Source organism: Dermacentor variabilis, chromosome 6, assembly GCF_050947875.1.
Source record: "Dermacentor variabilis isolate Ectoservices chromosome 6, ASM5094787v1, whole genome shotgun sequence".
NCBI classification, from domain to species: Eukaryota; Metazoa; Arthropoda; class Arachnida; order Ixodida; family Ixodidae; genus Dermacentor; species Dermacentor variabilis.
In genome coordinates, this window is record NC_134573.1 from 189,585,735 (window position 1) to 189,829,527 (window position 243,793).

General features: G+C 46.9%; 5 protein-coding genes across 11 annotated transcripts; 4 read left to right on the forward strand and 1 right to left on the reverse strand.

Annotated features, from left to right (window-relative positions):
• The first annotated feature begins 71,952 nt into the window (after window positions 1-71,952).
• Window positions 71,953-73,170, forward strand: LOC142586393 (uncharacterized). The gene has a single exon (XM_075697640.1). It carries the CDS (start codon window positions 71,953-71,955, stop codon window positions 73,168-73,170), a length of 1,218 nt encoding a protein of 405 aa, XP_075553755.1.
• A 7,162-nt stretch (window positions 73,171-80,332) lies between these two features.
• Alg12 (Alg12 alpha-1,6-mannosyltransferase) lies at window positions 80,333-151,011 on the forward strand. 2 transcript variants are annotated; one of them, XM_075697154.1, is made up of 10 exons: window positions 80,334-80,775; window positions 80,848-80,978; window positions 81,121-81,253; window positions 81,418-81,591; window positions 81,674-81,868; window positions 83,979-84,082; window positions 124,747-124,973; window positions 126,321-126,490; window positions 133,195-133,270; window positions 150,354-151,011. In XM_075697154.1, the coding sequence occupies exons 1-10, from the start codon at window positions 80,757-80,759 to the stop codon at window positions 150,634-150,636; spliced, it is 1,512 nt and encodes a 503-aa protein (XP_075553269.1). In that variant the 5' UTR covers window positions 80,334-80,756; the 3' UTR covers window positions 150,637-151,011. The 2 variants fall into 2 exon arrangements, with proteins under 2 accessions (XP_075553270.1, XP_075553269.1); XM_075697155.1 differs by lacking the exon at window positions 81,674-81,868 and having other exon boundaries at window positions 80,333-80,775.
• Window positions 151,012-151,571: 560 nt separating this feature from the next.
• On the forward strand, window positions 151,572-177,917 carry LOC142586394 (uncharacterized). Its single transcript, XM_075697641.1, has 3 exons — window positions 151,572-154,417; window positions 177,367-177,585; window positions 177,910-177,917. The coding sequence occupies exons 1-3, from the start codon at window positions 154,312-154,314 to the stop codon at window positions 177,915-177,917; spliced, it is 333 nt and encodes a 110-aa protein (XP_075553756.1). The 5' UTR covers window positions 151,572-154,311.
• Window positions 177,458-229,757, forward strand: Sgf29 (SAGA-associated factor 29). Of its 6 annotated transcripts, none has more exons than XM_075697159.1 (5): window positions 177,458-177,585; window positions 187,878-188,050; window positions 189,298-189,526; window positions 210,385-210,566; window positions 226,509-229,757. In XM_075697159.1, the coding sequence occupies exons 2-5, from the start codon at window positions 187,976-187,978 to the stop codon at window positions 226,917-226,919; spliced, it is 897 nt and encodes a 298-aa protein (XP_075553274.1). In that variant the 5' UTR covers window positions 177,458-177,585; window positions 187,878-187,975; the 3' UTR covers window positions 226,920-229,757. The 6 variants fall into 6 exon arrangements, with proteins under 6 accessions (XP_075553274.1, XP_075553273.1, XP_075553272.1 ...); XM_075697158.1 differs by lacking the exon at window positions 177,458-177,585 and adding an exon at window positions 187,188-187,294; XM_075697157.1 differs by lacking the exon at window positions 177,458-177,585 and adding an exon at window positions 187,301-187,461.
• LOC142585985 (TELO2-interacting protein 2-like) lies at window positions 177,492-179,976 on the reverse strand. Its single transcript, XM_075697156.1, has 2 exons — window positions 178,193-179,976; window positions 177,492-177,571 (listed from the first exon to the last, which is right to left on the reverse strand). The coding sequence occupies exon 1, from the start codon at window positions 179,735-179,737 to the stop codon at window positions 178,427-178,429; it is 1,311 nt and encodes a 436-aa protein (XP_075553271.1). The 5' UTR covers window positions 179,738-179,976; the 3' UTR covers window positions 177,492-177,571; window positions 178,193-178,426.
• Window positions 229,758-243,793: the final 14,036 nt, after the last annotated feature.

Genomic DNA, 243,793 nt, shown 5'->3' on the forward strand with positions numbered 1-243,793 from the left:
TAAGCAATCAAAGTGTGCGATGACCACAGATGTCTGCTTTTCCTGTAAGGATACGTTCGCGTCAGGTGAAAGTTTTGTATTATGTGATGACTGTGACCACCCATGCCATTTTGGAACGTGTGCTGCGCTCACAGAGAAACAATACAAAAAGTCAGCGAAACAGAAATGGGTTTGCGCAACGTGCAAAACTATGAAGCGCAAAGGAGAGAACCTGCATGAAAAGATGGCTAATGAGGAGGCAGCCGACATAAGGTCAATCCTAGTTAGCATAAACGAAAACTTGATGAATTGATGCCACTAAAAGAGACTGTGCCAAACATATAAAGATCAGTTCAGCTGATGTCAGAAAAATATGACGAAGTTCTACAGCGACTCGTCACTCAAGAAAAGGACACGAAAGAAATGCGAAAGAGACTGGAAGCCCTTCAACTAAAAGCACAGAAAACAGAAGCCGAAAATGAAAAACTACGAAGTGAAATTAACGACCTTGAGTGGCGAGGCAGAAGGCTAAACCTTGAATTTCACGGAATTCAGGTATCCACTGATGAAAATCTGTTAAGCAAAGTGAACTCTGTGGCCGACGTGATCGGTGTGTCCAGGCTTGACGATACAGACATTGATGCTATTCACAGATTGCCGTCCAAACTTGATAAAATTCCCGGAATTATCGTCAGATACGCAAGGCAAGCAGTGAGGGATCTGTGGTTTGAAAGAAGGCATAAACTGAAGGAGAGCAAATGTAGCGCTTCCATTCTAGAAAACTTGACAAACCATAACCGTCAATTGCTACAACAAACAAAACACTGGGCGAAGCAAAATGCGCACCAGTACGTTTGGCACAGAAATGGTAAAATTTTGGTGCGGTAAGCCAATGGTGATTCAGTGATTGTAGTGCGCAGTGCACGTGATCTTCCTACATAATTCTTCTTATTACGTTATAGCCATGTGTATGAAAGTTTGCCATGGCTAATCGCACTTACTTTCTTCCTGATGAGGTAATCACAGTTGTAGCAAGTTATAACAAAACTTCCCTCAAATGTCTTCACTTAAACACCCGTTCACTGTGTAACAAGGAAACCGAAGTTGATGCTTTTATTGCTAGCTTTTCTTTTTTGTTTGATGTCGTCATGTTGACGGAAACTTGGTGTAAAGATGGCCAAAATAACTACACATTCTCCTCTTATCAGTCATTTTCGTTAAATCGAGCCACGCGCCGTGGTGGTGGTGTTATGTTGCTGATAAAACCGGGTGTCAATTGTGAACTGCTTGATTCGTTTTGCGTTGTTTGCAATGACTTTGAAATACTCTCGGCACGTGTGAACAAACACGTATTTTCTGTTTGCTATCGGCCTCCTGATGGAAATGCTCCGAATTTCTTTAACTTTTATGAGCAATTCCTGGATTTCATTTCTAACAATGGTTACTATGTGATTTCTGGCGGTGATTTTAATATTGATATGCTGGCAAATACTAATCTGCAAAAAGCAATGGAAACGCTCATTATCTCAAATGGGTGTGAGAGTACAATTACATTACCCACAAGAGTAACAAAAGACTGTGAAACATTACTTGACCTTTTCATAACAAACATTGACAAAACGAACATCACGACGGCAGTTGTATCATCCGATCTTAGTGATCACCTCCCGATAATTCTCATGGTACAGAAACACAATATGGAAGCCCGTAAAATCCGACAGCGCGTTGTTTGTCAACCCATTACGAAGGCTGGTCTAGACAGTTTTAAAAACGAATTACTGCAGTCTGACTTTGAATGGCTTCTAGAAATAGAAAATGCTGATGACGCATACAACAGGTTTATTAATAAAATAACGGAGATTTATAAGAAACATTTCCCGCTAAAAACGTTTCCCCTGGGTAGAAATATTCGTAAGTCCTGGATTACACCCGCACTGCGCAGCAAAATTAACTACAAAAACTCACTTTACCATAGCTTCGTTAAAACAAAAGATCCGAATCTTCTCAAGAAATATAAAACATATCGAAATAAGCTAAACAAGGAGATTAGAACGAGCAGATCTCGTTACCTTTACTCTGAATTCGAGAGTTGTCTATACAAAAGTGATCAACTGTGGAAAAAACTTAATAACTTTATAAGGCCTAGAAAATCAACACCAGGTATCTGGAAATTGTCATTGGATGGCAGAGAAGTAAGCGGCAATGCACTTGCCAATTCTTTTAATGATCACTTCCTTGATTATTCTGATTGTGGAGTACTCAATGAGTTCATCGACTTCATGCCTGCTCACAACCAACGTTGCGCTTTTCTCAGTTCAGTAACCGGATCCGAGGTGATGTCAGTTTTTTCCTCTCTTAAAAATAGTCCAAGCTGTGACGCAGAATTTATGCAAATTCGCCCAATTAAATATGTTCTTGACATTCTGTGTCCCTATATAACTTACATTTTTAACATCTGCTTATCGAGTGCGTTATTTCCGAAAAGAATGCAAATTGCAAAAGTGACTGTACTGTTCAAAAAGGGTGATGCGAATGACATGGGTAATTATCGACCAATTTCAGTACTACCCATATTCTCTAAGGGATTGGAGAAGGTTATTCATATTCGAATGTCCAGCTTCCTTGATAAACACAATTTAATCTCACCTGCACAGTTTGGATTCAGCAAAAACAAATCTACGGAAATGGCGTTACTTGAACAGAAAGAATTTATTTTATCACATTTTGAAAAACAAATGTTAGTACTGGGTATTTATGTGGATTTCTCTAAAGCCTTCGACTGTATTCATCACTGTACACTACTTAAAAAACTTGAAATATATGGAATCCGTGGACATTTCCTGCAACTAATTCAGTCATACCTTAGTCACCGGCAACAGTTTGTAAAAATTGAATCATATCAATCTGACTTGAAATCTATTATTAGAGGTGTTCCCCAAGGGAGCATTCTGGGTCCACTGCTCTTTAATATTTACATCAACGACCTTACAAATATCTGTACAAAATCGAAATATATTTTATATGCGGATGACGCCAGTATTTTTATAACAGCTCCCGATTGTTATCAACTGGTAAGTGCAGCAAACTCCCTCCTTATACACCTGAAAAAATGGTCAATAGCAAATCAGCTGTAAATCAATGTTAATAAAACAAAAGCTGTTATATTTAGGCCGAAATCGAAACAATTCAATGCTCCAGCAAACTTAACGTATGGGGGCGAACCACTACAAATAACTGATCAGATTAAAATCCTTGGCGTAACATTTTCCGATAATATGCTTTGGGATAACCACATTGACACTCTTTTGACCAAGTTAACTCGTGTAGTTGGCGCCTTATCTCGCCTAAGGACATGCCTGCCATTCAAGGTCAAACTACTTCTCTATAATTCGCTTTTTTACTCTAATCTAAATTACTGTTTATTGGTTTGGGGCACAACTACTCAAACTAACTTACAGAAACTTTTTGTCCTCCAGAAAAAAATGGTCAGACTGCTTTATGACTTACCATATAACAGCCATACACACAGTTTTTTTCAAAAAACAAACATTATACCAGTCAAAAATCTTTATGACTATAAGCTAACACTAACCTTCAAACGCGAAGTATTTGATAATAGAACGTTTCTACGCGACTTATCATCACTAAAAGAGAACATTTCCATACACATTACCCGGCACAAAGAGAAATGGAATGTTATAACCCCTCGCGCTAACTACTCTACAGAAAAACTGTCCTTCACCCTGCCCGCTCTCCTGAATAATTACAACAAAACTACCACTGATATTTTAAAAGTAACTATAGTGCTGCAATACGACAACACTATGTATAAGGTAGCTAATCTTTCTCATTGAATAATTTTTGTGTTCATTCCCGGTGTCCATTTCGGTGCCTATGTATGTTTTTCGATGTTCTTTTCTGTAACCCATTTACTGCCGCCTTGTAGAGGGGGCTGCGGGCTCCTGTCAAGCTGCCGTTCGTTCGTGCAGCTTTTACCTGCAGCCTCCTCCATCTTGCTTGATGGGAAATAAACATTATTATTATTATTATTATTATTATGTAGGTATCCCGGTCATGTTGCAAGGTTCTGCCGCCGCCGATCGCAGGCGTTCGATGACGATCGCCGAGCGCCCTATGGGCCGCCTGATTCAAATCCGCCTTACGGACCCTTCGACCCATCCCCAGCTCGCTCCCAGACTGATCGCCGTCCTCGCTTCGAACGCCTCCGATCACCCTCTCCACGTCGTCGATCGCTTTCCTCTATGCGTCGACGACCCGTCTCTAAAGAAGAGGGAAACTAGACGACGCAGTTCCTGAGGCAAGAACTGCGCTAGTGTCGACATGCCGAAGTCCTCCTCCTTTACCTGCCGATTTCATTGATGTGTTTACCGAAGATGTCGCTACAGTCGCCCTCGTCGATACCGATGCCGCGATTTTTTTTTTTTCATTTTCATTTATTTTACCCTCAAGGTACATAAAGGTCGTAAAGTGACGACGTCTCTGTCTGGATTGTCGCTTCGAACGGCGAGTGCTCAACCCATTTACCCTACCACACCTTGTACTGCCCGTGTGACCATACAGGACGCTTTGTACACGATTGAATTCATAGTTCTTTCATCGGGCTCCCACGCCGTTTTTCTAGGATGGGATTTTCTCTCGCACCACAATGCCATCATCAATTACGCTCGGGCTGAGATTGAACTTTTCCACCTAGCTGTAGCATCGGTCAGCAATACGGCTCTGTCTTGGCGTTCCCCGAACCTCACAAGTGGCCGCCACTTTGGCTGAGGCAGGTGCCTTGCCCCTGTCATTACTCTTCCTACAACAGGGGCTACGAAACATTGATCGCCTACACCATGCCGCAGATGGTCAAGCACTCCTCACCCGCCTACGCTCCCGACCAGGATCACACATGGGACGGCTGTGTGGCCTCTATAAGGAGGTCATAGGGGACACGCCTGCAAACGCTGTACAGCCTCGCCCACCACATCGACCACCAATACCTATCTCGACGGAGCTGCCAGGTGTCTCGAAGAACCGTTCCCCAACATGTGCCCTACAGCAGACGGCAGCCTCTCTCCTCGAAGAGAGACTTGGGGACCACCTTCACATCTTCGTCGATGGATCCGTGATACCGGAGACTGGCTCATCCACAGCAGCCTGCGTTGCACCGGCCCTACGAAAGAGCAAGCTGTGCCGTCTCCCGGGGCACGCAAGTTCTACCGCAGCAGAGTTAGCAGGACTCCACCTTGCTGTGGACCTACTTGCAGAGGAGCTACCGGCTACCCCGGCAGCCATCTTCTGTGACTCCAAGGCGGCGATGTTCTGCCTGCAGAACACTGACAGGGCTAGCCTTGGGGTAGCGCTGCTCTCTTCAAGACTGACGGCCCTTCAGGACGCAGGATGCTCAATATCTCTGCATTGGCTACCGGCACACGTGGGGATCCCGGGCTGCGCCGGCACATCATCGCCTGCCACCCGGACAAACGGGTATCCCTGGGCCGGCCTCCACGGCCTCTTCCACAGCACGGCCTCCTACGAAGGGATGCCTCGTTGCTGCTCCGACTGAGAGTTGGCTGCTACTGGACGGCAGCCCGCCGGCACCGCCTTGCGAAAGCCACCCCGCCAGCCTGTGCCTCCTCTGGTGAACCAGAAACTCTGGAGCACCTCCTGCTGGCCTGCCCTGCTCACCTGCAGCACCGCGGTCGACTTCTGCAAGAGTTCCACCGCCTGGGGCTCCCATATTAACGACAGGAAGATATCCTCTTCCCCTGTCGTAATCAGCTACCAGCCTTCGTAAGTGTCGTCGAGTACCTGGACTCGTCGTGGCTCTCGGCGAGACTATAGGACATTTTTACAAAGACGGGTGGCCTCACGGCCATCCCACCACCTCGGGCTTCCTGATCGGCTTCGCTTCCATCTCTACGACCCTCTACCTTTCTCCCTCCTACCCTCTCGCTCTTTTAACCCCATCCACTCCACCCTGCTGGCGCTGAGCCGTGCTCCCGCATGGGTTGCAGAAAATAGCACTAGCCTTTTCTCCTTCCCCACAAGAACCACTTCTCTCTCTCTCTTTTCCACCTTGGTGACTTGGCCTCCATCGATGCTCATCCTGCCGCTAAAATTGTCGTGAAAGAAGACACCTATAATCCCCCGTGCTCTTCAGCAATCGTACCAGTCTTCTGTAGTATCATATCCGACGGGACGGTCTTCATGCCCTCTCGTCACTTTGTTACCTGAAAAGCGCTTCCTTTGCCCTTTGCAGCTCGTGACCTTGCCGCCGGTGCCAGAACGATGCCCATTTACAATCATCTTTCATCGCCGCTATCGCTGCTCCGCCGCGAATGCCTCGGCTACGTCGAGTCGGTCGATTCAACACGAATTGTCTCCGTCCTTGACGAAGTGCCTTCTACTGCCGTCCATGAACTGAGTGCCCTCTCCGTACCAGACTCAGCATGGACTGGTGTGTTCAGCCCACTCATCGCCGAAGATCTGACGCATTTGCAGCGATCTCAACTTCTCGCAGCCCTTCAGCACTTCCGCCGTTCTTTCGACGTACATCGACACTGGCTCTCACTCACCGTTGCGACAAAGACCATATCGCGTGTCCGCTACGGAAAGTCGCGTCATTGCAGACCAGGTCGATGACATGCTCTGTCATCTTGCGCCGTCTTCTCAGGACGCCACCCATTCTTCGCCATTTTGACCCTCAAGCGCCAACCGAAATCCATACCGATGCAAGCGGTGTAGGCCTTGGCGCTGTGTTGGCACAGCGTCAACCTGGCCACACAAAGAATACGTCGTCGCATACGCGAGTCGCACGTTAACCAAGGCGGAGGCCAATTACAGGTTGAAGAAAAAGTGTTTGGCCATTGTGTGGGCGCTTGGCAAGTTTCGCCCATATTTATACGGCCGATCGTTTGCTTCGGCGCCGATCGTACGCTTCGGCGCCAAGTTCCTCATTTTGCCATTCGAGACCAGCTACTCTATCGACGCAACTATACCCCAGAGGGACGCACCTGGTTACTCGTCATTCCGAGAATCTTGCGATCAGAGCTCTGCTCCTCGTTCCGCGACGACCCTCAGTGTGGCCACGCGGGAATCTTCATGACCTACGAAAGACTTCGGCACTGCTATTACTGGCGGGGAATGTACAATTTCGTTCGAAAGTTCGTCCGCTCTTGTCATGAGTGCCAACGCCACAAAGCGCCACCGCACAACTCCGCCGGTGAACTCCAGCCTTTACAATGCCCATCCCGACCCTTTGATCGCGTGGGCATAGATCTCTACGGGTCACTTCCGTTGACTCCTACCAGCAACAGGTGGAATCGTTATGACCCGTTATGCGGAGACTGCTGCTCTACCAAATGCTACAGCGCAGGAGGTCGCCAATTTCATACTTCGCCGTTTTCTCCTTCGTCATGGGGGTCCACGTGAACTTTTCAGTGACAGAGGCCGCGCCTTCTTATCTGAAGTCATCGAACAACTGCTTTCTGAATGCGCTATTGTTCATCGTAAATGCGCTGCTTATCACCCACAGACTAACGGTACCACGGAAGGCTTTAATCGAACTCTTGGTGACATGCTCGCCATGTGTGTCTCACCTGATCGCTCTAATTGGGACCTAGTTCTTCCGTTTGTCACCTACGCCTACAACACCGCGACTCAGGCCACTACCGGATTCTCACCCTTTTACTTTCTTTACGGCCGTCATCCTTCGCACACAATTGACACCATTATGCCCTACCAGCCGGACCCACCCGAATGCCTGTCGATCTCGGAAGCCGCCAGACACGCCGAGGAATGTCGCCAGCTGGCCCACCGATTCACCTCGGACGACCAGAACCGTCAAAAAGCCGTTCACGATGTTCAGAACTGGACTCCCACTTTTCTCCCGGGCGCTCTCGTCTGGTTGTTAGTGCCACACCGCACGCTTGGGCTCGCTTCAAAACTCCTTCCGAAGTACGACGGGCCATACCGCGTTCTCGAGAGAACATCACCCCTTAATTACCTGGTTGAGCCGCTAACGCCACCGTCCGACATGCGACGTCGTAACCGCGAAGTTGTTCACGTTCAGCGTCTCAAGCCGTATCACGATACTACCGTCCTTCTAGAAAACTAAGTCGCCAGGATGGCTCCTTTATTTCCGCAGGGCCATTGTAAGGAAGATAACGAACGTGCGCACAGAGTCAGCAGCATCGGCAGCATCAAGCGCGCAGCAGAGGCTCGAGCTCGGGAATTGCTCGGTGCATCCTAGAACCGGCAGTCGCTACGAACTCCAATAAATCTCCTTTATAATATGTTTTATATGTTATGTGAAGAAGAAGACGCGCCTCGCGGCACAGCCGCATCGCCAACGCGCGGCTCGTCTCGCCTCGCGCTGTTGATTGCTGGCGTCCGTTTGGACAGTGCTTCGGGCTGCTTCGCCGTTCCCGGTTGCTGTGCCTTTACATTAGGAGCCGCCAATAAACCTTTTCTCAATTGGTGGAGGTGCTGGGACTCCAACCCCGTCGCTTGAAACCCTGGAGCTGAGATCCAGAACGCTACCACCCGCCATGACCGACAGCTCCTCCCAAACGGCACCGACGCCCCAGTCCATCACCTGCACCGGCGTTCCACGACAACGGGACCCCAAGGTCTTCAGCGGCGCAGACGACGAAGACGTCGAAGACTGGTTTGCGTCATATGAACGGGTGAGCGCACACAACAAGTGGGATGATCCAGCCAAGTTAACTCACGTCATCTTTTACCTGGCTGGTGTTGCCCAACTGTGGTTTCACAACCACGAAAGTGACGTGCCCACATGGTCAGTCTTCAAGACAACCTTTACGGAAGTGTTCGGCCGACCCGCTGTTCGCAAGCTGCGTGCCGAACAGCGCTTGCGCGCCCGAGCACAGCAGACGGCGGAAACGTTCACAAGCTACATAGAGGACGTCGTGGACCTTTGTAAACGAGTCAACGCCGCAATGCCCGAAGCTGAGCGAATTCGCCATATACTGAAAGGCATCGATGACGGCGCATTCCAGATGCTCCTAGCCAGGAATCCGCGCACTGTGTCTGAAGTTGTCCGCCTGTGCCAAAGTTACGATGAGTTAAGGAAGCAACGCGCTTCGACTCGGCGTCCTTTGGGAAGCGACGAGTTGTTGGCGAGCCTTGACAACATGTACGACCCATCCTCATTCTTTCAGCGGGTCAAGGACTTTGTGCGTGAGGAAGTTGCCCGCCAACTTTCTTTAGTCCCCTTCACTCAGGAGCCCACCTCCCGTCTTCCAAACTCGCTCCGCACCCTCATTTCCGAAGAGGTCGCCCAAGTTGTCCCTTCCGCACACCATCAGCCGCCTGCAGCCGCGAATCTCAACTCTACGCGGGCGGTGCAGCCTGTCGCCACGCCTCTCACCTATGCGCCGCCAGTCCTGCCTGTGGCCGCGCCTCTTACGTACGCGCAGGCAGTACGCAGGCCTCCACCGGCGTCTTTCACGACCCAGTCCCAACCGCTGCCACCGGAAGCCCATGCTACATCTTGGACCGCACCGCGAGCTAATCCTTGGCGAACACCTGACAATCGACCCATCTGTTATTCTTGCTGCACTCCCGGACACGTCGCCCGATATTGCCGCCGTCGTCCTCAAGCGTTCGGCGACGCCTCGCGGCCCTTCCAGTACGGCAGCCAGCCATTTCGCCAATACGCCGCTCCTTCCCCCCAACCGTATGCTCGTGCTGACATCCCAGAATTTCCTTCGCGTCGCTCGCCATCCCCTCGCCGACGCTCGCTCTCCCCAATGCGTCGGCGACCCGCACCACCTGACCAGGCAAACTGAACGTCGCAGTTCAAGAGGCAAGAACTGCGCCCCATTCGAACTGTCAAAGTCCTCGCGCCTCTCCTGCTAACGTGGTCGAAATTTGTGTAGAAGGTGTTCCAGCATTCGCTCTTGTGGATACCGGCGCAGCCGTTTCCGTGATAGCCGCCAAACTGTGCCGTTCGCTGCGCAAGGTGACCACGCCGCTTTCTGGACTGTCGCTTCGTACGGCAAGCGCGCAGCACGTCACTCCGCACGCAGTCTGTACTGTGCGCGTGCTTATTCACGGCATTGTTTACATCGTCGAGTGTATTGTTCTTCCCACCTGCTCGCATGACGTCATCCTCGGATGGGACTTCTTATCCAGTCATAAAGCCGTGATCGACTGCGCACGCGCCGAAGTTGAATTTGCCCCTTGTGACGCACCCTTGGACGACGATTGCGACCGCCCTTCTAAACTTACCGTGCGCGAGGACACAGATATTCCACCCGGCTCCTTCGCCCTCGTACCCGTCTTTTGCGATGCCATCGCTGATGCAACGGTCCTCTTCACGCCGTCCCACGTCTTCATGGGCCGTAAATCTCTCCCACTACCCTTCGCGACGCTTGACATGGCTGGCGGCTGCAGCAATATATACTTTTACAATCCCCTTTGTGCGCCTATTACGTTGCTCGTTGGTGAATGCCTTGGCTTCGTGGAACTCCTCGACTCTTCGTCTTTGGTTGACGTCCCTGGAGATTCTTTTGACGTCGACTCCGGCCAACCATCTTCGATGTCCGCGCTTGAAGAAACGTCCAGGGTTGCGTTCTTGAATGCCATCGCCGATACCCTCACACCTGCCGAACGCGCCGACCTTCTTGATCTCCTGCATCAATTTAGCAGTTCATTCGACGTTTCACAACCTCACCTGGGCCGCACGTCGGAAGTGCAGCACTTCATTGACACCGGTTCACATCAGCCGTTACGTCAACGCCCATATCGCGTCTCTGCCGAAGAGCGTCATGTCATTACCACCCAAGTCGAAGATATGCTGCGCCGTGATGTTATTCAACCTTCGCACAGTCCCTGGGCATCTCCTGTCGTTCTCGTTCGCAAGAAGGACGGGTCTATTCGCTTTTGCGTCGACTACCGTCGGTTAAATAAGGTAACGCGCAAAGACGTCTATCCTTTGCCGCGCATCGATGACGCCCTCGACAGTCTTCAGGGAGCGGACTTCTTCTCGTCCCTTGACTTGCGTTCAGGGTACTGGCAGGTCCCGATGGCTGCGGCCGATCGCCAGAAAACCGCATTCATTACGCCTGACGGTTTATATGAATTTAAGGTGATGCCTTTCGGGCTATGTAACGCCCCTGCCACCTTTGAACGACTCATGGACAACACGCTGCGTGGCCTCAAGTGGTCTATATGTCTGTGTTACCTCGACGATGTCGTGGTTTTCTCGCCTGATTTTCCTACTCACCTGCTCCGCCTCAGACAAGTTTTGACCTGTCTAACGAACGCTGGCCTTCAACTCAACCTCAAGAAGTGCCGCTTCGCCGCGCGAGAGCTCACCATTTTAGGCCACGTTGTGTCCAAGCACGGCGTTCTACCCGATCCTGCAAAACTTCGAGCAGTCGCCGAGTTTCCGAAGCCTCAGACCATCAAAGAACTTCGAAGCTTCGTGGGCCTATGCTCATATTTCCGGCGCTTTGTTCTAAATTTCGCATCGCTCATGGCGCCATTGACTCAGCTTCTACGCGGTGACGCCGCCCTCTCCTGCTGGTCCCCTGCATGTGACTCCGCCTTTGCTACGCTGCGTCGTCTTCTCATCTCCCCACCTATTCTTCGCCATTTCGACCCGTCAGCTGCAACTGAAGTACATACAGATGCCAGCGGGGTCGGTCTCGGCGCCGTACTCGCCCAACGAAAGGCGGGCTACCCCGAATATGTAGTCGCCTATGCGAGTCGCACACTGACGAAGCCTGAGGCCAATTACAGCGTGACCGAAAAAGAGTGCTTGGCTTTAGTATGGGCACTTGGCAAGTTCCGACCATATCTGTACGGGCGCCCATTCGACTTGGTCACAGATCACCATGCGCTTTGTTGGCTCGCCAACTTGAAAGATCCCACTGGCCGCCTAGCCCGTTGGGCACTACGCATCCAGGAGTACGCTATTCGCGTCGTATACCGCAGTGGACGCACACACTCCGACGCAGATGCCTTGTCTCGTTCACCTTTACCTCCAGACTCGGCCTGCGCAACAACTTCCGCACATTCCGTGTCATCTCTCGACATGGACTCCTTTGCAACCGCACAACGTCGTGACCCCTGGATCGCTTCTCTTTTCGACTATCTTTCTGGATCGTCGACCATCCCTGTATCCCGAACCCTCCGACGCCAAGCAGTTCATTTTGCCATTCGTGACCAGCTGCTGCACCGACGCAATTACACTCCTGAAGGTCGTCGGTGGCTTCTGGTGGTTCCCCGCAGCTTAAGGTCTCAAATATGTGCCGCTTTCCACAACGATCCGCAGTGTGGCCATGCCGGAGTCTTCAAGACGTACGAACGAATTCGCCACCGCTACTACTGGCGCGGCATGTACACTTTTGTTCACAAGTTTGTTCGGTGCTGTCTTGACTGTCAACGCCGCAAATCGCCGCCTTTACGCCCATCTGGTGCCTTGCAGCCGCTCCCGTGCCCTGCCACACCCTTCGATCGCGTCGGCATCGACCTATACGGCCCACTTCCTATGACACCAGACGGCAATCGGTGGATCGTAGTTGCTATTGATCATTTGACACGCTACGCCGAAACTGCTGCTTTACCAAGTGCTACAGCGCGGGATGTAGCCTCTTTCGTCCTACATCGCTTCGTGCTTCGACACGGCGCACCTCGGGAACTCCTCAGCGATCGAGGTCGCGCCTTCCTCTCCGAAGTCGTCGAAAGTTTGCTTTCGGAATGCCATATTATTCATCGGACAAGCACGGCATACCATCCACAGACTAACGGGCTCACAGAGCGATTTAACCGCACACTTGGTGATATGCTCTCTATGTACGTGGCATCTGATCATGGTAACTGGGACCGCATCCTTCCATTCGTCACGTTCGCGTACAACACCGCGATCCAGGCCACTACGGGATTTTCACCTTTCTTCCTCCTGTATGGCCGCGAGCCTACGCATACCATCGACACGCTCCTTCCATACCGTCCTGACGCCTCCGAGTGTCTACCTGTTTCCGCAGTCGCCCGACAAGCCGAAGAATGCCGCCAGCTAGCGCGCTCCTTTACGGCAGAGCAACAGCAGCGCCAGAAAGAAAACCGCATCGCCACGCATCCCAACACGACCTACGCTCCAGGCGTTCTTGTGTGGTTGTCGGTCCCTTTCCAAACGCCGGGGCTTTCCTCGAAACTCGTCCCAAAATTCGAAGGGCCTTACCGAGTCTTGGAGCAAACATCCCCGGTGAATTTTCTCATTGAGCCCCTGTCACCACCTGAAGACTTGCGCCGGCGTGGACGTGACATTGTCCACGTCTCGCGTCTCAAGCCCTACCAAGACCCTCTGCCTCCCGATTCTTAAGGTGCCAGGATGGCTCTTTTTGTCCGGGGGGAGATTGTGAAGAAGAAGACGCGCCTCGCGGCACAGCCGCATCGCCAACGCGCGGCTCGTCTCGCCTCGCGCTGTTGATTGCTGGCGTCCGTTTGGACAGTGCTTCGGGCTGCTTCGCCGTTCCCGGTTGCTGTGCCTTTACATTAGGAGCCGCCAATAAACCTTTTCTCAGTTATGATAATATGGAGAATGCTGCATATCCAGCGGCACATATCCAGTGAGTCAATTTGTTGTGAACATGAGCGCCTTGACACATGTCCAGTCTCGCATATCCAGTGACCCAGGTTGGTCCGCGAAGTCGGTTCTGTGCATAGCATCCCGTTGTGCTCGGGAGCCATTATAGCATATAGACCCAAGTTGGTGTGAAGGAAGTTAACAGAGTAGTGACATACCGCAGGCTGGGTGAAATTACCGAAGAACGCTAATCGGCATTAGAAAGAAAGAGGTTCTCATGCCTTACATGAACAACGAAACGACGTGAACTGCCAGTGTGCATTTCAAGGGTTCAATAGAAAGCTCAAGTAAAATCACGAGCCGTTCTAGTCTGTGCAGGTGGATGACCAGCTCAGCTGTGTAGTGCACGCCAAAGAGGGGACACAGAATTTGGAACGAGGGTACGGACACATTTATTGTCTTGATCGGTGGTCATCGTGACGAAAGGTACGCACACACTTATTTTTAACGCGACAGCGTTAAGGAGCTAGTGTCGCAGAAAAGCCGGTGTCGGCGTCGGCGGCGTTGGCCGTGAGCGAAAAATCCCAGAAGGCAATCCATAAATAAAAACAACTTGCAAGATGGGCTGGGTGAGAATCGAACCCGGGTCTCCGGAGTGTGACGCGGAGCCACTCAGCCACGAGCTCGATCGTTCAAAGTGGGACAAAAACGCCTCTAATGAATGCGGTGTTGACTTACAAACGTGCCGTAGAAAGTTATACTGATATGTATATCGGTAATTATGAACATGTGAATTACAGAAGTCGCAGTTAAACGCGTAGCGAAGTACGTTTCCGCTACATTTCTTCTGCGCATTCCGCACACACAGAGCCATCTTGCGGCAAACACAGAAGACCCCCTCCTCGCAATGTACGGCGCTGCCCCGACAGCTGGCACGCCACGCGCGCATTGGGGCTGTGCGGGGACCATTGCGAGGCGCGTCGCCGCCCGGTGTTAGATGCGGGACCTTTTCCTGAGCCTACTTCGAGTTCACCAGACCACATCGAATCGCGCCACACCTAGGTAAGGAACGCAGAAGCATATCTACGCCGTTCCCGAGGCGCGGCACGTGCAAACAAGTTGGCGTCCCCCACCTCGTGCGCCGCAGGTGGAGCTATTCACTGCTTGACTCTTCCCGAAAGTGTAGCGAGAGCCTGGCACTGTTCCAGGTAACGTGGGTCCCGAGGCAAGACGGCTGTAATGCACCGTGAAGCCCTGGCAGCAATCCTCCCATCCGCCTTTGTGAAGGCAGTTGCAGACCGGGAAGGCAATACCGCAGAGAGAAGTAAGCCATCGGACAATTGGGGCCCAAGTAGCGACCCTGTGCGCCGGGTGTGACACAATCGCACGGGCGCCTACCATTGGCCGAAAATGACGCCACCGCCACCTGAGCGGGGTCGCCGATTGGCCGAACGTGACGCGACTTCGAGACACCGAAAGTGTTAAAAGCCAGAGCCCGGAAGCAGCAACAGAGGATTCCTTCATCCATCTCTTTCAGGCATCTTGCCACGGGCCGCAGCGTCCGAGTTGCTGCCGGCCCGTAATGACTTTATAACTGTTAATTTCTTTGTACTCTCACTGTAAATAATGTAAATAAACCTCCAGTTTTCATCTCAAAGTCCTCCTCAACCCCTGCCAACTCCCGCACCCAACGGCGAGGTCCAAAAATCTGGGGGACAGCAATTGGGATTGTCCTCCAGATCCAACACCGGTTGTCCGTGCCGATCACGACGTTCCGAGACACCGAGTTCTTTGGTTCGTTCCGCTTGCTCAGGCGCACGTTTCGTTGCCGCGCCCATAGCTGCGTTGCTCGGTGCTCACCGCGTGATTGGTGGGTGCAAAGTCCGATGCGGGGCGCCTCGTAAGTGATCGCTGCTCCGTAGCGCATTGTCTTACACCCCTTGGCAGGTCGACGGGAACGCTGTCGCGTTCGACTCTTGAAGGCGAAGCTTAAGCGTCCTCCAATTTTTATACATCCACGTTAATTCATGTTATACATTCGTTATTACATTCCTTATTACATTCGTGTTTTCATTTCGCGATATATTGAGGCAAATTATTTTGGACCGAAATCACTGCACCGACTGGCACTGCAGGGCTAGTGCCGTCAACACATTCGCAGAGGGAGAAGTATGGAAATGCTAGCATGATGAGCGGCATCGGAGCCAGCTGTGGAAGAATAGGACGATGATGAGAGCGCGAGCAGTGGCACGAGCCATTGCCGATGATGATAGTCTAAACAGCGAATTAACAGCTGTTTAAGCTTTCGTTCTGCCGTGGAGCGTTACCAGGAAACTCAGCCCAGCTGTGCGCCACCTCGCATTGCCTAGCAACCACCTGCGAGAACTCCGAGCCACGTAACCTCCTCGCACCCCACGCGCGTAGGTCGGAGTCGTGACGTCACAGGCGAGTAAAAGCTCAGGCCGGCGCGGTAGCACACCTCTCGCTTCCTCTACTGCGTGCGTACGTGCTGCTGGCACGGGAAGACCGAAGAAAGTCGGGAGGCCCGAAGAAGACGCGGCTTACCAGGGAGAGCCCCGTACTGCTAAGCGAGAAGCGATGCATTGCCGCCGAGTTGATCCAGAACACCGCGCCGAAGCTGCGGCTGAGCAGAGGCGAGGACAAGTTGATGATACCGAGCTTCATTCCGGGGAACTCGAGAGCTTGCGCCTGAATGCTCGGCGTCGCCCAGAAAGCCATCCCAGCCTGCGACTGCTCGAAAACTTACAGCGTCAAGCCCGCCTAGACACAGGGGGTGTGAACGGCCCATTCTAGCACAAATTCCTGCGCATAGTTTGGGCACAGCTGTCGCGTCTGTGGCCTACAAGGAAGCACGGCGAGCAGTTCAGCGGGACTACAATCGACGGAGGAGAGCCGATCCTGCCCATCGCGCCGAGGCCGCCGCCGACAAACCCCATCGCCGAGCCGAGGATCCCGAGTTTCGGGCCAGAGACAACGAACGCTGCCGACTGAATGCTCGGCGCCGCCGGGAGTCGGTTCCGGGCCTGTGCGTCACCAAGAAATTCCAACCCCAAGCCCGCAAATCCATGGGAGGTGCGAACAACCGCTTCCAGCCCCAATTCCTCGACCTAGAGTTCGGGCACAGCTGCCACGTCTGTGACCGGCTCTGGTTCGACATGGATCTCGCCACGATGAGCTCGGTGCGGAACTTTGAACAGAAGAGCTGTGCCTTGCAAGTGCTTCGCGAAGCCTTCCCCGACGCCACCGACCACGACGACGGCCGGACATCGAGGACGAGGACCTAATCGACGATGATCACGACTGATACTGAAGCACTGTGCATAAGAAAGTGTGATGCATGTACTGTGGCTTATATACGTGTGACTTGCTGGGGCTTGTATGGCTTGCCAGCCTAGCCGTGTATGACCTCGAAAAAACTTAGCGAAACTTAGCAAAACTTGGCGACACTTTAGTACGAGCATAGTTAAGCCATGCATAGCCTCGTAAGACAGCAAAACCTAGCAACACTTAGTGTGAGCCTAGCCAAGCCATGCATAACCTCGAAAAACTTAGCAACACCTAGCAACACTTATAGTACGAACCTACCCGAGCCATGTGTAACCACGCAAAACTTAGAAAAACCTAGCAATACTTAGCAAAAGCCGGAACTAGCTCCGCTGTGACCGAGTCTTGCACCACTAGTGTAAAGTGCCCTCATTTCTTGCTCACACAGATTTGTATACGGACACGAAAAATGCACGAAACTCTAGCCATAAACAGCTTCGCTGTAGTATACAAGCGTTTGCGTCTGTGAATTGAGCATTTCGCCATAGCTATAAGCCAAAGCAGCCACGCCGGGAGCGCACTCCAGGCGCTTTAACCAAACGGTTATCAGTGCTCTCGGCGTTCTCTAGCAGTGGTGGCCTCCGTTTAACCGTAATGTTCCTAGATAAAAAAGCTTTATCTACAGGGACCTTATTTAGCCGCAGCACCCGGCGCAGTCGACCGGCTCTACAGCAATTGCGCTTGACCACAAGTCGACGCATTCAGACACGGCAGCAAGAGCAGCATCGGCAAAATAATAATAATGAAAACGTACCCCTTGCGTGTTCGGCCTTGCGTTCCAGCCGGTGCGCGAAGGCGCACGATTTGGAGCAAGGCCGCAGCTGCCGGCCGCTCCCACCGGATAGCAGGCGCCTGCGATTAAAGCCGAAAGCTTTTTCTCGCACGCAGTGTTCTGACGTGTGCTTACGCGCGTCCCGCTTCGAGAACCGCTGTGAGCGGCCGTTTTCGTTCGATTGCTTCCTCTTCCAGTTCCCTATAGTTCTTTTTTTTTATGTCACTTGGCCATGGTGGATTTGCAAGAGGTACGAGTAGGATCCCCTCCCACAGTTGGCACTGCATGACAAGAGTTTCTGACGAACATAAATGATAGGTCATGATGTGACTGTCATGACATGCATGTCATATAGGTCATGAAACAGCGGCCTGCGTCTTGGTGCTCTCATGGTCGTTTCGTTAACTTGGTATGTAACAAAACTGGCATAGTATGACAAGAGTGTATGACGAAAATAAATAATCGATCATTGAAAACATGGGTTTCCCATTGGAGAGCGTGTGTTAGTAACACGTAAATATTTACGCTGAAATGCACAAGGGAAAGGTGTGTCATTATTAATGCACGTAAAATCAGGTATCTGTTTCTTTCTACTTACTGCTAGCGTTACAGATTTTCGGGCATTTAGTCATCTGGCACTCCTGACACCAATAAAAGGCAGAATTTTGTGTATGGTGAAATAATTTCGCGGTACGATATACAATCGTCAGCGAATGGACGGATGTTACCATGTAATAAGGACCCACCATGGTTGCTCAGTGGCTATGCTGTTGGGCTGCTGAGCACGAGGTCGCGGGATCGAATCCCGGTCACGGCGGCCGCATTTCGATGGGACCTAAATGCGAAAGCGAAGGAACGGAGGAAGCCTAAAAACAGTGAAGAACAAACTAGGAATAGGCAAGAATCAGATGTGTGCGTTAAGAGACAAAGCCGGCAATATCGTTACTAATATGGATGAGATAGTTCAAGTGGCTGAGGAGTTCTATAGAGATTTATGCAGTACCAGTGGCACCCACGACGATAATGAAAGAGAGAATAGTCTAGAGGAAATTGAAATCCCACAGGTAACACCGGAACAAGTAAAGAAAGCCTTGGGAGCTATGCAAAGGGGGAAGGCAGCTGGGGAGGATCAGGTAACAGCAGATTTGTTGAAGGATGGTGGGCAGATAGTTCTAGAGAAACTGGCCACCCTGTATACGAAATGCCTCATGACTTCGAGCGTACCAGAATCTTGGAAAAACGCTAACATAATCCTAATCCATAAGAAAGGGGACGCCAAAGACCTGAAAAATTATAGACCGATCAGTTTACTGTCCGTTGCCTACAAAGTATTTACTAAGGTAATTGCAAATAGAATCACGAACACCTTAGACTTCCGTCAACCAAAGGACCAGGCAGGATTCCGTAAAGGCTACTCAACAATAGACCATATTCACACTATCAATCAGGTGATAGAAAAATGTGCGGAATATAACCAACCTTTATATATAGCTTTCATTGATTGCTTAGATTTAGGTGCAGGTTAATGAACCCCAGGTGGTCGAAATTTCCGGAGTCCTCCACTACGGCGTGCCTCATAATCAGAAAGTGGTTTTGGCACGTAGAACCCCATAATTTAGTTTAATTTAATAAGGAAGGCAAATCGTTTTCATATATTAAAAATAAAACTGCGACCTAAAGACTGCCTTGGTGCCCTTCTGATGTAACAAATGTTAAATTGGAAGCTTATTTATGCCTATACACGAATTGTGAATGGCATAAGTCGCTGCACTCACTCATGAGTGCACTCACTAGCACTCTCTCGTACTCATTTCAAAGGCGTGAGTGCGAATGCGAGTGAGTGCCACTGAGTGCGAGTGAGTGCCATTGAGTGGAGGTGAGTGCGAGTGAGTTCCAGAGAGTGTGAGTAGAGGTGAGTGCGAGTGAGCGGCCACTGAGTGTGCGTGGAGGTGAGTGCCAGTGAGTGAGTGATGGGGAGTGCCTGTGAGTGTGAGTGCAGGACAGTGGAAGTGTGAGTGAGTGCCAGTGAATGTGAGTGAAGGTGAGTGTGACTGAGTGCCAATGAGTGTGAGCGGAGGTGAGTGAGAGTGAGCGCCACTGAGTGTGAGTGTATGTGAGTGCGAGTGAACGCACCTGAGTGTGAGTGGAGGTGAGTGCGAGTGAGTGCCAGTTAGTGTGAGTGGAGGTGAGTGCGACTGAGTGCCAGTGAGTGTGAGTGGAGGTGAGTGCGAGTGAGTGCCAGTTAGTGTGAGTGGAGGTGAGTGCGACTGAGTGCCAGTGAGTGTGAGTGGAGGTGAGTGCGAGTGAGTGCCAGTGAGTGTGAGTCGAGGTGAGTGCGAGTGAGCGCCAGTTAGTGTGAGTGGAGGTGAGTACCAATGAGTGTGAGCGGAGGTGAGTGAGAGTGAGCGCCACTGAGTGTGAGTGGAGGTGAGTGCGAGTGAGTGCCAATGAGTGTGAGTGGAGGTGAGTGCGAGTGAGTGCCAATGAGTGTGAGCGGAGGTGAGTGAGAGTGAGCGTCACTGAGTGTGAGTGGAGGTGAGTGCGAGTGAATGCCAGTGAGTGTGAGTGGAGGTGAGTGCGAGTGAGTGCCAGTGAGTGTGAGTGAAGGTGAGTGCGAGTGAGTGCCAGTGAGTGTGAGTGGAGGTGAGTGAGAGTGAGTGCCACTGAGTGTGAGTGGAGGTGAGTACCAATGAGTGTGAGCGGAGGTGAGTGAAAGTGAGCGCCACTGAGTGTGAGTGGAGGTGAGTGCGAGTGAGTGCCACTGAGTGTGAGTGGAGGTGAGTGCCAATGAGTGTGAGCGGAGGTGAGTGAGAGTGAGCGCCACTGAGTGTGAGTGGAGGTGAGTGCGAGTGAGTGCCAGTGAGTGTGAGTGGAGGTGAGTGCGAGTGAGTGCCACTGAGTGTGAGTGGAGGTGAGTACCAATGAGTGTGAGCGGAGGTGAGTGAGAGTGAGCACCACTGAGTGTGAGTGGAGGTGAGTGCGAGTGAGTGCCAGTTAGTGTGAGTGGAGGTGAGTGCGAGTGAGTGCCAATGAGTGTGAGCGGAGGTGAGTGAGAGTGAGCGTCACTGAGTGTGAGTGGAGGTGAGTGCGAGTGAGTGCCAGTTAGTGTGAGTCGAGGTGAGTGCGAGTGAGTGCCAGTGAGTGTGAGTGCGAGTGAGTGCCAGTGAGTGTGAGTGGAGGTGAGTGCGAGTGAGTGCCAGTGAGTGTGAGTGGAGGTGAGTGCGAGTGAGTGCCACTGAGTGTGAGCGGAGGTGAGTACCAATGAGTGTGAGCGGAGGTGAGTGAGAGTGAGCGCCACTGAGTGTGAGTGGAAGTGAGTGCGAGTGAGTGCCAATGAGTGTGAGTGGAGGTGAGTGCGAGTGAGTGCCAATGAGTGTGAGCGGAGGTGAGTGAGAGTGAGCGTCACTGAGTGTGAGTGGAGGTGAGTGCGAGTGAATGCCAGTGAGTGTGAGTGGAGGTGAGTGCGAGTGAGTGCCAGTGAGTGTGAGTGAAGGTGAGTGCGAGTGAGTGCCAGTGAGTGTGAGTGGAGGTGAGTGCGAGTGAGTGCCAGTGAGTGTGAGTGGAGGTGAGTGCGAGTGAGTGCCACTGAGTGTGAGTGGAGGTGAGTACCAATGAGTGTGAGCGGAGGTGAGTGAAAGTGAGCGCCACTGAGTGCGAGTGGAGGTGAGTGCGAGTGAGTGCCACTGAGTGTGAGTGGAGGTGAGTGCCAATGAGTGTGAGCGGAGGTGAGTGAGAGTGAGCGCCACTGAGTGTGAGTGTATGTGAGTGCGAGTGAACGCACCTGAGTGTGAGTGGAGGTGAGTGCGAGTGAGTGCCAGTTAGTGTGAGTGGAGGTGAGTGCGACTGAGTGCCAGTGAGTGTGAGTGGAGGTGAGTGCGAGTGAGTGCCAGTGAGTGTGAGTCGAGGTGAGTGCGAGTGAGCGCCAGTTAGTGTGAGTGGAGGTGAGTACCAATGAGTGTGAGCGGAGGTGAGTGAGAGTGAGCGCCACTGAGTGTGAGTGGAGGTGAGTGCGAGTGAGTGCCAATGAGTGTGAGTGGAGGTGAGTGCGAGTGAGTGCCAATGAGTGTGAGCGGAGGTGAGTGAGAGTGAGCGTCACTGAGTGTGAGTGGAGGTGAGTGCGAGTGAATGCCAGTGAGTGTGAGTGGAGGTGAGTGCGAGTGAGTGCCAGTGAGTGTGAGTGAAGGTGAGTGCGAGTGAGTGCCAGTGAGTGTGAGTGGAGGTGAGTGAGAGTGAGTGCCACTGAGTGTGAGTGGAGGTGAGTACCAATGAGTGTGAGCGGAGGTGAGTGAAAGTGAGCGCCACTGAGTGTGAGTGGAGGTGAGTGCGAGTGAGTGCCACTGAGTGTGAGTGGAGGTGAGTGCCAATGAGTGTGAGCGGAGGTGAGTGAAAGTGAGCGCCACTGAGTGTGAGTGGAGGTGAGTGCGAGTGAGTGCCACTGAGTGTGAGTGGAGGTGAGTGCCAATGAGTGTGAGCGGAGGTGAGTGAGAGTGAGCGCCACTGAGTGTGAGTGGAGGTGAGTGCGAGTGAGTGCCACTGAGTGTGAGTGGAGGTGAGTACCAATGAGTGTGAGCGGAGGTGAGTGAGAGTGAGCGCCACTGAGTGTGAGTGGAGGTGAGTGCGAGTGAGTGCCAGTTAGTGTGAGTGGAGGTGAGTGCGAGTGAGTGCCAATGAGTGTGAGCGGAGGTGAGTGAGAGTGAGCGTCACTGAGTGTGAGTGGAGGTGAGTGCGAGTGAGTGCCACTGAGTGTGAGTGGAGGTGAGTGCGAGTGAGTGCCAGTTAGTGTGAGTCGAGGTGAGTGCGAGTGAGTGCCAGTGAGTGTGAGTGCGAGTGAGTGCCAGTGAGTGTGAGTGGAGGTGAGTGCGAGTGAGTGCCAGTGAGTGTGAGTGGAGGTGAGTGCGAGTGAGTGCCACTGAGTGTGAGCGGAGGTGAGTACCAATGAGTGTGAGCGGAGGTGAGTGAGAGTGAGCGCCACTGAGTGTGAGTGGAAGTGAGTGCGAGTGAGTGCCAATGAGTGTGAGTGGAGGTGAGTGCGAGTGAGTGCCAATGAGTGTGAGCGGAGGTGAGTGAGAGTGAGCGTCACTGAGTGTGAGTGGAGGTGAGTGCGAGTGAATGCCAGTGAGTGTGAGTGGAGGTGAGTGCGAGTGAGTGCCAGTGAGTGTGAGTGAAGGTGAGTGCGAGTGAGTGCCAGTGAGTGTGAGTGGAGGTGAGTGCGAGTGAGTGCCAGTGAGTGTGAGTGGAGGTGAGTGCGAGTGAGTGCCACTGAGTGTGAGTGGAGGTGAGTACCAATGAGTGTGAGCGGAGGTGAGTGAAAGTGAGCGCCACTGAGTGCGAGTGGAGGTGAGTGCGAGTGAGTGCCACTGAGTGTGAGTGGAGGTGAGTGCCAATGAGTGTGAGCGGAGGTGAGTGAGAGTGAGCGCCACTGAGTGTGAGTGGAGGTGAGTGCGAGTGAGTGCCACTGAGTGTGAGTGGAGGTGAGTACCAATGAGTGTGAGCGGAGGTGAGTGAGAGTGAGCGCCACTGAGTGTGAGTGGAGGTGAGTGCGAGTGAGTGCCAGTTAGTGTGAGTGGAGGTGAGTGCGAGTGAGTGCCAATGAGTGTGAGCGGAGGTGAGTGAGAGTGAGCGTCACTGAGTGTGAGTGGAGGTGAGTGCGAGTGAGTGCCACTGAGTGTGAGTGGAGGTGAGTGCGAGTGAGTGCCAGTTAGTGTGAGTGGAGGTGAGTGCGAGTGAGTGCCAGTGAGTGTGAGTGGAGGTGAGTGCGAGTGAGTGCCAGTGAGTGTGAGTGGAGGTGAGTGCGAGTGAGTGCCACTGAGTGTGAGTGGAGGTGAGTACCAATGAGTGTGAGCGGAGGTGAGTGAGAGTGAGCGCCACTGAGTGAGTGGAGGTGAGTGCGAGTGAGTGCCAGTGAGTGTGAGTGGAGGTGAGTGCGAGTGAGTGCCACTGAGTGTGAGTGGAGGTGAGTGCGAGTGAGTGCCACTGAGTGTGAGTGGAGGTGAGTGAGAGTGAGCGCCACTGAGTGTGAGTGGAGGTGAGTGCGAGTGAGTGCCACTGAGTGTGAGTGGAGGTGAGTGCGAGTGAGTGCCAGTTAGTGTGAGTGGAGGTGAGTGCGAGTGAGTGCCAATGAGTGTGGTCGGAGGTGAGTGAGAATGAGTGCCAGTGAGTGTGAGTGGAGGTGAGTGCCAATGAGTGTGAGCGGAGGTGAGTGAGAGTGAGCGCCACTGAGTGTGAGCGGAGGTGAGTGAGAGTGAGCGCCACTGAGTGTGAGTGGAGGTGAGTGCGTGTGAGTGTCAGTGAGTGTGAGTGGAGGTGAGTGCGAGTGAGTGCCACTGAGTGTGAGTGGAGGTGAGTGAGAGTGAGCGCCACTGAGTGTGAGTGGAGGTGAGTGAGAATGAGCGCCACTGAGTGTGAGTGGAGGTGAGTGCGAGTGAGTGCCACTGAGTGTGAGTGGAGGTGAGTGCGAGTGAGTGCCAATGAGTGTGGTCGGAGGTGAGTGAGAGTGAGTGCCGGTGAGTGTGAGTGGAGGTGGGTGCGAGTGAGTGCCAGTGACCGTGAGTGGAGGTCAGTGCGAGTGAGTGCCAGTGACCGTGAGCGGAGGTGAGTGAAAGTGAGCGCCACTGAGTGTGAGTGGAGGTGTGTGCGAGTGAGTGCCAGTGAGTGTGAGTGGAGGTCAGTGCCAGTGACCGTGAGTGGATATGAGCGCGAGTTAGCGCCACTGAGTGTGAGTGGAGGTGAGTGCGAGTGAGTGCCAGTGACCGTGAGTGGAGATGAGCGCGAGTGAGTGCCACTGAGTGTGAGTGGAGGTGAGTGCAAGTGAGTGCCACTGAGTGTGAGTGGAGGTGAGTGCGAGTGAGCGCCACTGAGTGTGAGTGGAGGTGAGTGCAAGTGAGTCCCAGTTAGTGTGAGTGGAGCTCAGCGCGAGTGAGTGCCAGTGAGTGGAGGTGAGTGCCAATGAGTATCATTGGAGGTGAGCGCGAGTTAGCGCCACGGAGTGTGAGTGGAGGTGAGTGCGAGTGAGTGCCAGTGAGTGTGAGTGGAGGTGAGCGCGAGTGAGTGTGAGTGGAGGTGAGTGCGAGTGAGTGTCAGTGAGTGTGAATGGAGGTGAGTGCGAGTGAGCGCCACTGAGTGTGAGTGGAAGTGAGTGCAAGCGAGCGTGAGTGGTGGTGAGTGCCAGTGACCGTGAGTGGAGATGAGCGCGAGTGAGCGTCACTGAGTGTCAGTGGAGGTGAGTGCGAGGGAGTGGCAGTGAGTGTGAGTGGAGGTGAGTGCGAGTGAGCGCCACTGAGTGTGAGTGGAGGTGAGTGCGAGTGAGTACCAGTGAGTGTGAGCGGAGATGAGCGCGAGTAAGTGCCAGTCAGTGTGAGTGGAGGTGCGTGCGAGTGAGTGCCAGTGAGTGTGAGTGGAGATGAGCGCCAGTGAGTGCCAGTGAGTGTGAGTGGAGGTGAGTGCGAGTGAGCGCCACTGAGTATGAGTGGAGATGAGTGCGAGTGAGTGCCAGTGAGTGTGAGTGGAGGTGAGTGCGAGTGAGTGCCAGTGAGTGTGAGTGGAGATGAGCCCGAGTGAGCGCCACTGAGTGTGAGTGGAGGTGAGTGCGAGTGAGTGTGAGTGGAGATGAGCCCGAGTGAGCGCCACTGAGTGTGAGTGGAGGTGAGTGCGAGTGAGCGCCACTGAGTGTGAGTGGAGGTGAGTGCGAGTGAGCGCCAGTGAGTCTGAGGGGAGGTGAGTGCGAGTGAGTGCCAGTGAGTGTGAGCGGAGATGAGCGCGAGTAAGTGCCAGTCACTGTTAGTGGAGGTGCGTGCGAGTGAGTGCCAGTGAGTGTGAGTGGAGATGAGCGCGAGTGAGTGCCAGTGAGTGTGAGTGGAGATGAGCGCGAGTGAGTGCCAGTGAGTGAGTGGAGGTGAGTGCGAGTGAGCGCCACTGAGTGTGAGTGGAGGTGAGTGCGAGTGAGCGCCAGTGAGTGTGAGTGGAGGTGAGTGCGAGTGAGTGCCAGTAAGTGTGAGTGGAGATGAGCCCGAGTGAGCGCCACTGAGTGTGAGTGGAGGTGAGTGCGAGTGAGTGTGAGTGGAGATGAGCCCGAGTGAGCGCCACTGAGTGCTAGGGAAGGTGAGTGCGAGTGAGTCCCAGTGAGTGTGAGCAGAGATGAGCGCGAGTAAGTGCCAGTCAGTGTCAGTGGAGGTGCGTGCGAGTGAGTGCCAGTGAGTGTGAGTGTAGATGAGCGCGAGTGAGTGCGAGTGAGTGTGAGTGGAGGTGAGTGCGAGTGAGCGCCACTCAGTATGAGTGGAGGTCAGTGCCAGTGAGTGCCAGTGAGTGTGAGTGGAGGTGAGTGCGAGTGAGCGCCAGTGTGTGTGAGTGCAGATGAGCCCGAGTTAGCACCACTGAGTGTGAGTGGAGGTGAGTGCGAGTGAGTGTGAGTGGAGATGAGCCCGAGTTAGCGCCACTGAGTCTGAGGGAAGGTGAGTGCGAGTGAGTGCGAGTGAGTGCCAGTGAGTGTGAGCGGAGATGAGCGCGAGTAAGTGCCAGTCAGTGTGAGTGGAGTTGTGTGCGAGTGAGTGCCAGTGAGTGTGAGTGGAGATGAGCGCGAGTGAGTGCCAGTGAGTGTGAGTGGAGGTGAGTGCGAGTGAGCGCCACTGAGTATGAGTGGAGGTCAGTGCCAGTGAGTGCCAGTGAGTGTGAGTGGAGGTGCGTGCGAGTGAGTGCCAGTGAGTGTGAGTGGAGATGAGCCCGAGTGAGCGCCACTGAGTGTGAGTGGAGGTGAGTGCGAGTGAGTGCCAGTGAGTGTGAGTGCAGATGAGCCCGAGTTAGCACCACTGAGTGTGAGTGGAGGTGAGTGCGAGTGAGTGTCAGTTAGTGTGAGAGGAGATGAGCGCGAGTGAGTGCCAGTGAGTGTGAGTGGAGATGAGCGCGAGTGAGTGCCAGTGAGTGCGAGTCAGTGCCGCTGAATGTGAGTGGAGGTGAGTGCCTGTGAATGTGACTGGAGGTGAGTGTGAGTAGAGGAGAGTGCGAATGAGCGCCAGTGAGTGTGAGCGGGATTGAGTGGGAGTGAGTGCGAGTGAGGGCCACTAAGTGTGAACGGAGGTGAGTGCGAGTGAGAGCCACTGAGTGTGAGTGAGAGCCAGTGAGCGTGATTGGAAACGAGTGCGGGTGAGCGCCACTGAGTGTAAGTCGAGGTGAGTGCGAGTGAGGGCAGTGAGTGCGAGTGCCAGTGAGTTACTAGAGGGGTGTGAGAGTGAGCGCCACTGAGTGTGAGTGGAGGTGAGTGCGAATGAGTGCCAGTGAGGCTGAGTGAAGGTGAGTGCGAGTGAGTGCCAGTGAGTGTGAGCGAAGGTGAGTAGAAGCGAGTGCGAGTGGAAGTGAGTGCCAGTGAGTGTTAGCGGAGGTGAGTGCGAGTGACTGCCAATGAGTGTGAGTGGATCTGAGTGTGAAAGTGAGTGAGTGGTGTGCGTATGTGTGGAGGTGGGCACGAGCGTGAGTGAAAAAAATTATGGTGAGTGAGTATTCTAGCATTGTGCCGACCTATGTCTATAGGTGTGCTGCGTGATGACGGCTATCTTCTTGCAACATTTAGCTTAATTGCAGTTTTCTTTATTATGTTAGTTCGGTTCTACCTGGGGTGTGCGTTTGTGCAGAAAGTTAAAAATTTTAAGTTCATAATCTTGTGAGTTTATAAAACTACATGTTGTGTATATCTCATCATCAGCCTGGTTACGCCTAGTGCAAGGCAAAGGCCTCTCCCATAGATCTCCAACTACCCCGGTCATGTGCTAATTGTGGTCATGTTGTCCCTGCAAACTTCTTAATCTCGTCCGCCCACCTAAAGTTCTGTCTGATCCCTGCTACGCTTCCCTTCACTTTGAATCCACTCCGTAACCCTTAATGACCATCGGTTATCTTCCCTCCTCATTGCATGTCCTGTCCATGCCCATTTTTTTTCTTAATTTCAACTAAGATCTCATTAAGCGAAACAAGTGCTGACATGCACGTCGCCGATGACCACAAGAGCTGGGATGATGTGCTGCCATACATAACATTCGCTTATTATACTGCACTTCAGCAAAGCACACGATTCAGCCCTTTTCGCTTACTCTACGGACGCGAAGCTACCACCACGTTGGACGCAATGCTATTGCTTGACACACGCACCACCGCTCTCCCGGATGGGGACTCATTCGCCGAACGGGAAGCTCGTCCGCTTGCGCGACTGCGTACTCTGTGTAAGCAAACCTACGATGCCCACTGTTGCAACCTTCGACACAGAGAGGTCGCGTACAGCTCTGGCGATCACGTTTGGGTGTGGAGCCCCACACGCCAACGAGGCCGCTCTGAAGAAGGCCTGCCCCGCAGCTTTGGCCCATACGTAGTTTTGCAACGCCTAAACGATGTCAGCTACGAGTGATCCCAGCAGACTCTTCATGGCGCTCCCGCCGTAAGCCTAGCTGTGCCCGAAATCGTGCACGTAGTTCGGATGAAACCCTATTACTCAGGTTGTGTAGTCTCGTGTTGACGCTGACATGTACTTCTTCCCATGCTTTAATTTTTTTTTCTCCCTGCACTGCTCGTTTTTTGAAAAGCTAAACTCTCATCGTCATCGGGGGCGGATGGCATCAACTCTAAACTGTTAAAAAATACCAAACTCATCTGCGCATAGTACTTAGGTTAACCTTCTCACAGTCTTTATCCTCCTGTAACATCCCCGTCACCTGGAAGAAAGGGCAGGTCGTTCCAATCTACAAATCAGGTAATAAAAACTCACCTCTTAACTACAGACCGATTTCCCTAACCAGCGTACCCTGCAAGATAATGGAGCACGTCATTTTCACCCAATTTATGCACTTCCTTGACACTAACAACTTCTTTCACCCATACCAACATGGTTCTCGTAGGGGTCTCTTGTGCGAAACGCAGCTTGCTATGTTCGTCCATGACTTACACGTTAATCTCGATGCTAACTCCCAAATCAATGCCATTTTTCTGGATTATGCTAAAGCATTTCATAAGTTACCTCACCAACGCCTAATACTCAAGCTCTCCCAGCTGAACTTGCACCCTGACATCTTAAATTGGGTTATTGAATTTCTCACTAACCGATCACAGTCAGTGCATGCCAACAATCGCACCTCCGCACCCCTCCCTGTAACATCTGGCGTCCCACAAGGTAGCGTTCTAGGCCCCCTACTTTTTGTTATTTATATTAACGACCTTCCCCTTAATGTTTCCTCTCAAATCCGTATGTTCTCTGACGATTGTGTCATCTACCACATAATTACTAACGACTCTGACCACGGTATTTTATAAAATGACCATAACAAAGTACAAGACTGGTGCAACGACTGGTTAATGACCCTTGACGCCAATAAATGTAAAGTAATGTGCTTCACTCGCCGCCATTAGCCCTTATACTCACCGTATAATATTACTAATACTACTTTAGAAAAAGTGGACACACTTAAGACTGGTGTGCTCATGTAACGCGCATTACTGCCTCCGCTAACCAAACACTGGGATTCCTAAAACGCCATCTACGTCATGCACCGCAGCACGTCAAACTACTAGCATTCAAGACGCTCGTACGTCCGAAAATTGAATACACATCCCCCATCTGGTCCCCACATCAAGCTTACCTTATCAATGCACTTGAAAGAATTCAGAATCGTGCGGCAAGATTCATTCATTCTTCGTATTCTTACAACACTAGCGTATCACTACTAAAAGCACAGTCCGCCTTAAGCACACAATCATCCCGGCGTCGCATTGATTCGTTAATCCTCTTTCACAAGTTTTATTACAGTTCGCTCCATCATGCACCATATGTGTTGGCCCCACCCCCTCGCCATTCCCTGCGTACAGGGCATTCCTTGCAAGTAACCCGTCCTCGCAGCCGAACTACAACCTTCTCTGCATTCTTCTTTTGCCGATCATCAACCGACTGGAACGGCCTGCCCCGTCACATATCCGAAATCACCTGTTCAACGACGTTTACTGATAAGCTTAATACTAATATTGTCACGTGGTAGTGACGGTGAAGAAAGAACACAGTAGCAGTACTGTGAAAGAGAAAACTAGTTTTTATTGGGCGAACCTGTGCCCACAAAACAGGCTACACTTAAAGCACAACGATAGCGGCGAACACAGTCGGCGATCGTCGAAAATCTGATCAGCGGGTCAAGCGCGTCGGCTTTTATAGATCAGTCATCGAATGTTCCAGATTAACCGTTTGGACCCGCATGCCTTCTACAAAGTTCTACACCATTCGTGTCAAGCGATGAAATCAGATAACACAAGGTTCGGCGACAACAGACAGCGGATAGAAGCATCGATAACTTTCCAGAAACTTCGGATACATGCACGCTCGTCCCGCGCTGTGCGATAACATTTGTTAGGCGGCAAAACGTGTCGCCCGATAAAGACAAGTACACGTGTCAATACCCCCCTCTTAAAAAGCATCGACCCGATGCTGCAAACAAACGAAGGTAATAAACAAAAGCACTCGTAGCAAAGAAAAGAACAAAAAAATTACCGACGATTACGTTACTTCCTAATGCGAAATTTGAGCGCAGCAAATAAGCTGTTTCACCTTTTGGATAGATTGAGGCAAAGAAATCGAGCAACACATGTATGCGCTATCACAGAATTTTTTTTTTTTATTTTTCACACGTATTCCTTTAACAAAGACTCCACTAACAGTTCTTGACAGTCATGAAGGAAGCTTTGTGGTCGGAGAAATAGACTGATATATGTTCGACTTGGTACACCAATGCCTGATTCTCAAAGACGAGATCTATACAAGTGCCTCGCGAGGTTTTCACAGCCGTGGGGGAAGCAGAGGCTAAGCGCCGCCGCCGAGAAGACCCTGCAGTTCGCGCCGCCGAAGCGGAGGCTCATCGCCGCCGTCGAGAGCAACCAGCAGTAAGCGGAAGCGGAGGGGGGCGGCGTGTACACCCAGCGGCAAACGATGGGGGCAGAAGCGCGCGCAGCAAGCGGACAACACGATAAAGGGAGGAGGGAAGAGATAGCAGCGACTGACTGATGCCTTTGACTGATACTCTTTCTGCATGGCGGCGACGGTGTTCTATGCAGTCACGTTATCTTGACTCTCTAGCGGCGTCAGCGGCATCCAGCGCTATCAGTCGGTCGCTGCTAGCGCTGGGGGGATGAAAGGGGGGCGGAGCTGGTTACGAGGCCGACGACAACGCCGACGACAACGCCAACGACGACGCGAAACCCAGGAACGGACGCCAAAGAGCTGCGCTCTAAAATGACGAAGTTCGTCAGCGTCCGTAAAAGGGCTTAAGGCGCACCACGTGTACCACTTCAGATCGTGCGCGGCGCCGCTGTGAATGCGAAATGCCGTCTGGCACGACCTCATAGTCCAGAGCGCCAATACGTCGGATGACCTTGTAGGGTCCGAAATAGCGTCGGAGTAGTTTCTCACTGAGTCCTCGTCGGCGTATCGGGGTCCAAACCCAAACACGGTCGCCGGGCTGGTACTCAACAAAGCGTCGTCGGAGGTTGTAGTGTCGGCTGTCGGTCCTCTGTTGGTTCTTGATCCGTAGGCGGGCGAGCTGTCGGGCTTCTTCGGCGCGCTGGAGATAGCTAGCGACGTCAACATTCTCTTCGTCAGTGACGTGGGGCAGCATGGCGTCGAGGGTCGTCGTCGGGTTCCTGCCGTAAACCAGCTTAAACGGCGTGATCTGTGTTGTTTCTTGCACCGCCGTGTTGTAAGCGAATGTTACGTACGGCAGGACGGCATCCCAGGTCTTGTGTTCGACGTCGACGTACATCGCTAGCGTGTCGGCGAGGGTCTTATTCAGCCGCTCCGTAAGACCATTCGTCTGCGGGTGGTAGGCCGTGGTCCTCCTGTGCCTTGTCTGACTGTATTTCAGAATGGCTTGGGTGAGCTCCGCTGTAAAGACCGTTTCTCTGTCGGTGATGAGGACTTCTGGGGCGCCATGTCGAAGCAGGATGTTTTCGACAAAGAATTTCGCCACTTCGGCTGCGCTACCTTTCGGCAGTGCTTTAGTTTCAGCGAAGCGGGTGAGGTAGTCTGTCGCCACGACGATCCACTTATTTCCGGTTGTTGACGTCGGAAAGGGTCCCAGCAAGTCCATCCCGATCTGCTGGAATGGTCGGCAAGGAGGCTCGATTGGCTGTAGTAATCCGGCTGGCCTTGTCGGCGGTGTCTTGCGTCGCTGACAGTCTCGGCATGTTCTGACATAACGGGCGACGTCGGCGGTCAGGTGCGGCCAATAATACTTGTATCCTCGATAGTGTCCGGGAAAAACCGAGGTGTCCAGCGGTCGGATCGTCATGTAGGGCGTGCAATACTTCTGGACGAAGTCCTGACGGGACAACAAGAAGGTAGTTGGCGCGGACTGGTGAAAAGTTCTTCTTCACGAGGAGATTGTTTTGAAGCGTGAAGGAAGATAATCCGCGCTTAAATGCCCTGGGCACAACGTCGGTGTGCCCTTCCAAATATTCCACCAGGCTTTTTAGCTCCGGGTCTGCCCGTTGCTGTTCAGCGAAGTCTTCCGCGCTTATCATGCCAAGGAAGGCGTCGTCATCTTCGTCATCTTGCGGCGGCGGGTCAATGGGGGCGCGTGATAGGCAATCGGCATCGGAGTGTTTTCGTCCGGACTTGTAGGTTACAGTGATGTCGTATTCTTGTAGTCTGAGGCTCCACCGTGCCAGTCGTCCAGAAGGATCCTTTATACTCGCTAGCCAACACAACGCGTGATGGTCACTGACGACTTTGAATGGCCTGCCATAAAGATAAGGGCGAAATTTAGCTGTAGCCCAAACGATGGCGAGGCATTCCTTTTCGGTCGTAGAATAGTTGCCTTCCGCTTTTGACAGCGACCGGCTAGCGTAAGATATCACCTGTTCGACTCCGTTTTTCCTCTGGACTAGAACGGCACCGAAGCCTAGGCTACTGGCGTCAGTATGGATTTCTGTATCGGCGTACTCGTCGAAGTGCGCAAGTACCGGCGGCGACTGCATGCGTCATTTGAGTTCTTCAAATGCGTCGGCCTGCGGCGTTTCCCACCTGAACTCAACATCACATTTAGTTAGACGTGTCAACGGCTCGGCGAGGCGTGAAAAGTCCTTGACAAAGCGCCTGTAGTAGGCACACATGCCAAGGAATCTACGCACTGCCTTCTTGTCGGTGGGCTGCGGGAACTTTGCGATGGCAGCTGTTTTCTAGGGGTCGGGGCGTACTCCGGATTTACTGATGACGTGGCCTAGGCACAGAAGCTCGTCGTAAGCGAAGCGGCATTTTTCTGGCTTCAGAGTGAGCCCTGATGACTTGATGGCCTCTAGTACTGTGGCAAGCCGCCTAAGGTGATCGTCGAAATTTCCGGCGAATACAACGACGTCATCCAAGTAAACGAGACAGGTCTGCCATTTCAATCGCGCTAAAACCGTGTCCATCACGCGCTGGAACGTTGCAGGCGCCGAGCACAGTCCAAATGGCATAACCTTGAACTCGTAGAGGCCGTCTGGGGTGATGAAGGCGGTCTTTTCGCGATCTCTTTCGTCGACTTCTATTTGTCAATAGCCAGACTTGAGGTCCATCGAGGAGAAGTACTTAGCGTTGCAGAGCCGATCCAATGCGTCGTCTATCCGTGGAAGGGGGTATACGTCCTTCTTCGTGATCTTGTTCAGACGACGATAATCGACGCAGAAACGTAGGGTTCCGTCCTTTTTCTTCACCAGGACAACAGGGGATGCCCACGGGCTTTTCGACGGCTGGATGATGTCGTCGCGCAGCATTTCGTCAACTTGTTCTCTTATAGCTTCGCGTTCTCGCGGCGAAACTCGGTAAGGGCTTTGGCGGAGTGGTCGAGCGTACTCCTCGGTGATTATGCGATGCTTGGCGACTGGTGTTTGTCGAATCCTCGATGTCGTCGAAAAGCAGTTTTTGTATCGTCGGAGCAGACTTCTGAGCTGCTGTTGCTTAATCACTGGGAGACTTGGATTAATGTCGTAGTCTGGTTCGGGAACCATGGTCGTCGGCGTAGATGCGGCGGAATCCGAGAGGACAAACGCATTACTGGTTTCCACAATTTCCTCGATGTACGCGATCGTCGTGCCCTTGTTGACGTGCTTGAACTCCTGGCTGAAGTTTGTCAGCAACACTTCAGTTTTCCCTCCATGCAGTCGAGCGATCCCTCTTGCGACGCAAATTTCACGGTCTAGCAGGAGACGTTGGTCGCCTTCGATGACACCTTCTACGTCAGCGGGTATTTCGGTGCCGACCGAAATAACAATGCTGGAGCGGGGCGGGATGCTCACTTGGTCTTCGAGCACATTCAAGGCGTGGAGACTACGAGGGCTCTCCGGCGGTATCGCTTTATCTTCCGACAGCGTTATTGACTTCGACTTCAGGTTGATGATTGCGCCGTGTTGGTCCAGGAAGTCCATACCGAGAATGACGTCTCGTGAACACTGTTGGAGGCTAACGAAGGTGACAGGGTAAGTCCGGTCGTGAATGGTAATTCTTGCCGTGCACATTCCTGTCGGCGTAATCAGGTGTCCTCCAGCGGTCCGAATTTGAGGGCCTTCCCATGCAGTCTTAACCTTCTTCATCTGGACGGCGATGTGTCCACTCATGACTGAGTAATCGGCGCCTGTGTCGATTAAGGCATTGACTGCGTGGCCGTCTAGAAGCACGTCGAGGTCGGTGGTTCTTTGTCTTGCGTTGCAGTTGGGTCTTGGCGTCGGATCACGGCTGCGTCGTGTTGAATTGAAGCTGGTACGTCGCGTCGTCTTTCGTCGGTGTAGTCTTGGCTTCCTGACTTCCTCGGGACGGCGGCGCGTCGTCATTATGTCGTCGAGATGGTTTCTTCGGCGCTTTCGTCGGCGGCGGAGGATCTTCGTCAGTTCGACGAACAGCAACCGCACCTCCATCGGTTGCTGCTTTTAGTTTTCCGGATATGGGCTCGCTGACCGGCCCCGGGCTGGGCCAGTGTATGGTCGGCGCTGCGGCGACAGGTAGCGGCCTGGTGATGGCGAACGCGATGGTCGTCGAGAGCTCCATTGAGTAGCGGCGAGGTAGTCGGCGATGTCACGTGGGCGCTCTCCAAGCTGTGGACGCGGCGCGTTGACGGCGAAACCTCGCAGTCCCATCTCTCGGTATGGGCATTGTCGGTAGACGTGACCTGCTTCTCCGCAGTGGTAGCAGAGCGGGCGGTGGTCAGGAGCGCGCCAAACGTCTGTCTTCCTCGGGTAGCTGCGCTGGGCAACGGGTGGGCGTGCTGGCGGCGGCGGTGGTGGTCGACGGAATTGCGGCGTTACGGGGCCCTGGCGCGGTCGTGGAAAGGGACTTTGACGGCGGGCGACGGCGGCGTAGCTCATCGCTTGCGGCTGAGGCTGCGGTGGTTCTGGTTGCACCTCAGGAGCTCCAAGCGATCGGTGCACCTCTTCTTTTACGATGTCGGCGATCGAAGCCACTTGAGGCTGCGACGAAGGCAAGACCTTGCGCAGTTCTTCGCGCACAATGGCCCTAATGGTCTCGCGCAGATCGTCCGTGGCCAGTGATTGAATTCCTGCGTAGGGGGTAGAGCTTGTACGGCGGTTGAATTGCCGGTTCCGCATTTCGAGTGTCTTCTCGGTGTTCGTCGCCTCACGAAGAAACTCTTCGACGGTCTTCGGTGGGCTTCTTACCATCCCGGCGAAAAGTTCCTCCTTCACACCACGCATGAGTAGGCGAACTTTCTTTTCCTCGGCCATATCCGGGTCGGCGTGGCGGAACAGACGGGTCATTTCTTCCGTAAAGATGGCAACGTTCTCGTTTGGTAGCTGCACTCGGGCGTCCAGCATAGCTTCGGCCCTTTCCTTGCGCACGACGCTTGTAAAGGTGCGTAGGAAGCCGCTACGGAACAGGTCCCACGTAGTCAAGGTCGACTCCCTGTTTTCAAACAACGTTCTGGCGGCGTCTTCTAAGGCGAAGTAGACATGCCGCAGCTTGTCGTCGGAGTCCCAGTTGTTGAATGTCGCGATTCGCTCGTAGGTCTCCAGCCAGGATTCCGGGTCTTCAGTCGCTGCTCCATGGAAGGTTGGTGGGTCCCGGGGTTGTTGTAGGATAACGGGGGACGCTGGGGCAGCCATTGAGGTTGTCTTGACCACGATCTTCTTTGTCGCCTCAGGTAGAAGTCCGTGCTCTGGGGGCAGTCCTTGCAGTCTGCGGCTAGCACGCTGGTCTTGGGCGGTGTCGGTTTTGTCCTCGGGCTTCGGGCTTGGATCGCGGCTTTGCGGGGGCGTTCGGTACATGAACGCACTAGCACCTCCACCAGATGTCACGTGGTAGTGACGGTGAAGAAAGAACACAGTAGCAGTACTGTGAAAGAGAAAACTAGCTTTTATTGGGCGAACCTGTGCCCACAAAACAGGCTACACTTAAAGCACAACGATAGCGGCGAACACAGTCGGCGATCGTCGAAAATCTGATCAGCGGGTCAAGCGCGTCGGCTTTTATAGATCAGTCATCGAATGTTCCAGATTAACCGTTGGGACCCGCATGCCTTCTACAAAGTTCTACACCATTCGTGTCAAGCGATGAAATCAGATAACACAAGGTTCGGCGACAACAGACAGCGGATAGAAGCATCGATAACTTTCCAGAAACTTCGGATACATGCACGCTCGTCCCGCGCTGTGCGATAACATTTGTTAGGCGGCAAAACGTGTCGCCCGATAAAGACAAGTACACGTGTCAATATTCTTCATCGAACTCATGTGGCCACTAATTAAAATGAACATTTGTAAACCCCACCCCTTATGTAATACCCCCATTGAGGGGTCTTTAAAGAAATAAAAGTGAAGTGAAGTTTTTTTTGGCCGCACTCAATCGTGTTTTAGCGTCGGGACGATGAATTTTTATGGGAAGAAATGTTTCCGCGCATGCTTTACCTATTTATTCCATAATCATCATCATCAGATCGAGCATCCGTTTTCTGAGTGTTCGATATAGAAGACGACCTGTACGACGTTCGTGCTGGTGGTAATGTTGCAGCTGCGGCTGGCGTGATCGCTGTGTATCGCTGTCGTGGAAAGTAACAGAGTACCAACAGAATCGGCGATATTCACTTCTGCTGGCACTTCCTGCACATCAGAGATCAAGGTATGGCTCCCCGTATTCATTGTCGAGCCTTTTGCGCCACGTCCACTCAATGACGCAACTGCTGGCGTGTTGGTCATAGAGATGTAAATCAAACCAACGGTTCTGCACATGCGGAGAAAGTCACGCTCCAAGTGAATGCACTTCCGAAAACGAGCGATGCTGCCTCACTGCTGGAAACCATTCGGTTGATTACTCGAACTGTTCTGTACGGGCCCAAGTACAGGTACTCGAAGTTACAGACAAAAGACGTTGCTCCAGATGAGAAGCTATAAATATTGGGAAAGAAAGAACATTTGGATATGCCGGAGTTGCAGCTAGGCAGTCTACAGTACCTAACTTATCTCTTACTGTAGCCATAAAAAATGCCGTTCAAATGGGCGTGCCTAAGGCAATGGATCAGCTGTTGGTGAACCTTGGTGAAAGCATCGTCTTCGCAGATGAATACGCTAATGCAAGCTACTGGTCTATGTTGCAAATGAGCTCATAGGTTCGGAACAGTCCAGCGATGAAAAGAAGGAGACAGTTATCTCAGGAGATGGTTCAGCGTCTACTAGTACCCCTCCCGCTCACTCTGCTTCTGACAACCAGGCTATACAAGATTCAGAAATGAAGGACGCAGAACATAAACGCTCGGGCTCAGAAAAGAACTATGTCGACTATCAGTGAGACTTCTTCCTCATTTCCCAATTCAAAATCTAAGAAATGCCAGTCTAAGTTTACTTGAAGGAAAGCATCAAAGACGTTTCTTACGACTGCAGCATCTTCATCATAAGATCGTTGAGGATACCTCCGTGGAACTGCTGCTCAATATTATCAGCTTCTGTAGATCTGTTTTCTCTTACTAACTTAATCCAGATACAATAATAATACACGAAGCTTGATTGACAACGCAAGAAAATTTCCATTTAAAATTTTACGGATCTTTTCGGCTAGACCACCCTACAAGAGGGGTTGGACTAATTATATTTATTTCTGCTAAAATATGTCACAAAGCTAAAATTATACTTGAACTGATGGATCCTGAGTGTGAAATTCTGGCTATAAAATTCTTCGTGGATGTTGCCCACTTTATATCGTAAATATTAATTTTCCTTCCTGTGTGCAGGACACTAGCTCTCTTGACAGTGTTCTAGCCAGCTGTGGGCGTGATAACTTTTCTTGTGAACAACAATAAGTTTTCTTGTGAAAATTCTGGATCAACTACATTTGTGCGTGGCCAAAATCAGTCTGCAATTGATCTCACATTCTCTAGTCGTACTCTCACTGTCTTCATAGCCGACTATTGATTGTGCTTCTAATAGTGGTCACCTTCCGTTATTCTTTGATATAGCCCGCTCAATTACAACCGCGGATGAACACGTCCGAATTTTTGTAGACTATACTGTACCTTTAAGAAGTCCTTGCGATCTGTGATTACATCCCTTTCTGATGCTTCCAATGAACATAAAACGAAGATTATTTGTTCTGCCCTCGAAAAGTCTAGCAAGCAGTCGTAATTTGCATTTAGATCTAATAACGGTTACTCTTACAGCCCTTGGTAGAATACAGACTGTTCACGTAAATATAAAAGAAGGAAGGCAGCCTAGAAAATGTTGCTATATAAAAAAAAATTGGAGTGATTAAAAGTTCTACAGAACTATATTTAAAATACAGTCTCTAAGGCAAGAGACGACTATGATTGCAAACATTTAGATTATCTATCAAAATATAAAAACAAGAGTGCACTTTTCAATTTTCTTCGTAGTTCCGTGGCCGAGTAACATTGACCCGATGGTTTTCACTGGAGTAGAAATGGCACAAATGACAGGAGAAATCGCAAAGCGTCTAGAAAGTCGATTCACTTCCTTACTATCTCCATGTGCGAAGTTACGAATCCGACTAGGTGATCTTACAGAGATCACTATGCTGGAACAGGCTACTGCAGTGCCAAGTCTGCCACATTCAGCCCCTGACGCGGGCGGAGTAACCGCAAAAATGTTAAAACATATTATTCAAGGAGCCTCATATGATCTTTTAGACGTAATAAACCATCCTCTTCAATTTTCGTTGATACATTTCAGTTGGAAACTCGCAAAAATTATTCCTGTTCTTAAAAATAATGGTGACGGATTCACGCTGGACAATATCCGACCAATTGCTCTAACCTCTAATTTGGTTAAATTAACAAAAAGGATTCTGAATATTTGTCTTGTGAAATTAGTATAAGAAAATTGTGCACTCAGTCTTGATCAAATTGGTTTTAGATCTGGCTGTTCCATTTGGCGTGCTCATGTGGACCTAGAAAGCCGGATAAAACTAGCACGACGCCAGAGACAAATTGCAGCTCTAGTAGCTTTAGATATGTGAAAAGCCTTTGATAGTGTAGAACATTGTGTATTATTGAATCGATTAACAAACCTTCACTTCTCGAAATGCATAATAAGATGGTTTAGTGAATGTCTAACTGACAGAGAATTTTATTGCTCTCTGAAAGGATTTTCTTCAAATAAGCATCGACAGTCGCGTGGGGCTCCACAAGGAGCTGTCACTTCACCTTTATTGTTTAAGGTATTACTATAAGCTCTATACCTTGTTCTAATGACATACACACATATGTATATGCAGATGAGATTGCGTCCTTTGCATCAGACGATGACATCCACTCTTTATACAGTCGATTACAAACATGCCTGTCCGCTATGTCACTTCTGACTCCGCGTTAGGTTCATTGACTGCGGCCTGATGTGCTGATGTGAAGCTTCACGGAACCAAAGCTTTGCGGTAGCGAGCGCACGGTGCAGAACAGTGCGCGCGTCGAAGCGGCCTGCGTGCGACCATGGAACAGCCGATTGATGCGTTCGCAGGCGTACGTTCTGTGGAGCCTTGCTCACTCCTTGCAGCGCATACGCTAACCTTCGCTACTCGCGCGCACAGATAAGATGCGCCTGCGGTAGGGGGATTCATTCCTTATAACTCAAAGCAGCCGCTTCTTTCCCATCTTTCCGGGTGAAGCGTCGACTGGCCGGCGCACGGTGCCGAGGGCAACAAAATGCACAAATTCTGCGTAACGCTCTGTCGCACGCGTATTGTGGCATACACGTTTGCAGGTGCGCATGAATCTTGCACGCGCTCTGCCTAAAAGACTTCGTGCTGTCGCGAGTACCGCGAGAAACAAGCAACAGCTAAGCAACATGTGCTTTAATGTGCACAAAAGCGATTTGTTACTGAACACCAATGTTCTAAAACCAGGACTACGCATTCTTGCATTACGTATGTTCTACGTGCCGCAAATGCATCATGCGCTGTCAAAAGCAGGAATCACTGACCTGCAAGGCGTTCATTGTACAGATTCTGAAACGCATCGGTTTTGGTCCGCGATGGCACGTTAGCATGATTCCTCCGAAGAAGGCCAAATTTCCCGCGGATTCGTCCATTGCCATTGCCGTGGCGCGGTACATTGCGTAAAGCGTGGCATGCGCGTTCATTTCACGTTCCTCCTGTCCCACCTGGCCGCAACAACATCCGGGAGAGCAGATAACGCAGCGCAACAAAGCACGGAGACGCACGCAAACCTGCCCGCATGGCGCCTTTGCCGCGGCACGACGGGGCAACACGTGCGCGCGCACAGAACCACAACAAAGCCGCCATTGTGGCCCGAAAGCATGGCCGCTACATCAAAAGAAATAAAAGAACAGCAAGAAAAAAAGGAGACCATACTACGTCATTTCTTCCACACTTTTCTCCTAGCGCGCGGACAGGCCTCTCCTCAGTTTTCCTTCCTCCATGGCGCGCCTCGACTAGAGTGTCCTGGACGCAAGTGCAGGGTAATTTACCGCGCGCGAGCAGCATGAAGTGTGCTTCATTGGTGTATCTATTCGACTTTTGTTCGGTGGACCATCGCCCAAGTACGTATATACTAGGCAGAACTGTGCAGTTGCGTAACGAAATTAAGAGCTGTGCTTCTGACTGCTATCTGTGGTACGTTTGTTCGCCTTGCGGAGGAGCAGGGGCGTAGCCAGGGGGGTGGTCTTATGGGGCTTCAGCTCCCCCTGAAATTTTTTCGTGCTGTCCATGCACTGCCGAAGAAAGCAACCCCCGGCACCGGAAATAATTATGGTTTTTGTCTAGAATGGGGGGTCTTTTTGACGCTCGAAAAGGCATTTAACCGCGAAGATAGCGTACTCGGGCTGGATTTCGCGACAACGCTCATGCACCGAGAGTCACATAACGCCAAGCAGCCCCATCCGACCACAAAGTTTCAAGGGCGGTTTGATGGTGAGCGGGCTCGCCGCGGCATCTCGCTGAGGCCGCGGAATCTATGGAGCGCATGGACGTCAATTCCGAAAATTTGTGGGTGTAAATCTCATAAACTCTTGATCTGAAAGGTGCATTGACATTTCCAGAGTTGTGCTTTAGATTTTCAGTTGCGGAACTTTGTCGGTTTAATGCTGCTATAAACATTTGACGCCAAAGGTCCATTGCCTTTTCTGAAGTCTTACATCGGAACACACAACGAGGCAAGTCAAATCAACACACTAGCAGACAAGTTGACAAAGCACGCAGCGAGGTTCAATGAGACGAAGCGTTGTGGTGGTTCGTTTGTGCCGCCATGTCGCATAAAAAAATATCAACATTTTTTTCAACCTACGCAAAAGATCCATGTCAAAACACTAAAGCCAGCCAAGGTAACTACGTTCTTATTTACTTTTTCTACTTTGACTTTTATTCGCGAGGACACATTGATTCTCTTCAATTTTCTTTTTTGTTCTCGTTACCATACCAGCGGGCATCAGAGCCAGCCAGCGCGCATACGTTTTTCTCGCCTGGCCCCACCACCGCGCGGCGCAATTCGGTGCTCGTTCGGTTTTCTCCGGCCGAGTGGATTTTCGCCTGGCAGAGTTTTGTACACTTTCTGGCTAGCAGACGAGAAAAAGAAACAATGGTCGCTCGCCGCCATCCCTGTGGGGACTGGACGGATTGCACCGCGTTCGCTTTTGCAGAACTTCTCCGGAAAGTCTTGTCTCGCCGGTGTAGGATACCGAGCAGTATGCGTATGGTTGGTTCTCAGTGGACCAAGCGTCTCATGTTTTCTTCGATATTCTTTCCGTAGCCTCATTAGGTGCCCAAAGTAGGCATTCGATTGTGGCCAACATACTTTCCTATGCGTTTTTTTCATTTCGGTGCCGCCCCACAGAAGGAAAAAAAATGCATTATTGCGGCGCAGCGAATTGTCGCATGGTGAAAGTTCGATTTTGTTACTTCTTCTTTTGTGGAAAGTAATGAGCCACGGGACGCTTCAGTTGCGAGATACTCTTATTATATTATTGCGATAGCAATTATATGGACACTCCAGGCGCATTCCTGCCGTCGCCCTCGCCCTCATGTATCGTATACAGTCCAAGGGTGATAACATCGTGACCGCGTGCCGCATGCTGTATGTGCGAGTGAAAGCGTAGGGGTCGGGGTGGAATGGCTGAGCCGACGATGGTGGCTCAGTCGTGTGTGCGCAAAGGAGAAAAGCGGGGAGCAAGCGCGCCACCTTCCGTCGCGCGCGATACATCGGGGGGAGTAGATGGAATTGGGGTGGAATCTAGGATTCTGTGAATCTGTGATCGCGCAACGTGTTTATTTGACTTGTTTGACGCATTATATGCAGCGACTTTTTCTTAGATACGTAGATTTATTGGAGACTTATACGTATATTTAAATATCTTGTTGCGAGGTTTCGTGTATACGTGCAGTGAACTTTGTTTCCAGTCGCACTTTTTGCCCTTTATCAAGCTGTATCTTCGCATTTGTATATCCCATTGTATCTTCGCATTTCTAATGCATGAGTGCGAGTCGAAATAATGGTTCGGTTCATTATCTGCGAGGCATGCGCGTAGCAGAGTGGCATCTCTCATTTACAAAAGTAGTACGCATGTGTGAGGATAAATGTTCTTTAATGCTCTCATACACTGGGTTGAACATGGTTGCCTGACATGATGGACACCCCAAAAGCTGAACAGAGTGGTGTCGCGAAGTTTTTGACAGCTAAAGGTGTTTCCCAAAAAAAATTAATCGCCGTATGGCTGCCGTGTACGTTGAACATTGCATTTCATTGGCCACTGTAAAGCGTGGGAGCAAACGGTTCAAAGAAGAATGGGAAAGTTGCAAAGACATTCCAAGACCGGGCCAAAGCCATCGTGCAATCACATCCCGCACAATTTCAAAGGTTGATGAGCTGATGAGACAAGAATGGAGGACAAGCATCGATAAACTGGCAGAGCGTGTGAAAATCAGTCACGGCTCGGTTCACGCCATAATTCACGAGTACCTCGGTTATCGGCTCTTGTGTGCGCAATTGATGCCCAAGATTTTCATCCACCGCCAGAAGACGGAGAAGTTTGGCGCTGCTTTGACTAATCTGATCCGGTATCACAATGAGAATGACGATTTCTTGTTTGCTATTGTGATCGGAGACGAACCATGCAGCCACTACTACGAGTCTGAAATACGACGGCAAAGCTTACAGTGGAAACATTCGAATTTACCACGGCCATAGAACGCAAAGGCCGTCATTTTCGCTGGAAAGGTGTTGTTGGCTTTCTTTTTCGATCGTCAGGGGCCATTACTGATAGAATTTGCTCAATCTTGAAAGACTATCAATTGTTTCCGATATTGTGAAACGCCGGAACCACTGCGTGTCGCAATCAAGAACAAACTACGTGGAAAATTGACGAATTGGCTCTTCTTGTCCCACGATAATGCCCGTCCCCACGTCGCTGATGTGGTTAATACAAAACTGGGAAAGTTCAAGTGGGAAACCCTGCAACGTCCGTCATACAGCTCAGACCTGTCCCCTTGCGACTTCCACATTTTGGGGCAACCGAAAAACAGCTCAACGAAACTAGATTCGTGCCGGACGATGACGTGAAAGAGTCAGTTACAGACTTTTTGAAGCAGCAACCTAAGGAGTTTCATGAGACGGGAATCACCCGACTCGTTAGTCAATGGGGCAAATGTCTAAATTCTCATGAAGACTACTTTTTAATAATGTACCCCGTTTGTCATATATTCGCATTGGCTCACATTCATTTGACTCGCCCTCGTATAGCTTGCAGAACTCCTGCTTTTTACACGTGCTCTCTGTTGCGACTGTAATTTCGGTGCAATTACTCACGATTCACGACCGATGACAGCTGCTCCTGCGTAATACATCGGAACAAATGACAGCGTCATGGAGATTTTTCACTGGTCATTGCATATATACAAGACTGTATATATGTACACGGTTCTTGAATGACTAAGTTTCATTAACATATTTGTCCTCAACTTGTTCATTTCATGGCCTTTTCATTTTTCATGTCAGCGGTATGTGCTGCTTTCCTGGTTTCGAACTGATATAGTTCTAAAGTTCGTGTGATATTTTCTTTACTTATTAAATAGACAAAAACATGGAAGCATTAATATCAGTTACTTTGGGCACAATTTTTGGCACATACGAGGATATTCTTTCATGAAAGAATACACATTTTACTTGTTTGGACAGTACGTAGCGTTCAAGAATTCGTTTACAGCATTTTTGACAATAGTAATGCAGTTATTATTCATGTAATTGATCCCTCGACATTTAGTTTAAGAGGAAGCTTTAGCTGGGGCCCAATCCGGCGCGGCCTATTCAAATACATGTAAAACGCAGAAACGCTTTTCTGAGATAATCCTGCTAATCGCTTTTAATGAAATTTGTTGCATTTGAGAAAGAAAGTAAATTATAGTGTCTGTTGGAAACGAAATTTCGATTTATGGCCTGAATTTTGTATAAATATATTGAAAATTTTGAAATTTCGAAAAAATAGAAGCACGACGTTTACAAAATAATAGCTATGTACCAAGAACAGATATCTCGCTTCTGTAATCGGCAACTATTAGGAAAGTCAATGCGGACAACTTTGGTGTGTCAATATGTATCTTGCGTGAATTGGTTACGTTGTGTACAAGGGTTCTGCAAAAGTTGTATTTCCATAATACAATTTTTTTAGATTCATGTTTAACATATCTATTTCGTCCGCTGTAGATGTACTATTAGATGCAATTCACAGAATTGTGCTATCATTTTTCATTGTTGAGTTACTGAGTTTTATACTTGATAGTTCCGTTTTCTGAAAATTTGCGATTTCGGCCAATTTTTAATAAAGAATTGACCGCGTAAATGAAAAATTCGAAACCAACGGTCACTAGAATTTAAGTTTTTCTTTTAAATTCAACAAACATCGTCAAATTTGGTGCAGTTGTTGCGAGGAAAAACGAATTACCCTTCTACATGTATTTAAATAGCAGCACCCGAGCTAAAGCTTCCTCTTAAGGAGGAGGCCGAGCTGCAACATGAGACCCCCCCCCCGAACGAAATTTCTGGCTACGCCACTGCGGAGGAGGGCTTATAGAAATGTCCTGAGGGTAACGTTTTGATGGTCCCTTTTCAGGCATGTTTGTGTCGCTTGGTTTCTAGCGCTCCTCTTCAAGTGTCAGAGATATTTCTCATTTGCAATGGTTATCTCGAAGTCTCTGGCAACATTGTGTCTTTGGCACTTTCGTGGTGTGAGAAGCTGCCTGAGCAAGTTGCTTGTCAAGATGAACGTTCCATCTAGGGATTCTGCTTGTGTGGATTTTCTTTTAGTATATATTTTTAAAGATAGCTGGAAAGCACTAGCTTTCTCTCTTGATTCCCGTGGCCCCAGAAGCAGGTGCTTGCATGCAAGCTATACCCTTTTGGTTAGCACGAGGTCGCGAGATCAAATCCCGGCCACGGCGGCCGCATTTCGATGGGGGCGAAATGCGAAAACACCCGTTTACTTACATTTAAGTGCACGTTAAAGAACCTCAGGTGGCGTAAATTAATCCAGAGTCCCTCACTACGGCATGTCTCATAATCAGGTCGTCGTTTTGGCTCGTAAAACCCCATAATGAATTAATTAATCAATTAACCCCTTCAGTCATACATTAATATGTGATATTATTACCTCCTACTAATCAGGCTTAATCGTTTAAATATAAGTGTGGCATTGTGACTGCTAGTCATTTTCTGAGTGTTAACGCTCTTTTCTCATTACTTTTGTTTTAGTCAAGTTGAATTTTAAAGAATTCGTTATTCAAGATCTACGTTTAACTTCTTTTTATACAGCTAGAACTTGGAACGAATATTTTCATGCATGTGCCTGGCTAGGTGCCAATCATTTTTGCAATAAAGCTTTATCAATTGTATAAATAAATAGTGACGTTGATGGGAAATTGTGAGTCTCGTTTGTGTGCTTTGCCTATTGCTTACTGAACTAACTTTTTTTCATCGTAGCCGTTGCAGGATTTGTAATATTTCACAAGGATCAAAATACGGATATACACATCTACGATTTTGTGAGCCCAGTTTTCATAGTTTGATGAGCGCTAGGGCTATATATATATATATATATATATATATATATATATATATATATATATATATATATATATAAAGCGCTATTAACCTACTTCGTCGTTTTCATTTGTACACAGCCATCATCATCTTCCCTCTTCTTCGACTTCTTCGCGCATGAGCTGGGGCGTTGCCTTTCTTGGAATAAACAGCGCTGGACAACTTTATCGGTCTCAGTATTATAAAGTGGTGGAGGTACGTCAAGACCCCGACGTCCTCTCGCGTTCCCGTCCTCCCTGGAGCTCCGTTCCGGTCGCCGCCTACACCCAACTACCCCTACAACGATGGACACTTCCAAGCCCGGCCCTTCCGGCGCCTCTAACCCTACCACACGGCGCCCTCTTGTACTGTGACGAGCCCTCAGCGCGATCCCCCTGTTTTTGCGGGACTCCGCGGTGATAACGTCGAGGATTGGATAGACCACTACGACCGCGTGAGTTCTTGCAACAAGTGGAACGACACCCAGAAACTGAGCGCTTGTCTGTGGTATTTGTTTCCTTGTGTCCTCGTCTTTTTCGCGCTGTTTCACCTCAGTTCTAAGTATGAACGATCGAGCCCTCATAAAGATCTTACTAAAGAAACTGAGGCACGTCGCATTCTACTTGACCGGTGTTGCCAAGACGTGGTATTTCAACCACGAATCCGACATCGCGGATTGGTCCACGTTTACGTCCAAGCTGCGGCAAATCTTCGCTTCCTCGTCTGGCTGTGCAGAAGTCGCCAAACAGAAGCTGGGAACGTGCCTCCAACTTCCACAAGAGTCTTACACCTCGTACATAGAGGATGTCTTGACTCTGTGCCGCCGTGCGAATCCTAGCGTGGCGGAAACCGAACGCGTTCGCCACATCTTTAAAGGCATTGGGTCTGTTGCGTTCAACGCCTTAATCGTGCAAAATCCGGCTTGTCCAAGACATCACGTCCACGTGTCAACGCCTAGACGAGCTGCAGTCTATTCGTCTTCCACATGAACAGCAGCGATCCTCAGGTTCCCCATTCTCCAGATCTACGTGCTCTTATCCGCACCATCATCCGCGAAGAGCTTCAACTACAAGACCTAAGGCGCTCACCTGCTGCCTGCGCCCCAACCCCCACCTTCGACTTGCGCGAGGTCGTAAAGCAACAAGAGTTGACAGCAATGACTGCACCCACGACGCATCTTGCTCCGGTAGCGCGCCCCACACCTACCTACGCGGATGTTGCTTCGCTACCCACCCCTACCGTGACCTCCATCTTGTCTACCAGCACTCGGAAAACTACCTGTTGCAGTTTTTGGAGGGGAAACTGCTTCTTATCGGTCTTCAAAAATTCCTCCTGTTCGCCCGGCTAACATGCTTTCTGTGACTGTCGAAGGTGTTCCCGCGTCAGCTCTCATCGATACCGGTGCCGCCGTTTCTGTTCTTCGTAGTGATCTGTGTTCCCGGCTGCGGGAAGTCAAAACGCCTTATCTTGGACCTATTTTGCGTGGTGCTAATAATGCATTCATTCGCCCCGACGGACAGTGTACTGCTCGTGTTATCATCGACGGCATACGTCACCATATTGAGTTTCTCATCCTTCCAACATGTATCCATGAACTTATACTGGGTTGGGACTTCCTACATTCTGCTTCAGCCGTCATTTCACGTAGAGAGGAAGTTGTCCATATCACGGATATAGCGCTTGCACCTGTTACGGACTCTTCACTTCCATGCGTGAACTTGGCCATCGCTGCAGACTACGTCCTGCGTCCTGGTCACGAAGACGTTGTAGCCGTAACATCCAGTCAGATCGCCGACAGAGACGCGCTAGTCGCCCCTTCTTCCCGCTGTACTTCTCGCGGAAGTCTCATTGCCACCTGTCTCGTCCAGTTTTCATGTGGCCGCGCCCTTCTGTCTGCTTGCAACACGATCCCAGATCCAGTGATTCTGCCCGAAGGGATGACTGTAGCAACCCTCGCTGACACTCAACCTATCTCTATAGCTTTGCCCTTCCTCATCTCCAGCACCAACTTCAGGTTTGGATTCTTCTTTCCCTCCTCCAGCCGTTCTTGGTTCTGACCTAACAGCCGCGCAGACCGAAGCCTTACTGGTGGTCTTGGCAAAGCACAAAGCCTGTTTCGATAGCTGTTCCCCTGCGTTCAGCCAAACTTCTGCGGCTACACACCGCATCGAAACAGATGGTTCCGCTATAATACGACGACGCCCCTATCGTGTATCGCCGTCCGAACGCAAGCTAATTGAACAACAGGTTGCTGACATGCTTGCGCGGAAGATAATGCGACCTGGGCTTCTCCCGTGGTACTGGTAAAGAAAAAAGATGGCTCCGTTCGCTTTTGCGTCGATTATCGAGCGCTCAATAAGATCACACGCAAAGACGTATATCCAATACCTCGAATTGACGACGCTTTGGACACACTACAAGGGGCGGAGTATTTCTTCAGCATTGATCTTCGATCAGGATATTGGCAAATTCCGATGAACGAGACTGACAAAGAAAAGACCGCATTCGCTACACCAGACGGACTTTATGAATTTAACGTGATGCCTTTTGGCCTTTGTAACATTTGAGAGCATGATAGACAACGTACTTCGTGGTCTAAAATGGAAGACCTGCCTTTGTTATCTGGACGATATTGTCATCTTTTCGTCTGACTTCAGCCAACATCTTCATCGATTTGACGAAGTTCTCAAGTGCCTTGCAAATGCTGGTCTCCAGATCAATACAAAAAAATGCAAATTTGCAAGCAAGAGCATAAAAGCATAGGGTCACGTCGTCTCAAAAGATTGCATCCAGCCAGACCCCGAAAATATTAGTGCTGTTCTTCAGTTTCCGCGCCCCCAGCAAAAGAAAGATATACGCAGTTTCCTCGGCTTGGCGTCGTATTTTCGTCGATTTATACGCAACTTCGCTGCTATAGCAGCTCCTCTACACAAGCTACTGGTTACCGGTGCCTCTTTCATATGAACTAGCGATTGCGAGTCGGCTTTTCAAGCTCTTAAGCGACATCTTACTTCCGGACCAGTGCTTCGCCACTTCGATAATCGAGCCCCCACCATACTCCATGCTGACGCAAGCGCACAAGGTATTGGCGCAGTACTTCTGCAACGTAGTGTAGCCTCTAAAGAGCAAGTCATAGCATCCGCCAGCCGAACCCTTTCTCCAGCTGAGCGGAACTACACCATTACAGAGCAAGAGTGCCTTGCTATCGTTTGGGCTATCGTTTGGTCGATTCAGAAATTTCGCCCATACCTTTACGGCCGCCACTTCACCATCGTCACCGACCATCATGCTCTGTGTTGGCTGTCATCAATGAAAAACATGTCAAGACGCTTAGGACGCTGGATACTCCGCTTGCAGGAATATGACTTTACAATAAAGTACAAGTCCGGAAAAAGTCATCATGATGCAGACGCATTGTCTCGCTGCCCACTCTCGCTCTCTCCCGCGCGCCGTCGTCTTCCGCACGACGTCGTTCCGATGCTACGCCTGCCTCACACCAGCTCTCGATAACGCCCCTGGACCAAGTTACGCTTTCATCACGGTCTGATTTCATGTCACTTCAGCGGGTCGACTCCTACTGTCGAGCTCTCATGGATCGCCTTAGTGGGTTCGCCGAACCACCCAACAGCCGCTTGCGACGCCAACTTCGACAATTCCGCCTTCAAGATGGCGTGCTACATCGCTACGTTTACCACCCAACAGGTCACCGGTAGGTCCCCGTTCTGCCTCGCTGCCTTCGCCTGCGAGTATTAGAGGCACTTCACGACGACGTATCGGCAGGTCACTTAGGCTTCCACAAGACTTATGACCGCATCAAGACCCGCTGCTTCTGGCCTGGCCTATCCACAACGGTGGCCAAATACATTGTCATACGTCATGTCAGCACCGCAAACGCTCGACATCCCCTCCTGGCGGTTTATTACCTCTCCCTTGCCCGGACGCACCTTTTGAATTTGTTGGTATTGATTTGTATGGTCCCTTGCCGTTGAAACCCTCCGGTCACCGTTGAATTGTGACCTCGGTCGACCATTTAACAAGATATGCCGAGACTGCCCTTCTGCGATCCGGTACCGCTTCTGAGGTCGCCGACTTTTTCTTGCGCTCCATCGTATTGCGCCACGGGGCTCCTCGCGTTCTTCTCAGTGACCATGGCAAGGCGTTCATTTCCCAAGTTATCGAGGAAGTTCTTCGGGCCACTAATACCGTCCACAAATCTACTTCAACCTATCATCCGCAAACCAAGGGCCTTACTGAGCGCTTCCACCGTACGCTGTCTGACATGATTTCTATGTACATCCATCCTGACCGCACTGACTGGGATAAAATTCTTCCTTTTGTGACATTCGCATATAATACTGCTATTCAACGGACTACCGGCTACAGCCCTTTCTTCCTTGTATATGCACGATCTCCTTGCACCATATTCTACAGAGAATTCTTTTTAGCACCTTCTTCGCCTAACGCGTCGCTTCCAGAAGATTTTGCTGCCTGAATTGCACATTGCCGTCAAATCGCCCGCGAAAGCACAGAAGCTACCCAAGCTGAGCGCAAACGTCACTGCGACAACAAACGCCGTGAGATACGTTTTCACCCTGGAGACCAAGTTCTGCTTTGGACTCCAGTCCGCACTCCAGGCCTCTGTGAGAAGTTCCTTCAACGCTGCAGTGGCCCATACACCGTTGTGCAGCAAACATCTGCAGTGGACTATCTCGTCCGCCCAGTACACTCCGTTACTGACCGGCGTCGCCGGAATGCCGAAATTGTTCATGTCTCGCGGATGAAGCCCTTCACTCCCCGTTTAGATAACCTCTCATCTGCGGCCAGGCTGGCCGCTTCCATGACTGGGGGAAGTTAGTGTAAGCGCTATTAACGTACTTCGTCGTTTTCATTTGTACATAGCCATCATCATCTTCCCTCTTCTTCGACTTCTTCGCGCATGAGCTGGAGCGTTGCCTTTCTTGGAATAAACAGCGCTGGACGACTTGATCGGTCTCGGTATTATAACATATATAAAGTTGATAGTCACTTTAGCATACGCTAAGGAGGATGGCGGTGAAAGCCTGGGGGCTCATGAGACATTCATTAAATTGTCATTCCCATTCGAATGCATTTCCTATTACTTGTTTTCTCCCATGAATGGTCGTGGGTTCGAGTGCCTTATTTAACTCTGCCCTAATTAACACGAATGTTCGTGTGTTCGACTTCCACCAAAGGTAGCGGGTACGAGTGCCGTAATTAACGCTTTCTTAATTAGCAGTGCGTTAATTAACTTCGCCCTAGTTAACACCAAATGTCATGTGTACGACTTCCACCAAAGGTCGTGGATTCCACTCTATACCTTCAGGATGTCAATTAGAATCCTATTTGGAGATATGGCTGGTTCGCCCATGTCTTCAAGTGGGTTCGACTCCCACCAAATGTCATGAGTTATAGTGCCCTAATTAACTCTATCTCAATTAACTATGCCTTAATTCACCTCGCCCTATTTAACACCAAAGGTCAAGGGTTCGAGCCCCAATTTTGCTGCCATTGAATTTTGGTGCCATAGCGCCGGAAATCGTATTTTTCCACCCATTAGCCATTTAAGGATTTCGCCCTTATAAGAAAGACACCTCATGAGTGTTGCAATTTATATTTTGACATTTAGATGTTTGCATGTTTACATGTTAACAGGTTAACAAAACATTTCGAACAAGGGCGACAGCTACTTGCCGACACTTGAATGGTGATAACTGTGGCATTGGTGTGCCTGACCGGAAGTAGCGTTGTCGACACATGAAGTGCGAACAGCGGAGCGTGTGGCCGAAGGGGCGCAACTGAAGGTGCCGTGCATGCCGTCGGCCAGTCACGTGGGTGGGCACTTCGGCCTCGCGCAGAGTGCAGCGCTGCTCGCCCTGCTGCGATAAGCCTCACCCGTATTTTGTCCGAAAGTTCTTTTCTCATCTCTCTGCGGCAGTGTCATTCCCACCTGGCAGTGCACTGTTATGTTGGCTAGCACCATCGTCTCATCTGTAGCATGATATATAGCTGGCAGGCACCCAGTTTCCTAACGTGCGTTGCTTTGCTTTTGTTACCACCATCAAGGCTGTCATGTCTCGTCGTGATTTGAATAGCAACAAAAATTTATTGTACTGGAGGAGCAACAGTGCTAGCCACTTTAACAGCAATCGCAGATAGGAATGGCACTGCAATGGCGGAGTGAGAGTACGAACTTCAAACAAAATACATGTGACATAATCGCACTAGGACAAGCAGTCCCCGATGGCGGCCGGCCGACGCCGCCCACTGTGTGTTCAGTTATGCTTTGACCACACGCTCTGCTGTTCGCATTTCATTTGTATTCGATAGTACATCCTCTGCGGCACTTGCATGCGTATGCAGCTCATTATAGCGTGAACAGGAGTCATTAGATGTCCTATGAACCTCCTGTATCCCTAAAAGGAACATCTATTAGAGGTCACTTATGTCCAGCTGCGACATCCTTTCAACGTTACAGCAACGTGATCGGGGTGGGACTTAGATTATCCGTAGTGCGTATTTGTAACGTTGTTTGCAGAAATATAGGTATCTGTAGAACGTCTGCAATGTCTAAAATATGATGTTCTATGGAGGAGGAGGAGGAGGAGGATAAACATTTATTAAAAAAGAAAAGAAAGGACAAGCAGGTGTCTTCCTGCTTGTGCGGGAGGCGCCCTCAGTCCAGGGCTCCTGCGGCTCTTGCTGTCCCCCGGGCCCGCCGCACCAGTTGCTGCTGGTTACGAGGGTCCGAACTAGTCAGCACGGCCTCCCACTGCTCGGGTGTGGGGTTGGGTATTTGCGGGGCCGCCTTCACGTTGGGGCACGCCCATGTCGTGTGATATAAGAAGGCGTAATCATTACAGAGGGGACATATGTATGAATATGGTGTAGGATGTATTGCGTGAAGTCTGCTTAAAAGGGGGTATGGACATCTATGGGAAATAAATGGTTCACTGGGTATGAACCATTGCTTAAAGGGACACTAAAGGCAAATACTAAGTCGACGTGGACTGCTTAAATACCTGTCCTGAAACCTCGCAACGCTTATTTCGTGCCAAGAAAAAGCCTAGTTTACGAGAAAATTGTATCTAAAGGGTCCGAATACCTTTTTCGAAATTCAAAGCTCCCGCCACTCAACCGGGGAAGCGGTGACATTGCATACACCATTACCGCCCTTTGCCGCCGTCGGTGAGTAAAACGGCGCCCGACAGACGGCGGCACCGAGCCAAGACAGAGCGGCGGATTCGCCGCTGCAACTGCTTTTTGGTCAAGTGGCGTAGACCATTCGGGCATCCCTTGACATCACATGTAAGTTGAATGGTTGAATTCTCTGCTGCATACCCGCCGTGGTTGCTTAGTGGCTATGGTGTTGGATTGCTAAGCACGAGATCACGGGTTCGAATCCCGGCCACGGCGGCCGCATTTCGATGGGGTCGAAATGCGAAAACACCCGTGTACTTAGATTTAGATGCACGTTAAAGAACCCCAGGGGGTCCAAATTTCCGGAGTCCCCCACTACGGCATGCCTCATAATCAGAAAGTGGTTTTGGCAGCAAAACCCTATAATGTTTTTCTCTGCTACTTGCAGTTTGTGCGAGCTTCACGAGCCAGCAAAGCCAGCGCAGCACTACGCGAACAGGAAAGTACTGAAACGCGAAAGCGTGGGTGGCGCAGAGTCGAGCGAAAACGAAACATTTCGACCGCGCGCGTTATTGTCAACGGTAATTTCAATGAGTTCTTTTTTCTAAACATGAAGTGCAACTGAACAAGTAGCATTTTATTTCATATTATAATACAATACGAATATCTTTTTTGCAAGTAGTAGTTGAGTACTAGTGACAGAATTTAACTGAGTGCTTTTGTCATCGGGCAAGTGCTTGAGTGTCCCGGCGGAGTCTCTAATTATGTCCTGCATTTACCTCGATTTCTCGATTATTAAGGTTCTGTTCGCAATAATATTGACGCTTTAGAGATTCTCGAGCACTAATGTATCACTTTAGCTTGACTTAGTATTTTGCTTTAGTGTCCCTTTAAGGGGGTATGAGCCATTCATTGTCTTACGTGATGGACAGAGTTAAATGTGAAGAAAGTTTATTTTGAAGAATCGCAAGCGGCAATTCCGAGCGGATGCCCTAACCACGCCACCGACCAAACTGGAGACATCAAACACAAGCGACAACGGCAGATTGCGGGCATACCGTCACTGACGTCGTTCTCTCCGTCGCAGCCGAACGTGTGTGTAACCTCATTAAGGAAACACAAAAACGTCAATCGTCAAAACGATTGCAGCGCCCGCATCTCCAGTGGTGGGCCTTGCGCCCAATGTATACGAAGCTTTGGATTAGTGGTTCCGAACATTCCATCCCAGCTACAACTATGGGAAGACCACGAGTAGTGCGTACTCTTTAAGAGAGAGAGAGAGAGAGAAACTTTATTTGTTCTTTCAAGGATTTAGCGTCTCGAGGTCTCCGTCGTCTTCTTGGGCGCCGGCGACTTGGAGCCTCTTCCGGCAAGGGTGGGCCCCTATTCCAGGGCTCCACTGAGCCTAGCTACCTCACTAGCGTGCTGCACTAAGGCCCTTTGGGCCGTGAGCTCGCAGCTGGTAAGCCGACTGGAATGATTTATTGTGTTGACATTCCATGTGACATGATATAGTGTGGGTGTGGCCCCGCGCCATGGGCAGGTGTATCTGTATTGTGTTGGGTACATTTTGTTTAGGATGTATAAATTTGGGAAGGAGTTTGTCTGCAATCTGCGCCAACTCGTTGCTTCCTCCTTCGTTAGAGCTTTGTGCGGTGGGGGATATTTGGCTCTCGTCCCTCTGTGTAAGTTTAAGATTTCTGTGTATCCTCCTTCACAAGCGTGTGGGTGATACTCGGGGCGTGCGACTAATCTGCGCGGAACGTGGTCTCTCGAGCTAGGCTGTCTGCCCTTTCCTTACCCTCTATGCCTGCGTGGGCCGGAATCCAGATTAACTTGTGCGTAACGTTCCTCTCGGCGATGTTGTCTCCGCCAAGAATTCTGAGGGCGGCTTTGCTAAGCCTGCCCCTCGTGTAATTTCTGCACGCTTCCTTCGAGTCTGTTAAGATGTTTAGAGGCCTGTCTGTCCTATATCCTTCTACTGCCGCCAACGCCACGGCAATTTCGTCGGCCTCCGCTGTGCCGGCTGCCTTTCCGTCGCACACGTGATCAGATTCCCGTCGCCGTCCACCACCACCGCCGTGGCCGCGCGCTTCCCTTCTCGCGGGTACGTGGCAGCATCCGTGTATACCGTGTTGTCTAGTCGCGCTAGTGTCTTTTCCACGTATTCGGCTAGCGCCTGCCTTCTGCTCTCGTGGAGGTTGGGGTCCATGTTCTTAGGTACTGGCCTAACGCTTATTGTTTTAGAGCGCAGCTCTTTGGCGTCCGTTCCTGGGTTTCGCGTCGTCGTCGGCGTTGTCGTCGGCCTCGTAACCAGCTCCGCCCCCCTTTCATCCCCCCAGCGCTAGCAGCGACCGACTGATACCGCTGGATGCCGCTGACGCCGCTAGAGAGTCAAGATAACGTGACTGCATAGAACACCGTCGCCGCCATGCAGAAAGAGGAGGAAAGGGTCCCCCCCCCCTGTTCTTGTGTGGCGGATAGGGTGCTCTTCAGTTGCCGACGCGCCGGTTATTTCACGCAGGCCCCGGCACGTCGACGAATACGTGACCACCTTCCCACGGCTAGACCTGGTTCTTAGCGCTGCGGAAGCGAGGGTATCATATTGTTTGTGTCGGCATCGGCGGCGTTGTCCCTGAAACCAACTCCGCAGCTGGGGTTGACTCACTATCGGCGTCAGCGGCATCAGTCAGTCGCTGCTATCTCTTCCCTCCTCCCTTTATCGTGTTGTCCGCTTGCTGCGCGCGCTTCTGCCCCCATCGTTTGCCGCTGGGTGTACACGCCGCCCCCCTCCCCCCTCTTCCTGCGAGTCTCCGGTTGTCAAAGCGCCGGCTCGAACTTAATTCCTTTCTTCGCTCCTCCTCCAATGCAACCCCTGTGCGGTGGCAATCAGAGAGCCAGATCGGTGGCGGCGGATCTGTATATGTGCACCGCCCGAGCCGAAATTGCCGCTGCCGTTCGCCCTGTGCGGTGGCAATCAGAGAGCCAGATCGGTGGCGGCGGATCTGTATATGTGCACCGCCCGAGCCGAAATTGCCGCTGCCGTTCGCCCTGTGCGGTGGCAATCAGAGAGCCAGATCGGTGGCGGCGGATCTGTATATGTGCACCGCCCGAGCCGAAATTGCCGCTGCCGTTCGCCACTGCGAAATTATCTGCCAGTTCTTTCTGAGCCATGAGCGAGACGACCGATGGAAGTCCTCCGTCTGCTGCTGCTGCTGCTAAACGAGCTGCCAGAGCAGAGGCCCAGCGCCGTCGCCGTCAGAATCCAGAGGTGCGTGCCGCCGAAGCAGAAGCTTACCTAGTGGAGTCTTTGTTAAAGGAATACGTGTGAAAAATAAAAAAAAAATTCTGTGATAGCGCATACATGTGTTGCTCGATTTCTTTGCCTCAATCTATCGAAAAGGTGAAACAGCTTATTTGCTGCGCTCAAATTTCGCATTAGGAAGTAACGTAATCGTCGGTAATTTTTTCTTAGGCAGTCGGGCACGTCTGCGTATCTATCTACGTGTCCGCTCGTGTCCCGTCCTCTCCGCTCGTGCTTCGCGTGCTTCGCGTGGTGAGCGTGCTTTAGGAGCGCTTTGTTTCGCGGTTCTCCCAGGCAAACTCGGCATCTGTGGCGCGCAGCTAGGGGTCGGCCCTACGACGACGAGCCCGAGCCAACTATCGCTGACACTCGCGGTAGACAGCTACTCTTGAAGAAGAAGCTGTATACCGCCTCACTAATGGTGGTGTTTCACGTCTGCACAGCAGCACGGCAGCACACGTAAAAAGGCTGAAAAGGCGGAAAATTTGAAAGGGTAAACAGTTATATTTGCACGTAAATTGCGTTGAAATAAAAAACGAATTTATTTAGTGCGTCTTTCATTCATTATGATCATCGAAGTTCCTCAGATGCCGTAACAGACGATAATGTCTTCAACACAACATTGCGGTCGGGTCGCTTGTTCTAGCAGACGGCGTTTGACAAAGCTTGCAAGCAGTCGCAGAAAAGCGGTTCTCTCTCTCTCTCTCTCTCTCTCTCTCTCTCTCTCTCTTTGCAATGTTTGCTTTACTGTTGAGCAATCAGTCATCCTTGTTCTCGGTAGACGCGTATTAATGGAAATAATGGAAAAGGACGAATAAGAAGAAGCGCAAGAGAGGGAAGAAGAGATTTAGCGCATTACAACAAATGCTAGTTGGCACACTTTTCTGACGGCTCGCTGCAAAGCATGTATTGGCACTGAAAACTATGTTTGAGCTTGCTTCCCTGTATATTAGCTGCGTGCGCCTCTGGCACCCTGAAGTGCTGGAAAATAGCGAATCAAATGACTTGCCGTGAGCTTGTCACCAAAACAACGTCCGTGCAGTTTTCGCTTTGATGATGCAGTGTTCTCCATGACGTATCAATTGAAGTAGAAGCGTCACCAACCATACTTGAACGCTTTATTTTGATGACTTGCACATCGAAAAGCAAGGTCTATTTCGTACAAGCTTTAATAAGCAAGACATTTATTTTGACACACTCTTACAATTCAACATCAAAAACGCCGTCAAAAGAAAATAAACAGAATATATGCATCAATGTGGGGGAGAACTGCAAGTTATAAAAAACTCAGCTAAAGGAAGTAAATAAGGCAAGTAAAAAGAACAGTCAGTATGCAATGCCAAAATGGGCATACACAGATGGCATTGAGATTTGATTAGCAAACACAGATGCAGTCATAAACCAGTTTACGAAAATTGATTTCTACCTATGTCAAGCACAGCCAACTTGTGAGATCAAATTTGCTAATCGAACCTTTGTAACGATGTGAATAAGACATTACTAAAGAGTCACAACAGACGACACAATGTGGGTAATGTACAATAACAAAAAAATAAAACCTTGTTGGCTGTGTGAACGTTATGAAAGTTTAGTAAGTCTCAACTTCAAGAACTTCATCCTTTCTCTCTTGTTTCTGTTTTTTTTTTTTTTGGTTGGACGCATGTTCTTCAGCTACAAGAACATGCATCCTTGTCAGTGTGAAGAAGCGAATGATTTGATTCGTTACTTCCACTTTGTGCTGCTCACAGCCGACCATATTTAACCTCTTCACGGACAGGCAAGACATGAGGTCCATGATGCTATCAGTTTTCAACTTGTTGAAACTGAAGCAATAGGTAAAAGCATCCTCCATAGCTTTGACCACGTCTGCTGGGGGACTCAGACGCGTACAGGAGGCCGCCTCTATCATGCCTCGTGTGAGGCGTGACTCTGCCGGAAGCAAGCTCGAGTCCTCTGTGCGAAGCAACAGCCTGCTACATTCATTGCACTTCGTCTTTTTCAACAGCTTCCGGGCCACATAGCCACTGACGTAATAAGTGATCCGGGAGTCACTTCTGTGTCCAACGGTTTCAGCGTGGTCAGGGCTCTTAACACCAGATGGTCGAGTTAGCAACGAATATGTAAAGGAGGCCTGCGAATGCGACACTTCAAGTTCAGTGACACTCAGGGCAATGCCACACGTTACCATGGCTGTTCGCCAGCCTAATGGCTTCGAAAAAATGCGGGCTTGTTTTGGCAAGAGGCCGGGACAACGCGAGCATTGTAGAGGAGTAAATCGTCTTCCAGAGTGAGCTGCTGTCGATGCTCGTAGAAGGGTTTTAGGTCCATTGGTAAATCTCGCCTGGAGGGCCACTCTTTCTTCTTGCTCCACCGACGAAGTTGTGCACAAACAGGGTCTGTTTGTTTGGATGCCTTTAACCATTGTATGCAGTGCTCCTTTATGGGAAAAGAGGTTTCCAAAGTGCATACGAAAGCTTCCACGTTTTCTTCGAGCTCTGAGCCCTGCGGAATTACTGATGGGTGGTCGGCTAAGAACCAAGCTTCCTCTTAGTTCCACCAAGCTGACACCCCAACTCCCGGATCAAGAGAGCCTTCGGAAGTTCGAGGAACAGTACCGGAAACGTCAAAGGAAAGACTTCGACAGACGTCACGAAGTGCAAGAAGTGGAATCATGGGGGATTTCCACAGACTCGCCGTTGATGACATGCTTGTAGCGACGGACGATGAATCTCTCGTCGAAATGAGCCTTGCACCCGACGCAGTTCTTCTCCAATGGCTTGTCAGCACGAGGAATCGCGCACTCCCAGGCCCTGCGTCGTTCATCGTCGACGGGAAAAGCAAATAGAGACGCCTTCTTCCCTTGTTTGAGAGCCGAAACATACCCCGCTTTGCATTCAGGTGCAAAACGGTGTCTGCTGTTTAGACATCACCATGGCATGGCCATGTCGGTACGCAGCGATGCCAAACAAATTCAAACCAGCACACCGCCAGTGTTGCCAGGTAAGACGAGGCAGCGTAGCCCAAAGCTAGAGAAATAGTAGCCCAAATATAGCCAAACGCAAAAATAGCTAAAAAATTGTAGCCAAATATAGCCATTTTTATTTGTTGGTTTATCTGAATATTCTTTTTCACATTCGACTACGGCAATTCTTCTTTGCGCCATCCGTCGTAACAAAATGTCCGTGACACCCTGAGGGGTCGATCCTTGACATAAACAACAGCTTCATGATGCACAGAGAACACGTCCTGGTTGGCCCCGCAAAAATCTTACGTTCCAGCCATATGGTTCCAGCGAATCGCTGCAGAAGGCGAAAGAAATCGACCACGCCAAGAAAACAAGTACCTCCAGTTCGCAGGGCTGCCGTCGTGAGCGCACATTTCCCCGCTATAGGCCCCGTACCAAGCACAAATCTAATCACCAATAAGTTTTCTCTCAAGCCTATCACAGTGTTTTTATTATGACACATAGTACTCAACTATCATATCTACTTATGTACAATCATATTAACTAGGAACTGTGTTTTTTTAGCTATCGTGAACGTAAAACAATATTCAGCATCATGAGCCTAGGGTAGCCCACGGCCGGACTCGACTCACTCGCTCCTCCGAGCGCGGAGGAGAGAGTGGAGTCCGGCCGTGGTTAGCCCATGGTAGTTCCATGCGCTCCCGCTGCTCACTTTCGAACCACGGTGGAAGCTACAATTTCCTTTTTCTGGGCTTGCATTGTATTCATTGATTACAAATCACGGCAGTGTTAAATCTGGCCCGAAAGCGGTCATCTGGCTCGAATTTTTCTCAGCATCCATATGTGCGAGATCGTTTCTAACGTTGGTGTGGTAAGTCTATTTCTGTGATCGGTCTTAGCCACGGAGATCAGGCAACATTCGACCAAGCTACAGCAGTGTTCAACACAGGCAAACACAAAGGCGTGCAAAAATTGGAAGGACGCTTAAGCTTCGCCTTTAAGAGTGGAACGCGGTAGCATTCAAAGATCCCTGACTGCTTGCCACGCTTCCCGGCAACCGCAGCGTTCTTGCGGAGGCGAGCGCGACGGTGTTGTTGCAAGGAACCGAGCGGGCCACGCCGCTAGGAAAAGGGGTTTGTGTTTGAGTTTCCGTGTAACAGAATTATGTTTTTTTGTAATACTCAAATTAAACTCCGACGATATGTCTTTAGGCTGTGTATAGGTCGTACTTTACGATTTTTATGATGTATCTTGCTCTGAGCTTACTGAATTAGTTCAGTAATGCCTCTGCGCCACGCGTAGGGCCTGCGTCGTTGTGATTCCGAATGGTTTTTTTTTTTTTTTCGCCGAGTGACGGTTCTTTATTATATGAAGCGACGGTCCGCCAGCGGGATCAGATTTTTTGCGATACGGGGCCCTTAACGCTATCGCGTTAAGACCGATTTCGACAGGTTTGGAAAGAGAGGCACACCAGCAGCGTTTTTTTTTTTTTTTTCTCAGAGGTAAGCCAAAATGCCAACATCGTTTTCCAGTCGCAGGTGGGAGATCTACGAGGGAAGGCGAGGGAAGCAGAGTTATAGCAGAGTTGCGAGTAGGGGTCTATAGGAAAGAAGCCAACGTTTTTCGATTGATTAAATCTAAAAACGTTGAAAGAAGCGGATTGGCTTTCCCACCCGCCTGATGGATGGCGCTAATTACCTACACTCTAAAAACAGTTGCACCCTTTGAGTTGTATATTTGCCTGACAAAAATAATCGTCATCAGTCTTGCCCGAATTTCCTTTCTTAAGAACGCTGCGCTTGCTACTTTCCTATCGGGAATGCTCTGGCACGCCGTTCGTGACTTAGAAGTACCGGGCTCGCGGGATTAAAAAAAGGAAATGAGGTCAAGACAGATGACGAGTACTTTTGAAGCAAATATACAGCCCAGAGGCTGCAACTGTATTTAGAGTGTAGGGCACAGTGCAAGAAGGGTGCCTTGATACCACTACAGTGTACTAGAAGGGTGTAATGCCACGTTTTCCGTGGCAGGCGGCGCTGACGTCGAGGCACCCCACTGCCACCGAAGAAGCGGAGTTGCCGAGGCCGGCTTTAGGTGCATCAGAGATCAAAACCAGCGGCTCGGACAACGGCGCAGAGAGGGGAGCGCAGGGGGGCCTTTCGCGCACCCACAGACGCACAGTTGCGCTGCCGGCTCAAACAGCTAAAACATATCCGTCGAGATTTTTTTCTGCTAGGTGAGAGCCACCTCTCGAGCGTGGATTAGGGCGCAACTTATAGCCCAGACAAAGCCAAGTCGCAGATTTTCAGTAGCCCATCATACCCAAATATAGCCATATAGCCAACTCGCCCAAGTCGACGCCAAAAATTTTTTTCTGCAGCCCAATTTGGCTCTATATAGCCAAACCTGGCAACGCTGCACACCGCAGACCATAGAGTTACAACCTAACTCTATGCCGCAGACGTTGTGAGAACACGTACCCGTACCTAGAGGTACTGTATGTGCTACCAAAGGTAGCTAGCTACCCAACTCTAGGTACGTACCCGTACCTAGAGTTACTGTATATGCTACCTTTGGTAGCATATACAGTAACTCTACCCGTACCTGTCTGTCGGCGACGAAACGTGCGGCGACGGTGGTCGATGGGTGCTTTCGACGGATCTTGGTAGCGACGTGCGCGCCGCCCCTCGGCAGCATGAAACACCAGCACGCCTCCGATCACGGCGCGACCGCCATACGGTGGAGCCACCGTGACCGCGTACGAAAAAACAATGGGAGAACTGGGGACGCTTCTACAATGACGCCACCAGCCGGACGCTGCCATCGACCGGCGTGCCTAGCGCGCGAAATTTAAACAGTTTGTGCAAAATGTTTTGCATTTATAAACTAAATTTAAACGCTGTCAAAACACAACTGAAATTCTTATAATTTGCAAAAAATAAATAATACAAACAGTTAACATACATCAATAACGCGGTCTATGCTTGCACGTTTCCGACCACAGATCATACAGTCTGCATCGTCTGCTCAGCCAATGGCTCAGCGTTTCGGTTGCAGAAGGCACAAACAAACACTAGTTTACTCGTTCCGTTGGGTAAGCACGCATATGTTTTTAGTATTTCGAAACATACGACGATAATAAGCCCGGAAGAAGCACCTGCACTGCCTGGTCGGTTGCACGGGATTCCTTTTCATTTTGTATCCGCCAGAAAAGCGGTCGCCAGGCTTCACTGTTATCACGTGTTATCAGCACAGAACAGTTTACACCCTTTGGAGTGCCCCTTCTGATAACGCGCGTGCCGTTCGTCACTGGAAAGTTCCGGGCTTGCAGCGATAAAGAAAGGAAACGCATCAAGGCAGATGACGATTAATTTGGTGTGGCAGAAGGGGCAAGCCAAAGGGTGTAAACTGTTCTTAGAGTGTATATCGTCATTCCCATGACGGCGCAGTGCCCCCTTAAGAAACTCCCATAGACGGTGGCGCCAGATTACCCTCTAGGTGTTACAGTGAGAAACTCTATGAGATAGATAGATAGATAGATAGATAGATAGATAGATAGATAGATAGATAGATAGATAGATAGATAGATAGATAGATAGATAGATAGATAGATAGATAGATAGATAGATAGATAGATAGATAGATAGATCACTATAACACCTAGAGGGTAATCTGGCGCCACCGTCTATGGGAGTTTCTTAAGGGGGCACCGTGCCGTCATGGGAATGACGGTATATGTGTCTGCGAGGCTCGTGTTGGCTGATGTTGTAAGAGGCTTCGTCTAAAACGTGAATATGGCTACGCAAATAACGCGTTCTCAAAGTAAAATGTTCATAAAATGTTTCCATTCACGCATATTACATCTTTACTCACCCACAATGCATGACCAAGCGAAGAAAAGCAAGAACAGACGACCAACTGTTTCAAAGCGAGCGCGAACCTTGTCGTCTGTCCTCCAACTTTAGCGGCCCGCTGATACTTCTTACGTAACATGAAGTCGTACACACAATAACACGTTCTCATAGTTAAAGAAAACATGTTCTCGCGTAATAATAAAGCTAAAACAGCTTTTTACGTGCTGTTCTAGTAGAAAATGAATCATTGTGACAGACGGACCGGTATTTGCCAAGCGCGTCTTCAAGGTGTCCTGTCTCTACGAGAACGATGCCAATCCGAATCCACAATATACCGGCATTCCCATGCATACCACAGCGCAGCAGCGCCAGATTTCCCTCTAGGTAATGTAGTGAGAAACTCTATGGGTAGATAGATACATAGAGTTTCTCACTATAACACCTAGAGGGTAATCTGGCGCCACCGTCTATGGGAGTTTCTTAAGGTGGCACCGTGCCGTCATGGGAATGACGGTATATGTGACTGCGAGGCTCGTGTTGGCTGGTGTTGTAAAAGGCTTCGTCTAAAACGTGACGATGGCTACGCAAATAACGCGCTCTCAAAGTAAAATCTTCATAAAATGCTTCCATTTACACATATTACAGCTTTACTCACCCACAATGCATGACCAAGCGAAGAAAAGCAAGAACAGACGGCCAACTGTTTCGAAGCGAGCGCGAACCTTGTCGTCCGTCCTCCAACTTTAGCGGCACGCTGATACTTTTTACGTAACATGTATAATGTTGTACCGTATTTACACGATTGTAAGTCGACTCGAATGTAAGTCGACCCTCCCATATCGCTTGACCGGAAAAGTCGTACATACAATAACAAGTTCTCATAGTTAAACAAAACATGTTTTCGCGTAATAATAAAGCTAAAACAGCTTTTCACGTGCTGTTTTAGTAGAAAGTGAATCATTGTGACAGACGGAACGGTATTTGCCAAGCGCGTCTTCAAGGTGTCCTGTCTCTACGAGAACGATGCCAATCCGAAGTCACAATATACCGGCATTCCCATGCATACCACAGCGCAGCAGCGCCAGATTTCCCTAGAGTTTCTCACTACATTACCTAGAGGGAAATCTGGCGCTGCTGCGCTATGGTATGGTGGATTTGGATTTTGTGGCGGATGGACGTGCTTTTCGGGGCTCCGTGGCGACGACGAAATCATAAGTTTTTGTGCATGCTTTGAGCTTGCTTCTGTTTTTATTTGCTGTTTCTTTTTGCATTTAAATAGTAATTGGGCGTGCGGACGCTCCTGTGTCGAGGCTTCAGCGACTTCGTTCGTAGCTAAGTACTCTTTTTTCTTCTTATTAGCTGATGTTTTTGAAGTGTTTTATTTTGCATGGAGCAGGAGCGCAAATTTTGAATTCGTGGTAAGCGTGGTAAACGTACCGGCTTTGTCCAGGTCTGGCGGTTTCCCTCGTTAGGCCTAGGTGCTAGGCGGGACCTATTTGATAGGCCTATTTAACTATCTCAGCTAGCTCTTCGAAGTGATTTGGCGGACGTGCTCGTTGAGCCTAAGGACGTAGGCCTAGCGATGAAACCAAAGAAAGGGAAGGCCGCGGGGGACGCGGAGCAAGTGCAGTGCGACGAGTGCCTGCGCTGGTGCTCCCTCGACGAGACCAGTTTCCAGAGCTTAGCAGACGCGGAGGAGTCTAGCTTTACGTGCAGGCTGTGCGAAGGGGTCAGGGAAGCAGTCCAAAAACTGGAAGGAAATTGGACAGTCAAGTTCGAGGAGCTGAAAGCAGACCTGAGGGAGGAGCGGGAGAGGCGGTTAGCTTTGCAGGCGAAAGTCGCCGAGTTGGTCAAGGTGGAAGCGGTGCAGGCCGCGCAATTAGTAAGAACCGTGGCCGAGCTTGGAGAAGAGAGGGAAAGGAGAGCAGAACTACATAGGCGTCTCGATGCGCTTGAGACGAGCGCAGCGGAGAATGATGGATCGGGACACCAAGCCGGTTGCAAAAGCACAGAAAGTAGGGTAGACCCTACATGCGAAGTCAGGGGCAGGGTGGCAGAGCAAGCGGTAGTCAGCTCGCCGCCGGTGAATCGGCGTAGTTATAGCGAAGCAGCGCAACACGCCCCGCGTGAGGCGACGCTGCATCCACAGGGGCGCCAGCGAGCGCGAGGAGAGGAGGGGAACAAGCTAACCCCAAGGAATGAGCTCATAGTCAATGATAAGCACAACCTGGAAGTTAGGAGGGAGGGAAAGAATGCCCTAGTACTTATCGGTGGTGATTCAAATATGAGGAGGTGCAAAAGAGCTATAATGGAGCGTGCAAAGGGTGATAAGCGGGTAGCAGTCGGGACGTTCCCAGGCAGGACAATGAACGCAGTATTGAGAGAAACAAAAAGCGAGCTTTCTGAGAATGTTGCAGAGCGCAATTTGGTAGTGGTAGCGGCGGGGCTAAATGATGTGTTGAATGGTGAAGCTGCAAAAGTAGTGGAAAGATTAGCGGAGGAAGTTGACGATTTAAGGGCGATAGCACAGCAAGTCCAGATCGTGGTATGCACAGTGCCGGAGGTGCAAGGAAGGAACGGAGCAATTGCCAAGGACGTTGTGGCTGTAACTTGTGAAATAAGAAAGCTAAGCCAGGAGAAAGGATTTGAAGTGGCAGACATAAACAGAGAAGTGCATAGAGCAGGCTTTGGCGGAGGCTTTACACGAGATGGCATCCACTTTAATGGAAGGCTAGGAGCCGAGATCGGCTGGCGCCTGGCAGGTCGGGCAGTAGCTTTTTAGGGGTCCACTGCGCCTCAGGGCGTAGGGGTAGGTAGAAACAGTGTAGAAAGTGCAACAATAGAGGCTGACGCCAATAAAATGGCCACTAGGAGGTCCAGGAAGAAAACTACAAATAAATTTAACACCAGGATCAGGTACATAAACATGCAAGGCGGTAGAAAGAGAGCGAGGTGGTTAGAAATAGAACAGCAGTTAAAGGACGAAGAAGTTGGTGTATACGCGCTATGCGAAACACACCTCAGGGATCTAGAAGACCCCCCGCTTATTGAAGGCTACGTCTGGGAAGGGAGCAATAGAACAACAACGGAGAGGAAGGGAGGAGGAGTAGGTATGCTCATACTCCAAGGAACAAATTGGCAAAGAATAAAGTTAACTTGCAAAGAACATGTCTGGGTATCAGGTACAATTGCCGGTAAAAAGGCATGGCTAGGAGTAGTTTATTTAGGGACAGGGGACAAATGCAGGCAAGAGAATAAAGATCCAGTGAAGTGTCTCGATGACGATATAAAGGAGTTTGGAGAAGGTGCCGAAATTCATCTGCTGGGTGACATGAATGGCCACATCGAGGATCTGGATGGATACACAGATTGTAATGGGAAGTTGATGCTAGACTTCTGTGAGCGACACAACCTAGTTATAGTAAATAGAGAAACTAAGTGTGAGGGACAAATCACGTGGGAGTCCCTTAACAGACAAACGACCATTGACTACTGCTTAATGTCGCAGGGGTTGTATAACAAGCTCGCAATAATGGAAATAGACGAAGAGGGGAAGTACAGCCTCGGAAGTGATCATAAGCGTATTAGTCTACAGTTGGGAGCCCTACTCAAAAGAGAAATGCAGGGAAGCCAAAAAGAATACGCAAAATTAAATGACGCGCAAATAGCGCAAATAGCGGCTGGCATAGAGGAAGCAATAAAGAAACATCCCATGGAAAGGTGGGATTATAATCAGTTAGAAGTACTCATTAGTACAAAAATAAAAGAAGTAAAAGGAGTAAACCGCTGGAGAGGAAAGGGGAAGCCACGAAGTTGGTGTAATAAGGAAATTAGAGAGGCCATCGAACAACGACGGTGGGCATCTCGGGAACACAGAGAAGCAAAGAGGGCGCAGTTATCTTAAGAGGAAATAGGCCAAAAATGGGAATATTATCGACAAAAGAAACAAGTGCAGGTCCTCGTCCAGGCTAAAATAAAGCAGTCCTCTGATCGCTGGCTGGCTGAAGTTCGCGATGCAACTAAAGGGGGGTCAAGAAAATTCTGGAACCATATAAGCTGGCTGGGTAAAGCTAATCACAGAAAAGAGGAACAGATTCACGATGTCGAAGGAAATTGTTTAGAGGGAGACGACGCTGTGAACTACATTGGTTCAGTTATAGCAGAGTCATTTAGGAAAGACGTTAGGGTAATCGCCCCAAGAGAGGGAGCAACACAGAATAGCATAATAGAAAACAGCTTAGAATTGACCAATCTTAACTGGAAAAAGGCGGAAGCAAATGTTCCAAAATGCACGTCCGCGGGGATAGACGAAATTCCAATCAAGTTAATTAATGAACTTGGCCCAAGAAGCAAGGAAACACTGATAAAAGCATTGGAGGCAGTCATAACAAATAAGCAAATTCCGCACAGCTGGAAACAGAATAAAATGAATTTGATTTATAAAGGGAAAGGTGATAAGAAGAACATAAAATCTTTCCGACCAATTAGGATAACATCAGTTATATATAGGCTGGCGATGCAGGCGGTGAAATTAAAAATGCAGTCATGGGTAGAAAGTAATAGAATACTTGGAGAACTTCAGAACGGGTTCAGAAGTGGTAGGCGCTTAGATGATAGCCTGTTCGTGCTTACCCAGTGCATAGAAATAGCTAGGGCGGAAAATAGACCTCTGTATTTAGCCTTCCTGGACATAAGTGGTGCATACGACAATGTGAACAGGGAACTCCTGTGAACATATTAAAAGCTGAAGGTATCGGTAATGAGGTAATTGATTTTCTACAGGAACTATATCGAGAAAATAATGTTGAAATAACATGGGAAGGAATCAAGAGTACGACAACTGTCGAGGTTCACAAAGGATTAAGGCAAGGTTGTCCTCTATCACCGCTGCTGTTCATGCTTTATATGATAAGCATGGAAAGAAGGTTACAACGAAGCAATCTAGGGTATAATCTGTCGTACAGATTAGGCGAAAAGGTTGTTGAGCAATGACTACCGGGTTTAATGTATGCGGACGATATTGTACTGTTAGCAGATCGCCAGGAAGATTTGCAAACTCTGGTTAATTACTGTGGGGACGAAGGAGACAGTTTAGGTTTCAGTTTTAGTGCAGCTAAGTCCGGTGGGATGTTTTTCAACGATACAACTGATCAGGAGCTTACAATACAAGGCCATGAAATACCCCGAGTGGCCGAATACAAATATCTCGGGGTATGGATAAACAAAGGGCAGATGTACACGGAAAAGCACGAACAGTCTCTTATAGCAAAAGGGCGAAGAGATGCCGGGATAATGAAACATAAGGCATTGTGGGGGTACAACAGGTATGAGGTACTAAGAGGCATTTGGAAGGGAGTAATGGTGCCGGGGCTTACTTTCGGGAATGCGGTCCTGTGTTTAAGGGCAGAGGTTCAGTCGAGACTATAGAAGTAAATCAGAGAGCTGTGGGAAGGTTAGCACTAGGTGCCCACGGGAAAACCACAAACGAAGCAGTACAGGGAGATATGGGCTGGGCATCATTCGAAGCACGGGAAGCTCAGAGTAAAATCCTATACGAAAAACGTCTGAGGAAATTGGATGATAACAGGTGGGCAGCTAAGGTGTTTAAATACCTATACAGAAAGAGCGTTGACTCACAATGGCGGAAAAGAACTAGGAAGCTAACCAGTAAGTATGCCAGACACGAGGACGAAAAAGGACAGAGCATTAAACGACAGGTTAAAAATGCGGAAGGTAAAAATTGGATAAATTCAATGGAAAAGAAGCATAGTGTAGAACTATATCGATACTGGAAACAGCAGATCAGGAAGGAAGCGTTTTATGATAACTCAAGAGGCAGTGCCCTACTCTTTGAAGCTAGATCAGGATGCCTTAGACCGCGGAGCTATAAAAAGAAATTTAACGAAGAAGAAGACACATGTACTGTGTGTGGTAAATATGTAGAAACGATGGAACACCTCATACTAGAATGTGATGGTATCAATCCCGATGTCGATGCGGCCACAGTCACCCTTCCTGAAGCCCTAGGGTTCAGAGATGATAGTCATGTAAATAAATATGCGGTGGAAATCAGCAAAAGGCGATTGGAGGATTGGTGGCTCAAAAGCAGAGAGGTGACATAAGGTTAAAAGGGTAGGAAGACGTATTTAAAGAAAATCGAGAAATTCAATAACACGCAACACAGATAAAAATAAAAGGCAAAATAAAAAAATTACCGACGATTACGTTACTTCCTAATGCGAAGTTTGAGCGCAGCAAATAAGCTGTTTCACCTTTTCGATAGATTGAGGCAAAGAAATCGAGCAACACATGTATGCGCTATCACAGAATTTTTTTTTTATTTTTCACACGTATTCCTTTAACAAAGACTCCACTAACAGTTCTTGACAGTCATGAAGGAAGCTTTGTGGTCGGAGAAATAGACTGATATATGTTCGACTTGGTACACCAATGCTTGATTCTCAAAGACGAGATCTATACAAGTGCCTCGCGAGGTTGTCACAGCCGTGGGACGCGTTACGAGCGAGAGGAACGGGATGTTCTCCCGCATAAGTGTTAGGAAATTGCTGTTTGTCTTTATGTCAAGCCGCCACCGATCTGGCTCTCTGATTGCCACCGCACAGGGCGAACGGCAGCGGCAATTTCGGCTCGGGCGGTGCACATATACAGATCCGCCGCCACCGATCTGGCTCTCTGATTGCCACCGCACAGGGGTTGCATTGGAGGAGGAGCGAAGAAAGGAATTAAGTTCGAGCCGGCGCTTTGACTACCGGAGACTCGCAGGAAGAGGGGGGAGGGGGGCCGCTTACCAGCAGTAAGCGGAAGCGGAGGGGGGCGGCGTGTACACCCAGCGGCAAACGATGGGGGCAGAAGCGCGCGCAGCAAGCGGACAACACGATAAAGGGAGGAGGGAAGAGATAGCAGCGACTGACTGATGCCGCTGACGCCGATAGTGAGTCAACCCCAGCTGCGGAGTTGGTTTCAGGGACAACGAATAACCGGCGCGTCGGCAACTGAAGAGCACCCTATCCGCCACAAAAGAACAGGGGGGGGGGGACCCTTTCCTCCTCTTTCTGCATGGCGGCGACGGTGTTCTATGCAGTCACGTTATCTTGACTCTCTAGCGGCGTCAGCGGCATCCAGCGGTATCAGTCGGTCGCTGCTAGCGCTGGGGGGATGAAAGGGGGGCGGAGCTGGTTACGAGGCCGACGACGACGACGACCCGAAACCCAGGAACGGACGCCAAAGAGCTGCGCTCTAAAATCTGAGCATGGTGGCAACTGCCATCGCCCCGTTTCAAAGGGGACGCTCCTACCTTCCATCCATCCATCCATGGGAATGCCGGTATATTGTGGATTCGGATTGGCATCGTTCTCGTAGAGACAGGACACCTTGAACATAGAGTTTCCTACAAAATGGAAACTCTATGACCTTGAAGACGCGCTTGGCAAGTACCCTTCCGTCTGTCACAATGATTAATTTTCTACTAGAACAGCACGCGAAAAGCTGTTTTAGCTTCATTATTACGCGAAAACATGTTTTGTTTAACTATGAGAACTTGTTATTGTCTGTACGACTACATGTTACGTAAAAAGTATCAGCGGGCCGCTAAAGTTGGAGGACACACGACAAGGTTCGCTCTCGCTTTGAAATAGTTGGTCGTCTGTTCTTGAACAGACCACCAACTATTTCAGAGCGAGCGCGAACCTTGTCGTCTGTCCTCCAACTTTAGCGGCCCGCTGATATTTTTTACGTAACATATAGTCGTACACGCAATAGCAAGTTTTCATAGTTAAACAAAACATGTTTTCGCGTAATAATAAAGCTAAAATAGCTTTTTACGCGCTGTTTTAGTAGAAAATGAATCATTCTGACAGACTGAACGGTACTTGCCAGGCGCGTCTTCAAGGTGTCCTGTCTCTCCGAGAACGATGTCAATCCGAAGTCACAATATACCGGCATTCACATGCATACCACAGCGCAGCAGCGCCAGATTTCCCTCTAGGTAATAGTGAGAAACTCTATGCCTCTAGGTAATGTAGTGAGAAACTCTACTCTTAGGCAAAGTTACACCCTTTGGCTTGCCCCTTCTGCCACACAACAATAATCGTTATCTGCCTTGATGCGTTTCCTTTCTTTAAAGCTGCGAGCCCAGAACTTTCCAGTAACGAACGGCACGCGCGTTATCAGAAGGGGCACTCCAAAGGGTGTAAACCATAGAGTTTCTAATAAAAATTGGAGGACGCTTAAGCTTCGCCTTCAAGAGTGGAATGCGACAGCGTTCCCGTCGACCCGCCAAGGGGTGTAAGACAATGGGCTACGGCGCAGCGACTACGCACCCCGCATCGGACGCGGTGAGCGTCGAGAAACGCAGCGTTCGGCGCGACAACGAAATGTGCGCCTGAGCAAGCGACGCACGCCTGAGCCTTAGAAACAGCTCGTTTCTAAGGCAACACCGCGTTGCCTTAGAAGCCGTGTGGAACGGCTGTGCCCAAAAATGCTCTCTGCTGGAAACAGCGTATCGGCCCCAGGCCGAGGATCGTCGACCCCGTTTTTGAACGAAGATGCAAGCTACAAAGTTGTCCTCCCGCGTCTACCAACCGGTAACGATGTTTTGAATTCTATTTTCCTTCATGCGGACTTGAGTGGCCGACCATACCGTGCTCCCGACTTCCGAGACGCTCTGCTTGAGGTAGTGAATACTTCAGATATTGTAGGTGTCGGACAGTATCAAATGAGCCATGTATGGATGGTTACTTGCGCTAGTAGTGCGGCAAAACAGACTCTCGTCGCCTGTGGTGAGCTCCGTGTCAAAGGGCTGAAGTGCATGGTGATAGATCCGGAGACTAAAAACATCAAGCTTAAATTACTATGGCTTCCACCTCACCTTGAACCACGACGCGTTGAAGAGGCGTTCCAGGCCTATGGTAAGGTGAAGTCGGTGGAGAGAGAAGCATGGAGATGCACTGGCATGGAACAGTGGGTGACAACAAACCGGGAGGTTTCCTTGGTGCTCAAGGACAATATCACCGTAACCTCAATACCGCACATTATGTCCATTTATGGACACCAGTGCCTCGTACTTATCCCCGGTAGGCCTCCTCTGTGCCTTCGTTGCAAGCGCGTGGGACACGTTCGACGACAATGCAGAACACCGAGATGCTTACAGTGCCATCGATTTGGTCACTCAGCGGACGCCTGCGTGTCCACCTACGCCAATATGCTTCGTTCTGGGCAATATAGCGCAGACGAGCCACAACTGGACCACCTCATGGATTCTACAGAGGTAGTAGATGCCACCGGAGAGACTACAGGTGGCTTTAGGGACGAGGACCAGGAGCCCTTGAAGCCAATGCCAACCAGTCATAACAGCTCAAGTAATACTAGCGACGCTTCCGGCGAGGATGACTCAGTTTGCCCACCTGGCCTAGCAAGCCTTAAAGACAAGCCCCCTGATGACAAGGAAGAGGAGGAAGAGGCGATGGACATCAGTAGGGCCAGGAAACGTCCGGCACCATGCAACGACGAAGCAACAGAATGTGCACTACAGGCGCCCGAGAAAGTGTCTCCTAGTGCTCAGCAAACTCCCTCTCCTGGTGATAATGTGCCCCGCCGGTTATATCAGCGCAGTCAGGAGAGTGGCACAAAGAAGTCCAAAGGGAGCAAGACCACAGATTTACCTGTGGCCAAGGGCAATGAAATACAAAAGCTTTAGGTGAGCAAAATGGCTACCGCCTTCACCCTCCCCTTATGTGTAGCGACACTCAACGTACGTGGGCTGAGGAATATAAGGCGTCAGCAGCAATTACTACACGTGCTTAGGCAGCATGAAGTTGATGTTGGTGCAGTGCAAGAGACAAAGATATCGTCTGCTGGTGATGTCAACCTTGCGCTGCAAACTTTTCAACCTGATTACGAGGTGTGTATTAGCCAAGCATGTGGTGCTTCCGCTGGATGCTTTTTGTTAGTCAGAAAGCAGTTAAATCACTCTTCATTGTCGCTGCGTGTTGATGGGGAAGGCCGCCTTATATGCTGTGACCTCTCTTTTCATTCCCGTAATTGGCGATTTATTTGCGTTTATGCTCCCTCAAAAGTGAGTGACAGGAAGACTTTCTTCCTCTCACTTGCTCCGCTCCTAGATACTGACAGAGATTTGGTACTGTTGGGAGACTTCAACTGTGTTTGTCATTCCAGAGACCACTCATACCTAACTAATCGTTATGATGCAAGTGCTGTTTTCCTGCATCAGTTAACGGAAGTTCACAATCTAATAGACGTGGGCGCCTACACACCATCTTGGGTGCGGTTCACGCACTTTCAAGGCGTCTCCCATGCTCGACTCGATCGTGTGTATGTTTCGACGAGTCTCTGGTCTAACATTCACAACTACGCCGTGAAGCCTGTATTTTTCACAGACCACTGTTTAGTAGCTGTTTCATGGGGTCCCCGAAAATTCCGCAGGTTTGCTCCGAACTGGGAACTGTGGAAACTTAATACACAACTTTTGCGAGAGGAAAGTTTTGTAAACAAAGTGAAAGAATTATGGCTAGAAATATCACAATGTCAACAGCTTCCTTTGTTTTCTCGATGGGAAATGTTCAAAAATAGAGTAAAAAATGAGGCGATTGCCATTTCATGTGAGCTGTCTCAAAGAAAAAAAGCTGAAAAGCATTACCTTCATGATCTACTTCACAAGCTGCACGCTTTCGAAAGCCAGGAACCAGGGTTGTATAGCGATGAAATCAACACAGTTCGCGCACAAATACAGAAATATGAGACGGAAGTGTACAAAGGAGCGATGGTTCGTTCACGCACAACTCGCTTCGCAGAGGAACAGCCCACAAAAAGGGCTCTCGGTGATGAGAAGCGATACGCGCTTTCCAAGCAAATATTAGAAATTGAGTCTGGTGGGTCTATATACACAGACACGTCCCAAATAATAAGCCTATTTGAAGCTCACTATAAAGATCTTTTCGCTGCAGTTAAGCCTCAGAATGGTTACGAAAAAAACGCTGATCAGTTTATTTCGCTTATGCCACACTTAGAAGAAGATGATCGACTCAGCGTTGATGGACCAATAACCCGAGAAGAAATTAATTTTGCCGTCGAAACGCTGCAGAAGAACAAGACGCCTGGTCCTGATGGCCTTAGTGCTGAATTTTATATAAAATTTCAGGAATTCCTGTGTCCTTTTCTGCAGCAGCTTTTCGAGGCAGCCTATCAATATGGTGAGCTTCCTCCATCTTTCTATCAGGGCCACACAACCTTAATACCAAAAAGCACTGATGATGAAACAATAAAGAGAGTAAACGGATATAGGCCGATATCATTATGTAACGTGGATTACAAAATATTTGCAAAAATACTGACAAATAGATTGCAGACAGTCATTACTAAATTAGTAGGTGATCATCAAACATGCGGAATTCGAGGCCGCTCTATACAGACAAATGTTCATATCGCACGTTCAGTCCTTGAGTGCATAGAGGGTAGTACGGATCAAGTAGCTCTTCTCCAGATTGACCTCGCCAAAGCCTTTGATAAGGTTCAACACGAATTTTTATTCCAACTACTGCGACATCTTCAGTTAGGGGATGTATTATACAATGGTATAACACTTTGTTATAAACACTGCACTACAAAGTTAATTGTGAACCGTACCCTCTCAGATATAATACAAGTACAGTCATCCGTTCGTCAAGGTTGTCCGCTCTCGCCTTTACTCTTCGCCATATACTTAGAACCGCTTTGCTTAAGCGTGCTTTGCGACTCGAGCATTAAAGGATATATGTATGCCGATGAGGAAATTAAAGTGCTAGCTTATGCAGATGACATTGCCTTCTTTTGCGTCGATAAGCCAAGTATTACCAAGGCAATAAACGCTACCCTGCGTTTCTGTGAGCCTGCAGGAGCTACTGTAAATTTTGATAAAAGTAGAGGCTTTTGGCTAGGCATGTGGGCGCTCACTCCCTCTGCATTCGCGAATATTCATTGGAATCAGTCTCCGTTGCGATATCTTGGAGTACCTCTCGATAACTTCCGTAATAGTGGACCTCATTGGGCGTCCACGGTAACCACTATCCGTCGAAAGGTGACAACCTGGCAAGGACGTGATCTCTCCATTTTTGCGAGAGCTAAGGCATGCAATACATTTCTCGCTTCTAAGCTTCTTTATGTCCTGCAGGTCTTGCACTGCTCACGTGTCCATGTCCAGGCATTTCATAGAATATTTGCATGTTTTATTTGGCATTCATCATGGGAAGCCATGAGAAGGGACAACCTTTTTCTCCCGCTTGAAAAGGGCGGCCTGGGTCTTGTGCATTTGTTTGTGCGACAATTGGTCATGCGCTTATTTTACCTTAAAAATGTCCGTCATCCATTCCTTCTCGCAGTGAATCGAGCACGTCTTGCGTCACACGTCCCTTTTCTTTTTGTCACGACAAACTTTGCTCAAGAACTACCGTTATGGGGCTTCTTAAAGGAACTTGTCGACACTATTTCATTCTTAAAAGCCAGATTCAACCTTGAATATTTGTTTACCGTTAATCGCACGTCGCTAAATGCAGCACTTATAGATAACCTTTTCCCTGAACCTCTGTACCGAAAGCCGTATCTGTCTCTATTTGGTCAAGATGTTCTTTGCCGTGTCCGTAGAATGTGCATTGCGCCAGCAGCGAAAACGTTTTTCTTTAAGCTGCACACCTCCACACTGCCAGTTAAAACGTGGCTTCAGGAAAAAGGACTCTATGTACCCTGGAATACAAATTGTAGGCTTTGCAATCAACCCGAGACAATAGAACATTGCTTTATACTTTGTCGTGACGCATTTCTTTTTTGGGACATTTTACAAAGAACTATCAAAAAAGACTTTCCTCTCACATGTTATGGTATCCGGTTCCTTCCTTTCAAAAACACAGCCAGTAATACACCATATGATTTGTTTATGTTATTAGGACTTTATTCATTATGGAGAAGTCGAATGATCGACAGACATGCCGAGCCACCTCGCTCGACAAGGTCTATCTTCCGCGAAGAGACTGCTCAAGTCCGGAGTGTAGTGGCTACATATGATCCCGTCCCTGAATGGATTTCGCGTCTGGACGCTTGTGTTTGTTTACCAGAATTTTGAACTGTCATTGGACTGTATACTTTCTGTGAATTTGTTTCTCTTGTGTGATCGTATGTAATGTAACTGCATCGGTTTGACAGTAACGATAATCCCATGCAATAAAGAGAAAAAAAAAAAAACTCGTGGCTCAGTGGTAACGTCTCCGTCTCACACTCCGGAGACCCTGGTTCGATTCCCACCCAGCCCATCTTGGAAGTTGCTTTTTATTTATGAAGTGCCTGCCGTGATTTATCGCTCACGGCCAACGCCGCGGACGCCGACGCCGACACCGACACCGACGCCGACGACACCGGCTTTTCTGCGACACGAGCTCCTTAACGCTGTCGCGTTAATACCCTAGAGGGAAATGTGGCGCTAGTGTCTACGGAGGTTCTCATGAGCGTTGCCTCAACCTACATGGGAATGATGGGAAGTACAGGCTTCGGATTGACTTCAATCTTTAGACTAGTGGCGTTTGCTTGCGGCGCATTAAACGAAGCTATACTCAAATATTATCGCATAAAAACTAATTTTATTTCTGCAGTATGTCACATAATGTACAACACGCTACATAAACTTTGTATGACTGTGAGATGGAAGCATGGTTTACTATGGTTTATTACCAGGACACACCAGGGTATGCATTCTTGTGCGATTATGTTCCCGATTCAACGCCAGAGAATAATTATTTATTTATTTTTGCAACAGCTATAACAACCATGCATTTACTTATATAAAAATACTCGTCAAGTATTATTGGAAATAAAAATGTTGTATTGTGAGAAAGTTTTGCGCCCTTGAGCGGAATGCTGCAATTGAGTGTCGTCTGCTACGACACCTGCTCGCTGCAAACGCGAGACATTTCTCGCAGACGACAGGCACTTGCGAACTCTCTTGCTCTTTCGAAAGGCTGCGTCAGCTGTCACGATTGCTGAACGTCTTCAAGAACTTTTAAGCACATCTGCTGCAGTGCTAGCTAGGACGCTAGTGGCCTCATACGAGTATGCTTCATCATACTTTATATTGAGGTACCGCTTCCGAAGCGTTATGGCGTGGCTTTGAAATTACCCATTTTGCGACCCTAGACTACAGCCAGGAAGCAGCAACCTGTCCTACCACAAGTAAGTTTGTGTTCTCAGAGACCTAAAACACGCATTTCAATAAGCACATAAACCAGCAATGCATGATGAAGCCGTCAATAAAATTTGATTGTCAAGCCACTAGAAGTACAACTGTATATGTCTTGTATCAGTAGTGCCTTCTTTTCCCTATTCTGAAGTTTCATAAAGCACGTAACGCTACAGCGTCAACCTAACACACTTAACAAATCAAAGTCCAAACGCTCAAAACATATGTTCTTTCAATGTTTACGATGCCGTCGCTTTCTCGTCAGGACTTCGACACCACACCGCGACACAAACATCGTCTCAGTCGCTGGCCCAGCGCGCTATCGCCACTTCGAGCAACATAACAAAGGCAGAGAGCTTTGAGTTGCACTGTCCCCCTGCAGGTTATAGCAATTGAGCTTGAAGCGAAACCAAAACTGAAAAAAAAAATACTTGTAGACTGGTTCGCCAGTCAACAGAACGCCAATCCGAAGCCTGCACTTCCCATCATTCCCATGATGGTTGAACGATCGCAGCGCCAGATTTCCCTCTAGGTATACTAATATGAAACTCTATGGTGTAAACTGTTCTGTGCTGATAACGCGCGTGCCGTTCGTTACTGGAAAGTACCGGGCTCGCAGCGGTAAAGAAAGGAAACGCATCAAGGCAGATAACGATTATTGTTGTGTGGCAGAAGGGGCAAGCCATAGAGTTTCTCACTACATTACTTATAGTGAGAAACTCTATGGGGCAAGCCAAAGGGTGTAACTTTGCCTAAGAGTGTATAGATAGATAGATAGATAGATAGATAGATAGATAGATAGATAGATAGATAGATAGATAGATAGATACACTCTTAGGCAAAGTTACACCGTTTGGCTTGCCCCTTCTGCCACACAACGATAATCGTCATCTGCCTTGATGCGTTACCTTTCTTTATCGCTGCGAGCCCAGAACTTTCCAGTAACGAACGGCACGCGCGTTATCAGCATAGAACAGTTTACACCCTTTGGAGTGCCCCTTTTGATAACGCGCGTGCCGTTCGTCACTGGAAAGTTCCGGGCTTGCAGCGATAAAGAAGAGTTCGACGCTTGAAAGCGGTACAAACGCGCTTCTAGTGAACGCGGTGTTGCCTTAAAAACGTGCCGTAGAAAGTTATACTGCGGTGTATATCGGTAATTATGAGCATGTAACTTACAGAAGTCGCATTTACACGAGTAGCGAAGTAAGTTTCCGCTACATTTCTTCTGCGCTTACCGCACACGCAGAGCCATCTTGCGGCAAACACAGAAGACCCCCTCCTCTCAATGTACGGCGCTGCCCCGACAGGTGGCGCGCCATGCGCGCATTGGGGCTGTGCGCGGACCGGTGCCAGGCGCGTCGCGGCTCCGACTCCCTCTCCCCTGACGACGCTTCGCCGTGCTCCCACGCGGGTTGCAGAATCAAGCGCCGTTCCTTTCTTTAGATCACTATCTATCTATCTCTCTGCCCGTGCCGATCACGACGTTTGGCTGGCGTAGATCGTTTCCCCCTCCGATACACCGAGTTCTTTGGTTCGTTCCGTTTGCTCAGGCGCACGTTTCGTTGCCGCGCCGAACGCTGCGTTGCTCGGCGCTCTCCGTGTGATAGGTGGCCGCAAAGTCCGATGCGGAGCGCCTCGTAAGTGATCCCTGCGCCGTAGCGCATTGTCTTACACCCCTTGGCGGGTCGATGGGAACGCTGTCGCGTTCCACTCTTGAAGGCGAAGCTTAAGCGTCCTCCAATTTTTTCTGTGGCAGAAGGGGCAAGCCAAAGGGTGTAAACTGTTCTTATGGCGTTTTTCACTGGTCGATTCGGAGCAGGATTTCTTGCTCCGCGGCAACGAATCCGAATTTCACTGGTCGATCTGGAGCGGGTTCGCGCGTTCCACTGGTCGTTTCGGATCAACTCGCTCCGCGCCGGATCGCTCTCACTTGCTCCGCCGCCGAGGCGCAGATTCGGGCGGAAATAGCTCGCGTCACTTCCGTCTTCAAGCGAAATCGGTACTCGGTTGGTACGCACAACATTATTGTGTTGCTTCGCAAAATGGCTACGTTCGGTGCTGCTGCAGCGCTCGCGTTTAGCCATGAGAGCTCGGACGACAGCGATTACGAAGTGACGCAGGTGCTGTACGAAGACTTCTATGCACGTTGTCCATGCTCAATCCTTGCGGGCGCGACATGGAAATGATGGACTATGCGACTGCCACGGTCAAATTACACACGGGAGACGGCGAGTTTGGTTGCCGTGGAAACGTACAGAACGGAAGTAGGGCATGGTTTTCGGAACTGGTTCGTGTGACGTGTACGCAGACATCCTGTGTGATCCGCCGCGGAGCGTTTTTGCGCTTCGCTGGCCGATTCGGATTTGTGAAACCCGAGCGCTCGCTCGAGGATTTCGGCGGCCGCTTCAGATCGACCAGTGAAAAACGCCATTAGATAGATAGAGAGATAGATAGATAGATAGATAGATAGATAGATAGATAGATAGATAGATAGATATCGGAATTTTTTTTCTAGATAAAAAAATTTTCATAAGGCGTAAATCCCTATGGTCTGAGTTTTTGTAGAGTTGCATTGACATCTATGCATGCGGCTCAACAACGCCAAAGCGAAACTGAACGAAACCAAGCCTATCCACTATTTAGCCCAGTTGGTTATTTGGTTTCGGTGCATTCTGCATGTTGACCGCCTTTGCAGCTGTGTCAGCGGTGTTGCAGTAACCAAAATACCCACCGCCGTTAGTTGATCCGTCCGTGTTCTGTTGGAGAACCTGTTCAATGGCTGTTGTGCAGCGTGTTCCTTGCTCCCAGATTTTGTTACTGCCAGCGCTTGAGCGATACTGAGCATCGACGGCTACAGATGCACAGGCCAGCAATTTATTTCGACGTGTGATCTCTTGAAACGAAGCTTACCGCTAACATTTCCAAGCACACAGTGTGATATCCATGTGAAAATCTCATTGGGAGCATGCTTCCGTTGTGATTCGGTAATCGACGTCGGATCACTACTGCTGCTAGAGCTTGCAAGTTGAATTACTCTGCGTCTGTACCATTCTTCCGACGTCACCATGGTGGAAAAAAACCAAGGTGAAGTCGAGTTACTCATATTACCTTCAGAACGAAGCCGCCTGTTGACTCGTGACGATTTTTCTTCCGCAGATTCCGTGGAGTGGTTGCTGCTCGTGGCCTGCGCCGTGCACCTCGTCGTCTGCCCGTTCACGAAAGTTGAGGAGAGCTTTAACCTGCAAGCTATACACGACATTATTTACCATAGAACAAACATTTCGAATGTAAGTTAATAGGTTGCCTTTACTGTGAGCTTTACAGCAGCATCGTGCATGGTTGTGCAACTAGACCCGATTTTCCTGCATTTTATGTTGACTGGCCGCAAAACATTGCGCATGGTTTTTAACGCAAAACATTTTGGCGCAGTACGATCACCTGGAATTTCCTGGTGTTGTGCCAAGGTCGTTTGTGGGCCCCCTTATGGTTGCTCTCTTTGCCGGACCATGGGTTGCTGTGAGCACACTAATGGGCTTGGAAAGGATAGTTGCGCAGTTCGTAGGTAAGTTTTTGTGAGACCGATTTGGAACCATCAACCTTGAATTGCTTTGACGTGGCGCATCGATTCCGAGCAATCACACGTGTGTGTAATCAGATATTTTTACGATCTTACCATATTATGTCATGTTTAATCACATTGTCAGTGCACGCATTTTTCTTTTACAGTGAGGGCTGTCCTTGGGACGATGGTGGCATGTGCATACCGCGAGTTCAGCAGGGCCCTCCAAAAAGAATTTGGATCTGCCATGACCAACTGGCTTACATTGCTGACAGTATCACAGTTCCATTTTGTGTTCTATATGTCGCGACCACTTCCCAACACCTTCGCTTTGATTTTCGGTAAGTATTGACAGCAGGCCACCATTGTAAATGCACTTTGCTTTGACCGGAGTCTTGCACCTCTCATGTATTTTCTGCCCAGTGTTTCTTGCATATTGCTACTGGCTAGAACAGCGCCATTTTCCACTCATTGTCACAAGTGGAGTGGCTGTTCTTGTTTTTCGTGCTGAGCTGGCATCCCTCCTGGGCATCATCATTCTGATGGAGATCTTTTCTGGCCGTCTGAGCATACTCAATGTTTTCAAGTGGGGAATACCCATTGCACTAGCATTGCTTGGTAAGTATGAATATTCATAAGTTTTAATTGTTACAGTGTAAGCTTTAGATAAATCCACAAAATTCTCACAGCCAATTAACCACTGCTCATAGCAAAGGTGGTAACAAAAACAGCTGCATGACAAACTCATCTGTACAAATATTTGTTGGAAGACATTATTTATACTCTCATGAGAAATGCATAAACAAAAAATTTTGCAGTAACCATTGACAATGATTGCCAATGTAAGCAAATTGCCCAAATGAACCAGTGAGAGAGACATGTTTCTTGCCAAGTCTGACCAACGACCACCAACTACGAAAACAGCCGAAAGAGCTAAAGAGCTTTTCACTTGAAAACAACAAATAGAGGCATGTTTGGTGATCCCTCATTTACCTCGTTCTCTGCACTTCTTTTTAAACAAGAAAGTAGAAATAGTAGTCTACAGTGCTCAGCAATTCAAGCAGAATTATTGGCCCACATGACGGACGCCACTTTTTGTGCCACTGGCAGGCGCTGGCTGCACAGAACTGATGCACTGTAGTATAACGTGAAAGCGAGGACCTTTGTGATGCATTGTGGCTGCATTTAGTGCCCCAGTGGCTGCCCAGCGCTCACCAGTGGCACTCACCAGCTGCCATCCTGGCCGATTATCGCATTTGAATCACTGTGCATGCTGCGCAATAGGTGTGATGCTCTTACAAGCTTTTGTTGACATGCATTATCATATGCATTTTGAGCATTTCCACATCCATCCTGTCCGTTTTCTTGCCTGTGTGTGTATTGCCGTCCTGTTTTGCTGTATCTCACTATGCATCGTTGCTACAATATTAGTAAATTACCAAGTAGTCCAATCTGCTACCCTTCTGACTCAGCTGGGAAGAATGTCTCCTCAATGTTACAGCTACCATTTGCAATGCAGAGCAATATCAGTTGCTCTGCAAGTTCATTTTCTAGTGCATTAATGCCATTTACATGAAGGCGATGTGCAGGAAATGTGATGCAATGCACCATTGTCATATCCATATAACGAGGCTACTAAAAAAGTAACACTTTCTTTCAGTCAATGCTGGCAGGTGCTGAGTGCACTATACTATATGCCAGTTTTTGCTTTAGTGTTGAGCGAGAAGGAAGCATATATCGTATTCATATGTGAATAACATTGATAATGTTTATCTTGAGCACTTATACAACGTAGGCAGCAACATTAATTTTGTAGCACCAGCATTTATTCTTAACCTTTACAAATTTAGAAAAGGACAAAGTTTGGGTAGAACCAGACATAAACCAATTTAATAAACCGTGTTCAGGGTTAAAAAATCAATAATTATCAGGGTTTTCCCAAAAGCAAGGGACCCCCAACTATATGGTGTAATACATCAAATTGCAACTTAGGTGTTATATCATAAGAAGCCAACAAACACTGACACCAAGAACAACAAAGGGCAAATTACTTGTGCTTAATAAATGAAGTAAAGAAACGATGAATTGATGGAAATCAAAGGGGATGAAAAGAGAACTTGCCACAGGTGGGGAACGATCCCACTACCTTCACATGCTGCGAAGGTTGTGGGCAAGTGATTTTTTCATCCACTTTGATTTCCATCAAATTATGGTTTCTTTACTTCGTTTATCACTTCTCTTTCATCTTTACTTCGTTTTATTTCATCACGTTCATCTTTACTACATTTTCTTTACTTCGTTTAGCACAAGTAATTTCCCCTTTGTTGTCCTTGGTGTCAGTATTTGTTGGCTTCCTATGATATGACTAATAAAAATCGGGCGCCTCGGTTAATCCCCTTTCTTCTAACTTAAGTGTTAGTGTTTTAAATGGATTCAAAGTAGAAGTGATTAGTTAAATAGCTTTAGAGCATCTTTCTTGCATGAAGTTTCATAAAAACACTGAAGTATGCATGAAAGGAAAACTAATTTACGATTTTATTGAAATGTGTTGCCTGTGTTCTTCAAGTGGTCTAAGTTAGACAACTCTAAAGAAATTTTACAGCAATTAACAGTTGCTGTCACCCCAGTTAAAACTTGTCAGAATTTGCTTGTAAACTATGTTTACACTTGGCTTTGCCACATGGCTGCCGTGGTAAGCTACATATCGCTGTTCTTGTTTTTGCTGCAGGAACCACCATTGCTATTGACTCCTACTTCTGGCAGCGATGGCTGTGGCCGGAAGGTGAAGTGCTCTGGTTCAATGTGGTGTTGAATAAGAGCTCTGAATGGGGTGTATCCTTTTGACTTATGCCATAACTTAGTGAAAATATGTTCTTTCAACTGACATTTTGTTGTTGTTACTGTGGAGCCATATGTTTTTACACAGCTCTCCTGATGGGTAATGAAGCTTTCCAGGATAGCTTCATGTTTCTTGAAATCGAGTCATAACTTTGGAAAAATTTAGTAATGCTCTACATCCTTGTCTGACCCCTTGTACATTATAGCATACACTGCTTTTAAAGGGCCCCTCAACAGGTCTGGCCATTTTGAGCTGAGAAGCGCAGAGCATACAATACGCACTAATGATCGTGTTTGCAAAGAATTGCATCGCTGCGCGCCATGGAAAGGTCTGAAATTTCAATCCGAACGCCGTTTTCCCTTTCCTTCGCGGCGATTGCGCTCCAAGCCGGACAGTGACGTACTCGTGTCCTTGTGCCTACGTACTCGTGTCCGCAGTATGACTTCGCTCTTCGAGAATTATTCAAGGGAACATCTGTTGTCTGTGCGATCTGTTGCTTGAATTGACGGCTTGAAGTTTACAGAAATAGTAAAACACATAAACAGAATGTCTGCGTGTTTTTTGTTTTACTTCGCATTGAAGCAAGAGCGATGTACTTCCGCTTCGTGTGCTTGTTCCCACGGTCGTGCAGTCATGTGAGCAGGTACCGAAACTATGCCATTTTCTACCGTGTTCCAGCACGTGATCATGCTCTACGATCCTCTTGTTCTTCCTCAGTATTCATGTAACACTGAATTTAACCGCTAGTCATGTGTCCTTGTGCACAGCACACAAAATCGTGCGCTGCATGAAATGAGACATCACAACAGCTCGTGCGCAGTGCCATCAGCGGAAGCACGCAGTGCCGAAAATAAAAAAAAGAAAGCAAGGAGAAAAAAGATGAAAGCGGGGCCCGTGACATATGTGTCACGTGATCCTTGAAGTCCGGTATGGGAGAACGCAGGGAAGAAATTTCGCTTGAGGAGGCTAGACGAAGCGAGTGGAGAGAGTGTCTCGCTATGCAGTGAAGCTTGCCTTCTGAAATTGTGTTTGCGGCACTGAAATATTTATATCTCAACTAATAATGGGGGGGGGGGGAGCCGATTTGAAAAATTTTTGCAGCAGAATGCTCCCTAGACGACACGTAACAACTTCCAGTGTATAACCAAACTTTGCTATGGGGCCTGGTGAGGGGCCGTTTAATCCTTTTCAAAATTATCTCGGAAGCAATTAGTAAATGTTCCATTCCTAGATATAAAGTTGGATGCATACTGAAGTGTAGGGAAGTTGTTTAGGCATATTCTTTTCATTCTTCTATTCATTTCTAAGGTGCCTATGAACAGCAAAGGTGCCTTAGTAATGGTGCAATGAACAAAATTGAATATAACAAACCAAAAGTAGAACTTTCCGCATAAACTCAAATAAGGGATAAAGAATTAGGTAAAGTACAGGTGGGCAAAAAATATCAACATCAAGACCTATAACACTCTGCTGAGTTAGAGCTTGTTTCATGGTGCTCAGGTTTCTTTAATCGTGCACGTAAAAAATGTTAGGGTTCCACAAGCCTGGTTGTGGCATGGAAAACACAAGTGGGTCATTCCATGCCAAACGTCCCGACCCCAAAAGTGACCATCGCTTAAGTTCTTGAAAAAATTTGGGCTAGATGTCTTTTGTGTGAATAAGGTTTGGCCAAAGTATTTTCGTCGAAAAAAAATTTGTGATCACGTGATCGCTCTTTGAAATTTCCGGGAAGAAGCAAAAGTTGGTTGGAGGTAATTTTTTTTATTCAAGCCTGAAAGTAGGTACAATAATAAACTTTATTTTAGAACATTGTACTGGCATCCTTCTTTCATATTACGTTATACTTGAATCAATTTTAGAATTTTCCGAATTTATTTGGCTCAGTAAAAAAGCAAAAAAAGTTGTGTTTTCAGACATTTCTTGCATAAACTGCGTTGACTTCTCAGCTGCAATAATTTTTCTGACTTTTTGCCTTTTGCTATATTGTATGTTAAAAATAATTCCCTATTATTAAGAAATATATTTTTTAAGAAAAATACCTCCGAAGTTGGAAAAAAATGACTTTTTGGCGAGATTCAGGCCACATTTAAGCATTAAGGCCCTCCAGATAAAGATATGTCAGATAGGTCAATATACGCACCGGCCCCTTAGCTTGTGATATAGAAAGTTTCATTTGAGTAAATTTTGTTTGAAGCAGAAAAACATTTTTTTAAGTCGGCAATCCATGTCATTAGTTGGCACTGCTGAGCTCGGTCTCACTGCACGATGCGTATGAGCCACCAGAGAGTTTTTGGGCTCACATATACATTCCGGCTGTGCGCCGAAAAAACGTTGACTGTGTCGGCTATGTCGCTTGACGTCAGTCTAAACACATCGTAAATGGCCTGCTTTTGTCAGTTCACCTCTTGTCATTTTTGTGGCTCGGGGCTGTCAGGTTGGCGAACACGGCATCGATGTGGGTGTCTTGCAATAACTGTTAATGGCTAACTTTGCCTCCTGCAGAGCGGGAGGCAACACGGCCGCTTCTTTTCTGCTGTTCCGCACCAGAATGAAGACGGCTGTTGACCGGGCTACAGACTTTCACAGCTGGAGATTAGAGCCTGATTCAACTTGTTGGTTGCCTTCCGTTTTTTCGTTCACTCATGTTCAACTCTTCACACATGAACCTTTACAGGCAAATGAAAAACTCCATAGTATTCATGCCCGCTTCTTTACTTCAACTTCTTCGGTATTTGAGTATGAGGTGATACCAACCCGAAGAGTTGAAACCGTCACTGGTTTGAAGTGGTGGAATAATCGCGTTCCTTTAACACCGGTTGCTGTGCTGAATCTCAAACCAAGCTCTGTTCTTTTTTCCTTGTATTTTGCAGTTAGGTACCCACATTACTGTAATTCCCTTGATATTACTTTTGGCCCAGTCAAACAGATCCTCTGGAGATTGAATCTGGCTGTGATATGGCCGCTGCAAGCTTGCTCTTGCTGCCAGACGTTTGAGTGTGCCGCCGACACCATCGCATGCACTTTTGCCGTGTGAAGTGGCGAAGAAATTCCATTCTGCCGATAGGTTAAAGTCCTGTTCATGGTAGCAAAGATTCAAAAAGTTCTTTTTGTTCTTATATTGTGATGAAGCTCCATCAGAGAAATAATGAATTTTTTTTACTTCAGGCAGATATTGTTTTACTACCTCGAGCACTGCACTCTGAAATGTGTGTACTGCGACTGTATCATGCTCCAGGCAGTCAGAAACAACAGCGAAACACCACGCAGAAACCTCTCCAGGGTCGATTTGCGCCTTCAGAAAATAGACAACTACGGGATGTATTGTAGCTTAGGTGCTAACCCAGTGGTAGGACTGTGGTGCGTCCTGAAGTATAAAACTAATTTTCCGCGAAATCCAACACCATGACGACCTCGTATTGGCTTAGGTTAAACTTCAGTTCTCGAAAGTAGCGAGCTTGCTGCTTACTGATAAAATGGTGGATCTTAAGTTGATTCAACATGTCTGTGAACTTTTCGGAAAACTCTTCTGATGTCAAAACCATGGTTTCGAGTCTACAGCGGGCTCCACTTATCCATTGCCGGACAAGGATGTTGTCTCTGCTCTCTGCGACATGGGCAAGACTTTGTCGAAGCAGATTCTCAGCGTACTTTATGCCAGGGCAGGATGCGCATTCGCCGAAAATGCAATCTTGGTTATGAAGTCGACATACAAGTGTAGCCAGGAGCTCTTCAGTTGTCTCCTTGAGCCCACTAGAATGAAGCATTAGTTTAAAGTTCTGATGGCTCATGCAGACACACACTGTGTGTGTGCCGCTTCCACCAGCCAAAACACAGCGGGAAGGACGCAAAGCGGCGAACGTTGAAAAGCCACACTTTAAATTGTAAGTCTTCTTCCATTCTTCATGCATTTCCTTCAGGTTCATCAACAATAGTCGCTTTTGATGGCCTTTCAGAGTGTCCTTTTTCCTGGTAGGCAATAAGACACAGAGTCATCCTCGTAGAAAGCTCTGACCGATGACTTCACTTCTTCACTAACTGGATGACCACGTCTTGTTTGCGGCCTGCCTAGAATCCCACTGTTAGACTTGACTTTCATTGCCTCGCGAACTTGTCGTTCCGATGCACCAAAGAACTCCATCATTTTTTCACGAGACCAAGATTGGGGGGCTAAAGCGAGGTACTGTATTTTTTTTTCTCGGCTATGTTTTTGGGAAAACTTGTTTTTCAAGTCTTGCATCAAGCAGACATAATCATTCAGGAGGAGTTCAGCGCCCTCGCGTTTGTCAAGGGTCGATGGTTGGCACATTTCCGGGGACGTAGCCGTTATTCCCTCCGCGTTTTCTCGCATTGTTTCTACTTTCTTTTTAGCGTGCGTCTGTCTTCCGCGCTGCAGTTTCCTTTTTACGCTGCTGCCAACACCTCTTTCTAAGGCCTCCTTTTCTGTTCCTGTACCACTTGATTCAGGCTCACTTTCACTACCTCCGACCAGAACGTCGAGTTGTTCTTCTGGCAACACCAAATTTGCCATTCTTTGAGTACTATACAAGTGCCGCTTGCAAGCTTCACAGATTCGATTTCCTGGAACCAGGCCTAGAGAAGGGTGGGCATCAAGAATGGCCAGTGTGATTACGGTCGACCCCCGGCAATGCTTCGCATGTCTAAAGAATGGGTCTGAGCACAACTTTGAAGCGACTTCAGAAGTGTATCGATGAAGGTAAAGTTATTTGTGGTGCATACAAATGGTCGCATCGTCACCCAGGCTTCTTCTTGAGCGCAGCGCAAGAAGACGCCGATCTATGCCAGTCAAACTAACTACAGTTGTCAGCCGCTGCTCGCTGCAGTAAGTTGTTTTGTGGCAGTTCTTTGGGCCGAAAGAGCATGGCGGAAGTTCGCTTCCTGAAAAATAGTGCCACGCGTACCAGTAAGCCTCCAGAAATAAGCTTGTTTTAGCTGCACTGCATTCTATTTGTCTCATTGTCTAAGATTTTGGCTTTTCTGACATACCTCAAAACATGCCGCGCTGTAAATGGGCTGATTAGATAACCTCAGTCTGTTCACGAAAATATCGCACGATTGATATAGCAAGCATCGTTTTAGATGATGCCTTGAATTATTATTCTCGTGGAAAAATCTGATTCAGTTCAGGCGCTCTAGGTGAACTGCGCAAAGATTTCAAATCGCAAGTCAATGCTCGAGACATTTTCTTACCTTTAGCATTGCAAGAAATTGATGCTGGAAGGCGTGATACTGAAGCTTGGATTTCGCATCCATTCTGAACGTGTTGGACTGAGTTATGTGCCATATTATTTCCGATGTTCCTTCGTTGCGACAACGTCTGTACGCATTCCCTTAAAATTCGCTCACAGGAAGCCTCGTCTGCCGCCTTGTGCGTCTGTTAGCTGATCACACTATTTTCATTGGAGAAACACATGAATACAGAGGTAAGGGTAAAAAAACATCCCCAGAAGGATGTAAAGCCATTTTCCTTGCGTTTTCTTAAGCACCGAAAAAGCAAAAACCAAAAGAACGTCAAAAATTTTAATCTGCAGTAGTTATATATACTAGCCGCCGTCTGCTGGGCGGCAGACAAGGAGGAGAAAGCAGACGACGATAAGGAGACGACAAGGAGAGCGGCGGCACTATGCAGTGCCTACTAATGACATGGATTGCCGACTTAAGAAAATGTTTTTCCGCTTCAAACAAAATTTACTCGAATGAAACTTTCTATATCACAAGCTAAGAGGCCGGTGCGTATATTGACCTATCTGACATAATTTTATCTGGAGGGCCTTAATGCTTAAATGTGGCCTGAATCTCGCCAAAAAGTCATTTTTTTCAACTTCGTAGGTATTTTTCTCAAAAAATATATTTCTTAATAATTGGGAATTATTTTTAACATACAATATAGCAAAAGGCAAAAAGTCTAAAAAATTATTGCAGCTGAGAAGTCAACGCAGTTTATGCAAGAAATGTCTGAAAACGCAACTTTTTTTGCTTTTTTACTGAGCCAAATAAATTCGGAAAATTCTAAAATTGATTCAATTATAACGTAATATGAAGGAAGGATGCTAGTACAATGTTCTAAAATAAAGTTAATTATTGTACCTACTTTCAGGCTTGAATAAAAAAAAATTATCCTCAACAAACTTTTGCTTCTTCCCGGAAATTTCAAAGAGCAATCACGTGATCACAAATTTTTTTTCGACGAAAGTACTTTTGCGAAACCTTATTCCCACAAAAGTCATCTAGCCCAAATTTTTTCAGGAACTTCAGCGATGGTCACTTTTAGGGTCGGGACGTTTGGCATGGAATGACCCAAGTGTCAATGTCAAGTTCTCAGATGAGGCCTGGCCATGTATAATTTTGAATAAAAGTATGTGATCACAATATTTTCGTGAGATATTGCGAGTTGACATGAAAATGCAGGATGTATCAAAATGCCATCCTACCTCCACACAGTGTTACTTTCATTTCTATGTTTAAGTAAAGAAAAGCGGTTTTTACATTAAGAAACCTGAGGAGACTTGCTTTCTTCACAAAAAGATTATGCCTTTCTCATCGAGCCCTGACATTTTTAAAAAATGAGGCAGAAACCATCAAAAATGATTGTAAAATTCATAAATAACTTTGTTGTGTAAACCTGCTGCATATCCACCTGCCATACCTAAACCACGAAAAATTATGGGCACATCAACAGACACACACAGTGGCAATCTTGCTGCCAACTACAATGCCAAGCATTACCGCAATACAGTATACATTGGCGTAATCATAGTACTGGAGTGGAAACTTTGTAGCAACCCCCAGTATCTGTAGTAGCCTGGCTGCAACTTCGTTGCAATGGCTGTTCATCAAGCGGCAGTTCCCAACTGTTGCAGTGTCGGTTGCAGATCAGGTGCTTGTAGCAGGCATGCGTCCCCCTCACACCTTACCCTCCTCTTCCTTTGCAACTGTGCATTCTCTCCCCACTCATTACTCTCCTTCTTTTCGCTTGCTTTGAACCTCTCCAAAGAGACGCGTTGGCCTCTCGGAGAAGTTACTTTCACGCTTCTCTAGCCCTTACCGTGTCTTGCGTAAGGTAACTGACGTCACGTACGAAATCGCCCCTCTTGAGCCAACCGTGGCTCAGCATCGCTCCAACGTGGTCCATGTCGGGTGTCTTAAGTTGTACCACTCGCCCGCCTCCTAACCAGCACCGAGCCGGTGCTTCCGCCACCGGGGTCATGTGACCCGCTGACGAAGAAGATGTCAGCTTGGTCGGAAGAAGACGACGCTCTGGACTTCGCACGTTGTCTACCATCTTGTCAGCCGCTACAATTATTGTAAATATCCTGTAAATATACGTCTGACTGTTTTTAACCCCGTAACAATATCATAATGGGAAGTCTGTTTTTGTATACAAGGTTTGTCCACAAAGTAATGAGACTGCCTGCCGTGCAGCGTTACAGTCGCCAGTAGCGCACTTTCTGGAGGTGGGAATTGTGGGGGTGTTTCTAAGCTAAGTAACGCACCGGGCGGCAGTCGCGCCCGCGCCCTGATGGAGTGAGGATATGAAGTTGCACAAAAGCCGTTTTCAAGTTTTTGTCATGGCAGAAAATGTCAAAAATAGAGCATTCACTGGAGCACTGGTGCATGATTGCATTTCTGCTTTTACATAGTGTTGCAAATGGGTCGCAAGCCCCAAGGGTAGCGTTGGCCTGTCGGCCTGGGGCACAGCTGGAAGCATCCGAAGGTCCTGGCAAAGGATGAGTCGACTGGTAACAGAACAACTTGTTTATTCTAGCTCTAGCATCGCAAAAGAGCGGCCGGTCAGGTCGACCGAAGTGGAGAAACGGGAGACCATGTTACTCGACTGAATAAATCGAAGCTTCCCTCTTGGCGTCCGGGGGGCAGCTGCTTTTATACTCTCGGAGTCGAGGGCAAGAAGGAACGGCTCGGAAGAGGTGCACGTGATGGTGGCGCACGGACACGTTGTGACAAGAAGTGACGTATCCACCGGGCCGGCGCCGGGCAGACCTCGCTTCACAGTTGGGGAGCTCCTCTCCCCGGCTGCCGCGCTTTGACAAGTGTGGGCACCAACATGCACATACACACACACACACATGAAGACACGTGGCATTGAAACATGCCTGGACGCGCTTAGCAGGAGGCGTTGGGACTGCGCTGAACTGGCCAAAATGTCCGCCGCTGTGAACGAAGCCGCGGGGTCCGTTGCATCCGCGCCGGCTATACCACACGTCGGAGGCGAAACGTAACAATAGGCAAAACCGCTTCCGAGGCGCTCTCCTTGGTTAAGGAGGCTTACAAAGACGACGCCCTGTCAAGAGCCCAGGTTTTCCGGAGGTTTAGTGAGTTTAAGAACTGATTGGAGACCGTTGAAGACATGGTGCGATCTGGAGGCCCTTCAACAAGTGGTTGGGAGAAAATGTTGCCAAACTTGAAAACTTGGAATGGTTAGTTCGAAATTGTTGCCAAAAGTGTTGATTGATGAACAAAAACAACGCCGAGTAAACGTTTCCCGTGACATGTTGGTGCAGATAGAAAGGGAATTGGACTTTTTAGACGGCGCAATAACTGGCAACGAATCATGGGTGTTCAAGTACAACCCCAAAACCAAGTGCCAAAGTTCGAAGTGGCACGCCACAAACTCCCCGTGCCCCAAGAAAGCAAGAATGTCGAAGTCCAATGTAAAGACAACATTTATTGTATTTGTTGACAAGCATGGGGTGGCCCACAAAGAATTTGTACCTCTGGGATGAACCATCAACACCAGTGGCATAGCCAGAAATTTATTTTGGGGGCGGGGGGGGGGGGGGGAATGGAAAGCACATTACAACAGGGATCAAGGATTTACAACTGGTAAATTAACACCATCTCTGTAGACGCAGTTCCAGCCGTCTTTGGAAACAGTGTTGAGGTCATACGGGAGCTCGTGCGATCTGTAGTGGGAGAAGAACTTCAGAGGCTACGGCTTGACCAGAACACCCCAGCGCTCTCTTCACTGGCAGACGTGGTTCACGAAAAGCTCAGCTCACACAGGCAGTCCAGGAACCACAGCTCCGTGCGCAGCCCCAAGCGCCACTACTGCGCCAGCCAAGCGTCTCATATGCTGATGTGCTGTGGCAACCTCCTGGGCATGCTGACATCGCAGCCACTGCCTCTATAAACAGCCCAATACCTCGAAATACACTGCCGCCACCTGAGAGAAGATTTAGGAAGGCAGATGTATGGCACACTCCCGACCGAATACCTCTTTGCTACCACTGTGGTGAGGCTGGCCACCTCTACAGAATGTGCCACTATCATCAGGCAGGACTACGTGGTTTTTTCGTGAACACACCTTGACCTCGAAATGGTGAGCATCCATTTAAAAACAAAGAGTACCTGTTTACTCGTCAAAGCTTCCCATATGCCTATCAGCAATACCAACCTCGATCAACAGCGCCATTGAGGTATTTGTCACCGAGCCCTTGTCCATCATCGAGCTCCCCAAGACGCCGTTCAGAGCCCACGTCAGAAAAACTAGAGTCAGCGACCTTGGGAGGTAAGGCTGCTGCCAGCGCAAAAACAGAAGAACCTCCATCGATGACTCTGAATGATGATGAGGGACTTGAAAACCAGTGTCGTAAGAGTGACGTTGCTTCCAATTTACGTGTTTGTCAACAGTTGCGAAGTGAATGCATTAGTGGATACAGGTGCAGATTACAGGTGCAGAATAAGTAGTACTGAAGAAAGTGCTGACTCCTCGGAAAGGGCCACTAGGTTGCACTGCAGGAAGACACCTCATCGACCTGACGGGCAAGTCCACGGCTAGAATTTGAATACGAGGCTTCACATACATCGCTAGCTTTATTGTGCTTTCTGAGTGCTCGAGAGTTGATTATTGGCATGGACTTCTTGCAGGATAATGGTGCTGTAATCGACTTGTGGAAATCATGTGTTTCCTTTTCACCATTCAACCAGCGAATTTTCAACATTCAACACTGTCGCAACATTCAACACTGAGAAATAATTTGATGCCCTTTGCACTGCTGATGACGACGCAATGCTTCCTCCAAGATCTAGTGTAGCTGTCGCAGTAAGGAGTGACGCGTTCAGTGACTATGAAGGAATTGCAGACAGCAACATCAGTCTCCTACTCAAGAAAGGGATCTGCAGGGCAAGAGGCCTTGTTCAGCTACGTGGCGGATGTGCCAATGTATTCCTCGCTAATTTTGGAAATGAGGTGCAACATGTCGCGAAGTAAACCGTTATTTCCAGCCTTAACAACTTTGTCCAAGTTACGGACCTGAGCATTCCCAAGATCACACCATCAAATTTCTAAGGTGTGGATTCTGTCCTTTCATCCATCGACATCGAACCAGGTCTATCGTCCAGACAAAAAAAGCAAATAGAGAACCTTGTAAGAGAATTTGCCAAATGTTTTTCAATATCATCCAAAGTACAACGTACATCTATCGCCAAACATCAGATAATTGTCGACGAATCAGTGAGGCCTATTTGCCAGCATCCCTACCAAGTGCTACCAAAAAAGAGAGAAGCCATCAGAAGTAAAGTTAAGGAAATGCTTGAAAACGACGTAATTCAGCCATCGGCAATTCTGTAGGCATCGCATCGCCTGTGGTACTTGTAAAGAAAAAGGACCAGACCTTGCACCTCTGCATTGATTACCGAAAGTTGAACGCCGTCACAAAGCGGGATGTTTACTTACTTCCAAGAATCGATGGCACTCTACATAGACTACGAGACACCAAATTCTTTTCTTTCCTGGACCTCGAAAGGGGGTACTGGCATATAGAAGCGGACAATGATATCGCAAAAATATGGCATTTGTGATTCCTGACAGACTATACAAGTTCAAAGTGCTTCCGTTCAGCCTTTCTTCTGCACCTGCAACATTTCAGTGGATGTCGGACACTGCTCACCAGTCTGAAATAGCAGACCTGTCTTGTTTATCTTGACAATGTTGTGGTTTTTCCTGCTACCTTTGAGCAGCATGTAGAACGACTGTGGGCAGTGATGAAAGCTATTAGATCAGTAGGTTTGACAATAAAACCACAGAAATGTCATTTCGGCTTTCGCGAGCTTCTTTTCTTCGGTCATGTCGTCAGTTCAGAAGGCATTCGCCCTGACCCTGAGAAGACTGCGGCAGTTGAAAAATTTCCAAAACCCACCAACAGAAAGGCCATTACGTGATTCTTAGGGCTCTGTGCCTACTACAGACGTTTCATCAAAAATTTTTCAAGGATCGCCAAACCACTAACATGGATAACAAAAGACATGCCTTTCGTCTGGTTGAGTGAGCAGGAGAATGCTTTCAATGAGCTGTCAAAAGCTTCTTCAGAACCACCCAGGTCTTGTTCATTTTGACGAGGAAGCTGAAACTGATATTCACACAGACACAAGCAATTTAGGCCTCAGGGCCATCCTCATTCAGTGGCAAAATGCAGAGGAATGAGTCATTGCATATGCTAATCGAACATGTTTGAAAGCTGAGGTGAACTACTCAGTTACAAAAAAAGAATGCCTTGTGGTGATAGGGGCCATCAGCAAGTTTAGACCATACTTATATGGCGGACCATTTCGAGCTATCGGCAACCATCATTCATTGTGCTGGCTGGCGGATCTCAAAAGACCCATCTGGATGGCTTGCAAAATGAAGCCTGCGGCTGCAGGAATATGATATAATTGTCGTATACAAGCCCGTTCACAAGCACAGTGATCCTGATTGCTTGTCACATGCACCGGTTGAATGCACGGTATCTACACCTGCGGAAAATTGACAGGATTGCCTGTTCCTAGGAGCTGTGACAACATCACAAATGTCGCAGCATCGGCAGTCTGACGTGAAGTTCCGCCTGCTCATTGATTACCTAGAGGGTCACCTTGTTCACATTTCACAAGCTTCTGTCCCCAGCTTGTTGTCATTCATCCTCAGAAATAATGTCCTGTACAAAAGAAATTTTGAGAATAGTGCAGAGACATTTCTGCTTGGCGTACTTTCAAAGTTACGACTCAAGATATTGGAAGTGTGCCATGATGATTTGTCAGCAGGACATGTAGGAGTGAGCAGAACGTTCGAACAAATCCACATGAAGTATTACTGGCCAAAGTTGTTGAATTCTGTGCAACACTACGTGAGAACCTGCCAGGATTGCCAAAGATGTAAAACACCACTATTGAAGCCAGCAGGTCTCCTACAACCCACACAGCCACCGGAAACTCCATTCACACAAGTGGGAAGGACTTACTTGGCCCCTTTCCTACATCATCGTCAGGAAAGTGATGGATCGTAGTTGCAACCGAATACCTAACTCGATATGCTGATACAGGGTCTCTTGACAAGGGAACGGCTGGTGAAGTAGCTGATTTTTTTGTCACTAGCATAGTACTACGGCATGGCACTCTTAAAGCTCTCGTAATGAACCAAGGAACCATATTCACTACCCATTTGACACAGTCCATTATGAAATTGACGCTCACCAGTCACAGAAAAACCACCGCATATCATTCGCAGGCAAATGAACTGACTGAACAACTCAACAGAACGCTGACTGATATGTTGTCAATATACGTGGACGTGGAACACTGAACATGGGACAGGATACTACCGTGCACAACATTCACATACAATACCAGTGTGCAAGAGATGACTTGAATGACACCTTTCAAACTCATTTTTGGCCAGACCGTCACCACACCCTTAGATGCAATGCTACCTGTAGACAAAAATAACCATGATATCAGTGACTTCATACAAAGACCTGAATAGGCACGGCAGCTGGCATGACACCGCATTCAGGAGCAACAGCAAACCAATGCGGATTGATACAACTTGCGACGAAAAGACGTCCAGTACGCACCTGAAGACAGAGTGTGGGTGTGGACTCCCGTATGGATGCGTGGCCTATTCAAAAAGCTTCTTCGTCATTATTTTGGCCCATATAGGATAATTCACCGAATTAGCCCCTTGAACTACGAAGTTTTTCCAGAAGGTCACGTAACCTCATCACGATGGCGGTATCGAACAGACATTGTTCGTGTCATCCGAATGAAACAATACTACGACAGACAATAACTGCTTCCGCATACAAGCATTACAAGTGACAGCCTAGAAACCACCGCCTTCTTTATGAGCATTGGGACGATGCACTGTGACAAGGGGGACAATGACGCAAGGTGCCTTCAAATCATGCATGCCAGCCACCTCCTGCACTCATCCAGTTGTCTACGGCTACATGCGAAAGACATTAAAAAAAACAGAATTTTCGTGTATGAATTGATGCATATATATATTGTCAATAGCCAGTACATGATTTGTAAAAACGAACAGCACTAAAAATGAGACCAAACAATAAAATAAGACAGCGCACTATCATGTGTCTTCTTGTTTTCACATCATACTTGTTGCAGCCCAAGTAACAGTGGAAATCGCTTGTTTTCCAGCCAGATCTAGTGAGTGCTACAGCCACAGCTATGTACGAAAGAGGGCTGGCACTATTAAACATGAATGCTTTTAGCTCCCATTATCAGGAACATTCTAGTGACCTTGAGGCAAAAGCCAGAGCCGTTATCCAGGCACTCAAATGAGAACATCCAGGCAAGTTGCGAGAATGAAACGAGATCCTCCCACCCTTTGTGCAGGAACACATTGCACATGCTAGTTACTCCCAAACAAGTTTCAAAAAATATTGCTCCCGCATTCTTCCTAATGTTTGTTCACAATATCACTCAAGCTGTAACTTCTAGTATGCTGCAACTTTATTTCTCATTTCCAATAGCGACATTCAAAAGACAGATTCAGAAAACCATACACTTCAATTCTTGGCAATGGAATTCGCTGCGTATCTACTGCGCTGGCGAGCACAGTAGAGCAAAGAGTGGCGTGGCGCCGGAAGCGTCTGGAAGCGGCGCTTTGCCGTCCATGTGTGACGCTCGCCGAGCTGTGGCGTGGCGTTGGATGCACCTGATGCAGTGCTTTGCCTTCATGGAGGAAGGAAAAAGGTAGAAGAGAGCATTACGTCATGCAGCCAGCCTTGGCAAGCAAATGCTCCGTGAAGCCAGTGGCAGCCCAACACGTGACCTCTTGCATCGAGATCACGGAGCAAGAATCAACATTTGGTGAGATGTTTCGTTGCGCCTCCTTCAGGCGCTTTTCTTTTTCTAGCTAGGCAGTGTGCTCAGTCTTCCTGGCATATTTCGCTGCCTGTCGTGACTCCTTCAGCCAGTTTTCATCTTCTAGCTGGGCAGTGTCCATATGGACCAGTGCACAGTATGGTGTGGTTCAGTATGGTGTGGCAGGGTGTGCCATTGCAAACATGCACTGCGCCTTTTTCTTTAATATTGTGGCTAGTATCATCTCCAACCAATCTGCTTTGCTGGTTGCCATTTCATGCTTACATCTAACCTCGATTACGGAAGAGCCAGCAATCTTTTTGCAAGTCACCTATCACTCAAGCACGCTTTCAGCATTGTGGGCATACCATATTATCCTAGATTTAAAAATACAGGAACAAAGGCTTGCGCTAGAACTTGGATAGTATCATATGATGCAAGTTTCACTCACTTTCAGCGACCTGCTGTCTGACTTGTTTGAAGAGATGTTTGGAAGCAATTTGCAATCATGGTGTTGTAATCATCACAGGATGCAGGACCCACCATGGTTGCTTAGTGGCTTTGGTATTGTGCTGCTGAGCACAAGGTTGGGGTATCAAGTCCGCATTTCGATAGGGGTGAAATGCAAAAACACCCATGTACTTAGATTTAGGCGAACGTTAAGGAAACCCCGTGGTCAAAATAAATCTGTAGTCCCCACTATGGTGTGCCTCATAAACAGATTGTCGTTTTGGCATGTAAAACCTCATAATTAACTATCACGCGATGCATATTTTTATTTGATCACACTCGGGAATTGATGAGGCAGACAGTCTGAAGCAGGGATGCTTCCTGCTTAGAAGCCTTTATGAAAATTATGGCATTCGTAGTTCACAGTAAAATAGGGGACAGTAGCTCTGAGAGATTTGAAAGCATTATGTCTCCTGACACCCGTCTAATTCTGAAAATTGCCGAGACATTTAGTTAGGATGGGCTGCCTGCAGCAAGCAGCACATGTTACAAAGTGGTAGGTGAGCCTCAGCTAGGCAACTGGCCATGGCTGTCTTGTGTTGAGCAATCGGGCAGTGATGAGACACCCTCCCTATGTCCATAATTATCCACCAACTTCGTTCTTGCTGCCCCTTACGCATGTACCTCCCCCCCACCTCATATCCATCACCCCACACCCCTTCTTAAAATTGTTTTCCGTTAGTGCCTGTCACACTCTCCAGCATTCACCTGTTGGTTGAATGGTACGCCGGCTGCTAACATTCCTATATTTCTGTTTCTGCAGGAACTTCGAGGCTATTCAGCTACCTGCCCTCCCATCTGTTTGTTGTGGCGGTTTCTTAGCTTCCCTGGTCCAGCACCCTCATCCTTGATATATATTTTGCCATCTGCAGATTAGTGTTCTGTAGGTCTTTCTTTCTTGTCCTGCTTCTTTCCCCGTTTTCATTCTTAACAGTGTGTATAAACTAGTCCAACAGTGTTGCAAATGGGTTGCAAGCCCCAAGAGTAGCGTTGACCTGGCGGCCTAGGGCACAGCTGGAAGCATCCGAAGGTCCTGGCAAAGCATGAGTCAACTGCTAACAGAACAACTTGTTTATTATAGCATCGCAAAAGAGCGGCCGGTCAGGTCGACCGAAGTGGAGAGACGGGAGAGCACGTTACTCGACGGAAGAAATCGGAGCCTCTCTCGGCGTCCGGGGCAGCTGCTTTTATACTCTCGGAGTCGAGGGCAAGAAGGAACGGCTTGCGAGAGGCGCCCGTGACGGCGGGGCACGGACACGCTGAGAGACACGTTGAGACAAGAAGTGACGCATCCGCCAGGCCGGCGCCGGTCAGACCTCCTCGCTTCACAGTTGGGGAGCTCCTCTCCCCGGCTGCTGCGCTTTGACAAGCGTGGGCACCAACATGCACACACACTCACACACACACACGAAGACACGTGGCATTGAAACATGCCTGGATGCGCTTGGCAGGAAGCGTTACGGCAGCGCTGAACGGGCCAAAATGTCCGCCGCTTTGAATGAAGCCCCGGCGTCCGTTGCATCCGCGCCGGCTATACCGCGCGTCGTAGGCGAAACGTAACAGACCGCCCCGCCGGGAGAAGGAGATCCCGATGGTCAGGGGACTGCATCCACTGTCCGGAGGGATGTCGCTCGATGATGCTCATAACCGAAGTCGGTCGTCCTTCGGCGTTTCTTGAGCGCAGCGCACAAAGAAGGCCTCGTTCTCACGTTCAGGTTCACACAGGACACTGCAAAGTGACTTTGGGAGAGTTGCCATTTTTGTTCTCGTTCCCAGCAAGCGTTAGAACTACGCCGAAACTCAACCGCTCAGTCAGCAAGCACGACACAACCCTCACTAAGCCCTGCCAGGCTCTTTCCCCTTTTATACTACTGCCTAGTTCCTTACAGTCTAGCAGCACTCAGAACGCGTCCACAAATTGGAAAATTGCACTAGAAAGCACGTCATGACTTTGAAACGCTAAATAAAAGCAATATGTTAAAAATCCTGCCTCAGGAAGAAAAATATCAGTAACAAACAACTTTGAGGCTGATTCCTACGTTAGGGGCCTCGACTTAAGCCATCGGCATTACCGTTGAGACTCCCCTTTTTGTAACACACCTCAAAGGAATATTGTTGCAAACCGAGGCTCTAGCGCAGAAGGCGGCCATTTGTGAAAGAGAGGATCTGCAGCCATTGGAGAGGGCAGTGATCCGTCTCGAAGCATGCGAAGCGGAGACCGCAGCGAGCGACCGTACACCAGCTCAGCTGGCAAAAACCCCGTAGCCGCATGCGGCGCGGTCCTTAATGCAAACATCACCCCAGGCAGACACAGCTCCCAGTCAGTTCGTCGTTCAAACCGCAATGCTCTCAACGCGCGCTTCATGACGGAGTGGAGCTTCTCAACGGAATTCGACTGTGGGTGGTACACTGAGCTGTGTAACAGCTTTACCCCACACCTTTCGAGAAAGGCTGTTGTCAAAGCGCTAGTAAACTCTGTGCCCTGATCAGACTGGATTTCCACAGGAAAACCAACTCGTGCAAATATGGACTGTAGTGCATTGACTATCTCAACTGAGCTCAGTTCTTTGAGCGGCACTGCTTCAGCGAACTTTGTCGCTGGGCAGATCACAGTCAAAATGTGTCTGTACCCTGTGGTTGTTACCGGCAGAGGTCCCACTGTATCAATAACGAGCCATCTAAAAGGATCCGTAATGATAGATACCAACTTCAACGGTGCCCTCGATTTGTCCCCTGGTTTGCCCACCCGCTGACAGGTGTCACATGTCCTCACAAAGTGTTCTGCGTCACGAAAACACCCTGGCCAATAGTACTCTTGCAAGAGACGGTCCTTAGTGCCCTAGGTGTCCTAGGTGTCCGGACCACGAACCTCCATGCGACAAGTGCAACAGATCCTGACGGTAGCACTGAGGCATGATCAGCTGATTGAACTCCACTCCCCTGCGGTCTAGATACTTCCGATACAGGACCCCACTTCTTTCCATAAAACGAGCATTTTTCTTGGCGATACCTTCCTTGACATTGCAGCGCATGTTTTCTAGGCTGCCATCCTTTTTTTGCTCGGCTATCAAAGCCGACCGGCTGACTTTTAGCAACCTATTAAGTCCGTCTGACGTAGGCGCGATGAGCAAATCTGCAGATAGCTCTTCTAACTTTCCCGTGTCGGGCATGTCCTCTCCAGTATCTTGTGCCTTCAACGCTACAGGCTCAATTTGATTCAGTTCAGACATGCTCTGAATATCAGCTTGCTGCGCCTCCGACCCTTTCTCATTGTTCGACAACGTCGGCCCCGCAACTACCGCCTTTGCAGCGAGCTCCCGAACTCTCGATCTGGTTAAGGCCTGAATGCTAGCCTCACCAAACAAAGGCCCCTTCTCGCGCAGGAGGTGATCGGACCTGTTCAAAAATAGGTACGGGTACTGGGGTACCCGTACCTAGCATAGATGACACTGCGGCCTCAGTCTCAAGTGCTCCGAAAGGTCCTTCAATAAGCACTTTTGCTATGGGCAGACACATGCTATGAGCTTCCACGGCTTGCTTGATCCATGCGCACTCGCCCGTGAACATATCGGGTTCTACGTAAGAGGGGTGAACTACATCCATTGTAGCTGCGGAATCACGAAGCACTCGGCACTCATTCCCGTTCACGAGGAGGTCTCGCATGTAAAGCTCGAGAAGCTTCATGTTCTCGTCAGTGCTGCATAATGACAAAAACATGACTTTTGTTTTTGTTTCTGGACACTGCGCCGAAAAGTGACCCGGCTTCTGGCACGTATAACACACGCGCGCTTGCCTCGTCTCGAACCGCTTTCTGCGTTCGGCTTCGGCTGCCGCCCTCTCCTTACGTTCGGTCGGACTGCTTTCACTTGCATCCGCACTACGTGTGTGTCCCCTTGCTCTCATGGGCGTGAACTTCGGCCTCTCAAACTTGGAGCCAAATTCACCCTTTTGACCGTCCTTAGCTCCGCGAGCCCGACGCGTCACAAACTCCTCGACTAGCTCGGCGGCTTTAGCCACTGTACTAACGTCTGGCCTATCCAAGACCCAGTACCGCACATTCTCAAGTAACCGACTATAGAACTGTTCCAGCACGAAACACTGCAGAACTTTCTCGTGGTCACCAAACGCTTTCTCTTCTTTGAGCCACTCCTGCATGTTTGACATAAGTCTGTAGGCAAACTCTGTATATGACTCACTTCTGCCTTTCTCACTTTCCCGAAACTTCCGACAGAACGCCTCCGCTGACAGCCTGTACTTTTTTAGCAGACTCGATTTCACTTGGTCGAAATCCTCTGCCTCCTCTCTTCAAGCGAGCGACTACGTCGGCCGCCTCGCCGGGTAACAAAGTGAGGAAGCGCTGTGGCCACGTTTCCCGAGAGAACCCCTGCTTCTCGCACGTTCGCTCAAAGTTAACCAGGAAAAAACGAATGTCCTCTCAAAGCTTAAACGGCCGCACCAGGTCAGTCATTTTGAACAATACTCGTTCTCCTGCACCGTGTGCCTGACTTCCATTATGAGCGCTTTCCATCTCTACCTCGAGACGCATCATTTCCAAAGCGTGTTGACGGTCACACTCCTCTTTCGCTTGTTGCTCTCTCTCTTTCTCTTTCTGCTCTTTACATTCGCGCTCCTGTCTTTTTGCCGTCTCCCTCTCCTCAATGGTCTCAAGGCATTCCGACAGCTCGTCATCGTCAGCTTCTAACTCAAGAATAGCCCTTAGCAGTTCTGGTTTTCTGAGTTTGTCTGAGACATCCAGACCCAACTCTCTCGCAAGCTCCAGCAATTTCGGTTTGCGCAACGACTTCCAGTCCATGGCTGCTCTGAATGCTGCTTTCTCTACTGCCTACTATTGTCTTGCCGCAAGCTAACCCGGCAGCAACGACAACCACAATTACCAGCTCTGTTTCTGACACTAACAAAAGCCTGGCAAAACTCAGAAGAAGAAAGTCCCGCACTCACCAAACCTCGCAGCCAGGAATTCAGCGCAGTCGTTCCGCTGCAGGCAACCAGTCATCACACAGGGCTCGTTGCACTGCTCCCGGATGGTCGTTGTGCTGCTCAGCATACAGTCAACCGCATATCTTTGCTGCTGGCCTCCGTTGTCGCGATCCCACCGCTGGCAAACAGTTGTTGCAAATGGGTTGCAAGGCCCAAGGGTAGCGTTGGCCTGGCAGCCTAGGGCACAGCTGGAAGCATCCGAAGGTCCTGGCAAAGCATGAGTCGACTGCTAACAGAACAACTTGTTTATTATAGCATCGCAAAAGAGCGGCCGGTCAGGTCGACCGAAGTGGAGAGATGGGAGAGCACGTTACTCGACGGAAGAAATCGGAGCCTCTCTCGGCGTCCGGGGCAGCTGCTTTTATACTCTCAGAGTCGAGGGCAAGAAGGAACGGCTTGCGAGAGGCGCCCGTGACGGCGGGGCACGGACACGCTGAGAGACGCGTTGAGACAAGAAGTGACGCATCCACCGGGCCAGCGCCGGTCAGACCTCCTCGCTTCACAGTTGGGGAGCTCCTCTCCCTGGCTGCCGCACTTTGACAAGCGTGGGCACCAACATGCACACACACTCACACACACATACGAAGACACATTGCATTGAAACATGCCTGGACGCGCTTGGCAGGAAGCGTTACGGCAGCGCTGAACGGGCCAAAATGTCCGCCGCTTTGAATGAAGCCCCGGCGTCCGTTGCATCCGCGTCGGCTATACCACGCGTCGTAGGCGAAACGTAACAACAGCAAGTTCTTCTCCAATTTATTAACATAGTGAAAGTCAGAGACAAGGGTAAGAAAAAGAAGAAAAAAAGGGGAGAAGTCCTTATTATGCGTGTCCTAGACAAGTAAGTCGCATTATTTTTGGAATGTTTTTCTTCAATGCAGCATGGTCGATGATTTGGTCAACTACCATAAATGAGAAGCTCTTCAACAACATGAAGACCTCATGGGGAGCCACAATTCCCGCAAGTTTTATGCACGCACTTGTCCCATCTTTATCTGTGTGCGAAATATTTAGCGCTCATCCGTACTCAGCAGTTACAGTTAACAGGATCCGGAATGAGGTAGAGGTGCACCGTGAGTGGGGCCACAATGTTCTGTGCATGGGTGAGGGGATAGCCCCCATGACAAACCCCCTGCCCCCCCCCCCCTTTATACCACCACTATCCCTTACCTTGCTTTCACATTCAAGCATCCCTTTCATCTATGTCGCTTTTTCGGAGCCCACCTCCTGAAACTTTCTGTTCCATGGAAAAGGAGGCAAAGAGGGGGAGGTTCGACCCCCCCCTCTGGCTACGCCAGTGGTCAATGCCGTGTTCTACAAAGAAGTCCTTGAGCACCTTCACAGAGCCGTCAAGCAGAAATGACTGGAGATTGTCGATCGCTGGAAGGTCAAGCACGACAACACTCCAGTCCACGCCACCCTTATTGTGACTAACTACCTCTCCCGAATAGGGGTTGCAACCTTGCTGCAGCCACCATATAGCCCTGATGTGAGCCTGGCAGGCTTTTTCCTGTTCCCAAAGCTCAAGAGAAACCTGAAATTTCACCGTTTTGATGATGTTTCTGCAATCCAACGGGCTGTCACAGAGTCTCTGAAAAAGGTGATGGCAGCTGACTTCCAGGGAGCCGTTGCAGTGTGGGAATCACATAGGCCGCAGTGTATCGATGCCCAAGGAGATTGTTTTGAAGAACTTTAATAATATTGTTACAGGGATAAAATATATGTATTGAAAGGGGGTTTATTGCAGCTCGTACGAGGGATCGCAAGTAGCTCTTGATCGCGAGTCCTAGCCGTTCGCATCAGCAGCCCGAGCTCGGGTCTCGCGCCGCAGCGGTGGCAGTTCGCACAGCGCCACATGCATGTTACCCACTACAATTGCCCCCACGGCGAAGAGGAGCCATCCTGGCGACCTAAGGTGATGACACGATAAGGGGGTCGTGGTACGGCTTCAGGTGACTGACGTGAACCGTCTCGCGGCCACGGCGGCGTTTGTCCGAAGATGGCGTCACCGGTTCAACCACATAATTCACCGGCGATGTACACGCGACGATCCGGTATGGACCCTGATATTTCGGAGCAAGCTTTGGGCTAAGGCCTGGGGATTGGAAGGGCAGCTGAAGCCAGACGTGAGAGTCCACGGCGAAGGACTGTGTGGGCCGACCGTTTGTGGATACCTTGGGTATCCGACGTAAACGAGCGAGCCAGTTGGCGGCACTCTTCAGCATGGCGAGCAACTTCGGAAAGAGGGGTGAATTCAGAGGCATCCGGATGATATGGTAGCACGGTGTCGAGGGTAGTGGATGGTTCACGTCCATAAAGAAGGAAAAATGGGGAGAAGCCTGTGGTAGCCTGAACGGCGGTGTTATACGCGTACGTCACAAAAGGGAGGACATCGTCCCAATTGGAATGATCAGACGCAACATACATGGTGAGCATGTCACCCAGAGTGCAGTTGAACCGTTCCATGAGACCGTTAGTCTGTGGGTGATACGCCGTAGTGGTGCGGTGAATAGTGCGGCAAGCGGCGAGTAGCTCATTAATAACTTCGGACAAGAAGACACGGCCTCGGTCGCTGAGCAGTTTTCGCGGTGCGCCATGCCGTAAAATGAAATGCCGTAACATGAATGCGGCGACGTCGCGAGCAGCAGCCGAAGCAAGTGCAGCAGTTTCGGCATATCTTGTGAGGTGGTCTACTGCAACAATTATCCAACGATTTCCTTTAGCAGTGGATGGAAGAGGCCCATAGAGGTCAATGCCAATCCGATCAAAAGGACGTGCAGGACACGGCAAAGGTTGCAGAGGGCCAGTCGTATGAGGAGATGTCTTGTGTCGCTGACAGGCTACACATGACCGAATGTAGTATTTGCGGACATAAGAATGCATGCCGCGCCAGTAGTAGCGCTGACGGAGCCGCTCGTAGGTTTTCAGGACGCCAGCATGAGCTTGTTGGGGGTCGGCGTGGAAATACGTGCATATGTCTGAGCGCAAATGGCGAGGGATAACTAGCAGCCATTTGCGACCATCCGGCTGATAGTTTCGGCGGTACAAGATGGCGTCCCGTAGCACGAAATGGGTGGCTTGGCGACGAAGGGCTCGAGGGCATGTAGCTGTCGAAGAACTGTGAAGAATGTCAATGAGAGACACAATCCACAGATCTTTCCTCTGTTCAGACGACATGTCAGTAACAGCAAGTGTAGCAACCGGGCACTCTACGGGTGAGGGTGGCGTTTCGTCGGATCTCATGGGCGATCGGGAGAGTGCATCGGCATCAGAATGTTGGCGCCCGGATCGATAGATGACGCGAATGTCAAATTCTTGGAGCCGAAGAGCCCAACGTCCAAGATGGCCTGACGGGTCCTTCAGTGACGCAAGCCAGCAGAGCGCGTGGTGGTCTGTCACAACATCGAACGGATGGCCATACAAGTAAGGGCGAAATTTGTGTAACGCCCAAACTATAGCCAAACATTCTTTTTCTGTGACAGAATAATTGGTTTCTGCCTTCGTGAGGGCCCGACTCGCATATGCAACCACATATTCCGGAAAGCCAGGCTTGCGTTGCGCAAGGACGGCTCCAAGACCAACGCCACTGGCGTCCGTATGAACTTCGGTCGGTGCAGTCGGGTCATAGTGGCGTAGAACAGGTGGTGAGGTAAGCAGACGACGCAAAGTGGTGAAGGCTTGGTCACATGCCGGAGTCCAATCGAGAAGGTCACCTGGGCCAGCCAGGAGCTTCGTCAGAGGAGCGATGATGCAGGCAAAATTGCATACAAAGCGTCGAAAATACGAGCAAAGGCTGATAAAACTTCGGAGCTCTTTCAGTGTAGTCGGCCGCGGAAATTCTGCGACAGCACGAAGTTTGTCAGGGTCGGGAAGGACGCCGTCTTTGGAAACGACATGGCCAAGTATGGTCAGCTGGCGGGCGCCGAAGTGGCACTTTTTCAAGTTAAGTTGAAGGCCAGCGGTGGCAAGACAAGTAAGGACTTCGCGTAGACGAGAGAGGTGAGTGGTGAAATCAGGGGAGAAAACTACCACGTCGTCTAAATAACACAGGCACGTCTTCCATTTGAGGCCTCGCAGAATATTGTCCATCATTCTTTCTAATGTCGCGGGCGCATTGCAGAGGCCGAATGGCATTAGTGTAAACTCATACAGGCCATCAGGCGTAATGAAAGCTGTTTTCGAGCAGTCGGATTCATCCACTGGCACTTGCCAATAGCCCGATCGCAAGTCCAAAGAAGAAAAGAATTCAGCACCATGTAGACAATCCAGGGCGTCATCTATGCGCGGTAGAAGATAGACATCTTTTCGTGTAACCTTGTTGAGGTGACGATAGTCCACACAGAAACGAATCGAGCCATCTTTTTTCTTAACGAGTACTACGGGCGATGACCACGGGCTGCAGGATGGCTTGATAACACCACGGTCAAGCATGTCTTCAACTTGCTCGGTGATGATACGGCGCTCGGTGGATGACACGCGGTGCGGACGCTGGCGTAATGGTGCGTGATGTCCCGTATCAATGTGGTGAGAGACTGTACTTGTGCGGCCTAACGATGCTTGGTTCCAGTCAAAAGACGCGTGAAACTCATTTAAAAGAGTAATTAGCCGCTCACGTTGTGTCGGCTCGAGGTCATCGGCAATGGAGCGACAAAAAACATCCGGTGGGACTCGGTTAGATGGCACATGGGGCGTCAGTGCTGTTACGTTGGCAGTATCGACGTCGTCGGCCATGGGGAAGTGCACAATAGCGTCAGCGTCCACAGACTCGATGGTGCTAATAGTCTCGCCACAGTGCAAAGCCAAAGTGCACGAATTTGGGTTAGAAATCAGTATTTCTGCAGCACCATGGTGAACCGTGAGAAGGGCGAAAGGCAACAATATAGGCTGGCGGCGAATGAAGACGGCAGCGGGTATAAACATGACCGTCGCGTCGGCAAGCGATGCGCATGAAAGAGGGACAAATACAGCACTGTGAGGAGGAAGGTCAGTATCTGAAGCTACACAGATCCTGCTAAGATCGTGAACTTGAAAGTCGCGAGATGGCAAATCGCACAGAACGGAGAACTGAACCTCAGCACGTGCACAGTCGATGACGGCATGATGGCGCGACAGAAAATCCCAACCGAGAATGACATCGTGGGAGCAACAAGTTAACACAAAGAAATCAATGGAATACAAAATGTCTCGAATCAGCACTCTGGCAGTGCACATAGCGACTAGCTGTACTTGCTGCGCACTGGCTGTTCTAAGCAATGGAACCGAAGGCTTCATGGTCACTTTCCGCAATGCACGACAAAGCTTCTCACTAATCACGGATACAGCAGCACCTGTATCGACGAGCGCAAGGGATTTGATGCCATCAACGCACACTTCAATGACGTTAGCGGGGGAAAAACGAGGACTTTGATGTTCCGACGATGACGCAGTTCGTGCCTCAGGAACTGCGGAAATCAGTTTTCCGCCTCAGTAGTACTGACACTCGGTCTACGACGTATGGGTGAGAGTGAGCGCCAACGAGGGGAAGGCGAGCGACGAGTGCCGTAGAGCTGTGACTGCGGTGCCGGTATGTCATCAGCAGCGTAGACTTCCGGTAGTGGTCGTGGAGGCATACGGAAAGGTCGGAAGTCGGAGCTGGGTCGTCGCGGGGTGCCCACGAAGGCCGGCAAGCGCCGGCGGCAGAAGCGCACTACATGACCCGGGGTACCGCAGGCATAGCATATTGGGCGGTTGTCAGCAGTGCGCCAAGGATTTGGACCCTGCTGCTGTGCACTGAAAAAGGGATCCGCCGGCTGGCGAGGCGAAGGCGGAGGAGAGAACACCGGCGGGCGAGGCGCTGAAGGCGGAGGAGAGAACCCCTGTAGACGTGGCGCCCGTGCAACGGCTTCAGCATACGTCAGAGGCGCGGCCACGGGAGCCGGCTGACACGGAGGTGGAAGAGCTTCGGTCACTTGCTCTTGAATTATCTGTCGGAGCGCTGGAGCCAAACATTGAGAAGGCTTCTCCGTGGTCAGCAAAATCGAGAGCTGTCGTGCGACCTCCTCGCGCACAAATTCTTTTATTTGCGTCAGCAAAGTTGTGTGGTTGTCGCCAATAATTAATGCTGCTAACGAATCTTCCGTAGGCGGTGGGCGCCGAGCTAAGATGCGTTGTTTCCGTAGCTCGTCAAAACTTTGGCACAAATTGATAACTTCGGCCACGGTACGCGGATCCTTCGCTAACAACATCTGAAAGGCGTCCTCATCAATGCCTTTCATAATGTGTTTTATCTTGTCCTGTTCTGACATTGACGGATTCATGCGCTTACACAGGTCAATGACATCTTCGATGTAACTTGTGAAAGTTTCACCGTGATGTTGTGCACGCCCCCGTAAGCGTTGCTCTGCGCGAAGCTTGCGCACAGTGGGGCACCCGAACACTTCAGCGAAACTTGTTTTGAATGTGCTCCATGTTGCGAAATCGTGTTCGTGGTTTCGGAACCAGAGGTTCGCGACGCCGGTTAAGTAAAACAACACGTTGTGCAACTTGGTGACGTCGTCCCACTTGTTATGCTGGCTCACCCGTTCGTAAGATGACAACCAATCCTCCACGTCATGATCATCGGTGCCGCTAAAGATGGCAGGATCACGCTGGCGCAACACACCGGAAACGGTGACCGCCGGAGGCTGTGGTGCATCTTCCTGGGTGGTTTCGTCAGGCATGGTCGCAGCAGTCGGTAGCGTCCGGCTTCGGAGTTCCAGTTTCCGAGGTCTACCCCGCAGCTCCACCAAATGAAAGGGGGTTTATTGCAGCTCGTACGAGGTATCGCAAGTAGCTCTTGATTGCGAGTCCTAGCTGTTCGCATCAGCAGCCCGAGCTCGGGTCTCGCGCCGCAGCGGTGGCAGTTCGCACAGCGCCACATGCATGTTACCCACTACAGTATTTACAATATATACAGTTACAAGGGTGTAGTTCAGTGACCAGGGTAACACCATCAACCGATCTTTGAGACACTTCAATCGCCTCTTCACCTGCCTACGTCATTTTGTCCACAGCGGCACATACTCGTACGGGACATTAACCCCTGGTGGCAAAAGCATTGTCTCAATGCTTTTTAGGGCATCGAATCAACATGCGAGTTATAGGGCTTGAGTCGCGAAACGTGCACAATATCAGTTCTTGGTGGTGCAGAAGACGTCGAAGTCACAGGTGATATCTCATATGTGAGACTGGTGACTTGGTGAAGGACTCGGTACAGCACGACGTATCGTGGCTGCAGTTTTTTGCACAGGCCGATGCAATGCGGGGGGGGGGGGGGGGGGGATAAGCAAAGCAAGACAAGTAACCCAGGGCTGTAATGAGCGTCCCGACGACGACTGTCGTAACGATGCTTCTGGATAGTCTGAGACGCCAGAAGATGATCACGGGCAATGAGACGTGCTGTGGCCGTGCGAATAATGGCGTCGTGAGCGTAGAGCATGGTAGTGTTGGCATCGGAATCGAGCAGCAAGACAAGAGGCAGGAAGTGGGTCACGGCCATATAGTAGATGGAATGGAGAATATCCAGTAATATCGTGACGCGATGAATAATATGCAAACATCACGAAGGGTAAGGAGTAGTCCCAATCTCAGTGACCATCGGACACATACATGGAGAGTGTGTTCGTGAGTGTGTGGGTGACGTGCTCGGTAAGTCCGTTTGTCTGTGGGAGGCACGTTGAGCAACAGCGAAGAAGGTCGTCAACAACCTTAGAAAGAAAACAGCAGCCTCTATCAGTGAGTAGCTGACGTGGGGCACCATGATGTAGGATCACTTCGTGGAGGAGAAAATGAGCCACATCAGTTTGCGCAGCTTGTAGGGAGAGCCCGCATTATGGCATAATGCACAGGCCTGTCATCTAAGGGCCTGGCCATCTAAGGCACAGGCCTGTATAGTCTGTCGCAACGGCCACCCACTTGTTGCCCGAGGATTAAGTTGAAAATGGACCAAGGAGGTCCAGGCCGACGCGGAAAAATGGCTCACTAGGGATATCTATGGGCTGAAGGTGCCCAACGGGAGACAATGAAGGCCTCTTGCAGTGTTGGCAAAGTTCGCAGGCAGTGACGTAGCTGCGAACAGAGCGATATAGCCCAGGCTAGAAAGATCGCCTACGCACACGGTCGTGTGTACGGGAGACACCCAAATGACCAGCAGTGGGCATATCATGTAACTTCAAGAGAATTGTCAAGCGCAGATGCTGGGGAACGACAAGAAGCGGTTCAGCACCATGTGGATGCATATTGCATCAGTATAAAGTCCTGTCCTGGAGGCCAAACATACGGAAAGAATTGTCCTGTTGCTCCGAGGTAAGGCGTTCGATGATGAATCGCGAATATAAGTCACGACGCTGCTTGTCGGCGATGCATGAGAAGTCGGAGATCGACAAAACACAGGTATCGGTTTCAGTGCCATCGAGTGGGTCGACAGGATAGCGAGAATTGGTTGGCGTCCTTATGTAGCCACCCAGATTTGCATGACGCTGAAAAGGTGTACTCTTGCAGGTGTAAAGCCCAGCAGCCAAGACTGCCTGTCGGGTCTCTGAGTGAGGATAGCCAACATAAGGCATGGTGATCTGTCATGATGGTGAAATGTCAACCGAACAGTTAAGGGCGGAACTTAGCAATGGATCAAACAAGGGATAAACGTTCACATTCTGTTATGGAGTAGTTTCATTCTGGTGCTGAAAGAAGACAGCTAGCATACGTGATCACGTGTGTTCCGCTGTCGTTGGGACAAGATAGCGCCAATGCCATGGCCGCTTGCATCAGTGCGAACTTCAGTGTAGGCATGCAGATCAAAATGACCCAACACGGATGGATTGATAAGGCGACTGATAAGCATGGAAAATGCTGCAGCCTAGTCGGGTCCCCAACGAAAAGCGGCGTCCTTTTTGAGGAGGTCTGTGACAGGACGAGCGATTTCGGCAAAGTTCTGGAGAAATCACCGAATATAGGAACACAGCCCTAGGAAACTTCGGACATCGGTATAAGAACGCGCAAGTGGAAACTCACCAATGGCCCGAACTTTCCGTGGTCCTTGATCTGGACGTCGATAAAGGGCATCAAGCCAGAAAGGGCTGCGTAATGTAGAAAAGTGCGTGGTGAGCAAACAAGCTCCACTCTTATTTGAGCGGATTTCATAACATGGGAGCTGAGTTCCACTATGCGACCTCTCGTCACTGTAGTTCTCATACTCAGCTTCACATTTATAAACAAAATGCTTTTCTGTGTATCAGGATCAGGCTGGACGCCAGCAGCGTCAACCAAGTGACCAAGTACTCGTATTTGGCGGTCGTTGAAATGGCATTTTGCAGAATAGAGTTATAGGCCAGCTCATAAAACAGCAAAGAACAGCAAACGTCGGTGAAAAAACAGTGACGTCATCAAGGTAGCAGAGGCATGTGGTCCATTTGAATCTGCACAGAAGAGAGTCAATCATGCGCTCGAAGGTAGCAGGGGCATTACACAGTCCGAAAGGCATCACTTTAAATTGGTAGAGACTATCTGGGGTGATGAAGGTGATCTTTTCACAATCTCATTCATGCACTGCAATTTTCCAGTAGCCAGAGCGCAAATCAATTGACGAAAAATAACTGGAACCGTGTAGGCAGTCCAACGTGTCATCAATACGTGGAAGCGGGTACATGTCTTTTTTGGTAATCTTATTAAGGTGACCTAATCTATACAAAATGTCCAGGTGTTGTCCTTCTTTTTAACCAGAACGACAAATGACGCTCACGGACTGCAGGAAGGCTCGATAATATCTTTGGAAAGCATCTTGTCCACCTCCGTTTGGATGACCTGGCACATGGTAGGGCCTCCGGTGTATAGGAGGAGCGTCACCAGTGTGGATTGGATGGGTGACGACATGGGTTCGACCTAGCGGGCGATTGCCAAAATCAAAGAGGTCTTCATAGGACATCAGAATGCGGTGAAGGGCATCAGCGTAAGCAGGTCGTAGATCAGTAGCGATCATTGGCGTAAACTTGTCGTTACGTGAAGTAGGAGGGGCAGAAGCTGCAGCAGTGTCGAATCATGGGTCGGGCGTAAGAGCAGCTACTCCACAGTCTTCCAAAGGGGATAGCACAGTGAGAGATACGCCCGCAGGAAGCACTTGCAGACACATACTAAAGTTCAGAAGAGGAAGCCATGCTCGATTGTTGGCAAGAGTTACAATTGAGCTTGGTAGTGCTATTTGATGTGCCAGGAGGATGTCGCAAAGTGGGGACACCACATAAGGACCATCTCGAAGTGGTGGAGAAAGCGACATGAGGACGTAAGTCGCAGCATCAGGTTGTAGTTGAACAAATTCAGTAGAACGAAGTCGGGACTTGTGGTCGTCGGTCGGGTCGGCAAAGTAATAGGGCAGTTCAAGGCGAAGGGTGCCAGTTGCACAGTCAATAAGTGCTGAATGGGCAGTCAGAAAATCGATTCCAAGAATCACTTTATGTGGACACTCGGCCAATACAGTGAACAGGACTAACACTAGACGGCTGGCAATGGTAACACGGACGGCGCACATTCCCATCACGGCTGTTGTACTGCCATTAGCTACTCGAATGGTAGGCGACTGGGCAGGTTTCAGGACTTCACGAAGATGGCTACAAAGATCTGATTGCATAACCGACACCTGACCACCAGTATCGATGAGGGCTTGAACAAGTACATCATCAACAAAAACTTCAATAAGGTTCGGTCGAGCAGCAGGGGTCAGCAGAGGTTTTGCAGTCTGAGTCGTCAATGTAGCTTCACCTCCGGGGGCTGCATCGTTTAGTTTCCCGAGCAGCGGCCTATGTAGGATGGGATAGGGATGTCGAGGAGTAGGCGAATAGGATTGACGGCATTGCGGCGAGGGCGAGTGGCTAGGGGTGTTTCCCCGAGAGGGAAGGCTGGCATGGGTATGGTTCAGAGAGGGGCAACAGAGGCCGAGGGTCTCGGTCGAAGCGGCGATCAGCATATGGTCGAGGTGAGGAGTACCAGCGGCTACTACGTCAGTGGCGGGAGATGTGACCGACCCGGGAGCAAGCAAAGCAAATTGGCCTGTCATCCGGTGTTCGCCACTCAGAGGGGTTCTGATATCAATTCGGGAACGACAGTCAAGGGGCAGCAGAGGCAATGACAGGAGCAGTAGGGGTGGGACGTGGGCGGACGGCAGACTGGATGTCCATGCTTGAAATTTCTTGGCGGACAACAGCTGGAATGAGCGAGATGGTCATGTTGTCATGCGCAGGGGGCAGTAGGAACTCGTAGCCATAGCCTCAAGTTCGTGATGGATGACCTGTGTCAAGCTTGGTGTTGTAGGCGGATGTGATGCCGGAGGGTCGTTGCAGGAGAAAGTGGCAGCCATATTCGGAAGTCTGTTGAAGCATTGTACGATGTGTTTGCTCTTTGCTTGCTCAAAATTCTGACGTTCCTTAATGATGGACTCAACGGTTGAGCAGTTCCTGCAAAGCAGGAAGTTGAACACACCATACGCGATGCCCTTCAAGATGTGTCCGACCTTATCGGCCTCCAGATTGTCCACGTTCGCTTTACGGCAGAGAGCCAGAACGTCTTGGATATATGCGACATAGGATTCGATTGATGTCTGGGCACGAGATGCTAGCTCTTGCTTGCCCTCCATTTGGCGTCCCACAGGTCTTCCAAAAAGATTGCTATGCTTTTCCTTGCAGGAGTCCCAAGTTCTAATGCCGGCTTCATGCATCTCGAACCGTACCATCACGTCTCCTCCTAAGTAAAATGTCACGTTGGCCAGCAAAAGTGTGGCATCCCACTTGTTGTGCTTACCAACGCACTCATACGATCATACGATGTCAGCCACTCTTCGACGTCAACCTTGCCAGTGCCGATAAAGATTCCCGGGTGACATAGCTGGGGTTAGCACTACTTCCGCTGGTGTCTGAGCGGCGGAGGCAGCGTCAGTAGCCATAACAGTGGAACCGATGTGACGCCCGCTGCAAAGATCCAGGGCCGGCTTGTGGCGAGATTACCCTGCACTTCCACCAAAATGTTACAGGGAGAAAATATATGTATTTACAATATATACAGTTACGAGAGTGTAGTCCAGTGACCAGGGTAACGCCGTCAACCGATCTTTGAGTCACTTCAATCTCCTCTTCATCTGCCAACGTCATTTTGTCCACAGCGGCATAAACTCGTACATGACAATAAGTACCGATCGGATCAATAATTTTTTTGTTTTACCAGACGCAGTCTCATTACTTCACGGACAAACCTTGTATAGGGTGTCCCAGCTAATGTTAGCCAAGCTGTACTATGGAAACAAAGACAGATGGTGCAATATACAACTTTATGACCTACATTGTTCGGTTGCTGCACCTCTGATGTCTGAACACTGTAGGTCTTATAATTATAGCTTGCATTGTGTTTTTTAAATCCTTTTTTTTTAGCAGATTGACTAATGTTAGCTGGGACACGTTGGGACCAAGTGTCCCAGCTGGGACAAAGTTATGAACTGTGGGATCAGAGGCCATTTGAAAACAGACGCTTCCCTCACTTTCTTGTGGAAGAAAAGCACTGGTTCTATTTTCCTGATTACTAAGGCTTATTGGTACCAGATATAAAATGTCCACTATCCACTTCTAATGTGCTGATGGTAACTGTTGTGGCTAGACTCAATAAAAAATAGGGTGTATAAGACTGCTGCAACTACTTGCTTATGCTGTTGTTTGCCATCAGTAGTGGAAGCAGGGCTCATGAAACACACCACATGGCACTGGTGTAGGTATTGTTCTCAAGTCCCGGCCACTCATTGTTTGAGGCATGAATTTGGGCCTATAGATAGTTGTGGACCTCTAGGTGGGAGCGGCAAGATGTCTGCAGATGGACGAGGCGCCTGCACCTACCTTTGCAGCAATGGACTTTTTCATGAGTTTTTGCCAGTGAGAATGTTTCTGTGGCTCTTAGCCTTCCTGTGTAATGAGTTGTCTCTCACCATGCTTGTTATAGCCATCTGTTTTCTATGCATTTGTGGGCATTCCTTCAAAGAGGTCTTATAATATATAATCATCATCGGCAGCAGCGACAGCACAGTGTATACTGATTTAACATGTTTCTCTGCTTGTGCAGCTTTTGACGCTTGTCGCCTGACATCATGACATGTGCAAGAACAGCAACATTGCACGAGAGTCATCAAGATACCTGGTCATCAAGATATACCTGTGCTGCAACCCTAGCGGCTGAGGCGGACACCAGAGTTTGTCTCTACTTAAATGTGGAAGCTTTGACAGGCGGCATCATTGGCAGCAGCGACAGCACAGTGGACACTGATTTAACACGTTTCACTGCTTATGCAGCTTCTGACGCTGGCCGCCTGACGTCACGACACGTGCAAGAACGGAAACATTGCACCTGAGTCATCAAGATACCTGTGCTGCAACCTTAGCGGCTGAGGCGGACACCAGAGTTCGTCTCTACTTAAGCGTAGAAGCTTCGACAGGCGGCATCATTGGCAGCAGCGACAGCACAGTGGACTCTGTTTTAACACTTTTCACTGCTTGTGCAGCTTTTGACGCTTGTCGCCTGACATCATGACACATGCAAGAACAGCAACATTGCACCAGAGTCATCAAGATACCTGTGCTGTGACCTTAGTGGCTGAGGCGGACACCAGAGTTTGTCTCTACTTAAACGTGGAAGCTTCGACAGGCGGCATCATTGGCAGCAGCGACAGCACAGTGGACACTGATTTAACACGTTTCACTGCTTATGCAGCTTCTGACGCTGGCCGCCTGACGTCACGACACGTGCAAGAACGGAAACGTTGCACCTGAGTCATCAAGATACCTGTACTGCAACCTTAGCGGCTGAGGCGGACACCAGAGTTCGTCTCTACTTAAGCGCGGAAGCTTCGACAGGCGGCATCATTGGCAGCAGCGACAGCACAGTGGGCACTGATTTAACACGTTTCACTGCTTGTGCAGCTTTTGACGCTGGCCGCCTGACGTCACGACACGTGCAAGAACGGAAACGTTGCACCTGAGTCATCAAGATACCTGTGCTGTGACCTTAGTGGCTGAGGCGGACACCAGAGTTCGTCTCTACTTAAGCTTGGAAGCTTCGACAGGCGGCATCATTGGCAGCAGCGACAGCACAGTGGGCACTGATTTAACACGTTTCACTGCTTGTGCAGCTTTTGACGCTGGCCGCCTGACGTCACGACACGTGCAAGAACGGAAACGTTGCACCTGAGTCATCAAGATACCTGTACTGCAACCTTAGTGGCTGAGGCGGACACCAGAGTTCGTCTCTACTTAAGCGCGGAAGCTTCGACAGGCGGCATCATTGGCAGCAGCGACAGCACAGTGGGCACTGATTTAACACGTTTCACTGCTTGTGCAGCTTTTGACGCTGGCCGCCTGACGTCACGACACGTGCAAGAACGGAAACGTTGCACCTGAGTCATCAAGATACCTGTACTGCAACCTTAGTGGCTGAGGCGGACACCAGAGTTCGTCTCTACTTAAGCTTGGAAGCTTCGACAGGCGGCATCATTGGCAGCAGCGACAGCACAGTGGGCACTGATTTAACACGTTTCACTGCTTGTGCAGCTTTTGACGCTGGCCGCCTGACGTCACGACACGTGCAAGAACGGAAACGTTGCACCTGAGTCATCAAGATACCTGTGCTGCAACCTTAGTGGCTGAGGCGGACACCAGAGTTCGTCTCTACTTAAGCGCGGAAGCTTCGACAGGCGGCATCATTGGCAGCAGCGACAGCACAGTGGGCACTGATTTAACACGTTTCACTGCTTGTGCAGCTTTTGGCGCTGGCCGCCTGACGTCACGACACGTGCAAGAACGGAAACGTTGCACCTGAGTCATCAAGATACCTGTGCTGCAACCTTAGTGGCTGAGGCGGACACCAGAGTTCGTCTCTACTTAAGCGCGGAAGCTTCGACAGGCGGCATCATTGGCAGCAGCGACAGCACAGTGGGCACTGATTTAACACGTTTCACTGCTTGTGCAGCTTTTGACGCTGGCCGCCTGACGTCACGACACGTGCAAGAACGGAAACGTTGCACCTGAGTCATCAAGATACCTGTACTGCAACCTTAGCGGCTGAGGCGGACACCAGAGTTCGTCTCTACTTAAGCGCGGAAGCTTGGACAGGCGGCATCATTGGCAGCAGCGACAGCACAGTGGGCACTGATTTAACACGTTTCACTGCTTGTGCAGCTTTTGACGCTGGCCGCCTGACGTCACGACACGTGCAAGAACGGAAACGTTGCACCTGAGTCATCAAGATACCTGTGCTGTGACCTTAGTGGCTGAGGCGGACACCAGAGTTCGTCTCTACTTAAGCTTGGAAGCTTCGACAGGCGGCATCATTGGCAGCAGCGACAGCACAGTGGGCACTGATTTAACACGTTTCACTGCTTGTGCAGCTTTTGACGCTGGCCGCCTGACGTCACGACACGTGCAAGAACGGAAACGTTGCACCTGAGTCATCAAGATACCTGTACTGCAACCTTAGTGGCTGAGGCGGACACCAGAGTTCGTCTCTACTTAAGCGCGGAAGCTTCGACAGGCGGCATCATTGGCAGCAGCGACAGCACAGTGGGCACTGATTTAACACGTTTCACTGCTTGTGCAGCTTTTGACGCTGGCCGCCTGACGTCACGACACGTGCAAGAACGGAAACGTTGCACCTGAGTCATCAAGATACCTGTACTGCAACCTTAGCGGCTGAGGCGGACACCAGAGTTCGTCTCTACTTAAGCGCGGAAGCTTCGATCCCTCGCTAATAACAAAAGCAAACATGTCTGCATATTTTTTCAACTAGCCAGTTAAATAAACTAAAAAATATTAGTTTATGCTCGGCCGTTCATTTTAACGCACGAAGTTTGCGCAAACACTATGACGACATTAATTCTCTTCTGTCTACGTTCTCATTCCGATTTACCATCATTAGCTTTACTGAGACTTGGCTGTACGATGACGACAAAAACTGATTTTCCTTCCCTTCCTATTCAGTCGAATACTGTCATAGACAAACTAGCAGTCATGGTGGTGTGGCCGTTTACGTATCATCACATCTTAGCTATAAACGTCGTCATGACCTCGACTTCAAGCTAACAAGCGGTGAATCTGTTTGGTTGGAATTCAGTCATCCTTTTCTTCAGGCTGATATCAGAAACATTATTTTTGGTTGCGTTTACAGATCGCAGTCTTCATCTTACATTGACTTTTGTTCCGCCCTCGATCAATCCCTAAAGAAACTATCATTTGAAAACAAGAATGTGGTTATTGTGGGCGATTTTAATATAAACCTTCTGGATGAAACTTCACCTACTTCCTTCCTTTTATAGCAACTGCTTTCAGAGTTACGGTTTTGAAAGTTTGGTAACGCTACCTACTCATTGTGATAAGCTAAATGAGGGCGCCCTACTAGATCATGCTCAAAGCAACATGACGTCACCGCCAGAGGCTGGTATCCTTAATGTCGACATAACAGATGATTACCCTATTCTTGTTTTCAACTCGGAGTCGCAGTCACCCACTATTTCATACTTCAGTTACGTACTGAACAAAGATGCCTTTTTAGAATTTGTGACTAAAGCTGACTGGTCTGCCGTCCTTAAAAATAATGATCCGCTAGAAGCCTTTCCCAGTTATCCACAATTTTGTTATCATTAATCGATTCACATACCGTAAAGAAAAAATGCAAGAAAATTTTCTCCCTTCCTCAAAACACTTGGTTGAATGCCAGCATACTAGCCGAAGTGCAGAAACGTGACAACCTCTATAAAAAAACTAAAAAGCAACCTTTTAACATCGGCATCTCTGCACGATACAAAAAATTTTGCAACGCACTCAACAGCAAAATAAAGAATGCAAAGAAGAGCTACTATGAGTACAAGCTTGGTCAGTCTGGCAGCAACTCAAGACAAAAGTGGCAGGTCTTAAATTCCTTTTTGTGCAGAAATGAACACCTCTCATTTATCAATACCATCACAAATGATCACATTACATATGATCAACCATTTGAGATAGCAAGAGCATTCAGTGATCCCTTTTTCCCAGACAAATCAGTTATCAGTAGCCATTCTTTGTCACTGAAATGTATGCCTCATTAAGTTTTTCTTTACCCTACAACTCCCCATGAGGTTCTTGATGTCATTCGCACGCTGAAAGCAACCAGTGTCGGTCTTGATAATATTCATCCTAGTACCATAAACTGCTTGGTCATCTCATATGTGATGTTTTATGTTTTATTATCAATTTAATATTCAGGACCGGCATTTTTCCATCTGCACTGAAACGAGCAAAAGTAATTCCAGTTTTTAAGAGAGGCGATCGTTCTTTACTAACAAATTACCACCTGATATGTATACTGCCACTTTTAAGTAAAGTGATTGAAAAGTTGACTGCTACTAGATTATCCAATTACCTGACTAAATTTAATATTCTTTCCAATTCTCAGTATGGTTTTCGTCCTGGCTATTTGACCGACCTTGCTCTTATCTCCCTAACGGGTAACTTAAAGGAAGCTTATAAAGGGTATTTTGCCGGTTCAGTTTTTATTGATCTTATGAAAGCCCGCCAATTCTTTAACCGTGCTACACTTGTGTCTCCATATTACGCTTTTATACACTCGCACATTAACTACTCGTTGATATGTTGGGAAAATACATATAATACTCACCTCAGTTAACTTCAAACTTTACACAACCAAGCAATTAGAATAGTCACCTCTAGTCCTTATAATACTAGTGCTCTCCCATTGCTACACTCTAATAACATTCTGTCTGTCAACGAAACTGTGTTGCATAATTTGGGTATATTTATTTTCAAGTTATTGAATAATCAAGTTTCTGCATGTATAATTCCTAAAACATGCCTGATAATTGCTAATGTGACTAGACTTGCTTTAAACCATATTCTCATTTTACCTCAGATGCGCACCAACTACGGCAAACAATCAGTTTATTTTTCAGCTTTCTCATTTTGGAATTCTATACGTCAAGACATTGCATTCAATATCCATATTTAAAAAACATCTGAAGAATTTTCTTTTAACAAAAAATATTTAACATTAACTTTGTTGTTTGTTTTTTTTCACCCCTATTACTTCAAATATTCCGCTGTTCCGGACCCTTTCTTTTTTATGAATGCTCATGTATATATTGAGTTTTTTTTTTTGTATTCTTGCGTTAATGGCCATGTATATTTTAAGTTTTTTTTTTGTTTGTATTGTTGCATGTTCGGGTGAAATTTTTTGTCCGTTACTGTCAATTTCGTTTAGTCCATTTATTTCACTGCATTTGCTCCTTGCGACTGTATAATTTCCTTCGTTAGATTTATTGTAACTCCCAAATGCATAAGTATACCTTGTTTTGTATTCTCCATTACTTACTTTCTTCCATGTTTCCTTATATATAATTTTAATGTGGTGCTCCTCATTGCTTTAGAAAAAGCATATTTATAAATAGCAGGAGGTCCCGATACAGTCATCGACTATGGGACCTCCTTCTGTATATTATTGTTTTTTGTAACCTGCAATCTATAACGAATAAATCAATTTCAATTATGTAAGTATTTATGATTACGTGCCATAGTAGCTCAGTGCTTCTGGCATTGCACTGCTGAGCTTGAGGTGGCAGATTCAATCCTGGTCGCCGCAACCACATTTTGTTGGTAACAGAATGCAAAAACACTCATTCACCAGGCATTGGGTGCATGTAAAGAGCCCAGAGGTGGCCAAAATTAATCCAGAGCCCACCACTATAGCGTCCCTTATAGCCCACTATGCCAGTTTCATGACATTAAACTCCACAAGCTAATAAAAGAATAAAACCTTTACAATTCATGCACTTATCGTCACTTGTAATGCAGCTGTTTCTGCCATGCTCTTCAGAGCGCTGTACTCGGACTCCCAATCTTTATAAAAACGATACACCTCCGACGTAGGAATGGGTTCAGAATGAAATGCTACACTACATGTAAAAAATATCCCACCTTCACTGGCGTGAGAAGGAATTCTGTCTTCCTTGTAGTTGTTTTTTACATATCAAAATTTACCTTTGTAATGTATCAGCAATGTGACAGCATGATCTTCACCAGCTTGATCAGAGTGGCTAGGTCACTGCCACGTATGGCGACATCAATGCTCTAAAGCACACCCTGTGCTGAGGGCCTTTTAGCTGTTACTGTGGTTGACATACTTGAAGAGTGAGAGGCCTTGAGCATTCTTAACTTTACCTTTCGGCTCGTGACCGGTGGGAGTTGGTCATAAAATGTGTCATCACTGCTAGCCAGTTCCTTCACTCGAGCGGCTACTCTGCTTCTTTACTGTGGTTGTGCTTGGCGTTGCAGGGGGAAGCGGGTCCCTATTAGACCCCTGGTTTATGCATGGAGAAACCCAAAGACAGCAGAAACCAGAAGTGGTGCTCAGTACAAGTAATTGTCTTCCCTGCAAACTATAAAATAGCACCTATAAGGCACAATTTTGGTTCCACAAGACAGGATCATATGTTGTACAGAATTCAATTAAACATTATTCAGCATCCATCTGATGTATGGAGCACAGACAGAAAGACTTAAGAAGGCTTGACTATGTACAGGTCCTGGAGCATGACATACAGTGTCATTTAAGTTGCTGTACATACACTCTAGGTTAACCACATTAAATGTCTCGTTCATGTTCCCTGTGTGGATTAAATAAGGAGGTTTAGGATATTATAAAAAAAAGTAAGAAATGCACAGAAACTGCATAACCACAAAAAATTCAAGATATAAATAATATATATGCATATGTGCATGGAAGAGAAAAACACAAAAGTCACTAAAACTTCAGTTGGGCCTAGTTGGTACATAATTCTGAATTTAAACTTGCAGCGCGAACACCTAAGATGGACTACAAAAGGAAGATACGACAAACACTGGCGCTGTGTGTCATACCTTGCAGCACCAGTGTGTGTCGTATCTTCCTTTTGTGGTCCGTCTTCGGTGTTTGTGCTGTAAGTTTAAATTTGCAAAAGTAACAAGCAGACTAAAAATGTGCAGTAGTGTTGGAGGACCAAGAAAACCTGCTGTGGTTGCTTAATGGCTCTGGTGTTGGGCTGCTAAGCACGAGATCGTGGGATCGAATTCCAGCCACGGCAGCTGCATTTCGATGGGGGTGAAATGCAAAAACACCTGTATACTTACATATAGGTGCACGTTAAATAATCCCAGGTGGTCCAAATCATTCCAGAGTCCCCCACTACAGTGTGCCTCATAATCAGATCGTGGTTTTGGCGGATAAAAACCCATAATTTAATTTAATTTTTAGGACCAAGAAAACATACGGTAGTCACCAAGAGAAAACATAATGGCAAGGCTATACATGTGTACCAAGCAGCTCTTTCAGAGAGGTCAATTGCAAATCTGTACAGTATTTCGCCAACTCGTATAAGAATGTTGATAATATATACCTTAGTATTTCTTTACTGTAAGCTGTGTAGCATTTGTCTACTTTCAGTTTTTATGGATTACATGCCAGGTATCTGGGGAATGCCTTATTTAAGCCTGACCAGTGATTTCCAGGTGACATCTTTCTTACTTGTTTCTAGCTGTGTAGCATTTGTCTACTTTCAGTTTTTATGGATTACATGCCAGGTATCTGGGGAATGCCTTATTTAAGCCTGACCAGTGATTTCCAGGTGACATCTTTCTTACTTGTTTCCATCTTAGTGTTGTAACAATAGCCTTCTCTGATGGGAGGGTTGAAGAGAAACATCGGACCAACCATGGCCACATCCCGAGGGAATACGCAGGGCTTGCCCATCTTTTGCTGTGCCTATCTTTTGCTGTGCCCATCTTTTGCTGTGCCCATCGTAACGATTGTATTTTCTCAATAGGGCCACCATAGCGATGTGGAGTTTTCAAGGAACACCACTACTGCAATCTGCGGCTAGTCGGTGCTATGTACTTTCCCTCAACCCACCTAGATGTGGCCATACCTGTGGTACAGTATCAGTATCTTGCGTTTGGTGTACCCTTGACAGCCACGGCAGACTTCACCCTGGTCGTGGTACCTGTATTCGGCTATTCCCCGAGCACTGGGCAGCTCCTTGCTCCTAATCCCCATCGGGGTCTGGGTAGACCGGCGGGTCAAGATGCTGCTGCTGCCTGCAGTGGGATATGTGCTGCTCTACTCCTTCCTGCCCCACAAGGAGCTGCGTTTCATCATCTACATTCTCCCCCTCCTCAATGTGGCCGCTGCAAGGGCCTGCTTGTACTTGTGAGTGCAGTTGTAGAGCACACTTTCAAACTACAAAGCCACATGAGCCATGAACCTGCTACGAGCTCAGCTGCCTCACATAGGTGATGTAATCCAATGACCCGTAATCCTGTAATCAGCACAATGTCATCGTGAAGATAAAAATCTAGGGGCCAAAATGATAAGTCATAGGCTTGCACTGAAAGCAGATTGAAACATGCTCATTAACTTTATTTGCAATGGGCATGTGGACTTCATTCTTATGAAACAGAGCTGAGAGAGCTGCAAATTAAATGTGCAAGAGCACATTGATATTATATTTTTCATAGATCATGCACTTTCTACAGAGCCTGGAAAAAAGAACCATATAGAAGATAATGTCATGGGAACAATTTCATTGGGTCTTTCTGAGCCCACTCAACATCTTTCACAGTCAAACTTATCCCCTAATAGGAATACTTAAATGTTTCTGAATTGAACTTAGTTAATTAGAAGTCAACAATGAAGAAAGTACGCCTTTGGTTGGATTAGCCTAAGGTATACCATTCTTTTTAAAAAGCTGGTGAAAGTTACTTAAAACATCCCTTGTGTGTGTGCATGTGTGGGTGGTCTTTATTGCAGAAAAGTGTGGCTAGAAGGCCTATATAGCATAGCAGGGTAAATAATAGGGGAAAAGGAATATATTACAAATGGCAGTCAGTCCCTGCCACACAAACGAAGTCCCTGTAGGTCAGCAGTGTGGCACAGGCTTGACCATTGTTGCTGGGTGTTGTTTTGTCTTTGAAAGCCTTAATGTGCAGCTTGTGGTATTTCTGCATGATGTTTCCATAGCCAGCGTGCGTGGTTCCCCACATGTGTTACTGCACCAAGTAGCCCAGCAGAGTTTGACCGTTTTTGATTTCTTGGAGCAGATAGTACTGAATTGGCATAGCTTCCACGTGCAGCAGTTTTGCATTTGCTGAAGCATGGAACAGAAAAGCAGAAAAATAGTTCGGATTAAACATTCATTTGTGTATTTTCCCGTATTTCACTATTGTAAATAAGATGTGTATGTTTGCTCTTCCCCAGACTAAACTTAAGCAGATTATAATGCAGAACGTTTTTCAGGAGTACCCTTACTTGTACGCACTTTGCCTCCGTAGCTATCCCTTCATCGCCACACAATGTTGGCCGCAAGTATAGCACACCTATGCTTATCTTCCTTTATTCATGGCTACATTATCCACAAATTACAACTTGCTCGTGAGCAGTGGGAACTCACTGTCACTGCTTGTAAAGCACACATGTATGCTTCTGTATTGCCTGTGCTTTTTTAAAGCAGCTGTTGCTGCTGTTCAGCAAAGGCTCCTCTTGTTCTGTTAAATGCAGCTGGAACAGCAGACTCAAGTCCTCATGGCATGTTGTCTGCACACTAGGCATCTGCTTCCATCTTGTCGCTAACCTTTTTGCGACTGGCCTCTTGCTTTACATCTCCAGCCACAACTACCCTGGTGGCTATGCACTTAAAAAGCTCCACGAAATTGAGGCAGGCTTGCCAGGTAAGCATAGTATAAGAACATTATCATTTTGTTAATTGTATGCAGTGAGATGGCTGCCACTTGAGTTCTTCTCAAAACTGCATCCAGGTTTTACGGTGTCGGCAGTTAATGTGATGTATGCACCATAGCTATTGTTTGATACGTAGTGTCAGCATCTGTATCCATTCCATGTGTGGTCTCCACAAGTTGTTCAGTTATTTAAAGCAATTGCTACATGTAGAAAAATTGGAGTAGGAAGCTAAAATAGGTATATTTTATAGTGTGGGCAGACAGAAGTTGGGCTGAGAAATGAGATGTGATGAATAGAATGAGCACTAATAATTAGTAAAGTTGCCATAATTGCCTAGAAAGCACCCAAGCATGGCATATAAGTCCCACTGCTATTTAGAAACTGTCGCTGCAGACTGCTCGCAGCCCTGCTAATACTGCTGGCGTAATTATGGTCTGATTGTATAGCACTGTCACGAAACAAGAGGTTGCAGCGGAGCACCAGGACCAGAAAACTAGCGTCACAGGCTCTTAGAATGGACTAGTGCGTGCCGTGCTTGCGTCGTTAGCACGCGCTGCCCAACTTTATTTTCGTCATCTTTTTGCATTGCTGACTGAGAGCGCCGATCTTTAGCGTCCGCGTGTAGGAGCGTCGGTGGGCACTACAGGGTCCCTGCCCAGACGGAACGGCGAAATGTACTCATCGACGAAGTGGAGATAGTGCTGTCTGGGTTATGTGCAGCTCTGCAGATGTGCCGGTGATATCCATGGGGAACTCCGTCGAAGGTGTCTCGATGTTGACTAGTTTGAGGCGGTCTAATGAGACTACCTATTCCCGACCATTCAATAGGATGGTGGCACACTTCAGTGTCTTGTGGAGGATACGGTACGGCCCATTGTAGGAACTTGTAAGTGGTGCCTTTACAGCATCTCGTCTGAGAAAAACATGGGTCAGCGACGCAGGGTCCAGATGCATAAAGATGCTGTGGTCCGAAGATCGAGATAGGACGGGGCGCAGTTGGTAAGTGCAGTCCTGTAGGCTTTGAAGGTACGGCAGTGGCTGGGGCAAGGGGTCCAAAGGAACAAACAAGTCTCCATGAAGTCATGGGGGTGCACCATAGATGAGTTCGGCCAGAGAGCAGCCAAGGTTGCGACGAAGGACAGCGCTTAGGACGAGAAGCACCATAGGAAGGTGGTCAACCCAGTGCTCCCGATCCAGGAGTGCAGTGAGGGCAGCCTTGAACTGGCGGTGGATCCGCTCAACCATGCCGTTGGCACAGGGATGATATGCAGTGGTACGACAGTGTTTAGTGCCAAGCAGGCAGGTGAGGGAAATGAAGAGGGTACAGTCAAATTGCCGGCTGCGATCAGTGGTCACGATCCTGGGGCAGCTGAAGCGAGAAACCCATCCTGAAACGAAGGTTTTGGCAACTGTTTCCGCAGTGCTGTCCGTAACGGGCACAACTTCGGGCCAACGGGTGAAGCAGTCAATCATTGTTAGAATGTACCTGCAGGCGTGAGAGAGAGGAAGTGGTTCAACCAAATCAAGCTGGACATGGTCAAAGTGACAGCCAGGTGGCAAGAAAGACTGCATGGGAGTCTTTGTGTGGTGGGCTACTTTGGCAGTCTGGCGCACAAGGCACGAATTTGCCCACTGGTGAAGATCAGTGTTAATGCTTGGCCAGATGTAGCGCTGTGTAACAAGGTGCTGCATGGCTCAGGTGCTGGGATGGCAGATATCGTGAAGGGATTGGACCACCACACGACAGAAGGCAACTGGAATGAATGAGCAAAGAGCAGCCACTGACATGTCACGCCAGAGTGAGCCAAGCACAAACGGGTAAGAAACGAGTTGTAGACGGAGGAAACAAGGATGGTCACGCAGCGCTTGCAGCTCAGGGTCTTCCATCTGTGCCCAAGCGAGACATTCCCAATCCACAGTTGATGTAGAAGTGCTTATGGAGGTGATGCGGGAGAGTGCATCAGCTGCCTCATTTTCAGTGCCTTTGATGTGCCGGATATCCATAGCGAACCACAATATATAGGCCAGTTGACGAAGTTCACGTGCAACGTACTTGGAAGAGTTTGTATGGAAGACATACACCAGAGGCCTATGATCCCTTAGAACATAAAATGGCTGGCCCTCCAAGAAGTCCCGGAAGTGCTGGATGGTGGAGTAGATAGCGAGCAGTTCACAGCCAAAAATACTGTAGCAAGTCTCGGCAGGCTGGAGCTTCTGGCAGAAGAAGAAGCTCAGTGGACGCCACTTGAAGTCAGTTTGCTGCTGGAGAACAGTGCCGATGACCACACTGGAAGCATCCACCATGATGCGAGTAGGCACATTAGTTCTTGGGCGGATGAGAAGCCCCGAATTGGCAACAGCTTGTTTAGCTGCCCTGAAAGCAGCTTGAGCTTCGAGAGACCAGGAAATTGCGGATGAGAAGCCCTTGGTCATGCGAAGAAGGTCAGTCAATGGATGCAGAAGCTCAATGCAGTGCAGAATAAAGCAGCGGAAGAAATTCACAAGGCGCAGGAACTCGCGCAGCTGGTATAGGGCACTGAGCTCTGGGAAGTCTTGCATGGCGTGGACATGGGAGGGCAACGGATGAATTCCCAGTGCCGAGATGTGGTGACCTAGGAACTCGAGCTCAGAAGACCCAAAGATGCATTTCCGGGGGTGGACAACCAGGTCAAATTGTTGAAGGCGTTGAAAGAGTTCCCGGAGGTGACGCTCATGATCTTGTGGATTGGGACTTGCGACAAGGATGTCGTCGATGTAGACAAATACAGCCAGGAGTCCGTGCATTACCTCAGCGATGAATCTTTGGAACATTTGAGCTGTGTTGCATAGCCCAAAGGACATACGCACATACTCAAACAGGCCAAAGGGTGTAATAATGGCCGTCTTCTGTATATTGGCAGGCTCAACGGCGATTTGGTGATAGGCCTTGACAAGGTCCACTTTACTAAAGATTTTGCATCCTTCCAAGTGGCCTGTAAAATCTTGAATGTGTGGATGGGGATAGCTATCATAGACTGTGTTAGCGTTTAGTGCCCGGTAGTCACCACACGGACGCCAGTCACCCGGTTATTTCTTGGACACCAGATGAAGCGGGAGCTATCGGGGACCATGTTAGCATTGAGTGCCTGGTAGTCGCCACACGGACACTAGTCACCCAGTTCTTTCTTGGGCATCAAATGAAGTGGGCAGGCCCAACTGCTGGACGAAGGGTGAATAATAACCAGCTGGAGCATGTGCTCGAATTCTCATTTAGCAATGGCCAGACACTCACCGAAGAAACAGCGCAGACAAGTTGCGACGGGTGGACCATGCATGACAATGTGGCAAGTTACGCTATCCTTGGGTGGTTGATTTAAATTGCAGGGCCTCGTCACCTCAGGAAAATCTTAGAGGATGCAAACATACAAGCATGGTGGAATCAGCATGCGGATTCCAGTGGGAGCGACAGCCGACAGGACTCCAGGGATAGGGATGGAGAGCTGCATCTTGCTTTCAATCAGGCGACGGTGGCGCATGCTCTATCATGACTCTAAGCGAGCCATGATAGAGGACTCTGGTGTTTAAGAGAGAGAGCGGCGAAAGAAGGAGAAATCACATCATAGACTCTATCAGCGAGCTGGGCGATGCAATCGAGGGTCAACTCTCCTGCAGCGGCCAAGACAATAAGGGTGGACTGCGGCAAGTGCTGCAGGAAGAGCTCCATCAACAGCACACCATTTGTATCGATGGTGCTTGAGCCCAGAAGCCAGCTGGGAAGGGCAGCAATCTCCAAGCTCTTTGGAGTTAAGCAGGCGCTAGAGGCAAACACTCTCAGATGCAATGGTGTGGTCCAAAATACTCTCCTTCACTTGCTGGTATGGGTCATCACCCAAAGGTGCAGCGATTATGTCTGCCACCTCATGAGCAATATTAGGAGACAGGTTGGCAAGTAAGTCGTGATACCGAGAAGTCTCCGAGGTGATGTGGTGTAGATCGAAGGAGGCTTTGACTTGGGTGAACCAAACCTGTGGGTCCCTGCGCCAGAATGTGGGCAGGTGAAGCTGTAGAGCTGCGACGTCCTGTCTGCGCAAGGCAGCGTCAGGCAGAAGGTTGCCTGAGGGTAGTAGGCTCCTAGGGTCGGTCATCTCATAGTCCGGAGTTACCAATGTCGCGCACCGAGACGTTGCAGCTGAACACCACAACCAGAGTAGCAGGCTCTTAGAATGGACTAACGCGTGCCGTCCTTGCACCGCAAACATGCGCCGTCCAACTTTATTTTCGTCATCTTTTTGCATTGCCGACCGAGAGCGCTGACCTTTAGTGTCCATGCGTAGTGGCGTCAGTGGGCGCTACAGCTCAATTGAAAATAGTACATATTGCTTAGGTTGGTGTGGTGGCAGCAGCTAGGTGAGCTTAGCAAGAAGTCTCAATTTATTGTTTGGTCATGTGCAGTGAGCAACAGAGCTTGGAATGAGTTAGCAGATTGTGGATGTGCTGTTTACAACTTCAGCATGCCATGTTAATTTTTATTGGCTTCTGGCTGTGGGCTCTTCTGCTTTATGCAGCTTCGATTAAGTTGTGCTGTGGTCATAGTGGCATATATGCATTTGTTCTTGAGACAAGTCACCCCTTCTTTACGTAAATTGGCACATTATATATTTGAACATATAAATTGCCACCTTAGCTGTACTTAGATCGATGACTCAGACTAAGAGCGCATGTGCCCGGTGGTACCCACAGTGGTCATGTGTGTACCTCACTTACTCCTCATCTGCCTTGGCACTGCTTGTCCAATGTGAACACCGGGTGTGGTCAATATTATTCTGGAGATATGAATTACAGCATCTCTCATAGCCCTATGCACAGCTTTGTGATACAAGATTTCATCCGTCAGATGTGTTAAAATTTAAAGAAACACCAGCATTCACCTTACAATTGGCTGCAGCCCCCCCGCCACCACCCCGCCCTGCCTCTGTTTTCATGAACTTGCCAACAAGCCCGAAGAATGCAAACATGTGCTGCAGTGACATTTTACTGCTTATACTACTGGCCATCAGCTTGCTCTCTTTTTGATGGTGTTCGCAGCACACAGACTCAATGAAAACAGGTGGATAGTTGTAAGTCAGCACTTTTAAGCAAAGCTTTTCTTGCCTATTCGTTTGGCTCTTGCACTGCTGTTGCTGTTGTTGTCTTGCACGTCACATCAAGGGGTGGTTGAGAATGCATATAATGTGCATGGCAGAGGTGCAGGAGAGGTATTTATGAGGCTTTTCCAATGAAGGAGCACTCCTTGTTGGGCTAGTTGGTGATGCATAGCTATTAAGAGAGGAGTGCAGATTAACAACACACAGAAGAATGAGGCAGGAAGAGCACTACCTGCCAACTGTTGCATTTCCAACGAACTTCGTGGCCATCGCCATAATGCCTTCTAGAACGCCCTGGCCGTCGACACAATGCCCTCTGGATGGCTCTAATTACATGTTAGTCCGCACAAAAGCATTGCAGAAGCTGCAGCACTTACCTTTGTACCCACATGCAACAGCCCAGAGTGGAGATCGAATGGTGGGAAGAGGAGACAGAGAATGCATAAAGCCAACGCTGTGACAAAACAGCTGAATAACTGCCTTGCCACTCTTCGGTCTTGGCAGCTTGCATAGATGGGCGAATCGCAGGAAAAGGGAAAGGTGCCATAAGAAAGCATGTTTTGTTTGGGGTCTTTTCAATAAAAAAAACGCTACTCTAAGACTGGGCAACAGTTGTGAAGAAACTTAAAAAAAGAAAATTAGTTCAAGGTACTGTGCAGTGGCATATTTCTGCTATGTCTGAAAAATAAACACCATGCAAGTTTGCCCATGCTAACAATTGGCGCAGGGTGTGCACATGCGAAGCTGCATTAAAATGCTGCAATGTAAAATTACAATATTGCCACGCCTGTACTCCGTTGCAGAAGAGGAGAACGCGAGTGTGCATGAGTGTATTTGTAAAAGTGCAGTGAAGAAGTTGCGGTTGCGCTCATACTTAAAACGACGACCTGCTGCTGTGCCTCCTGCTCTACAACCCCTGTTTTGACGTTGCGACAATATGCAAGCGACCATCCAGCAAATCAACACTGCAGCCACGATGTCACAACCCTGCAACACTGGGAGGCCGTGCTGCATGATAGAATCCTGGGGGGCCAATAGGCACTGGTCCATCGGGCGTGAAACGTGGCAGCAGCTATTTCTCCTAAGGCTTCAATAAAAAATTTCTCTCTCTCTCTCTCAGTCACGATGCAATGCACCGTGTGAGGGTATGACAGTGCCAACGTTCTCGCAGGCTACGAACAATGGCATACAACAATGCCTCAAGCAAACACATCACGCTGTGTGTTATGTGTATTACATAGGCAAACGCAAGTCGCGCAAGCAACGTAATATTTAACATCACAACACAACTGTCATATGCTGTCAACATTGCTGCCAAATATCATCAGTCAACACAAACAGCACAGAAAGCTTCATTTACATAGATTCCCACGGTGCACGGGATCTGCATAATTTCTTACTTACCGCCTAATCCTTATTTTCTTTGGTATGTGTCCATAGTGCTCACTGTCGAAATGAATCGTTACCATTTGCCCGAAGTTCTGCACTTAGAGTTCTCTGTTGCTACAATATTTGCAGTAATTGTCACGAACAAAAACTGCAGTTCACTTCTTTGTGCTTGTTTATTTTAGTTGCCAATATCCACATCGATGTGTTTGCTGCTCAAACTGGCGTTTCCAGATTTGGAGAGTTGAATCCTCATTGGAGGTAAGGACACTTTGCAGTTGCTTCTTTCAAATATTGGAACAGCTCACCTTACAATCGATTTCAATGTGTATGGTAGTGTCTAAATGAAGTAGCCACTTTTTAGCGTCTTGTATGCATGGTGTGCCTTGTTTTGGAGCCATAGCAGCACAACTAGTTCTGGTAAAATGGAAAGTTGACATCCACCAGATTTGGGCATAAAAATCATAGAGGAAACCCACATTTTCTTGATTTCTCCCAATTATAACGTTTTCTTTTCAAGTAACCTATATGGATTTCCTCCCTAGTGAAATTCTAATAGAAAATCTAGTAGCTTATAAGCTTACTGACAACTAATAGCGTATTAGCCTAATAAGTTCATAGACGGAGAACCAATATCTGTTTGCTTGTTGACAGCAAGTAGCCCAGCCAAATAAGATATTGCAATTTCCAATTGGGACCCATTGGTCCCCAATAGGTCCAATAGATGCTTGACAATAAATTTGTGAAGCTTATACTCATATGTACAAACACACAGTGGCAATTCACTTCAGTGACTTACCCATTGTTTTACTCTGTGTAATCTGTCACCTGCTACAGTGCAGTCCACTTATAACGATACCACATATAACGATATATCGGTTATAACGATGGGTCGACATGAGAGTGTCATTTTATGCATTAGGTCTATGGGGAAAAAAAACATTTATAACGATAAGTTATTCACCGCATATTGGGTATAACGATCAAAATTTTGCAATCTGGACGGCGTTTTCCGTGCCAAATAATCATAACACTTGCGTTGCTTAGTTCCCTGAAATGAACGATGTCGAGACGAGGCAATGTTTACCTCCGTAAGTTCGTATCTGCCGCCATTACCGCGCAGCGCGTCTCGCCCCGCCCGCGCACCGGAGAATAGCTGAGTAGGCGCAGCGCGCCACAAGGTGGCGCTAGCTGCTTCATGCGCGTCGGCCACAGTCGCTCCGAAAGAGAGAGAAAGAAAAAAAAAAGCGACAAACAAAGCGGCGCGGTGGCGCCCGTCCCGCATCTCTCTCGCGATAGCAGGCTGACGCCACCGGAGCAGCGTGCAACCAATGCCTCCTTTACTAGATGCCAGCCGCGTTGCTCGCTTTCCCATTGCGGCGGCGGTTCCCTTACTTGAAGTTAGTTCAGCATAAATTCCGTGAGGCGGCGCTCATTGCCTTTTCAACTTCCGGCAGATGTGGCAGCGGTGGCTGAATGCTCCGCCGGCGCTTTATATGCGCGGGCGTCTGTTAGAGAGCGTTATCGCCGGCCTCCGAGATGGCAACAGACGCCATGGTAATCTCGGAGGCCGCAGCACGTGATCTAGGTTGCAGACGTCTGCCACAAGCGGCGCTCATTACCTTTTCGCGGAGGAGAGAAAAGGGAGAGGGCCAGGAACCGAGTTTACGGACAACGCGGCTGGCATCTAGTAAAGGAGGCATTGGTGCAACCAACGGTTCAAATGGTTCAGCCCAGTTGCGACATGGTTCAACCCAGGCGCCGACAAAGCGCAAAGCTGTGTCGCTTGACACGAAGATGGATATTTTGCAGAACTCTCGATGCGGCTTCAAGGTGAGCGCCCTCGTGAAGAAGTATGAGCTCGTCCAGTTAACGATATCAACCATCTTGAAAACCGGGAGCACCGCGATTGTGAAGGCAGGAGCTATCAGCGGCCATGCCGATCAGCGGAAAAGGGTTAGAGACCCTTTGTACGCCGTGTTGAAGAGGCGCTTTACCAGTGGTTCATCACCAATTGCTTCAAGAAGGCGGGCTTTGTGCGTAAGGACGAACTTCCCCAACCCGCTGAGACCGACCCGGTGGAAGTCGCTGACATACCGAGCTCTGGGAGCTCGTTCCTACTGGTGACACAGGTGTTGTGTCGAAGGAGGAGTTTTTGACTGCAGACAGTGCTGCCTCGTTCTGCGATGAAGTCACCGACGAGGCGATCGCCGAAGATGTGCTGTCTCGACAGACGGCAAAGTTGTGCAACGGTGGCGACGGCATCAGCGACAGTGACAACGAGATCGACAGTGGCTCCTTGACCCCGACCACGATGTCCACGCAAAGTGCACTGTCGTCGATCGACTCCTTCATTGATGTTATGCATGCTAAAGGATTGCCGCCAGTGTTCGCGCAGCAGCTGGAATCCATGCACACCGCGGTTGTGAATCTGAAGCTGCCGCAAAAGCAAGTGCAGATTTCGGACTATTTCGGCGCGCCTAACCCTTGACACGGTAATTGGCGCTAGAAATAAAGTTTGTTTTTTACGGCCTACTGTCTACATCATATATTCTTTAGAGCAAGTAGCGAATTGGAGTTCGGATCTGCAAAGGTATGTTCCGCGTTTAAAAAAAAAATTTTTTTTTGATAACTGCAGTCCAGATATAGCGATCATCGGTTATAACGATCATATTTTTCGTCTTTCTCGATATCGTTATAAGTAGACTGCACTGTATTACATGCACGCATGTGTGTGCACACACAAACACACACATATTGCCACCTAGTGTTGGTTTTAAAGTGGCATATAGAAGATGACATTGCAGATGAACTGGTCCACACACCATCGCCAGATCTGAGCAACCAGTAAAACCCAAGGCTGATCTCTTTTTGTCATTTGTCTGCATGACAAATTGGTGGAGTTGCTGGGTACACCTACATACTCCTTTCACCAGACGCCTTCTAGCAACCAGAACACAAGCCCTACGCTCGTGAACATCGCAGTGCATCGTGCAAGCTGAAGGAAAAGGCCTGCCACTAGAATTGTACCTAACTCTCGACCGAGAAAGCGACTACGACATCAACTCAAACCGCCATGAAAGGCTCCACCTGGTTCCAAAATAAGGAAGGCATCTTGGCATGAATTGCAGCTCCTCGAGTGTTACAAAGGCACTGATTGCTGAGAACAAGCTGAATATGCATTCCAGTCCCGTATTCAGCTGCTAAATGAGACCATTATGATGTACGTCAAAGATGTGATGCACCTCTTTAAGCAAGTGGATGCCAGAGAAGAAAAAGCTGCTCCACCTTATGCGTGGTGTGAAGGAGTAGCTCCTGGTGAGAAAACCATGGTGCAGAGCGCCACAAACACTGTAGGTTCACTCAATTCACCTGCACCAGTGTGAACCAGTTCATGGCGTTTCACGAGAAGTGCAGAAATTGTGCAGCTTGATTTCTGCAGTGAAGGCACAGTGTGACACTCGAGATTAATGCCAAGGTGCAGACATGATGCAGGTGTTATGTTTTTTTCCCGACTAATGTACACAGAGTGTGTAAGTTTGAGAGGTCGTGAAGTGCTGGTATGAACGGCTGCTGAGGCACAAGTGCACCTGCACTCACATAGACATGGCAGGCACACGGAAGCGAGCTTCTGATGGGGCTTGTGCATTTGTGCTGTGTCATCTACTGCACTGCTGCTTCGCACCTGTCTCTGCCCCAAGTCACACCGACAGTAGAGAGCGTGCTGCAAGATCGTGAACTAGCCCTGCACATTTTCTGCACCTTTTGAAATGAACGGCATGGTTCAGAAGGTGCCATTGCTGCACCACTGAAATGTATGGCTGGGTGCAGCACTTCATGAACTGTAGTCGAGTAGAACTTATTACTTAAGTAGAACTTGAGTAGAACTGTATTAGTGACACGTCTGTTTTTCTGTTTGAAAATGAGTTGCAACTGTTAAAAACGTCACTGGATTCGCTCTAGGCAACACTGATGTATGCATGCGCATTTGTTCATTCTCCCTGCCCCGCTGTAAGAATAAAATCAGTTGAAGTTCAGCGCTCAATCTGTCTTTTCGTACTCTTCCTTCCCAAGTCTTTATTTTCCTTTTTTGGCGCAACAATGTATTCTTATTCTTCATGAACTGGTTTAGGTAGTGCAGGTGAATTGAACATGCCTTGTGGCACAGTTCCTTGCTGAAGCCGTCATGATGTAGAAAGGGCTTCATCGGCGGTGTGCCTTATTTGGTCAACAAGTGAACATTGCATCAACTCCTGACATGCTCACAGCATGTCAGGAGTCATGCCAGCAGCAGCAGCACCGACTGGGTTCACTCAGTTGTCCACGAGGAAATTCAGATCTACTGATTGAGCCAGCCTGTGGTTAGTTCCATTGCCAGTGTTATCCATGATGAGTTCCAGCAAGCACCCAAGACCTCTTTGCCCAGTGAAGTGACACTGGCACCTGTGCTCTTAGCTGTTTAGCGCCTGACATATGCGGAAGCCGTCTCGCGAGACTCCATGCCTGCACCACAGCTTACCTCCAATCGCAATCCAATCAGCCCACGCCGGTTTAGGTTTCAACAGCTGCTGTGCATTCTGCAAAAGTATTTCTGGTGCACTTCAGGCAGGCAACCACTTTGATGCCACTGCAGTGAGGCTGGTCACATCTACTGTGAGTGTCCATACCGACAACTTTGGCTAGCCTTAACCCGAAGTTGGCTAGAGGACAAGGGAAATTGAAGATTATTTCATGCAGCAATGTGTACCATTTTCATGACATCAGTCATGGTCACCTTCTCCAAGTTGATCTTTTACCATTCGCTCCCATTTCAGCACAATGGCACAGGGGTGCTTACCAAGCCCTCATAGGGAATACTGAAGGCAGTGGCCTTCAGGGGCAAGGTCACTGAAATTCAACATGCGACAGACCTCCCATTGGTGCATGCACAAAATGACAAAGATTCACTGAAGACAGCAGGACCTACACCAAGGAACGCAACACATCCCTCCTTGTATGCAGTGACAAAGAATCGCCGGTGATCATATCTGAATTTGGTGACCGGGTCTTGCTTGACATATCTGTGCTGATAGACTGTCTTCAGGTCAGTGCTTTAATAGATACAGGTGCAGATTATTCTATTATACGTGGGAAACTGGCGATATTTCTTAATAAAGTTATGATGCCTTGGAATGGAACACATATTCGCCCAGCCGGCAGGCGCATTGTTATCCTGCTGGGCTGTTGTAAAATTCGTGCCTTGACATTTGGAGTCACCTGGCCTCATTCTCCATGACTTTTCTCATCAGCTTATTCTCAGCATAGACTTTCTTTGTGGGTACGATGCAATTATAAATCTCTGCGAGCACATCATGACCTTCTCAGCAGAACGTGCCACAGAGTGAGTGTAAAGCAGTGCTGCATATTTCTGATGATAGCGTGTTGTTGCCTCCCAGAGCAACAGTACTGGTTGAGGTCATGTGCGAAGGACTGCAAGACACTGATTCAGTTGCCGAACGCAATGTCTCGCTTTTATTGCTGCAAGTTGTATGTGCGGCACAAAGCTTTGTGCAGGTTCGTGATGGGCATTCGTGGATACTTGTTACAAATTTCAGCTATGAATACCGGCACCTTTTTCGCCGCACTGCTATGGGCTACGGAGATCTCGTAGCTGACATAACCGATTGCTTCACATCTGATGAAATGCTCACTGGTGACAGTCTTTCGGCCACATCAATGTGAACTCAAAGCTTTTGGTTAAACGGAAGGCTGCACTTCACGACCTTCTAACGGAATTTAATTCATGCTTTGCCTCTTCCTCTAAAGTCTGCCAAATGCCTCTCATCAAACATCCAGTTATTACCGACGATGAAACTCACCCTCTTCAACAACAGCCTGACCGCATTTCAGCTAAAGAACGCGAGGCTATCCAGCCAGAAGTAAAGGAAATGCTTGACGACGGTGTCATCCAACCATTCTGCAGTACGGGGTCCTTGCTAGTTGTTCTAGCTAAAAAAACAGAACACTCCACTTTTATCTCGATTACAGGAAGCTAAACAGCACCACAAAAAATGACATTTGCCTGCTTCCACGTGTCAACGACTCTTTAGACAGTTTGCAGCATGCTAAGTATTTTTCATCCATTGACCTAAAAAGTGACTATTTCCATATGTAGGTCAATGAGGGAGACCATGAAAAGACTGCATTTGTAACTCTGGATGGCCTCTGTTCTGCTCCAGCCTCATTCCAACAAATTATGGATACCATTATCGCTGGCTTGAAGTGGCAAAGCTGTCTTCTATACCTCGATGATGTAGTCATCTTCTCGAAGAGTTTCATCTGAAGTGCTTAAGAATTGTCTTTGAAGCCATGCACTCAGCCGACCTCATGCTGAAACCTCCAAAGTGCCATTTCAACCATGAGGAGCTGAAGTTTCTGGAACGTATAAGTGCTGATGGAGTTCGACCTGACCCCGACAAGACTACTGCCATTGCCCTTTATCCTGTTTCATCAGACAAAAGAGCAGTGCAACGTTTCCTTGGCTTGTGCGCCTTATTATTGTCGATTCACTGCCAACTTTCCCAACATATCCGAACCCCTCACTCGGCTCACCTGAAAAGACTTATCCTTCTTCTGGACCACAAACTGCTTTTAAAAAATTACACAAATGCCTGCAGACACCACCTGTCTTGCCCACTTCGATGAGCTACCAAGGTCCACACAGATACTAGCAACGTCGGAATGGATGCTGTCCGTGTATGGCAACACGGCAGTGTAGAGAACGTAATAGCCTATGCCAGTCATACTCTCTCACGAGCTAAGTTCAACTATTCTATTTCAGTAAAAGAGTGCCTTTCTGAACTTACCCATATGGACGGTCCTTCAGAGTGCTGACTGCTCACCACTCGCTGTGCTGGCCGGCCAATCTCAGAGATCCTTCTGGCCATCTAGCTTATTGGAGTCTGCACTTGAGTCCAGCTTATTGGAGTCTGTACATATCATGATTTTAAGAATTTAACATCATGACTGTATACAAGTCTGGGCGCAAGCACAAAGATGCCACATTATTCGCAAACTGTCCTCCTTTCGTCACGGGAGAGCTGTCCTTTACAGAAAAACACCTGTGGCAGCAACAAAGCCCATCTTTTCGTCTTGCCTACTCACTTCCATGATGACATCCTTTTTGCGTTCCAAGACGAGCCTTCATCGGGGCACTTGGGCTTCTCGTGGGCTCTCGCCCGACTTTGCCAGCAGTGCTACTGGCCATGGCTATCAGTTAATGTGCACTGCTACATTAAAGGGTGTCGTGAGGTTCAGCACCACAAGTCACCACTTATCAAGCCCGCAGGGTTACTTCAACCGATTGAGCCAGGACACCTCGTGAGCTTGACCTCATGGGCATGCACCTTCTCAAACCCTTCCCTTTGTCGTCCACGGCAAGCAACTGAATTCTAGTGACAGCAGACTATTTGACTTGTAATGCTGAGACCAAGGTCTTGTCTCGTGGCACGGCTACCGAAGTAGCCCAGCACTTCATGCACCACATCGCCCTGTCACATCTAGTCGCAGATAATGGAGCAAGCAGCATTTACAGCGCTGATGATAGAAAACATTTTCAAGCTGAGTTGTACGAGCTGCCGCAAAGTAACTGCCTGCCATTCGCAAACAAATGGGCTGACAGAGGTTAAATAAGACTACTGCAGACATGGTATCAATGTATATGGTTGTCCAACACAAAACCAAGGGTGAGATCTTTCTGTACGTCACGTTTGCATACAACAGTGCAATGCAGGAAACAAAGGGGTTTATGCCATTCCACCTGGTCTACGGGTGCAATGTGCAAACCATGCTCGATGCTGCGCTACCGTGCAACAACGATGACAACCTTGCTCCAGATGTTGTGCAATACGCTCAGTGCACTGAAGAAGTCCATCAGCTGGCCTGCATGCACATCTGTCACCAGCAAGATGCAGATCCACGACGTTACAACCTCCACCGCCGAGACTTCGCCTATCACCCTGACGACTGAGTGTGGGTTCGGACCCCTATCTGACACCCAGGCTTGTGCAGGAAGCTCCTAAGCCACTATTTCTGACCGCATAAGTTTTTGAGATGCCCCTTGATGTCACATACAAGGTTTTTCTGAACAGTGTCTTGTCTCTGCAATGACCACCTCGAACCAAAACTGTGCATGTCATATGCTTGAAGCCGTACTTCAAACAGTAGCGTGCGTGCATTCATGATACTCAATGTGCGTGTGATAGTGGGACAGTTTAATTATCTTGTGTTTCCCTTATGGTTTTGCATATTTTGATATGTGTGCCTGTATGTTTATGCTATGTTCATTTTCTTTCCTCTCCCTCTTTCTTTCTGGGGACATCCATGATCTCTTGTTCCTTTTGTCGAAGCACGTGTGTGTGTCTGTGTATATTTTTGGCAAGCATCAAGTCGAAGTCGATTCTTGTAAAATAAGTGGGCTAATGTCACCTGGTGTTGGCATTAAAGCAGTGGACAGAACATGAGGTGGTAGAGGAACTGGTCATGCGCCATTCAAGCTATATAAGGCTGACCTTTTGTCATTCGTTTAAATGGCAATATATATATATATATATATATATATATATATATATATATATATATATATATATATATATATATATATATATATATATATCTCAACAAGAAAGGAAACTGAGGGGCCTGATTTTTATTAGTCATGTCATAAGAAGCAAACAAACAAGGACACCAAGGACATCATAGGGAAAATTACTTGTACTTATTAATTGAAAAAAACAAATGACAAATTAATGGAAAGGAAAATAAATGAACTAACAACAAGGAAGCTGGGGCACGAACTCACGTCTTCGCATTGCTTGTGCAATGCTCTTATCAATTGAGCTAATGTGACACCATTTTCCCATCCACTTTCTGGGGTATTTAGGTTTATGTACTAGAATTAGGCCTTCTTATGACACGACTAATGAAAATCGAGCCCGTCGGTTTCCTTTAGTCTTGTTCATTACATAGCGAGGGTCTCAAATCCGGCAATGTTGATGCCTTCAGGTAGCATGTATGGATTTATTGAACAGTTGCATTCACCAAAAAAGTTCACCTATACATGACGCCTGCGGCAGAATGGTTGTTCCACATCCACCCCCAAGGCTTGTGATTGGTGGCACTGGCTAGCACTCCCAAGGTTAGTTCTAGTAGAAAGCAGCACTGCGGTAGCTCAATTGGTAAGAACCAATTAGTAATTGGCACACCTAATGCAAAGATGTGGTTTCATGCCCCACCTGCAGCCAGTTGTTCTTTTTTTCATCCATTTTCATTTCCATTAATTTATTATTTCTTTAATTCAATTACTAATTATAAGTAATTTCCCCTATGCTCTCCTTGGTGTCCTTGTTGGCTTCTTATATATGTATGTATGTAGGGTGGCCAACCAGGCGCATTACTGGCTAACATCCTTGCCTTCTCTCTTTATTTCCTCCTTCTCCTATATATGTATGTACTGCCTACACTCATTACAACGGATTCGCGTACAACAGACTCTCAGATATAATAGACCATATTTCAGCCTTAATTTGTCCTACGTATTTTATTAATGCAACGAAGTTCGCTTTTAATGGACTGCGCTACAATAGCCTATCGGCTACAGTGGACAAAATGAGCGGCAATTTTTTCGAAATTGGGCATATAAAACATACTTTGGCCGTGTCGACACGCGCTGACAACTGACTTGCGAGGGTCAGCCGACGATCGCGGCTCAATATCGCGCGCGCAAAGGAGGATGGCCGGGCAGAACCGCACCGTCTTCTGTCACGCGTGAGCCACAGGGGGAGGGGGGACGGGTTGAGAGAGAGGCTAAGGAACAAAAATCACTAATTAAGTTTCTAACTAACTGTCTTATTATGGCAGATAATACAATTAAAAAATTTTAGCAGGCGAGGCTGCAAAACATATCCACTTGAAAATAATTCTGTGAATGATACTGTTTTCGAAATATGCATCATCAAACTTGCAGTAAAAGTGCAGTGTTGGTCCACTTACTTTTTTAACAAAATGCCTTTTTATTAGGGGTGTGTGAACACTGAACACTAGTAAATTTCGAAGCAAATATTGAATTGAAACAAAACCAAGGAAAGCCGAATATCAAATCGAATATAGAATAGTTTTGAGTAAATAAATCAGACTGCTTGGCTTTTAATGGTGTGCGTGATCAGGTAGTCGCAATACTGGGAATTTAAAGTACTACGGTTACATTTGTGCAATAACCTAGAAACTGATCAGAGAGATAAATATTTATATGAAAAATATGAACATGGTAGACAATTCGAAAGGCAACAGAAACACAGACCTCTCCTGGGGCAAAGCAACTATGAGGTACTAATGCAAGGTGCATAGAGAGGGTGTAATTGTTGCAGGGCTTATTTTTGATTATAGATTGATGTGGTTAAAATGTAAGGTGCAATCAGAACTTGAGGTGAATCAAAGGGCTGTTGAAAAAAGCTGCAGAGAAATGAAGAATTACAGGGAGACATAGGCTGGCATTCATAGAAGTTTAGGAGGCAGAAAGCAATTATGTTTTAAGAAATGACCGAGGTATAAGAACAAAATAAATGGGCTCCTAGGGTACATAAGTATGTAACCTGTTTTAGCTAACCTGGACTAGTCAAGATGCTTACTGTGTATAGTGGGATCTTTACTGCATAGGGAAGATTATTCTAGACGCTTGGTAAATTCACCACATTCTTGCCAAGGCAGCCAAGGTTAGATGTGGGCAGACTTCAAAACAGCTTGTTTACCATGCTTTGCATGCACATTGAGGAACCCGAGATGGTAAAAATTAATCTGGAAACGCCCCATTACAGTGTCTCTTAAGCCTGTATGTTGTTTTGGGACGTTGATCAACAATCTTTACTGGAAACAGCAGGTTGCCATGGTAAACAATGCAAATATTTGCCAGACATCTGGTGCAAACCTCATCCACCAGATCTCTTCGTCCACCACAGTATATCGGGAGTTCACGCATGCAGGGTGGATTTTTTAACCCAGCTGTAGCTCCGAGAGGGCGGCGTGTTGTGGCAGTCAAGTAGGTCACTCATGGCCAGTGGTGTGTCCTGTAGCGACGCATTTTGCCGGTTTTGCAATTAACTGTGCCTACCGTGGTGGCATAGCAGCTTTGGCATTGCGCTGCTAAACCAAAGGACGTGGGATCGAATCCTGGCCACAATGGCTGCATTTTTATGGAGTCAAAAACGCCCATGTACTGTGCATTGGGTGCAGGTTAAAGAACCCCAGGTGGTCAAAACTAATCCGGTGCCCCTCACTAAAGTGTGCCTTACAATCATACCATGGTTTGGACGCATATAAGACCCCAGAATTTGATTAGTTTACAGTGTTGTTTTTCATTTCTTATTTTTTGGTATAGGAATCCTCAGAATATGCATAGGGCTGACTTCATTGTTTATTTTATTTATTTATTTATTTATTTATTTATTTACTTACCCTCAGGGCTGAAGCATTACAGAGGGGAGTGGGTAGAGAATAAACACAGTGCATAGTAACATAGCAATAACAAAATAATAATGAACATAATATCACAAAGCATGGTAAGGTATGGTAAATCCTAATTATACAATGTTAGCTAAGGCACGTTTAAATCGGGTATTATCATTAATGGAAACATTGTCGGAAGAAAGGTGATTCCAATCTTGTGAAGTTCGAGGTAAAAAGGAGTAAAGAAAGGTTTTAGTATGACATGGCTCGATACCAACCTTAAAGCGATGGTCAACACGGTTAGATATATAATGTGGCTGAAGAATGAATTCGTCACGGAGGGTAGGGTGATAGTAAAGCCGATAGAAAAAGTTCAAGTGAAAATTTTCTCGGCGGGATGCTAGGGATGGAAGGGATATATCAGATTTCATAGAAGTTATACTAGGAGTGCTGTTATAACAGGAACAGATGAAGCGAGTAGAGCGATTCTGCACCATTTCTAGTGACGCAACCAAATTGTTAATGCTTGGATCCCAGACTGGAGTGGCGTATTCTAATTTAGATCGAATGAATGTTTTATATAATAAGAGCTTTAAAGACGAAGGGGCTGCAGAAAAGTTATGGCATAAGTAACCTAACATGTGGTTAGCGTTTTTAATTATCTTCTCAATATACAGACACCAACTTAGATTAGAAGTGATATGAACGCCTAAATACTTACAGGAGGAAACTGTGGCTAAAGGAGAGTTGTTTAGGTAATATGGGACAGGACTACTGGATGCGCGAGAGATACGCATCACTTTACACTTGTTAATAGTTAATTCCATTAGCCAAGTATTGCACTAGTTAGATATAGAATTTAAATCTGGCTGGAGAATGTTAGCATCGTTATCAGTAACTGTTTCATAGAAAATAACGCAGTTGTCAGCGAAAAGATGAATATTAGAAGAAACTAAAGAGGGAAGGTCGTTAATGAAAATGAGAAAAAAAAGGGGACCTAATACGGATCCTTGTGGGACTCCAGATTGAACAGGACATTGGTTAGAGGAAAGTTTGTTGGCTACAACAAATTGGGAACGATTTGAAAGGAAATCTTTGATCCACAAATAAAGACTGTTATCAATATTAAGTTGGCTAAGTTTATGAAAAAGAAGTATGGGGGAGACCTTGTCGAATGCTTTAGAAAAATCTAAGTAAATACAGTCAGCTAACGAAGAATGATCAAGAATGCGGTGCAGTTTATGAGTAAATGATATGAGCTGCATTTCACACGAAAATGATTTCCGGAAGCCATGTTGAGCTGGTGAGAAAAAGGAGTTAGATTCAAGAAAGGGGACGAGGTTCAAGTATATAATATGTTCTAAGAGTTTGCAGCATATGCTAGTAATGGAAATGGGTCGATAATTACATGGTGAACTTTTATTGCCAGATTTGAAGATTGGAATCACCTTCCCAATTTTCCATTGGAGTGGAAGAGTTGATGTGTCAAGTGATTGCTGAAATATTTGTGTTATTATGATTGAGCTGTAGACACAAGTATTTTTGAGAAATTTGCAATCAATAGAATCATAACCAGGGGAGTAATGGTGCTCTAAGTTATTGATGAGTTTCGCAATTCCAGCCATGTCAACAATAATGGGAGGCACGAATGGGTAACTGTAATGAAAAGTGTCTGGAGAAACTACGGAGAAATTTCTTGAGAAGGTGTCATTAAGAATAGTAGCACATTGGTTAGGTGGGACGGGGTTGCCAGCTGTGTCTACCAAGGCAATGGAGTTATCAAGAGAGGGGTTAGTCATACGCCAAAACTTTCGAACATTAGAATTCAGAAGTTGGGGTAAGGTATTTGACATGAAGTTATCTTTAGCTTCCTTTAATGCTGCAATGTAACTATCAGATGCAGATTTATAGGTCGTCCAGCGTGAGTTTGAGGATGATAATTTGGCCAAGCGATACAGACGTTTCTTTTGATTAGAAAGCCGTTTGATACGGGAGTTATACCATGGTGTTTGAGGATTAGACATGATAATACGAACAGGGATGTATTTTTCAATTAATTTGTTTACTTTTGTTGAGAACATGTCCCAGTTATGTTGAATAGAACGTTCATCAAAGTTAGCCAGAAATGTGTTAGTGAAAACTGCTAATTTATTGTTGATTGCCTCAGAATTAGCTCTAGCATAGTCAGGAATCGTTTTGCGTATTTTGCTGGTTTTTGGAACGTGCACATCAATAGAAAAGGAAAGTAACGAGTGGTCGCTTATACCTGGTAAATAAGAAATACTAGAAACAAGGTCAGGTCTAGTTGTAAGGATTAGATCAAGGATGTTGGCTGAGACAGGCGTGATTCTAGTAGCTTGAGTGGTTAACTGCGATAATGAAAATGTAGAGCATAGTTCTAAAAAATCGTGAGCTTGAGAGGAAAATGGCGACATAGCAGCTGGTTCTGTGTTCCACATTATGTTAGGAAAGTTAAAGTCGCCGAATAAAAATATGGGAGATAAAGGAAAACGTGAGAAAATATCATTAATACTGTCATGAAGTTCCGGGACAAAAGAATCAGTGTATGTGGGAGGGCGGTAACAAATACCAATGACTATATTTTGATAGTCAATTATTAAAGACACCCAGATGATTTCTAGGTTAGTGTTGACATCAATGCACGATGATAAAAAATCTTTAGAGACAGCGACGAGCATACCGCCACCACGGTGCACATCTCTGTCACAACGATAAATGCAGAAACGGTATGTATCTTAGAAGATTTCCGCATCTTGAACATTATCATGCAGCCAGGTCTTGGTCAGTGCAATGATATGAGCAGAAAGTGTGTCTATTGCGGACGATAAGGAGTTATATTTGTTTAGTACGCTTCTTGCATTAGTAAGAAGGACAGTTACACGAGAACAGCTTGAGTGCCCATCACCCCTCGCGCTTTCCTAGCTTGAAGTGCCGGGGTTAGGTGCAGCAACAGCAGGCCTTCCACATAGCTCGATTTCCTCTACCTTATCGGAGGCAGGATTATACATGAAGCATTTTTTTGTTTAAAAACATTTTGTTGTAACGCAGCTGGGACGAGGATGATTGTGGTTGGCTACGAGCAAATTTCTTTAGTTTCTTTCTAGCTACGCGGGTTCCGGGTGAAAAGTCCTGAATGATGGATATGTTATTTGTTTTGAATTGCTCACGCAGTGATAACACCTTTTCTTTAGTTTTAAAGTTGGAAAACTTAGCAATAATTGGACGCGGTTTGGCAGGAGTGATTGAACCTAACCAGTGAGCACGCTGGACGCAATCGGCAGGAAATGAGGGAAGTACTGAAATAATTGCATCTGTTAACTTTTTTTCAGTGTCCTTCCAAGATTCTTTGGAATCGAGAAGGCCATAGAAAATTACATTGTCACGACGTGACCGGTCTTCCATTTCGTCAAATCGTGACTGAAATGTGTATTTGCGCGAGGATAAATCTTGGACTTCTTCAGTAAGGCAAACCCGCCGTGGTTGCTCAGTGGCTATGGTGTTGGGCTGCTGAGCACGAGGTCGCGGGATCGAATCCCGGCCACGGCGGCCGCATTTCGATGGGGGCGAAATGCGAAAACACCCGTGTGCTTAGATTTAGGTGCACGTTAAAGAACCCCAGGTGGTCTAAATTTCCGGAGTCCTCCACTACGGCGTGCCTCATAATCAGAAAGTGGTTTTGGCACTTAAAACCCCAAATATTATTATTATTATTCAGTAAGGCAAGACACTTTTTGTGACAGGTCTTGAGCCTGTTTAGCCTGTTTTTCCAAAGTGTCCAAGCGATTCTGAAATGCCGCAAGTTTGGCTTCAATGCTTTTTTGTCCATTTTTTATTGTTTTAATATCAGCGGCAAGCTCTGCATGAGTTTTACTTGATTGCAATGAGCGCGCATGAATTTCCTTTAGAAACTGGAACATGATTGGCATTTGCTGATTGGGATCATCAGGCAAGCTTTCCATGTCGAGAAGCGATTCGGAGCGGGTGGTTGGACCAGGATTAAGCTCAACGTCTCCCGCACATATCAATAAGCAAAACATAGAAAAGCATTCAGATAAAGTCTCCAGTAATTCAAGTTTCCGCCTTCCGGTGGACAGTGGGCAGGGCAGCAGCAAAAGAGACTGCTTGTCACTTCTATAGGATTTAGTTGGCAAGTAGGAACTAACATGCACAAGAAGGCAGGACGGATTCAGCATGGCATTCAGTGCGCTGCTGCCGGGCCCACTGGCCACCGTCGATGATGCGAAGCTGTTTATAGCCGTCCGTGCAGTCACATGGTCCACGGGGAAGGTCACAAATGTTGGAGAGCATATGAAGATCTCGATGATATGGCAGTGGTCACCAGGATGAGATAGAGGCCAGATCAGACCACTGTTGTAGTTGGCATGCCATTCACCCGGTGCAGGTGAATGCAATGAAGCTTGCGTTGACAGGCAGACAGCAAGAACCTGCTCAAGAAGGCAGGACGGGTTCAGCATGGCATTCGGTGCGCTGCTGCCGGGCCCACTCATTATGACCAGAAATTTATTCTATCAGGAGTTGCTATGTTGAGGTCCTACTGTTCCTATGGAGAAAGAATGTTGCTTTCCTGTTCAAAATTGACTATTTTAAAATGAAAAAATTAACCAGGAAATTAACCAGTGAGTATCAACAAAAATCGCAGGCAGTGGCAGAGAAAAGTTTAAATGTAAAAGCAGAGGCACAGAGGCAGTGTACGGAATAGGCATGATGAAAAGCAAGCCAGTTGTGGAAATATATCAAAAAGTAAAGAATTCAATCAGAAAGGATATACTTAACCTTAATTTAAAATGCGGTATGTACTCTACAATTTTATGCCAGACCAGGCTGCCTATGGGCATGAAATTATGAGGTGCAAACTTGCTGTTGATAATGATTCACTTGAAAATGGTGCAGAAACTATTGAGCATGTTTTCTCAATGTCATGGTATCCATCCAGAGGTCACTGCAGACGTGGTTAGCCGGCCTGAAGTCTTCGGCTTTAAGGTCGGCCCAGTAAATGTACAGATATATCTGTGGTAGAGCCAGCTAAGCATTTGAACATCGCATTTCATATTAATTTAGCTTGGTGTGTAGCAGTTTCTCAATATTCAATGGTTACCATGAGACAGCCTTGCAGTGACACTGCAGTGAAATTCATGTATTAGGTCAATCTGAATTTGTAAATTAAACTAATGGAATACAGAAAACATCTGTCTTACCATGAGCTGAGTGTTGGTATGCCAAAAAGATGCAAAAATAAAAGTCAGGAGGGTGATGCCACCTTAAAGTTGTCAATGACAACATAGATTTTTTATAGTCTGTTCAAGGTGAGCTAGCTGTTGTTTAGTAAAGAAGGATTACAATGAATTACAACAAGGCATTCAAAACACAATTTAAGTTAGGTAACTTTTTATGTAGAAATACAGCCAAACAATGGAAACTTTTTTAAAATTTGTGATACCACATTGACACTGCACTATAGGTGTAAGATTCTGAAAGGGAAAGCTTGTTCCTTTCACCCTCTTTCCATAAAATAATAAATGCAAATGGAACCTTGAAAAGTGGTGATGAATAAACTTTGAGAGGGATAGAATGATTATTGGTTCTGCTTGCTCTGTCAGATGAGCATGAAAGAATATTTATCAGTCGAAGCGTCTTCACTCTTGCTCTTCAGTGCCCATTTAAGTTAATTTTGCTCACACAGAATAGTACTACTACAGCTTAGTGCTGGCTGTTGCAGGCAGTGGTGAGTGTTGCAGAAAGCAAAGCCAAATGGAACAGATGGCAGAGAATGCGTGCCTGTGTGTTTAGCTAACTTTACCTTGTTCATATTGCTGTGTGTATCAAGGTACAACAAGACTGAAAACCTTGTTCCTGGTGGCCTGGAGATGCAAAGCTTCACGCACCTCATCCTGGAGGGCAAGTCCGTGCACAGTAGCTCAGTGGTGCCTTACCGAGACACCCACGAGCTCCTGGCCACAGTGGAAGGTTACAGCCATGTGCGTCTCAACTACGCCACCTTGCCTCTTGTGCACGTGCGGACTCGACCCCGAGTGCTCATCCTCAGGCGCAAGGTGTCACCCACGCAGGTCATCCTCAATCTCCAGCACAAGCGATCAGCACAAGTGTGACCAGCACAGGTCTTGCCTGTTTCCTGGTGCCTCGTTGCCAGTGTTTTGTTTGACCTCTCTTCTGAGAGTTGTGTGATGTCTAGGTTTGTGCCGGCCCTTTTGGTTCACTCAGTGCAAGGCTTACAAGTCTATAAATGTGGAAGATGCCGTGTTAATGAGAGCAGGGCAAATAGAGTGGACAATGGACATGCATCGAGCTTCTTATTTCAGGTACATTATTTTCACTAATGCGTTTTGTGCTGCAGCTTTGGTCTTTATTTTTGTCTGTCTAAGACACAAGGTAAAATTGTTATCGTGTGAAATTACTATCTCTCGAAGCTTTACATTGCAGTGTTTTAGATGGAATGCATTGAGTAAATTTATTTGAAATATTTATTTTGAGTGCTGTGCTCCATGTTTCATAATTCTTATGCATATAAACCTGAACTGGAAGCTCCCGTCATGCCAGCAGTTTGTAAAACAAATGAAGAAACCTGCATCGTGTCAAAGAGTAAGTGAGTAGCCCAAGAAGTCAGGGGCTTAGTGAGCTGACCAAAGATATGTTGCTGTACATCATTATCTAGACATGCTTTACAGTTAACTTATGCATATGTAGTGATGTGAAGATTCAGAGTAATCTGATAATTTCTCTGAAACAATCAAAAAGGGGTCTGCTTGATGGTGCTTGTTGCGAATGACGTGCTTACACAGTGAAGAACAGTATGTACTAGTCCTTGCATGCTTGTCAGATGTCAGTGTATGCAATGCAAAGTGTTGTGCAGCATAAGAAATTATAGATTATTTTCGAGAGATGGATTTCTTGCCATCAGTCAAGAGCAACACAAAGTGGACACTTGACACACAGTAGTGCACACAGCTGCACAATCTTCAATTGACAACTCAAAGCATCACTCGCTGCACATCTTGCAACTTCAGCTTTGTGCTCAGTTGGGCTGCTTGGTATTTCTTGGTGAAAAGAATACTTTAAGCAATTGTGTTTACAGAAAAGGGACAAAGAATATTGGAAGAACTGAAGCACAGCATTGGCTATGATATTGCTGTGCCCTCTGTCAAGTTTCCTTTTCACCAACTGCAGCACATGTTGCTAAGATGACGGTGACTTAGCCAGGTCAGCTAAACTTTGTTGTAACAAGGATGAGCAAAAAGAATACGAATGTTACACTTACAACTGATTGTTTGTTTCAACCTATGGTCTCGACCAGAACTAACTAGGCCAGCTCTCACTCGTATCGCTCAGATGATTTGAAACTCCGGGTAGCGCTTATTCTTTTAATGTGCAGTGCTCACATTACATTTGTGTAGGTCTCAGCCCAGCCTTGTATGCTGCAGCATGTGGCTTGTGATGTTTGTGCTCCAGAGGCCAATATCAAGTACATGCTAGTAACACACTAGCCTTTGCCATCTGCAGGCTGAGGAGGGAGTGACAAGATCCTCAAAGTATCAGAATCACACTTTATCGTCCCAAGATTTGAGAGGGACCCCAGACACAAAGCTCTAGTAAGTAGCTAGGGATTCCAATCGTGAATCATGCATTCTCTATGCTTTATTCAGGCTACGCATGTTCAGGGAAATGTTTGTTGCATGTTTTGCCTACTCTTTTATTTGTGCATGGTGAGAGCAGAGAAAACTGAGCTTCAATTTTGCACCAAAGAATGCCACTCATATATTGATCTCTAATAGTGCACACTTTACTGCGCTAGCCCAGTGGATTCCATTTCACAACTGCAAAAGGCTTCCAGGCAAGTGATGTTCTAAGGACAATCATTATCACAGAGTATGGTGAAACTTACATCATTTACTATTTCCCGTCTGCGTACGTTGGCTTTCTTTTTCCCATATTCTTGGCCAAGCAAGGCAACAGGAAAAGCAGTTGAATATGCTTAGAATGTCTCACAGCTTGACTTATCACAAAGCTTGAGAGGTGGTTTGCCATTAAACCTGAATATTGCTCGCCTTCATGGTTTCTGCAAGGAGGAGGCGATGTTCTACAGAACAGTGAAGCCATTGTCCACTGGCACAGGCACTGTTATTAGCAACACTGTTGATGATAGTGTTGCAAAACCTGAATTGTTCCGCTAGCAGATGGCATGGCTGTTCACAGCATTTCCCCATGCTCACCTTTCAGTGTTTCGTGAGCTGCAAGTTGAACTAAATAAGTGTTCAGCTGAGGTGACGGAATGCTCATTTATGAAAAATGGCATATTTACAGCACTCACAATTCCAAGAACAAAGAGATGCTATCATTTTGTGCAAGTTGTTTCACAAACAATGCTCACCACCCTAAATTAAAATTTGTCAAACTGTATGAGAGTATAAATCAGCACTGCTGGCCATTCATTTGTATGTAATGATGTGGAGTGCTTGTATATGAAAAATCTCAGTTGCCCCAGTAATCACTACTGAAACAGGGCAAAAGGCACATACGATTGAGAAACTGTGTTGTCATGTTACCCATGTCATTGTCACTCATGTCTTTTGCACTGTTTTCAGTATGGAACATGACCCAAGCTGGTACCTTGCTGTCCTTGTAATGACTGAGTGTTGAGGACCACTGCGTACAGCTATCTTTGCTGCTCCTTTAGAAACCCACATGCATCTTTACAATCTTTCATTGCTGCACATATTGAACTGGCTAAACATTTTAATATCTTTGGTGAATATAGCCTTGTGTGCAACCCTTGTAAACATGTCACTGTTATTTTCTGTTCTTGAAGAAAACATTTCTTCTTGAAGTATGGAGTGAACCCACCATTACACTGTAAGTGAACATAAACTTCATTGTAGATTAGCTGAGTGTGTATGCTATCTTCAACAAATGCACTTGATACAATACTTTCCCACGAGAAACAGTGTACAGTACTAAAAGGGGTAACCTTAAAATATAACTTTAAAATGCCTTTTTTTTATTGTTTGCACAGTAGGATGTAATTTATTATTTGGCGAGAGAATTTACATTTAAAGTCTGCTTTATACAAGTGGAAAATTTATTTGTTGAGAAATAATGCAGATAATCAAAACAAGGATGGTACACAAGCTCACGACTGCAAACAACAGATGAAGTGAATCAGTGTATCTTAGTGCTGATAGTTCGTGATGCTGTTATTGAAACTGTCATCAAATTTGTACATGTTTGCACAGTTGTGAGGACAACTGATGATGCAATACATGACTGACTTGAACTGGTGGAAGTAGCCATTGCCACGTGCAGCAGCGAAGATTGGGAAAGCATCATTTTATTTCTAAAAATGCACTGGCTAAGTTGCATTTGCTCAGGGAGCTGCCAGTAAAGGCTGCGGTATAATGCATGAGCCTCTACATTAAAGAAGGTATTGTGCATGTGGCACAACAAATTAGATGGCACCACATTGTGCCGTATCGCTACACGAGGAATCTGTATAAATGCACAGGCTTTAGCGCACTTGCTATATTATTAGGACTGGGAACACAGCCATGATGATATTAAGAATGGTAGAGTAGTGCAAAAAAACATGGATGGAAGGAGCACATAAGACACACACAGCCGCTGACTAACAACTTCACTTTATTTGCTCATATGCATATGTGTATTGACTGTTTTCACGGAGCTCTCATGGGCACCGCCATGTTTGATCACGTGGTGGCACGTCCATTGCTTGCCTCGGCTGCCTTCGTTGCATCTGTTTACAATGGATTTGCATGACACCCTGGTGCAGCTCAGCAATCTCTGTTACTGCAGATATTGTAGATGGTGATTGGGTGGACGACATAAAGCTTTGGCCTCAGCTTCAGAGGACATGTACAGGTAAGCACTTTCGGTGCTCATTACACCATGTGTAAACAGCGCAAGCAGCGTATATGGTGCTTGTACTAAAAGCAAGGCTAGAAATATATTCCAAGCTGTCCCGACTTTCTGCTTTTGAATTAAATCAGCATCAGTGGCCTTGCTCTTCATTCTTTATTTGGCAATCACTTTGAAGCAGCAGCTTGTCATGTTTCCAGCTGACTCCGTAAAGCTAATAGTAATAGTAAAATTAGTAGTTAATAGCTAATGGCACACAGGACACAGCACTGTGTCCTGTGTGCCTTCTCTCATGTTGTGCATTTCGTTGCGCTAAAAACTATTAACATGCAATACGAACTAGCCCACCAGTCTGTTTTGTTGAACTCCGAAAAGGTATTCAGTGCAGTCACTATTTGATTGTTTATTTTCTGCATAATCGCTCATGGGTGTGCTCAATACCGAAAGATTTTTCCTTGCTGTGCACAAAGGCTTGAAACGTAGAGACATAGATGATCCGTACTTTGTAACAGCTTTGTAGCAAGCATGTCATATCGCTAGTCACTTGCTTACCATGCAGACTGTCATGAAACGTTCTGCTTTGAAAATTCGTGTGTAGCCTGTGTAAGTCGCTGTCATCCAGGCTTCAGTGCATTGATTTAACAGTGAGCCCATTCGTTTTTTCTTGATACGTGGGCGATATGGTGACCATAACTTTACATGCGTTGGGTTGGATGCACGTAGATAAGAGTGCGAGAAACGTACTATGCCAGGAAGCGGTGCCACTCTCTCTGTCACTGCATAACAAGCGACACTCATTCTTGCCAATGTTCTGTGCTTGAAGTCCTTTCTTTAAAAGTTTACTATATAACACTGGCAGAAGTGTGGATTTTTTTATCAGCAAGGAAAGCCATGCATCGTGAATGGTGGCTGGCAACACAGGCATTCCTTATGTAGCAGCTGTCCATGGACTTAATCACGTATTCATTCCATTTTGTAATATTGCAGTCACTATTTTCGCAGCCAACCACTGCACCCACCTTCCCTCTACCGTTCCACATTTTGCAGCATGAATGGAGCACAGTGCGCTAATGAACACCCAGTTGCATTTCCGTCAGCTGATTGCACAGTAGTAGGGCAGACAAAGTAATGGTTTCATGTTCATATGCTTTTATTAAGGCAATGGATGGCACGGTGCCAGAAGCGCCATCTTGTTTCTCTAGAGCAAACCACTCTGCGAATAGGGTCAATATATATATCTAGCTACACAACACATGCACACACACACATGCCACAGCATAAATAAATTGAAAAGGCAGTAAAAAAGCATGACAATACGGGCAGAATATGAAATTGTATTGTTTAAGTCGCCACTGGAGCCTGGATTATCTTTGTCCATGAAGGGGCATTCTTTATTGGAGACAGCCCTGGACAGTGTGCTTACAAACTTGTCATCCAATGACGTAATTCTGGCTTAAACAAAGAGCTGTGCGACTTCTCTACTCTTGTGCATTAGAACTGCTTGTTGGCCTAGTTGGTGCTTGCTGAAAGACATATGTTTTTTGCCGCAAGTTAACACACACAAAAGGAAAACACACAAAGGCGACACAGGCGGCCGTAAACCGGTTGGAAGTGCCGCCCGTGTTGTCTTTATGTGTCTTCCTTTTGTGTGTGTTAACTTGCGGCAAAAAGCATGTCTTGTGCATTACTTCTGTGGTTTGAAAAAGTGGCCCACATTCTAATTTCTGAATGCCCTTTCACTGCCTTGTGCATGTTAGACATGTGCTCCTCTAGAACAAGTGACCTGGAGGCGGCTCTAATCCTGCACATCCCCAGCTCACTTAGCTCTAATACACACAGGCCTATATTCACCAGAATGCACCCTATGCAGTGCCCCCAGGGGAGACTTCCATCATATTCTCCACATTTGCTCCAAGTTCCAACCACCATCCGATTGGCAATTAACAGACCTAGAGAGATGGTAGATTGCAGTGTCCAGCTCCGACCTGGCTGCACAACAGTAGCTGGTGGGCTGGGCTTTGAGAGTCTCCGAGGTTCACAAGCTCACAGCCGCACTACGAGATCTAGAACCAACCCATTCGTAGGTTGCATATAAGGCTCAAGTTTTAATAAATGTTTTCCACCACCACTACCACCAACCACCTCTAGCCTCTAATTGTGACAGTGACCACTTTCCCCTATGCACCATAAGAGCATTCCTGGCAGTGTGTGTGTATACATGTAACATGTACACATGTAAGTAAACAAAGTGAAGTTCCATGTTTTTCACTCAGCATTAGAATCTCAGTGTCAACCAGTGGCGTAGTAACAGGGTGGGCTGGGGGGCCGTGGGCCCCGGGTGCAAGGGGCCAGAGAGGGGGGGTGGGAGGGTGTCATATGTGTCTGAAGACACCCCTCTTTCCGCCAGCTACACCCGGGGAGGGGGGTGACAGAAGACCTATGGGCCCCGGGTGCCAGACGACCTAGCTACGCCACTGGTGTCAACTAGTTCAAGCTTCAATCTTTTTTTTTTTTTTTTTATTCAGGTTTCCTTACAGGTTCCGTCAGGAACATTGAGTAAGGGGGACGATTGAATCAAACACAAGTTTAACAGAAGCAACGCAGATCAAACAATACAATGTGGTTACATAGTACAAATAAATAAAAGAAAGGGTAACATGACACAAGTACACTATAGTTACAAAAAGGTTATTGTTTGCAAAGGCGCGATAACGCAAGAATGTAAGATACACAAGGGGGAGACAGCCTGCTCAATGGGCAGGCAATAAGCGCACGACAACAACTGGTACACCAAAAAAAAGAAAAATGACAACAATACACCCCCACATAATCACAACGAAACATAGTTACAGTATTTAAGATGTATAAAGTTGATACACTTGGTTGCGGAACGATACGTGATTGGTTACTGAAACGATTTCGTTGGGAAGATCATTCCATAATGTTATTGCTCTGGGCATTGTCGATGAGTTGAATGCTTGCATGTGGCCGTAGATGCGCTTGAAAGAGCGATAGTTGTTTAATCGATTGGACATGCGCACGGAGGATTCTAGAGATAAAAGTGAAAGATAAGCGCAGTTTATGTACTTGTGTAGCAAACAAACGATGGCAACAGAACGACGGGTGTCTAAGGATTCGAGAGTATTATCAGCTTTTATTTGAGTTATGCTGAGATGACGGCTGTATTTTTGAGAGATGAAACGAGCAGCACGGTTTTGTATCGCTTCTATCATGGAAATTAGATATTTTTGATGAGGAGACCAGATTTATGATGCGAACTCTAGCTGAGGACGGACGTATGTTAGGTAGGCAAGTTTACAGACATTGGTCGGGCAGTTTCGTAAATTACGACGTAAGTAACTCAAAGTTCTGGAAGCCTTGGCGCAAATGGTAGTGATGTGTAAGGCCCAGGAAAGATCATGTGTTAGATGCACACCTAAGTACTTATATGATGGAACTTGGGATACAGGTATATTATCCAAGACATATGTAAAGTTAGAATTATTGCATTTGCGACTGAAGGTTATGAGCCTGCATTTGGATAGGTTAAGGGACATAAGCCAGATTTTGCACCAAAGGGAAATAATGTTAAGGTCATCTTGCAGAGTGACATGGTCTGCGACATCCGTAATTGTACGATATATGATACAATCATCCGCAAATAAGCGCATGCATGATGATATGTTAAGCGGTAGGTCATTAATATAGATCAAAAATAAAAGAGGCCCTAGAACACTTCCCTGAGGAACACCGGAAGATACATGGCAACGGGGAGAGGAGAAGTTATTAACCTCTGTGAACTGTTGACGGTGAAAAAGTAAATTCCGGATCCAAGTTAATGTAAGTGAGTCTAGTCTAAGGGCTGATAATTTGGATATTAGTCGACCATGAGCTACGCGATCAAAAGCTTTAGAAAAATCAAGGAACATGCAATCAGTTCGTTTATTGGCATCCATGCTGAAGTGTAAGTTGGTGGTAAATTCCAATAATTGCGTGTCGCAAGAAAAAATATTTTCTGAATCCGTGTTGATTAGAGAAGAAAAAGTTGTCTGAGTCTTGGTCCACAATGTCAGACTCATCTTTATAGCATGTGGTATTGACGCATGAAGTGTAACAAAATAGGTGCAAATACTCGGTGTCAGTCCACAGGCATTCTTGGTATGAATTTGAATTTATTTTCAGCAAACAGCAACAAAGCTAAAAAAAGCTGTTTTGGACAGCTTGAGGGGTTAAGAGAGGATCCACACCACAGCCCAAGATAGCACTCATTGGTTGCTACATACTTGCCACAATCTGCTTGTTCCTGTGTTTTCACCATTATGTCTGGCAAGAAAAAAGTTTTATATTGCACTGACAAGTTCCTAAAATTTATCATGAAAAGCAAAACTATTGTTATTGATGAGTAATTTGTATAAGAAAACCTGCAAATGCACATGTACAAGTTTTGAATCAAGATAGATTTATTGCAGTTCTGACGTGAAATTTTTCAGCGAGGGTCGTTTGATAAGTGCGGTAAAAAGCAATTAAAGATGCCATGTTTGCAGAAAACAATATTTTATTTTTCAACATAGTTCCCTTCCAGAAAAAAAGAGTGGCTCGAGGCCCTTGAATTAGACATTTACCACTGAGATAACCTCTTCATCTGAAGAAAATTTCTTTCCACCCAGCCAAGTCTTCATGTTTGGAAAAAGGAAAAAAGTTGTGTGGGGCCAAATCTGGAGAATAGGGTGGATGAGGCACAACCTCGAAGCCAAACTCATGCAATTTGGCCATTTCATCAAGTGATCTGTGGGACGGAGCATTGTCTTGATGAAAAAGGAGTGCTTTCCATGCTAACCCAGATGGTTTAGTGCGCAATAATTTTTTCAGTTGATCTGGGAATGTTGCATAATATGGTCCTGTTATCATTTTGCTATTTTGTAAGTAGTTTGCAAAGATGTGGATCCCAAAAGAAGGTCGCCATCACCTTTCCAGCTGGACAAACAGTGTTTGCCTTTTTTGGAGCACCTTCTTCAGGCCCAGTCCATTGCTTTGACTGCTGTTTAGACTCTGGAGTGTAATCACGTATCCGCATCTCGTCAACTGCCACAAATCGACACCAAAAGTTACGCAGATTGCGATCAAGCACCTTTAAACACTGCTTCGAGATGTCTGCCCTCATGCGGCTTTGGTCAATCGTCAGCAGTCGCGGTACCCAATTAACGTGCACAGACCTTCTACATCTGCAATTTCTCGTGAAGAATATTGTGAACTCTCCGCCGAGATGCCTACAATTTCAGCTATCTCATGTACCTTCACTTGGCAGTCTTCCATGACAATTCCATGAATTTTCGATACCATATGTCTGGCGTGGTGATGTCCACTGGACACCCAGGATGTACTTCATCTTACATCGAAGTTCAGCCACATTTGAATTTATTTATCCATTAGTAAATGGTCTTCAGCGATGGTGCTGAGTCTCCATGAGCTTCCTTCAGATCGACTTTAATTTGGGCAGCCATCCAGTGTTTTAAATAAATATGTTTGATCACTGCTCGAAATTCACCTTTTTCGTTTTTGGCAGGAATCACCGCACAGCTCAGTGCCTAAGGCTGTCAGTAGCTTACCATAGAATAAAGAACTGTCGCTACCAGCGTAAACAAGTTCTGCCATCATATAAAGGGTGCTTCTCGTGCGCCACCTTGAAGAAAACAGAATTGTAGCGCCATGTCTTGTATTTTTACCATACTTATCAAACGACCCTCATATTTCATTTACATTGATGAACAACAATTCAACCATGCAGCCTTGTTCCAGTGTGCAAAGATATTTAATAAATACTGTAGAACATCATTGATACGATCCCATTACGTACAATTTCCCAGTACCAGCGTTTGCGATCGATAACAAAAAAAAAAAAGACCCAGGAAAGTTACGCACATTTTTTACGTGTTCATATGTTCCCAGAAAACACTATCTTTTCGCACCAACGTTCAGTACATCGCCCAACTGCGATCTTATGATACGTTTTCCAGCCACTAAATCCCATGTAAACAAGCAAATGCACGAGGCGCGCACGATCTAGAATAGTAGCTGCCCGCCACCGCGGAAGCTGCACTGCAATATATGCACTTGCCCGTCTGTCTCACGTGAAAACGGCGGCGCGCACTCTGTTTCTTATTCCAGTATCACCAAATTTCTTCGCGAGTCGTCGCACGCCGCATTCACAGCTATCGCCGCCAACCCTATTGTGATAAACATCTTCATCCATCTGTTTTACAGCACGTGGGGCGTGGTGCCATTGGAAGCGTACTGCATGCTTTTAGCACCACATTTTATTCTGGTGGCACCCACCAGCTCGATTTTGTTTCGTTTCCGATCGCTGTCTCAAAACACTACACAATAGGAAAACAAAACACATCTCGGGTCGACGGAGCCCCATCAGCTCGACGCGCATCGGCATCTCGTGCTGCATGATTCAACGGTTCGCATTACGTAGATGTCAAGTGCAGTTGAGTCCATCCAATTTTTTAGTTACATCCGGTCATACGTTTTCCCGGTTGGTGCATATTCCTCACCTTTTATTCTAAAACGTACGAACGAGGTTCTACTGTATTTCACTGCTTATTTCGACTAATCTTGGTTACTATGCTGGAAGTATTGAAGACAGCAACATGACTGAAAATGTGTCTACATTCAAGGTATAATAAGAGTCAGATGCCAGGCACATACTGCAACCACACGGCCTCAAAAACCTTTAGTGTGCTATAAATTTGTTTGAACAAAAGAGATGTGTGTTCTTGTCTGTTCAAAGCACAGAATCCACTACACTTGCGATTTCTTGTAGTGCCAACATCGCAATTCCCTGTGATGACTTACTCAGAGTAATGGAAACCAATGAGAGTTAGCACAAAAAAAAAGGGGAATAAATGTAGAAAGGGCTTTACATAGGTGCCAGGGCTTGCGTGCAGTAGTGAAGCAGGTCAGGAGGTGATATATGAAAGCATTACATAATTGTTAAACACTGCACAATTTCATACTACTGTGGCAAAATTCTCGCTGTGCATCGCATTTTGCATAGCATCTGGGATTTCAGCATTCCATTTTTGCATAATCTCAAAGACAATGCTTTGATACACAAAAATAGAGCTACTTGCCTTTATAAAGCAAAGCACGCTATGCGTGAGCTCAAATGCATTGAAAAAGCAGAAATTGTTCTACTTCATAAAATTTAGAACACCAAAGGTGAGGATAGTCAACAGCCGACTTCGAAACACCCACTGGTATTGGCTAATCAGGACATTAATAATCTGTTATTGTTGTTGTTGTAGCCTGTGATGCGTGTGGCTCCTACCCACGATGGGGGATTGGCCAAGAAATGGGTGGATTATTCGAAATTATTATGGAGCATAAATTTCCTAATAGCTATTGAAATAGCACTGAATAGCGCAGAATTACCTGTTAAATAAAATCAGGAAGGTCATATTGACTGAGTAATAGTTAATTTAAAAGTAAGAACAAAAAGAAAAGAATTTAGCAGAGCATTCATTTAGATTTCGTAAGAAATTTTCGGACAGCGAAGCATGCATCCCTGTGGCTGAATCCCAAAGTGGACGCTCGAAACGAAAGAATTGCAGGTTCTGTCAAGTCCAGGCCAATTCTTCGAAAAGGTATTTCCAACCATCTTTGTCTTACCGCAGTAAAGCGGCGACAAGATAGAAGAAAGTGGTGTATAGTCTCTTCCTCATTACAAAAAGAACAGAGGGGGGAGGGAACCAAACCCGACGTGTGTAAATAGTAATTCAGTGAGGGAATGCAGCAGCGTAATTTGATGAGGCAGACCTCAAGCATCTTTGTGTCACAGGACTCGCTATGCCAGGGAAATGCCAGGTGCTTATACTCTGGAGAAGCAGTCGAATGTGGGTTTGATAAGGCTAATCTTATTGATCGCATCCGAAATCTTTCCGCCATGATCTGTGCTGTCACTGGTAGAATAGGAAGAACAGGGCTGGATAGTGATGCATTTGCCAGTGAATCAGCAGTTTCATTAAAAAACAAACCCTTATCGCCAGGCACCCAAATAAATGAACACGTTGCACATGGGCAGGATCTAGTAAGTGGAAGAGCTTTAGCATGGGTGACTCATTAGTAGCGGTAAGGCGAGAGCATACAGAAAGGGAGTCGGTCAGAATGGCAGCCGTTGTAATCATTGGGTCTAATTTACGTAAAGCTGGGATTATTGCTAACAACTCGGCCAGAAAAATAGGCACAAAATCAGGTAATCTTAAAGAAAAAGACCAGTCGAGTGCAGGACAAAATATTCCAATGCCAGCTTTTTCCTCGCACTGTGAGGCATCTGTTGCAATGATAATGTTTGTTTCTAGGGTGCTTAGGTGGTCTTGCAACATGGCGTTTAAGATGCCGTAAGGGAGTAGTTTCGCGTGGTTTGGAAAAATGTCATCGAACCTGATCTCTGGGTAATTTGAATGCGTATTATTATGAAGCACTTCGCGAATTTGCACATTTAGTGGTTCAAGTAATGTTTGCACAAATATAATCTGTTGTCTATGAAACCTGGGCCAATGAATAGGAAAAGATAATTCTGGATCAGAGAGGAAAATAACTTGAAGACGGTTTAATGGGGATTCATATAGCCTTAAGAAAGTCTGAACGGTCAGAAGGTGACATCGCCATAATATGGGTGGGATTCTTGCCTCCAGGTATAATACGGCATTCGAAACGTATTTTGGGAGGCCTAAGCACAGACGTAGCGCCTCTCGTTCCAACAAAACTAGCGGCCGAAGCTTGTATGCTGGAACACCTGAGAATAACACGCATCCAAATTCTAACACCGGACGAACATACATCTTATATACCATCAAGAGGGATTTTCTTCCTATACTTGTTCTTCGATTGCTCAACTTGCGCAAAATGCCCATTGAACGAGCTCCTTTTGTCGCAATATATTCAATATGCGGCCGCCAGTTAAGATTTCCGTTGTAAATAACTCCAAGGTATTTTAGTGACTGTACTTGTGGGATATCTTCGAGATGATAGTTAAGCGATATGTATACTGGGTCTTTAACGGGAAAAACAAGGATAGCACACTTATTAGCATTCAGGTTTAAGTGTAAGCTATCCAGCCAGCCTTCCAGTTTCCTTAGATACGACTGCAGTATTTCGTAACGAGAGTATATGTCGCTAGCCATACCAAAAAAGGCAATGTCATCAGCATAAACGTATGTACTGACACCTTGGTGAACGAGGATTCTGCTCAGTAAAATATTAAATAATATTGGTGAAAGTACGGATCTCTGAGGCACACCTCTTGTTTGCTTATGTTTGCTAGAAGAATAGCCGCCTCGAAAACAATAGAACTCCCTGTCTTTTAAAGATTCATGCACTCATGCTACATCATAACCTGGAAAGCAGTGGCTCTGTAACCGATTTGTTAAAATGGCATGTTCAATGCTGTCATATGCTTTACATATATCTAAGGTAACTAGAGCCACATATTGTTTTTTCTGTCTGGCGATGTTAATGCGACTTTCAAGGTCTACATGCACATGCCATATTGAATAGCCAGATCGAAATTCAATTTGAAACGGACTTAACAAACGAATGTCGTCAATAAACTCTATTATATGTCCGAGAAGCACTCTTTCAATAAGTTTCGCTATGTTTGATGTCAACGCAATTGGTCTGATGTTGTCGATAGCATACCCTGCCCCTTGTTTTTTAAGTAACGGAATAATTTTGCCGATCTTCCATTCTTGTGGAATCCATGCATTACTAATAGAGTAGTTTAGCAACTTCAGAAGCTCACGTGGAGCTTCTTGAAAGAAAATCTTTAACACTGCATTTGTTATATGCCGTCCGGGCCAGGTGCTGTAGTTGGCAGCTGTAACATAACCTTTCTACTTCCGAATAGGATATCTCCTTGTAGCCCGAGAATGCGGGAGAAAAAACAGAAGTTTTTGGTCTGTTTTATACACCACCTGTAACTTGCAGCCATACCATCGCAAGACGTCTTCTTTACTTGCACTTATTATAAGCTGCCACATGACAAATTTCCCAGTGAACTTTATATACACCCCTTTAATGGCCTCAAGTTGGGTTAATAAGCCCATATGACTCTTGTGTTTGCTTTGCTCATAAGTAATGTTACTGCAGACTTTTGGGTAAATCCAAGCTTGATAAATGATGAGTAATTCTATAGTGATGCATAACCTTAGATTTATTCACATTTGCCACATTTTTCTGAGCTGTCTTAACAAACATCACCAGAGCAAGTTTAGCAGCAATTTTGTGATGTTTTTGCAATGATTTTGCAATGTTGTATGGGAGAGAATGGAAATGAAGAGGCACGCTGCTGCACAATGGCAGTGTGGTTTAGCACACACGCCAAGCCTCTGCACGCATTTGCTTGTACTTTCGCAAACTAGCAAACCCAGCCTGGCTAGCATGTCTTGGCTGTCCTTTGTCTTACGCTATGCCTATGCCAAAGTACCTTCACATCAGACATTTCAGCTGCATACAAAGCCAGACTTCAGCCGTACAGTAACTTAGATTATTGGCCCGTCACTCCGGGAATCTTGCTGCACATAATCAGGGTGTCTACCAAATTGACATTTCCAAATTCCCAGAGTTTTCCAGGTTTTCCCCGAGTGCCTCTGCAAAATTTCCTGAGCGATGCAGAACTACGTTTTATGTCAAGACCGTGGGCTGAAACCATATCGCCCGATGCTGTCACTCTCTAGTAAGCATATGAAAAAAAAATCATTAAAAAGAACAACTTCGTCCAATTTGAATACTAAGGAGTAGTGTTTATGTTATTCAAAAAGAGAATAGAAGGGAGGGGTTAGTAAAATGCACAGCAAATAAAATGTCTTTGAAAAAATTGCAAATCGAGTTGGATATTCTCAAATACGAATAAAAAGGAGATGCATACAGAAGCAAATATTTTCGAATATGAGACATTTCTATCAACCGACAGAAATAGAAATCAACCGATAGAAACTTTTGTCACAATTGAGATTCTCTCTCAACAGCTCGTATGTCAACCTAAACTGTCCTGACATACTCTCAGCCCGCGCACGACACCTCAGTGTTGTGTTTTACTGCTTTAAAGAGTTTATTTTGGTTTGGATGAGGGACACCTGCATCTCGGCATTAGCCAACACTTCGTTTTTTGAGCTCAAGCTCCTTCAAATCAGTGGCAGCACGCTTCCTTTCCCGTTCATTCCTCAATGCGTAGGTCCTTTCTATTCTTGTCCTCCTTCCACCACTCGTTCACCCCACGGACCATTTGAAGCATCTTCTTGGTCAGTTGCAAAGTCCACGTCCGATTATTCGAACTCCCTAGGGGTAGCGAAAACGTCCGAAAAATCGGCCAGCCGGAAAAAATAAATGCATGTCATTTAATACCCTTAAAGGCTCAAACCGCCATAGGTACATTCAAAAACGCTCTGAAGGCCTGTTGTGCTTCACTGCAATACTTTTGCGTATGCTTCACCAGAGGAGGCACTGGCTTCACCAAGATTTCTGTACAGAGGTGAAGCTGACTTTCGGGAACCGGCATTATGCAACGCACCATGCTTTCCAAGCTTCTAGACCACAAAGGCGGAGTCCAGGCCATCGCTGACAGCAGCGAATTCTTTCAATAAAAAACACGGCACTTAGCAAGAAGCTTTACAGCGAATGTCGAAGCAGCTAGGCCTAGCGCTGCCGCAGTGGTCATAGAGTTAATATGCAGTGGTGGCAATGGTGGCTACACTCTTAAGAACAGTTTACACCCTTTGGCTTGCCCCTTCTGCCACACAAAAATAATCGTCATCTGCTTTGATGCGTTTCCTTTCTTTATCGCTGCGAGCCCAGAACTTTCCAGTAACGAATGGCACGCGCGTTATCAGCATAGAACAGTTTACACCCTTTGGAGTGCCCCTTCTGATAACGCGCGTGCCGTTCGTCACTGGAAAGTTCCGGGCTTGCAGCGATCTAGCCACCATAGCGCCGGCGCAATGCCCTTCTCCAGAGCTCGCCTGGTCTAGAGTTACTGTATAGCCTGGTCTAGCCTGGTCTAGTTCGCCCCTTTTGCCGCTAGGGACAGAATGTACGAGCAGAGTGGCGCTAGTTATAGCCTGTTCGCTGTCGTCTGCTTCTGCGATCTGTCTGGTTTGGTTTGGTTTGGTGCCTGTAGCTATAAAACAACCCACTACGGGGGACTGGCCATGAATCTAGCGGCAGTGGGTCGAAAAAGAAGAAATACCTAAATAGGTTTTTTTTTTTTTACTGAAAATGAGCTATTAAATGAATTCTAATCGTTAATAATAATTTTCATGCTATAGTTTCTTAAAGTTAGAAGTTAATATTTTTGGTTTCTTGTTGTGGAAAATAAAACTGTAAAATTAGCATGGAAGTCTCCTTGTTTCCAATACAAAATTATATATGGCATCACATACGTTCCTATAACAGCTGTCCTAGTGACGACGCCCCCAGAGATAGCACGATAGGTAGCGTAATGGCTAATCCAAGTTGGCGGAAGGGACCTAGGCTTCTAGAAGTCGTTTTCTATGCACGTTGAACCTACGACACTTTATAAAGAAATTATTCATAGTTTTGGGTTCATTGCAATAAAAACATTTAATAGAAGGTGCCAAACCAGACCTATGGGAATAGAAATTAAGCCGTGGTATTCGGCAACGCATACGCGTAAATGAAATTTAAAATTTTCTTGTTGCACACCATCTGCTGTGCCAAGGAAATCTAAGGTGCTGAAAATCGGCGTTATCTAATACACATGATTTGGCATGTTCTTCTTGAATGGAAAATTTGTGACGTATGCCGAAGGTTTTAGGATCCTCAGTACCGGGCCCATCTATAAACGGTGACCGGGCCTTTAAGAGATGCCGCCAGCTGCTATAGATATATATAGTGCGTCTGCTGACTCGTTTAAAGTGAGCCCCACGTTGGATGAGGCATAAATGTTGGGGAATTAATGAATGAAATTCTCGGGGAATGATACTTGAATTGGGCACAGATAAAGCGGAGCAAGCAGACAAGGAGTCGGTTAAGATTACGGCTGAAGAAATAGATGTGGGAAGTTTCCGTAGAGCTAGGATGATCGCCAATAACTCTGCTTGAAATATTGGAGTAAAGTCGGGTAGTCGAAGATCGAGAGAAAGACCAATTTAATGATGTCGAAAAAATGCCCATTCCGGCCTTCTCTTCAGCTGTCAGAAGCATCTGTGGCTATTACTGCATTTATTTGGAGGTTTTCAAGGTGGTCATCTAATAAACCTTTTAGGTATCGAATAGCTAGGAGCTTAGCGTTATTGGGAAATACATCGCCAAATTCAACGCTTACTGTCGAAGTATGGATAAATTTTGAAAAGCCAATCAAATTTGAATTTGAATCAAATTTTGAATTTTGATTGATATTTGTAATGGCTCTTATAGCTTCTGCACAAAAACTATACCTGGGGACAGTGCAGTCTGGACCATTCTCAAAGAATGCAGTTGGTTAGCTAGTATAGGAGCGTCTCTGGCAAGAAGCATAGATGTTTAGAAATGTTTGGACTGTCAGTATACGAAATCGAGTTTGAAGAGAAGGCAGGTGAGTTTCATGATATAAAATATTATTGGCTACAAATTTTGGAAGGCCGAGACACAGACGTAGTGATTAGCGTTCTAAAAGAACCAGAGGACGTAACTTATACGTAGGACATCCTGTTCAACGCCCGTGCTGCCATTTCGGCAGGCACAAAGCGCCTGTATTGATGGTAAATGAATAAATTCACAAGTATAAAGAGAAAACAAAAATTTGCAAATGTTTTACGTTTGAACAGGGAAATTAGAGGAGGAGTGTTGCAAGGAAGGTAAACAATGAGCATAGGTGGCAGCTGCATGCGCAATGCTAGACGGCATAAATTTTCTTTTTCTAGTAAGAGACTGGAAAAATCGTTTTAAAAGATTCATAGAATAATCTAGCTTTTTGAGTTGATCAGAGAGAGCCTAATGTCGTAGATGACATTAGGAATTACTGCTGTGTGCCGTAGTGAAATGCAAAGGATCTGGTAAAAGTATTCACAAGTAAATTCTGCCCTCGACATGTGCAATAAATTGTTCGAGTCTGTTTCAAGGAAAGGTGAGCATAACTTGTTTTTAATGTTGTTTGGTGTCTAGATCAGTAGAATGCTTGCAGAAGCGACTTCAGTGCTTTAAAACGTGCTGCAGTGCAGGACGCGTGTCACGGAACTCTTTTAGCTAGCTCTCCTGCGAGGTACGGCGGCAGCATAACGGTTGTGCGAAAGATACGTACGCAGTGACGCGTAAATTATATTTTTCAACTCGCGACGCATTCACGGAGAACTTTTAAGTGTTAAAATGAGTGGTAATTGTTCTGTCGTCGAACATTACGGTGGTTTCCAGTGTCTAAACAGCGCAGAAGCGAACTTTACAACGTATACAATGAAACTGTGGGGTGCCATCGGAGATGGTTGTTCGGCGTGTTCGTTCGGTTACCGGCGCGCGCGATTGGCCTACTCCGCGCCGATGTCGCCAGCCGCGGGGCGCGGCCACGTTTTTGGTGACGTCAAAATGACACGCTTCTGTCAATCATCCTCCCACCGAGCATTTCGTCTGCTAGGCGCCGAACCCGACGGGAGCTGGGAAGTTAGCTTCGCATGGCGCGTCTGGTGGATTGGATTGGGTCCAACCAGCGGTTGGTTTTCCCGGCGGTTGTGGCATGGCACGTTTGGATCCAATCCGTAGTTTAATTCGAGAAAATGGCGCTTCCGTTGGGAACTTAGGTTGTTGTGCTGGCGTTGCGGGTGGCGGTGCGAAACGCGTTTGAAGAAATGGCAGAAAGTGAATTCCGGCGTCGTTTTTGTTTCTCGAAACAAATAATTCGTTGGTTGTACAGCGAAATCGACCCCATCATCGGTGCCAGCGAGCCACTGGAATGTTGTTACTGCCTCTTGAAAAGTGCGCCACTCTTCCCGTCGTTTCTTCTTCTTCTCGCTGTGCGTGACACCACCTAGGGACGACGCAAAGAAACTAATAGTTATAAATTACAGTAGTCACACATACTATTTGAAAACGTGTTTGGGCTTGAGAAGAAAAAATACATTCTTTTAGATAAAGATTTCATTCATTTGGAAGATGAGAAACATTTCGTTTTGTAGTATATACTGTCTGCAAGCAGATGCCAAACAACGAAAGTAAACTTCTGGGGAGGTCACCGCTTCCTGATTGGCTGCTCTCTCCACCCCGTTGTCACAAATTTTGCATACTGCCACTTAGTGACGTTGCAGCAACCGAACAGAATGTGTATCGAACAAAATATCTCTGATCGCGCCCCTCTCGTGTACTTTACGAAATCTATAAACAATGCGACTTAGTGTACAAGATCTGTGCGGTTTGCTACTGACTGGAAAGGGCAATGGGAGCAGCTATTTAATGCTATACTAGAGAGGAGCGGACTGCACGCACCGACATTTTTCAAGTTTGGGCAGTCAACTTTTCTGTGACATCACTGTCGCTGTGTTCGCAAAAATCATAAACTAGGCAAGCAGATCATCACAACACAACAGTCACCGTACTAATTACAACGCCGCACCAGTCAACTGTAGAGCACACGGATGGATAGGTGCATGGATGTTATGAGCGTCCCCTTCGAAATGGGGCGGTGAGTTGCGCCACCAAGCTCTTGCTATTATACTGCCTAATGTCCTACCTAGGTTAAACAATAAAAAAACACAAAAAACACCATGAACTCCCATAACCAAGCTTTATGATCCCCTATTGCGAAGTGTGCTTTTGTACGTCTCCGTTTTTTGTTGTTTGCCTACTTTTATTCCACCAATCCTCCGAATGCCTCTTACTAATCCCTACTGCGGACATGTTTATTTTTCCACTGCTCTCGCTGAACCCAAGGGCTTCAAGGAGGCCAGTGGTGCCTAAATCGACCGCTGGGTAGACATCTTCGCATTCTAATAAAATATGCTCCGCCGTTTCCCTAGCTTTACCGCAGCAAGCGCATGCTTCTTCTTCCTTCTTATACCTCGCTTTATAGGTGCGTGTTCTAAGGCATCCCGATCGCGCTTCGAAAAGTGGTGAGCTTCCCTTTGAGTTATCATAAATTGTTTCTTTCCTGATTTCGTTTTTTCCTCTTAAGTAGTTACTCATGGCAGGCTTCTCTTCCATTGCCACCACCCATGAGATTATTTCAGCCTCTCTGACTTTCCGCTTGACGTTCTTTGTTGCTGTGTCGCCCACCCTACAAGCCGCATACTTGCTGGTAAGCTGCCGAGTTCTTTTCCTCCACTGTGAATCAATGTTTTTCCTTCACAGATGCCTCAACACTCTCCCAGCCCATTTACTTTCTTCCATATTCCTCAGTCGTTCTTAATACTCAATCTTACTGCGAGCTTCCCTCACTTCAGAACTAGCCCAGCCCATATCACCCTGCACAGCTTCATTTGTAATCTTCCCGTGAGCGCCCAATGCGGGGCAACCCACTGACCTTTGGTTCACATTGAGTCCTGATTGTACCCCTGATTTAAAGCAAACAACCACATTTCCAAAAGTAAGTCCTGGAACCATTACACCTTTCCACATGCCTTGGAGCACCTCGTACCTATTGTATCCCCATAGCGCTCTGTGCTTCATTATGGCTGCATTTCTTTTCCCCTTCTCCGTTATTGTTTTTTCCTGTGTTTCCATATATCTATTGCCTTCGTTTATCCATATACCAAGGTATTTATATTCTGTTACCGGAGGTATTTCCTGACCCTGTATCGCCACTGTCTGTTCACTGTTTTCATTGAATACCATAACATCTGATTTTCTAACACTAAATTTCAAACCTAAATTGTTGCCTTCCTGTCCACAGATATCAGCCAGATGTTGCAAATCACTTTGCTCATTAGCTAGCAACACGATATCGTCCGCATAAAATAAACCTGGAAGCTGCTGCTCTACTACTGTGCCCGCCTGTTTGTACGAGAGATTAAAACCGATATTACTTCCTTCTAGCGCCTTCTCCATCCTCACCATGTACATCATAAACAGCAGTGGGGATAAAGGGCACCCCTGCCTCAGTCCCTTGTTGATATGAACTTTCTGCTCGCTCTTCATCCCTTCCCATTCAATGCAAACGGCATTTTCTAGGTAAATCTCTCTCAAGAGCTGTAGACAATCAGCACCTAAGCCTTCCCCTTCCAGAATATCCCACAAAATGTTGCAGTCTACGTTGTCATAAGCTCCTGTAATGTCTAAAAAGGCCACATATAACAGTCTACTTTCTACTTTTCATATTTCGATACACTGAGTAAGAACAAATAAGTTATCATTTAAATGCCAAGCCATTCTGAAGCTCTCCCAAAATGCCATTATTCTCTACCCATGCTTGAAGCTTTAATTTGATTGCCTGCATTGCTAGCCTGTATATTACCGATGTAATGGTCAACCGTCTATACAAGTGAATTCTTTCTCCCCCTTAACAGGTTATAAACGGATTGGATTGTATTTAGTGGCCTCACCCTTTGTAACGGGTGGGCGTCGCCATGAAAAAGTAGCGATGCCCTGGCCTTGGTAGGTAACAATCAGGTACATGCACACATAAGCACAGTCACACCTGCATTCACACACACTATCAATGTCAATCAATATCAATGTTTGGCCGTTAATGTGTGTGCACTATGGCCCACCACTCATTGAGGCGACTCTTGGTTGTGGCCACTTGGTCACCACTGCTAGACGGAACGCTGGGAAGAAGCCAAGTGCTAGCGATAGTGTGGTGCCATCTGTAGGCGCTGGTGTGAGGCACATGCAGTGCAGGACCAAATGTTCAATTGTCTCTTCGTCCGCAGCACACATTCTGCACATAGCGCTTTCCACGTTGTCGTCAAAGCGCCGGCAGTAAACCAGAGTTCTGAGAGCGCCGGCTCATGCCTCGAAGAGGAGGCTGCTGGCTACACTGTTGTTGTAGAGGGGTTCCACATGGATCTCTTGTTTGTATGTCCTATAGAGTTTCAGTGTGGGCTTACCCTCCATTTCTCGCCGACAAGTGTCCGCCTTCGTCTGTTGCAACAGGGTCTCGAGTGCTTTGGCCCACTTTCTCTCGGTCTCCTCCTGTACAGGGCTCGAGAAGAAGCCGTATTTCTTGGACAGCTGCTGCAGCCTTTTCGTCCACCTGGTACGGATGCCATTGCGGTGTATGTAATCAAACATACGCCGTGCCCAGCGATGTGGCTGCATCAGGCACAACCTGCCCTCGTACGTCAGCTTGCTGCGTGCCTCGCGCGCTTCAAACCGGGACCAACCGAGGTCACCCTAGATTGCCTCATTTGCCCATATTGCCATGGCAGCCCGTAGCCAGTCTCCCTACAGCGCACTGGCTGCGTTCCAGCCATTCTCAGGTCTGCGCTGTGGGGCATACAATATTGGCAAAAGTCAGTGCAGGTACGTGTACGGTTTTCCACAGCTCTCGCACCATAATGAAGCGATTGAATCCTCACAGGCACTTCCTGCGGAGTATTTGGCTGGCCCGCTGGGATGTTCCTCTCAGGCGCTTTTCATGGCTTGCCGTATAATCTTGTTGCGCGCTGAAGCTCACACCGAGGTACTGATACTCAGTTGCCTGGGGCAGTAGTCCTCCGCATGGTAGTGTCAGTGAGCCGGATGCCTCAGGGCCAGAGAAGGCAATCACTGCCGACTTCTTTGTGTTAAACTGCAGTCCTAGTGGCGCCAAGGCTTCGGCACAGCTAGTGATGATGGTCGGCAGATCGCCAGTGTTCCCCGCCAGCAGCACTATGTCATCTGCAAATACCAGCCCCAGCAACACTTGCTGCTCCCAGAGTCCATCACTTGTTCTCTCCACCACAAAGCCTACCCTGGAGGCCAATAGCGTGCGCTCTGCACATGCGGTATGCAGCATATAGAGTAAGGGCGAGAGTGGGCAACCCTGTTTTAGACCCCTTGCCCACCACTACCTCACTCGAGTAGGCGCCGTTCAGGGTAGCTACAACTGTGCTGTGTGCATAGAGGCGTCTGATAAGCCAGCCCATGTTGGCGTCATCCCCATCGCCTCAAGAGGCCGTAGCAATGGCTCGTGTGGGACACTGTCGTAGGCTTTCGTCACATCAAGAAAGCAGCTAATCAACCCATGTTCCTCCTTTCGTGCAACCTCTATACATTGGCTCAGGACAAGCAAGTTGTCCTCGAGCCGTTGGTCGGGCCGAAAACCATTCTGCAATTCAGTGAGGTGCCCGCCTTCTTCGGCCCACGCAGTCATCCAAGCCTTTATCACTTGGGCAAACACGCGATACACTACGCTAGTAATTATAAGTGGCCGCTAGTCACGTAGAAGGCCGGAGTTGCCACCCTTTTTGGGGAGCAGGATCACCTTGCCGCGTAGCCAGCCTGTAGGTATTGGTCCACCGTCCAGAATTTTGCTGAAGAAATCAGCCAACTGTGACCGTGATTTAGTACCGAGACATGTCACAAGTCCCACCGGGATACCGTCAAGGCCTCGAGCAGTGCGTGCACCTATTCTCGTGATTGCCCTATCAACGGCACTCCGAGACACTGTCCACATCTGATGGTCGGTACCCGCCAAGCCCGAGCGCTCTGGGGCAGGGAGGGGCACAGCAGGTGAACCCTATGGTGGCAGCACATATAGTTGGCGGATATGGTCAGTTAAGGCTCGGTGGAGATCATTCTCTTTGGCCCCCGTTGACTGTGCAAACTTCAGGCTGTGCAGCTTTGCCATCAAGGCGGGACACACACGTCCAGAATTTGACTGCTGCTCCTGTGCCTGCAGATTTGATTGCCTGGAGCGTCCTGTGGTTGGCCTCTGCTATCTTCCGTTGTGTGATAGCCTGCATCTCCAGTTTCCGGTGCAGATATTCCTGCCATGTCCCCTGGACATCCTCGCTGTGAGGACTCTTAACAGCGTGGCGATGGTTCTGGTTGGCAGCTCGGTGAGCCTTCAGTGCTGCCTAGACCTCCCCGTCCCACCAGCTCTTCCTTCTAACCCCTTGATGCACATTGACAATCTTCTCGTGTTTCCGCATAATCCGGCAGAGCTGGTCAATGTACTGCTCGTAGGTCTCCGCTTCTTCACGGCTGGGACTTAGTTCAAATACGTTGGCCACTTCTTCATATGCCGCTTCAGGGAGAAACCGCACTGCAGGTTTGCGTTTCTTCGACTGTCGGCGCCAATGGAATGCCTTAAACCGCAGCCTGAGGTGGTTGTGGTCGCTCCTCAAACTGTACCGGCCTTTCTTATCAATGTGGACATCCTGGAGGGTTTTGCCAAGGTTCAGCAACACGAGGGCATAATCGATGCACAAGCTCTAACCCCGCGCACACCATGTAAACGTGCCCTCGCAGAGAGCCCGAAGGTTTGCAATTTCAAGGGAAAGCTCCTGGGCCAGCTCGAGCATGAGCCTCTCATTGTGGTTGTAGTAACCATCGAGCTCCTGAATGTGGCCATTAAAGTCGCCTAGGATCAGCACTTCCCGACTGTGGCCCCGGCGTTCGATGTCATGCTTGATGCACCGTACGACGTTGGAGTTCTCAGATTGTTGATTCGTAGAAACACTGAGGTAAACTACACAAGCTAAGACTGGTGTTGCGTGCATGTAGCCGGACAGCCAGGTGTGTTCCACACAGGAGGCCTCGAGCGGTGCCCACGCCTCCACCCTTCCGGGATGTACTTTCTCGGTTACAGCCAGCCCAGTTCCTAAGTGGATTGACTGGCGGTCTCTCCAGATCCCGTAGATGTGTCTCCGCCACTCCATACAATGTGATGCCCTCTTCCTCCATTCCTCTGTAGAGCTCTTCCCATTGTGCTAAGCGTCGGCCACCATATAGGTTAAGGAAGGCGACCGATGCTGTGCCTGGTTTCTGGTGTCAAGTTCTGCGCCTCCGCCATTGGACATTTGGATGCAGTGGGCTGAGTCACACACCTCCGTTGGCACTGTGGACGTTTTTCACAGAGTGGGCAATTTTTTGGCCAGCACATTCTCGAGGGCCTCCTCGATGAGCTGGGCTAGACCTCTCTGACCTCGACCTGTACTGCCCCCATGCCAACACTCCCCTCGGCTTGTCAGGCGCGGTTCCTTCTGTGCCCTGCTCCAATGCGGGGTTCCAGATGGTTGGTTGGGCTGGCATCTGTCAGGGTGTGTCCTCCAGTCCTGTGTCGTCTTTTCTCGATGTTCAAGGCCTAAAAAAGGCGCTGCCACTGTGCCGATGACTCGGCTGACCTGCCGCGCTGTCACGTCGTTATAGTGTAGGCAGCCTTTCTGTAAACCAGTCGACAGCTCCCCCTTCCCTAAGTCCAGAAAACGGTTTCCTGTCCTTCGGCACCACTTCTTGATCTCGGCATTGGCGAGCACAACAGCAGCCCGTGTTTCACCACCCCTGCTGTATATCTCTGGAATGGAGCAGACGATAAGGCTCCCAGGCCGCCCTGTCCACTGTAGGTCTAGTGCCTGTGCCACCTCCTCCGGGGTACCTTTCAATACGTCATGGAAGAAAAGGTTATAAAAGTGACACCAACGGCCAACGGTTGAACGAGAGTGGGCACAAGTGGCTCCCATAGAAGCCGTATATCTGTGCAGGTCTGGAGTTCCAGTAGGTCGTGACACGGCCGCTGGGAATAAAGCGCCCGTGGTTGTGACAATGGTCATGGAGGCGACGAGGTAATCAAAATGGCAGCGGTGGTGGCTTTGATTATTGCCGTTTCGGACATGTGGTCACGGCAAAACGTCAGGAAAATCTGACGGCGAAGAGTTCTTGCGTCCGAAATTTCAGACGTTCTGATACATTGACTCTGTGCGGTATGTGGTGATGCCGTGAAGCCGTCCAAATTATTGGGAATCCGGAAAGTTGGTCATTGACTGAACGCTGGCAACTCCTCCAGCCGACAACAGGGCGTCAAAGACGACTCATTACAATTCTTGTCTGTTACTCGAGCCAGCATTCGACCCTTTCAATAAAATTACAGCTAGTTTTCCCTGATAGAGGCACAGATTCCCGAAGTTTTCCCCGAGTTTTTCCATACTACTCAAAATCCCTGAGAATTCCCGGTTTGTAGACACCCTGATAATATACACCAGCTGCCATAACACTGAGTAGAACTGACAGCTTGATTTGCAGGGGTGATTTTAGTTCCATAGCTTTGTTTATAGACCAGTGCCATTTGTAAAGTAGACAGTATGCAAAATTTTGTGTTTCCTCCTTAAGTAATGGGGCTTTTAACTTGTGTTGATCTACAAATTTTAATCAACACAAGCTAGGTGCGCTTTTTGTCGACTCGGCACAGTGTCCCACAGGGGAGATTCACCATAACAGTGGTGGACGCAGAGGGAAAAATAATTAACACAGCTTCTGTAAGGGTAAAAACATCCCATGTAGCGGAGGAGGCTGCTAGTGCTTTAGCTATTAACAGTCGTAAGAAGCCAGCCTTTATGTACTCGGACTCACGCTTGGTCATCCGCTCCTTCTGGTACGGATTGATAGCGCAAACAAGCAATATCCTTTGGGATCAGGATTTCACTATCACAAGTGAAGAGCAGGGATACCACCACATTTCGTGGTTTCCTGCCCACTAAGGGACATCACTGGACCGAATGGGATTAACCTAAATGAGGCTGCCCGTAAGTTTGCACATGACCTTGTGAACCGTGCAGCTGAACCTGGGGCCTCAGAAATTCCCATAGATATAGGAAAAGACCCGCTCTATATACGTCATGAGATTACCACTCATTATAAGCTTAGCCATAGAACCTTCCCCCTGCCACACCCCAAGCTTGACAGGGCCCAGGCCTCTATGCTTAGAATGCTATAGACTAGATCTTACCCTTCTCCTCGCTTAATGCACTTAATAGATCAGAAAAACTCACAGGAATGCCACAATTGTGGATACAAATGTAATTTTGAAGATGTGTACTGTCTGTGCCCAGCCATAAAGGCCTCTTCACTTCAAACCAAGGACTCCTGGGAATCCGCCCTCAAGTGTCCAGAACATCTACAACTCCAGGCTATCCAGAAGGCCCATGATGTTGCGGTGGGTCTCGACCTGCCCAGTCCCATCATGGGTGAAGCCATCAGCTCATCCCGAGTCCCCCTGGACGTGAGCTCTTCAGGATTCAATAAAGTTCTTGTCATCTACATAATGTCAGGTGAGAGAGAGGGAGAGAAAGTTCAATGAAACAGAGATATTTCCGCCAGCATGTGCAATGTCGCCTGCATGCTACTTTTCATGGACAAGGGGATGAGGGGTTAAAAGGTGTGGATGGGACAGCTGCAGTGCAAAACAGACATTCATGCAGGCCACTGCTTAACTGTATGATCTGTACTTTATGACACAACACAGTGGTGTTTTCATAAAGATGTCGGTTCTATGAAAACTACTTGCTTGTAACTACCCCACAGAATTAAGCACAAGCGTAATTGTATTCCTGGTCGCATTACTGATGGCTTATATTTGTGCATACTTTGAATAGGCAAGTGAACTACAGAGCTCTATGTTACAACAGAAGAAGCGAAGTGATTTACTAAGAGACCTTGGACATGGTAGTGCAAGAAAAAAAAAATTTGCACTATGATTACTGCACATGCTGGTAACTATTTTTTGTTACAAATAGTGTTGTCAATTAACACTAGCCACAAAATAAGTTTTGACAAGACAGTTTATGTAATCAATAGTTGAGTAGTATGTTAACATTGCCACCCATGTTTTTTATGTCCACTCAATGTCCCTTGTGCATTGTGGGCAGTGAAACATACCAAAGCACTTTGCAGCGTGGTTGTTCTGTAGCCCAATGAGGTGCACCTTGACAAACTTCATGTGAGCAGGACACAGTTTTCACAGAAACTCTAGACTGAAAGATGACATCTTTCATTGCCGAATTCGCAAGCGGCCACTAGTGGGTGCCGCCGCTTGTCAACAAAACCAATAAAACAGCTGCACTGTTTATCTCTGCCTAGTACTTCCTTTGCAGCAATTCTCATGTCATCTTCCTAGGACACATGTGCAAGCAATGAAGCAATACCAGGAACATTATCTTCCTTTAAGAGAAGCAGATCCTCACGGAATTCTCGGTACTGCTTGGGACAAGATTGTTGCAGCAAGTAGAGGCAGTTGCCAATCTCGTCCCACAGGGCAGAGTTGCCATGTTCACATAGGTCATAGGCCAGCTTGAAGATGCTCTCTGTAATCCTTCTGAAATGAAACTGAATTCTTGGCCACGATTGTTTGATAAGCATTGCTAATGACAATAAGGCATTCCTCCTGCAGATCTGCTCATCTGTGTCATACATTTCCATGTATTCCAACAGGACCCGTAACGTCTTATCCATGTACTTCACAACATCCATTCCAAGACATTTAATGTATGGTGAAAACTGGCTTGAGTAAGCCTTCCGCAGAGCAAACGTCTGCTCCACCTCAGCTGCCGTGAGCAGTTCACAGTACACGTAATCTGCCATTTTTTGCCGCCTGTCATCTTTGACGCGGAATGTGCGAAGAGCATCCAAGCAGTCACTGAAAATCAGGTTTCGTAAACCTGTGTGGAGTTCAACTATTATGTCTGCCTCTTTCACGTACAGCAAATGTTTGAGAGCATCGAAGAGCACCTCAAGGCGGCCGTACTGATCAAGGTCACTTGGAGGAACATTGACAATGATACAGCGAACACAAGAGAGACCAAGTCTTTGATTGTGTGCCATATAGTCGTCTACAAGTAGCAACGCTGGTGCCATAACGATTGGGAGCACATCAGACATGTCACTCGGAGAAAGCTTGAAGAGCGCTTCCCGGTAGACATGCCTGTAGCAAGGATTCTTCTTCCAGGTCTCCTTGGCAAGTTTTGGTTGAATGTATTTCAGTACGGAAATAAGTAATTTTGGCACAGAAAACAAGCACTTGAGTTGCGACGACAGTGCTGACGATGCCGCGACTGACTCTTCACTGCACCAAGGCAATTCAGCTTTGCTGTGCGCGAAACAGAGAACTTGTAATGGAGTCACAAAGTCGTGTAGTTCGGTCCACTCCGATGCGTTGCTCTTTATGAGGACGTGGGCGCAAATCATTCCTGCGCTAGCAGCCTCAGCAACGCCAGGAAAATCGTTTTTCTCGTGTTGTCTATCTTCGACCGAATCATGCGGGGTGCCGCTGAGCAACAGCGACTGGGCGAGCGCGCAAAATGTGGCACTGTCGCTCTTGACAAGGTCGTCCGGCCGTAGCGTTTCGAGAGTGGCACGAAGTGCTTGAAGCAGTACGAGTTTCTTTGCTGGGCAGTTCTCAGTCATGAACGACCTGACAAGCTCCATGCTAGTGCTTTAGGCAAGTTGGCAAAAACTTCAGGTACATAACGAATATTCACTCATCTGTTCCTGCACTGCAACGCACCGTGTGTAATTGCGTAGCCGAACCAAACAGAACGATAATCAACCAGCCCAACTGAAAGGACGAACTTCCTAGCTGCGGTGGTGGAGATGAATTAACACAGCAAGCTGGGCCACAGAACACCTATACAAACTTAGAGAAGGGAAACTGTACCTTCCACAGTGCAACGGAAATAAGCGTAGCGGTGGCGTCGTGAACTAAAGTATGCGACCACAGATGGCGCTGTGCAACAGGATTGGAAGGGGGTAATGGTACCAGGCCTGACTTTTGCCAATGCAGTTCTATGTATTAGAACAGAGACCCGGCAACAGTTGGAAATTAGGCAACGTGGTGTGGGTAGGCTCGCCCTGGGAGCACATGACAAGACACCAAATCTTGGAGTGCAGGGGGATCTGGGATGGTCTTCTTTCGAGGGCAGAGAGGCTAGTAGCAAGATAGCATTTGAGGAGTGATTGAGAAAAATGGGGGAAATTCGGTGGGCTAGGAAGGTTTTCAGTTACTTATACACGAGGAATGTTGACACGAGGTGGAGGAAGCGAACTAGAAAATTGACAAGCAAATACTTGGGCAGTAGCGGGGGAACAAGTAAGGAATCATCTGTCAAGAAAAAGGTTAAGGAGACAGAGAGGGGTATGTGGAGTACAGAGATGCAAACAAAATCGGCATTGGAGACACACAGGACGTTTAAGCAAGAAATAGCCAAAGTAAATATTTACGATAACTCTAAAAGGAGCTCATTGTTGTTTGAAGCCAGGACAGGTGTACTGCGGACTAAAACGTACCGAGCCAGATACCAGGAGATAGATTTGGTGTGCGAGGCGTGTGGAGAGGAGGAGGAAACGGCTGAACACCTGATACTTTCTTGTAAACAACTTCACCCTGCAGTTGAATCTAACGGGGGACTATTCAAAGCTTTGGGTTTTAAAGACAGTGAAAGTAGAATAGACTTTGAACAGGTAGAAATAACTAAACGGAGACTATCTGATTGGTGGATAATATCAACGCAAAAGTAAAGGAGTAAATACATAGGTATGCATGCATATAGAACCATTAAAGGCTAGGTGGCGCGCGCCGCCGCGGCCCGATTCAAAGGGTTGAGCCTCAATCATCCATCCACCCATCCATCCATCTATTTTTACTTTACACAAACGATTGACATAAACAATCGAGGTGTCTAAGGATGTTTTTTTACCTCAGGCAAATAGGCAGTTGTTTTTTCAAAATTTAGTTGTTGAAGCTGCTTTTTAGTCATAGCGTCAAGGTTTTTGTACTTGATTAGCCACCGACAGCCGACAGCCTATTGCTATCGATGTGTTCCCTGGCCGTTGGCATTCGAATACTACGGCGGTAAAACATTTTCGGAAAGCATGCTGGTTTCGTCTGCGAGTCATTACATAGATTACATACAGAGCAGAAAAACTTGATCTGGATCTGCCATTGGAATTCAACAATAGAGTTAACAAATTCGACTTCATTCTGCCATCTACTAGCCATAGAGTTTCCTACAAATTTTGTAGGAAACTCTATGCTACTAGCCGCCTGGTAGAGCTCAGATGGTAGAGCGGCTGCCCCAGACGGGCGGTGGTCCCGGGTTAGAGCCCCGGACCAGAACGAATTTTTATCAACTGCGATGCTTTTCTTACGAGGAAAGCTGTCTCATTTTTTAATTAATATATGAATTTTTTATTGCAAGCAATTTACTTAACACACACAGAAGCAAAAAAATAAAGAACATAACGAAAAATACCGCGACCGACAACAAAAACAAACCGGCCTCCGCCCGCCATTTTTAAACGCCAGGGCGCGCGGCACGATTCGGCGCGACATTTGAACCGCTTTGAGCGGCCGCTCGAGGTCGCGCTTCCGCAGGTTTGTTCCTCATAGTGCAGACAATTTTTCTGTGGCAAAATTGCAAATTCGGTTTTTTGAGGGGTTTACTCTACCATACCCCTTAAAATGTTGGCTCAGCCAGGCAGAATAATTTCCTTGAAAAGCGTTGGTTAGCCAGATCCTTATATCCCATGCTGATGCTCATTCTGTCGCCGATTTACGCGACGAATAAACGGTTATACACAGACCGACTTTCCTGTAGAAATAGGTAAGCAGGTAAAGCCCATTATGCATGCTTAAGATAATGTACCTTGCGGGCTGTTTTGTACCATTGTTATCATTATGTGACGTGAAGCTAACTGCGGCCGCTCTGGTCTGTTCTTGTTTGCGCAACCGAGAGTGTGTACTTGTATTTTGTGTAGCCATATACACCCCCAGTTATGAAGCCATCACGTTATTCCATATCAGTTTTATATGTGAAGCACTTGCGTGTTCCCTTGCCCTTTGTCTACAAATTATTACTTCTCTGCCACTCCCAGTGCTGTGTCTGTTCTTTTCGTCATGGCTGCTGTAAATTATTACGATCGGGTCATGCCATGCGACATCAGCAACAGTGCGAGCGCCAGCAATTCTTTTTCCGCAGTGCACATTAATATTCGTTCAATGAAAAATAAGCACGATCAGATTGAAAGTTTTTTAGGTAACCTTGCATTGCCGTTTGATTGTTTGTTATTCACCGAAACATGGTGTGAGCATGAAGCAGACCTACTGAAATTAACATCGTACGCCACCTTTTTCCTAAATAGGCCTTCCCGCGGAGGAGGAGTAGCTATTTATGTTAGGTCTTCTTTAAGGTGTAGCATCATTCCACAATTTACCGTTATAACCAATGACTATGAAGCACTCGTGCTACAACACAACACTTACATTCTTTCTGTAATTTATAGGCCCCCTGGTGGAAACTGTAACACCTTTTTCAAATTTTTGAATGCTCTTCTTTATTACTGTTCACAATATAACTACACCCTATTGCTCGGCGGCGACTTTAATATTAATCTAAACGAAGTGAACGCTGATTCAGTAGAATTTCTTACGGCCATTGAATCCAATGGGTTCACCAACACCATCACATCTCCAACGAGAATCACGGTCTGTTCGTCAAGCATTATTGACTTGTTTATTGTTAATATAGATATCATCGTAAAATCTTCGGGCACACTGTCTTGTGATCTGAGCGATCATTGTCCAATTTTTATAACAATAGAAAAGCATCAACCTGCACCTGTTCGAAGCAGACCGGTAACCTTTCGGGCAATTACTGATAACAAACTACAATCATTCAGGCGACTGATAAGTGAGACACCATGGACACAATGTCTCAACTATCGTTCAGTGGATGAGGCTTATAATGCGTTTATTGATAAATTTAAAGTGCTTTATGACTCAAGTTTCCCATTAAAAACGAGACAATTACCCCAAAAAATTAAGAAACCATGGGTTTCACCTAGCCTTTTCAAAATGATTAAAAGAAAAGATCGCCTGTACCACAGTTTCTTGGTAACCAGAAATCCTAATGATTACGTTGTGTTTAAGCAGTTTAGGAATAAATTAAATAATGACTTGCGCAAAGCCAAGCGTCACTATTACTCAGTAATTTTCGCGGGAAGAAAGAATAATTCAAAGCTAATTTGGCGTGCAATAAATGAGGTAATTAACCATAGAAATATCTCGAATGACATTGGCGAATTGGTTATCGACGGGTCACCAAAATCAGGCGTACTATTAGCCGATTGCTTTAACAACTTCTTCACCGAGCAAGCAACAGCAAAATATAACGCAGATGCGTGTTCTGTTATTTCAAATGAAACAACCAGCTCAGTATTTCTTAGCCCAACAGATCCATCAGAAGTATTTACCGTTCTCATGTCCTTAAGAAATAATTCCAGCTCTGATGTAGAAGGCCTCACAATTAAACCAGTAAAGTTTGTCGCTGACTTTCTAGCACTTCCTTTGTGTCATATTATTAACCTTTCACTAGAATCGTGTGTTTTCCCTGCAAGAATGAAACTGGCTAAGGTTACAGTCATTTTCAAGTCAGGCTCGAAAAACTCCATGAGTAATTATCGCCCCATCTCTATTCTTCCTCTTTTTTCGAAAGTGCTAGAAAAAATTCTGCTCAAACGTCTGCAGAACTTCTTTGATGCTAATCAGTTAATATCACACTCTCAATTCGGTTTCCGCAAAGGTTTTTCTACAGAATCAGCTTTATTAGTCCAAAAAGAAATTATTTTACAGAATATTGAAAACAAACTCTTAACACTAGGAATCTTTGTGGATTTCAGTAAGGCCTTCGATTGTCTAGACCATAATATTCTCTTAGACAAGTTAAACAAGTACGGCGTTAGGGGAAGGACACTTCAAATTTTCAGTTCATATCTTAAAGACCGTGAACAAATAGTGAACATAGATGGTTTTTGTTCATCCAAACGTTATCTGAAATGTGGCGTCCCTCAGGGCAGCATATTAGGACCTTTTCTTTTCAATGTCTATATAAACGATGTGATAACAATTTCGACAGAAGCTGATTTTGTAATTTATGCCGACGACGCTTCCCTATTTATCTCTGGTCTTTCGGTTACAGAAATAAATTCAAAAGCAAACAATGCCCTAAACAGCCTTTTAAATTGGTCTAAATTAAACAATCTCAAAATAAATACAACTAAGTCAAAAGCTGTTATTTTTCGCGCTATAAATCGTCACATAGGGACTAACTTAACCATTAACCTAGGCAATAATATTATTGAGGTCGTTAGCCACCATAAAACACTGGGTGTTGTATTTGATGAGCACCTTCGATGGACTGAACACACTAATTACGTATCCCTAAGTTTATCTAAAGCTGTTGGAGCACTTTCCCGGTGTCGTGGCATTCTTCCAGTGCACATTAAAAAACAGATATATGTTTCATTATTTCAATCACACATTGCATATTGTCATCTTGTTTGGGGCACGGCATCACCGACTAACATGAATAGAATTGTGAGCCTGCAAAAGAAAGCCATTCGTATTATTGCAGACGAAGAGTACTGCGCACATTCCAAACCGCTTTTTATTCGGTTAAAAATTCTGCCCATCAGTGTTATGCTACCGCACATTATTGTATCTTTATTCACCGCTAAAACCACGTTTCGTACTAACTTCCTTATCAGAATATCAATGCTCAAGGAACGTGTACCGGCAGCCAACACTCGACAATTAGAAAAGTGGTGTCTTCCCAAAACTCGAACGAATTACGGTCAACAAATGTTAAAGTATATAATACCTTACACCCTGAACAATAATACAACCTTAATTGATGGCCCCGCAATAAATAAACGTGCTTTAATTGAATACTTTTTAAACAGTATAGCTTAATCGGCAACAGATTTATATCATGCAGTTTACATTGGGCATTTGGCGTTCTTTTGTGTGGACTAGTGTGGAATGATTTTGCACACATTGTCCAATTTCACTTTCTTGACGTTTTGGACATCCTCACTCCGATTTAAACAGCGAACAGGAGAGGGACTGGCGTCGTATCCAGACGAATACATACCCCAACCTGCACCACCTACACAGAATACACCCCACGAGGTTCTCTGACGAGTGCCCGTGGTGCACAGACACACCCACACTAAAACACATCACATGGGAGTGCCCCAGGAGGCCTCCGCACATAGACAGTCCCATATTACACCAACATCCACTAATGAGGAATAGGCAGTGGGAGGCATGGCTTGCGGACGAGGGTCGGGAGAGCCAGTTGGCTCTTCTGGACCAAGCCCAGCGAGCCGCTCGTGCCAGTGGGGCCCTGGAATAGGGGCTCCAACCATCGTGCCTTATTTTATTTCCATTGAATAAAGTTTTACTCTCTCTCTCTCTCTCTTTCTCGCTCCCCGTTTTTTATAACAGCTCATTCTTCATAAAATATTTAACTTGAAGTTAAGCATGTGTGCACTTGAATGGTGTGTGTGTGTATATATACCATGTACGCGTGTATATGTATATGTAGGTGTACATATATGTATATATATAGGGGCGTATGCGCGCCACTTCTACAGGTTTTTGCGTGTGTACGTGTGAATATAACATGTCAGTGTACAATATTGGTTTGTTATTGGTGTATGTATGTGTAAATATTTTTTTTTTGTTGTCGTTCTTCACAGCTTGGTGCGAACAGTTTCTTTTTTTCTTTTTTCTTTTTTTTTTGTGTGTGTTTTTCAAGTTGCTTTTTTTTTTTTCCTCTTCTAGTCCGACATACACTGCTGTTTTGCCGCTGTTGCCACTGCTTGTAGGGCCTCAGGCCTCGTCAAGCTGCTCAATGAGCAGCTTTTTGTCTGGGGTCCATTTTTCCTTTCCTTGAGGAAAATAAAACTGATTCTGATTCTGAAAAATGTTGCTTTAGCCAGGCAGAATAATTTCCTTGAAAAGCGTTGGTTAGCCAGATACATCGCTTCCCATGCTGATGGACGTTCTGTCGCCGATTTATGCGACGAATAAACGGTTATATGCAGAATGCTTTTCGTGGAGAAACAGGTAAGCAGTTACAGTCCATTAAAATGTTGGCGCAGCCAGTCAGAATCATTTCTTTGAAAGCGTTGGTTAGCAACGTACATTTCTTTATCGAAAAAAATGAAAATAAAACGGGAAAATATTGTTTCAGGCAGGTCAAATTATTTATCTCGAAAGTGCAGGTTTTTCGCCTACATCACTTCTCGCAACACGTGCTGATGCTCATTTACGCCATAAATAATAATGAGAAACTCTATGAGTTTCTCACTACATTACCTAGAGGGAAATCTGGCGCTGCTGCGCTGTGGTATGCATGGGAATGCCGGTATATTGTGACTTCGGATTGGCATCGTTCTCGTAGAGACCGGACACCATGAAGACGCGCTTGGAAAGTACCGTTCCGTCTGTCACAATGATTCACTTTCTACTAAAACAGCACGTGAAAAGCTGTTTTAGCTTTATTATTACGCAAAAACATGTTTTGTTTAACTATGAGAACTTGTTATTGTGTGTACGACTACATGTTACGTAAGAAGTATCAGCGGGCCGCTAAAGTTGGAGGACAGACGACAAGGTTCGCGCTCGCTTTGAAACAGTTGGTCGTCTGTTCTTGCTTTTCTTCGCTTGGTCATGCATCGTGGGTGAGTAAAGATGTAATATGCGTGAATGGAAACATTTTATGAAGATTTTACTTTGAGAACGCGTTATTTGCGTAGCCATATCCACGTTTTAGACGAAGCCTCTTACAACACCAGCCAACACGAGCCTCGTCATTCCCATGACGGCACGGTGCCCCCTTACGAAACCCCCATAGACGGTGACGCCAGATTTCCCTCTAGGTGTTATAGTGAGAAACTCTATGTCTGAGCATGGTGGCAACCATAGTGAGAAACTCTATGGCTGTGAGCACAGTATAGTAACTCTATGGCTGTGAGGGTGAGCACTGGCGTCCTCTACCGGCACGCTTGGTCCCAACTCAATGATCACGTGGTATTTCTTTGGCCGCGCGCTGCCGTAGGCGACCACGGTATGCGCAGGTCGCCCTTTATACGGTAGGTCGTGGTCAAACCATTGGTGAAACCAAGCCCATGCCAAGCCAGGTCGGTTAATGTTGTTTATTTGTGAGCGTGATTCCAAGAGGAGCGATACAATATAATGTGTATACCTGCCTTCTATGAAGTGATATCCCAGTGCGCCGCGGTTAGCTCCTTAAAGTAGTTTTATGGGAACTCTTAGCCGAAGGATGGTGCATCGTACTCTTGATGCGGTAGGGTTGGTTTCGCTCATCTGCGCGTCTCCCCCCTGGTTTATACGAGCGTTGTGATCAGGCAGTTGTGGTCATCTTACACCCGATCACGTAGGCACGCCGAGTCAGCATTTCAGCGCGTTTAATTCCTATATCTTCGAGGAACGCGAAACAAATCGCCGAACTCCAATGTAATACCGGGTAATCACGATGTATGGCATTTATTGAAACGGGTGAAATAAACTAGAACACCCATATTACGAGGCAAGCTTGACACCGTCACTCCCAAACGCATATGCCAGCGTTAAGTCGCGCGTTCAGCCGCGACGTCACACGAACTTTTCTTTCTTTTTTTTCTTTTTTTTTTTGCTTCAACACTTGACATTCATGTTCATAAAGAGTTCGATGGTCCAACACAGCCTGTGTTTGTGTTTCAGCTCGTTTCCTGCCTGGTGGTGGTGGTGTCGTGGGTGTTCGCTGTCTACACGGGGCTCCTTGTGTCTCTGAAGCACCTTGAGCATACGTAAAAGCTGTCATGCAGAAGGAAGCCGACAACGCCGTCATACAAGAGAAAATGCGGGAACTGACGCACGTTATACAGCAATGCCAGGTGAAAATACTAATTTATTGTGTTGGCAGTGGTTGCATTTTATGGGTGGAGACATAGCACAGGAATCGGCTCCGATTTTTTACGATCAGGCTCTCTCACAGGGATTTGAGAGTGTTATATTTCGAAACGGTTTGGGTAAACTGGTGATCAACAACAGCAACAAATGGCATTGACAACAAATATAAACATGCAGCTTTTACCTTGCAGGTCGGGTGTATATTTGTTGGCTTATTTTTCTATTCTACTGCTGGTTTGCCAAGCATGGTGACAGTAGTTTTCTGCAATCCAATTATGTGAAATACAGAAGTGCACCCTAGTCCACACTGATGTATAGATAGCAGAACTGCTGCCACACACTGAAAGTGCACTTGTAGTCTTGCATTACTTTTGATACTGTATTTTGGAGTACTGCAGCCCTCTGAAAGAACCAAATGTTCCCAAAGTGGTTGCTCTCTGTGTTTGTGGTTATGGAAGTCACATCACGTGGGGTCCATTTTTCCAGCATGCAGTAATTCCTGCTGGCTTGTTGCACAGCATTGAAAATGTCCAGAGCTGTGTACTGCAACAGTGTATTGCTTTAATAGTGCACTAGGTTTCTTTCAGAATATCAGCCGTCAGTGCCACATGTGCACCTGTTGCTGGATAGTTGCTACCTACGATATCCTTGCGGTTTGCTGTGTAGCAGGTCAGTGGCACTCAAGGGACGCCATTGCAAGCTGAATGCACTGAAGTCGGTCAACAGATGTAACTTGCTTTGGAATATGTTGCAAATAAGGTAGAGCTGCCACTTTGTGGTCTGATGATTACAGTACCTAATTGGTCATACAAATGCTGTGTGTTCAGTTTTCATCTTTAATGGCAAAGTTATTGTAAGCAAAACAATGATTTTGTTTTATAGAGCTCACTTACTCATTATGAACTGTTTCCTGTGACCTGGAGCTTCACCTTTAAAACTGTAATTGGATCACAGTTTTATGCCTTAGATTTAGTGACACAACTCTAATTTCTTCTTTGATACTATTATGCATGGATTATGTCATAATATGTCCTCTCACAATGAGGCCAAAAGTACATGCCATTGATCTAGAGTACTGATTAAAATTAAATAAACTGTAGTATCTCTGCATACATAATACCGGATGGCTAAAATGAACCTAGAGGTTCTAGCAGGGGAACATTTGGTCTTACAGGTAATGCAGCTGTCCAATTTGGAACACAATTAATTTTAGCTTCTATTTCAATCATAGGAAGAGCGAAACCGGAGTGAGCATAATCTGACCAACATCACCAAGACTCATGAACGCATCCAGCAGGAGCAGAAGCTGTCACCCTACTACAAGTCCAAGCTGCGAGGTCAGTACAAGACTGCATTGCAGGATGCCGAAAGCGAGGAAGAGCTGCTTCGCAAGGCCCTGGAGATCATTTTTGAGATCCGTACTGTCCGCAATGAAAGGCGTATTGCAGCCAAAAATTCAGGTGGGCACTTTTGCATGCCACCAATATATGATCAGTCTGTTTGATCTCTTCTTTCCTCAGGGCATTTGGAGATTTTCTCAGAGGGAATAGTTTCTGAGGCACAAGTGAAAATAAGCTGTTATATAGAACACAAGCTTAGTTGCTGTAAGAAAAATCACCCATTGGGCATTCCCTTCCAGCCACGTTAATTGTTACTGAATGCTTTGGATTTACATTTATAGGCCTTTTTCATGGAGCAGTTTGCTCTTGAGCAATGAGATGGCGCTTTCGGTGGCACGCTGCATGTTCCCTTGGCGAAAGCGCACGAATATGTTACCATTACCGCTTCTGCCCTGCTACTGTGCAATCATCTGTTGGAAATGCAAGTGGCTGTGTGATCGCTCATGCACTGTGCTTCAGTCATGCCGCAAAATGTGAAGCGTTAGACGGAAGACGTGTGCAATAGTTGGCTGTAAATATAGTGACTGGTATATTAAGGACTACAGTGAATTGTTGGTACCGATTCCATGGACCACTGCTGCATAAGGACTGCTTGTGTGGCTGGCCCTTTGCGATGCACGGTTTTCCTCGTGGATAAAAAAATTCACACATCCTCTAGCATTATATGGTTAACCTTCAAATAAAGAACTTCAACCCCGGAACGTCACCAAGAGTGAGTACGGCTCATTACCCAGTGACAAAGGGAGTAGCGCCGCTTCCTGGCATAAGTTTCTCGCTCATTATCGACACGCATGCACCCCAACTGAGACGCAAACTTACGCACACTCTATTGCAAAAGTTCCAAGAATAAGTGAATAGGCGCAGAGTTGAGTGAATGTGGCGAAGTTTGGGTGAATGCTGCTACACCAACAAAACTCGAATGTTGAAAGCTGAATGTTTCGTGACAGGCTACAGAGTAAGCTAGTGACTAGTGATAATAAGGCTTTGCTGCAGGCTATTACAAAATACTAAACATCTACCCTCCAAGCTCTTGTGTGCAGCAAGAACAAATCCATCGCGGATTGAGCACACCTGCAAGTGATTAGCCAGAAAATGAACAATCAGGTAGTGATTGCACCAAGGAACTGTACTTAATCATAAACATGACAAGCCCCTGCTTCAAAGTTTTAGCCAAATAAAGAATGAAGAGCAAGACAGACTGATCCTGCTTTAATTCACAAGTGGAAAGTTTGGGCAGCTTGGAATACATATCTAACACTGCTTCTAGTACAAGCACCGTCTACGCTGCTTGTGCCATTTGGACAATGTGTCATTAGCTCTGAAGTTGCTTACATGTGCTCTGATACTGTAGTCAAAGCTTCGTACTGTCCACCCAGTCACCGTCTATGTCTATGATAGTCACTGTAACAGAGGTTTGTTGAGCCGAACCAGGCGTATTTCTCAGTATTGTCTCAGTGTGTCTCAGTGTTGCTTCTCTTTCCAGTAGGCAATGCTAACGACTCATGAAAAAGAAACTCTTATAATAATTTACATTTGCCAGGGATGAAAACATCACCACATGCATGCAGAGGTCATAAATATATATAATTCACTCAGTAACCGAAATAACGCCAAGTCAGGTTTATTCGAAATCAGAATCAGTAGCAGTCATGTGCAGCAGCACTTATACTCAAAGTAATAAAAAAAGTTAGTGTCGTTCCACTTTGTGAAGACGGGTTACGTGCAAGCATATGGGTACTATTCCCTTTTTGTGCATTGTGCGTAGAATGTTTGCATTGTGGCACGCCGCCTAGCACGTTCCTTGGGAACTCCTGGGCATGCCAAGCCTGCGCATTTTGCCGGACTTCTTCAGCTTGTGCCTGGTGCTTGGTGGCTACTTTGGGGTCGGTCAACTTGCGCTAGGCCTGCCACCACTTGTGTCGCTGCTCCGTCCTTCTCGATCGGCACTCGGCCTCTCGATCACGAGATGAACCCGATATGCCCATAGCACACACAGAGCCCATAGCAACTGCCTGAGTAGGTCAACCCAGCGTGCCTCTGCCTACCCTCCTCCGTGACGCTTTGCTCAACGCCACTTACACTTTCCTCTAGGTGGCATTGTTTTGGTGAATGCATATTGCTACGATAGGTTGGTGCACTCATTCATAAGTGCACTCACTCACACTCACTTGCACTCATTTCAAATGCGCCAGTGCGAATGAGTGCCAGTGAGTGAGCAGAGGTGAGTGCGAGCGCCAGTGAGTGGAAGTGAGTGCGAGTGTGAGTGAGGTGCCAGGGAGTCTGAGTGTGAGTGGAAGTGAGTGTGAACGTGGTGAGCGCTTGTGAATGTGAACGTGAGTGAGTGCAAGTGCAGGTGAGTGTGAACGTGAGGGAGTGCCTGTGGGTGCAAGTGCAGGTGAGTGTGAACGTGAGCGAGTGCTTTTGAGTGTGAGTGGAAATGAGTGTGAGTGAGTGGAGGTGAGTGTGAACCTGAGTGTCATTGCAGGTGAGTGTGAATGTGAGTGGGTGCTTGTGAGTTGAGATGGCTCTGAATATGAGTGTCAATGATGGTTTGAATGTGAGTAAGTGCTTGTGAGTGTTAGTAGATGTGAGTACGAAGGTGAGTGAGTGAGTGTAAGTAGACGTGGGTATTAACGTGGGTGGGTATATCACAGCTTGAAGACATTTAAGGTTCCCTTAATGAAATGAAATTCTTTTAAATTTTGCCTTTATGGTGTATGCATTACGCATGATTCAGCAGACTTCCCAGATAATAATTTCTGGGGTTTTACTTTACAAAACTACGATATGATTAAGAGGCATGCCGCAGTGGCGGACTCTGGATTAACTTTGAAAACCTGGGGTTCTGGCATTTCGCCCCCATTGAAATGTAGCCGCCGCAGCCGGGGATCGAACCTGTGTCCTCGAGCTTAGCAGTGCTACTTTTCAAATGTAATGGCGCTTGGCAGAACCTAAAGAATAGTCTCAAATGATAGCACAAATACAAAAGCTAACAGATTCTATTATGCTCAATTCGTCGTGCCTACTGGTCTAAATTCTAGGATTACAGGTATTCTGTGCTGTTCAGCATGCTTGTGATATTTCCGCCCAAAACTGCTTTGGTAGCAAAGGGAAATAAAATCTACAAAATGTTCCAGTTAGCTAGTTTCTTCAGGACTGAAAAAACTAAGCGTAGAGACAGATCTCCTCATCCCAAATGCCTTGCGGGCGTCCTCTTGTCACTTGACACTTGCCATCCCAATTTCAGCACTTGCTCAGGAGGCATAGAACAGCTTCCATATAGTTACACGAGTTGAGACATTAAATAATAAGTTCTCTTGTTTGTGCATGTGTTTTTATCCTATTTGATATTGTGTAGTACTTGAGAAACAATGAGAGAGCAATGTTAACCTGCTTAAAGCAAGTGATCTTAGTGCATTTCAGCAGAATATCTGCGTTTCTTCATTTTTTCTTCTTCTTTTGTCGCATTGTGTTGGCTGTCTACTGCTTGTCGGAAGTGTTTTGAAGCCAGGTCAATTTCTCCAGCCCTGCAAAACTTGCTCGTACCACATTGCTGTAGTTTACACAGTTTTGTCGTGTTCTCAGCATTTATTGTGCGAATGGCTCTTCTGCTGAATCCTCATTGTTCGGGCCAAGGATGGAAAAATATTTCCCTTCCTGCAGCGAAAAGAGCCCACATTGAATGCGCTCAAGCAGGCAAACGGAAGTCACGTAGCAGCATCTATTAATATTTTTAGGAATACTGCCGATCTCGCAAGAGATTGTTGCAGCGAGGGCATATATATATATATGTACAGAAGAAGCACAATCAAGTAATTTATACAATGGAAAACATTAAAACACTAGCAGAATTAATACATGAAGTTATTAGTAGCAGTATGAGTAAAAAAAAAATCACGAAAAATACATTGACAGGATGCACGATGATGCGAACAGATTATTCAACCAAAATCCCGGCACAGATTTAAAAAAAATTGTTTACAGAAACTTTTCAACATGTACACTCACCTACGAAATATTGTGGGGTGCGTGAGCGCATGGCGAAACGACCCTCCTCCTGTTCTATCAGCGAACCCCTGGTGTCGAGAGCGACGCCTGCACACATGCGTGTCCCTCCGAGACTGCAAGCATGCATGTTTATGCGCTTCCTCCTTGCGCGCCAGTGATATCCGAATGTAGCCGCGAGATGCCCTCTTGCTATATGCATTGTGGTGGCTTTGACGGGCAAAACTATGTGAAGCGTGTTCAGAAGTGTGAGCTTGCACGTGCCACTATGGCCGCTTTTTATCGAGTCATGAGTGCTGACACATAGGGCCTGGAGGGGAATGCAACAAGTAAATTTCTTTTCTGCGCTGCACCTTTTCGTGGCCAGTCTTCATTGTTTATTTCTTTTTACAAATGGGGCGTTCTACCACTGAAGAGCATGGCAGAAAGCACGCTCTATAGAAGGAGACAGGCAATACAAAAATTAACTCTTGATTTCTGTTGTATAAATGAAGTTTTGCTCGTCGAAACCGCCACAGTGCCAATCGCAAGAGGGGCACCACGTGGATACATTCGGATATCGCCGGTGCACAAGGAGGAAGTGCAGAAATATGCACACTCGCAGTCCCGGAGGGATGCGCATGTGCGCAGGCGTCGGTCTCGACACCAGGGGTGCAGCACTAGAAGGGGAGGAGGGCCACTTTGCCATGTGCTCGCGTGCCTTGTAATATCTTGTGGGCGAGTGTACTTTAATTCCCACTGTAGCTAATGTTACGCTTTGCTTGTGTGGCAACTGTTAGCGTGCGCGCAAAGTGCAGAAACATTCAAAATTAGGCATGGGAAGACCTTGTAGACGGCGCCAAAGCGCCATGAACGTAAGGCTCCTCGGCTTTAGGGAGGCACTGACGAGTTGCCGAGACACGGCTGTTGGAAGTCGTGCGAGCCATGTGTGTATGCGCGCATGTACCAGCGGAACCTACTCTTCCTTCGGATGCTCATCCCTTCTCCCCCTGTCTGCCGACGCGACAAGTTGGTGTCGGGTGCTTGCAGGTGTGCGCATGAGATAGTTATGCCCATTTATGGTCTGATCTTGCGCCTGTGTTCCTGATTGGACCAAACCATGCTAGGGTGACCTAGAGTACTGGAAGCTCGAAGCTTTTCCAGAGAACTGCCACGCTGCTGCGCTGCTTTGCTGCAACTGCCAGCACCCACGGGCTTTCTCCACTGTGGCAGCAGCGCCAAAGCGGCAGGCATCTGCTATGCACTTGACATTTGGTCGCTATTAGCCAACATTGCGATAATTAAGCTCCTATAGTATACTATGTAACTGCAAGATAATACTGCAGTGACTCGCCATGCAGAGAATGCGTGTGTATGCTGTAAATACGGGGATTTTGTATGTTTCCTTCTATCCTTGCAGGTTTGTCACCGCAATGGTGTGCACTTATGGGGCTGTTTCTGGCACACATTCAGCGTGCACTTCTTTCTGAGTGGAGGTATTTAGTTATAGGGCCCCTCACCAGGCCCCATAGCAAATTTTGGTAATTGGGGGCGAGCTCTACCACTGGAAAAGCTGGTGCCACTATCGGCTTGATGTGGCATGAGGGATCGTGTGGACACGGCGGCCGCGTCGCCTGCTTCGGAATCACGGAAACAAGCTGGAAATGAAAGTTTAGGGTCCCACCTGCGCTGTGGTTTTGATTAAGTTTTGAGGTTTTCCTGCCTTGGGTATCGGCTTGACAGCATTTGAAAGCACTATAATAGGTAGTGGCTGCTTGGAGGCGCGCAGCATGGTAGGCTGCATGCCTCCAAGCACGTGCACTCCAGCACGTGCGCAACGGAGCCCAGTGTCAGCCTTATTCACGCATAGCCGGAGGACAAGAAGCTGTGTGAAGCTTGGCTCTTGAAACTTAGAACCAGCAAACAACCATCGGCTACAACTCGGGTATGTAGCAAGCACAGACATGAGGAAGATTTCTGCTACGGCGTCGGGACTGTGATGTTCAGTGAGTAGCAGAAAACTCACACTGAGGTGCTTGCCCGCTGCCCGGCTAATGTCATGACGCTTTATTTGGTCTATGAACTTATTGATGCTAGATTCTGGCAAGTTCACTGGAATAGAAAGGGAGCGGTAAGAAGCATATTAAAAGAAGGCATCGCACATGATCATATGTTTGTGTTATGGACTAATGTACTGGATTGTGAAAAAGAAGCAGCCGGAAACTGCACAACCGTGCGAACAGACGAAGCGGAAGTACATCTCTCTTGCTTCGGCGCGAAGTAAAACAAAAAACATGCAGACATTCCATTTTTGTGTTTTATTATTTCTCTAAACTTCAATTCGTCAATTCAAACAACAGATCACACAAATAACAGATGTTGCCTTGAATAATTCTTGAAGTCACATGTCACCACGAGTGACGTCACACTGCGGACCTGAGTACGTAGGTGCAGGGGCCTGAGTACGTCACCATCCGGCTTGGAGTGCAGTGGACGCGAGGAGAAGGGAAAAGGCTGTTCGGATTGAAATTTCAGACCTTTCTGTGGCGCGTAGTGATGTAATTCTTTGCAGACACGATCGTTGGTGCGCATTGTATGCTCTGCACTTGTCAGCTCAAAATGGCCAGACCTGGTGATGGGGCCCTTTAAGTGTGGCATGACGAACGTAAATGTGCTGCAAAATAGAATAAGCACAAGATGACGCACATAACCAGGAGAATGAAGCAAATATAAACGGGTAGCTCATGTTAATGGTTCGCACCTTTCATTTACTTTCTTTTATTTCATGCATTGGATTTGCTTTACAAGAACGCCTCCCGTGCTCTGCTGTTTCCTTCTTAACATGAAAGTAAATTTAGCAATTTATTCTGTATGCTCGGCGATTCGTACATAGCAACTATGCTTGCTGATCAATTAATATGAAGTCCTAATTAAATCATGAAAAAGAGACAACTTGTAAGGATGTAAACATTTCATGTTTTGCTGCCATTGAAGGCAATAGCAGTACTGATATTTAAAGTAATAGAAGTATTTACAGTGCTTCAAGGGTGGTAATTTAATGCAAACACATGTAAGATCATCGTTCACAATAAAGACTTGCTAGATTATGTAACAATCCTACATTAGGCAATAAATTATGCTTATACCACTGGCGGGCCATTTGCATATGATAGCATGAGATAAGTTACATGATGATTTATGAGAGGACTCATGGATTATATAACAAGGCTTTTGTAACAGTTCAACTTTGACATAATAAATGCGTATACGGCTGGGCCAGTAGTAGTTATATATTCATTTCAATCTAGAAAAAAATAAATTTGTTTGTAAATGGAAAACTTTCTGAAAGAAGGAGGGGTCGGACAAACGCAGATGATGCAGATGTAAGATTCAATGCTTCTGGTGGGTGGACCAGATATCTCTGCATCATATCACCTCCAGACCTCGTTCCTTTCTCTCTTCTCATCGACCTATCATACGTAAAGCCCCTGCTTCTTTGTCGTCCCCACATAGCATCACCGCTCCCGACGTTTCTTTGCTTTCTCTCTCCACTCATTCAGTAGTTACGCGCCTCCACTGCATTGCTAGGCATTGCATCATTGCATCAATTCAGATCCAATGATGATTTCAAGATGATGCAGGTGGTGCAAAGCCAGAAAATGTGGCTTGATCGAAAGACTGATAAGAAGGCAACCAGTCCGGTGCAGAACCCGTCTAAAGAAAGTGATGAAAGGCTCATTTTTTTACATTTGCGGCTATGTGACTAGGAAGTTTGTTCTGAAAACAAAGTGTGAACACTGTTGTGATATTCTACTAACCCAGATCGAATATGTTAGTCAGCTGAGTGCAGCTGATTACACTCGTCTAGCTGCGGGACAAGGGAGGCTTGCTGTATCCGTCTGGCCATCTCTTTAGATTTGTCAGAGATTTTGAGAAACTTTTCACAAGGTGTTTCAGTACTTGGGAGCTTCATCATGAAATCGTGATGCATGGACATTATTGAATAAATCGGGAAAAAGTGGGAGTTGCGGTCGGGTGCCTGATTTGCACACACTCACTTGTCGCTGAAATTATTGCTTTCTATGTAACCGCTTATCTCTATTTTTTTTGCAAAGTCTTTGAAAAGCGCGAACACTAACCACTGTGAATCTTCAAAATATGTGATGTTAAGCTGCTGTACGTAAGACTGGGTTATTTTAATCTGTTTAAAACGTTCTTATCTATTGCACTTTTTAAGGTGAAGCAAACCCAGCACTTAGGATAAATATATTTTATTGATGTACAGTGATCCCTGTAGAAAGACACAAAGCTGATGCATGACTGACCCCAGCATACTCTGAAACATCCACTCTGTACCTGTTTGTATATAGTGTACCTATATATATATATATATATATAAACGAGAAGAAAGGGGGTTAACCGAGGGGCCCGATTTTTATTAGTCATATTATAAGAAGCCAACAAACACTGACACCAAGGACAACATAGGGGAAATTACGTGTGCTTAATAAATTAAATAAAGAAACGATAGATTAATGGAAATTAAAGTGGATAAAAAAAACAACTTGCCGCAGGTGGGAACCGAACACACAACGTTCGCATTTCATGTGCAATGCTCTACCAATTGAGCTCTACCAATATATATGTATATTATATATTGTATGTATGTCTGTGCCTGACAAAAATATAACAAGAGACAACAAATATTCAATATGTACAAACAGGTACAAACATACAATCCCTATTTGTTGATTATATTTATTATTTATATAGAGCAGGTTTGTATTCTGGAACAATTTTCTAAAGTAATTGAAATAACACTTTTACGTTTGTACATTGCTTGCCATATTTTGATTTGGCAGTTATTTAATTTATACAGCAAGAATGCTGGTATCTGTGCCTTTAATTTAATTTTATCTGGATATCTGTAAAGTCTCTTTCTGCTGGACACTGTTTGTGTAAAACCTTGTGGGAAAGTTTACCTGGTGTTGCTTTTATTTCTAATATCTGCATTTAATACAAGCTTTGTCTAAGCACGGCGAAGCTCGTTGCTGCACGCTATCTCTGAAGCAAAATAAGCTAACATGATTACGGCACTACGGCTGTCTCAACTCTTTATCTCGTTTCCCTTAAGCTCTCTTTTGGTGCTCTTTGGATAATAAAGTACTAGTCAAGGCTAACAAATTGTCGAATGAAGACATTTGGATATGCCTGTAAACCAGTGGCAACTGCGACTGGAAAGCTCGTAGTGGTGAGCGAAACTGTATCTATGTACTGCAGTTGACTGCGCGAGCAATTAAGTTTTTTTCGTTACTCTTAATTATTGCATGCATCACCCTTTTGGCCAATTATGCATGTGAATAACATTGTTTTCATTCTTTCCTTGTGCGTGCGACTTCATTTTGTGCGTTTCTATGCACGTACAGCTCCCACATTACCGTTTCAGAACTCTAGCACCCGAACTAGGCTGCGCTGATGCCGTTCGACGCATGATTTTTGCATTATCTTGCTGCTACAGCGCTAAGACAATGCTTAAAGATGCGTAAGTTCCATGTCGTACCACACCATTGAAGTTAAATAACGTCCAAGTGCAGAAAGGCGTAGAAACTGAAAGGGGCTCCAAAGCGTAGAAACTGAATGCAAGAAAACTACAGTGCGTAGCAGACGCCCTTGGCTTTCCACTTGCTTCCAGAGTGCAGAAAGCCCATGGGTCCAATGGGTCCGGCACACCAGCGGTGCGGTGCGGCAGTTCCCTGCAAAAGCCACACGCAGGAGCCAGCACTTTCGACACTCTCCCAGTATTCTAGGTCACTCTAACTGTGCTCGTGTTCTAGACCGCCGTGTGAATCTCCGCATGGCTCCCGTTGGTCGAGTTAATGCAGCTGCTCTTTTTGACACTAGCACCAAGGCGCCCTTCAGTTATGGCCCTTTTGGGCGGGCAATATTTTAGCAAAGTGGTGGTGCACATGGTTGTTTACATCGTCTTGGCAGCAGGAACAGCAGCCGAGCAGCACCTCCTCTCCAAAGCAGCGTTTTAAGAATTATTATAGCAATTTGTCCGGCTCGCTACCCGCCTCCCCCACCTTTCCCCCCCCATGTCAGATGCGCAGATGTCTTTTTTTTTTTTGTTGCTTTTGCCTGCGCCCGCGGCGCGCCCTTTATGCACGCGTGCTATGCTGCGCATTAGCTTTTTTCTTTCAAATACACACTGAACGCACAGCACGCCACGTGCGAGTACACAAATAACGCCAACGCGTCCTTCAAAGCATAAAGATGCATTGGAATTGCTCATTCCAGACTCCTGTGATGTGAAGACAGGACCCCGTATGGGATATGAAAAAAGAGCATGCTGCTCTGTAGATAAAAACTCTGCTTCTAACGTTTGTACTTGCTGGCATACACTACGGTGCTCTGTTGCTTGATGTTCACTCGCCTGCAGTGATGTATTAAACCAGTTTGTTTTACGTCGTCTCGTCTACGTCCTGTTCCCTCCTCGATCGGTGAGGGGCAAGCTCAATGCGAACGCTGTTGAAGTTGGCGGCTGCTCCAAGCTATGAAGTTATTTAAATATGAAGCGTTAGTAATGGAAGGACTAAGTTCATTCCGTTCCCTAATTGTTTTAAGGAAATATGAATATTTAAAGCAATTTGAGTTAAAGGTGTATTCATACGGTGTTCTAGAGTGCTTGTGGCATGTTGACCTAAAATGATTCAAAGATCTTTGTACGAATGTGTCGATGGTTTGGTCACCATTAATAAATTGAAACAAACACTTTAGTCGTGCTAGTTTTGCCCTACTTTGTAGTGTTAATAAACTGGCTCTGTTTAATAATTCATTCGAGGAATCTTATTGTATTTATTATAAATTAACCTTATTGCCTTCCTCTGCACCCCCTCTTATGAGTTCTTTTGCGTACGTAAATCAAACAATACTGGCGTACTCCAGCACTGGTCGAAGAAGCATTTTGTAGGCAAGGAGATACGTATCTGCTGCCGCAAGACGAAGGCGTCTTTTCAGAAAGATGAGTCACTTTGGTGCTCAGCATATACATTGATTTCCACTTGAAGAAACCCATGTTGTTAACATGGGTTTCCCATCGGAGAGCGCGTGTTAAAGTGACTCCTAAATATTTACCCTGAAATATACAAGTGAGAGGTGTGTCATTAATAATGTATGTAAAATTAGATATCTGTTTCTTTCTACTTACTGTTAGCATTACTTATCTTTGGGCATTTAGAGTCATCTGCCACTCCTGACACCAAGAAAAGCTAGAATTTTATATATGGTGATTATCATTGCAATTAATTTCGTGGTACGAAAAACAATCGTCAATGAATAGACAGATCATCATCATCATCATCAGCCTGGTTACGCCCACTGCAGGGCAAAGGCCTCTCCCATACTTCTCCAACAACCCCGGTCATGTACTAATTGTGGCCATGCCATGCCTGCAAACTTCTTAATCTCATCCACCCACCTAACTTTCTGCCGCCCCCTGCTACGCTTCCCTTCCCTTGGAATCCAGTCCGTAACCCTTAATGACCATCGGTTATCTTCCCTTCTCATTACATGTCCTGCCCATGCCCATTTCTTTTTCTTGATTTCAACTAAGATGTCATTAACTCGTGTTTGTTCCCTCACCCAATCTGCTCTTTTCTTATCCCTTAACGTTACACCTATCATTATTCTTTCCATAGCTCGTTGCGTCGTCCTCAATTTGAGTAGAACCCTTTTCGTAAGCCTCCAGGTTTCTGCTCCGTAGGTGAGTACTGGTAAGACACAGCTATTATACACTTTTCTCTTGAGGGATAATGGCAACCTGCTGTTCATGATCTGAGAATGCCTGCCAAACGCACCCCAGCCCATTCTTATCCTTCTGATTATTTCCGTCTCATGGTCCGGATCCGCAGTCACTACCTGTCCTAAGTAGATGTATTCCCTTACCACTTCCAGTATCTCACTACCTATTGTAAGCTGCTGTTCTCTTCCGAGACTGTTAAACATTACTTTAGTTTTCTGCAGATTAATTTTTAGACCCACCCTTCTGCTTTGCCTCTCCAGGTCAGTGAGCATGCATTGCAATTGGTCCCCTGAGTTACTAAGCAAGGCAATATCATCAGCGAATCGCAAGTTGCTAAGGTATTCTCCATCAACTTTTATCCCCAATTCTTCCCACTCCAGACCTCTGAATACCTCCTGTAAACATGCTGTGAATAGCATTGGAGATATCGTATCTCCCTGTCTGACGCCTTTCTTTATAGGGATTTTGTTGCTTTCTTTGTGGAGGACTACGGTGGCTGTGGAGCCGCTATAGATATCTTCCAGTATCTTTACATATGGCTCATCTACACCCTGATTCCGTAATGCCTCCATGACTGCTGAGGTTTCGACTGAATCAAACGCTTTCTCGTAATCAATGAAAGCTATATATAAGGGTTGGTTATATTCTGCACATTTCTCTATCACTTGATTGATAGTGTGAATATGGTCTATTGTTGAGTAGCCTTTACGGAATCCTGCCTGGTCCTTTGGTTGACAGAAGTCTAAGGTGTTCCTGATTCTATTTGCGATTACCTTAGTAAATACTTTGTAGGCAACGGACAGTAAGCTGATCGGTCTATAATTTTTCAAGTCTTTGGCGTCCCCTTTCTTATGGATTAGGATTATGTTAGCGTTCTTCCAAGATTCCGGTACGCTCGAGGTTATGAGGCATTGCGTATACAGGGTGGCCAGTTTCTCTAGAACAATCTGACCACCATCCTTCAACAAATCTGCTGTTACCTGATCCTCCCCGGCTGCCTTCCCCCTTTGCATAGCTCCTAAGGCTTTCTTTACTTCTTCTGGCGTTACCTGTGGGATTTCGAATTCCTCTAGGCTATTCTCTCTTCCACTATCGTCGTGGGTGGCACTGGTACTGTATAAATCTTTATAGAACTCCTCAGCCACTTGAACTATCTCATCCATATTAGTAACGATATTGCCGGCTTTGTCTCTTAACGCACACATCTGATTCTTGCCTATTCCTAGTTTCTTCTTCACTGTTTTTAGGCTTCCTCCGTTCCTGAGAGCCTGTTCAATTCTATCCATATTATAGTTCCTGATGTCCGCTGTCTTACGCTTGTTGATTAACTTAGAAAGTTCTGCCAGTTCTATTCTAGCTGTAGGGTTAGAGGCTTTCATACATTGGCGTTTCTTGATCAGATCTTTCATCTCCTGCGATAGCTTACTGGTTTCCTGTCTAACAGAGATACCACCGACTTCTATTGCGCACTCCTTAATGGTTCCCATGAGATAGTCGTTCATTTCTTCAACACTAAGGTCCTCTTCCTGAGTTAAAGCCGAATACCTGTTCTGTAGCTTGATCCGGAATTCCTCTAGTTTCCCTCTTACCGCTAATTCATTGATTGGCTTCTTGTGTACCAGTTTCTTCCGTTCCCTCCTCAAGTCTAGGCTAATTCGAGTTCTTACCATCCTATGGTCACTGCAGCGTACCTTGCCGAGTACGTCTACATCTTGTATGATGCCAGGGTTCGCGCAGAGTATGAAGTCGATTTCATTTCTAGTCTCACCATTCGGGCTCCTCCACGTCCACTTTCGACTAACCCGCTTGCGGAAAAAGGTGTTCATTATCCGCATATTATTCTGTTCTGCAAACTCTACTAATAATTCTCTTCTGCTATTCCTAGAGCCTATGCCATATTCCCCCACTGACTTGTCTCCAGCCTGCTTCTTGCCTACCCTGGCATTGAAGTCGCCCATCAGTATAGTGTATTTTGTTTTGACTTTACCCATCGCCGATTCCACGTCTTCATAAAAGCTTTCGACTTCCTGGTCATCATGACTGCATGTAGGGGCATAGACTTGTACCACCTTCAATTTGTACCTCTTATTAAGTTTCACAACAAGACCTGCCACCCTCTCGTTAATGCTATAGAATTCCTGTATGTTACCAGCTATTTCCTTATTAATCAGGAATCCGACTCCTAGTTCTCGCCTCTCCGCTAAGCCCCGGTAACACAGTACATGCCCGCTTTTTAGCACTGTATATGCTTCTTTTGTCCTCCTAACCTCACTGAGCCCTATTATATCCCATTTACTACCCTCTAATTCCTCCAATAATACTGCTAGACTCGCCTCACTAGATAGCGTTCTAACGTTAAACGTTGCCAGGTTCAGATTCCAATGGCGGCCTGTCCGGAGCCAGGTATTCTTAGCACCCTCTGCAGCGTTACAGATCTGACCGCCGCCGTGGTCAGTTGCTTTGCGGCTGCTGGGGACTGAGGGCCGGGGTTTGATTGTTGTATTCATATAGGAGGTTGTGGCCAAGTACTGCACCAGGGTGGCCAATCCTGCTCTGGTGAGAGAGTGCGTTACCGGTTCTGGTCACCGGGATCAGGCCGCACTCCAGGCCTGTTTGTGCAATTTCTCAACACACGGTTTTTTTTTTCTTTTTTTTTTGGTATTTCCCGGAGGAGAATTGCGCGGCACCGGGATTTGAATCACGGTCCCCTTGCACTGGAGACGGATACTCTGCCGTCCCCGCAGGAGTTAAATTAAAATTTGAATTATGGTGTTTTGCGTGACAAAAACCACTTTCTGATTATGCACGCCGTAGTGGAGGACTCCGAAAATTTCGACCACCTGGGGTTCTTTAACGTGCACCTAATTCTAAGTACACGGGTGTTTTCGCATTTCGCCCCCATCGAAATGCGGCCGCCGTGGCCGGGGTCCGATCCCGCGACCTCGTGCTCAGCAGTCTAACACCATGACCACTGAGCAACCACGGCGGGTCCCGCAGGAGTTGTACGCCTCATTTAACCTACAGTGGCGCCCTATTTGATCAGTCAAGGTGGACCAATCTGAGCTCGGTTATACCGCATGGATGGCACTCGGCTAGAGAACCTGGTATTTATGACCTGCCCATGTGTGGCCACACATAATTGAGGATATAGAATTTTTTTTTTTTTTTAGGAGGGTTTCCGTACTGTGATAAAAGGAAGGAAAATACCTTTAAAAAAAAAAAAAGGAACATAACATGTGATTTGAACTCGTGATCCTTCAATGTTGCCCGGAAAGGTAGCTCAGTCGGTTGGTTCGTCAAGCCAGCGGTTACTTTCAAGCGCTATAGCTCCTGCTCCGAGCCTCATACTTATGTGGAAAGGGGCTGGTGTTGTCCGCGACAGTCGATTCTGAGTGGTTGGAAGGCATAATTTCTTGGAAAAATGGCCGCCAGAGGAGCAGCGTGAACTCGAGCGGCTTTAGAGACTAGGAAAACTGCCTTAAGGTATTTAGAATTGAGGGGTAGTTTCGTTAACAAACTATAACACGGCAATCAGCACTCGTATATAATTATAACCCTAATAATAATTGTAAATATTCATCTCATCTATAGTATCTAAAGCGCGCGTTGTTTCTTGCCTCTGCGTGTAGTAGTTAAGAGAGCCAGTTTAAGGGCGGAGAAGAGGGAAGGAAAAGAAAGCAAACTTGCAGCGCCGTGGTTTTAAGGCGCAACCGTGGTAGAGAAACGGAAAGGCGATATAAGCATGCGTGGCCATGATACGCACACGACAAACTGCCTTACAATATTTAGACTTGAGGGGAAGCTTCGTTAACAAACTATAACACGGCAATGAGCACTCGAATACGACGAGAGAAATAATTGAGACGTGGAAAATTCCCTTGAAATAAATCTGGTTTGCGAGACAAATGCTTGTATGTATTGAATCTCTTAAAAGATGAGGGGGGAAATATGCGCTCACCGAGAGGGCATCGTCCGCACGAGACCACCGCCAGGCTCCTTACGGGGATGTGGAGAGCTTCGCGGCCAGAACGAAGCCCCCCCTCTCCGCCGGCCAGGCGTGGAAAACGCGCTTTCCGATCGCTCAAGGTTGCGTAGGAATGGTATAGTTCTAGCGTCTAGGAAAAGTTTTAACAGGTGCGAGGACGGCACGCATAGCGTGGGAAGCTAGCCGCCGGAATAGCTATCTTCGAGAGCTATTCTATATTATATTATATTATACTTCGAGAGCTATGACTGATGCTTTTCTATATATATGTATTCATCTCATCTATGCGATCGCATGCGCGTGCTGTTTCTTTGTCTCTGCGTGTAGTAGTTAAGAGAGTCAGTTTAAGGGCGGAGAAGAGGGAAGGAAAGGAAAGCAAACTTGTAGCGCCGTGGTTTTAAAGCGCAACCGTGGTAGAGAAACGGAAAGGCGATATAAGCATGCGTGGCCATGATACGCACACGACAAACTGCCTTAAGGTATTTAGAATTGAGGGGTAGTTTCATTAACAAACTATAACACGGCAATCAGCACTCGAATATAATTATAACCCTAATAATAATTGTAAATATTCATCTCATCTATAGTATCTAAAGCGCGCGTTGTTTCTTGCCTCTGCGTGTAGTAGTTAAGAGAGCCAGTTTAAGGGCGGAGAAGAGGGAAGGAAAAGAAAGCAAACTTGCAGCGCCGTGGTTTTAAGGCGCAACCGTGATAGAGAAACGGAAAGGCGATATAAGCATGCGTGGCCATGATACGCACACGACAAACTGCCTTACAATATTTAGACTTGAGGGGAAGCTTCGTTAACAAACTATAACACGGCAATGAGCACTCGAATACGACGAGAGAAATAATTGAGACGTGGAAAATTCCCTTGAAATAAATCTGGTTTGCGAGACAAATGCTTGTATGTATTGAATCTCTTAAAAGATGAGGGGGGAAATATGCGCTCACCGAGAGGGCATCGTCCGCACGAGACCACCGCCAGGCTCCTTACGGGGATGTGGAGAGCTTCGCGGCCGGAACGAAGCCCCCCCTCTCCGCCGGCCAGGCGTGGAAAACGCGCTTTCCGATCGCTCAAGGTTGCGTAGGAATGGTATAGTTCTAGCATCTAGGAAAAGTTTTAACAGGTGCGAGGACGGCACGCATAGCGTGGGAAGCTAGCCGCCGGAATAGCTATCTTCGAGAGCTATTCTATATTATATTATATTATACTTCGAGAGCTATGACTGATGCTTTTCTATATATATGTATTCATCTCATCTATGCGATCGCATGCGCGTGCTGTTTCTTTGTCTCTGCGTGTAGTAGTTAAGAGAGTCAGTTTAAGGGCGGAGAAGAGGGAAGGAAAGGAAAGCAAACTTGTAGCGCCGTGGTTTTAAAGCGCAACCGTGGTAGAGAAACGGAAAGGCGATATAAGCATGCGTGGCCATGATACGCACACGACAAACTGCCTTAAGGTATTTAGAATTGAGGGGTAGTTTCGTTAACAAACTATAACACGGCAATCAGCACTCGAATATAATTATAACCCTAATAATAATTGTAAATGTAAATAATTACTCCAGATGTAATAGGTGCTAAATTGGAAGCTTCGGTCTAAATATGCACAAATTGTGAGTGGTAAGAGGGCAGCACACTCACCCGTGAGCACTCACTCACATTCACTCGCACTCATTTAAAAAGCGTGATTGCGAGTGAGTGGGAGCGGAAGTGAGTGCGAGCGAGCGTGAGTGGAGGTGAGTGCGAGTGTTTGTGAGCGGACCTGAGTGGGAGTGGTAGTGAGTGCCACTGATTGTGAGTGGAGGTCAGTGCGAGCGTGAGTAGGTGCATGTGAGTGGAAGTGAGCGTGAACGTGAGTGAGTGCGGGGCCTGCAAAAATTAGGGTGAGTGAGTGTGAGTGAATATTTTCTCACTACTGACCTATGATTGCTACACATGCAAAGAGACGCCGTGGACATGCACAGCGAAGCACCGTGGCGTTGATGCACGAATGAAAAGGGCACGAACTCAGTCGCGGATACTAAATTGATCTCGACAGTGCAACGCCTGGTGTGCCACAGGGAAAGTGCATATTGCTACACATTCAAAGAAGAAATGCCACGAACATGTGCAGCAAAACACCACTGCATTGAAGCACAGACTGAAAAGGCGTGAATGCGGTCGCGGACACTACATTGATCTCGCTGGTGTGACACCTGGTACCCTGCGTGCGGTTTTCTCCATCTCTAGGCACTTTCCTTCTCCAGCGCTCGGCTTCCCTCTCGTTCTCAGGGACAAACATAATATAGCCGGTTTCACAGAGAGAGAGAGAGAGAAAGAGAGGCTGCAGTTTTTCCGGAAAGGTGAAGTGGTAATAGTGATAGTGAAGTAAAGAGACAATTACACGAAGGAAGATTCTTAGCATATAAATCTGTGTGAGGGCTGCACTCCTCTATGGGCTGCACCTCCAACTTGACAACAGATATTAAAAGAAAAAATCCAGCCGAGAAGCAATCGCGTTTGGTGTGCTGATTCCGATCACGCTCAACAGTGAATTTTTTTGTGCAGCGCACTTTTGTGCATTGCTACTAGATTTGCTTTGACAAGTAATTAAATTATTGTGTTATGTAGTCACATTGCTTTATGCTAATAAAGCTAGCCATAACTTGTGTTCAGAAATTGTTACATATAGTGTAAACTTTATATATGCCATCTTAACTGACCTTTTGTCAGAGGAAGGTTTCGTGATTGTATCTTTGTGTATTAAAACTTTCACAAGGCGTTACATGACTCATCTGAGAGACGCCAGTCTCTTAGTGGTGTGAGGGGATTCAAGCTGTGGAATTTAACTGTCTCCTACTCATATGGGCATTGTGGGTGAAGAAAAAGCAGTCAGGCACTGGTGCCTGGTGCCCAAAAATTCTATTTTAAGCCAAGCCTGCTCAATCGGGCTGAAGCCTGATTCCACCAATTCCACTATGTGCACCGTCAGCATGCTGGGTGTGTCCTCGTCGTCTTTTGTGACCAGACGATTGTGATACGTAGTAATGCGCTACAGGGCCCCCCTTCTGGCAAGGAAGCCATTAGCTGGACGAATGGCAAAGCACAGATGGCGGTCGTGTGAAATGCACACAGCAAGTAGGAGTGGCCTGGTCGGAAGGGAATGTGACAGCAAAAGGGGCTAAGGCATCACAGTTCAAGCAGGCAGGCTTCAGACAGCCAATGAACACCGTATCTTCCCGGCCGTTGATGTAATCGAAAGTGTTTAGGTGCACACTTGAGTACTTTGAACCGATCATCATACGGGGGCCGTAAGGGAAGACGCACAGCATTGTGCGCACAAAGACATGCGTGCGGTTCTCAAGGCAAGGGTTCACATACACACGCCGGGAAGAACGTCATTGTTGGGGGGGGGGGGGGGGGAACGACAGTACGCATAGTGCTGCATAGACGGTAGGCGCAGTCGGAAACATCAGCAGGTACGATGGGTGAGTCGTCGAAGAATTCGCCCGGTACTCGTAGAGTGGTGCCTAACGTAAGCTCGGTGGTGCTGGTGGAAGAGTCACTGTGAAGGGCAGTGCGGAGGCCAAGCATAACGAAAGGAAGGTGCTTAATCCATGATGAAGGATAAGTGGAAGTCATGAGTGAAGCCTTCAGTTGGCGGTGAAAATGTTTGATGAATTTGTGGGTGTAGAAAACCAGACAGACGCTGTTGCCTGGTGTCCACAAATTATAGTTTTAGCTGCGCCCACTCAGTCAGCTGGAAGCCTGATTTCGCTGGTTCCACTGCTTCAGCGTGCTGTCAGCATGCTGGGCGTGTCCTCGTCATCTTTTGTGGCTGGACCATAGTGGCACGTAGTAGTGCGCTACAGCGTCACTTCAGTGAACAATTTTTTGAGGTCATGCGAAGTTTATTCCTTCAAGTGCAACTGTTATTAAAGGTAATATGTGTGTGTGTGTGTGTGTGTGTGTGTGTGTGTGTGTGTGTGTGTGTGTGTGTGTGTGTGTGTGTGTGTGTGTATACATACATACATACATACATACATACATACATACATACATACATTCATACATACATACATACATACATACATACATACACACACACACACACACACACACATACATACATACATACATGGGTGAGGTTCGGAAAGCTGGTTGGGCCCCAGCCCGTCAGGAAAGATCAAACTTTCTGCCTGTGCTTCCCTGTGTAGCTTCTAGGGTGCTAGTGGAAATGAAAGGTGAAAAAAGAGCTGCTGATCACTCTGATAACTACATCTAACTTTGCTTGTGCTTGAAGGATTAAAAAAATTTGATGGTAGGAGATTCGTGAGGCGCATGGTTCAATAGTGACGTCATTCTATGATTAGTTAGAAGAGTGTTTCAGGGCTCCTTTAAAGATCGTCTGGTAAAATTCTAAAATTAAAGGTTTAATGCTGGTAGAGCTAGTGAACACGATGGCAGCCAGGTGAGCCTCAGTGTTTCTAACAGCCTTAACGGTCCTAATGTAAATTTTGTGAATGTTCATGAAGTTTCTGAAGACTCCAGCTTGAGCTAAAGATTAAATTTGTAAATATTCTTGGAAGCTGATGCTGTTCTTGGCATATGCCAATTGCAGAGATCTGTTGATTTCTTTGTTATTTTCTTTTGTCCGTGTTGATGGTGTGTTTTGCACCACTTTGGAGGCAGACTTGCAAACATAATGCAATGTGTGTAGGTCATACTTTGTGTATGAGTGTAAGGTATTTAATAAAAGTTTCAGAACATTGGGTTATGGTTTTGTTTGATGAAAATAGTCCAGGCATAGCATTCATGAAGATAATTTTTCCTCTCTCTCTTTGTTCTGATGTTTTGCAATGAAAATAATTATCTGAGGCCTGCCTTTGCATGACTGATATACTGAAGCATGGAGTCAACCGCTACATATGTTGTAAAAGCTTTCCGTGAAAATTGTTAGTGTAGCCCTATTCGTCTTATAGTGACTAGTGTGTGTCGCATTGGATGTTTGCACAGTGCAGCCTCTTTACTGCTGCAGCCACCGTCCTAGGGCATGCGCTCCTGACGAGTGTGCATGTGAACAAGGCCTCTTTCCTCCTGGCCGGTTGCATGCCATTGTGTGGGCAGTGCCGTGGCGTAATCTTCTCTGTGCCTCACGTGTTCCAGGCAGCGTAGGCAGACGGAGCACATCTTTTTCAGAACGCCCCAAGGAAGCTCTGCGTCGGGGGGCCCTGATGAAGATGCTCCAGCAGAATGCACTCACGTTGCCCCTGTTCATTGGCAAGGAGGATGAGAAGCCACCACCACTGTGCGGGGCCATTCCGGCTGAGCCAAACTACGTTGCCAAGGTAATATCTGAGACAGCTAGGTTTTGTGAAATTGCAAAACTGATTTACTAACGATCCTTCAATAAATGATAACATCTGCTTAAGAGCTATACCATTCCATGTTCGTTGCACCTTTCAAATTTATCAATGGTCAATGAGGTCAAGTATGGGTCGCTAAGGAGAAAGCTGGACACACTGGTTCTCCTTTCTTTTTCTTTTCTTGTTGCGAACTATTAATAAGGAGCATAGGAAAAAAAAAGCAAGCGAAGAACAAATTTATGCATTGATTTTGAGGACTTTTCTATGGTCTTTGAAAAAACAAGAAGCAACTGCTTGCCATAACTGCTGTATGGGTATAATCTTGCAAGTGTAAAATGCAAAAAGAAAAAAAAAGGATCACAAAGTTTTTTAACCAATTGCTGCTGTTCCTTTTCAAGTGGTGGTTCTTACAGTACACACTCTACCAATACATTGTGATTGGATGCTAGTGATGCTGTTGTGTTGCACATTTGCAGGCGTTCGCCATTTAGGACTGGGCTCGGGGATGACCAAATACGGTACCTTTGGATGAACAAATGCTTGCTGTGTCAGGATAATGTGCGCATCTGCCAGAACCGGATGAGTATAGTGATGCAGCTTTGTGAATCAGCAAAGGTCAAGCTGACGAGCCTTTACAGCACTACTACAGGTGTGGAATGCACCGTTTCCTTAGTGAGGCACAATGAAACAAAATAAAGCTTTTAACTGTTCACTGGAATTTAATGAAAATTAGTTAATTATTTAGTTAGTAATTAGTTAGAAAATAAGCCCAGATTCAGTTATTCTGGGCTAATTTCAGGGAAACGTACAACTGCTGCAAGCATTAAGTCACTATGCTTGTTTGCGAAAACTGTTTAAAAGTAAACAATGGCCTGAGAATTTATGCCCAAGTTTTTCTCAAGATGACAGTGACGCTATTTTTCTATATAGGTATATCTTTCACAGAGAACGCAATTATTTGATATGCTTTTCTTTCTAGTTTTTCATGTACAAAAATTTTATTTTTTTATTATTTTGGAAGAAGCTGAATTTAAGAAGTCTGAGTGGACATTGGCATTCCTGAATAAATGTTGCCTTGCAAAACAGCTTCAAAGGGAGTAAGCCATGTGTAGTATGATAACAAAAGCTCCTTTAAACAAAATGCAAAATTGGAAAAGTGAATTTAAAGTTTCAGAAGTTGCAAGCTTAATTGTCAATGATTACAGTAAAACCTTGCTATAACAAAGTTGAATGGTAAGCCATATTTATTTTGTTGTCCATTACTTCATTATGGCAAATCAGTTTCACAGAATCTTGCAAAGTGGAGGAAGTGTCATGAAGAAAGAAGTGTCATCCATCCGAATGTAGCACAATGCTGCAAAGGGAACCATGACAGTTAACATGATGGATCAAGATTTACTCCACTTTGTAGGATTCCACAGAAGTACGTAATGAAAAAGTTTGCGTGGGGACACGAGGGCAATGCCGAGAAAAGACAAGGACGAGTGCTAACTCACAACTGAAGTTTATTCCAAATGCATACTCGAATAAATAGGAAAACCGAAACAGAACGAAACAAGGCTATCATTGTGGACATGATGTGTTGCCCCATGTACCTGATTGAGTTGGCCAACAACCGAAACTCCCAAACAGAGAAGCGGACGAAAGTCTGACTGACGCACTTATCTCTGCTGATGCGCATACGGAAGGCTTCCATGAGCTCCCACACGAGTTGGTCCCTGTGCCTGAATAGGATTGTTGTTTTGTCGGAGAGGGGTTTGCATTGGATCTTTTTCTTAACGTTCTTGCCACACGTGCGGCAATGTTTTGGAAGGTTATCAAGGGAATCTCCCCTAAGTAATCTTCGGTGTTCTCCTAATCTTTCATTAACACATTGTCCGGCTTGGCCGATGTACAATGTGCCACAGGATGATGGCAGCTAATAGACAACTCCCCTGGCACAAGGAACAAATGAGACTGTGTGCTTGACACTGCAATAACTTTTTTTCTTTTTTTCTTTCTGCTGCCTTCTTCCTTGTGCGTGTGCATGTGCAGCCAGATTGCTGTCAGCTTCCGAGGCGCGGGAAACACTATTGGAATGTTGTAACACCCTGCTACATTCTTAAGGCCATGTGCCAATTTGTGCACGTGTGGTATTATGGCAACATTTCAACAGTCTGTTTCCTGGAGTTTGGGCCGTGGCCCTGCCTTGATCCACCTTGCCAGTCTCCCACAAGCTTCCACCATGCATAGGGTACCCACTCCCTTTCAGCCTTTCCAACTGGGATGCAACACTTTCATTGATTGCATCTGGGCAAGACTTGGAGGTGGCTGCTTTGAGACAGGAAGTGACTATCCCGTTCTTTATGATTTTAGAGTGGCCAGATGAGTAATCTAGCAAGGCTTTTTTTTTGCCCTAGGAAGGTATGCCCAACATACATGTTTGGGGCAAAAATGCAAAGACAGGTCTGGGAACTGCAGCTTTCCATCTCTAGGAAGTTCATGGAAGCCTTCCATATACGGATCAGCAGAGATAAATGCATCAGTCAGACTTCCATCCGCTTCTCTGATAGGGAGTTTCGGTTGTTGGCCAACTCAATCAGGTACAAGGAGTAACACGCAATGTTCACAATGATAGCCTTGTTTTGTTCTGTTTCGGTTTTCCTATTTTATTTGAGCATTTGGAATAAACTTCAGTTGTGAGTTAGCGCTCGTCCTTGTCTTTTCTCGGCATTGTCCTCGTGTCTCCATGCAAACTTTTTCAGTGTGCATTCTTAAACCAACTAGCCCAACTATCCGCTTTCCACAGAAGTTGTTTGCCATATTCAATGCACCTGTGCTTCGAGTTGTCTATTAAATTGCCGTCACACTTTGACCTGCTAGCGTCCTGGTTAGCTTAGATGGTAGAACTGCCCCGGAAATGCATTGGTCCCGGGTTCAAATCCCAGACCAGGACAAATTTTTCCTCAACTGCGAAGCTTTCTTTTTGAGAAGCCTGTATGGGTTTCCTTTGTAGCTTTTTGCTACATTTGGGTGCATGGCAATTATTCCTTGTATTACTTCATTATAATGAGTGTCTGCTCTTACGACCGATATTGGCTGCCAGGAAAGGCAGGATGGGCTGTTAGTAACCACAGGGTAAGTGTATACAAAAGCTCACTGTGCCCCACCGATTGTTTTTAACACGTCATTGTCAGCGAGATGATTGCTTTCCCTGATGCAACGATCAATGCTAATCCTTCTTTGTTGTCATCATGTGTGCTCAAGTAACCGCATAACAGTCCTTACAGTTTTTTGTGAGTGTGCCAGCTGAATGCTGCAAGCTTCTTGATTTTGTGTGATGCTTCTTATTCGCACACGAGCGGGTGCCTGCAAACAAACACATAAAGCACTCGCTGCCACATTGGGCATTGGCTGTGGCATCCTGCTGGGTTCAATCCCCAGTTGTGAAAACCCGAGCGTGACCACGATGCAGAACAGAGGGCTGGTCAGGATCGGAAGATTTGGGAGAAGCATGATGCACCCGGTGTGCGAGAGCTCGGGCAGCATCGTGAGCAGCTTCGTTTCCAGCCAGACCCAAGTGACCAGGGGCCCAGATGATCTGGATGCGTCGATGCCTTGAGGGAGGAGTGCCAGAGAGTATCTTCTGTGCTTGGAGTGCTATCAGTCCTCTTGTGTAGTTGCGAATGGCCGTTTTTGAATCGCTGATGACGCAGTATGCATTGGTAGCCACGTAGGCCAAAGCGATGGCTGTTTCTTCTCCTTCTTTAGGTTGCGTGGGGAGTATTGATGCGGCTGTGGCGACTCAGTACTGCAAGCCCGCGACTGCGATGATTGCCATGGCGTTTTGGTTGGGGTATTCTGCTGTGTCCTCGTAGGCAACGTCAGCGGCTTGGTAGTCGTTTAGCTCTTTCTGCACGTCACTCCGGATTATGTTCAGGGCGCATATTGCGAGGTATGGGTGGGATAACTAGCTGAGCACGAATGTTTGGGGGGACGGGTACTTTTGGTTTGAATTGGGTGGTGTAGGTTATGCCTAGGGTGCCTAGAATATGCCTGCTCATGACGGAATTGGCGAGTCATTCGTATTGGCTAATACACTGCGCTTCAATAAGCTCATCTGTGGTGTTGTGAATGCTGAGGGCATCCAGTTTCTCGTTAGAGGTGGAGGAGGAAAATGTAGGGCTTGTTTATAAGTCCTCTTGATCATGGTATTGAGTTTGAGCTTGTCAGTTGCATTGAGGCTAAGGTACGGGGCGACGTAGGTGATCCTGCTCAGGGCATAGGTGGTTACCAGGCGTATAAGGTTGTTTTCTTTCATGCCGTGATATCGATTTGCGATGCGTGCAATGAGGCGAGTGTTTTGGTGTACATAAGTATCTAATTGCTTGAGTATCTCCATGTTTCTGCCGTTTTGTTGGATGCGTAAGCCAAGGATACGGATGCTAAGTACAGTAAGTATGCGTTGCTGATGCACGTGGAGTTCTATCTCGGGGGGGGTGAGAGTCTGGACGTCGACCTCCCCAATTAGGCTTGTACAGAAGGAGCTCCGATTTCTGTGGGGAGCACTTCAGGCCGCGTGGTTCTTCGGATGCAACGACCTCGTTGATGGCTTGCTGCAGCGTGTCCTGAATGTCCCCATCGCTGCCCTCGGTGACCCACAGGGTGATATTGTCTGGGTAGAGGCTATGCTTGAGGTTGAGGATGCTAGCTAATGTAGGCGGTAGTCAGAGCAATGCCACGTTAAAAAGAAAAGGGAACAGAACCGATCCTTGCGGCGTGCTTTTGCTGCCGAAGTGAATAATTGGCGACTGCAACCCTTTTATGGTAGTGGTGGCCGCGCGACCTGTAAGGAAATTCTTGACGTAGTTATATGTTCGATGTCCAACCTGGAGTTGTGCCAGTTGGTTCAGTATGGCCTGATGCGTGACGTTATCGAAGGCCTTGGTTAGGTCTAGCCCCAAGATGGCTCTGGTGTACAGCCTGGAGCTTTTATCGCCATCAATAATTTGGTGCTTGAGCTGAATTATGATATCTTGAGCAGAAAGTTTAGGGCAGAAGGCAACCATGGCAGGCACGTACCCAGGATTTTTTTTCGGGGGGGGCCCAACAACTCCACCATCATCATCATCATCATCATCAGCCTGTTCTATGTCCACTGCAGGATGAAGGCCTCTCTCTGTGATCTCCAATTACCCCTGCCCTGCGCCAACCCATTCCAACAAGCACCCACGAATTTCCTAATTTCATCGCTCCACCTAGTGTTTTGTCATCCTCGATTGCGTTTTCCTTCTCTTGGTACCCATTCTGTAACCCTAATGGTCCAACGGTTATCTAACCGGCGCATTACATGACCTGCCCAGGTACATTTTTTTCCTCTTGATGTCAATTAGAATATCGTCTATACCCGTTCGCTTTCTGATCCAAACCGCTCTCTTTCTCTCTCTTAACGTTATGCCTAGCAATCTTCGTTCGATCGCTTTTTGCGCGGTCCTTAACTGGCTCTCAAGACTCTGCCCCATATGTCAGCACTGGCAAAATGCACTGATTGCACACCTTACTTTTCAGTAATAATGGTAAGCTTCCAGTCAGGAGCTGGCAATTTCTGCCGTATGCGATCCAAACTATTTTTATTCTTCTGTGAATTTCCTTCTCATGATCAGGGATCCCTGTGGTTAATTGACCTAGGTACACGTACACATTGCAGTAGTACTCAGCAGATTTCGCGATAACCTGATTGATGACATGGATGTGATCCATTGTAAAGTATCTCTTCCTGAAGCCAGCCTGTTCCCTTGGTTGACAAAATCCAGTGTTGTCCTTCACAGTCTTCAGTGGCCGACTGGCGATCCTGATCTCTTGTTCCTTTGCCCGGCTATTTATCATTATCTTCATCTTCTGCGTATTAATATTCTACCCCACTCTTAGACTCTCTGTTAAGGTCTCCAATCATTTGTTGTAACTCGTCTGCATTGTTGTTGAATAGAACAATATCATCGGCAAACCGAAGGTTGCTGTGATATTTGCCGTCGACCTTTACTCCTAGGCCTTCCCAGTTTAATAGCTTGAATTCTTCTAAGCGCGCAGTGAATAGCTTTGGAGAAATTGTGTCTCCCTGTCTGACCCCTTTCTCTATAGGTATCTCCCTGCTTTTCTTGTGTAGAATTAAGGTAGCTGTAGAACCTCTGTAGATATTCTTACGCGAAGGACGAGTCAGTAAGACGAGAAGCTATTTACAGATTATATTTACAACAACGGTTGCAGCGCTGACCGGTTAGATTCACAGCGCGAGCCCAGTTCCTTCTTCCTCCTCTTTTCTGGAGTGATGGCCCCCACGCGCCTCGTTCAAACAAACAAATACCACACGCATGTAGCAATATTTTTCAAGCTTTTTACGTAAGCGTTCTGTACTCCTTGATTACGTAGTGCCTCGATGACTGCTGGTATCTCTACTGAATCAAATGCATTTGTGTAATCTATATAAGCCACAGAGAGAGGCTTATTTACTCTGCAGATTTCGCAATAACCTGATTGATGACATGGATGTGATCCATTGTAATGTATCTCTTCCTGAAGCCAGCCTGTTCCCTTGGTTGACAAAACCCAGTGTTGCCCTTATTCTATTGGAGATTATTTTGGTAAATATTTTATATAATACTGGGAGCAAGCTAATAGACCTATAATTTTTTAATTCTTTAACGTCTCCTTTTTTGTGGATTAGTATAATGTCTGCATTCTTCCAGTTTTCTGGGACCCTTGCAGTCGATAGACACTTCGTATAAAGAGCCGCCAGTTTTCCAAGCATTATGTCTCCTCCATCTTTGATTAAGTCGACTGTTATTCCACCTTCTCCTCCCGATCTTCATCGTTTCATGTCTTGCAGGGCCCTTCTGACCTCATCGCTAGTTATAGAAGAGTTTCTGTATCTTGTTCATCACTGTTTCTAAGTGAGGTATCGTGACTCCTCTGGGTACTGTATACAGGTCAGCTTAAAATTTTTCCGCTGCTTTTACTATATCTTCGAGATTGCTGATGATATTATCCTTCTTTTAGTGCATACATCATGGTTTGTCCTATACCAGGTTTCTTTTTTACTGATTTCAGGCTGCGTTCATTTTTTACGGCTTCTTCAGTCTTTCTCATGTTATAGTTTCGAATATCAGTTATTTTCGCCTTGTTGATCAGTTTTGACAGTTCCGCGAATTGCGTAACGCTGTGCGGCTGCCAGTCCCATACAACCGCGAAGAGCGCAGGACTCTGCGATTCTAGACGTACTGCGCTCACCGCGAAAGGTTAGAAAAACACCCACATAAGCACAGCAGAGAAGTGGCTAGGTGAGGCGGTTTGACCGATAACTGTAGAAGCATCATTCAAAACAAGTAATTGTTCTCCACTTCTGACGGCGTTTTCTCTACTTCCTTTTTAAATAAAAAGATGTTGATCCATAAATATTCTCATAAACAACGGTTAACTTTTTTATTATTCGCTTTTGCTTGCAGTTTGGTTGTTGCCTTGGCTCTCTCCCTTAGTAGATCGCTTAATTTCTCAACTCCTTGCGATTTTTGTTTCCAGTTGCCAATTTTGCACGAAAAGTGCTATACAATTAGGGAAAAACAGACGAGGTAACGGGCGACAGTCATCTTGCTTATGGGTTAAGGGTTATTGCGGGGTTTCATGATGGACTCTCTTTCACATTATTTTATTTCCCACCTTATCTAACCCATATCACGTGTAGATGGTTCCGGGCATCTGCCAGCGTCGCGGCGAGCTGTAACTCAAGGAAATAATGCAGCAAAGGGAAAAGTTAAACGCAATTGGCGTTTTCTCTGGCCGCAACTCGTTCTATGAGAGTACAGACCAGCTGAGTAACAGCCGCATCCCCCTCCTGGTCCCAGGATCAGCCTAAACAAAGAAGGTTGAACTAACAAAAGCAACAGCTATGGGCGTGACGGTTGAATAGACGGTGACAACTGAACGGATCTCGAGTTAATTGCGCGGGTGCGGAATCTATGAGAAAACTGTCCTCCACATTACAAGAGAGGCCGATAACTACCGCCATCTAAAAGGAGTGAACAAGGCAGCATAATGCTGACCGATGAACAGCTTCCAAGTCTCAACATTGATCTGGCGGCGCTTTAGGAATGTGTGAGGAGTGGTGGTGTGGGTGGGGAGGGGGGGGGGGGTATGCCACATGATTTCGGGGGGGGGGGGGCCCGGCCCCCCCCTGGGTACGTGCCTGAACCATGGTATTGGGGAAGAGGTCGTTGTCGTTCATATGTCTGTGTAAATGTGTGAGGATGACGTGTTCGAGGACCTTTCCAACACATGAAGTAAGAGCGATAGGGCGGAGGTTTTCAAGTAGGAGGAGCTTCCCTGGTTTGGGAATCATAATGATTTTGGCTTCTTTTCATTGTGAGGGGAGGTTTCCAGTTTCCCAGTACGCATTAAAATAAGCTCTGAGGGCTAGTATGGAATCCTCATCTAGGTTGCGAAGCATTTTATTAGTATTGCCATCAGGTCCCGGGGTCGAGTTAGGGCAGAGTGCGAGGATGGCTTCACATACTTCTGTATGTATGGGTGCATCCAGGTGGTCGTTAGCAGTGCCAGTGTATGCTGGAGCGGGTGTAGTAGGTTGAGGACCTACATATCGGTCTAGCAGCTCTTGAATAAATTTTGCATCCGTGCCTGGATGGGTGCGAATAATCTTTTGCGGGTTGTGCTGTTATTTTTTCTTGCTGTTGGCCGGATCGAGGAGGCTACGGAGGATATTCTACGTTTTCGGCAGGTTTGGTTGCCGCTTCATGCTGTCGCATGTGTTTGCCAATTTTGACGAGTAAGTTGTTGTGCATAGTCTTCGATGTGAAGGGTGAGAGTGCTAATACGTTTCCTGAGCATTCGGTTGAGCTTGTTGTGTCTCTGTCTGCATTGCAGACTGGCAAGGGCTTCCCACATATACAGTAACTTGCTATCTGCCTCCTACAGATTGGCTTCCTCAGGCACCAATTTAGTGGCTTCGCTCGCGTCTTGCAGCAAGGATGTGACCCAATCTTCCAAAGGGAGTTGGGTACCGGTGAAAGAGGTGAGGGCTCTGGCCTGCGAGAAAGCGTCCCAATTCGTTATGCGGAGTTGACAGCCCTTGGGCTTTTGCGGGCCCGCTTGAACTGTTGTTTGGATTAAATAGTGGTCGCTGCCCAAGTTGTCTTGTGTGTTGATTCAGTCTGCCTGTGGAATTCGTTTTGCGAATTTCAGGTCTGGAGTAGTGTCTCTGCTAATGCTGTTTCCCATACGAGTGGGACAAGTTGGATCCGTGACAAGAGTAAGACCTAGATTCCCATGCCACCGCAGGGTGTTTAGGTCCCCTATGATGAGCAGGGGGGCACCCCTGGCTATTTGATCCGCTTTGGTAAAAAGTCGTAGAAACTTGTGTTGTTGTTTGAGGCTACTGTACACATTGAGGAAGAGGCTGTGTTGCGTGCACCTTGCAGACGGGGTGTGAGCAGTGGTCGTAATTTGTAATAGTCCATTTTAGTTTAGATTCTTATCATTCATCGTGCCTAGGGCCCAATTTCAGCAATATCAGTAGGATGGCTTTGTCAGGACCATTGATGAAAGACGAAAAGAATGTAACCCATTGGCTGGTAATAAGTTCCTTTGGCCACTGTCAGATGGTGCTGCATGCACCATATGTACCAGCGCCTCCTCTATTTTTTTTTAATGCCAGCCAGATGAGGGCGGCCCAACCGTTCACCACACTCTCCCATTGTCCTTGCCCACTCTCCCCCATCGGCTAGCGTTCGCACCTGCTTTACAGTCATGGGGGAGGGTACCATCTGGGTGGCGCCTCACAGCGGAAGTTGAAGAAAGACTGATAGATGCGTGATAACCTGACACCTGGCAGACGCAGGGACGGAGCATCTACCACTTCTTACCGATAACGGCAGCAGCATGTTACACAAGCAGGCATACCTAAACTAGTCGTACCATCTGGGTAGCGTCGCACTGCGGCAACTCACTGAACTAAGGTGCACCAATGGCTCCCATTGGGGAGCGAGCGATTGCACTGGCATTGAAAAAAATAGAGGAGGTGTTGCATGTATACTGGCGAGCAAAAGTTTGGTTACAGATTGTTCTGCAAAAATTTTTTTTCTTTTAAGCCTGGACACGCTAACTAAAATCAAGTAGTACATCCTACATGTTTGTGTTTGACCAATGCAATGTATTGAAGCAATTCTATGTTTTGGGGTTGTGCTATAAAATATTTAGCTTTTGCTGATGCCGTGGTGTCCACTTTTCAAATTTTTGCTCGCAAATGTACCTTTGCACCACTAGCCTCACACTCCTTCATACAAGGTGCAGCATGCTGCGTGCACCAAAGCACAGGAGAGTGCTGGAGCTACGGTGGAGTGGAGTGCAAGGCAGGTGTGATAGAGTGCATGTGCAACTGCCAAATCATCATGGCAAATTTGGTGCACTGCCAGGTAGCCAACAGCTAGCAGGAGTTCTGAACTGCTGATTCAGATTAATTACATGCAGCGTCACATGCTGCCAGAATTATGGCTAATCTGCACACGCAGCACACTCACTCACAAGTACACTCACTTCAAAGGTGTGAGTGTGAATATGAGTGAATGCCAGTGAGTATGAGTGGATTTGATTATTAATGTGAGTGAGTACCTGTGAGTATGGGTAGGCTTGAGTGTAAATGTAAGTGAGTTTTTGTGAGTGTGAACGTCAGTGCTGGTGAATGTGCATAGATGCGAGCTTGAACATGACTATATACATGTGAGAGTGAGTAGGTGTGAATGTGAGTGAGTGCTGGTGAGTGTGAGTACGCGTGAGTTTGAACATTAATGCTCATGAATGTGGTTGGATGTGAGTGTGAACGTAAATACATGTGAGAGTGAGTAGCTGTGAATGTAAGTGCTGGTGAGTGTGAGTAGGCATGAATGTGAAGATTAGTGCTGGCAAATGTATGTGAATGTGAGTGTGAATGTAAGTGCGTGTCAGAGAGAGAGTAGGTGTGAGTGCTGGTGAATTTGTGTGGATAGGAGTGTGAATATGAGTAAGTACGTGTGAGAGTGAGTAGGTGTGAATGTGAGCCCTGGTGAGTGTCAGTAGGCATAGATGTGAACGTTAGTGCTAGTGAATATGTGTGGATGTGAGTGTGAACGTAAGTACATGTAAGAGTGAGTAAGTGTAACTGTGAGTGAGTGCTGGTGAGTGTGAGTAGGCATGTGTGTGAACGTTAGTGCTGGTGAATGTCTGTAGATTTGAGTGCGAACGTCAGTGAGTACACGTGAGAGTGAGGGGGTTTGAATGTGAGTGAGTGCTGGTGAGTGTGAGTTAGCGTGAGTGTGAATGTTAGTGCTGGTGAATTCGTGTGGATGGGAGTGTGAACGTAAGTACATGTGAGAGTGAGTAGGTGTGAGTGTGCATGGACGTGAGTGGGTACCTGTGAGTTTGAACGTGGGATGGTGACAGTGATAGTGAACCTGAGTGAATGCCTGTGAGTGTGAGTAGACGTGAGTATAAATCTGTGAGTGTGAGTAGATGTGGGTATCAACAGGAGTGAGTGTCGGTAAGTATGAGTGGACTTATAAATGCAAATGAGTACCTATGTATGAGTTTCAGTATATAGATGTAAGCATGAACTTGACTGACTGTCATCGAGTGTGAGTAGACATGAATGTGAATGAGCACCTGATGGTTTGAGTAGATGTGAGTATGAACAAGGAAAGATGAAAATGAAGGAGCAAAATTTTAAACAGGCTCATTTCCCAAGTTCATAGGCAGACATAGAATGCAACATGCAAGAAACAATGCCTGTCCTTCAAGATGGCTTTGTTCTTCGTAAGAGCGCCCTGGATATATTTACATGAAAGCAACCTCACGTTTGATTTGGAAGAGGTTTGGAGACAGCAAAGAAGGTCCACAACTTAAATCTAGAGCTTACCATCCTATCATCATCTGTTAAGCTGTTCGTGGGGCCCTTCTGACCCAGCTTATATTAATTGCAGGGAGGCTTGGTTTTGAACAATAGTCCTAAACTAGACTGGGGACGGGGCCAAGGGGCAGCTATCGTGCTCTTTTGTGCGGCTCCAAAAATTCAGTCGAGCAGATGGCTTACAAAGTGGTGCCTCCTCTCGCCTCTGCTCTGCGCCAATATGATGTGGAGTGCTTGTGCTGTTGTGCCACACTGCGTGTCTATCATAGAGGCAACTGGCGCTCCCCCCTCGTTCTTCTGAAGTAATTGCCCTTGTGCTGAACTTCAAACATCCACTGACAGCCTTGACATCATTGTGTCAGGCCAACTTGCCCAACTATGTGTACAAACCTCCAAAGTTTCACGAAACTGCTGACCCCTTCCCGTGGGTCGAACTGAGGGATCTGGTGGTGCGGCACACCAAGACCGCTGCTGAAACAAAAGAAGAATGCGACGTGGGTGATGTCAGCACACACCCCGCCTCGTTCCTGCTGACGATGATTCACCAAAGGGATTTAAGACAGAACTGGCCCATTTCTAAAAGAGAGAGTCACCACCAGCCACCCCATCAGTCTAGTATGCCCTGGCTGCTACTTGTGCGCTATTTTCTGCTATAGTAAAAGCTTGTTAATTGACAACTCGTTAATTCGAAATTTAGGATAATTTGAAGTAGCAGCTGTGGTCCGTCCAACAATGTATTGAAAGCAGTATCTAACACATCTCGCTAATTCACACTGAAATCTGCACTGCCACCAATAATTCGAACTCTGCGCCATCGTGGATGGGGAGAGCGCTAGTGTGCGGCAGCACGTTGGCGACGCCGTGCGGTCCGCACAGCTTTGCTTTTTCCATCTGCGGCCCTTTGTTTAGGCCTGACTGGAGACGCGTTTGCGCCTGGCCATTGCTTGGCTAACCCCTCTGTCACAGGTCGCTTCTCTCCCATGAGGTTCTGTATAAAGCTCAAGGGCCGTCGCCGTGCACTGCATGCTGTATGTGCGAGGGAATGCGTGTGAGGATGCGCCAGCGAACACGGCTCAATCTCGCGTGCACGAGTGAAGAAAGCAGGGCAGATGCACGCCCTCTCCTGTCGTGGGCGAGGCACGGAGGTAAGGCGGAAGGGGGGGGGGGGGGGCATTCTTCCCCAGCGGCTGCTGCCTACTTATTGCGTGGCCATGCGAGCACCTTATCTTGAAAGCGATCTGCGACGTGGCCAAAGTGTGCGCCTATGTGGGCCTCATCTTCAAAGCAATCTATGATGTTTGCAGAGTGCGCGTAGTGCCGGTAGCTTCGTATGCGATTCTTTCTATGTTTCGTTCATGTTGAAGCGAGTGCTGTACAAAGGTCAATTTGCTCGCTGCTACTCACCCCAGCGTTTTTCAGTGAGTTTTCGTGGTCATCGAGCGAGATGTGTTCATGTTTACTTGTGCGCTCGTGGCACCGTACTTGTTAATTTAGATAGTAAGCGAATGTTTACAAGTTTATATGGCCGATAAAACTACTACCCTTACTTCGTATAGCTATCTACTAATTTGCTATTGCAACCGATGCTTCGCTTTTCGGGCGAAACTGCATCATTAATTTTTCTTCACGCCAGTCGGCGCGACAAACGCGCGGATGGAGTAAGAGTAGAGTGTACTAGAATACGGTTCACCAGGATGAGCGGCTGGGGTGGCGGATGCTTTGCGGTGAGGCGCGCAACGATGAAAAATACTGTTGCGGTGCTGCGAAAATACTGTTGCGGTGCTGTGATCGAAGTGGATTGGGCTGCATCAAGGTTGCGCCGTTGGAAACTGCTGGCAATACTTCACGGAAGGGTCATTCTTACTCTTTCGTGTGCTACTGTTTGTGATCAGACCACTCAAATGGTGTTTATAATTGTATATGACATGTATTTATGCCTTAGAAATAGATGCCTTTCTTTGTATTCTTTAATTAGTTAATAATGCCACTTGGTGACTGCGCATGCATTGCGGCCGCAGTGTCGGCTTTCATTCTACTATGTTATTGTACGGTTCTCTTTGGAGAACAAATATTTTTCTTGTTCTTCAAGCAGTATGTATCTCTCGTGTGTATTTTTGCACATATGTATTGTGAAGCGCAGACGGAAAAAAATGTTTGTAAACTTCCTCCTTGTGGCTTCAAGCAAATAAAACATATCGGCCCCATTCGGCGCCCTGTAGTCAGATTTACTAGAAGTATTTGTATAGCAGAAGAAAAAAAAACTGCAGTGCCACATTCCATTCATGTTTCTGTCTTCCTCGCATAACAGAACGTGGAGCAATTGGCATGGGTTCTTTTATTGCGGTCGGTACTCGGGTGCCGAAAACAGTTCTAGGTAGCTATTATATAAGCTAATCTTTGGCCCGTAAGCTGTGCGAAATTTTTTGTCCCAGTCCATGCTTAACAACAACAACAAAACTCAGTGCCCTTCCACTCTGTGAAGAAGGATGACCAGGAAAGCTGTGTATGTGAGCCCCTTAATGGCTCACGGATCCAAACCAGGTCGCGGAATTCGATAGGAACGAAATAGAAAAACACTCATGTAATTCTGCTTAGGTGCACGTTAAAGAACCCCAGGTGGTAAGAACTGAACAGAGTGCCTCACAACCATATCACCAACGGTAAAATTTGTTTAAATAAAAAGGAAAAAAGTAGCTGCCTCCTTTGGCTTTTTTTCCAGGGGTGTAAACGAACGAAATTATTCCGGGCACGGACACAGCGTCTCCTTTCACAATGAACTTATCGCTTCGAACAACGTCCGTGGTGTCAAAATCATTTTCGGACACTCTGACGTGTTGAGAGCCGAAGGTAAAGCTGACAGCTTCCTGTCACGGTATTGCATGTTTCCACTTCACCCGCTCATCGGCGTCACTAGGTGAACAAAGTAACAATACCTTTTCGCTCGTACATCTGTAGCCAAAGTGACAACGTAGTACAGATCAACAAATTATCTCTTGAGATGAGGAAAACCAACTGCTGATGCCACCGGGCTACTTGGGCACCCAGCCATAGAATAAAGAACCAACTGATGCAGCGTGCAGGTTTCGTCTAGCCCCCACCATGTTCCCAGAGCCACTGCGTGGCAGGTGCGGCAACATAGCAAGCTCTCCCATAGCGTTACGGCAAAGTTTCGTGACCAGAAAAGCATTGGAGGACTCTGGCAGAACCGATTAGCACCCATGCATTAATTCTCTCACGAACTGGTGCGCCTCTGCGCAACAGCCACGACTCTCAGCAGCACAATCATTAGGGATAAGAGTCCTCACTTGCATCAGCCCCTCACTTTCGAGATTTCAAAAGTGCTGTTATTCGTTACATTTGAACGCAAACGGCTATTCAATAACTTTTGATAATGAATTCCGAAGTTGAATACGATCTGAATAGCAAATACCATTCGATTAGACTATATGTTTCAACTTCACTTCACCTGCTGGAACATTAAAGGAAACTACCAAACAAGCCACGGAGATTACTTTGGTAAATACTGAGTATGTAGGCAATATCTTGCCCCTAACGCTGTTGTTCACATTAATGTCCAATAGTTTCCTTGATTCCTTTTCTCTAAAAGTCGATTGGTTCATGTAGGGCTGGTGCAGCTTTTAAAAGAAACCCGCTTATTCTGGTCGGGAGCTCTCACTTTTTCAATCAGTGCACTTAGAATTGGAAAGCATATTTAGCGCCAGCAAACAAGGACAGAAGGGAGACGACACCATAATCCGCTAACTTCAACAACTTGATTTTCAGGAAACATAGGAAACATGATTTTCAGGAAAATATAGGGGAAATTACTCGTACTTACTGATTGTATTAAAGAAATGATAAACTAATGGCAATGAAAGTGGATAAAGAAACAACTTGCCACAGGTGGGGAACGATCCCACGTCTTTGCGTTACGCGTGCAATTCGAGCATCACAGAGCAAAAAAAATTAGGTCTGCTTTTTTTCCCCGCTTGTCTTCGCAGGTTGGTGACATGGTAGCAGCCTTGGCACGTGGTCCTGATGATGACGAGAACTGGATCTTAGCAGAGGTGCTTCACTACAGCCATGGCAGCGCCAAGTATGAGGTGGATGACATTGATGAAGAGCAGAAGGAGAGACACACACTGAGCCGTCGCAGAGTTGTTCCCCTACCGCTCCTGCGAGCAAATCCCCTCACCGACCCCTCGGCATTGTTTGCCAAGGGAACACTCGTGATGGCATTGTACCCACAGACTACCTGCTTCTACCGGGCACTGGTTCATGAGCCTCCTAGTGGTCCCCAGGATGACTACCTTGTACTGTTTGAAGATTCATCATACCCGGAAGGCTATTCACCCCCTCTTGCAGTTGCACAACGTTATGTCATTTGCTGCAAAGAGATGCGTAAAAAGTAATGCTCAGTCTTTTGGCGTTCTTCGCAGTGGCTGCACTTATGGCCACAGTGGTTGCTGTATGTTCCACTGATGGAGCAAAGCTGTACAGATGGATTGTGCATAAAGTTTCAAGGGACTAGTTTCAGGAAGGAAAGAAATTGGCATGATTTATGTTCTGCCTTTTTTTTTTTCTCTGCGGAGTAGGTTTAGACCTGACAATGAAGAGTGAAGTTTTGCCTCACTGGTCAATTCCTTCGCACTCCCTGCTGTGAATGAGGTAGCAGCAGGGGCCACTATTTTGTATTGATGCCTTTTCCGATGCTAATGTCCTTTCGTACTTTTTGAACTTCATCAGTTGCCAGAGCAATGCTCCGCCCACGTTATCGAGATCAGCTGGCCATGAGTGGTGGTGAATGATAAGACTGGCATGTAATTGAGAGGAAGGCCTGGCCATGAGTGGTGGTGAATGATAAGACTGGCATATAATTGAGAGGAAGGCATCGCTACAAATAGCGGCCATGATTGTGCACATCCACTTTACCGTATTCGGCTTATTTTAATGTACACATTTCTCAGGGAAATTTTACTGAAATATGATAGTTACATTATAACCAATATGAAACCAAAACTGCAATAGGTGGTGTCCAAATATCCCCCTTCCTGCCACTTTTGTTATGAAGCATAAGATGGCAAGTTCTGGGCAGTTGATAGCAATAAGGAAGCCTCGGGCTGCAACAAAGAGTTATGTCTAGTCCACGTAGTCTCCATTGCAATAATTTTTCAATTTCCAAGTGAGGAGAAATCATTTCTCTCCTGTTCAATAAAAATCGAGTGGTGTAACAGTCAAAGGTATGGCATCTTTTGCAGCGAAGTTGTTAAAGTGAGTTTCACAGCTGTTTTCATGTACCGATGAAGGCCGGTGTGCAGCGGTGAGCTCAGTATCAACAGCCAGCAAAGCAACCTCTGTCCTCTATTTTTGCTTTGAAATGTTATCAATCATACGATAAAAGTTACCTTGTGTATGTGTCACTGAGATGGAAAAAAACTTCTTTGCAGATCAGTAATCTGTAATTCCTTTTCTTGCGTCACGTTTTACTGGCTCCACGTTGAAGGTCAGCTGGAGTTTGTACAACCACCGCAGTGAAAGCTGATCACCTGGTCTGGCAACAGAGCCTGCATGGAAGCCCCAAAGCACTCATATAACCAGGGCATTGGTAATCTATTATTACTGCAAATAGCCAGCAAGCAGACCCATGGTAGAAGTGTGTGAGAACTTGCTTTTACAGCTTTGTTGTATCGCTTGCTCAGATATGAAAATCGTGGTGTGTGTTACCATCGAGGGTGCATTATAAACAAGTAAATACTGGCCACTGAATGTAGCGCATGAAATCCTATTTGTTATTGCCTTCAGGACTTCATCTATCTATCCATCCATATGGCTTTTTCTTATTTGCATGAATAACACTTATGCATATCCATGGGAATTACATGAGCTACCGAGCTACCAAGTGATATGACATTTGTGATATTGTTGCTTCACTTTGCGTTTTGTATGTGTTGGTAGCATTTTGTAGTGATTTACAGATACTATATACCTGATTTGATTTGTTCAGGGCACTCATTCAATAGTATTTGATGAAATTTCGAAACACAGGAAAGCATTTCTTAATGTTGGCATACAGTGGCGGTGTTGCACTGAATCAGAGGTTAACAGTGCTCCTCCAGTACATTCAAGAAATTCTATAAACTGAGCATTCGTTGAGAACATAAGCAACAGTCATAATTTGGAACAATCCACTTAAATTTTCATTCTTATTATTTCATCTTTATGAAGAGTACCTCTGTGTATGCATGTCAATTTCATGAGCTACCAAATTTGTGATATTCACTTTGTGTTTTGTATTGTTGGGAGCATGTTGTGAGCATGTTGTAGTGATGAGCAGATACTATATGCCTGATTTGGTTTGTTGAGAGTGTTCATTCCATGGCATTTGCCAAAATTTTGCAAAAGGAAATTCAATGTGCAGCTTTGGCACCACTGCTATTGGTAATTTTGTCTTGGGTCACTAATATTCATTGCTGCACGGACTTTCATGGTTTGTGCTGAGCCGCTATGTGTCATCATCATCGTCATCATAATCATCATCAGCCTATTTTATGTCCACTGCAGGACAAAGGCCTCTTCCTGCAATTTCCTATTATCCTTGTCCTGTGACAACCGATTCCAACTTGCGCCTGCGAATTTCCTAATTTCATCACCCCACCTAGTTTTCTGTCTACATGTTATATTCTCTCTTAAAAATGGTATAAGCACAAATGACCAAACACTATATCATGCGTTAAATGTTTCTTTTGAAGCTTTCTGGTCTTGTTGCTTGTGAGTGTCAAAAGCTGGCACATAGATCACTACAGAGAGATTAGTGCACCCAATAGCAGATCAGTGTGGAGTTATTAGTATGCCACAGGTTTCTTTAGCCTGTTATTCCAGGCAGGCAGAGATGCTGAGTACGCCAGTGCTCATTGGCTGATATCAGTGCCTCGAGCAGCCCTGGCCAGTGTGGGGCAACAATCGAAAAGATACGTCTGAAATCTCTGAATGTAGTACTGTGTAGCTAGCATTATAATTGTTAATGAGAGCATTTGTGGAAGCAAGGAAGCCCCACATTGATACATTGGCTGAGGCTTGTCCATTGCTGAGCAATGAAAGGGAATACGTTTTCTGTATGAAGAACAGTGACAAAGAAAAAAAACTGAAAGGGTCACATGGATTATGTATAGTGCAAACAAGGCACACAAGGAAGGTGGACAGAACAGCAAGGTGCACAGCTTTGTATGAAATAAAATGCAGTCGCTTGCTTCGATGCTGGCTATAGTGCAGTATAATGGATCATTCCACACCCAACATACCAGACATGTTGCCCTACCATCTTAAATTTTATTGTATAAAATCATGGCTATTCACTACCTTGCTCAATCATTTCTTACTATACTCCTGCTGAAAAAAAAAAAATTCTTGCGGCATTACATGCTTTCAAGTTTGCCTTAGTGAATGACGGTTTGGCGCCAAAGTTAATGTTAGATTTTATGTGAAAACTTGGGGGGGGGGGCCCCCCTGCGCTTCTGGAGCCTCTGAAGCACTGGTTGGGTGCAAGCATCGCTTTCCCTGCTAATGCAAGTGCTGACGCTGATTTCTGCGAATAAGGGCTATGCACAGGTGGGATCTCTCAAAAAAAAAAAAAAGGTAAGCGCACGTTGCAATGTCACCGCAGCCCTATCCACTCATTTCTCAGGAAAACGTTGGCTTGATAGATAAATCGCTACCCATGCTACTGTACGTACTGATGCCTATTCACAAGATTGATAACTTTGCACAGATTGGAATTCCCTGAAAAAATAAGGAAACAGCTTGCGCAGCCAGGTCCCATAACCTCTAGAAAGCGCCGGTTTGGCGTATGTATCCCTCCCCTTGCTCATGCTGTCACTGATTTACGCGTTGAATAAATGGCTATGTACAGACTGACTTTTGTGGAGAAACGGGTAAGCCTATAATACAGCCCAGAATAATTTCCTTCAAAAGTTTTGGTTAGCCAGATACATACCTTCCCATGCTAATGCTCGTTATGTCGCAGATTTACGCGACGGATAAAAGGTTATACGCAGACTGACTTTTCTGGAGAAATAGGTAAGCAGGTACAGCTCATTAAAATCTCGGCTCAGCCAGGCAGAATAATTTCCTTGAAAAGCATTGGTTAGCCAGATACATACCTTCCCATGCTAATGCTCGTTATGTCACAGATTTACGCGACGGATAAAAGGTTATACGCAGACTGACTTTTCTGGAGAAATAGGTAAGCAGGTACAGCTCATTAAAATCTCTGCTCAGCCAGGCAGAATAATTTCCTTGAAAAGCATTGGTTAGCCAGATACATCCCTTCCCATGCTGATGCTCGTTCCATCACTGATTTACGCGACAGATAAGCACTTATACGCAGACTGACTTTCCTGGATAAATAGGTAAGCAGCTACAGCCCATTAAAATGTTGGCATAGCGAGGCAGAATAATTTCCTTCAAAAGTTTAGGTTAGCCAGATCCCTTCCCATGCTGACGCTGGTTCTGTCGCCGAATTACGCGACAAATAAACGGTTATACGCAGACTGACTTTCCTGGAGAAATAGATAGGCAGCTACAGCCCATTAGAATAATGGCTCAGCCGGGCACAATTTCCTTGAAAAGCGTTGGTTAGCCAGATCCCTTCCCATACTGATGTTTGTTCTGTCGCCAATTTACGAGACGGATAAACAGTTATACGCAGACTGACTTTCCTAGAAAAATAGGTAAGCAGGTATGGCCTATTAAAATGTTGGTTCAGCCAGGCAGAATAATTTCCTCGAAAGGCGTTGGTTAGCCAGACATATCCCTTCCCATGCTGATGCCCGTTTCATCACCGATTTATGCGACGGAAAATCACTTGTATGCAGACTGTCTTTCCTGGGTAAATAGGTAAGCAGCTACGGCTGATTAAAATGTTGGCGTAGCCACGCAGAATAATTCCTTCAAAAGTGTTGGTTAGCCAGATACATACTTTCCAATGCAGATGCTCGTTCTGTCGCCAATTTATGCGACAGATAAAGGGTTATACGCAGGCTGACTTTCCTGGAGAAATAGGTAAGCAGGTACGGCCTATTAAGGAGGTATAGTAGGGCAAATGGTACATGTTTGTTTAAACGTAATGTTTTAGAAACGGCTGCAGATATTCGCATCAAATTTCAAGTGCTTACAAAAGATGCTCTTGGGTACAACGCGAGACGCTTTGTGTCTAGATGGCTTGCCTTTCCTGTAGCCCACTACCAAAACTTCAGGTATGTTTAATTATTTGATGTACTTTTTCTCTGCAATCGCGCAGAGGAATGTGATGATATAACACAGTGTTATTCTAAATACCCATAGGTTAAATCTGAACTAAAGAGATATATCTGCATTGGAGTTTGCACCCAAAAAAAATCCCTGCACAAAGCCACAGGGGGGTTTCTTGCTGTGTAAATTTTTCCAGTGTTACCATTCATATGATCTGTTTTTTTTTTAGTTCAGAATAATTATGACTGGTTGTAGTACATGTGTACAAAGTTTTACTGGAATGGGATGAATACTTTCTGAGAAAAGGTGCATTTGACAAATTCATAAAAAATTCAATTTGAGGAAAATGAAGTTTTATGTTCGAATACTGCTTGTGGATGCGCAAAATGCCACAGGAGAATATCTTTCACTGCTGATTTTCTTGCAGGTGTCTCCGAAACCGTTCTTGGTGTTCCTTTTTATCCGTCGTCCTTCCTCGCTCTTGACAGTCATATAATTCTGCCCTGTCAACATGCTTTTTGTCCATTCTGTCGAGGGCAGTATTACAAAACAGACCTGGAACAATTCCAAGGGCCTCCAGAACAGCTTTTCATGTAGAATTACCGTCATTGTAGTAGGCTATAGCATTGTTAGTTGCTGTCTTCAATGTGTAAGCACTGACAAATTTTTCTTAGGGCAGAGGCACCAGATGAGTTGGTGCCGCTGCCCTGAGCGACTCATTGTTGTTCTGTGTAGGTCCACGAATGCATTTGCTCAGAATACTGATTACCTTTGAAAGTTCTCTTTCTGCTCTATTTGCTGGACGATCGTGCCATCTTCTGGGCAAGTAATACGTTTGAAACTCGAAACTGGCGATCACGACCACGTAAGCAAAAGCAAGAGTTTGACGTAATATAGTTCTTTTCTACAAAGGATTATTACGTCAAACTATTGCTTATGTTGAATTCCAATGGTAGATCGCGAGTGCTCGGCTGGATCACGAACGGAGCGCGTCGCTCCGACTGAGATCGCTCTCATCTGCTCACACCATGTCTGCGAAGGGAATGCGTGCGCTCCCGCTGGGGCACTTAGTACAGGAAAATCAAGTGAGAGGGCGCTAGAATAGAGAGAGAATTTGTAACCTCGTGGACGTGGTTTGTACGGACGCTCCTGTAGTCGAGGCTTCAGCGACTTCGCAGCTAAGTACTTTTTTATCTTTATTAGCTAGTGTTTTGAAGTGTTTTCTGTTGCATGGAGTGGAGGCACAAATTTTGAATTCTTGGTGAGAGTAGCAAACGTACCGGCTTTGTCTAGGTCTGGCGGCTCCTCCATTAGGCATAGTTGGTAGGAGGGACCTATTAATAGGCTTAGTTAATTCTTTCAGCTAGCTCCCCGGATTCTTACATGGGGTAGGGAGTGATAATTCTTTATTTTAGTTTGGGATAGCGGTCGTGGTCGGCTTTGCTTGAGTGATTTGGCGAACTTCCTCGTTGGGCCTAGGGACGTAGGCCTAGCGATGAAATCGAAGAACGTGAAGGCCGCGGGGGACGGGGAGCAAGTGCAGTGCGACGAGTGCCTGCGATGGTGCTTCCTCGACGAAACTAAGTTCCAGAATTTAGCAGACGCGGAGGGGTCTAGCTTCACGTGCAGGTCGTGCGAGGGCGTCAGGGAAGCCGTCCAAAAACTGGAAGGGAATTGGGCGGCTAAGTTCGACGAGCTTAAGGCAGACCTGAGGGAGGAACAGGAGAAGCGGGAAGCACTGCAGGCGAAAGTTGACAGTTTCGTCAAGGTGGAGGCGGCCCAGGCCGCGCAGTTAGTAAGGACCATGGCCGAGCTTGAGGAAGAAAAAGAAATTAGGAGCGGCGAACTGGAAAGGCGGTTCGACGCGCTGGAGACGCGGGCAGCGGAGAAGGTCGGGTCAGGACAACAAAGTGCTGGCAAAAACTCGGAAAGTAGGGTAGAACCTACAGGCGAAGTGGGAGGCAGGGAGCCAGAGCAAGCCGTCCTCAGCTCGCCGCCGGTGAAACGGCGTAGTTATAGTGAAGCTGCACAACGCGCCCCGAGTGAGGCGACGCTGCAGCCACAGGGGCGCCAGCGGGCTCAAAGGGAGGGGCAGCGGACACAGGCTGCAGTCGAACGGTTTGCACGTAGAAGGGTCCTGGTGATAGGGGACTCCAATGTGGGGAGGGCCGAACAGGGCGTGATGGCGAGAGTGAAGGCGGACGGGCGAGTACAGGTGGAGGCGCAAGCGGGCAAGGGCATGGCGGAAGCAATGACCAATTAAGGCGCGGAAGTAGTTGGGGTCAGCACGGAGAGCGACAGCTTGGTCATTATGCATTCTGGGCTCAATGACGTGCTTAAGGGGAGAAGCCAGGACCTTGAGAGGTTCATTGAGACTGGGCTGATCAGCCCAGTCTCAATGTGCCCAGTCGAGTAAGCTTAGAGAGGCCTCCGGGAGGGTGCATGTGACCATATGCACTATCCCAGAGGTCCAGGGCCAGGCTTGCCAGGTAGAAAGGAGCGTGGTTGAGGCCAATCGGGTCATTAGGAGTCTGAGCGGACGACTCGGGTACAGCGTGATGGAGGTCGACAGGGACGTGTACGGAACCGGCTTCCGCGGCCTTTTGTGCAGGATGGCATTCACTACAGTGGTGCCACTGGCAAAAGGATAGGGGGCAGGATGGGTCGCCTGGCAACAGCTTTTTTAGGGGGACCCAGAGCCCTGAAAGAAGCAGTGTAGGCGTGGACGATTCGAGGCAGGAGCCACAAACACGCAAACATCGATACTGTAGGAGAGGTGACAGGAATAAGCGCAAGAGCCAAATTAAGTCGGACATAGGGTTCATTAACATGCAAGGTGGCAGAAATAGGCTAAAATGGGAGGAAATCGAAGAACAACTAAGACAGGAGAACTTAATGGTTTATGGGTTTGTAGAGACACATCTTAGGGACATGGAACAACCGCCCTGTAACCCTGATTATGCATGGGAATACTGCAACAGAGTGCAGGGTAGCAGAAAGGGTGGAGGAATTGGAGCACTCATTCACAAAAATACAAATTGGCAAAGGGTCAAACAGGAATGCAAGGAGCATTTATGGCTAAAAGGAAAAGTAGCAGGGGCGAAAACACTTCTAGGCTTTGTATACCTTTGGACAGGATCAAATGCTAAAGAGGAAAACAAAAAAATGTTGGACTGTATTGCAGCGGACATCAATGAGCTAGGAAAAGGATGTGAAGCAATTGTATTAGGAGACATGAATGCACATGTTGAAGATATGGATGGGTACACAGACTCCACAGGTAACATGCTGCTGGATATGTGTGAGAGGCTTAACTTAGTTGTCTGTAACTCTGCTGAAAAGTGTGACGGGATCATAACATGGGAGGTGGGGGTCGACATTCGACAATAGATTATGCGTTGATGTCACATAGGATGTACGATAGATTAGGAGCCATGATTATAGATGAACAGGGCTCCAGAAGTATAGGTAGCGACCACAGACGTATCAAGTTGAGTTTTAAGAGGGAAACTAAAGCACGAACGACGCGCGAGGAAACGCCAGATGTGATTTTTTACTCAGAAGACCAAGTGGAAATAGCGGCCAAACAAATTGAAGAGGAAATATCAGAGGGTACTGAAACTGATTGGACTTACCCAAAGTTAATGAGACTATTTGAGCGTGAGCTAGGTAAGACGCGAGTCAGGAAAACAAGGCAAGGGATACGAAAACTCAAGAGCTGGTGGGATGAAGAGGTTATGAAGGCCATAAAGAAATGTCAGGAAGCCTCCAGGGAACACAGGTATTCCAAAAGTAAGGGAGAACCTGAAGCAGAAGTAGAGAGGAAATGGGTAAACTACATAAAATGCAAAAGGGAAGCATCCTATTTGATCAACGAGAAAATCAAGACAAAAGGGTGCCAATGGCTGTCAAAAATAAACAATAAACAAGATAAACAGGCAGCTAGAAAATTCTGGAAACATCTGAACTCCTTGGGTAATTGGACAAGCCTAGAGCAGAGGTATATAGTAACAGCTCAAGGTACTCGGTTAGAAGGGGAGGAGGCAATGGAGCATATAGGAACCATGATGAGGGAAAAATTTACAAAACAGAGAAATGGTACATGCAGTACGTCGGAGAGGGATAGCCCAGTCAACCCACTGCTTTCGCTTGGACAAAAAGAGTGGGAAAGGGCTGAGAAGAGGGTACCAAGTAGCACATCGGCAGGCCCCGATGGTATTCCAATTACGTTAATAAAGAAATTGGGCCCAAAATCTAAGAAAGCATTGAGGGAGGTGGTGAGCAAATTGCTAGTTGATGGTAAAGTACCTGACGAATCGAGGCTAAGTAGGATGAGAATGATATATAAGGGAAAGGGGGATAAAGCTGACAAATAACTACCGGCCTATAACAGTGACGTCAGTGGTTTACAGGGTGGTTATGCAGATTATAAATGACAGACTGCAGGCATGGGTAGAGAACGAGGGGGTACTTGGAGAGGTACAAAATGGGTTCCGGAAGCATAGGAGGCTAGAAGACAATCTGTTCTCGCTAACACAGTGCATTGAAATAGCTGAAAAGGAACACAGACCCCTATGCCTGGCTTTTTTGGACATCAAGGGAGCCTATGACAGTGTACTTCAAGAGGGCTTGTGGGGCATTCTGGAAAGTTTAGGAGTGCAAGATGGAGTAACCAATTTCTTAAAAGATATCTACAAAGGTAATAATATTTGGGGTTTTACGTGCCAAAACCACTTTCTGATTATGAGGCACGCCGTAGTGGAGGACTCCGGAAATTTTGACCACCTGGGGTTCTTTAACGTGCACCTAAATCTAAGCACACGGGTGTTTTCGCATTTCGCCCCCATCGAAATGCGGCCGCCATGGCCGGGATTCGATCCCGCGACCTCGTGCTCAGCAGCCCAACACCATAGCCACTGAGATCTACAAAGGTAACCGGGTGATTATACAATGGGAAAAGCAGGTTTCCGAGCCTGTAATGATTCGGCGGGGGCTTAGGCAAGGGTGCTCATTGTCACCTCTGATGTTTATGCTGTACCTACAAGGTTTAGAGGCCAAAATACAGCAAAGCGGACTCTGCTTCAACCTATCATTTTTCAACCTTTCATTTTTCAAACAAGGAAAATTGATTGAACAGTCATTACCAGGACTGATGTACGCGGATGATATCGTATTGATGGCTGACAATGCAGAAGATCTGCAGGAATTAATGGACATATGTGGTACAGAAGGAGACAGATTAGGCTTGAAGTTTAGCAAAGAAAAATCAGCAGTCATGATTTTTAATGATAACATTTGCGGCGAGCATAAGATACAGGAGGCCACGCTGGAGATAGTCGATAAATACAAGTACCTTGGGGTGTGGATAAATAACGGCATTGAGTATCTGACAGAGTACGAAAAATATCTAACGACTAAAGGTAACAGAAGTGCAGCGATTATGAAGAGTAGGGCACTGTGGAACTACAATAGGTACGAGGTAGTACGAGAGATATGGAAGGGGGTAATGGTACCAGGCCTGACTTTTGCCAATGCAGTTCTATGTATTAGAACAGAGACCCGGCAACAGTTGGAAATTAGGCAACGTGGTGTGGGTATATAGGCTCGCTCTGGGAGCACATGACAAGACACCAAATCTTGGAGTGCAGGGGGATCTGGGATGGTCTTCTTTCGAGGGCAGAGAGGCTAGTAGCAAGATAGCATTTGAGGAGTGATTGAGAAAAATGGGGGAAATTCGGTGGGCTAGGAAGGTTTTCAGTTACTTATACACGAGGAATGTTGACACGAGGTGGAGGAAGTGAACTAGAAAATTGACAAGCAAATACTTGGGCAGTAGCGGGGGAACAAGTAAGGAATCATCTGTCAAGAAAAAGGTTAAGGAGACAGAGAGGGGTATGTGGAGTACAGAGATGCAAACAAAATCGGCATTGGAGACATACAGGACGTTTAAGCAAGAAATAGCCAAAGTAAATATTTACGATAACTCTAAAAGGAGCTCATTGTTGTTTGAAGCCAGGACAGGTGTACTGCGGACTAAAACGTACCGAGCCAGATACCAGGAGTACAGGCCTTGTAGCCACTGTACCAGGAGATAGATTTGGTGTGCGAGGCGTGTGGAGAGGAGGAGGAAACGGCTGAACACCTGATACTTGCTTGTAAACAACTTCACCCTGCAGTTGAATCTAACGGGGGACTATTCAAAGCTTTGGGTTTTAAAGACAGTGAAAGTAGAATAGACTTTGAACAGGTAGAAATAACTAAACGGAGACTATCTGATTGGTGGATAATATCAACGCAAAAGTAAAGGAGTAAATACATAGGTATGCATGCATATAGAACCATTAAAGGCTAGGTGGCGCGCGCCGCCGCGGCCCGATTCAAAGGGTTGAGCCTCAATCATCCATCCACCCATCCATCCACCTATTTTTACTTTACACAAACGATTGACATAAACAATCGAGGTGTCTAAGGATGTTTTTTTACCTCAGGCAAATAGGCAGTTGTTTTTTCAAAATTTAGTTGTTGAAGCTGCTTTTTAGTCATAGCGTCAAGGTTTTTGTACTTGATTAGCCACCGACAGCCGACAGCCTATTGCTATCGATGTGTTCCCTGGCCGTTGGCATTCGAATACTACGGCGGTAAAACATTTTCGGAAAGCATGCTGGTTTCGTCTGCGAGTCATTACATAGATTACATACAGAGCAGAAAAACTTGATCTGGATCTGCCATTGGAATTCAACAATAGAGTTAACAAATTCGACTTCATTCTGCCATCTACTAGCCGCCTGGTAGAGCTCAGATGGTAGAGCGGCTGCCCCAGACGGGCGGTGGTCCCGGGTTAGAGCCCCGGACCAGAACGAATTTTTATCAACTGCGATGCTTTTCTTACGAGGAAAGCTGTCTCATTTTTTTAATTAATATATGAATTTTTTATTGCAAGCAATTTACTTAACACACACAGAAGCAAAAAAATAAAGAACATAACGAAAAAAACCGCGACCGACAACAAAAACAAACCGGCCTCCGCCCGCCATTTTTAAACGCCAGGGCGCGCGGCACGATTCGGCGCGACATTTGAACCGCTTTGAGCGGCCGCTCGAGGTCGCGCTTCCGCAGGTTTGTTCCTCATAGTGCAGACAATTTTTCTGTGGCAAAATTGCAAATTCGGTTTTTTGAGGGGTTTACTCTACCATACCCCTTAAAATGTTGGCTCAGCCAGGCAGAATAATTTCCTTGAAAAGCGTTGGTTAGCCAGATCCTTATATCCCATGCTGATGCTCATTCTGTCGCCGATTTACGCGACGAATAAACGGTTATACACAGACAGACTTTCCTGTAGAAATAGGTAAGCAGGTAAAGCCCATTAAAATGTTGCTTTAGCCAGGCAGAATAATTTCCTTGAAAAGCGTTGGTTAGCCAGATACATCGCTTCCCATGCTGATGGACGTTCTGTCGCCGATTTATGCGACGAATAAACGGTTATATGCAGAATGCTTTTCGTGGAGAAACAGGTAAGCAGTTACAGTCCATTAAAATGTTGGCGCAGCCAGTCAGAATCATTTCTTTGAAAGCGTTGGTTAGCAACGTACATTTCTTTATCGAAAAAATGAAAATAAAACGGGAAAATATTGTTTCAGGCAGGTCAAATTATTTATCTCGAAAGTGCAGGTTTTTCGCCTACATCACTTCTCGCAACACGTGCTGATGCTCATTTACGCCATAAATAAGCGCAGAATAATTTTCTGGAATAAATGGAAAAAAGAATTGGAGCACGCTTAAGCTTCGCCTTCAAGATTGGAACGCGATAGCGTTCCAGTCGACCCGCCAAGGGGTGTAAGACAATGCGCTACGGCGCAGCGATCACTTACGAGGCGCCCCGCATCGGACTTTGCCCCCACCAATCACGCGGTGAGCGTCGAGCAACGCAGCGTTCGGCGCGGCAAAGAAACGTGCGCCTGAGCAAGCGGAACGAACCAAAGAAATCGGTGTCTCGGACGGGGAAGCGATCTACGCGAGCCAAACGTCATGATCAGCACGGACAGCCGGGCCGCGAGGCACCTCGCACCGGTCCCCGCACAGCCCCAATGCGCGCGTGGCGCGCCACCTGTCGTGGCAGCGCCGTACATTGCGAGGAGGGGGTCTTCTGTGATTGCCGCAAGATGGCTCTGCGTGTGCGGAAAGCGCAGAATAAATGTAGCGGAAACGTACTTCGCTACGCGTTTAACTGCGACTTCTGTAATTTACATGCTCATAATTACCGATATACACAGGAGTATAACTTTCTACGGCACGTTTCTAAGGCAACACCGCATTCAGTAGAGGCGCAATGCAATTGCAATGCCAGCTTGATTTTGTGATCAGCATGGAAGCCTCAAATCCCGGGATATACGGTAAAGACATCTGTGAAGTTAAGGGTGAGCTCGAGGCTATGGACGTCGAAAAGTATCGATCAGCAGTAATAAGGGCGCGAGCTGAGAAGATCTGGTTGGGGGAAACTCCTAATAAGCGCGCATTGTGTGACGAAAGGAGATACGCAACACAAAATGAAATCAGAGAAATTACGTATCAGAACACTATTACCAGCGACATTGAAGAAATTGAACGTGCATTTGTCGAGCACTATGAGAACTTAATAGGTGTAAAAAGAAGTGGGAGCATTCCGTTGACACAGGATACCCTTGAATTAATGCCACGGTTAGATGGTGATACTCGAGCCCTTTTGGAGAAACCCATTAGCGTAGACGAAATAAAACAGGCGATAGCTGAACTACCGCTGGGGAAGACACCTGGGCCAGACGGCCTCGGTGCCGCATTCTACAAAGCTTATGCCGATGAACTGACGCCCATTTTACACGCAGTCATCACGGAGGCGTACGAAACGAGAGAAATGCCGCTCTCTTTCCGTGCTGCTCACGTGGTGCTGATTCCTAAAACCGACGACCATGCTACGCTGCTATCTGTGGGCGCGTATCGTCCGATAACGCTCATGAACACAGACTACAAAGTTTATACGAAAGTGCAGGCAAAACGACTGCAGAGCGTCATCAAATTTCTAGTCGGACCACACCAGACATGTGGCATAAAAGGTCGCTCTATCTCTACAAATGTGCATGTAGCCCGTAGTATTCTTGAGTGCTGTGACATTTTTGGCGGACGGGTCGCTATGTTGCAGCTGGACTTAGCAAAAGCATTTGACCGTGTGTCGCATGAAGCTCTTTTTTGCATCCTTGAACACGTTCACATAGGCACAGTTATACTCGATGGGCTAAAAATTATATACAATGACTGCATAGTAAACATCGTGCTGAATAAGACACTAACTGAGAACATTAAACTCAGATCATCAGTGAGGCAAGGTTGTCCATTGTAACCGCTGCTCTTTGCAATTTATTTAGAGCCTTTCTGTTTATCTCTAATAAGTAACAAAAAAATCAATGGTTATAAGCTTGAATCGTCCCATGTTAAAGTGCTTGCATATGCTGATGACGTCGCAATCTTTTGTACAGATCGCCAAAGTGCACTAGAGGCGATAAGCGATGCCAAAAGATATTGCAGGCAAACCGGATGCGAGATCAATTGGGACAACAGCGTCGGATTTTGGCACGGAAGTTGGGATAACACAGCGTCTGCCTTTGCAAATTTACAATGGACCGTGTCTCCTTCGAAATATTCGGGGGTGCCGCCTGAGCACTACGAGGGTGCCGCGCAGTACTGGGAGGAAGAGACGTCGCGCGTAAAAGAGAAAACCGGAGGATGGCAGGGTCGTGATTTGTCAATGTTTGCAAGGGCGACTGTTTGTAATTTGTTTTTAATTGCCAAAGTGTGGTATGTCCTCCAATTTTTGTCGATGACCCGTGTGAATGTACAGAAAATACACAGAGTATTTGCTGTTTTTATCTGGGGTTCCACTTGGGAAAGGGTCAGCCGTACCAACTTGTTTCGTCCTGTTCGAGATGGTGGTCTTGGATTGTCGCATTTGTTCTTACGACAAATTGTTTCTCGTTTTGTCTTCTTACGAGATCAAAGTGATTCATTCTTGCGTACGATGATCCAGATCCGTTTGAAAAGCGTTTTGCCTGAATTTATTGTGTCTAGTGCACAGCCTGTACACTATCGGCTTAAAGGCTACTTGCGAGAGGTAGTCGACTCCCTTCGAATATTAAAAGCTCGGTTTTCCCTTCAGTACCTGAGCACAGTAACAAGAAAGAAACTTTACAAGGATTTTGTTGAAGTTATGGTGCCAGTGCCATTGTACCGAATGAAATACTATGGAGGCCCAGGACAAGATGTTTTAAAAAGAGTTAAAAGGATGCCAGTGAGAGCAAGCGTAAAGTCGTTCGTCTTTAAATTGCATACATCTACCCTTCCGGTCAAAACATGGATAGCCGACAAAGGAATATTTGTACCATGGACGACAAATTGTGCGCTATGTAACAAGCCGGGGACCATTGAGCACGCTTTCATTGAGTGCTGGGATGCAATATTTTATTGGGACGTTTTGCAAAGAACTCTTAAAAAGGAACTGCCGATAACAGCACAGGGTATACGTTTCTTGCCGGTAGACAGCCATCAGGGCTTTCCGCACGACATGATAATGCTCCTGGGCCTCCATAGTCTTTGGAAGACACGGATGGCGGTAACGCACGCCGATGTGAATGCGCGCTCAGCACGAGAAAATTTTGTTGAAAGCATTATTTTCATACGTGAGATATATCGTGTACAGGCAGATCCGCCTGACTGGTTGGGTAATCTTGATGAATTAGTGAATTTGAAGAAATTTTAGCTTGTCACGTTGGTCCAAGTAGGCCCACGTGTTTTTATGTATGTATCTCATTTTGTGAATAAAGAAAAAAAAAGACTCATGGCTGAATGGTAGCGTCTCCGTTTCACACTCCAGAGACCCTGGTTCGATTCCCACCCAGGCCATCTTGCAAGTTGTTTTTATTTATGAATTGCCTTACGGATTTTTTCGCTCTCGGCCAACGCAGCCGACACTGACGACACCGGATTTTCTGCGACACGAGCTCCTTAACGCTGTCTCGTTAAAAAGTGAACCTGTAGCCCACGATAATATGGTTCAGCAAGGTTGAATAGGTTCTCTCGAAAGCGCTGCTCTTTCACATACATCAATCCTCACACACGTGCTGACGCCGATTTACGCCATAAAGAAGTGAATAAGCGCAGAGTCATTTTCTCGAAAAAGTGAAAAAAGGTAAGCCTGTATGTAGCCCACAAAAATATGGTTTCAGCAAGGTGCAATACGTTCTCTCGAAAGCGCTGGTTTTTCGCATACACCAATCCTCAAACACGTGCTTACGCCGATTTGCGCCATAGATATACAACAAGGCGCAGAGTATTTTTTTCGAAAAAGCGAACAAAAAGTAAGCCCCTAGCTGTAGCCCACGAAAATATGGTTTCAGCAAGATGCAACTCATTCTCTCGAAAGCCCTGGTTTTTCATATACATCAGCCCTCAAACACGTCCTCACGCCGATTTACGCCATAAATAAACGAATAAGCGTAGCATAATTTTCTCGAAAAAGTGAAAACGAAGGCAAGCCTGTAGCCCACGAAAATATGGTTTCAGCAAAGTCCAATAGGTTCTCTCGAAATCGCTGGTTTTTCCATACATCAATCCTCACACACGTGCTGACGCAGTTTTACGCCACAAATATACGAATAGGCACAGAATAACTTTCTCGAAAATATGAAAAAACGGTAAGCCTGTTGCCCACAATAATATGGTTTCAGCAAAGTCCAATAGGTTCTCTCGAAATCCCTGGTTTTTCGCATACATCAATCCTCACACACGTGCTGACGCAGTTTTACGCCACAAATATACGAATAGGCGCAGAATAATTTTCTCGAAAAAATGAAAAAAAGGTAAGCCTGTTGCCCACGATAATATGGTTTCAGGAAAGTCCAATAGGTTCTCTCGAAATCGCTGGTGTTTCGCATGCATCAATCCTCACACACGTGCTGACGCAGTTTTACGCCACAAATATACGAATAAGCGCAGAATAATTTTCTAAAAAAATGAA

Excerpts from the sequence above, each read along its gene's own strand:
- LOC142586393 (XM_075697640.1), top strand. The coding sequence starts at position 71,953 with ATGCTCTCTGCTGGAAACAGCGTATCGGCCCCAGGCCGAGGATCGTCG.
- Alg12 (XM_075697154.1), top strand. Across the intron at positions 80,979-81,120 it reads ATAGAACAAACATTTCGAAT|TACGATCACCTGGAATTTCC; the intron begins GTAAGTTAATAG and ends ATTTTGGCGCAG. Across the intron at positions 81,869-83,978 it reads CATTGCACTAGCATTGCTTG|GAACCACCATTGCTATTGAC; the intron begins GTAAGTATGAAT and ends TTTTTGCTGCAG.
- LOC142586394 (XM_075697641.1), top strand. The coding sequence starts at position 154,312 with ATGACACCCTGGTGCAGCTCAGCAATCTCTGTTACTGCAGATATTGTA. Across the intron at positions 154,418-177,366 it reads GCTTCAGAGGACATGTACAG|CCATAAAGGCCTCTTCACTT; the intron begins GTAAGCACTTTC and ends GTCTGTGCCCAG.
- LOC142585985 (XM_075697156.1), bottom strand. The coding sequence starts at position 179,737 with ATGGAGCTTGTCAGGTCGTTCATGACTGAGAACTGCCCAGCAAAGAAA.
- Sgf29 (XM_075697159.1), top strand. The coding sequence starts at position 187,976 with ATGCAGAAGGAAGCCGACAACGCCGTCATACAAGAGAAAATGCGGGAA. Across the intron at positions 188,051-189,297 it reads ACGTTATACAGCAATGCCAG|GAAGAGCGAAACCGGAGTGA; the intron begins GTGAAAATACTA and ends TTTCAATCATAG. Across the intron at positions 210,567-226,508 it reads AGCCAAACTACGTTGCCAAG|GTTGGTGACATGGTAGCAGC; the intron begins GTAATATCTGAG and ends TTGTCTTCGCAG.